The sequence below is a fragment of the Acipenser ruthenus genome, chromosome 30, assembly GCF_902713425.1.
Source record: "Acipenser ruthenus chromosome 30, fAciRut3.2 maternal haplotype, whole genome shotgun sequence".
Lineage (NCBI taxonomy): Eukaryota > Metazoa > Chordata > Actinopteri > Acipenseriformes > Acipenseridae > Acipenser > Acipenser ruthenus.
The window spans coordinates 9,508,778-9,795,653 of record NC_081218.1 but is presented as its reverse complement, the minus strand read 5'-3'; the positions used below and the strand labels follow the sequence as shown (position 1 = coordinate 9,795,653).

The following is a 286,876-nucleotide window of genomic DNA, read 5'->3' as shown; positions in this document are numbered from 1 at the left end:
GTCTGAGTTTCTTCTTTCAAGAAAGCTTGTCTGAGGTGTAAGGCTCCTGGCTCGCCTTCAACAGCCCGCCTGTTTCCATAGCGAAGAGCCTGGCTGACAGGTGCACCTGGGCCCTCGCCAGATCTCTGGGCAGGTCACGTACTTTACTGAAAGACTCCGCCCACTGCCAGGAAACTTAAACCCTGGTGGGGTGTAGAGTACAGGTATGATCAGAGGGTAAACAAAGAGAGAGAGAGGGAGAGAGAGAGAGAGAGAGAGAGAGAGAGAGAGAGAGAGAGAGAGAGAGAGAGAGAGAGAGAGAGGGGGGGGGGGGAGCTACTTCACACCGAAACTTTACCACATTCCTCTCCAGAGTTAATTATTCTACAGCAAACATTACACAACACTCTCACACACACACACTCACAACATACACACACGCAAACATTACACACACACTCACAACACAAACATTACACAACACTCTCACATACACACACTCATACACACACAAACACACACAACCACACACACGCACGCAAAAATTACACAGCACTCTCACACACACTCACAACACACACACACACACACAAACATTACACCACTCTCACACACACACGCACACACACACACACACACATACACACTCACAAACACACACACACACACACACACACACTCTCACACACACTCACAACACACACACACACAAAGATTACACCACTCTCACACACACACGCACACACACACACACACACATACACACTCACAAACACACACACACACACACACACACACACACACAGACATACACACTCACACACACACACGCACACACACACACACACACCTCTACTAAGCTTTTGCTCAATAGGTTTGCACCCCCTGGCTGTACCAAGTTGTCGATCAGGTGCTTGGTGAGTTTGCTGGGCTGACAACCGTGGGTAAGACCCTGGGTGTAAACAAGCTATTGGCTTGGTCGTAGGATCGGAGGAAGCTCACTGACCTTCATTATTTTTCGCTCTAATAGGAGAAAAAAATATAATTTCAAATAATCATAAACTGTCAACAAGGTGAGACAGCACAGTTTCATGTTTAGTAAACCCAGAAGGCATCTCCAAAAACACAGTCCAATGAACTCAGTGAAGTTGGATAAACCTTCACACTTTGTCTTTCCCTCATTGACGGCTGTTTTGATAAAAGTGATCACGTTTAATCATGTTTTTGTTTTCTCAGAAATACAATAAAGGCTGCTGGTTGGTTACATTCCGAAATTTACTGGAAGAGATGTTATTGGAAGCCAAGGTGTGAAAAAGGGCAGAGGCGAACCAGAGGTGTTACAACAATACAAAACACTAGGGCTTGCGAACCCTGAGAAACCTTTATACACACAAGTGAAAGATACCGGAAGAGGGGTCGGGGGAATGCTATAGACTCCCCTTAACCCTGAGAGTCTGTTTATCCTGAGAAACCTTTATACACACTAGTGAAAGATACAGGAAGGGGGGTCAGGGGAATGCTATAGACTCCCCTTCTCAAGTCTGTAGCAGCAGGAACAATCAGGAAGCCTCGTCTTCGTGGGGTGAGATGACAAGGGCTCCTGGGAATCAAACACAAAGGCTGAAACAAGTAGATTTTGGAGAGCAGCCGCAGTGAGGTGATTCACCTTCCCATTACCTCTCCCTGAAATTGACGAGAACGCCCTTCACAGAGTCATTGAACCATGTGTTATGTGTCCTAATTCAGCAAATACAATCTTGTCATGTCACTGTTTGTCTGTTAACAAGCAAATAGCTCTCGTGCTTAATGTTATTGTTTTTGTCATAATCTGGGTCATCCTCAAGACACGCAGAACTAAATATAGTTCAACCAAGGCAACGGGATGTAATGAACAGCAGAGGTAATGCTATTGCTGCTCTCTTTGATTGAAGCCTGTAAATTCAAATAAGGGTCAGTGTAATGCTTCTAATCCAGGGGTGTTTATAGTGTGGGGTTGTGGGACACAAACGCCCTACAAAATACTACGAAATGCATCCCATCCTAACCCTAACACTAAGCCTAACCCTAACCCTAAACCCAACTTGTACCCAAACACCAACCCCGACCTAAAGCCCAACCCCAATACTAACCCTCACCACAACCCTAACCCTAAAATTGTGTTCAATATTGAATTGGATATTGGTTAAGAAAGGCATTGGGATGTCTGGAAGAAGAAGGGGACATTGGAGACCTAGCAAACAAATAGGAAATCCAATCGTCTGCATTGTTCTCATAGTCTCTGGTGTGGGATGATTAATGAAGTGTAATTAACACTGTGGAAGTATTTGGTTTTTGGTTTGCTGAGCTGGGAGTAGTGATTTATAATGGGGCAATGGGGATTAACAAGAGTTTTGGTTGGCCAGGTATTGCCCTATTGAAGAAGACAGCGGGGGTACAGGAGAGAGGGGTCACATCTACACTGTGAGGTTCCCCAGACATGAGCCTGATCATAGCAGAAAGTTAAAGTAAGCAGGTGGATTGGAAAGGGAGGCATTCAAAGGAATCCAGTGACAATTCTATGAAATAAAAAAAATAGCTGGCACGTAAATGTTGTCAAACCAGAAAGCGATATCAAAGAAAAGGTTTTTTTTTTCTCCCCCTTGTCGTGCTTGGTGGCTCAAAATACCTGCGGGTAACAAGTAGTGCATGGCAAGGAAATAAAGAGACCACGAACCATGCAGGTCCACCAGATTACAGAGGTGCAGGGCAGGGGAACGGGCAATCATTGGGAAAGCAAGCACCCTAGACTTCTTATCCGCATGGCAAAAACATAGCAAAGCAAGTGCAAGCAGCACACTAGCATTGTAAAGAATAAGGGAATGGAAACCACTGCAAACCATGTTAAACAGCGGTACAGTATACGCACAGCACAGACGATAAGATGCAACATCAATGTGTACATGCAGGCCCATGGCAAACTTTTAGAAGGTTAATGGATGAACATCAAAACATGCCAAAAGGGTGCACTGATAGCGAGGGGGGAAACTAATGGTGCATATTCCAAGAAGTAATTGGAGATACAGCCTTTTATAAGCAGCACTACCTATGTGTGCTCTAGTAACTAGGTCAATATGTATTTCATAGTGTGATATTCAGAACTACTGAGCCAAGCAAGCTATGCTGAATCATTATGTACAGTAAGTTCTTAATCATACTTAGTGCTAAGTTCACAACCTTTTAGTTTTGTAAAATTAAAAACAATCAAAATGACTGCTCTAGTGCACTGATAGTGTTAGGATTATTGCCCACGTTGTCAAACAGGTAACACAGCAATTATGATCCAGGTTGTGGTATGGAACAAATACAGCCATTTTGAAAAGATCTTTGAAACAGAATTTAAAGTTATAAATTATAATAATGTAAAAACGCTGTCAGGAAATAATAATTACAGGAACGTTATTTAAACAGTTGTAGCAACACCTGGGGATGGGTAAAGCTATATGTTTCGGAACCCTGCTACTTACTCTTCAAGGTGCATGTAGAAGCTCTTAAATCTACCTGCTGATATATTTATATAAAGCTGTTTAACATCAATATTTAGCTTTTTTATAGAGAAAAAAACTGGTGCTAACAGGAGCTAGCATGCTAGCTAAATGCTTTGTGAATGTAGCCCAAGAATGTTTACACGTCTGAAAACCCGCAACGTGAATCTGGTGTTTGTTCAGTTCCAGAAAAATTTGCCTTTTAACACCTCCAAGGCTGATGTGGTTTGGTAAAAGAGAAGTGCATATGAAGCCTGCAAGGGAAAGTTTGATCAACGTTCGCCAAAATGTAGCTTTGAAAAGCTCTGGCAATCAGGTGTAAACTGCAGTATGTAAATAGAAGGGATCCGTTTTTCCATTGAACTCCTTTCCTTTCCTTGGAATCGAAAAAGGGGACCACGCATGTTTGAACTCAGAGTGCTGTTCTTGCAAAACAGAGTTTTATAATCCTCACTGATGAAGTGATTGCTCTTTTAATGAGAGAGGAGTGTCTGTCTGTCTGTCTGTCTGTCTGTCTGTCTGTCTATTTACATACAGCTTAGTTCAATAGGGGCTTTGAAGCCTTTCTCTTACTGGCTTTCTCAAGATGAGAGTTCAGTATTCCATACATACCCCCCCCCCCTCTTATAAAAGTTATAGTAAAAGCATTTCAAAGTGTAATAAAGGACAGTGAAGGCTTGGTAAAGCATAGGTAAGCATTGCAAAGAATAGCGAGGTATGGTAAAGCATATTAACAAACATGGCAAGCCAGGGTAAACTATAGTAAAGGCATAGTATAACAATGGGAAAAGGATGGCAAAGCTGAACAATACAGTGCAAAAATACTGCAGTAAACTTTTATAAGACCACAGCAACACATTGACACGCAAGGTTGTTTATTCAGAAAGGAGATAGCCCTCAATGGAACGATTACGTTGTTATTTGAATTTGGCTCATGACCTTGCCCATTGGAGCTGGTTAGCCACACCTGTGCATGCAAAACTATAATAAATTAAATATAAAATATTAAATATATGATAAGGGCAGTGATGAAGGAGGGATGTATATGGTTCCATGATTATGTATTTGATTAGGGGGTGGCTTCACCTTTCAGAAATACAACTACGTTTCCAAAAGTGGTTATGAGAGCTTTGCAGTGACTCCCATGCAGTGTACGTTTCTCCAGTGGGACACGGATCACCACAATATTGAATGCTTAGGCTAAAACAGTCACTCAGTATGCTTGTTTCAACATTACAGGTGTTTGGCCTACGTTCTCAGTTTTTCTTCAAATTAGCTGCACTTTTTGACTCTGTAAGCACTGTAAAGTAGCCTGCATACTCATGTGCACACACACACAGACACACACGCACACACACACACACGCACACACACGCACACACACACACACACACACACACACACACACACACACGCATACACACACACACACACGCACACACACACACACACACACACACGCGCACACACACACACACACAGACACTATAAGAACAAGAAATACAATAATTCTCAAGTGTGACAAACCACAATTCAATAATACAGCAGATAATAGTGAAAGTTACATCAGGATATGATTAAATAGTGATAGTTACATCAGGATATGATTAAGTACAAAATACTACAGATTAAACACTTGGCAGATTACAATATTCTGAGGTACAGGATTAAATGCAGTAAAATAGGGGGCAGATAAGAGCAAAATAAAGCATATTTAAATGAAGGGTGATAGTGTCCCAGGATACAACAGAGGAGTTCTACAGGTGCTGTTTGAAGAGGTGAGTCTTAAGGAGGCGCCGGAATGTGGTCAGGGACTGGGCAGTCCTGACATCTGTAGGAAGGTCGTTCCACCACTGTGGAGCAAGGGTGGAGAAGGAGCGGGCTCGGGAGGCAGGGGAGCGTAGCGGAGGTAGAGCCAGTCTTCTAGTGCAGGCGGAGCGGAGAGGTCGAGTGGGGGTGTAGGGAGAGATGAGGGTCTGGAGGTAGCTGGGTGCAGTCTGATCAAGGCATCTGTAGGTTAGTACAAGAGTCTTGAACTGGATGCGAGCGGTGATCGGGAGCCAGTGGAGCAAGCGGAGTAGTGGAGTAGCGTGGGCGAAGCGAGGTAGAGAGAACACCAGGCGAGCAGCAGAGTTCTGGATGAGCTGGAGCGGACGGGTGGCGGACGCAGGGAGGCCAGCCAGGAGGGAGTTGCAGTAGTCTAGGCGGGAGAGTACCAGGGCCTGGACCAGGAGCTGGGTAGCATAGTTGGTGAGGAAGGGTCGGATTCTTCGGATGTTGCTCAGGAAGAATCGGCAAGTGCGTGCCAGAGTGGAGATGTGCTGGGAATAAGAGAGGCAGGGGTCCAGGGTGACTCCAAGGTTCTTAGCTGAGGAAGAGGGAGAGAGTGTGGTAGATTCCAGAGGAACAGAGATAGAGAGATCAGAGGAGGGGGAGGAGGAGGGAAAGAAAAGGAGGTCAGATTTAGAGAGGTTGAGTTTGAGGTGATGCAAGTGCATCCAGGAGGAAATAGCAGACAGACAGGTAGAGATACGGGAGGAGATGGTGGAGTCAGAGGTGGGGAAGGAGAGGAAAATCTGAGCATCATCAGCATAGATATAGTATGAGAAACCATAGGATGCGATGAGGGGGCCCAGGGAGCGGGTGTAGAGAGAGAACAGGAGAGGACCCAAGACTGACCCTTGGGGGACTCCAGTTAAGAGAGGGTGAGGTGTGGAGGTTGCTCCACGCCAGGTTACCTGGTAAGTGCGGTTGGAGAGGTAGGAGGAGAACCAGGCCAGAGCAGTGCCAGAGATCCCCAGGTCAGCAAGAGATGATAGTAGAATAGAGTGATCAACAGTGTCAAAGGCAGCAGAGAGGTCAAGGAGAATTAGGACAGAGGAGAGAGAGGCAGCTCGGGCACACTTAAGTGAGTTGGTGACAGACAGGAGGGCGGTTTCAGTGGAGTGAACAGAGCGGAAGCCAGATTGGAGAGGGTCAAGCAGAGAGTGGTTGGACAGGAAAGCAGAGAGCTGGCGGTGTACAGTCCGCTCGAGGGTTTTGGAGAGGAAGGGTAGGAGGGAGACAGGACGGTAGCTCTGGAGGGTGGTGGGGTCGAGGGTAGGTTTTTTGAGGAGGGGAGTGATAGAGGCTTTTTTGAAGGCAGAGGGGAAGATGCCAGAAAGTAGAGAGGTGTTGAGGAGGGAGGAGATGAAGGGGAGTAGAGCAGGAGCAGCAGCTTGAAAGAGGTGAGTGGGGAGGGGGTCCAAGGCACGCGTGGTGGGTTTGTGACCCTGGAGCAGGGAGGAGAGGTCAGAGTCTGAGAGGGGCAAGAAGGTGGAGAGGGAGGGCGAGTTAGTAGGGGATGCAGTGGGTGTAGGGGTTGGAGCAGGAGGGGGTGCGGGGGAGGGAGAGGTGTTAAAGAGTTTGCGGATATCTGAGATTTTAGAAGAGAAGAAGGAGGCAAAGTCGTCAGGGGAGATAGAGGAGGGAGGAGGAGGGGGGAGGGTTTAGGAGGGAGGAGAAGGTAGAGAATAGTTTACGTGGGTTGTTAGTGGAGGCTTGGATTACAGATTGGAAATAAGCACATTTAGCAGAGGAGAGAGTAGAGGAGAAGGAGGAGAGGAGAGTGCGGTAAAGGTCTAGGGCAGCAGGGAGTTTGGTTCTCTTCCATTTCTTTTCAGCAGATCGCAGTGTGATTCTTGCCGAGTGGAGCACAGAGGAGAGCCAGGGATGGGGAGGGGAGGGGCGAGCAGGTCGGGAGGTGAGGGGACAGAGGGAGTCGAGGGAGGAGGTGAGTGAGGAGAAGAGGGTGGAGGTAGCAGAGTCTACGGAAAGTTGTGAAAAGGAGTCGATAGGAGGGAGGTGAGAGAGAGCAGTCGAGGCAAGGACAGAGGGGGAGAGAGAGCAGAGGTTACGGCGAGAGGTGACAGTGGGGGTAGGAGGAGCAGGGAGAGGGGGGAGAGACAGAGAAAAAGAGATGAAATAGTGATCAGAGAGGTCCAGGGGGGTGACAGAGAGGTTGGAGGGGCAGCAGGCCCTGGAGAAGGTGAGGTCCAGTTGACAGCCAGCTTTGTGGGTAGGAGGGGACGGAGAGAGACAGAAGTCGAAGGAGTGAAGGAGAGGGAGGAATCCAGCAGAGTGGCTGGGGTTGGAGAGATGGATGTTGAAGTCACCCAACAGGACAGTCGGGGTAGACAGAGAGGGGAGGGAGGAGAGTAGATAGTCGAGTTCATCCAGAAAGTGAGTGAGAGGCCCAGGGGGGCGGTACAGAACAATGAGCAGGAGTTGACAGGGAGAGGTTAGTTGGACTGCATGAAATTCAAAGGTACTGACAGAGAGGGAGGTGAGATCGGAGGGGACAGAAAAGAGTAAGGAGAGAGAGAGGAGAAGACCCGTCCCACCTCCCCGTCCGGTGAGACGCGGGGTATGGGACAGGACGTAGAGAGAGGACAGGGCAGCAGGAGTAACAGTGTTATCAGGGGACAGCCAGGTTTCAGTGAGAGCAAGGAAATCGAGCGAGAGGTGGGAGGCAAAGGCAGAGATGAAATCAGCTTTGTTAGCAGAAGAGTGACAGTTCCAGAGTGCACCAGAGAGTGTGCGGGAGGGGGGCATGCCCACACACACACACACACACACACACACACACACACACACGCACACGCACACGCACACACACACACACACAGACACACGCACGCATGCCCCCCCCCCCACACACACACACACACACACACACACACACACACGCACACACACACACACACACACACAGAGACACACGCACGCATGCCCACACACACACACACACAGACACACGCACACACTCACACACACACACACTCATACCTCTACTAAGCTTTTGTTCCATAGGTTGAATTTTCAGGGTTAAGGACATTCTTCAGACTGAGACAAAGTCACTGTTTGGTTTAGGGTCCTGAATGGCAGGTTTTTCAGAAGGTGGGATTGCAAGAAACTCCCTTTACCATGAAGTGTAACACAAGCACTACAGCCCTGGCACAGATTGATGAGGTATTGTTCCCCATGTCTCATTGTGCAGGTGTACAGCAGCAGGTGTGATGATAGTGATGACAGTGCTGGAGCGCTGAGGATGAAGATGGAGTGGTAAGCAGGTTTCACAGTGAGGTCGATGCAGCACCCCTGTACGTGTGCTGTGCTAGCTTCATTGTATTCCTGCACTGACAGTGGAGTTTCCTATACGCTACAATTGAATAGGTACCCAGCCGGCCAGTTCCAGCCACTGCTTTCTAAATAGTGTGTTATTATGTTACAGGATTTGCACAGAACAGATGTATTGCGTTATTACGAGATAATATTGCATTATTTCACAAAAATGATTGCGTTATTATCAGCGATAAAGATGCCATAGTGTAGCAGAAGTGAAGTGCAGCTGAATAGGAGAAACTGTGAAGTATCTCTTACAGTTCCCTCAATGTGAAAAGAATTGCTGTCAGTAGCAAGGGTGTCAGTTTGTGCAAGTCGGAGTGTGTGTGGGTGTGCAGGGGGCGAAGATAGAGTGTCTTACTGATACAATAAATACTCTGTACTGGTTTATCATTAAATACAACCATACAAGCCATTTTAAAGCAAAAATGAAGAGACTGATTGGGAATAGTGACGTGAGTGGTGTGAATTAACAAAACAATTTATGTATTGTGAAATAATGCAATCATTATTGTGAAATAATACAATATCATCTCGTAGTAATGCAATACATGTGGTTTTCTTTACAGCGCTAATGATCTTCCATACAATTCAACATACACTTCTTCCAAGCTTCAGCTTAATCATGAAGTAGCTGTTTTGTTTTGTTTTTGCTCAAACTTGGGTGCGCAGGATCTGCAGATCAGCATCTCCAGCTGGCTTCATTTACATTGATTTCACTGTATTTGCATGCTGACATGTTGACTGAGGGTGTTTTGCATGGCTCCAGGAGGCAACTGCCACCCAAACACTGGGAGCTCAGAGTGACAGCATACCTGATTGCTGACTCAACTGGCACCGTGCCCTTGAATAAGGGAGAACATTGACCGTGTTTGGGTGGCAGTTGCCTCCTGGAGCCATGCAAAACATTGACCGTGACTTGATGTGTGAGAATTGAGCAGACCCCATTAAGGGTTATTGCTTGAGTTCCACTTCTCCATCCTCCTCCCCCAGGACCAGAGCTACTTTCCTTCTATATAATTGGCTCGCCTCCTGCTCTTTTCAATTCACTTTGATTGCATATTCTTTGTGCAACTTTCATTCGACCAGCTTCGATTAAGTCTGATCCTCTCCCAGACCGCAGACCGACCTTGTGACATACTGGATCTGTTCTAGATTAACTTTATTTCCATTGTTTATTAAAACAGCTCCCTGCAGCCCTGCGGTGTCTGATATGAACATTACATGATTGCTAGCTTCCTGTCTGTGCTGTCTATACATTAGAAGGGCAGGGACAGGGGAAGAGTCGATGATCGGCACTCTATACCAGTCTGTAGCATTGGAGCACTGGAGTGAGAAGACTGGCTGAATTCATCCTGATCAGGCTGGGTTTGGGAGCTGTTTCCTTATCCATTGCTGTCATTGGTTCCAAGTATAACTCTTAATGACAATACTCTTTCGCTGACGGTGTCATGAGTTCATGTTGTCATAACAGAGACTCCTGCTTTGATGCAAAACATCCCCCCTCTAACTCCCTCCCTGCCTCCCTCTGATTGCAGTGCAAACAGAAAACTGTCTGCTGATAACTGCAGTGGCTGTTCACTGCTTCATCCAGCCGGCACGCGCTAGACAGGAGCGATGAGTGTGACCACCATCTCGACACATGGCATTTAAGAAGCTGGGCAGAACCGTGGCAAATAAAATAGAAAGTTAACAAATGTTTAGGTCAGGTCACAGTGCCCTGATTCTAAGGTGTCTGACCCTACTGCAGTATTTTTATAAGTCCTTTCAAAATAAATGGGAAACAACAGTACTCCAAACACACCTGCTGTGGTTTTTGGTCTGTTTTGTTTGTTTGATTGCAAAGTGTCTGTCACGCCCAAGAAAACCAGAGGCCATCGTTCAAAGCAGGGGATACTCGGTTAGATTTCTCAAGGGGACGTTTTTAGAAATGATATAACAAGATACAGGCCGGATGTACTGCCTCATGTAGTCCTGGACAGCCACAAATAACCAGTTTTAATCAACACTTACTGTACCCTTATAAAAGTTTACTGCAGTCCTTTTGCAATAGGTAACTATGCCTTTACTCCAGAATCTTCTTACTCAAGGGGAGCTTATCATAGCAATGATAGCCTGGTTATACTTAGATAAAGAAATAAGATAAATCACATGAAGCAGACAATATACAGGTAATTTCCATTTTCTTTATATATGGAATTATGCATGTATAGTAATATATGTGTTAATATTTTACAATATATCTTGTCATTGTATTATAATAAATGAACCACTATATTATACTATGGCAATAGATTTGTTTCGCTTAAGGACAGCGCTAAATATGTAGTCTGAACCAATAAAATCGAAACAGTCAAACATTAAATATCCGGTAATACTTTAACCAGAGGTGTTACGAAAGATTCTGTTCACCTAATTTGACTCATTTATTTTTGTGTTATTCTGGTCTTAATTAATGCCACGCTCAGTAGAATTCAGTACAATCTGAGCGGACCGGTTCAGTAAAGCTACAGCACATAAAAGCCCGGGGAAAACCAGCTTCTCGTCTGAATATGTTACGCAACCATCAGCCTTTCTGTTGACTCAGTCTGAGCATGTTTTAATCTGATTTCTATTTTAAGTCAACAGTTAAAATAGGTCATGTAAAAAGAGACACCATTTCACTGCTGCAAGTCTAAAGGTGTGTCTGAATAACAGCATGTACAGTCAAAAATAACAAAACCACTAATGTATGTTTTGAAAATGCCTCTTAATTTAAGTTATACAGTAAATCACAGTTTAATGCAAACAAATGTCCTTTAAGAGTAAAATAAAAATTTGAAACACAAGTTATGACAGAAGGTGTGACTGTAGCATCATTTTAGTCCTTACTAAATGAAATAAGCCACGCCTTTGTATTACAGCATGGTGGGAAACATAGCTAGGGCTCTTACTAAACTATAAACACCGCCTGCACCTTTCAAAGGGCAAACGCACAAGGCTTTGAAAAACATTTCTGTATTCTCACAAGCCTTGTGCAGTTGTGCTGTTCATCTTCTGCATTGTCTCTTTGACTCAGGTGAAGACTGTTCATGTCACCACAGCACTACAAGTTTAATGGGAGTTCTCTCCCCATTCACTTACTGTGTTGCGGGTAACAGGATCCCACCTGAAAACACATACTGTGGTATAAGGTCCTATCACCTGATACACAGGAAGTGAACTGAAACAGTGTTGTGCTTAATTGCCCAGTTTTGCTGGACACAATACATTACAATACAATACAATAGAACACAATACAACAACATGCAATACACTACAATACAATAGAACCCTATACAATGTAATGCATATTTATATAACCTCAGTAACACAGCTCAGGGTTGACTCTGTAATGGAAGGGCCTGTATGATTATTATTATTATTATTATTATTATTATTATTATTATTATTATTATTATTATTATTATTATTATTATTATTATTTGTTTATTGAGCAGACGCCTTTATCCAAGGCGACTTACAGAGACTAGGGTGTTTGAACTATGCGTCAGCTGCAGAGTCACTTACAACTACGTCTCACCCGAAAGACGGAGCACAAGGAGGTCAAGTGACTTGCTCAGGATCACACAGTTAGTCAGTGAGTGAGCCGGGATTTGAACCGGGGGTCCTCCTGGTTACAAGCTTCCTTTCTCTTTCAAGATGATCTATTAAGATATTAAACCGAGGGGCTGTGCCTGCATTGATTTCCCTCGCATCTCTCAAATGCCCTTTTCTTAATGAGCCTGCCCGCAGCTGGCACAGATAAAGCCACTGTTCAGTCTCGTGTCCTCAGAGGAATGGTTAAACAGGGTTCTTTTTGTTTGGGGGAACAATGGGCAATATAGAGACTGCGGTGAAGCACTCAAATGTCAAGTGAAGCAGCTATGCAGCGGTGAGGTACAATGGAAACCTGATGCCACTGTGATAAGATCATTGTGGAAAATAGATTTACTTCTTAGGGTTAAGAGTTATGTTCAAAACATGCAGGTTGGAAAAGACCTGGCTAAATAAAGTGTCCAGCAGGTGGCGTTGATGTATGCTGTGTTTCAGAGTGTCCCTCCATGGGACTGAGAAGAGGGTCTGTGCTGATGGCTAGCACTCCAGATAAGGTTTTGGGTCATTAAGTAATTTATTCTGCAGTTTAGACACTATGTGAATAAAAGGTATTTTATTTTAAAGTGCAACATTACCTTGAAGTCATGAGTACTTTCAATAAATACTGTACCTACTTTAGTGCTAAGTTGTGGGGTATGCATTAACTACAACCTTACATTTTAACTGTAATGTTACTTTGAACTACTGTACAACAACTTGGACTTACAATAAAATCAAAACCAATTATTATTATTTCCTTTACCACGAACAATATGGCTGTGAGCAAATAAACAGAGAAACAGCACATCTATATCTATATCTGTATCTATATCTATATCTATATCTGGATCTATATCTACTGTATATCTATATCTATATGGAGCCCCATACCTGGTCTAATGCAGGCATTTGGAAACATTAATACTTGTACATGATCATGGACATTATTATTATTATTATTATTATTATTATTATTATTATTATTATTATTATTATTATTATTATTATTATTAGCAGTAATAGTACCATTATAGATAACCTTGAGATGAATCTAAATATGACAGCACACTGGATGGTGCCAAGTACTTTTGCTTATAATTATTATAACTTATAATGCATGTCTGTTCTAAAAGTCTAAAATGAACAGGGAGCATGGGTGCATTCACTGCCAAATGAAAACTACAATCTCCCTCTCCCTCTCTCTCTCTCTCTCTCTCTCTCTCTCTATATATATATATATATACGCAGGGCCGGTCTTAAGGCAAGGCGAGCGAGGCGGCCCCGCACTCATCTGGACTGCCGTGAGAATGAATGTGTTCATCACATGGGTGCAAAACGCTCAGGGCTGCAAATTTGGCGCTACGGTGCTAGATTCTAGCACTAGGGTACCTTATATAGCACCTTATATAGCACAAGCAACAATTCTAGTGTCAGTGGACATCTTTATTTTATTTTATTTTATTTTTTTATTGCTTAGCAACCATAGATGATGATAGTTTCTCATTGAGTCTGGACTACTCACATGACCCACCCACACTCATCCACATACACAGGAGAGAACCAAAGATCTTCTATAGACACAAGATGGTCAACTCCACTGATTTAACATGAGAACTTCGATCCGTGCCTGAGCGATGCATCATGGGAATCCAAAGAGTGCCGGTATAATGTAAAATCAGCCTCATTTCTTGTTCCAAGCCTTCACTTTTTTAAACGATTGCATTTTTAAACATGATTCACTTGGATTTCTTTAGAGACACCTCTCCTTAACACATACGTGTTATTATTTCTACGATCGATGTTTTCACCTGGCCTGACGAGAGCTCTTTATCGCCGAAGTGCTGTCAGAAATGGCCACTGTCATGCATATTCATGAGCAGTCAAGACTGCGGCGTGGTTTGGTTTGGTTTGGTAGTGGGTAGATTAGGCCTATTATTATTATTATTATTATTATTATTATTATTATTATTATTATTATTATTGCAATCACTACTACAAACAGTACTCTGAGGTGTTCTGCATTTAATTGTGGCAACACAGTAAAACACAGTATCTTCCTTTTCATTTTTCCGCGGGATGATCTTTTGATATCTGTAAATCAAATATAAAGTTTAAGAAGATATAAGTAAAACATACATAAAACAAACATACATGGCGACTACTAAATTTAAAAAAAAAGAAAAAAAAGAACTACTATTGTATTGAGTATTCAAAACTGTTCAGTCATGAATTGCAAACGCAACTGAGAACTAAGAATATAAATACAAGCTGATCATTTAAAAAAGTGACATTTACAACTTTTTAAATGAAGCAGTTGCTTCAATTAATAAGACATAAATATACAGAGTATTTTAATAATATACTCTATTTTCGATAATAAATAATAGACACTTTTAATAATGCATAAACAATACATATAAGGAGAAAGGCTATGAAACAGACTTCAACCTATGACAAGCTTCCTAAAGGAATACATCTTTTTAAATGAGATAGATAATAAATAGGAATGCATTTTTAATAACGGACGCTGTATTTTTAATAATAAGACATACTTTCAACTTTAGTATCCATGTTAATTTTCATTTTATGTATTGCTCTAGTTTATCAGAAATAATTTATATCTATCACAATTCAAATCATCAGACATTATGTCAATTCGTACAGATAAACATTAAAAACAGATATATAATTTATATAATAGATGCCGCTTATTAGCAACTCTGATAAAGACAACTTTTTAGTTATAAGCAATCCTATCCTATGGTTTTTCACTTATTAACAACTTTCAGATAAAGACAACTTTCTGATGGCTACTAAGCAGCATCTACTGTATTTAAATAAAAAGCTGAATTCAGGAGTTGTAAAACTTAGAAAAGATCATCCCGCGGAAATTGAAAAGGGAGATATTATTATTATTATTATTTTTTACTACGTTGCCACAATTAAATGCAGAACACCTCTGAGGCATTAGTACTGTTTGTAGTAGTGATTGCAATAATAATAATAATAATAATAATAATAATCTACCTGCTACCAAACCAAACCAAACCACGCCCCAGTCTTGACTGCTCATGAATATGCATTATTAGTTTATTCAGCAGACTCCTTATCCAAGGCGACCTACAGACACTTTACTGCTGAAGTTAAGCCTTGCTAGTTTATAAGCACATTTTGTTGATTAAAAAATAGTCATGCTATGGCTAGATGTATATAATCATGGATTTATGTTAAAATCAAATTCAAGTTCTCTTGAGGAGCTGTTTCTATGTTTTGTGACCTAAACCACTTGGCTTTTATAACATATGAAGGACATGTACCTTGTGTCAGCCCAACTATAACCAGTGTGCTAGTGCACTGTGTAACAGTGCCTTGTGTCAGCCCAACTATAAACTATAACCAGTGTGCTAGTGCAATGTGTAACAGTGCCTTGTGTCAGCCCAACTATAACCAGTGTGCTAGTGCACTGTGTAACAGTGCCTTGTGTCAGCCCAACTATATACTATAACCAGTGTGCTAGTGCACTGTGTAACAGTGCCTTGTGTCAGCCCAACTATAACCAGTGTGCTAGTGCACTGTGTGACAGTGCCTTGTGTCAGCCCAACTATATACTATAACCAGTGTGCTAGTGCACTGTGTAACAGTGCCTTGTGTCAGCCCAACTATAACCAGTGTGCTAGTGCACTGTGTAACAGTGCCTTGTGTCAGCCCAACTATATACTATAACCAGTGTGCTAGTGCACTGTGTACCAGTGCCTTGTGTCAGCCCAACTATATACTATAACCAGTGTGCTAGTGCACTGTGTAACAGTGCCTTGTGTCAGCCCAACTATATACTATAACCAGTGTGCTAGTGCACTGTGTAACAGTGCCTTGTGTCAGCCCAACTATATACTATAACCAGTGTGCTAGTGCACTGTGTGACAGTGCCTTGTGTCAGCCCAACTATATACTATAACCAGTGTGCTAGTGCACTGTGTAACAGTGCCTTGTGTCAGCCCAACTATAACCAGTGTGCTAGTGCACTGTGTGACAGTGCCTTGTGTCAGCCCAACTATAACCAGTGTGCTAGTGCACTGTGTAACAGCCCAACTATATACTATAACCAGTGTGCTAGTGCACTGTGTAACAGCCCAACTATATACTATAACCAGTGTGCTAGTGCACTGTGTAACAGTGCCTTGTGTCAGCCCAACTATAACCAGTGTGCTAGTGCACTGTGTGACAGTGCCTTGTGTCAGCCCAACTATAAACTATAACCAGTGTGCTAGTGCACTGTGTGACAGTGCCTTGTGTCAGCCCAACTATAAACTATAACCAGTGTGCTAGTGCACTGTGTAACAGCCCAACTATATACTATAACCAGTGTGCTAGTGCACTGTGTAACAGTGCCTTGTGTCAGCCCAACTATAACCAGTGTGCTAGTGCACTGTGTGACAGTGCCTTGTGTCAGCCCAACTATAAACTATAACCAGTGTGCTAGTGCACTGTGTGACAGTGCCTTGTGTCAGCCCAACTATAAACTATAACCAGTGTGCTAGTGCACTGTGTAACAGCCCAACTATATACTATAACCAGTGTGCTAGTGCACTGTGTAACAGTGCCTTGTGTAAGCCAAACTATAACCAGTGTGCTAGTGCACTGTGTAACAGTGCCTTGTGTCAGCCCAACTATAAACTATAACCAGTGTGCTAGTGCACTGTGTAACAGTGCCTTGTGTCAGCCCAACTATAACCAGTGTGCTAGTGCACTGTGTAACAGCCCAACTATATACTATAACCAGTGTGCTAGTGCACTGTGTAACAGTGCCTTGTGTAAGCCAAACTATAACCAGTGTGCTAGTGCACTGTGTAACAGTGCCTTGTGTCAGCCCAACTATAAACTATAACCAGTGTGCTAGTGCACTGTGTAACAGTGCCTTGTGTCAGCCCAACTATAAACTATAACCAGTGTGCTAGTGCACTGTGTAACAGCCCAACTATATACTATAACCAGTGTGCTAGTGCACTGTGTAACAGTGCCTTGTGTCAGCCCAACTATAACCAGTGTGCTAGTGCACTGTGTGACAGTGCCTTGTGTCAGCCCAACTATATACTATAACCAGTGTGCTAGTGCACTGTGTACCAGTGCCTTGTGTCAGCCCAACTATAACCAGTGTGCTAGTGCACTGTGTGACAGTGCCTTGTGTCAGCCCAACTATATACTATAACCAGTGTGCTAGTGCACTGTGTAACAGTGCCTTGTGTCAGCCCAACTATAAACTATAACCAGTGTGCTAGTGCACTGTGTGACAGTGCCTTGTGTCAGCCCAACTATAAACTATAACCAGTGTGCTAGTGCAATGTGTAACAGGACCGAAACACTGCAACTGAATAGAAAATATTAAAATACAGGGATGTTGAAAACAAAAAGACCGCTTATGGTCATTTCCTCAGTGCTTTCTATTCGAATCAGGACAAACATCACTAGATGTGTAAACTTCTGCATAATAATCCCATTGTGTTCTGCTGCAAATAGAAATCTGGCATTGAAAACAAATCAATATACTAGTTTTTATTGTTTTAGATATATTATATGTGTATATTTATATGTAAATGTTAATAATTTACTTTGAATTATGCATTTCATATTTTATGGCAGTAAAACCTAATCAGAAATATGCAGTAAACAAGCAATTAAGCACCTGATTTGAACCCAGTTTGAATGCAATCTTGAGCGAATGCTTGTTTAACTTAAAGTAGAATCTTCACAAGTCTTAAAGTAATAACCTTTTACTGTCATTAAATTACAACTAATTGTCAGCTTAGTGTCAGTGAATGTGTTCATTGGACCCTATTTAATTAATAACAGGTTTAAAAAAAGGCTTTTAATGGGTAATTGAAAGCAAAGAAACAGGAAGAAACTGAAAGTAAGCTGTGGGGGAGGTACACAATCAGCAGTCTATTTCTCCCTTTCTCCCAGTAGTTGAGTTTGCCAACACACTTTGACTAAGCAAAAGATAAAAGTGATAGTTGGTGCATCCTCGTGCATGTGTGTGTGCGTGTATTCCTGATCGTGGGGTTCCTGATTATCAGGCCAAGCGGTTTTGTGTGACTGACCCCTCCCCCAAGCTCTACCACCCACCCACGAAGTAAGCAATTCCTAGGAACTGTTGAAAAACCTGTCACGAGGGAACAAATTCGGCAGCTCTTCCCATAGCCTCTGGCTCTTACTCTGCCCCGCGTCACGCGTCCCAAGACCCACCATGAGGGTCATCTCAGCCTAAAACTTCTGATGACACGTGAGGTGAAACTGTAGGTCAAGAAGTGACATGTTTCTGCTGTTTGATGATACATAGAAACTGATTAATGATGAGCTGTAAATGAATCTCACTTGTATTGCGTTGCATCGATCACAGCTTTGTGGCAACGAAGCACATGGCCTTGAAATCCCTTTCCCGGGGATTCTATTTAGAACTATATGGTTACCCCGGAAACAAGAGTTCCAGAGAAGGAAAGAAGGGACCCCGTGGTTCTGGATGGAATGCCCAGGGAGGCTCTTTTATCTGCAGCAGAGCAGGGTTTACAAAGTGTCACCCCTTCTAAATGAGCTGTTTCATTGGGTTGGGTCCGGCACCAGAAACTGTTTCTAGCAGCAGTGCTTTAACAGCATTAATATGATACATGCTGGTGACACTGTACATTAAGGACTGGGCTAACCTCCACTTTTCTTCCCTTAATTGCATTTGGCAACATATTTTTCTATTTTTATACAGTACAGGTATTTCAGTAAATAAATATTTGCTCATCTGTTCACATCATATAAGTCCTATAAGCTCTTATCATCTGTACCTTGCCTCAGTTGCCTGTGCGATATATTTATTTTATACAACCAGGTGGCACTGACGTCAACTGCAGTACCTGGAATAAAGTACTGTTTGTTCATTTCCATTATAAAAGTGCAATGAAATGTGTAACAACACCTGCAAACTTCAAGATGTGTGTTACGCCACATAAGTTAGCATCCGCGGACAAACCCCACAAAATGAACCACCCAACATCCTGTTCAGCTGATAAACACTGAAGCTTGAATTGCACTTGGCAAGGAGACAGCCCCCCCAAGGTTCTACTACCCAGGATTATTAGGGTGGCCCCTGTGTGACTGCATGCTTGCTTATTACCAGGCAGTTGCTATCTGATGTTGCTCAAGGGCAGATCCGTGATTTCTGAGGAGCAGCGTGGCTCTGCTGTGCTCTCAACGATAATATATTGTACCAGGGTTTGCTGGACCGTGCATCTCGCCACCTGGTGGAATTGTCTTCATTTCTAGCAAAAAATGTGAATCATGAAACAGTACCTCCACCTCGTTATTTAGCTATCTGATAAACACAATTAAAAAACATCCAATATGGAACATAGTGAATTATGGGGTTCTTACTCATAACTAACCGTCATAGTGGCTCGTAAAAATATATCAAAGCACAGTGAAAGCATGGTAAAGCACAGGGAACTACATTAGGTTAAACGACTGTATGACACGATGAATGCAAAACGAATGGTAAAAACGAAACAGCTGAAGCGTTGCAGTGCTGTGTGCTGCTCGTGTTCAGCTGTGTTCTCATAAGTATCTTCCAGTATAGTGCTGCATATTTGTATTGCTTCTTGTGTCTGCTCTGCAACAGCAGCAGTAGTGAGTTTGGGCACATATGACATGTTTATGGATATTTCCATGCATGTGTTATCATGAACCTCATCACAGCATGACTATGTAGCGAGCAGGACTCTGCGCCATGAAAGGGATGTGCACAAATTCCTTTTTTAAGATGAACATCACACTGAATGCAATTATTATGTTTGTTCTTCTGCACAGCAAAAAAGGCCTATAGGGAAGGTGATCTGTAGTGCACCTGCACAAATGAATGCTAAGAATAAGCTTCAAAATACTGTAAGAAATGTAGTAAATTCATTGACAAATATTTAGACTAAAAGTCTATTTTCAATGTGTTTTTTTTTTAAAACGTCTGTCACTGAATTTATGAAGTCTCTTACCGTATTTCTAAATCTAGCAATATTGCGTGTTTGGATAATAAGAGAAAGTTATACAAACAGATCAAGGAAGTTAGAAGAATACGTCAGGGAGCTGTGGCAAAGTGGTTTGCAGTGCACAGGTGTGGAGGTGATGTGATTATGAAACAGAAGACAAACAACAAAGTTCATGATCCAAACAGACATTTATTTTGTAATCCCGGTCTGTATTGCACTGTTCCAAACAACAGGTTACAGTCCTGAAATAATAAAAACAGTATAACACACACAAAGACACACACACATGATCACAAGTCCAGAGTGAGTGCTAACTTGTAAGTGGTGAAATACAATTTATTTGTGCAGTGGTGTCCGGGTTGGTGCTGGCCTTAAGCGACAGCTCCCAGTACGTGTTAGCTCCTGTTTTATTTGCAAAACATGTTTTAGTGCCCTGTCTCTCTGACCAGGAAAATCCAGGGAAAACCCCTCCATGCCATAGCTATGCAAATGAGGCCAAAGTCCGTGTGAGCCGGTCACAGTCACGCTAGGTTATACACAAGCTTTAGGGGAAAGTGTTCTTTAAAAGACACAGCTTCCATTTTCTCATACTAATAATAATAATAATAATAATAATAATAATAATAATAATAATAATAATAATAATAATAATGCTACCCTGGGCAAAGCAGACATGGGATCCCGGTTGTGTTAACGTGCTGTTATTGCAAAACCTGTAAAGAATTTCGCAATACAGATGCTTGTAATTAACCCTTTATTGCCCTCTGTTCACAAGCCTCTAGTTGGCAGCGATGGCTTTGTTTCATATGCCTTGTACCCTGGTGTTAAATGCACCTCCCTTGGGTTTCACTAGGTGGCTGTATAAAGTTAACTGAGCACTTCAGAATCCATTGGATCTCTCAGGAGAACCTAATGCCTTAGCTAAACACCGGTCACATTATCATTCATTTGCATCAGCTACATTCCTTCTGCCTTGTTTACCTGTTGTCATGATGCTGTTCTGTTTCTGTGTTTAGTTTCATTTTTCTAGAATGCTGTTATCAGTAAAGTTCTTATCTCACAAGGCTGGTTTGTAATTCAATCATGCGTCTCTCTCGTGGTGAAGCTGTCTGACGATCCAAGGGTGAACTTTAGGTGATCACATCGCACAGCTCTCACACGACCGCCTCCCCGCATTCCCTAAAGCAGTGTTCAATCTCCACTTTCTCCTTGAAGAATCTCAAGCTGGAAGGTGAAGGGCTTGGCGGAGACACTTTCTTTTCTTCGTTGATGTAGTTTAATGTGACAATATAAAAAGCTGCTGTTGTTTTTATGAACCCTTGGCGCTTCCTCTCTCTATCCTGCTGCTTAGGCTGGCTTCGGTATGACACATCTGCATCACAAATCTTTAGAAATTTCAAACTGTTTTCTTTGTTGTTTGTTTTTGTCTTGTTATTATCACTTTTTTTCTGACCTGGTTGGCACATCTTTCTGTTTTTGTACCAGTATTGTATGGAGCATTGGAAATCATGGAGCGTGGAAATGTTTTCCAGAGATGAATTGTCATTTGTATTACCTGAGAATGACATCTGGGAACAGAAGTGTTTACCACATCAAAGCAGTGAGCTGAGGGAGATGGCTTTATATAAAAGGTACTGAATAAGGAGGATTTTGGAGTGTATTGTCTTGAATAACACTCATTCAGCCTAGATTAGATCCATGCAAATATAGTGACATGAAAATGAGCGTCATGGTTCTACAAGGTACAGTATATAGGTCAGGCACAAGCTCAAGTGGACTTTCTTCCAGGTATTTGGTTTTATGAAGGTGACACACCTTTAATCATAAAATCATTGAAGTGATTTTGATACCAATGTACATACAGTATACGGCTGGTTTAATCTGATTAGCACAAATCTCGGATTACTTCACCTACAATAACAGTAGGTAGTCCATGATTAGTGCTGATCTAGATCTGTGAAACCAACCGGAAATGTCTCTAATTACACAGCAGTAACACCGCCATTACACACAGGGCTAATCTTGAAGCCCCAGTGGTGGAGGTTGCAGATGCTGCAAGTGCCAGGCAGGTCAGACAAAGCCTTATAGATTACTTTTTTTTTATTTTGTTAAGTATTCACTCTCCACCTCCTGGCTGCTAAAAAAAAAAATTGTAGCCTTGCTTGAGGGGCTTGGTCATCCTCCTCACTTGGGCTGCTGGACGTTTTGAATTTTCTTGCACTTTTGTCTCCTTTCTTCTTTTTTGGGGGTTTCAAAATGCCCTCTGTTCGCTATCGCAGACGCACAGATGCTCGTAAAGGGAATGCTGAATCATTATTGGTTGTAACCTTACTCCCCCACTGTGCTTTGATTGGCTGGGCGCATGATTCGCTATGTGATGTGCGTTAGCCCAAGCATGAGACACGATTTCTAAATCACGTTTTCGTGCGCTATCGTGGTGCTTCGCTAACACTGTCATGTTTATACTAGCAGAAGTGGCTGCACACATATTTGCCCAATGTCTTTTTCAATTTCTTGAATGTTATTTTCTTTTAATTGAAGACATTGAAAAAGATTTCTAGTCGAAACATTTGTCATTGAATTTATTACATTTATTTTAGTATTTTTAATCTGGGACTAGCATCACTAAAAATAAAAATGTTTTTAAATTGCTAACACTTTCCATTGTGTCTCTAATTCCTGTGTATTTACATAGTAGTTACATAGTAAATACATGGGCACTTACACATACTTGCAATGTTGCAATTGTTACAATTTTTAAAATCTATATCAAATTTTAAGTTTAGTCCGAATGTGTGCATTGTGATCCACCCAAAGGGGGAACAATGGCCAGTTCTGTAGAAGTCCCTCATGTAAGTACTGCTCAGTCAAACCCTGCTTTGTGCCTGAGCTCCTATGCACTGCACTGATCCACAGTGGTATGGGTGCTGCTGTAACTGTATAGTGAGTGGGAGAGCAGACAAACAGTCTAAAGGCTTTTTTGTTTTTCAGTAAACCACAAGAGTACAACCACAAATTACAAAATCACCTGTTAAACGTTCAAATACCTCCAGACAAAAGCATACATTGTCATGGTCTTGAAAACCTGCCACTTTAATTAATGAATAATTGTCTGTTATGTATAAAGCATCAATCTTTTCTGAAACAGGCGGTTGCAACATCTTTTGTCTCAGCTATAGCATTGTTGTCTGACACATAGCAGGTATCCGCTGGTATCCTGAGCTACGCTATCTTGTGCTTGCTGTGCGTTTGCCAGCTGTTTATAGAGAACTGATGCGCTTTCTATGGCAGGTATATAGACAGGGTGATTGAACAGATGGCTATCAAATAAAAATAAAATTCACCTGCGTTCACCTGCAATCGGTTTAGTGCTGGGCGTGCAAACCTGCGCTGTGCACTTTGAACCAGGGAAGGGCTCCGCTACACAGAGGCCGCTGTGCAGCTGCATGCTGTGCTACTCTAAGCACCCTGGAAATAGTTTGGTTTAAGAGTATGACATTACTCTTTCTGATCCCTGTCGATGAGATCAGGGCTTAAAAGCTTTGTAGTCACTCCTGGCTCTTTTATATAGTGTTTAAGAGGCTCGCTCGTGGTGTGCAGGGACATTAGTTCAGCCCAGCCTCCTCCCTGTAACATACTGTGCTAGATTCCCAGCCTCCTCCCTGTAACATACTGTACTAGAACTCTAAAACAAATAAGAAGACATTTCAGATGACTCAACATGAGTCCTTCAATATAATGTCTGATTTGTTTTATTTCTGTTTTATTTCTGATTTGTCTGAACAAATCGCGCTAATGACGTTTTGGAGTAAATGGCTTTGAGAATCGAGCCCAGTAAGTCTATAAATATTTTACTGAGGATGTAATACAAACATTTACCAATAATTGTTTTCAGGACATTGCCGTGTTCTTTGTTTTACTATGTATTGGCAGGACGAGCAAGGTGCTGTCCGCCATGTTATTGTTCCTCGTGAGAATGGGTGACTGTCAGCTGCTAATTATTTAACTAGCTGACAGTCACGCGGACTTAATCCACTCGTGCAGACTATGATCCGAGGGGTAATAATAGAATAGCTAGTTAACCCCTCGGCATAATATAAAAGACCTGCAGTTCTGCAAGGAAGAGTGTGTCAGCCCATACGGAAAATAAATATATTTTTAATATATGGAATTATTTATTTTTTAAACCTGAAATGTATTTATAATATATTTTCTTAAACATGACATGTTGCTCAAATATATTTATAATATACTATAAATGTATTTTGTAAATCAACATATTCACATTAATATATTTAAAAGTGTATGCAGTGTTTTCAAACAATATATTTATATATTGCATATAATGGGAGACTGACAGTCAGGCAGCACTAAATTAAAAACTTAAATTTAAGGCTTCATAAGTTTATCCATGTACTGCAGATAAAAACACAGACACTGTGATTTTAATTCAGTAAATAAGTTTATTCTTGACGGAACAAATATGGTCGTTAATCAATCTTTCTGCAGATACCGAAGTGTTACAGATACCTCATAAAAAATAACTGGGCTAAGCCTAGTATTTAGAAGAAAAAAAAGAGAGGTCAATAACAATCAAGGACACAATAGGCTGTTCATATTTTAAGGCACCTTATATTTAAACTGTATGCCCACCAATATGAAAAAAAGAATGAAATTGTAAAAATGTATTTCCAGTTTATTAGTGTTTTTTTTTTTTTACTTTCATAGCTCTATTTTCAGCAACAATTCCATAGCTATTAATGCATTTTTAATTGGAAGCAGCAGTTTTTTGTAACGTCTCATAGTTTCAGAAGAACAATGTTAGCAGGTCTACAGAGAAGCAGCCCAAACACCTGTTGTAATGCAAACAGCCTTTTAGCATATGTTGAAAGCTTTTCATTTTTGTACTTGAGTGTTTTATATACACTGAATTTTTATAAAATGTTGATATATTCCGTTATTTTTAAAGATAGTGGTTATTTTTAAGTGAAATTGCGGAATTCCATTCCTTTCTTATTTATTTGCTTCACATCTGTTTGGTGGAACACATGCAAAATATGGTGTGTGTCCAGGCACTTTACATTATGTAATATATTGTGAATACATTATATAATACATGTTTAGTAAATATATTGAATAATACATTTCTAAAAACACATGGACAATATAATTGATATATTGTTACCTGAAATTATATTTTAAATATATTTAAAATATGTTTAAGCAAATACGTTGTAAATATATTTTACATATGATGAAAACGGGCCAATTTTGTAATATGATAAATATATTTTATATAACGTTACATACATAATACATATATTTTTCCATATATTTTATCATTCCCAACGACTATGAGTTTTATATGAATAATATGTTTACAAAAATATATTTAAAATATTTTTTTTTCGTATGGGAGAGGCAGAACGACACTTAAGTGAAGTGAGCTACCTTGGTAACTAAACAATTGCTATTCGTATTATACAAACTTGTTTACACCTGTTCCGTTATCTGTTTGTTTTGGCCCTTGTGCCTTTTGTTTTTGTGTTTTGTAAAACTGTTTTTGTTTGTTTAAATAAAAAGCTGAGCACCGTAGCGTCTCAGCTTGCCCGGCCGTTTCTTGTTTTGGTTTCTGTTCCTTCAAGAAAATAGTTTATTTCAAAACGCACGGTCCTATTCTGGGATGAATACAATGGTAAAAGTAATATCAATATCCTATCAAGTAATATCTGTGTTTATTGGGAAAATACCACATTCATAAGGCAACGTTTTTTAAAATTCAAACCTAATTACAACTTGTTTTGTATGGATCTGAAATCTTTTCATTCTTCTCTGCAAAAAACTGGAAATCACAAGGCGTCCAACCTTATTGATAGCTTCTCTAATAATTTTTGAAGTTATTATCCCGCTATGTTCGTTTATGGTTGTTGTATTTCTTTTATTTTAAGTTTTCTCTGTACCACTCATGAAAGAATGATGTATTTGAGTACAGTATTATGTGGTTTGTATGCTGTTCTCAATACTGCCTGGATTTGTAAATTTGTATTGTTAATAAAAACCTAATAAAGAAAAAAAAATAAGACCCTCATAGAAGCGGGCGGATTATCAGCAGAGAAGAATTGTATAATTTGTGTTGCTTTTATTCTCCTGCTGAATTGTGACCCAGGACAGGTGAATAAAAATTTGAAATGTAATCATGATTACGTTGTATCAGTCAATTTATTTAGTCAGACAGTTCATTAGTTGTCAGTTTGGTAGTTATTTAGTCAGACAGTTCGTTAGTTGTCAGTTTGGTAGTTATTTAGTCAGACAGTTTGTTAGTTGTCAGTTTGGTAGTTATTTAGTCAGACAGTTCGTTAGTTGTCAGTTTGGTAGTTATTTAGTCAGACAGCTCGTTAGTTGTCAGTTTGGTAGATATTTAGTCAGACAGTTCGTTAGTAGTCAGTTTGGTAGTTATTTAGTCAGACAGTTCCTTAGTTGTCAGTTTGGTAGTTATTTAGTCAGACAGCTCGTTAGTTGTCAGTTTGGTAGATATTTAGTCAGACAGTTCGTTAGTAGTCAGTTTGGTAGTTATTTAGTCAGACAGTTCCTTAGTTGTCAGTTTGGTAGTTATTTAGTTAGACAGCTCATTAGTTGTCAGTTTGGTAGTTATTTAGTCAGACAGTTAATTAGTAGTCAGTTTGGTAGTTATTTAGTCAGACAGTTCGTTAGTTGTCAGTTTGGTAGTTATTTAGTCAGACAGTTCCTTAGTTGTCAGTTTGGTAGTTATTTAGTCAGACAGTTCCTTAGTTGTCAGTTTGGTAGTTATTTAGTTAGACAGTTCCTTAGTTGTCAGTTTGGTAGTTATTTAGTCAGACAGTTCGTTAGTAGTCAGTTTGGTAGTTATTTAGTCAGACAGTTCCTTAGTTGTCAGTTTGGTAGTTATTTAGTCAGACAGTTCGTTAGTAGTCAGTTTGGTAGTTATTTAGTCAGACAGTTCCTTAGTTGTCAGTTTGGTAGTTATTTAGTCAGACAGTTCCTTAGTTGTCAGTTTGGTAGTTATTTAGTTAGACAGTTCCTTAGTTGTCAGTTTGGTAGTTATTTAGTTAGACAGTTCGTTAGTTGTCAGTTTGGTAGTTATTTAGTTAGACAGTTTGTTAATTGTCAGTTTGGTAGTTATTTAGTTAGACAGTTTGTTAGTTGTCAGTTTGGTAGATATTTAGTCAGACAGTTCGTTAGTTGTCAGTTTGGTAGTTATTTAGTCAGACAGTTCCTTAGTTGTCAGTTTGGTAGTTATTTAGTTAGACAGTTCGTTAGTTGTCAGTTTGGTAGTTATTTAGTTAGACAGTTTGTTAATTGTCAGTTTGGTAGTTATTTAGTTAGAAAGTTCGTTAGTTGTCAGTTTGGTAGTTATTTAGTCAGACGGTTCGTTAGTTGTCAGTTTGGTAGTTATTTAGTCAGACAGTTCGTTAGTTGTCAGTTTGGTAGTTATTTAGTTAGACAGTTTGTTAATTGTCAGTTTGGTAGTTATTTAGTTAGAAAGTTCGTTAGTTGTCAGTTTGGTAGTTATTTAGTCAGACGGTTCGTTAGTTGTCAGTTTGGTAGTTATTTAGTTAGACAGTTTGTTAATTGTCAGTTTGGTAGTTATTTAGTTAGAAAGTTCGTTAGTTGTCAGTTTGGTAGTTATTTAGTTAGACAGTTCGTTAGTTGTCAGTTTGGTAGTTATTTAGTTAGACAGTTTGTTAATTGTCAGTTTGGTAGTTATTTAGTTAGAAAGTTCGTTAGTTGTCAGTTTGGTAGTTATTTAGTCAGACGGTTCGTTAGTTGTCAGTTTGGTAGTTATTTAGTTAGAAAGTTCGTTAGTTGTCAGTTTGGTAGTTATTTAGTCAGACAATTCGTTAGTTGTCAGTTTGGTAGTTATTTAGAGCTAATTAGGTTGTTAGTCAGTAAACTATAAAAGAACAAAGGCATTCGGAAAGGTAATTGAAAATAGAAACAGAATTGACAAAGAGCACACAAAGACTGCATGATGCATGTAAAGGCTGGTGATAGATTCTGTGAGATTACAGTGGACAGTTACCAGTGTTAGAACAAGCAAACAGAAACTCACTGTGCAAGTTCTAACTGAAAAACAAGCAGCTCCCCTGAAAACAATTCTCCAGGCATCTCTCACTTTTGAACAATGTCTGAACTAACGTAATCCTGTCCCCTCAGGGGCTGTTCAATACATTCCTGCGTTTGCAGCAGTGTTTTAAACAGAATTGCGCTTTTCTTTGTGCATGTTCCTGTTTCCCTGTGAGTTTATCAAGGTTAAGAGCTGAGCCTCAGTGTCACACCCTGCCTTTGACAGAGCATTGTTAGCAAGTGATACCTGAGACCCCATCTCCAGTGTCTTGAATCGCCTTCATAAGATCCACGCAGTGTCTGGTTACACCAGGACTCAAAACCTGGAGTTCCAGAGGTTTCCAAACCCAGCTCTTTATTAGCGTAGCTGCCTGCATCCCCGCTTCTTGTCCTACAGGGTGACTGGCCCTCATAGAGACTGATAGAAATACACTCAGCTTTTGTCTAACACATGTCTATGTGTAAAGCATACTGTGTTTCCATCTTCTTAATGTTGCTGTTTGTGTTTTGCAGGTCACATGACCACTTGCGGTCTAATGTAAAATAAAGCTATTTTATGTTTACATTCGTATTGACTTTTGACCTGTCCAGATGGGTCATGTGATGCATGGGCAGGTATATAAGCAGGTGGAATGAAAGAAGGAGGTCAGTTGTGACCTGACTGGCAGAGAGCAGAGCTCTGTAGAAGAGTTTGTGCTGTACATGCTTGTAAATGCAGTCGAGATTCCTGAAACTAGAGGAAACATCCAGCAAGGTTAAAACGTTGCATTTCTGAAAAATCTGTACTGAAATCTAAGTCTTCTGCTGCCTCTGTTTCACCCTTACAGCCTGTGAATCTGTTCCTAACTGATACATTTTCTCTGAAAGTACTGAAAGCACCTCAGAAATGGATGGGTTCAGCACAGAGAGAATGTGTGTAATACATGGGGTTCAACATGCAGAGAGCTGCTTCAGAACACAGAGCCTTCAGAAAGGATTCCCCGGCCGGGTGCATGTCTTTGAGAATAGAGCACTGCTTGTCTAATTGCAATGAAACTTGCTAAGGGCATTTTTTAGCCATAATATGGAGTGATTCAGACTCTTATGAGCAGTTTGTCTAATTACTACTATAATAGCATACAGAGAATATTACTCATTTAAAAATTATTTCAAAACATTCCCCCTTAACCCGAATAGAACAAACTGACAGAGAGAAGAATGTTAATGTGCCGTAACAAAACAATATCACATGGCAAAACCAACGCCTGTGCCAAGTAATTGTTTATGTATCTGCTGCTGTTGATGTGATAAAGAGCTCTGGAGGAGCAGAGGCATTGTCAGCCTCCTTGTGCCATTCACATGCCAAGCATATCACTCTCCACTGTGCCCGGCACCAGCAATGCCCTCGTCTTGACTTGCATTTCCACTGGTATGTAAAAGCGTGCTCATTTGTGATTTGCAGCTGCAGTGACACATATGCTATGAGGCTCTGGTCAGCACCCTGCCCTCCTTGTTTTGAGGTCGCTATGTTTGCTTTTACGCTTAGTCCTGCAAGCCCTCTTGTCATCCCGATTGTATCTGAAGCAGTGTAGTTGTAAAGGGTGCTCCTGTATTCCACGCTCCTATCATGTGCTGTTTGTCCAGTTATTTTATTGGAGCTCCTGTATTGTGTACTTTCACCAAGGAAACCTTTTCCATACAACCAATTTATCAGGTGCATTTTGATATTGCATTTGTGATGGATTAACCCTGTGGGGCCCTGTCGTGTCTGGCACATTACAATCTCTGCAATCTGTAAGGCCCCTGTTTCTCACTAGCACACTTGCGGTTGGAGTTGGGTTTGTTTCAATTGGGTTCACTGGTGTTTGTTTAACTATTACATGCATTTGTAAGTATTAGTCAGATACCTTTAATAATGGAGGGTTATTCCTTGCACATTTTCTGCTGCTGTAACCGAAGCAGGGAAGAGGAACCGTTCTCACCATTCAATTAAATTCCTGTATTTCACCAGGAAATCCACATAGAGCAAGTTCCCATGTATAACATTGACCTGGCCTTGAGATGCACGTACTACATGTGCATGATTCATACCATGCTCTGCCATGGTTACCCATGTTTTAACATGCTTTACCATGCTTACACCATGCCTTTCTGAACTTTGCTTTACCTCAGAATGCCCCAGTATGAATGAGGGAAAACATATAGTAATAACACTACTACTAATAAAAGTGGATCAGACCTGATACTTTCTCACAAACAAACACTATAAATAATTGATTTGAGGTAGTAGGGCATGCACAGACATGTCTAATTATAGGTGCCATGAAATGAAACCCAGCATGTAGAAGAAAGAACTCCATTGGTAATTAAGCAGGACTGCAGAACTGTGATGCCTTGAGTTCCAGAGACAGCAGTCCCAGCTGAAGTGTAGCTGCTGAGGGGACCTGCTCTGTAAAGCCTGTTGCAATGTTTGACAGGTCTTGTGATTTATTCCTCTTTCTGTATTTTCATCATCCCACTCCTTCATTTAGCACACTGTGCAGAGAGTCCCCTCTGTATATTGGTCATCGTGTACAGTCTGGGTGAAAGAAGAGACTCTGCAATGTGCGGTGCCTCAATTGTCTACAGTGGAAACATTACCTGCAAATGGTAAAAAGGATTAAGCCAATTCATATATGCATACAGCATATGACACCTTGCTTGAAACCAGACCAAACAGAATGCGATCTAATCCCTCATGTGTCCAGACTGGACTGTGACAGTGATCATTGCTGGGCTTCCATGGATACATGCTTTGTGGTTCACAGTGGCTTGTTTGTGGATCTGTGCAGCAGAACTGTTACCAGGCACTGTGAGCCAATAGATATGCCTTGTTTTTATTGTAAAGGAGCCAGGGGCTTTTGAAGAAGCTTATTTGGAATCTCTTTTAGTGCGTTAACAACTGATAACATGGATAAATGAACCCAAATCAGAGGATATGGGCAAATGAATAAGGGAGGTAATTAAGAAGAGTTTAAAATGAGGCCCATCTGTTTAGTAAAGGTTTAGAGGAAATGACTCAAAGTGCATGATATTAAGAGTTTATTCACAAGGCTGACAGCTGATACAACATCATTTTCTACGTTGGTTCTATACTTAAGATATATACTTCGATGTTATATGATAGAATTAATGAATGGAATTAGTAAGGAAATGCTAAACTGATTGAGACAGAACTTTTATTATAGAAAAAAAGCTATGTTCATTGAGGCAGTCCATGGTGTCTCTGTGCTGGGAGCTCTGAGGCAGTCCATGGTGTCTCTGTGCTGGGAGCTCTGAGGCAGTCCGTGGTGTCTCTGTGCTGGGAGCTCTGAGGCAGTCCATGGTGTCTCTGTGCTGGGAGCTCTGAGGCAGTCCGTGGTGTCTCTGTGCTGGGAGCTCTGAGGCAGTCCATGGTGTCGCTGTGTTGGGAGCTCTGAGGCAGTCCGTGGTGTCGCTGTGCTGGGAGCTCTGAGGCAGTCCGTGGTGTCTCTGTGCTGGGAGCTCTGAGGCAGTCCATGGTGTCTCTGTGCTGGGAGCTCTGAGGCAGTCCGTGGTGTCGCTGTGCTGGGAGCTCTGAGGCAGTCCGTGGTGTCTCTGTGCTGGGAGCTCTGAGGCAGTCCGTGGTGTCTCTGTGCTGGGAGCTCTGAGGCAGTCCGTGGTGTCGCTGTGCTGGGAGCTCTTAGGCAGTCCATGGTGTCTCTGTGCTGGGAGCTCTTAGGCAGTCCATGGTGTCTCTGTGTTGGGAGCTCTGGGGCAGTCCATGGTGTCTCTGTGCTGGGAGCTCTGGGGCAGTCCATGGTGTCTCTGTGCTGGGAGCTCTGAGGCAGTCCATGGTGTCTCTGTGCTGGGAGCTCTGAGGCAGTCCATGGTGTCTCTGTGCTGGGAGCTCTGAGGCAGTCCATGGTGTCTCTGTGTTGGGAGCTCTGAGGCAGTCCATGGTGTCTCTGTGCTGGGAGCTCTGAGGCAGTCCATGGTGTCTCTGTGCTGGGAGCTCTGAGGCAGTCCATGGTGTCGCTGTGTTGGGAGCTCTGAGGCAGTCCGTGGTGTCGCTGTGCTGGGAGCTCTGAGGCAGTCCATGGTGTCTCTGTGCTGGGAGCTCTGAGGCAGTCCATGGTGTCTCTGTGCTGGGAGCTCTGAGGCAGTCCATGGTGTCTCTGTGCTGGGAGCTCTGAGGCAGTCCGTGGTGTCTCTGTGCTGGGAGCTCTGAGGCAGTCCGTGGTGTCTCTGTGCTGGGAGCTCTTAGGCAGTCCATGGTGTCTCTGTGCTGGGAGCTCTGAGGCAGTCCGTGGTGTCGCTGTGTTGGGAGCTCTGAGGCAGTCCATGGTGTCGCTGTGTTGGGAGCTCTGAGGCAGTCCATGGTGTCTCTGTGCTGGGAGCTCTTAGGCAGTCCATGGTGTCTCTGTGCTGGGAGCTCTTAGGCAGTCCATGGTGTCTCTGTGTTGGGAGCTCTGGGGCAGTCCATGGTGTCTCTGTGCTGGGAGCTCTGGGGCAGTCCATGGTGTCTCTGTGCTGGGAGCTCTGAGGCAGTCCATGGTGTCTCTGTGCTGGGAGCTCTGAGGCAGTCCGTGGTGTCGCTGTGCTGGGAGCTCTGAGGCAGTCCGTGGTGTCTCTGTGCTGGGAGCTCTGAGGCAGTCCGTGGTGTCTCTGTGCTGGGAGCTCTGAGGCAGTCCGTGGTGTCGCTGTGTTGGGAGCTCTGAGGCAGTCCTTGGTGTCTCTGTGCTGGGAGCTCTGAGGCAGTCCATGGTGTCTCTGTGTTGGGAGCTCTGAGGCAGTCCATGGTGTCTCTGTGCTGGGAGCTCTGAGGCAGTCCGTGGTGTCGCTGTGCTGGGAGCTCTGAGGCAGTCCATGGTGTCTCTGTGTTGGGAGCTCTGAGGCAGTCCATGGTGTCGCTGTGCTGGGAGCTCTGAGGCAGTCCATGGTGTCGCTGTGTTGGGAGCTCTGAGGCAGTCCATGGTGTCGCTGTGCTGGGAGCTCTTAGGCAGTCCATGGTGTCTCTGTGCTGGGAGCTCTTAGGCAGTCCATGGTGTCTCTGTGTTGGGAGCTCTGGGGCAGTCCATGGTGTCTCTGTGCTGGGAGCTCTGGGGCAGTCCATGGTGTCTCTGTGCTGGGAGCTCTGAGGCAGTCCATGGTGTCTCTGTGCTGGGAGCTCTGAGGCAGTCCGTGGTGTCGCTGTGCTGGGAGCTCTGAGGCAGTCCGTGGTGTCTCTGTGCTGGGAGCTCTGAGGCAGTCCGTGGTGTCTCTGTGCTGGGAGCTCTGAGGCAGTCCGTGGTGTCGCTGTGTTGGGAGCTCTGAGGCAGTCCATGGTGTCTCTGTGCTGGGAGCTCTGAGGCAGTCCATGGTGTCTCTGTGTTGGGAGCTCTGAGGCAGTCCATGGTGTCTCTGTGCTGGGAGCTCTGAGGCAGTCCGTGGTGTCGCTGTGCTGGGAGCTCTGAGGCAGTCCATGGTGTCTCTGTGTTGGGAGCTCTGAGGCAGTCCATGGTGTCGCTGTGCTGGGAGCTCTGAGGCAGTCCATGGTGTCGCTGTGTTGGGAGCTCTGAGGCAGTCCATGGTGTCGCTGTGCTGGGAGCTCTGAGGCAGTCCATGGTGTCTCGGTGCTGGGAGCTCTGAGGCAGTCCATGGTGTCTCTGTGCTGGGAGCTCTGGGGCAGTCCATGGTGTCGCTGTGCTGGGAGCTCTGAGGCAGTCCATGGTGTCTCTGTGCTGGGAGCTCTGAGGCAGTCCGTGGTGTCTCTGTGCTGGGAGCTCTGAGGCAGTCCGTGGTGTCTCTGTGCTGGGAGCTCTGAGGCAGTCCATGGTGTCTCTGTGCTGGGAGCTCTGAGGCAGTCCGTGGTGTCGCTGTGTTGGGAGCTCTGAGGCAGTCCGTGGTGTCTCTGTGTTGGGAGCTCTGAGGCAGTCCATGGTGTCTCTGTGCTGGGAGCTCTGAGGCAGTCCGTGGTGTCGCTGTGCTGGGAGCTCTGAGGCAGTCCATGGTGTCGCTGTGCTGGGAGCTCTGAGGCAGTCCATGGTGTCACTGTGCTGGGAGCTCTGAGGCAGTCCGTGGTGTCGCTGTGTTGGGAGCTCTGAGGCAGTCCATGGTGTCACTGTGCTGGGAGCTCTGAGGCAGTCCATGGTGTCGCTGTGTTGGGAGCTCTGAGGCAGTCCGTGGTGTCGCTGTGCTGGGAGCTCTGAGGCAGTCCGTGGTGTCGCTGTGCTGGGAGCTCTGAGGCAGTCCGTGGTGTCTCTGTGCTGGGAGCTCTGAGGCAGTCCGTGGTGTCTCTGTGCTGGGAGCTCTGAGGCAGTCCGTGGTGTCGCTGTGCTGGGAGCTCTGAGGCAGTCCGTGGTGTCTCTGTGCTGGGAGCTCTGAGGCAGTCCGTGGTGTCTCTGTGCTGGGAGCTCTGAGGCAGTCCATGGTGTCGCTGTGCACATCATGTGGGAATGGCTTTTGCTGTGGTTGCTGGGAGCTCCACTGCAGTTCCCTCAAAGCAGACAGACAGTAACCCTGTTGAATCCGTGCATTGCACAATGCCTTGCCCTGCTAGTGAAAGAGGCAGCAGAGCAGTCAAGCGGCTTTATGTCAAGATAAGAGACATAGATAAGAGGTTTTCTCTGCTTCATTACTGTCACTGACTGGATCTAGTTCAACAGATAGCATTCAATACATGCTCTCTGTGGTTCAATAGCTTTGAAAGTTTACAAACCCATTGCACTGTGTGTATCATCACATACAGATAGTTCCATTGGTAACCCAAGTATAATTGTCATATAAAGTCATTTCAATACCAGACAATGTCAGTTGTATTTCTTTATATATCCCTGTCTGCCAGGTTCAAAGCACTGTCCTATTGACTGGACATTTCCTTCTCATTTGCTGCACAGAGTCCCTGGGGGTGCTGTCAGGGCTGCTCCGTCCTACTTGGGAGCTTTGGGTTCACAGCCCTATCCTGAACAACCCAGAAGAGATCAGCTGGAGACGAGTGTGGATCCCTCCCTGCCCAGCTGCTGCTCAGCTTGTCTCCACAGCACGGCATGAGGACGCTCTGTGCCTGTTACATTGCGAGGTGAACCCTACAGCAGCGGCCCCACAGAGGGGTTAGTGTGCTGGGCATTGGCTGGTAATAATGATGGAATCTTTACAAGACTGAGGGTACCACATACTATGAAGTTTGCAATAGCCATGATAGGGCTTATAAATAATGATATCATCCCTGACACAGGTCAGAATCCAGACGTCTCTGTGTTCACTGCCATTTGACCCAGTAAGGAGTTGGTGTTTCTGCCATGGAAGAAAGTCTAGCTGCCCACTGATGTGACCCAATGTGTACTCGAGCAAACCCCAATATCAAGCATTAAGCTGTGAGGCTTAAACTCTGAAACCCAGAGTTAGGGTTGGGTTAGTTGTTGGAAAGCACAGGCTGGTATATAGACTCTTTTTAGACTCATTTAATTGTTCTGTTTCTAAAAACTAGCTTTTTTACAATTAAAACCACATCTGTAATCTCTGTTTTATCAAATTCTGTATTTTAATTGAATGGTTTAATTGTTAGTTGTGTGTGTGTGTGTGTGTGAAGTGGGATCCTTGTGATGACAGGCGCTATAGAAATGGGAATTGTTGTTGTATATAGTTTGCATGCTCATTGTTACACATGTACAGTAAAGCTAAGTACTGGAGTTTATAACTGGCATGTGTAAGATTTCTGGCTTTAGTTTTAACTCCAGTCTTAAGCTTCAGCTGACAGGTACAGTGACACAAAGTGACTAACTTCAGTGCCGTGGCTGTACAGTAATGCTTTATGTATTTGCCAAACCATCTATTATTATTATTATTATTATTATTATTATTAATTTCTTAGCAGACGCCCTTATCCAGGGCGACTTACAATTGTTACAAGATTTACATACAATTACATGATTTTTTATTTTTTTTATTTTTTTTTACACATTATTTTTTACATACAATTACCCATTTATACAGTTTGGTTTTTACTGGAGCAATCCAGGTAAAGTACCTTGCTCAAGGGTACAGCAGCAGTGTCCCCCACCTTAATCAGGTGGGGTTTTTGATTAGTAATGATGAACAAACATGACTGATTTAATTAAAGTTTATGGCAGGTGTACAGGGCGTAGGCTGGGTGCGAACCATTGAAGCAGCACACCCACAAGCGAGAGTCTTAATTACAATGCTAAAGAGCCGGGCTCCTCTGCAGCAGAATCCGAGCAACAGTGTGTCACATGTTACAGTGGCAGTGAACAACTCTGTGGCTCTGAAACTCCGAAACATCTGATAATAATGGTGATATAACACAGGTGTGAGAAAGATTTCAACTCCTGCTGTTTAAGGCACATCACAACCAGAGGAGCTAGTCCTAAATCTGAAGGGACCGGATCGCCAAGAAAATACACATTTTCTTAAACAAGAATGAATTCACATTTTATTTGTATCCTGAACTTCTCATTTCTGCAAGTATTCACCATCTCGTCAGAATGCTTTACTTTATTTACGTGGCTGTGTGTGTCAGGGCCTTCGTTTGGGTTTGGGTCCCCAGTTGTAGTCAATGCACTGTTGTTGTCGCAATTTGAACCTTCTTACAGAAGTAGTTTGCAATAGAAGAAGTTCCTAATGCTCTTTGCATTGCATCAAGAGGAGTCAGTCATGTGACTCAGCTTGCCTATTATGCAAGTTCAGGCTCGACTGCAGCACTGCTGCCCATAGATAATAGTACCGGCACAGCGACTGCCAATAGCCTTGCATTAGAAGTGAAACAGGAGCTTGGTGGATCCTGCTGGTGTTGAATAAGCAGTTTCACTCAGAGTGAAATGCATCGTATGATTCAACAACCTGGTCACACTGGTTCAGGCACTAGCAGGAAGAGGGAACAATAGCTGCTCAGTTTAAGGGAAACAAAGAGTAAGGTGTATTTGTATTGTAAAATTCCACTCCGATAAACAGCATTCCAGAGGCATTAGATCTGCTGTTTACTTGACAGGTGCTTAATGAAAAATGCCAAAAGCTCTTTAAAGTGCTCAGAAAGTTGATTTTTACTTGTTTATTTTATTTTATTATAAGCTACTGTATATGACAGCAAAACATGTTGCAGATTAAAGTGAACAGTTAAAATAATATTGTCCCAATGCATGCCTCAGAAAACATTAGTGGTGCAACTGCCGTCTGATCAGTGTAAGCATGTCTCTCCGAGCGGAGGCCTTCACACTGAACCTGCACTCCGCGTGTGTGGGTAGGGGACGGGGCAGGACAGAGGTGCGACTGCCAGCTTGTTTGTCTTCTCTGCTGCACCATGGTAACAAGCTGTTGTGGCGTCTATTTTTATCATTATTATTTAACAGAAACAGTGCAATACTTTGGAATAAAAAATGAGGTCATACAGTATGCTGTGAGCTGCATATACACGAGTCCCATCTCATACAGTATGCTGTGAGCTGCATATACACGAGTCCCATCTCATACAGTATGCTGTGAGCTGCATATACACGAGTCCCATCTCATACAGCATGCTGTGAGCTCCATATACACGAGTCCCATCTCATACAGTATGCTGTGAGCTGCATATACACAAGTCCCATCTCATACAGTATGCTGTGAGCTGCATATACACGAGTCCCATCTCATACAGTATGCTGTGAGCTGCATATACACGAGTCCCATCTCATACAGTATGCTGTGAGCTGCATATACACGAGTCCCATCTCATACAGTATGCTGTGAGCTGCATATACACGAGTCCCATCTCATACAGTATGCTGTGAGCTGCATACACACGAGTCCCATCTCATACAGTATGCTGTGAGCTGCATATACACGAGTCCCATCTCATACAGTATGCTGTGAGCTGCATATACACGAGTCCCATCTCATACAGTATGCTGTGAGCTGCATATACACGAGTCCCATCTCATACAGTATGCTGTGAGCTGCATATACACGAGTCCCATCTCATACAGTATGCTGTGAGCTGCATATACACGAGTCCCATCTCATACAGTATGCAGTCTCATACAGTATGCAGTATACGAGTCCCATTTCCTGCCACAGTAATCCTCTCAGCCTTCTGTTGCATAGCAGCTTGAGTCAGTCCTAGGAGTCAATGGGTTGGGATTTCTGTTACAGTGCTAGGAGTCAATGTGTTCAGGAATTCTGTTACAGTGCTAGGAGTCAATGTGTTCAGGAATTCTGTTACAGTGCTAGGAGTCAATGTGTTCAGGAATTCTGTTACAGTGCTTGGAGTCAATGGGTTTAGGCTAACAAGGTATAATTGATATTTCACAGTTTGACACATGACTCGTCAGTTCTCTACCCGCTGTTTAAGCCACTAACTTACAAATCTTGAGCGATAACAGGGACTTGCAGGGATGGCTCTTGTATCACATTCACTGTACACTGAAATAAACCCAACCACCCAACCCTGACATTTCTATCACATTAACAAAAATGTACCAGCTCTGTGACTGAAGCTGAGTCTATTGGGAATGTCATCTTGGTCTTGTAGTGCCCCCTTGTGGCACGTGCCATGAACTTCAGGAACCGGTTACACATAATAAAGCATTGACCACCGTGCATCATTCTTTGGGGAAGCGAAAAATCTAAACTGCTGATGTTACAGAACTAGCTCTTAAACAGGAGCTCATAAATTAACCTCCTGGGTTATTTATCTGAAGCTTTTTAACATCCCACATTTAGTTTTCTGTTTAGAAAAAAACAAGGTGGTAACCTGTTGGTAAATGTTTTGAGAGTCTGGTGCCCGGCCCTTTCAGGTCACCTGGGGAGCTTTCCTTTATCCTGGCGTGTGAATGGAAGTCGTTGCAATGGGGATCCAGGACTCCGAGCCCAGCCCCTTGACCGTACTGTGGCATGGGAACTACAGACACAGAAAGGCAGGGTTCACCTCTTCAGACTCAAAGACAAACTGACGCCTTCCACAGACACTCTGTTTAGAGCGCAGACCACTGTTTAGCTAACTGAATGAAGTCATTTGGTGGAGGCCAACTGTTTGATACTCAAGCCTGAATATTTCACAACTCCTGGGGCCTGTGTGTTTACTCCAAATATTTACCCAGCGTTTTTAGGTTTTTTTCTCCCCAATTTTAACAATATCCCACTTTTTCAAAGGCTCAGTGTTGCAAGAGGGAAGTTTGATTAGCATTGTGCTGAGGGACAGAGCCCTGTGCTTCATTTTCAAACAATGAGGAGCCAGCAGTAGAGAGACCGGTCACATAGCCAGTGTGTGCCTCCTTAGATAAGGTGTCAGCCAGGTGTCTAAATGCAAGGCATGTGAATGTGTTACATAACATCCTGGCACTCTGGGGGACCTCGGTGTTGATCACATACAGCAGTGAAGAGGAGATCACTTCTGTGCTCCCTTTATTATTATTATTATTATTATTATTTATTTCTTAGCAGACGCCCTTATCCAGAGCGACTTACAATTGTTACAACATATCACATTATACATTATTTCACAGTATACAGATATCACATTATTTTTACATACAATTACCCATTTATACAGTTGGGTTTTTACTGGAGCAATCTAGGTAAAGTACCTTGCTCAAGGGTACAACAGCAGTATCCCCGACCGGGGATTGAACCCACAACCGTCCACTCAAGAGTCCACAGCCCTAACCACTACTCCACACTGCTGCCCTGGGTATCATGGGTGCCGTGCTGATAGAAGAAACTATTCCTAGCTCTGAGAAGCTGATTCTTTTATTAAAGCCAAGCCATAAAGCTCTGAACAGCGATCAATCCCATTCACAGAAAGGATGATGAAGAAGAGACGACACGTCCAAATCCTGTTTTGCTGCGATTACACTACTAACCTCACAAGGGGTCCCATTGACAGCACAGCGGCAGGGGAATCTCGGTGTCATTCTGTGTCATGTTTAGAATAAAATTGAGAATGTTAAAGCATGCTCAGCTCGGATCCCTGTAAGTCGCCTTGGATAAAGACGTCTGCTAAATAAACAAATAATAAGGGCCCCACGCTATTTTTACTAGTACATATTTATTATATCTAATAATAGCACCCCACACTTTGAAGCCACAATCGGGTCATTCCTTTCTGAAAGGGAAATTCTATCTTTGGCAAATTCTTCACATCGAGCACACCTGTTTCTATTTTTATCCCAGCCACTCTAAATATAGCACAGGAACTGAAATACTGTGAGCTTCTTTCTGTCTGCTTGAGAAAGCCCACTGTTACACAGCCTGGAGCTTTCCTCAGCACTGGAAGCAGACACACGCTTTAGGAATGTCTTTCTGTGCATGTAAATATTAGCACTTTGCATTAACCCCTTGCTTATATTATTGTATTTATTTAAGTAGCTTATTTGCTTTAGTAGCTGATTTATTATTTTAAATATTTGTTCAGGAAACCGCAGTAAGATGAAGCCAGTCCTTATCATAGCAGAATAGCATTCTGTAAGCAGCCTGAAAAACCCAGACAGAGAGAGAGAGAGAGAGAGAGAGAAGGGGGAGAAGGGGGAGAGAGAGAGAGAGAGAGAGAGAGAGAGAGAGAGAGAGAGAGAGAGATAGGAGGGGGAGAAGGGGGAGAGAGAGAGAGAGCGAGAGAGAGAGAGAGAGAGCGAGAGAGAGAGAGAGAGAGAGAGAGAGAGAGAGAGAGAGAGAAGGGGGAGAAGGGGGAGAGAGAGAGAGAGAGAGAGAGAGAGAGAGAGAGAGGGAGAGAGAGGGGGTGAGAGAGAGATAGAGAGAGAGAGAGAGAGAGAGAGAGAGAAGGGGGAGAGAGAGAGAGAGAAGGGGAGAGAGAAGGGAGAGAGAGAGGGGGTGAGAGAGAGAGAGGGGGGGTGAGAGAGAGGGGGAGAGAGAGAGAGAAGGGGAGAGAGGGAGAGAGAGAGGAGGTGAGAGAGAGAGATAGAGAAGGGGAGAGAGAGGGAGAGAGAGAGATTGTAGTTTTCATTTGGCAGTGAATGCACCCACGCTCCCTGTTCATATTAGACTATAAGAAGCTCTGTATTAACATCTTCACAGAACAGACATGCATTATAAGTTATAATAATTATAAGCAAAAGTACTTGGCACCATCCAGTGTACTGTCATATTTAGATTCATCTCAAGGTTATCTATAATGGTACTATTACTGCTAATAATAATAATAATAATAATAATAATAATAATAATAATAATAATAATAATAATAATAATAATGGTTATAGTAATAACAATGATCATAGTAGTAATAATAATGTCCATGATCATGTACAAGTATTAATGTTTCCAAATGCCTGCATTAGACCAGGTATGGGGCTCCAGGTTGTGTAGCAGTGGGCTTTCTCAAGCAGTCCGAAGGAAGGTGAGCTCACAGGCACAGTATTTCAGTACCTGTGCTACATTTAGAGTGGCTGGGATAAAAATAGAAACAGGTGTGCTTCATGAGAACAATTTGCCAAAGATAGGATTTCCCTTTCAGAAAGGAATGACCTGAAGCTAATACATACTCCTCACTGTGACTTCAAGATGTGGGGCGCAATTATTTGACTTATATGTACTACTGATGCGATTTTCATTTGATACAATCAGCTGAAACACGAATAAATACATACATACATACATACATACATGCATGCATACATACATACATACATACATACATACATACATACATACATACATACATACATACATACATACATACATACATACATACATAGAATGCCAGTGTAATTCCTGTTTATGTCCACAAGGTTGCCTAAATGTCCTGTCACTTTTCCCAAAGGAAGCAGCGTGTTGGTAGTCTGGTTTTGTAGGAGTGAAAGGGCGCAGTGAAGCGCTCTTGGTTTGTAGGGAGCAGCAGACACAGCCCAGTTACTCTGCGGTGCAGAAGAACGAGGGTGGGCAATTAACTAAACTAAAGCCAAGAAAGAAATATATACTGGAGTGGTGTTTTTTGATTAAAACATTTAGTTACAGGTGTTAAAAAAAAGTTTTAGGTTGGAGTTTATAAGTAAAAAAAATGTTTAAAACCTTAACTGCGTTACTGGTGTTTTCGATTACGGGACTGGAACCCACGTATATCGCATCGAAAGGCGAAAACCTCGACGCCAGGATATTTAGGGACACAGATGAAGGGGCAGCGGGTAATCCCATAGAGGTAAGACCACAACGAGGCGCGTTTCTGAGCTCACCTGAACAATTAAAAGGTGTTGGACCAGAACGTGTTTTAAAAGACGATGCTGAAGCCGAAACAATGCGCTTGGAAGACGGGAATCGCCTTCACTTAAAACAGAACATGCTTGTCAGAAGACACCCCCGAGGGGCAAATGCTGACAAACCTCGTATAGGTGGTGGGCAACAAGGTCCCCTGCAGTACCCCCGACCCATCGACACGACGAACTACTTTACCACGCCTAACCTGGCTTTGCTTACCTCTCATACCAGCCAGTCCACAGGTAACAAGGAGAGCAAACCGTTAGACCTTTCCAAAGCCAAGGCTGACGCGCCCGACAACGGGAACGGGAGCTCCACGGACAGAAAGAAGACCCACATCCACAACCCGCTCTACCCCGTCACAGAGAGCTCGTACAGCGCCTACGCGGTGATGTTCCTCTCGCTGATTGTCTTCGCTATCGGGATCATCGGGAACCTGTCTGTGATGTGCATCGTCTGGCACAACTACTACATGAAGAGCGCCTGGAACTCCATCCTCGCCAGCCTGGCGTTCTGGGACTTTGTGGTCCTGTTCTTCTGCCTGCCGGTGGTGATCTTCAATGAGCTCACCAAAACCAGGCTCCTGGGAGATGTGTCCTGCAGGATAGTGCCTTACCTGGAGGTGAGTGAGCTGAACTATCCTGAGCAGAGCATGCATGCATTCATACAGCACATACAGCTAGCACGCACGCACGCATGTATGCATGCACACACGCACACACACTTTCTTTGAAGGAGTGCATGCTTCCATATGTAGTTAAAGTCAACCCCCTAGGTATGTTTTGATATAACACAGCTTTAGTATCTCATGTATAAAACCCTACTGCTGCAGGAAGAGCAGGAACATGCATTTTAGACTCATAAAGTGACATAATGGCAAGCAGGTTTCAAGGCAAGAGAAACAGCTCAAACTGCCTTTGGGAATGTAAACAGACTGGACTGTCAAGACAGCGTAACACAGCAGAGTGATGCTCATGTCACAGCCTGCAATAGACATACCTCTAAGATGTCAGCACATCTTACCTCATCACTGGGTTTCTAATGGTGAAACTGCAACTGAATTAAGATTTGAGACGTGTGAGAGGTCCATTGTGTTTGCATGCATTCATCTTTCATCAGCGAGTGCTCCCAGCTTGGCAGGGTTGGATTACGACTGCAATGAAAGCAAAAGGGACTTAAATGGCCCCCAATTAAGAAGCAATTGGAAGCAGTCAACTGAAAATCCCATAATGGGAAAGAAAGCAAAGGAAGGGCTTCAGCTCCTCCTGTGTGAGGGTTTACTCATCCCTCTGTCTCAGCACTTTCATTTCAGTACAAGAGTGTGACCACAGCTAAAAGAATAGAAAAATATGAAGCACAGACTACTTCAGACTGAGCAAAGAGACGGCACAGGTGGAAGACAGTAACACACAGGAAGGAGGGTTCACTTTATTGAGCTCCAGCATGGGAAAGTTAGAACACTAAAGAAAAAAAAGGTTATTTTTATTACTGCTGAATGTAAATAGTTTGTGTTAAATGTATGTGGAAAACAACATTCGAGACATTCAAGCAGAAGTGTCCAATCCCAGTCCTGGATGGCTATTCCACTCCAGGTTTAACAGGTAAAATGAGATCATTAACTACTTACAGGGTCTGGATAGAGGTGTCATTTGTTCAATTAAACCATTCAGAACAGGGTTGGAACAAAGACCAGGACTGGAAGGGTCAACTTTAAACACCCCTGCATTAAAGTGTGATTCCGCAGTTTGTGAAAGTCTTGTCCAGGTTGATGTTATATTACTGTGTGCTCAGCTGCAGAGCTCCCTCCCTACCCGATTCCTTTCCTCTCCCCAGGTGACCTCGCTGGGCGTGACCACCTTCAGCCTGTGCGCTCTGGGAATAGACCGCTTCCACGCCGCCACCAGCACCCAGCCCAAGTCTCGCCCCATTGAGCCGTGCCAGTCCATCTTTGCCAAGCTGGCTGTCATCTGGGTGGGGTCCATGATCCTGGCGGTGCCCGAGGTGCTCCTGTGGCAGCTCAGCCAGGATCCGTCCCCCCTCACAGGCCTGCTGGTGGACTCCTGCACCATGAAGCCCTCCGTCAACCTCCCTGAGTCCATCTACTCCCTGGTGCTGACCTACCACGACGCCCGCATGTGGTGGTACTTCGGCTGCTACTTCTGCCTGCCGATCCTCTTCACCCTGGCCTGCCAGCTGATCACCCGCAGGATCCGGGGGCCTGGGGTCAAGAAGCCGGAGAGCAGGGGTTCCCCGAAAAAACAACACGCGCAGCGCGACAACCAGCTCAACTGCACCGTGGTGGGGCTGGCCATCATCTACGGGGCCTGCACCCTCCCTGAGAACATCTCCAACATCGTCCTGGCCTACCTGTCGGGGGAGGTGTCCCGCTCCACCAGCGAGCTGCTCGGCCTCATCGACCACTTCTTTCTGTTCTTCAAGTCGTCCGTGACGCCGGTGCTGCTGCTGTGCCTCTGCAAGCCGCTGGGACAAGCCTTTGTGGACTGCTGCTGCTGCTGCTGTGAGGAGTGCGGCCCCGACTCCCCCCCAGGAGAGGGGCCCGACAGCAAGCTCAGCACCACCGAGATGTCCTCCTCCATCTTCTTCGACAAGCCCAAGGTGACCTCCTCCATCCTGGCCATCGGCACGCCCTGTTAACTGTTAATAGGGATAATCTAGAGGGTCGTACCGGAGCCCACACCCCCTTTGTTTTGTACTGGAGTCCCCTGATATTTGCAGCCCTTGTTAACTGAGCACATAGAAAGAGAGGAATTAGCAAGGGTGTGAAGAGACGAGAAAAGTCCAATGCAGATTCCTCGCTGCCACACCACAATTCCAGACAGTTCTTGAGAGTTGGAGTGATTTGGCCCGTGAAAGCTCATGGGCAGGTATAATCTTTCCCCCTGTAGTCTAGTAAACAAGCTGTGTTTTAAGCACCTTTAGTAGCTTAACATTATCGAAACAACTGATGTTGTTTATAACCTCCCACTGCTGCAAGTAGAGCAGGGATAAGGGTCTGTTTCAATGATCTGAGCAGCAGATCATTCAAACTATTTTTTTTCTTCAATATTTTTGGATTTAAAGTTATTCTGTTAACACACACACACACACATTGCCTGTACAATTACACTGTGAAATAACAAAAGCATATATATATGTATGTGCTTATGCCGTTATTATTTACAATCCTGGTCGCAGAACATTTTTTAGTTTGTCGGAATGGAGGGCGGTGTGGTAGCCAGACGGTGCAGTTAATAGTTTTTTTTCCTCTGGACAATCGTTTCACAGCACTCAGTGTTTTTCAGCTGAGAGCTAGTAAGAGAAAGTGGAAGTTTATATCACCTCAAGGGCTCTCTGTAATTAACCTTTCATTTAACGTAAGGGATGTTTTAGTGTTTTGTTTAGGGCTGACAGGAACCCGCTGCAATAGAGACAGGGGTTGTTATTTACAGGGAATAATACATGTAGTGCTTATACCTGTGAACCAGGACAGAGTTCTAGTGTTTTCAGTTAATAATACAAGCAGGTTTACTTTAATAATTCTTTATATTAACATGGCAATAACTACCAGTAATAACAATTTGTAATTGTCTGTTCTTTCCTTTCCTCCATCCTAACCTTAGCCTATTCATTATAAACTGGTATTACACAGGAACAGAAGAATCTGTTAAAGATTTGAAGGGAGAGAGTGGAAATTACACACAGCTACCCTCATTATTTCCGGTCAATATATATATATATATATTAGAGGTCGGCACAGGTAGAAAATCCAGAACCAGAACCCGCTACCCGGATCTTTTTCGGGTAATGATTAAAAATAAAATCATGTATATTAATGTTTTAAGTGCATGATACTATATAGTACACATACATTTAGTCCCTTCAGATCTGTAGACTTGTGTAACATCGAAATAATAATAATAATAATAATAATAATAATAATAATAATAATAATAACTTCACTGCTCATTTCTTGTAAAGACACCGACATATCTGAATTTTGTTCATCGCGGTTTTCTTTTGAAACCTCTCCAATCACACGAACATCATTTGTTATTTTCCTCATGTTGTTTTGACAAGTTTTCAAACTGTCTGGAAACGAGTATCCATGGCACTGATAAATCAGTGAAATTGTCGGGGTATGGGATTTGTAGTTTTTAATGTGTGATTAACAGCTAAAATTAAAAATCATGTTTATTTTGTATAGTCAACCATTAGGAATTTCTAGAGGCACACATTCAAATTTACGTTCATGCAAGCACATTCTTAGTGGCATATGCAACCAAATTAGTGGCACTTAGAGCCCTGTTGTGTTGTTTTGTTTCCGATTTAGTTCCTGAGAAGAATAGTTACTGCAGTTGTTATTATTGAGGTGTACTTGCCACTCTGTGTTATTGTTTTCTGTAAAACATTGATATCCTGTCAGTTAAGAAAAGGCATCATGCAAAAACTTGTTTTAACACTGTCTTTATTACACCAGCCAGAGACCCACGCTTACAACTGCATTGCCATATTTTCTACATTTTCCTTAAATTCTCAAATTAATAATCGATACACCCGGGTAGTAAAAAGAGACCCGGGTAGTGTCGGGTAATTTAAAACCGGGGTTTTACCGTACCCGTGCCGACCTCTAATATATATATATATATATATATATATATATATATATATATAGTGGACTGTCCCTGTTTATTCAGGCTGCTGTTTTTGAGCTTCAGTGATTATGGGAAACATGTTTTGTTTGTTTTTTTATTCAACACAAAATGGCATGGCAAGATACATGAGGAAACTAGAGCTCTTTTGTTATTGTTGTTACATTTTCTTAATAAAACATTTGTAAATGATCGGTGAATGCGTGCTACTGTTATTTAGTAATGAACAAACACAGAGATTTGCGTTCATGGGTAGAGAAAAGACTCTGCACGTACTGGAAAAGCCTTCAGTTAACATTGTAAAAGCTCAAACTTCTGTTACCTGTCTATTGAGAAAAAAGAATATTCTTCTTTCCAAAAGTAATGGTCATACCCACAGTCTTCTAGAGCTACATAGCAGCATTCAGATTTCAGGCTACGTTTTGGGGACCAGCTTTGCTTTAAGGTACAGAATGCAGTGGGACAGTGTAGTAAGCAGACACAGAGGAATAATGTTGAAGCTTCATAAGAGGGACTGGACTGCAGCTTTAAGGAAGCGTCTAAAAGCTGCTTGAAATTAGTTTGCTCCTTTTATGTGCTTTTCTTCAGTATGCCTGGTTTTGTGGCTGAATGCAACGCGCTCGTTGGAATGGTCCCACAATGCTCAGCTGTTTGCACACCCACGGCGCTGCATCTGGATTCCTGCGGCCCTGTTTTCATTGTTGTGCCTCTCTCTCTGAGGCCCTGTCCGGACGCCCACTCTGAATAGCAATGTTTGGGAGCGGGAGTAGGGTTGCTAGGTTACCTCCTGAAATTCAAGTTTATCTTTTGAAAGGTTAGCCAAGTGTGCAACACCCACCGCTTTCTCTCGGACACGTTGCCATGGCAGTGAGGCCCCCAATTCTTCTCCCAACAGAGAAAGATAAGTCTTTGCATCGCTGTCTGTTCACAGACCCCCCATTCACACACCCGTTATAGCGGGGCAGTGAGTGAGTGCGTATCGGACCCTGAAAAACAAGAGCTTGTTTAAAGTGACAGCTCCCTGTTTGTGAAACACGGATTTGGACTGATCACATGTATTAAGAGCTGTCTAACTGCTGGCTCTAGAACCTTGCATGGCTCATTGACATCTACTCTTTTGATTAGAGCTGTTAATGGCTTTAAAAAGATTACAAGGACAGTTATCTTTGGTAGAAATTACAGTCAAAATGCAATCTTTTTTTAATGTCTATGTCTTAATGGATTCACAGTGTGTATTGGTTCGTACTGTTATGTCATTATAGACATGGTTCCTCTAGCAGGAGCTAATTTCCAAAGAGTAACAGAGTTTCAATAACAGCGCGGCGCAACACTTGCAGACCAGGCTGGATTCAGAACTACAGGAGCCGAGGCTTGGAGCAGTAAACAAACACCCAGTCCATGCAGTGCTCATTACAGAGGACACAGCGCTCTGCATTAGGGCTGCCCAGCAAACAAAGGGATCCTGAGCTCCAGACAGTTTACGAACAAGTAAATAAATGGGCAGTGAGGGGAGGCATTTCAAATCTTTCTTATCCGAGAGAGAGAGGTGGAGACGGTGGAGAGAGAGTGCAGAGAGCTGGACTCGATTCATTTATATGTATGAAGGTTCCATTATATGAAAGATAGAGGACTTAGTTATACCCTCAGCCAGGTGTTCAAACCTCAGCACAGTGTTCATACCCTCAGCACAGTGTTCATACCCTCAGCACAGTGTTCACACCTCAGCACAGTGTTCATACCCTCAGCACAGTGTCCATACCCTCAGCACAGTGTTCATACCCTCAGCACAGTGTTCATACCCTCAGCACAGTGTTCACACCTCAGCACAGTGTTCATACCCTCAGCCAGGTGTTCAAACCTCAGCACAGTGTTCATACCCTCAGCACAGTGTTCATACCCTCAGCACAGTGTTCACACCTCAGCACAGTGTTCATACCCTCAGCACAGTGTTCATACCCTCAGCACAGTGTTCATACCTCAGCACAGTGTTCACACCTCAGCACAGTGTTCATACCCTCAGCAGTGTTCACACCTCAGCACAGTGTTCATACCCTCAGCACAGTGTTCATACCCTCAGCACAGTGTTCATACCTCAGCACAGTGTTCACACCTCAGCACAGTGTTCACACCTCAGCACAGTGTTCACACCTCAGCACAGTGTTCATACCCTCAGCACAGTGTTCACACCTCAGCACAGTGTTCATACCCTCAGCACAGTGTTCATACCTCAGCACAGTGTTCACACCTCAGCACAGTGTTCATACCCTCAGCACAGTGTTCACACCTCAGCACAGTGTTCATACCCTCAGCACAATGTTCATACCCTCAGCACAGTGTTCACACCTCAGCACAGTGTTCATACCTCAGCAGTGTTCACACCCTCAGCACAGTGTTCATACCCTCAGCACAGTGTTCATACCCTCAGCACAGTGTTCACACCTCAGCACAGTGTTCATACCCTCAGCACAGTGTTCACACCTCAGCACAGTGTTCATACCCTCAGCACAGTGTTCATACCCTCAGCACAGTGTTCACACCTCAGCACAGTGTTCATACCCTCAGCACAGTGTTCACACCTCAGCACAGTGTTCATACCTCAGCACAGTGTTCATACCCTCAGCACAGTGTTCATACCTCAGCACAGTGTTCACACCTCAGCAGTGTTCACACCCCCAGCACAGTGTTCATACCTCAGCACAGTGTTCACACCTCAGCACAGTGTTCACACCCTCAGCACAGTGTTCATACCCTCAGCACAGTGTTCATACCCTCAGCACAGTGTTCATACCTCAGCACAGTGTTCATACCTCAGCACAGTGTTCACACCTCAGCACAGTGTTCATACCCTCAGCACAGTGTTCACACCTCAGCACAGTGTTCATACCCTCAGCACAGTGTTCACACCTCAGCACAGTGTTCATACCCTCAGCACAGTGTTCATACCTCAGCACAGTGTTCATACCCTCAGCACAGTGTTCACACCTCAGCACAGTGTTCATACCTCAGCACAGTGTTCATACCCTCAGCACAGTGTTCATACCCTCAGCACAGTGTTCATACCTCAGCACAGTGTTCACACCTCAGCACAGTGTTCACACCCTCAGCACAGTGTTCACACCTCAGCACAGTGTTCATACCTCAGCACAGTGTTCATACCCTCAGCACAGTGTTCATACCCTCAGCACAGTGTTCACACCTCAGCACAGTGTTCATACCCTCAGCACAGTGTTCAGGGAGGGAATGGGAGCTCTTGGAAGCTCTTCCAGTTTCTACAGACAGATAAACAAGCTGACATGCTGTGCTACAATCACCTCTCATGTCTACACTGTACTTCCCCTTTTCTCAACATTCCTTCTATCACACTCTTACCACCTCTTATTCTAAACCCTACTATGTCTGTAGAGTTTGCAAAGTTGGCTTGCAACATGCTTTTGCTCTGACTTGTTCTTCAGCGTTTTGCAAAAGCAATACATAATTTAATTCAACTGTATTTATTTTTGGGGAATTTTGCGATGCACCTGCAGCTGCCCAGTGAAATGCAACACTGCTCCTGCCTTCAACAGGTATTTCAAGCCTCGCTTTTCAGGTGCGTTTGCTTGCTGCTGGATTTGATTGATTTAACAGATGACTCTTGGAACAAGCTGCTTCAAATAACTCCTCCAGGGCCCATTCCAAGTACCCCAGCCCTTCTGTACCTGCGGGCTCTGGATGAAGTCACCCCCGTCGACGGTTCAGTCATTGTGGACTAATGTGACTCGGGTGCCTCACACTCCCACCATGGCTCTCAGTCTGGCAGTGAATATAGAGCAGTTTGTTTCCCTTGAGACGGTTCCAGCACAAGGACAATGTTTGTCTTGTTTCATTCTGGGGGGGGGGAGGAGAATGGGGTCTGTGAAGAGAATACAGCGCTGTGTTGCCATGGCAAGAGCCTAGGAGTGAAGTCCAGCTTACTAAAGCATGCAAACAGCTCTGATAATGGAGACTTAGAAACACAAACACTGTGCTTTGTGCAACCCCACTCCCGTCTTCATTTACATCAGCAGGAAGTGTTAGTCAACTTTAAAGGCACACTACAAAATTAAAGAAGAAGGCTTTTCAACATGGGGCAAAGCCAGCGCTTGTGACTGATGCACTCACACTTGGTGTAGCTTAACATCACCAAGCTCATCTCATGTATGCAATGCACAGCTATCGTCTCCTGAGAGCACAATTGTTAGCTTTCATTCAACACTGGCTTGTCGTCTGGGCCGGGTGCTCCAGGCCCTGCTGTGCTGGGAACTCGCCAAGATCCACTGACCACCGCAATCAACATCTATTGAAAGGCAGCTGGTAGGTGGGGGGCCTGCAAAAGTAATCCATGTTAACTTATAAGCATAAGCAAATACGACTCAGCAAACCTCACACTTATGCATAGAGATCTAAAGACATGGAAGCATGTGTTCTGAGGACCTCCAAACATACCAAGACCCAGAAACAAAGTCAGTCCTGACTGACAGGAACACATCCAGTACAGGTGAGTATGTGGACTCAGTGTTCATGCATGCAGGTCTTTGGCAAAGTGCTCGTAGTGCAGCAGAGGTGTCCATGAAAACCACACAGACAGGCCAAACCCAAGTCACATGGGCTGGAAGAACGGTGCTTTCATGTCTTGCTCTTTAACCAAGCCCCCTTTAACACTTTCAGCCCTGAATTATTTTTTTTGAGCTGAAGAATGCAAAATGAAGTTATATCATTCAAAAAGGAACTCCTTTATTGAGTAAACATGAGAATGCTACCTCAGACTGGGAGCTAGGAGTCTTGTGAGGTTCCAACGTGATTTCAGACGGTGCTAAGATAAGGACTGAAAGGGTTCATTTGTATTCATATCCTGCAACTGGAACCAGACAAAACCTTTGTCAACTTGACCTAGTTAAGGGTGATTGACCTACTGGTAGCCATGGCGAGAGCCTAGGAAGTTTTAGTAAATTTTAAAGGCATGGTACAAAATGTAATCTCAAGATCCACTCATCACCAGAAGAAACCCATACAGTACACTACAGAAGGCCAAAACATAACAACTTTAATTCCTTTTTTAAGTTGTAACCTTAATTTAATTGAAAAGTTCTGCTTGTCTTATCATAAATGCTCAGGTGTGCGTGGCTCTGGTGTGTGTGACTCTGGTGTGTTATTTCAGCCCCACCCTGCATACACATGCAGACTGCTTTTGTTCTCCTGCCTGACAGAGGAATACAGAGATGAGGTCCACATACCTAGACAGCAATGCTGGAACCCGCTGTGCTATGAGACTGTAACACTGCCCTAGACAGCAGTGCTGGAACCCGCTGTGCTATGAGACTGTAACACTGCCCTAGACAGCAGTGCTGGAACCCACTGTGCTATGAGACTGACTAACACTGCCCTAGAAAGCAGTGCTGGAACCCGCTGTGCTATGAGACTGTAACACTGCCCTAGACAGCAGTGCTGGAACCCACTGTGCTATGAGACTGTAACACTGCCCTAGACAGCAGTGCTGGAACCCGCTGTGCTATGAGACTGACTAACACTGCCCTAGACAGCAGTGCTGGAACCCGCTGTGCTATGAGACTGACTAACACTGCCCTAGACAGCAGTGCTGGAACCCGCTGTGCTATGAGACTGTAACACTGCCCTAGACAGCAGTGCTGGAACCCGCTGTTCTGAGACTGACTAACTCTGCACTTGACCGCTCTGCCTCCACTACATTGCCTGCCAGCTCATAACTTTATTGGCTGCTGTTTGTTTGCTCACAATGAAGGGCTTGACGTTTATGAGCTTACAAACATCACCTATAGTGCACAAATAATTGCAGTTTCATTGCTGCATCAACAGTACAGCCTGCTGAGGGCCAGAGAGTTTTTACTTGTCAGGTATCAAACGGCCAGGGCCAGCTCCCAGAGGGGGTTCAGACACTAAGTGAACAGTGTGCCAAATAACTTTACCCAAGCGTTTAGTACCTTTATTGCTGCGATAGTCCACAAATTGGACATGTGTGTACTGTGTATTGTACTGTGCATGAAAGAAAAAGGAACACGCAAATCAATCAATCAGTTATCCCCCTGGTTTCAGACCCAAGCTGCGTTCTTGACAGGACAGTGCTGTCAGGGCTGTGTGCCCAGTTCTTTCCCTGGACCCTGGAGCTTGGAGCTTGCCTGTGCCATTCTGAGAGGCAGGAAAGACTGGGTCGGGATGAAGAGCTGCCAACAATACCTCAGCTGGAACTGCCGGGCCCAGGAAGACAGGGGACAGGCTGGGGAATCGCATTCGTTATGGGAGCAAAAAGCAAAAGCGAAGATTAGTAAGGCATGACCCTCAGACGCGTCACGTGGGAAAATATAATTTCTGTGTTAACACAGCCAGAGAGCGAGTGAGAGAGAGAGAAATAAAAAACTGTATTAAAAGAATTACTGGAAATAAAAAAATAATTAACAGAATTAATGGAAATACATGCTTACTAATTACTAATAAATCACAGCATCACAGAGCATTACATTTGAATAGTGAAGGTGCAAAGTGTGCTGTCCACATGTGCTTGGTATTTGTGTGCTGTAGGACCATAACACAGGTAAAAAGAATCCAGCATCTTTCTAGAAAGGCAGCCGGCCTCGTCTCTATGACAAACATGGAGATAAGGAGTGGAGCCACTATTCTTTTGAGTTACTTATTTATCATTGAATTGTACCTTCAAAATTGTAACAAGATGAGAAAGGAGTCAGATAGCTCGGTAACCATAGAAACACGGATACAGTGACTCCTTCATTCCCAGGTGCTGCCGCTGCTAATTCAATCTAGCTATAGGAAGTAATAAGATAGATTGTAAGTTTGAAAGAGCCTGTTTTTGATTCCTAGTTTTGTTGAGGAAAAGAGCAGTGATTAACAACTTGAACTATCAACTGCAAATAACATCGAGACAGGACCTGGCATGCTTCTAGAAACTTGGAAGGAAACTCAAATACTGTTAAAGGACTCAAAAGGAGCTCTATTAACTGAATTGCCATTGAAGAAAAGGAACGTGAAAAATTAAAGACTTCATCAATGGCCTGAATTGGTCTACCTGGAATTGGTCGATTTTACTGGAAGAATATCTGCTGTTATTAAATAACTCTGAAAGGGACGCCGCCGGGCCGAGTCGTCACACACTGTGTGTCAACACTGCAATCTGCATAAATTATCTTCTCCAACAGAGAATTACGAAAACTATACTTTGGGAAGGTACAAAATTGTGTTTGCTGAAAAGTTGATGTTGTGAAATGTAAAAGGGGGGTGTCATACTTTGTTTTCAAACAAAAGGGTCTAATTTAACATGTGATGAAAGTAATTGAATAACTAAACAGAAAGAGACTATCACAGTGAGCTATTGAATTACAGAAGAGATGCTGGAATTTTCTTTAAAAAACTTTTGTACTGTATTTTAGTGCTAACAGAGTTAAACCATTACACACATTCGTTATCTTTAATTGGGTATTTAAACACCAATGCGCTGATGAAACAGTCACGCACAAGAGAACAGTCTCTCTCCGATGGTTACTCACTGCCATCTGGTGACAGAAGTAGAGTACTACGTGCAATATTTTGTGTGTGTGTGTGTGTGGGTGGGTGCATGTTTGCTGTACCACGACTTCCTTCATTTGCTCCATTGAAATATCCTACTAAATGTGTATGAAGGGTATGAGGAAGAAAAACCCACAGCAGGACCCTCAACCTTGCTTGAATGTTAAAAGAAAAGGCCTAGTGTGCGGGAAACCGTTTATTTATTTACCATGTTAAATAATGTCAACGTAACAACAGAAACAGTACAGTGCTCCCCTGCAGGACAACAGAAACAGCAGTTCAGACACAATCGTCTTCATGGTTGTTGTCAGGGTATTATCTGTCTGTCTGTCTGTCTGTTTGATTTTCTGACGTGCAGAAACACACAATACAGCTTCTTTCATAGTATTAGACCAAGATATTCATAATTTAAACAAAACAATTCATAAAAATTGAATGCAAGAGTGTGTATATATATATATATATATATATATATATATATATATATATATATATATATATTAGTTATGAAAATGAATTAACACTATAATACAGACACAGCCCTGCATAATGCCAGGAGGTCTGGACTGTTCTGTGTATCCCGGTGTACAGCACCCAGGACTCCTGCAGGGGCTGGCAGAGATGCCTTTACATTTACAGTCTGGATATCCAGCTTAGATCACTGTGGGTTGTGCTCAATAGCACTGTGCGTGGATTTTGACATGCAAAAAAAAAAAAAAAGGGCCAAGTTCACAAGACATGTAATTGTAGTCTTTAAAGATCTGACACTTCCTCAGCACTGTTTCTTCTTCCTTCTCAGCTCTCTGAACCCAGCTGCATGCATCCCCATGAGCTTTTAATAAACAAACAGAGCCCTGTGGAACTTCACCTGGGATTAATGATCCTCCCTGTGGTTTGGTGGGTTTGAGAGTTGACCGTAGGGTACATGATACGTGTCATATATGGGACGAGGCAAAAACACATGCTTCAGACAAGGGGAGAGGGGATCACTTGAAACAGACTGCATCTCCAATTAAAAACTAATGACTGATGACTAACCAAAAGGTAGCAAGGGTGTAAAAATAATTGTTTTTGCCAAGGAAAGGCTACATAGCACGCCACTACCATCTAGTGGACAAAAAAATACATACATCTCTTACACATTGTCATAATGCCATTGGGCCTTGAGAGAAGGGACACAATGTAACTTTCAGATAATATAAAACACTGGGAATGTTAAAGATAATCTTCATATAACCACTTCGTATGCCTTCCAGTAACGTGAGACGTAATAGAGCAGTATTAATGTCAGAAACTGGTTCATTTCAAGATCATCCAGCCATAACCCAGTTAATGCTATAAACTACTCTGGGGAGGTTGAATGTTGCCACGGCACTCTGAATTGACCAAGACATACCAGCGCCCGAAGGACCCCCCCCCCCCCCCCCAAACACAGAGACACACACACACACACACACACACACACAGCTGCCAGGATATTCCAGCACGTCTTCTGCCTGACAGACCTTGCTTGCCATATTGCTGTATGTTGTTAACGCTGTTGCTAAGCTGCGTTGCACAAATCATTAGGTGCTTGAACAGAGTCATAAAGACTCCCATTGCTCGCTGCTTGAGCCTTTCCATTAGAACTAAGACATGACTTGCCTGTGTAAGCTTGAGTGTCACTAGCTCTCAGCCAACACCACTGCTATGCAACGGGAATCTTCCCTTCCTGAAATAATAGGATCACATTTCAAACACAGAGGCCCATCTGCAATACCAAGTACCTCTCATCTACTGCATAATCAGAATACCCTTACATGGGGCAAGAGCGGTTACAAGGATCATTTTAAATGCCCCCTTTCTCCCCGATCCAGCACACACAGACACACAGGTTAAAAACAAATACCTCTGGTCAGTTTTAGTTACTACTGAGCACAATAATCACCACATACCTTTGTACCTCTTACACATTCTTAACTATTTGGTTTAAAGTTGCTATATTACAAGGAAGTCCATCAAAAACACAATTTATTTATTTATTAACATAAAAAAAAACATATACATAATATTTACTATAATAACATACCGTTATTCAGTACCTAGCAAAATAAGATCTGACCATATTTTTGTTGTTGTTTGTTTTGCAAGTTTTTAATAAAGATGCTTTTAAATATATGTTACACATGCAAAACAAGGACAGAGAAACAAACAAAGGCAACCGATAAAAGTGAGACAGTGCGACTTTCAGGTTTTAACTGTCCCGAGTTTTTAAATAAAATCAGGAGCTGGCAAACGGTGGTGGCTTTCATGAATTTGTAGTTGCTCAAACCCCAAACTCTCATTTACTTCCAGGCTACAACACAGACTCAGATGTTGGCTTCAGTATCACAGAGGTAATGGTACAGTACATACAAAAACACAACATTTTTAAGCAGTGTAACAACTGTTGGGGCTTGAAACGAGAAGGTGACAGTGATAAAGGACATGTGGCTCACTGTTAGAAAAGCAATCTGATGAAGTTCAGCGAGGCGGTTTTTGGTTTGGAGATGGATCAAGTAACAGTGGGAGGAGTTGTTTTTCTTGGCTTTTATCTAAGAAGCGGAGAGAGATCAGAAAGTTCTTTGCTGGTTCTGGAACTATATTTAAAAACAAAGCGCTCGCTGCAAGACGGGTTCAATTTTAATTCTGCTCCGCCACTCGCGGAAAATAAACAGAAAGCGTTACAAAAGATCATTTCAGTTATGTTATGCTGCTAAAACTGCTGAGTGCCACAAGCATCCATCTCGGACAGCTTTTATTTGGTACTTCTCTGAAGCTGTTATAAGGATACCTTCTCTAAGATTAAAATGCAAGGACGGTCTGCGTTTGTTACAAGTTGAAGCCTTGGTTTGCTTTGAGAGATCAGTAGTTTGATATTTAACTTGGAATTTTAATTTAGTGCAGTCTTAAGATCCTGAAAGACCTCCGATCTGGACCAGACACCATCAGTGTGTGCCTAATCAGTTCGGCTAGTGTAGTGGTCCAGTCAACCATTCTACAACAATAACCAGAGTCTCATTGCAGTGGACTGAACCGATAATGTTATTCCACACAAAGCTGGTACAGCGGCTGTCCTAGGGATTAAAATACAAGCTCAGGTGATAAGCATTAAGAAATGGGGTGTTTAATAAAACACGTTGTATATAGCTGTGCATGCAATACATAAATAGCTGGTGCAAGACTACAGTAAGTACTGGCCAGTATCGTTTCAGGAAACAGTTATACCGGGAGCACTCCAGGTTTGATCCTGCACAGATGACTGCTTTCTTCTATGCAGTATCTTTAAGCTGCTACAACAGGGTAGCTGTCAGCAATGGCCTATTTGGAGAAGGATTATTCTTCAGTAAAAGGTCCACCAAACTAACAAGGTTGGTGTTCCAAATATTATGCAGAGAATTACGACGAAAAGAATAAAAACAAACAAAGCGGATGCGCCCTTCTTGTGTTTAAGTATTTATTTAAACGTCTGAAAGAGTTCGCTTTCTTTCATAGCCTGCAAGAAGGGGGTTCAGATTTCAGGGCTGTAGTGAGCTGGAGGAGCGCACCCGGACGATCCCAGATACATTTCAAGCTTTTCCAAATATATTTAAAGAAATCAAAAAGCCATGTCAAGATATTCAGAGATAGCTTCAGCAATCCTGCAGTTGTAGTGTGAGATGCAAGAACCCACAAGCTCGCTCAAGGTGACTCAACAGGAACCCTTTCCTATGATGTACAGCGTCCCTTTCCTTGGATAGACTCCTCTGCCCCAAAGGGTCACAAAACTGCCTCTCTGCTCCAGATCCCCTGTGATTTCACTGCATGTCGTTCACCATGGCATAGCCACAGTTCTTCAATCCATTCTTTTAATATACAGCTTGCTCCTTCCTACTGTACAGTACAGTACTCCCCCCAGGCTGTTTGATCTCCATATAGGAAAGAGAAAGGTGCAACACATATTTTACAAACTACTGTTGTTCCAAAAACTTTGAACCAGGAATACAATTCAGGAGTTTCAATGGAGAATCCTGGATTCTTTACAATTCCGGCAATCTGATAAATTCCTCTTACGATCGACACTCAGACCTCGAGCTCCCTGGAATGTATACTTCTGGAACGGACAGAACACACTGGCTCATATATTAATCTCTCACTCTCAGTCTGCATTAAAATGTATTAAAATCAACCAGGATAGGAAAATAATGATCCTGATTTCTCCTTGGTCAATATTCCCCTCCCTGGTCCTTATGTTACTGTAGAGACACCAGTAACAGTTTAGAAAACAATAAATAAGAAACAGTACTTGAAATGTATGTGTGAACCAGCTACATGGAGCACGCTCCTCTGACACAGGCAGGTTACACCACTTCTCCAAAGGCATGGCCGAGAATTAATCATGGCTTGGCTTCTGCTTGATATAGATTAGATGGACAACTCCAGTAATATCATTAACACCATCAGGTTTGGAATTAAAAACTAGTCTCATAATTAATGCTCAAAAATAAAAGCGTAAACAATATTTTATAATAATAATTATTAATATTAAAATTATAATAATCATAATAATACTAATCATTATAATAAACAGTGCAAATGAAGGTGTAAACCCTCTTTACAAGAACAAAAAAACAGGCTTGTTGACCTCAGGGGGACACGGGGATATTTAAGAATGATGGCGAGAGGTCAGGGTAGAATATGGCAGGTCCGAGATGTCCAGGCCTCAGCTCCTCCGGGTCCTAGAGTGCTGAATGAGCCACTGTAGTGTGATATCTGAAACAGAGGAGAAAGGAGAAGACGTTACACACACAGACACACACACACACACACACTGTAGTGTGATATCTGAAACAGAGAAGAGAGGAGGAGACGTTACACACACACACACACACACACACACACACACACTCTAGTGTGATATCTGAAACAGAGAAGAGAGGAGGAGACGTTACACACACACACACACACACACACACTGTAGTGCGATATCTGAAACAGAGGAGAGAGGAGCAGACGTTACACACACACACACACTGTAGTGTGATATCTGAAACAGAGAGAGGAGCAGACGTTACACACACACACACACACACACACACTGTAGTGTATCTGAAACAGGAGAGAGGATCAGACAATACACACACTGTAGTGTGATATCTGAAACAGAGAGAGGAGCAGACGTTACACACACACACACACACTGTAGTGTGATATCTGAAACAGAGAAGAGAGGAGGAGACGTTACACACACACACACACACACACACACTGTAGTGTATCTGAAACAGGAGAGAGGATCAGACAATACACACACTGTAGTGTGATATCTGAAACAGAGAGAGGAGCAGACGTTACACACACACACACACACTGTAGTGTGATATCTGAAACAGAGAAGAGAGGAGGAGACGTTACACACACACACACACACACACTGTAGTGCGATATCTGAAACAAAGGAGAGAGGAGGAGACGTTACACACACACACTGTAGTGTATCTGAAACAGAAGAGAGAGGAGGAGACGTTACACACACACACACACACTGTAGTGCGATACATGAAACAAAGGAGAGAGGAGGAGACGTTACACACACACACACACACACACTGTAGTGCGATATCTGAAACAAAGGAGAGAGGAGGAGACGTTACACACACACACTGTAGTGTGATATCTGAAACAGAAGAGAGAAGGAGACTTACACACACACACACACACACACACACACACTGTAGTGCGATATCTGAAACAAAGGAGAGAGGAGGAGACGTTACACACACACACACACACACACACTGTAGTGTATCTGAAACAGAAGAGAGAAGGAGACGTTACACACACACACTGTAGTGCGATATCTGAAACAGGAGAGAGGAGGAGACGTTACACACACACACACACACACACACACACTGTAGTGTATCTGAAACAGGAGAGAGGAGGAGACGTTACACAAACACACACACACACACTGTAGTGCGATATCTGAAACAAAGGAGAGAGGAGGAGACGTTACACACACACACACACACACACTGTAGTGTATCTGAAACAGGAGAGAGGAGGAGACGTTACACACACACACACACACTGTAGTGTATCTGAAACAGGAGAGAGGAGGAGACGTTACACACACACACACACACTGTAGTGCGATATCTGAAACAAAGGAGAGAGAAGGAGACGTTACACACACACACACACACACACACACACTGTAGTGTGATATCTGAAACAGAAGAGAGAAGGAGACGTTACACACACTGTAGTGCGATATCTGAAACAAAGGAGAGAGGAGGAGACGTTACACACACACACACACACTGTAGTGTATCTGAAACAGAAGAGAGAAGGAGACGTTACACACACACACACTGTAGTGTATCTGAAACAGGAGAGAGAAGGAGACGTTATACAAACACACACACACACTGTAGTGCGATATCTGAAACAAAGGAGAGAGGAGGAGACGTTACACACACACACACACACACACTGTAGTGCGATATCTGAAACAGAAGAGAGAGGAGGAGACATTTCACACACAGACACTGTAGTGTGATATCTGAAACAGAGGAGAGAGGAGGAGACGTTACACACACTGTAGTGTGATATCTGCAGAAGAGGAGAGAGGAGCAGACGTTCTACAAACACACAGCCGCTAGCACACTGCTCTGTACACACACACACACACACAGCTGTGCAAAAGTCTTAGACATGTTGCATTTTTCTACTCATTGCATACTACTCATTGCATTATGAGCATCGACAATTTACTCAAAGCCTCCACTAGTGTTTTCTACTATTATAACAACCTGGACTAGCATAAAGAAGGAAAAACATTGAGTAAAATAGCTCGCATCAGTCGTTTTTCAAAACGTGGTATCCGAAGCATAATCAACAAGTACAGAGAAACATCATCTGTAATTGACAAACCCAGGGCTGGAAGACCTAAAAAGCTGTCTAACAAGGATGAGCAATACTTGAAGATAATATCCTTAACCCTTTGCGGTCCATTGTCGGACAGGGTTCGGCATTGCAATTATTCCTCACAGGTCCTTTGTCGGACTGGGTCCGACATCATTATAGCAACGCAATAAACGGGTTTCTAGTCGTTTTTTCTCCGTAAAAAGCCGAGAAAACCATTCAATTGCCGAGTGGGAGCGACAGGAGCAGAGACAAGTTGGAAAAAAAAAAAAAAAAAAAAGGCATATCTCATGAATAGTCATACATGGTATCTGGTATCAGAGAACGGGGCGGGTCGTAAGTAAACAAGTTGGCTGACTGAATCAGCGCACAGAAAACACGGACATTTGCAGAGCTTTTTTGAGATGTTATAGTAATAAAATAATGACTTGGATCGCATTATTGAGGAGTTTGGTGATAAAACGAGTGATCCGGAGATGATTGATCGGTATGTACGACTATTATTATTATTATTATTATTATTTATTTCTTGCATAGGTGAACGCTATAGCAAACGAAAGGGTGGGGCGGGGCTGGAGATGCCTAGTGAGTGCTTTGTTGATATGCTGGGCCATTTAAACCCGTTTGACTGTGAAAAAAATACTTTTAAACAGTGCGTCTAAAATTAACTGAGTGTGTGAAAATTAATTAGACCTGACGTGCCTGACGCGCGATTAATAAATGGACTGCAAAGGGTTAAGGAACAAAAAGGAGACAAGTGTTGAATTGACAACAGAACTAGCAGAAGGCACAGATGTCGTTGTCCATCCATCAAGAGTCCAAAGCACCTTTGACCATTGTTCCATAGTCCAATGTCTGTGTTCTTGTGCATATTTTAGCCTTTTAGTCTTGTCCCCCTTTCTTAACAGGGGTATTCTTACTGCAACACATCCTTTTCCTGATTTCAAGAGTGACCTTCGTACTGTCACTCCTGGTCCTGGGTTCGTCAATTACAGATGATGTTTCTCTGTGCTTGTTGACAAATAAATGTGTAATTGCACTGTAATTGACCAATGATATGGTACAATTACAATAACACATGTGCACCAAGGTTCAGTTACAATGACACTGATTACGATTCATTACGAATTGCACAACTCCAACTGGAACTGCTCTCAGCTCTGCCCACAGCTGTTCTGTTTCATTAAACTCACATTCCCTGCACAGTACGAGGTCAATTAAACTGACAGAGACAGAAACCTCTTCCTATTGCACAGCAGTTTCACCCATTCCAGGTTTTACTACAAGCTTCATTAGGCACAGTGTGTAGGTAACCAGCTCAGGTGTGTCAAAATTAAACTCAAAGTAACACTAGGAATGGATCAAACTGCTATGCAAGTCTTACTTCCATGTTATAATTCATTTTCTTTCAGTTTTTAATGACCTAGCTGGGTGTTAATCAATTCTTACACTCTCTGGAGAACCTTTTGGTTCTGTCCTTGCACCAATTTCATACACATGCTATAGATAAACAGCTTCATCCTGGTACTTGTGCGGTAGATCACATGGTGCGGTTTGCTGCAAGACCGCTGGAGAGTTTGAACTACAGTACAGCATGGGAACTCGCCAGGTACCAGGAGACGTCTGCACGTTCCAAACTGAATTACAGAACTACGAGCAGAGACCCAGTATGTCACGGTTACTTTTGTCCTCCTTCAAGCTTGAAGTTTGTTACTTACCAATGTTGTCCTTTTCCTTGCAGGAGATGGAATAACAGCAGATTTCCCGATCCTGAATCGCAGACAGGTTCCTGCACAGGGAGCAAAGCAGGGAAGCATTACAGTACAGTGAAAACAACCAACCCAAATCCCCAGGCTTTACTCATTGCAGGGTCTTCACATTAAAGTGTGTGTTCATACTAAATGTAAAATCGCCTTTATTCACTGCACTCCTCTCCAGTGGGCCAACCTTGAGAACGGCTGATCTAGAGCTTCTTTGGGGTCTGCTGCTTTTCCTCTTTTCGAAAACTACCTCCCTGCAGAGTTTGGACAAAAATAACTAAACAGCCCATCTGCCCACGGTGCCCTACAGCCTATTGGGTGACCCATGGTGACCCTACAGCCACGGCAGGCTATTTGTTTTGTTGTCCACTCCTAGTGGATCGAATCATTTAAGGGCATCATGTTTTGAAATTTACTATTGGATGATATAAAAGGTTCTTATGACTAGAACAGTTTTACAACTAAATAAATAATGTGGTTAAAACAAAGACAAGTCTGAGATCATGAACTGTAGTTCTGTAGTTTTTATTTTTAATACAATGGTAATGTTTATATCTTTGTAATATATTATGCATTGTAATGAATAATATCCATAAGACAACGATTTTAATATATTATAAGGGTTGGGTGGGTATTTATTAAGGGAATTCATTTTAGTTCTATTTATTATGTTAATAATAGTACTGGTATTTGATATCTACTATATGTATAATTATAATACAGTAAAAAGAAATTAAGTACGGGATTTTGGTTTCTATGAACCAATTTATTAATCGTATTGTATTTATTGTACTGTGCTGTTTGTATGTGTTAGTTTTACACCATCTCTTTTTTGGTTTCGCACGAGCCCAGGGACTTCCGATTTAAATGAGTTTATAGCTAAGTGTGGGTACAATACATCTGGTGACTTGTCATGATGTTAAACACTGTACATTGTCCCTGACAAATCAAGAAGACTAATAATAATTCATGCAGCACATATTCAGATGATGAGCATCTTTGATCATGTACTTCATCACTGCAAAGTTGCAGGCTTTTTTAAACCATATTTCTGAATGCCAACACTGTGTGTACGTGACTGCCTAATCTGCACATGTTACACAAGAACACAGCACTGTGAGGGAAACAGAAGAATTATTCTGTGACATGCTTCCCATCTCTACCAAGGATGGTCAATCAACGGAGGTCCAAGCCTGATCAGAAACTCCTGACCGAGTGCGAGAAGCCAGCTGACCAGCGTACAGCAGACTGCCCTTTAAAACATTCAACTTACATTCGCTCGATGAGCTCCTTTTCATCCAAGGCACCAGGCAGGTCTCGCTTGTTCCCAAGAACTAGGACCTATAGGGGTTAAAACAACGACAGAATTCATCCAGACATGCCCAAGCCAATGTAGAGACTGTTGGGTGCTCTACGTGTCCCCAGACAGACATTGGTTCAAATCCTGTCCAAAGATGGCATTATGATGCCATTCAGGTTTTACTGTGCACCCAATGAGCCACAGTGCACAGGAAATAAGATCTGGTGTGACCAAACTCACAGTGAAACTGCTCTGCAATGGGAGGGGGGGGGGGGGCGTGTGTGCGTGGGGGGCTCGTAAATCTTTTAATCCTGTAACATGATGAGACAGAAGCACCACAATTAAAAAGGCTTTTATACTGCAATGAACCAATTAAAAGCTTCCAGCGTTTATTACGACACTGCTCTTAACTGGCAGAAAGGCTGATGTCTGGTGCCACTGCCCTCTGATCACTGACATCTTGTTTTCAATTTGTCCCCAGAGACACATTACAAGCAAGGAACTCCAAGACTGTACTGGCGATATATATATCAGTTAGTAGATTTGTGAGACTCCTGGTCATATTAATAGGCAAAACCTTTAAATACAGCATGCCTTCCACCCACAACAAACCACAGGCCACACTGCTTCTCAGTATCTCAGTTTTATCCACTGGAGTCGGCCAAACTGCCTCCCAGTCCCACAGCTCTAAACCACCAGTCATTCACTCTAACCACTGGAGCAGGGAGGTCACACATTTGTTCTGAAAGCACGGTCTTGGAGGCAATCAATACCTGCAGCCACTACTCGTGCTGTGCAGCACTGCCCCTGTCAATGGAGACAGAGAGACATCTTTGTTTTAATAAGCTCCTGTCCCGGGGGACCGGAACGTCACCAGATGTGGTACCATCTGCCCTGCCACACCCCCCACCTGCCCACACAGACACACTCATTGCAACGCTCCCAATCAAATGAGTGGCGATCACACAGCATGAGGAGTTGGAGACAAAGAGCCGGGAATGGGGGAGGGAACCTCCAGGCCCCCCATCACTGAAGGAGCAGCATCTATTAATAACACAGAACTGCAGAAGTCCCCCACAGGCTCCCTTTACACCCTCTCATACACACACGCTATGAACCGCTGCATTATACACTCAAGTGGGATAAATAATATATTGCTCATAACATATTAAAATACATTTATCCCATCCAGTACTATAGAAACAGGAAAAGCTGTACTGTTCTAGAAAAGCTGTTTCTTGCTCAGTTATCATCTAAATAGCAATACACTAAATATATTACGTTCTATAATATGATGCAATTCTATATATTATATATTACCCAAGAACTCAGTTGCTTTAAGTTATACATTTTCCAATAAATGTACCAAATAAAGCAGCACTTATACTTGTGCAATTAACATCTCTGTAGGATGTGCAGTGGTGGAATGCCCATTGTATTTTCTGCAGCAAGGACATGGAGACATATAACAGATAAATGATTAGAATGCAGTAGCAGGGAGGTTGCTATAGCGACAGCATGAGCCAGCCAGTTCACTTCAGTAGCCTGTGGAAGCGAAAGCAGAAAGCAAGGCAGAGACTTCCTCCAGATACCTCCCATGATTTAAAGAGTAAGTAGCGGGGTTCTGAAAAAAAAAACAGTGTTCCACGTCCCCACGTGTTGCTACAACTGTTTATATCACGTACCTGTCATTTTGCTTTTCATTGTTAACATCCTGACAACTATATAACTTTAATGTCTGTTTTAAAGCTCTTTTCAAAATGTCCGCTCTAGTGCACTGATAGTGGAAGGATTATTGCCCACGTTGTCAAACAGGTAACACAGCAATAACGATGTGGTACGGAACAGAAAAGCCACAGCACAGGTAAGTTACTTAACCCTTTGCAGTCCTATGTCGGACCTGGTCCGACATTGCAATTATTCCTATACGGTCCAATGTCGGACCCTGTCCGACATCATCAAAAAGACGCAAAAAACGGGTTTCTAGTCGTTTTTTCTCTGGAAAAAGCAGAGAAAACCATTCAATGGCCGAGTGGGAGCGACAGGAGCCGAGACAAGCCGAAAAAAAAAGGGCGTATCTCATGAATAGTCATACTTGCCCCTGGCATCTGATAATGGAGGCCATAAGGAAACAAGCTGGCCTTGACTGCATCAGCGCTCAGAGAATATCACGGACATTTGCAGAGCTTTTTTCAGATGTTATAGTAATAAAATAATGACTTGGATCGCATTATTGAGGCGTTTGGTGATAAAAACGAGTGATCAGGAGATGATTGATCGGTATGTACGACTATTATTATTATTATTTATTTCTTAGCATATGTGAAAGCTATAGCGAACGAAAGGGTGGGGCGGGGCTGGAGATGCCTAGTGAGTGCTTTGTTGATATGCAGGGCCTTTAAAACCCGTTTGACTGTGGAAAAAAAATACTTTTAAACAGCGTGTCTAAAATGAACTGCGCGTGTGAAAATTAGTTAGACCTGACGTGCCTGACGCGCACTTAATAAATGGACTGCAAAGGGTTAAACAGTTGTAGCAGCACGTGGGGACGTACAACGCTAGATTTATTCAGAACCCCGCTACTTACTCTTTAAGGCTCTTGATAACTTGTGCACAATGGGATAAGCGGTTGCCTGTATGCATGTAAAACTGTATGCATGTAAAACTGTAAGCTTGTATTTAGTACTGCGAGGTGTTTAGGATTGCTGCCACCCTCGTCATGCAGAGAGGGATTCTCATTTCCTATAAACCCACATATTAGAAAGAGATGCCCAGACTGTGGTGTATGCAGGTGAAGCCCTCTCAGTTTTTAAAGTCCTCTGCAAACCCCTTCATCAGTAACCCCAAGTATACTCACAGGGATGCCCTGTAGCTGGGGTTTGTCTAACAGGTTGTGCAGTTCATTCTTGGAGGCTTCAATCTTAGCTGGGTCAGCCGCATCCACCATATATCTGGAAAAAAAAAATATACAAAAGAAAAGATTCATTAAACATTCATTAAAGTGCTACGTGAACCAATGATTGCATTTGTCAAGTGTTCTATCATCATAGAACGATTTACAATTCAGAGCATTCCACAACAAGTTTAGAGCAGGGATGAAAATAAGATTCTTATTGCACAGCAGTTTCTACCCATTCCAGGTTTTACTACCAGCTTGATTAGCACCAGTGTACAGGTAAGCTCAGGTGTGAGTTATTAAACTCGTAGCAAAACCTGGAATGGATCAAACTATTATACAACAGGAGTCTTACTGCATCCTGGAGGGTAATTGGTACAAACTTGCAACACGTTGATTCCAGTAACACACACACACACACACACACACAAACAGGTTGCCATGACGAAGGCAGCAGCCAGGCTCGGTACTCACACGATGGCGCTGACTCCTCGGCAGTACCGCTCCCACATGCTCCGGAATCGAGGCTGGCCGCCAATATCCCACAGCTGGAGGGAGGAAACACACAGACCAGCACGTCAGTGTCACATGAGACACACACACACACAGACCAGCATGATCAGACTCACCAGACTTACATCGAACACAGCGGCTCCCAGCCATGGCACTCAAGGTCTGTTCCACTCCAATCACATTTAAATAATTTCATGGAGTCAGTTCAATAACCTCATTCAGTACCTGGCTGGAATAAACATCTGGACTGGAATGGAGATCAAGGCCAGGGTTGGGAACCACTGATCTAGTGTATCCACATGGAAATAATGCGAGACATGCAGACATGCACAGACAGACTGATGCTCCATGTACTCAACACTCCGATCCTCTCAACTTCTGCTAATGAATGTCCCGATCAGGCTTGGTCTCGATTGGAGAACCAGTCCTCTACATGTAATTTCACACGGATATGGGCAGACAGATGTACATTAGTGTTTGCTAATTCAAAGCAATGCTTGTATCTATTTGTATCTAGGGCAGCAGTGTGGAGTAGTGGTTAGGGCTCTGGACTCTACCGGAGGGTCGTGGGTTCAATCCCAGGTGGGGGACACTGCTGCTGTACCCTTGAGCAAGGTACTTTACCTAGATTGCTCCAATAAAAACCCAACTGTATAAATGGGTAATAGTATGTAAAAATAATGTTATATCTGTATAATGTGAAATAATGTGATATCTTGTAACAATTGTAAGTCGCCCTGGATAAGGGCGTCTGCTAAGAAACAAATAATAATAATAATAATAATAATAATAATAATAATAATAATAATTTGTATCCTGGAAGGGGGGGGGGGGGGGGGATCTGCTCTGGGTTTTTTTTTTATTTTTTAGTTTTTTTTAGGTGCTTTTTTTTTTTTTTAACAACATATGCTTATAAAAACAGATTATTTAGGGAAGTTGGGGGAATTCCTAGCAAAATAAATATACTGAGTATTTTTTTTCTGAAGGCAAGCCTTGTCCTTTTACTGTGAACAATGTAAATTTCTTGGTGTTTTTTCCTTTTTAATTGATCATATTTATTGATCAGTCCACTTCTGTACCTAGTAGAGGGGCTCTTCTCAGACGCTGCCTCAAACTCCACTTTACAAACCCTATCTTGCACTTACCTTGATAGTCACATTTCCCTTGGTGATTTTCCTCATGTTAAATCCCACGGTTGGAATCATATCTTCACTAAATTGCCCAGACTGTAAAATAAATAAACAACAATTAATGAATAGAGGTTTAAACAGATAAATATATATTTCATGATATATATTTCATGAAACGTTGAAATGAAAACAGATTAATCAGGATCCTGCATTGACTTTCACAAGCTTCATCAACTAATGTCTTGATGCATCAAACAGTGCTGTAACTGAATCCAGAGTGTGGAAATAAACACAAACACACAATATAAAGATGAATAACTCATGGCTACTTTTTCATGATGATTTTAAAAAACGCAGGTTTAAACGTTCAATCTATTAAAATGAAAATGTACAGGATTGTAATTAGCAAAGATGAACCTGAAGAACTCAGAAGTCTGTTTTTATAATCCAGGCAAACACAAGAACACCCAAGTCTCAAAACGTCAGTGTGTGTGCTGGTCAGCCTGGAACAGTCATTATTCAGCCAAGTGCTGGATTTTTAAATAAATCAAAATCAGGCGTTTATTTAATTGAATTACCTTTTTGTAATTTTATTGCCTGTTGTTCTGAAAAGGAGGGTGATAGAGATAAAGCTCCCACTGCACCCCAAGCAGACCCTGCAGCACAATGATCTTGACATTGTCTTTCAGATATCTAACCACACAGACCCTGAACAGATTAGAGATAGTACCTTGGCAAGACATGCTGCTTTTGTGAGCCACGTCAGGAGTCTTTTTACACAGAGAGGGGAACAGTGGAATTCTACCAAAAAACAGCAGGGGACTTTTTCAAGTGTTGAGTATTCCCTGGTGCTGTATTGGGTTGCTGCTAACTTACCTGCAGCATTGTTCAAGCTCAGAGTTATTCTACAGCAGTGGCATATTAGGAAGCCTTTTCACGTCGAGGTCGGCAGCTGTTCGAATCCTAATCAGGTCAGAGTCATGATCAAACCTCGTCACAAACTAGCTGGCTGTCGGCTGTAGGCAATTCTACCCGAAACATGCAAACACGTGGAGAAGAACAAACTACCCACCCGGGACCAGAAGATTTCATTGATGCAAGCTGATATTTGTTTCGCGCATTACTACTAGATTTGGATTCAGTTTCAAAGTCCACTCCTAGTGCACGTGGGTTCACGTTACCAACCCACCCGGCATACCCTATAAAGGGAGACCTTTGGGATGTCTGGATGTCGGGGCTCCGAGATCAATGCCTATGGATCCTATGAGCAGATCCATTACTGGCCTCTGAATCTCACCTTTTTTGGCGCTCCCGGAATCTGCTAATATTAAGAGTCACGAGGTGAGGCAGTCACTCTTATTTCTTGTAAATTACATGCAAACAATGATGGCAGACAGCGTCGCCAATGTAATCGCAGCAGCTCCAACTGGACACACACTGGACTAAAGAGCAAGTACCAGTGAAGAACAGGAAGGGTTTTGTCAGCAGCACAGCGTACACTGTCCTCTGTATAATCAATAGACCTGCAGCGGTGGTACAGGGTCCTTCCCTGAGGGTTCCAGTGGAGCACAGGAGGAGCTGGGTGCTCCCGCAGCATGGACTCCAATCTGGATATATGGGCCATGCTTACACCATAATATCCCAGTATCAATACAGGGGTCTATTCAATTAATCTCAGGGATGGAAATAAGACTACTATTGCACAGCAGTTACACCAATTGAACAGACCTCTGATCGCCAGCCCATGCTTGAAACACGGCAACACATCTGGAACATGTTTGAATCAAGCATATTAATCTATAATGCTGAACAAGAACACGGCCACTTCTGTACAATCATCTTCAACATCGGTATCCACATTGTAATCCCTCCTGGGGATGTGACCTTCTCTCATCTGAGAGATGGCAAAATGAGTGTCTTTAATAAAGACTGATTCCAGTATTGATCTGTAAAGATACTGTATTATTTGTTTATTTAGCAGACGTCTTTATCCAAGGTGACTTACAAAGACTAGGGTGTGTGAACTATGCATCAGCTGCGGAGTCACTTACAATTACATCTCACCCGAAAGACGGAGCACAAGGAGGTTAAGTGACTTGCTCAGGGTCACACAGTGAGTCAGTGGCTGAGGTGGGATTTGAACCGGGGACCTCCTGGTTACAAGCCCTTTTCTTTAACCACTGGACCACACAGCCTCCTATTCTGAGAGGAGGAACGCATAAACCCCTTGCTTGCACACGCAGCACTACACTGTGAGCTACCCTGTGGGAGACTTCGTTCTGCAGATATATACTCTTGGCAAAATGTTTACTCACTTAACAATATCAGTTGAGAGCTCCTAGGAGGAGAGCCCAGAGTGGTTATTGGCTGCTGTTAAGTGTCAATCAATAAACCCTGTCCAGTTTTCTTTCTGAAATTGAAACAAGCTTATATCACATCAGGAACCTGGACTGATACACATAACCTAATTGGATTTAACTGCAGGGTAAAAATACACAAAATAGACAGTTTTCACGGTGAAGAATGAATTTCAACGTCCGTGTCACGTTTTTTCACGGCCATGAAATAGGTAGGGCCTTAGTAATGTACTGTGTAAGTGTAAGCGAATCCACATGGGTGAAACTCTTCTCTAAGCACTCCAGTATGTTTATCATTTGTGGTTGCGACGTGGTATGTAGATTGATTAGGCCTATACATGTATGAAAGAGATATTCTACATATCTTGGTTGCGATGTGGGCAGTAAATCAAGCACTGTAATAATAAATCCACATACATGTATGAAAGAGATATTATACATGTTCAAGTATGGAGACGCAATAAATCTGAATAGGCCATACTATTAAAGTAGTTTTCAAACCTTTTTTTTCTCCTTTGGACAGTGGGGTTGATTTATTTATTTATTTTTTATTTTTTCTTAGTTTACCGTTATGTTTACACTGGAAATTTGTCAGATTTTACACAAAACAAGGCAAAGTCTAGTGACGGCAGGAATATGAAAATTGGAGAGTGCTATATTTAAATGCCAATGTATTTCTCAAATGTGTCTTAAAGCATCGGGATTTGTTTGAATGAGTTTTTTATACCATGCTCTGTAAGCATTTTAACTCGATAATGATCGATAATCTTCGTTAGAATTTGCACAATAATCAATGCACAACGTCAGGGTTCGATTAACACTAATGCACACACACCTAATGCAACTGATGCATCTGTGCGTTTTCTTTTTTTAATAGTTATAGTAAAATAAATTCAATTTCTGGCAATTTTCTACTTTCAAATTGTAGCTCAGAAGTTCATGTTCGTTATATATATATCATTATTATTATTATTATTTATAATAATAAAATGGACACACATTTCCTTTAACCTGATTGGTCAGTAGCAGCCCCCTAGTGGCTTGTAGAGGATCTCCAATGCTATCATTCAAACAATGTTTAATTCTACTACCAAATCTTTCAATGAAAAATATGTAAGCCTCTGTATACTGTATGTAAAAATGTTAAATCTGAAATACTAAATACAGCAGACTTTTTCAATGTGGGCTGCTGGGTCCTGTCTGAGCGAACTGCAAAACCTGGAGCACCTCAAACAGCTCTGCACTGGGAGTCAGCACCCCCGAGACACGTGGGGTAACTTGTTCATTACATGCCAAAGGGTGTAAAAGCAGCAGCAAACAAGATCATAAAATCAAATGCATTACTAACACGAGCCAGACCCGAGGTAAACTGCAACTGTAATTGTGCAAATCAGAAATCATAATCATTACAGTTCAATTACGCATTTATTTGTCATATGATCATTATTTTTGTATTTTCAACCTATTTTAGAAAATTATATATATATATAACGTGGAGTTGTTATGTTACTTTTTATAGTGCTGGGACAAAAATCAGACGTTCGTATTTGCTAGAAATGACAAGAACACCTTGCACTTATTTATCACATCAACAGAAGTTGCACAACAGTTTCAAAAATTGCAAATGAAAAAGAGCTCAGTGTAATATGCAAGATTAATATATATATTAAAAAAAATTAAACACAGGATCAACACAGCAGCTCTTGAGCCTCTATTTAAAAATGCGCGCGCACGCATAGTGATCTCTATGGAAAGCCATCTGGGTCAAAAACGCGTTGTGCTGCTTTCGAGCGAGTCAGAATCTCATTGGACAGAAAAAAGGCAAGCATGTCATTCTGAAACGCCTCGCTTAAACAGTACCCAACTTCCTGGAAATGTTGATTTTTATAGATTTTATATATTATATATTTTTTGTTGCGAAGTTGTTATGTGGAATGTAATAGACGAAAACCAAAACAGTGAGTTTTTCCCCCTTCACTTTACAACACCATTTCCACGTTTGTTTTATTTGAAGTGTTTAAAGTGAAAATTTCAGTTTGTTTGCTTGTTCAGCTGCAAAGAGGCACAAGTATACCTCATGTTATTACTTTATGAAAACGTGTCTATGGCCGCTGTTTACTGTAAAGAAACAGCAATAGCAAGGGGAAAAAAAATTAAAAATAAATAAAATGCGGTGTCAACTGTAGGTACTGTTTGTTTTGGAAATAAACCAAACATTCAAACTTCAACTGCCATTTGACATCCTTTGGTTTTGTAGTTAATTCACGAGGGTGAAGGGAGGCCTACACAACGTATTTTTCCACTTTAACGTGTTACATAGTGTAACGTCTTGCTGTAAAATAAAGGCGCACACACAGGGGCCCTGGCCACGCCCCCCTGCCCCTGCTGCTATGCTGTCTCTGCCTGCGTTCAGAGCAATATAACGGCTTTTATTACTTTCTGAAAACAAACGAATATTTAAATTATGAGCGAATATCCAAACATGAAAATCCTGCGTTCATCCCAGCACTACTTTTTAGTGTCATTGTAATTACTGCAGTATAATTGTAACTAATTGTAATTGAAGTAGCATTTGTAATTGTGATTGTAATTTCAGCAAACAATTCTGCTGTCATTGTAACTGTACTTATAAGTGAGCCCAGGTCGGTCCACAACAGTGTGAAATAAAAACACATTTCAAAATGAGAGCGAGGTTTGGCTATAGAGCACTATAACAAAAACCCTCTTAAAACTTCAGAATGATCACACTGGGAAACTGAGTGGAGGTGTGGCAACACGGCCCACCATCAACCCAGAACTAGGCAGAGAGCACCCACTCTCTAAACTTGAGACAAGCCAGTTTAAGGGCTCCATAGCGAAACTCCTGTTAAGCCCATCTTCTAAAATGCTTTAAAAAACTATTCATGTTTTGTGAAGAGCCTGGTTGGATGGAGATGGGTTGACGTTATGGCAGCCAAATGATCATTTAGAGCAGGGGTGTCAAACATACGACCCGCGGCCCACAGGAGATATCACACACTCGAAAGGTGGAGGAACACAGAAGATTCCAAAATCGTTGGCCAGATTCTGACAGCAAGGCAATATGTCTGATTTGCAGTGCAACGGTTGCAGTTATGAAAGATTATAACGGCACTATGACACGCTGCACAAAGCAACGTATTCTGAGTTTACTGGAAAGGCTTGTGCTGACAAAGTCACAAAGATGAAAGAAGCTATGGAGTCTCAACGTGAAAATGAGTAGAAAAAAATGAGTGCTGTGGAGGCCAGTTTTATTGTTAAAGAGATTCTATGTGCTGCCAAACCTTTTTCAGATGGTGAATTTGTTAAAAGGTAAATGCTTAAAACAGCCAATGCAGTATGCCCTGAAGAGAGACAATTTCTCGTAACACAATTGCTGAGGGAATTACCGAAATGGCAGGTAATATTAACTAATGTCATTTTAAGTTTATCAAGCATGACCAACACAACCACAGGAAAGGACTTTATTTTTTTTAAAACTCAAAGAAGCCATGGAAAGTGGACTGGCTGGCAGAGTGCTGGAAGAAATGAAAGAAAGAAATGCGGAAGAACCAATTTGACAGGCATGTGGAAAAGTTGCAGAATTAGAACATGTGATGAGCATTAAGGGTGTCAAGGGTGTGAATTTCACCCATAGCTGGGGTTTGCAGCATCAGCAGTTTCGTGCCTTGTTAATGAGTTGGAATCGCAATATGATGATTTACTGTATTTTATACATGTACAATGGCTGAGTCGCGGGGCAGTGCTGAAGCAGTTCTTTCACTTGTGTCAAATACAGGACTTCATGTCACAACGAGGAAACATCTTGTGCAGGTCAGTAATCCCAAATGGCTGCTGGATCTTGCGTTTCTTGTTGACCTCACCGAGCAAATGAACATTTTAAACAAGAAACTCAGAGGGCCAAAGCAGACTGTAATACTAATGGAAAAGGTGAGAGCTTTCAAAGCCAAGCTGAATTTGTGGCAGCAACATGTGTCAAACCGAAATTGTGTTCACTTCACTGCGTGCCGAGTGTGTCAAGAGTTACACAAAGATTAATTTGATGATGAAGACTACAAGTGCTGCCATGAAAACCTAGCAAACCTGATAAAATAATCTGATTGTCGGTTTCAAGACTTCCGGTCTCATCGAAACCTCTTTCGGTTATTTGCAAACCCATTTACCTGTAATGTGACAACAGCCCCGCCAGATCTTCAAATGGAGCCGATCGATTTTCAGTGCCAACAGCATCTCAGTTCCCCAAATTGTCATATCTTTTTCTCAAAACCCGGAGTTTATTTGGAAGCACTTACATTTACGAGCAGCTCTTCTCAATAATGCACCTTAAATCAAAGTCCAGATCAAGGCTTACGGATGAACACATGGCTGCTGTGTTGCACGTGGCCACAGCTAAGGATATACAGCCAGATATCAAGACAGTGGTGAGAGAACAGAAGTGCCAAGTGTCCGGACAGAAGTCATAAAAAAAGGTATATTTCATAGTGGTACTGTTACTAAATCGCATCCAGTAAAGGCGCTCCGCGTGGAGTGCAGGATGCGCCCTATAGCCTGGAGATCGCAGGTTCGAATCCAGGCTATGTCATTGCCGACTGCAACCGGGGGTTCCTAGGGGGCGGCACACAATTGGCCGAGCGCCGCCCGGGTAGGGAGGGCATAGGTCGGCAGGGCAAGCCGCGGTTCACCGCGCACCAGCGACCCCTGTGGCTGATAGGGTGCCTGCGGGTCTGCAGTGGAGCCATTCAGATCTGTGTTGTCCTCCGGCACTATAGGTCTGGTGGCTTCGCTGTGGATCCGCAGCGTGAAAAATGACGGATTGGCAGGAACACCTATCAGAGGACGCGTGTTTCAGCCTCCGTTTCCCGAGTCGCCGAGGGGTTGCAGCGGTGAACTGGGATAAAAAATATAATTTGGCACTCCAAATTGGGGAGAAAACCGGGGTAAAAAAAATGAACCGGAAGTCATATTGAGAGCTTAAAATAATTTAGAGCTATCTCTAAATGAACAGTTTGGTGTTCCATGCTAGCAAAACATTATTTAAAGATATCTGTAAATCAATTTGAGATAACCCCTTCATTTAGAGATGAAAATAAGATATGGGTTACTTACAGATATCTCAAATTCATGTAAAATATATCTGTAAGTAATTTCAAGATATCTCGAAATATTAAGATATATGTTAAAATGCAATTTGAGAGATCTGTAAATGATCAGTTGGATTGCCAGATGAAGTACTGGTGAGAATTACATTATATACAGCACTATGTGTAGAACAGGAAACAAATACAAAATAACGATATAATGTTTAGTGCAGCTGCAAGAGCGGTCACAGTCCTGTCCAGTATGTATATCCAAATACATGTGCAATAAACAGGTCACCCACAGCTGTTAACATCATTTTCAACAGCTCGTTTCACTGACCCCGATTAGCACTAGTCTGGGTTAGGAGTTCTTCAGGTAAGACTCGGAGGGCAGTGGCCTGTGATGGTTGTTTTATGTAGACCAGGGTGACTGCATGTCCAGTGAGAACTTCAGTGAAAAACATACAACAGACCTTTTTTTATTTTTATACCCCATTAATAAGTGGGCACACATCGGGCTACAACTGCACCCCACCCACCTGAAGGCCACCCGGATCTCGCTACACAGCTATATTGTAGAAACGTATGTTTGGAAGCCCGGGCGTCTACTCTTGTTAGGCCAATTTGTTATTTTGGAAATATGTTTATTTTTTATGAAACTGTCGTTACACATAGGCGTCGAAAAAACATTTTCTAAAGCGTATTGCTTCGGTTTAAACATCTAACCTCCCCCAACCAGGCTATGTCAAGATGGGCCTAGCTCAGTAAACACAGACTTTTTTTTTTTTTTTTTAAATCAAATTTACGTATAACATGCTTCAGAATTAAAAACCGGGAAGCACGTATTAGGAGTGTTTTAAGTAATATATATTTGCTTAGATACGCAAAGACCTGTATTTTAATGGTGGAATATTACATTCGAAATTGCAGCTTTTGCAAATCATATGACTGCCTGGTGGTAGTACCGTAGTATCGTGATCACGGTGCTGAAATGTAGTACAGTGTCGTCACTCAGAAATATTATTATATTACTCGCATCACATCTGAAGCATCGTGTAACTGCGATTTACACCACAATACGTATATAACGACCTTTCTCTCGATAAATAATGTTTTATTGCACGATACTAAAAAATAAATAAACATAACAACCACAACATCAATTTTCCATAATGACATCTGCAGCAATCCCTGAAATATTCAGACGACGAGATACATAATATCTATATCCACGTATTTCTAACCTCACAAACGTGTTTATAAAAATGGATGCATGTTTAAATATTTACCGCAATCACGTTGACAAAGGTGGTCTTTCCTGAATACTGGAGCCCCACCAGCGTCAGTTCCATCTCCTCCTTCCAGAACAGAGCCTTGAACCAGTCGAGCAGTTTGTTAAATAAAGCGATCATCTTGGCACGCTTGTTTTCTTTCTTGCTCCTTTCTTTTTTTCTTATTGTTATGATTTTGGAATGACTGCAGAAAAAAAACTATCTGCCCCCTGCCTTTGTGCTCGTCACCGTGTCCGCTTCTTGAATACCGTATGATAATACACCGCCTTGTTTGTTGTCACTGAGTAATGCTTTTTATTTTACCTAGTCTCTCTAGTATCTAGCGTTCTCCCTTCCTTCTTTCTCTCTGTCTGTCTTTCCCCGAAGACTTGCCCTTCGTCAATGGGTGGGGTTTAGATTCCAGCTGATGGGACAAAGCACTGGGTTTATATGTCTCCGTGTAAAGAAGGCATGCTCGGGTTATCTAACGCGGAAGCTTCAAATTATAGCGGCCTCTAGCAGAGAAAGGACATTATTCCTGTTGTTTCAGAATGAACGCCCCAAGCAGACAAGGACGACTACAGAACGGACCATTAATATGCTTTACCATACCTCTCTGGACTTTACAATGCTTTATCTGTTCTGTACCATACTTTCACTGTGCTTTATTACACTTGGCTTGGCTTTTACTATGGGAAACCTAAGGCTGGTACAGCTCAGTTTTCAAAATAAAGATGCTATGCTTTAAGATGTAATTTTATAATCTGGCGAGCCTACTTTTATTTACAGGTGTATTTTGTACACTGTTCAATACATCAAGTTACAGGACTGCTAGGTTTCTCATGCTTTTCACCTGCTGACAGTTCAGTGTACTGTGCCCTTATTCCCCTTCAGCATGATTAGCTGATTGCATACTTCCCTGGGATGTACTCTTTGCACAGTTATGAAGCTGTGTTCCCACTGCCCCGTGTTGCTGCTCCCAGGTGCATCCTATGATGTGTTCTTGTTGAGCATTGTGCTGTTGAGCCTGATTGTCGTTTCCACAAAGGCTCAGGCTTGGTTTCAAGATAGGAAGCTCCAAGGGACGCTGATGGGTCAAAGGTTGTTATCTCTTCAACATGCAAAGATTCATTAACATGACATACAGTAACATCCATACCACATATGACCTTAAAAGAAACACCACAACGCCCACTTGATTAAATAAAAGGGCTTTTATTAAAACTACAAAACATCACACACATGGTTTTATGAATCCCTCATCGGCACAGCTGCCAGGACCTCAGTGGACAAAGCCATGTGAAGACTTTCTAAATGAAGCCTGACCCTGGCCAGGTGTGTCTCTTATGGGCTTATGTGTGCACAGTGAGCTCTCCGACACTTATCTCTCTCCTTTCTGTATCAAAGCTCTATGGTTCTTTTGGACTTTCTCTCTGGACCCCATCGTGTTCTTCGGGTTTGATAAAGAACCTTGCTTGGGTTCTTTATTGTCAATGGGTTTAACCCCCAGGGGTTCTAGAATAAGGGTCCTGGAACACCTAATAGTTCTATCTATGCTTCAACAATCCACAGTGGTTCTTTATTCAACCCAAACTACATGCAGGAAGAGTTCCAAGTTGATTTAATCTAATTGTTCTGCAATGACACTTAGAAAAAAAAGGCAGAAAGCAAGAATACCTCAGAAAACATCTGCTTGAATTCTAGAAAGCATACCTAAAAGCATCAAAGAGAAATCTAGTGTAGCGAAAGTCATGTTTATAAAAACAACAGGTTCCTCATCAGGACACACCTATGTGCACACTGATGATTCTGCTATCGGTTGCTAACAGCTCTGTTTCATATTTTAGCGACTGCCTGCTGTTAACAATTCTAGTAGAAAGTGAAAAAGCAGTAGAAAAGCTGAAGTATTAATCGGGACTGAGAGAAGAGCTCAGCTCAAGCCCTAGCTGACGTATGTGTCTTGAATGTCCTGGTGTGTCACACTACATTTATACACAGTACAGGAGCTCAAGATAGCAGTGGAACGGGAGGACCACAATTTTCAAATTCTCAATTTCTCAGTGATGTAATACCGCTTATTGTTGCAAGGTGGCAGTGTACCACCCATCAAGCTTGTCTTAATATATTTGACAGGAACAAAAGGCATAAACAATTGTACTTTTATAATAAAATAATAATAAAGGACTTTTTTCTGTCTGCAGCTTTAGTAAGCTTAAAAAAATACAAAAATAAACGTAATAACTTCAATGACAAAACATTTCAATGAGAAGACATTTTCTTTTGAAGAGGCGTTTCTATTGACGACACTGAGAAAGACTTCTCTGAACGTTTGTCATTGAATTTAATGTTTCTAAATTCAGAACAATTGAGTGTTTAATAGCTGCCATAGCAATTTAACCCTTTTCTTTCTGCCGATCTCTATGAAGTTTTTTCGTCACAGGTGCTTTTTGTGGAGCTCTCTGGCAGCATCACTGTGAGACTATCCAGTGCTTTCTCGTCACGTTGGCTAAAAGGCTGTGAATTCTTTAAGATTCCTGTAGAAAATAATGTGCAAATCTCCTATGGAATCTCACATTATATACATCAAACCTAAATTATAGTATGCTGAAGAACAGGTTTGTAAGGCCAGGGGGCAGGCACACGTATTTACTGTATTAAAAGACATGAGATAAAATCTTCTTCAATGGAAAAATAGAGATTCTATAAATTGTGTAAAACATTCATGTGCTGTTGATTCCGGGGGCTGGTCCTCACTGCTCAGGGTCCGGGGGGGTCTGTGGAAGTTGTCTGCTATACTGGGCCAGGGCCTGATAGAGGAACTGGTACTGCTCACAGGTCTGGATCATACCACCTCTGTGAAGAGAGAGGGAGAGAGAGGGGGGTCAGCCTAATCAGCCATTCCATCTCAAATACACACCTCCATTCCTGCTCATCTCCTCCCCTAACACTCTTTAAATAGCTTATTCCAGTAGTGTCCAAGTAACTCCTGTTCTTTTAAAAGATTGAGAAATGACCATGTTGGCAGTTCTGCCCGCAGATCTTGAGTGATGTAGGTTCAGTTGTTTTGGGTGTGGTTTTTGGAGTAAAGACATTGAGAAATCAGCCCCAGGTTCTGACCTGTCGATGCGGAGCTGGCACACGATCCCCAGCACGTCCACCTCACTGCTGCTCTCCAGCTGCTGGCAGCCCATACTGGTGGCGATGAAGCAACCTGTCCGCCCGATCCCAGCGCTGAAACACAAGCAAGGCACCGAGTGTGAGCGCCACCGTGCCACCCTGCCACCCTGCGACCCACTCACTACTGCTGCTTTCCTCTATAAGCCATATCGAGTGAGACTTAAGATTATTCTTTGTTTAAGATTCACTGTATCTTCATCTAAGTTTCCTAAAACCCCTTTAGAAAAGGTTCACACTTCCAGTTGTGATCAGGGGAAACTAACTTAGTCTTCTGGAATGTCTGGAGGCTAAAGTCTATATTAAAGTGTTGCGCTGCTGAAGATTCAAAGCAACTGTTTTTTGTCAAGCTGCAGTGCACATATGGACAAGTGTGTGAGTGTGTGTGTGAGTGTGTGTGTGTGTGTATCTGTGTGTGTGCCTGTGTGTGTGTGTCTGTGTGTGTGTGTGTGTGTGTCTGTGTGTGTCTGTGTGTGTGTGTTCTTCCAATGCCATTGCAGTGTATTCTAAACCTTAGCGTACATCTCACAACTACCCTACACCACTGTGCAGTGTGCACTGTGCAGTGTGCAGTGTGCAGTGCAGGGGGCTGGCTGGACGCTGTGTTAAGGCACTCTGTAGAAGCGTGTTGTGCAGTGTGGATGGTACCTGCAGTGCACGATGACCGGTCCTTGACTCTGCAGCCCCCTCCGGCTCTCCTCCACCTCCTGGATCAGCTGCAGCAGGGGTGTGGCGCAGGCGGGGGTCTGGTGGTCCGGCCAGGACGAGTACCAGTAATGTTTCACATGGCGGATTTTCTCTTCAAGCTGAATCATTGAGCATGAATTTATCAACCACCTTGAACCGTCACCAACGAGGAACTGATAGAATATTCACATAATTTTTCTCGTTTCATTTAAAAATGAATTAAAGTGGGACACCAGTTTTGATGCTTTTTTTTCCTATAGGACATTGTGCCCCCCCGCCCCCCGACTCTGCTGTGCGTACCTTGACAGTGAGCTCTCGGATAGTGTACCCTTCACAGTCAGTGACTCTGTTCACAGAAACTCTGAACCTGCCATACTGCCCTTCCTCTTCTGGCCAGTAGAGGACGCACTTCTAAAGAAGACAGAGAATGAATCAGAGATGGAACTGGATATGTTCCCATTGTATCTACTGCACTAAGTGATACTAAAACCCTGTGCAGCAGAAAATAATCAGCATGCTGTCTCTCATAAAGTTGACTCAATTCTCAATGTAGTCTTGTAAACCAGTACAATTCCAGTTAATGTACTGGTTCTTGTTTTTACTCAACTGTCTGTGAAAACCCACCCATCTGTGCAATCTGTCTGACACCACTGACTGTGTAAAGACTGGAAATGGAATGTAGTTGTTCTTAATCCAACACAAGCAGCTCTTCATTATGAATGAATGCCTTTGGATTCCCAATAGAAATAGCACATCCAGCTCTGTTCACGGTGCTTCTTAAGGGAGTATTTGCTTGGCTGTTGCTCCACAATGATGCACCCCTCTTTGACACACAGTACTGTACCTCTTTCTTCTCCTGCAGTTTGGTTATCATGATGATAATGGGGGAATCCTCCTGCCACACCATCTCCCAGAAATCAGAGACTGTGTTGACCATGGGTCCCTGGGTGGCAATGAACCTCTTCTCAGTACCTTTGTACTCCTATAGGGGGAGACAGAGGCAAGGTGAAAAGGAATTGAGAAGGAGGTTCACTTTGTATTCCTATAGGGGGAGACAGAGGCAAGGTGAAAAGGTATTGAGAAGGCAGTTCACTTTGTATTCCTATAGGGGGAGACAGAGGCAAGGTGAAAAGGAATTGAGAAGGCAGTTCACTTTGTACTCCTATAGTGGGAGACAGAGACGAGGGGAAAAGGAATTGAGAAGGTAGTTCATGTTGTACTCCTATAGGGGGAGACAGAGGCAAGGGGAAAAGGAATTGAGAAGGCAGTTCAGCACAGAAGCTCTGTATTGTGCATTGACAGTGCTTTCTCTGCATTGGGGGGATGCTTACCCGGATATAGTTAGCGTTGATGTAGGAATCACCGTCATGCCCCTTCTTCTGGAGACCCACTCGGGTCTGGGGGTCTGAAGAAAATGAGGAATTTGTTACAGTGAACCTCACTAAAGGTGGTCCACTACAGTTCTTATTTATGCATTATCCTACATACATAAAATCACACAAATTACAAAACTATAGAGATCCACCTTAAACAGAAATATATTCAATCCCAATATGGTAAATTGAGTTTTTATTATTTAAAATTCTCAACTGCAAATATTTTCAGACTTGTTGATTTAAGTTCTTTATATTGTGCTCACCTCACTGGTTTTGTACTTACTGGGTAAGATGGTTTTGTATCGGTCCTTTAAGGCACGCCCAGGGATATCCAGTTCTGCCTGGTCCACAAAATTGGGTGGGATTTTCTACAAAGGACAGCACAGATTTCCATTAAAATCTCCAACATCGTTATAAGAGATCAGAAGGAAGTAACAGTTTTTATATACATACAAAAAACTGTCAAGCAATGAAGCAGATTTATTCCTATTAATATGTATATGTGCATCCTTCAAAAAACATCAGTCTGCATACCTACTGTAAGCTGAATTACACCTGCACTACCTGAGAAAACATTGTAACCTTTAGTCTAGTTTTTAACACAGTCCCCACCGTACCGAGAACTCTGCAGCCAGTGCCTGCGTGTCCCGGGCAGCGTCCTGCAGCCTCTCCCCTGACAGCAGGTGGCTGCTGTTGCGCAGGAAGTGCAGGGTGATCTCGCGTGGTGTGGAGATGGAGCAGATTGGCTCCACATTTCCCAGGGAGCTCACATCCAGCATCAGGGACACGTTGGAGCCCCTCCTGAAAGCAAAGAGGGGGAGACACAGGGATCAGGCACCGGGGCCAGGCAGGCTGAGACAGGGTTTGAGCATGGTATACACACACTGGCAAAACTAGAAGAAACTCAGTCTAGCAGACAAATATCCAGATGTGAGTCCCTATTCGCATTGGATTGAGAAAGGTCATTTCACATCCATTTAGCATCCAGGAGAGCTGTGTTGATAGTGTTTTACTCCAAAGGGTAGCAAGTGTTTTTTTCCCTTTCTTCTTCTGTATCAACAGGTGTTTTATTTTATACCAGTATGTAAAATAAAAATATATATATTAATAAAACAAACCTTTTAAAACAGTTCCCTGCTGTTGAACAAAGTATTAATGCAATAAAGCAAATATATGAACCACAAGCCAACAGTATGTAATGTGCCTGTTTATTATTTTTTATTTAACTTAATTAGCCATTGATTCAAATCCATCTGCTTTCACAGAACCTGATCAGCACTAATCCTGGACTAACTAATGTTAGCTTAGCTAGGATTTTATGTTAGAATAGTTAAGCCTGTGACTTGTGATCTAAGCAGAACCAGCAGTGGAGAAACATACACAACAACACACAAACAGCAAGTTACTGTATATTATTAGGAACATGAATATGCAGTATAGAATAGAGATATTCATTGCTGTTAGTTAATGAATCCATGTTTGTCTTGTTGTGCCTCGGATTGGGTTAGATTCCATTTCGATTGCAGAGCAGGCTACGACCTGCAGAGGCAGCAGGGCGAGTGTGGAGGGAGGGAGGGAGGGAGGGAAGGAGGGAGGGAGGGACGGAGGGACATGGGGGAAGGAGGGACAGGGGGAGGGAGAGCCTCCCTACACACTGGAAGGAATGTGTTGTCTTTGACAGCTGGAGATGGAACAGCAGCTGGCTAATAGGGGAATGAGACGCAGGAATCCATAACTCAACGCATCCTCACCTGTGGTGTTAGTATTGTCATGTTAGCCATGACTAGTCAACACTCAATAGTACTGAGATTAGAAACACCAAAAGAAATTTGTCTTGAATATGTTTATGCACTAAGTATATGGACCTTAATCGGAAAAGCTGACAGGTACCAAATGCGCAGATAAGACTAATCTGAGAATAATTTTATTATCTTTATCACCCTCAACCTAATGCACTGTAAGCACGTAATTCAAATGTAATGGTGGTGAGATTTCTGGTGGGATGACCATGTACTTCCCTTATATAAAGTTTACAGTGGTATTGGGCTGTACTGAGGTGAGAGAATAGCATGGTGTAGTAAAGCACATGGTGCAATCATGCAAGGAAAACCACAGATATGCATGGCAAAGCACTGGTAACATCTGTGGTTATCATGCTAAAAGCATGGCAACCTGCAAAATGATTCTGCAAATTTAAGATAACATGGCACGCTTATCTAAGCATGGCAGCAATGAGGTCAGCTGTGCGTCAGCCCCTTTGAATTGGGCTGTGGTGTGAGAGCAGCTGGCCTGGTCTTACCGTTCCTGGAGCCGGCCCTGTTTCCTGGTGGCCGGTGGCTGTGGTGTTGTGTGCTCCATGGCGACGGAGCTGAGCGGAGAGTCAGTGGGGCGGAGTGGGAGGCAGGCAGGGCAGTGCTGGACCATGCTGTGCTTGTGTCCACACCCACAGAGGCCACCTCAGAGACGGCCAACCTCACCGGACACCTCCACCGGCAAGCCTACTACAGCGTGACAACTCAGCACAACACCGTCTGGATGAGAGAGGACAGGAAACAACCCTTTAATAGGTTTATTAAGAAATATACAAAACTTTAACTGACATTTTATTTATTTATTTATTTATCCAAAGAGGACCCTGATTGTGAGTACACCCACTTCTCATTTGACTCGGATTCACTTCCGGTTGGCCAATTCCAAGAAACTGAAGTTGTGTAAAAAAAAAAATGAAAAAAAAAATGAAAAAAAAAAATGAAACTTTCAACAACAAACCCACTTCCCGGTATGACCAAGCCCGTTTCTGGATCTAAAAATGACACACACCTACAGGTGCTTGCAGAAATATTCACACCAACAAGACCACATGAAACCCCTCTCCCTTAATATACAGCAGCACCTAAGGAAGTTAAGCATAGCAGCTTCTGCATGCAGTCTAGTAAACTTTCAAGCATGAGCAGCCAGCTGTGACCGACAGGGCTAGTTTAGTGTGTACAGTACAGTGTACGCACCACTATCTCAGGCATTTAATACAGAGAGCAAGCCAGGCAAAGACACTCACCTGTGAAAGAACACCAAGAGACCATGGTGTACCTACACACTGTGTGCATTATTCTAGCTGCGCTGTCTCGGCTCTGCTAATAGGGGCGGGTTCAGGTAAGGGTAGTGGGGCGCTGCTGGGAGGACGTGGTTGGAATGCAAACCCACCAGATTGACAGAATAACAGGAACAGACACGCATAGAATACTTCCATAGCTCTCTGATGCAGAATTGAACAGACACGCATAGAATACTTCCACAGCTCTCTGATGGAGAATTGAACAGACAGGCACAGAATACTTCCATAGCTCTCTGATGCAGAATTGAACAGACACGCACAGAATACTTCCATAGCTCTCTGATGCAGAATTGAACAGACACGCACAGAATACTTCCATTGCTCTCTGATGCAGAATTGAACAGACACGTACAGAATACTTCCACAGCTCTCTGATGCAGAATTGAACAGACACGCACAGAATACTTCCACAGCTCTCTGATGCAGAATTGAACAGACACGCACAGAATACTTCCACAGCTCTCTGATGCAGAATTGAACAGACACGCACAGAATACTTCCACAGCTCTCTGATGCAGAATTGAACAGAGAGGCACAGAATACTTCCACAGCTCTCTGATGCAGAATTGAACAGAGAGGCACAGAATACTTCCACAGCTCTCTGATGCAGAATTGAACAGACACGCATAGAATACTTCCACAGCTCTCTGATGCAGAATTGAACAGACACGCATAGAATACTTCCATAGCTCTCTGATGCAGAATTGAACAGAGAGGCACAGAATACTTCCACAGCTCTCTGATGCAGAATTGAACAGAGAGGCACAGAATACTTCCACAGCTCTCTGATGCAGAATTGAACAGACACACACAGAATACTTCCACAGCTCTCTGATGCAGAATTGAACAGACACACACAGAATACTTCCACAGCTCTCTGATGCAGAATTGAACAGAGAGGCACAGAATACTTCCACAGCTCTCTGATGCAGAATTGAACAGACACGCACAGAATACTTCCACAGCTCTCTGATGCAGAATTGAACAGACACGCACAGAATACTTCCACAGCTCTCTGATGCAGAATTGAACAGACATGCACAGAATACTTCCACAGCTCTCTGATGCAGAATTGAACAGAGAGGCACAGAATACTTCCACAGCTCTCTGATGCAGAATTGAACAGACAGGCACAGAATACTTCCACAGCTCTCTGATGCAGAATTGAACAGACACGCACAGAATACTTCCACAGCTCTCTGATGCAGAATTGAACAGACATGCACAGAATACTTCCACAGCTCTCTGATGCAGAATTGAACAGACACGCACAGAATACTTCCACAGCTCTCTGATGCAGAATTGAACAGACACACACAGAATACTTCCACAGCTCTCTGATGCAGAATTGCCCAGTAGTAAAATGCGAATCACCGAAGCTACGAGTTTCAACCTGACCTCAACAGTTCCAATCCAATGGACTCAGGCAGGTTCCTTCGGTTGGACACTATTGGGTTTTGACCACTTCCATGGAATACAAGAGGATCTTCTTATTAAACATTCAGGGATGTTTCAAACCCTGCTTCCTACCTATATATACATATATATATATTATTTGTTTATTTAGCAGACGCCTTTATCCAAGGCGACTTACAGAGACTAGGGTGTGTGAACTATGCATCAGCTGCAGAGTCACTTACAATAACATCTCATCCAAAAGATGGAGCACAAGGAGGTTAAGTGACTTGCTCAGGGTCACACAATGAGTCAGTGACTAAGGTGGGATTTGAACCGGGGACCTCCTGGTTACAAGCCCTTTTCTTTAACCACTGGACCACACAGCCTCATATATATTTATTAGGGGTTTTAATCGATTAAAGATTAATCTGTGGGTGTTGATCAATTAAAAAATCATTGATCGATTAATCTAGTCTACCCACGTGCCACGTGCTGTAGCAAAAAGCTGCACATGAGAAAGAAATCTAGAAAGATGGCAGAGAGTACTTCAAAAGACGGTGGCAAACGGGTTACAGGGAGATATACCCAACATTTTGCCATAGCTCAGAACAGTGTTTTTCAGGTTATTAGGGGGGCGCCAAGACCTGACTGGAAAACACTTTTTTTCTGACTTCCTTGCGATTATAAAAGCTCCACAGTAAATGTCAGAGTCGGTGGGTTTCCAGGATGATTGACTCGATCAGCTGTCCAGCCAGGCAGGGATCACGTTTAATCTGACCAGCCCCCTGTTAAATCTGACCAACCCCGTCCACAGATCTTGTGTCGTTTCAGATCTATCGTAGCTCAGCGCCTCTGTCGCTCAGCCCTCCTTCATTTGAAAGTGTAGTGGCGGCTTGTTTTAATATCAAATACATTTTGTTCACAAATAAAATAAAATCCAAATCTAGATTTAGATATAGTTTCAGTTTATAAATATGGAGGGGGGCTTAGCTTTTTGTTTAAATTAATGGGATTTGCTGCGTGCAGAATGTAGAAAACGAACAAACGGGTGCAACATTTTATTAAACAAATCTTTAATACAATCTTAAATAAAGTTATAATAAAAAAAATAAGCGGGACAAACATTCCAATTACTATTCATAATTGCATTAACATTATCTAAAGACTAGTCACAGGTGTACTGTAATAACACTGTAATAATAATAATAGTAAAATCTGTTTCATTTAAGGGGCTTTGCTGTGAAACAATTAAATGAGCTTTTAAATCCTCCATGTCCTTACTTTCTCATTTCAAAGTGGAATGAAGAACGAGAAAACGAGAGCGCAGAATTTAATAATTGACTAGTTTTTTGTGATGGAGTTAATACAATTACAAATAGTGATTGTAACAAGTTGTAACAATTTGCTCTTCGATGCTTTCCTTTCATGGCAGTACTATGAGTTTATCTTCTCATCTGTGTTGCAAGTAAGTTAATTTTTCTTTTAAACAATGTATTCTATTAGTTTAAATCTGGACATTTACAGCTATAGCCTAGTCTTAATTATGACATACTCAGCTAACTAAATTAAACTAAAAGAAATTACCTGTTAGTTTCAAGAAAAAAACAGGCCAACATATTCAACACAGTATTGGTTGTACGTAGTACCACTGCTAATTTACAGTGTTTTATGTATTATATTAAAGGACTTGCTTAGGCTAACTTCAGATTACATGCAAGTAAACATTTTTATTTATTGTCCAATTGATAAATTAAAGTTGCCTGTTAACTGTTAGGTGTCAGTAATAAATGCTTGCAAAAAATAGCATTAATACCAAGTGTTCCTTTTAGTTGTCTTTCACTACAATTGCATATTATAGCAAACGGGTTTGATTAATCGATTAATTAATCATCCAGATGGGGTGACTAATCGATTAAAAGAGAATGCCAAGATTAAAACCCCAAATATATATATGTGAGTGTGTGTGTGTGTGTGTGTGTGTGTGTGTGTGTGTGTGTGTGTGTGTGTGTGTGTGTGAGTGTGTGTGTGTGTGTGTGTGTTTATTCCACTGCTGCAGTTACTGTCACCCCAGTGCTTTCTATTGATCAAGCCCCCTCACAGTAACTGTGTATCGGAGCACAGGAAGCTGAGATGTGCTGGCTGCTAAATCACAAATCTGGAACCCAACGATAAGTAAAAACAAGCAAGTAAATAAATAAATACAGCGAAAAGAATCACACATGTAGGGTACAGAATATTATTGCTATTGTCCTGTTAGGAGACTGGAGATAATGAAAAGATGACAGCTCTTTATGATGGAAACCGGAACACTGTTTGGACCATCATAGTTCCTCTGGCCTGATCACAGTAATAATTCAGGGCAGTCTCATCCTCTTCTTATGTACAGTATATAAAGATTGCTGAAATAAATAATTGTAGACTTCTATTTCTTGTAACTTTTGACTACAACTGTATATATATATATATATATATATATATATATATATATATATATATATATATATATATATATATATATATATATATATATATAGCACACTTAGAAGTATGTGTTTTATGGCTGTCCGCCTTTGCACAGCCACACAATAAAAATTGGTTAATGGTTTAATTGTTGAATGGTGTAATTATTTTATTGAACAGTGTGGAATGTTTGAGTGTTAAATTGTAAAAGTGGGGAATGTGGTCATGTGTTGAGTGATCTGCTGATTGTTCATTAACCCTGGTCACATGCTGTAAAAGACCAGGGAAATGTTTGTTCATGTGACCAGTGTGCTGGAGAGTCTGCTGGAGGGGACCCCCTGTGTCTTCTGGTTTTCATTCCAACTGAGCACTCAATTACTTCATTAAACCCTTAATTGAACTAATAGTGTGCTTAATTAGACCTTTTTAATTGTTCTCAGATCCAAAAAAGTTGCTGATTTCAAGCTATTTATAAAATGGTATAGTTAACTTGAAATCTCCAAGTGTTTAAAAGCTGAAAACAATTTAAAAGGTCTAATGAAGCTATTGAAGGGTTTAATGAAGTAATTGAGAAGTGGGATGGCATGACACAGGATTAGGAAGCTCTGCTGTAGAGAGAGTTCAGTGAAGGTGTGAGCCAGTCTGAACAGGGAGCGAGGAACGAGGGAGATTAGTTACTGACCGGGGTAGCTGTGCTTGGCTGCTGGGTGGTCCTGTTCAGGTTTGAAAGGTTTCTAGATGTGTTTTGTTTAACCCTTGTGTTTTGTCCTCATGTTTGGTTTGGTTTGAACAATGAAAGGGTGTAAAGAAGCCCTAAACTGCATCTTTCCAGGTCTGTGTTTGCTGTTCCTGCCGTTAACCTTGCCTGCATGCCACTACACCACTATATATACATATACATATTATTATTATTTATTTCTTAGCTGACGCCCTTATCCAGGGCGACTTACAATTGTTACAAGATATCACATTATTTTTACATACAATTACCCATTTATACAGTTGGGTTTTTACTGGAGCAATCTAGGTATAGGGTACATATACAGTATGTTTTTTCAATAGAATATTACAAAATGAACTAATCCATTTTGTCCCCAGTATTGTTGGATAGATGTAAATAGCTCTCCAAACTAAACATCTTCCTGAATTAATGCATTTGGCAAACGTCACCCTAATACCAAAACCTAACAAAGACCCTGTGGGTTCAGAGCATTACAGACCTATTTCACTTTTGCAAGGTGACTTTCAAATATGATCGTGAATCTTAGCAATTCGGCTTCAAACTGTAATTGGTAAAATAATTCATCCAAATCAAGTCGGTTTTCTTAAAGGCAGAATGTTGTCCAATAGAGATAGCTTGAAGCCCACAGTGGCCATTTCACTAGATGCAGAAAAGCATTTGACAGAATAGAATAGCTACAATTGCTACAAGTGAAAACACATCCGATCCATTTAAACTGGACATTCACCAAGGCTGTCCTTTATCAGCACTAGCAATATCGAGCAGCCAGCATTAGACAGAATAAAGTGATTCAGGGAGCTGGATATCCAGAGTCACCTCAAAATATTATGCTTTATGCAGACGATAATTTGCTTACAGTTAAAAAGTTCAACTTAACTTCACTCCAGTAATAAATAAAATCCAAATATATATAGAAGCGTGGAATAAACTCCCCTTGTCACTCTGGAGAAGAAGAGACATTTTAAAAATGTGCCAATATTAGGGTTATTGTTATTGTTATATATTATATATAGTGGGGCTTATTTATACATGGAAGAGTATAGCTGTTTTTAACTGGTAAATTGGGATGTATCACTCTAATCAAGTTCATTAAGTTTTATGTTGTATTTTCTTTGCTGCGTGGCATTTGTATCACAGTCGAAGGGCTCCGGCTGTTACTTGGACCACCTGTAGTCATGAAATGCTATGAGCTAAAACTGCTTCAGAGGGCTACACTTTTCATTTGAAATACGACTACTTTGTGAAAGCTGCTAGACTTCAGTAGCTAGCAGCAGTGTTAATTTGCTGCATGTTCATATCAGCTTAGAATAAGCCACGTTATCAACTTGAGATGTACTGAACAGAATATCTACAGTTAAATGACAACCTTATGCATATACACAGTATATCTATCTCGATTTCCTCTGCAGCATTGCCTGATTTTACTTCGGGATCGTTCAAAGCGTACATGCTGTCGAGATGCTCAAAGTAGAGCACAGCCTGGGTTTGAAAATCTTACGCTTTTCCTTCTATCTTCTTATATTTAACATCAAATGACCCTTCACAGCCTGCACTGTCGGTTCTGTTCCTGTCTGGAAGTAATGCCAAGAACCACGGCTACCTCACCCGATCGTGATACACGGGCAGCGAGATTCACAAACCAGGACCCAAGCTGAGACCACTTCAATTCTCAGAACAAAAAGAAAAACACAGGCTAACAGCACTGTCTCAGGACAGGCAGCTATTGTGCTCTGTCAGATCAACGGATAAAACACTACTTTTAATTTACACACACACTGACACAAACACACACACTGACACACATACACACACAAAATACTTCATGTAGTTTACAAAAAACAAAAGAATTGCACTCAACAGTCAGATATAAAAGTTACAACAGCCTTTAAATACCGGTAGCAATTTTTTGGAATACCAAAATGCAAGAACAATAATGTATTATCGCTTTACCTGTTTTCTCAACAAATAGATCAGTTGGTTGAACTGACAAAGCTAAGGCTAGCTCCCCCTGTGCAGCACGGAGCCCAACTGACTGCGCTCAGAGTTCCAGACTCACCTAAGGCTTGGTTTAAGGGGGGCTCCTCTCCATGCTTGCTTTGTGCTCCTTGAGTGTGGGGTCTTTCCAGCCTGACTCGGAAGCCAGTGATGTGTTTTGTAACTGAATATGTTTGTAATAAATAATAAAAAAAGAGCAGTATACTGCTAATGTTCAGGAAGCTGTGGATCTGATGAGAGGCTCTTCTGGTTTGCCTCTCAGCTGCTTCCTCCCCTTTCCACCCACACACATACCGGCCCACGTACACCACAGTATCTTCAGCCAGCACTGTTGCTGTCTGAACTGAAACAAGGGGATCAGCCTAGCAGCTACCCAGAGATCAGGACCTTCACCAGGGAGGGGGCACCCAGGGAAGGGTCCTGGGAATTAGTGCAGCCAGCCTGTTACAGTGCCACAGTGTACTACATTCAAACTTTATACCATGCAACTTTTTTTGTACTTTCATTTTGGGTAGTGTAATAAAACAATAGAAAAAATTACACTGAACTCTGTACATACACAGGGGTGAGAGGTCACTTGAAATGTTGTAAAACTAAGAAAACAACTGTAATAGTGCAAGCAAAGTCTGATAAAGGTAAGGTAAACATAGGCATGCACTGTACAGCACACAGAGGTGTGGTAAAGCCTGCTTTGCAAAGGGCAGAGACAGCCTACTGAGAGTAATGAACAATACTGCAGGTGGCCTGGTGGAGGGAAGACAGCCCTTCCTAGCCGACTGTATAAAGCAGTGGATACAGAGTGGGAGAGCGGTGGGAGAGAGGTTCATTTCATTCTCCCGTAGCTCTGGTGGAATTGGCAGCGCTGCACAGAAATAAAAAAAACAATCAATGTTCCAGCTAATCAACATTCTCGAGGAAATACCAGTGGGGAGAGTAAAAAGTAATGAGATGTCGGCATGCCGAATTTATTCCTGTGATTTAACACTCGCTGGAGCTGATCGTTTGGCAGCCTGTGTGACTGAAGTTGATCATTCAGAGACACACACTGATCAGGGCGATAGCTAGAGCTGCACTCTCCCCCTTAACAGTTTCAGCTACAGGCAGGCAAGCTGCTTTCCTCCTTCTTGACACCAGTGACATGCAGCAGCGGGCGGTCATTTAGGATTTCTACCAGCTTTGCTGCAGTTCAGGGAAGCAAAACAAAACCAGAAACAAGAGGAGAAGGAATCCCTAGAGCAGTAATAAAGTGACAAGCTTTTCTGTAGGTTCTGTAAACTTCTTTAGACTGATTTCCTAAGTTAACACATTTCGCACAGTTTGAGCAGCCAGATGCTTCACTTCTCAGCTGTGTCGCCAAAACTATCTCTGATATCCTTCACATGACATGCTGAACTGAAATCACGACGATTATCACAGTGAATATTATGAGGAATTGCTAATGAACAGAAAACGTGTTGTTTAGAAATGTATTTTTAAACTTTCACATAGTACTGCAATGTTCCGCTCTGTGAAGGATGACAGCTGCACACAGGAGAACGTGCACATGGCTAACTGTGTTGGGCTGGTTGATTTATGAAACATTATTATTGCAAAAATGTTTTTATGAAATGTCTTCCCTGCAGTGTCATTAAAGAGTGTGTGTGTGCGAGTGTGTTTGTGTGTATTTGTGTGTGAGTGTGTGTGCGAGTGTGTGTGTGTGTATTTGTGTGTGAGTGTGTGTGTGCGAGTGTGTGTGTGTGTATTTGTGTGTGAGTGTGTGTGTGCGAGTGTGTGTGTGTATTTGTGTGTGTGTGCGAGTGTGTGTGAGAGTGTGTGTGTGTATTTGTGTGTGTGTGTTTTTGTATTTGTGTGTGTGTGTATTTGTGTGTGTATTTGTGTGTGTGTGTTTTTGTATTTGTGTGTGTTTTTGTATTTGTGTGTGTGTGTGCGAGTGTGTGTGTGAATTTCTGTGTGTGTGTTTTTGTATTTGTGTGTGTGAGTGTGTGTGTGTATTTGTGTGTGTGTGTTTTTGTATTTGTGTGAGTGTGTGTGTATTTGTGTGTGTGTGTTTTTGTATTTGTGTGTGCGAGTGTGTGTGTGTATTTGTGTGTGTGTGTTTTTGTATTTGTGTGAGTGTGTGTGTGTATTTGTGTGTGTGTGTTTTTGTATTTGTGTGTGTGTGTTTTTGTATTTGTGTGAGTGTGTGTGTGTATTTGTGTGTGTGTGTTTTTGTATTTGTGTGTGTGTGTTTTTGTATTTGTGTGTGTGTGTATTTGTGTGTGTGTGTATTTGTGTGTGTGTGTTTTTGTATTTGTGTGTGTGAGTGTTTGCATTTTTAATTTCTCCTACAGCAATGAGCTAAGAAATAAAGCAAATCCCTAATCCCCTATTAAAAACAACACCAACATCAAAATGGATTAGCTTATCTAAAATGTTAATTAGCTTGTTTTTCATTATTAACTTTACAATTGAAAAACGAATATTGCTTTGTTTCCATTTGGGATGAATGAAGTGCTGTGTGTTGACAGCCTCGGAGACTGAAAAGCTTCATTAGAGCGGCACACGCACAGTTAGGGTCGGGCTGTGTGTGCTTCTCAATGCAACCCCATACCCCACCAACCAGCCCTCAGCATCCCCCAACAGCTTTTAACACTGCAAAGGGAGACAGTGCAGGTGGCCGTATGCGCGTGCGTATGCCACCCTTCACAGGTCTGCATCTGCCTAGAGAAGCACTCGTTCCATTGTGAGGAATCTCGCTCAGGATCTTCTTCAGCTCAGTGAGGGGATCAGAGTGAAGGGGCTATAGAAAGGGAGGCATCTGGATGTCAAGCTTACATTTTTACATGTGCATACAATGAATGCAGGAGATCTCGTGGCTCCAGCTTCGTATGTACACAAAATCAGCTCGTTCATTTAACTGTCTTTGATTTTTGCAGTTATTTCAGATGGAGTTTGGATAGAGCTAGAATGCATTTTATAATTAAACTTCATAAGAATCAAACTTCAATTACGACAGCGAGGCCAGGCATAGAACCCCCAGTAGTTTCTTCCATTGAGTGTGTTTTTCTATTTTCAACAACTCAGAGTTATTTTGCAAAGCTGTCTTTCTTTCTTTCTTTCTTTCTTTCTTTCTTTCTTTCTTTCTTTCTTTTGCTCTCGATAGTGGCTGCAAAGCTTTGATGTCAATGTCTTTGTTAATGAATCCGTTAGTCGCTTGCAGGCTCCTTTCTATTTCTGTTTTATTTACTTGGGGACTGCAGGCGAGCTGTGTGTTCGGATGTGATTGCTGCCTGTATCTCTGTGATCTCACTTTATTTTTTCCATTAGCATGCGAGTTTGTAAACCACAGTCCTATCGCAGCGAGATTGCGCTCCTGCGGGTCATGTACTCAGGCGGTTGCTACGGGGGCGGCCTGGAGATGGAAGTGATGGGTTTGCAACCACGAAAAGGCACACTTCCTGTCTGGGTGAATTTCACTTCCTGCTAATAACTGCGATAAAAGTCAACACACTGGCTTCCTCTGTGATGCTGAAAAAACTGTGATCGACGTGTTTCTTTGAAATGCTGTCGATCACTGAAAACAAGGGCAAGGTCATACAGGGCACTCTTTAGTGTCAGAGGGTAGGCATATCCGTTATGTGATTTTCACATGCCCTTCCCATTGCATTTAGCATGTCTCTAGAATTCACAGTAAAGCTATTTACTCTATACCATGCTTTATTACACTTTGCTATGCTTTTATAAGGGATGCACTGCAGAAAGGTGTTATTGAAGGTTTGGAAAACCACTGGTCACCTGCTCGTAGTAGCCAGTAAATCCAAGAAAGGCTCTTGCATTTGGTTGCTGTCTGGTGATTTGAAGAGGGACCAGGTTGAAGAAATGCTCCTGACTCAGGCTGGTGGGCAGTGTGGTGGAGGTGCTTCGCACTGGAGCGCTTGTTTCATTTATTGAGCATCTGGTCGTTCTGTGTTCTTTTTTTTTTTCTATCCGGGGGGTACTGAAAACGGAAGCAGAGACAGAAAGGTGCGCTTAAAAAAGAAGAACAAATATGGTAATAAATGTAACTGTAAGAGAGGCAGGATGTGAGGAAGAAGGGGAAGGGGCAATGAGTAAGCAGAATTAAGTGGCCAATGACAGTAACATCTCAAACACAGCCCTTACCCAAAGCTCACCACAGTGAATGTACAGTTCAACATGCTTGCCACATGATTACAGGCTGAGCGTGTCTGTCTGTCTGTCCTACTCCTGGTGATCACAATGACTTCATTGATTCTCCACATTGGTTCTACACTTCCAGCCTTCTACTGATGTTTCAGAACTGTAATACGATTCACTCTCAGTTTTATACAGTGCTTCCCTTCCAGGAGCGATGGCAGTGACCCTCCTCTGTGTGCTGCACTGGCTTTCTGTGTCCCAGGCCCACACAGGTGTTCATGCCCAGTGGAGGAAAACAAAAAAGTTTATTGGGCAAAATATGAAAACAGAGCCACACATTACTGTAGACACGATCAATGAACATTTCGACTTCATTTATCTGAGCTTTTTTAATGTACTCCCACCTTATTCCTAAGTACCAGTAACTGATGTTATTTGAATTAAAAATACATATTTTTTGAATGTTTTGTAATTTATCATTTTAGCTTGTGCTTGGCGCCTGCGTCACTCGTTACACAGATGAATATATTTTCCAATAACTTCTGACCCCTTCCCACAGAAAACCCCAACTACATCCTGTTTACAAGCCATGTGTCATATTGATACTGTGTAAACCCACCCACTTAGAAAAGATCACCACAGTAAAAGCATAGCAGCAAAGTGTAATAAAGCACAATGAAAGCATGGTAAAGCAGAGAGGTCTGGTAAAGCATAGGGAAGCATTGTAAAGCACAGAGAGGTCTGGTAAAGCATAGGGAAGCATTGTAAAGCACAGAGAGGTCTGGTAAAGCATAAGGAAGCATTGTAAAGCACAGAGAGGTCTAGTAAACCATAGGGAAGCATTGTAAAGCACAGAGAGGTCTGGTAAAGCATAGGGAAGCATTGTCAAGCACAGAGAGGTCTGGTAAAGCACAGGGAATCATTGTAAAGCATAGAGAGGTCTGGTAAAGCACAGGGAAGCATTGTAAAGCACAGAGAGGTATGGTAAAGCATAGGGACGCATTGTAAAACACAGAGAGGTGTGGTAAAGCTTAGGGACGCATTGTAAAGCACAGAGAGGTCTGGTAAAGCATAGGGAAGCATTGTAAAGCACAGAGAGGTCTGGTAAAGCACAGGGAAGCATTGTAAAGCACAGAGAGGTATGGTAAAGCATAGGGACGCATTGTAAAGCACAGAGAGGTGTGGTAAAGCTTAGGGACGCATTGTAAAACACAGAGAGGTCTGGTAAAGCACAGGTAAGCATCGTAAAGCTCAGAGAGGTCTGGTAACAAAAGCAAAAAAGATTTTTCCTAAAATTCACTGTTTTCACACAAAATCTTTACAAAGTAAGAGAAATGGTGACATCGAAGTCACAAGGACCTATTTACTGATTCATACACATTTGTTTTTCATTTTTGTGGATCAGATGCACGTGACAAGAGCTGTTAGAGTTAGGTTGCCATGGTCACCACCTTGCTGGTCATCCAAGCCACAATAAATAGCTCCACATTGAGCCATATGATCAGGGTCCCTGGAATTAATAATTTGACTGTGTTTTTTTTTTTTCTTTAACACATTTCTCAGTTGTTGTTTTTTTTTTGGTTGCTTTTGGTCCCTGATGTATATATGGCCATAATTATTTTATTCCATCCATTATCTGTAACCGCTTAATCCTATAGAGGGTCACGGTGAGCCAGAGCCTAACCAGGCAGACATAGGGGCACAAGGTGGGACTACACCCTGGACAGGATGCCAGTCCATCGCAGGGCAACTAAGGGACAATTTAAGAGGCCAATCCACCTAGCCAGCATGTCTTTGGACTGTGGGAGGAAACCGGAGTACCTGGAGAAAACGCATGCGAACACAGGGAGAACATGCAAACTCCACACAGACTGGAATCGAACCCAGGCAACCGGAGCTGTGAGGCTGCAGCGCTAACCACCACACGACTGTGCCACCCTAATTCCTTTATTTATTATCCAGTTTTTTCACTTTTTTTTCCATGTTCCCTACATGTTGAAGTTTCATTGTACACTGTCAGATTTCAGGTGGCCATGCTAAAAAATTTTTTACAAGCAATAAATGTTTTTTTCATTTCATGTACCTGTAACCTTTATAAAGCGTTATAACCACAAATCTAACAACAGTAAAAAAAAAATGGCAAAAATAGCTCGGACCCTAAGAGTTATTGAGAAGAAAGTGTTTAAACAGTTTGTTACTCGTGACACTGTTCTAGACGGTGGTGTTGTGTCATGGGTATCTGTCAAACTGTGCTTTATTAATACTGTAGAAACAGACTTTACATAAGCATTGTGAAGAGGGCTTCATATACACCCAGTATATATACATGCAGTTTCACAAGCCTCAATGCAATCGAATCGGAGTCTTGCTGCTGGCAGGGCCCAGTCTTATTAAAAGAGAAAAGGGTCATCATTGATCCAGTCATTGTATTCATCATTGTATTTATCTTGCTCTTAATTGTATTATTACTTGCACTGTGATTCTTGAAATGTATTTGTTTAAGACTGTAAGTCGCCCTGGATAAGGGCGTCTGCTAAGAAATAAATAATAATAATAATAATAATAATAATAATAATAATAATAATAATAATAATAATTTAAAAAGCATGCATTGCAAAGTGTAGTAAGGCATGCTATACCTGTGGTAAAGTGAGGAGTCAGTTTCACACTTAGTTTTGCACTTCCTGCAGTGTGCACTGTATATACCCAGTGTAATGGACGTGCTGTACGCACTCTGTGTGCTGTACTGTGTGTATTATTGTATATCACATGCTCTTCACATTTGATGGACTGTTTTTAGTATGGAAATTATCCATTTGGCTGAATCTAGTATACAGTGCATTTTACGTCATGTTAACATGCCATCAATATTATAACTGCATGTTGTCCCTGACAAATAAAACACACAAATACATTAAATCGTTTAAAAGAATACATGCAAAATATAAGCACTGTGGGGAAACACTGAACAAGCTGTAAAGGTGCTGTTAGAGAAGTGCAATTCCTTTCAGATGCCAGTATCACTGCAGTGTATTACCCTGACGAAGCCCTACTGCACAGCCATTAGCAGAGCACAGCCTTCCCAGGTTCTGTGACACATCTCGTACTAATATGGTCTACAACCCGGTTTCTCAGAGACGTCGAATTCAGTGGCCAAGAGTTGCGTCACACAGTGAAGAACTTATCTGAAGCAGCAGAGAGGAGCAGCAACTGGCTGTGGTTGAGACAGAAAGATTCTGGTTGGGGGTCTCAAGCACAATAGAAAGAAAGAAACGCTGATGTACGGGTAAGTAAGCTGGGCTGAGTTGAGTGGGGGACGGAGGGGGGTGATGCTGGGACGCCAGAATCACCGTCGAGCCCTCTTGAGGTGTCGTGGGCTAGTCGACGAAACACTGAGGATGGAAGGTGCCCACTTGAAGACCCCACAGATGTACCCTACTTAGCTCAATCCAGACAGTTGTCATGCTGATGCACTGGGGAGGCCGCACTGTGGTTGATCCCCGGAGCCAGCATTGCAGCCATTGTGTGATGATGCGCTGGGGAGGCAAAATAAGTTGATCCCTAGAGCCAGCATTACACTTCAGCCATTAACACCACGCAGAAGGAAATCTACATCATCATATGGAAGGAAGCGCAAATGGATGGAGACGCAGATGGATGACATTAGTTTACTGTAAAGCTACGTCTTAATTGGTGCTTATCTTGGCGAGAGCCGAGTTCAAATCAGCATGAAGTTTTAACATCTACTCTCGTGTAATGGAAATCATTATGGCTCAGGGAGTGGATGTGTGCGGGTTTTCAAAGGTTAAAGCTACTTTGGAATTTGCTGAGGTGAACTCACAGTGCTACAGTGCCATCTAGTGGCTAGAAAAGGAACTCCACTCCAATAGTCCCAATAGTCACTGGCCCACTTTGTGGAGTTTGAGCAGTGGAAGCAGACAAACACAGAAGCAGATCCACTCCAAGACTGGCAGACTGATGGTGGCCTCTTTTATTTTCTTAAATGGCAACATAAACTTCATTTTTGAATTGCATTACAGGTACTCGGATTTCGAGGACAGAATATAAGAAACCCATTTCATATGCAGCACAAACTTGTGTAACGACTGAATAATGATGATGTGTTATGCAAGCGGCATCTCTGACATGCGTTGTGTTTTCTATAGAAGATGCATCTCCCTGTTGCAAGTCAGTTTTTTGTCCCAAAGGGCAAGACAGGACTGTGATCATCAAAATGAATTCAATAAAGCCCTGATGAGGATATACAGAAACTAAATCATTCAGTGAAACCTGTTGAGTCGCCAGCCCCTGCTCTGTTGACAGTGCTATGGCAGGTGCCTCAGGTTGGAAAGAACCAAACTATTAATCAACAATGACAACAAACAAATCACAAAATCATAATCACAAAGTGAAAAAAAAGAATATTTCAATACCGATGAAAACTTAAGAGGTTTTTAAAGTAAATTCTACTTTAAAGTAAATTTTATGCAAGTTCATACTGTATACTGTATTTACACTGTAAAAAAAAAAAAAACTCCGCAGGCTGCAGTCTTCAGAAACCCCAGATCAGCCTGCAACACAAACAAAGGTAAAGTTATAATACAAGATCCATAATATGTGTGTTTATCAGAATGGAAAAGGGGGTACCCTGATATATTTATGTTTGGAATAGATTTCAAATAATACTAACATACTGAGTTTTGAACAGTATCAGACTCATTAGAAAGTCAACACAGCATTTAATGATGATCCGCTGACCTGTCGACAGCGCGAACGGTGAAGGAGAAGAGTGAGGCCGCGATGGAGGCGCTCAGCCTGGGCCCCGCTCGCCGAGCCTGCTGTGCCTCCCTCACATGCCAGTCCAGCCGGTCCCCAATCTGCGACAGGACGAGGACCACGGACCGCGCCGCCTGCGAGCCGAGCTGCTCGTCAAAGACAGCCAGGTCCGGGGAGTCGCAGACACGGCCGCCCGAAACCACAGGGGGGGGGGGGGGGGGGGGATTTTTGTCAAGAGGAAAAATGCGAAATTAAGTTATACTGTATAATTATACATAACTGTTTAGTTTCGTCTGTAATTACACCTAATAAACGGGCACCATAAAACAAAACAAAAAAAAAAAAGTTTTTTTTTTTTTTTTTTTCGATATAATAAACATGAAATCGCTGGCATTACTGGCGCTGCTGTCTAGTTGCGTGACTCAATGCTGAAGTCATCGACCAAACCGCCCAGTGTCTTACTCTCTTACATTATGAGATGTCGAATCGGAGTGGACTTTTAAAACGTGTATCATTTGAGATATTGTTCCTTATATCCTAAACATTACATCCGCTAATCGCATATAAACAACAGCTGAGGGACAGTTTAAAAAAAATAAAAGTTAGGTCACGGAAGGGTCAACATAATCCCGCTTTTTAGCGGCTAAATATTCTCTCGTCTTTGAAGTTGGATCGGACCATATGAAAAAGGGGCGTGGTTTGTTATTGTTTTTGAGTTTAGCGTGCCTGCAGTATAAACATGCTGAGACCTGCTCTCGGCTGCAATACGTTTAAAACAAATACAGCTAATGTAGGTTTAAGACGGTTCTCATCGGTGTGATTTATATATCAGGCTCTGAATTTTCGACATGTATTTGAATTCTACACCTGTGGTATCACTTAGATCAAATCCATTGTCGCGGTGTTGCCCGTTCAATTTTTTAATTTTTGTTATTTTAATAAAACTGGCTTTACTCGTAATATGAAAACCAATCCCTGTTTTTTTATATAATGTAACCCGCCATGAACAAAAGGCAACGTGCAATGACAATAAATTCGTAATCTTAAAAAATAACAACATGAGCGATACTCAATACCAAAATAATTGTCGTTTTTGAGATGATAATTAAACGCACACACGCGGTGTGTCGTTAGTATACGTGTGTAAAATCCTATATTAATCTATATAACGCCTTTTCATTATTAAGACACATTTAATTACTCGCAATTGTACACACCATCAAATCAAATCACCCAACGTGAAAACTGTACAATACTTTACATACACAATGTGTCAAATGTTACAAGTAAGGTCATTATTAACTCAAGTCTTACTAAACGCCAACGTATACGTATCATTCACATGTATTTTAAATATATATAACCATCGGTCCGGCGGACATACTTACTGTTTTCCAGTTCCATAGCGTTAGATTGGCGGAGTTTCTTTTATGTTTAAGTTAGCCTCGCAATGCAGGTCACCTCTTCTGAGCAACACACCTGTCTAATAATGGAATGGGGGTCTCTCCCCGCGTTTTATACGATGATTAAACAGTGTATCAGTGTTGTCACTGGACTGCAAGACATAACCTGTTTTAAAAAAAAAAAATCAGTATACTGATATAAAAAAAAAACATTTAGAAAGAAATAAAGTGGTATTTTACCTAAAATACACCTCTACAAGAAAACGAAACATGTTTTAAGGATTCTTTTAGATGAATACAGGTTCAGAAAAGTACTGAATGAGATGCATGTATTTGTATTTAATACTATATAATGTGAAGTGTTTTTATTTCTTTGTGCACAGCCCCTCGTTGACACGCTCTCGTTTTAGTAAATGCTGAATAATCATGAGCAGCTTTAAGAACTGGGTGTCCATATGGATGTAATTAATATAAAATAATACAACAAACAACTCGAGGGCTCATTTACTTAAATTCCTGTTTGTTTTAGTTGTGTGAAATGAATCACTAAATGTAGCCACCAGGTGGCAGCAGATCCAATTGAAATTCAATCAGGAATTGAAAGTAATCTAGGAAGCTAGTTTTATGAATGAGCACGCTTTCTACGCATCCAGTTGGTTTAGGTGGATCCAGCTTTCTTTCATGCTGCACAGAAAGAACATAAGAACTAAAGAAAAGTTTGGGAATGAGAAAAGGCCATTCGGCCCCTCAAGGCCTGGTCCCTTGTTAGCTCACCATTCTCCCTACTGGGGGGAGCTCATTTAAAAGCACAGAGTCTAGTCTTTTTATAAATGTTTCCAGTGTCTTAAACCCTACTACATCACCTCTCTAAAGGGCCATTAGGTTTTTTTGGGGGGGGGATGGTGTGTTGCTATATATCTTTTCTTAGTTATGTAGTAAACAATGCACCGAGTGATTTGTGTTCTTATATATTTATTCATTTCATTTATTTATGAATTGTATGAACATTGTGTTTGTCCAGGCTGGCCCAGAGCAGCACACATGATCCAACAAAGACAAAAAGAAAAGGCTGTACCTCGCAGTAAGATAAAGTAGATAAGCCAATAATACCAAGATCTCATGGAGGTATCATACAACAGCAATGGCTCTCTCCATTCTGTTCTGCAGGCTTTATTGAGTCGAGAGTGCCATTCTTACCTCATAACACACCACAGCAATGCCGTTATCCCTTAAGAAGAGGTAGGTGTGAGGCAGATTTATTAATGATCATTTAACCCTGTGGGTGTTAGTTCTGACTAACTTACTACCTTTTTAATTAGACTGATGATACACTATCAGATCTTTTGCCCATGGTTATGGAAAGTGCCTTGCAGTAGGGAGGTTCTGGGGTAGTACACCAGCCAGGGGAGCATCACCGCCTGGAGGAGAATCTGCCCCCTCTTTGAAGGCGAGACCATCGTTGTCTGTTATATTTGTTAATTCAGCAATAATGTGTTGGTAACAAGCACTCAGTTATAACTTTAATGAACTCTTTAATCATACATTATTATAAGGCGCTGTGGCAGGATGAAAGCTCTGCCGGTGCACAGGTGTGTGGGTGTGTGGGGGGAATATTGGGTTGGCGGTTGGTTGGTATAGTTGGATGGTTGGTTGGATGGTTGGTTGGTTGGATGGTTGGTTAGATGGTTGGTTAGTTGGTTGGTTGGTTGGTTGGTTGGTTGGTTGGTTGGTTGGTTGGATGGTTGATTGGTGTAGTTGCTTGGTTGGTTGGTTGGATGGTTGATTGGTATGGTTGGTTGGTTGGTTGGTTGGTTGGATGGTTGGTTAGATGATTGGTTAGTTGGTTGGTTGGTTGGTTGGTTGGATGGTTGATTGGTGTAGTTGCTTGGTTGGTTGGTTGGATGGTTGATTGGTATGGTTGGTTGGTTGGATGGTTGGTTGGTTGGATGGTTGGTTAGATGGTTGGTTAGTTGGTTGGTATAGTTGGTTGGTTGGTTGGTTGGTTGGATGGTTGATTGGTGTAGTTGCTTGGTTGGTTGGTTGGATGGTTGATTGGTATGGTTGGTTGGTTGGATGGTTGGTTGGTTGGATGGTTGGTTAGATGGTTGGTTAGTTGGTTGGTATAGTTGGTTGGTTGGTTGGTTGGATGGTTGATTGGTGTAGTTGCTTGGTCGGTTGGTTGGATGGTTGATTGGTATGGTTGGTTGGTTGGATGGTTGGTTGGTTGGATGGTTGGTTAGATGGTTGGTTAGTTGGTTGGTATAGTTGGTTGGTTGGTTGGTTGGATGGTTGATTGGTGTAGTTGCTTGGTCGGTTGGTTGGATGGTTGATTGGTATGGTTGGTTGGTTGGATGGTTGGTTGGTTGGATGGTTGGTTAGATGGTTGGTTAGTTGGTTGGTATAGTTGGTTGGTTGGTTGGTTGGTTGGATGGTTGATTGGTGTAGTTGCTTGGTTGGTTGGTTGGATGGTTGATTGGTATGGTTGGTTGGTTGGATGGTTGGTTGGTTGGATGGTTGGTTAGATGGTTGGTTAGTTGGTTGGTATAGTTGGTTGGTTGGTTGGTTGGTTGGATGGTTGATTGGTGTAGTTGCTTGGTTGGTTGGTTGGATGGTTGGTTAGATGATTGGTTAGTTGGTTGGTTGGTTGGTTGGTTGGATGGTTGATTGGTGTAGTTGCTTGGTTGGTTGGTTGGATGGTTGATTGGTATGGTTGGTTGGTTGGATGGTTGGTTGGTTGGATGGTTGGTTAGATGGTTGGTTAGTTGGTTGGTATAGTTGGTTGGTTGGTTGGTTGGTTGGATGGTTGATTGGTGTAGTTGCTTGGTTGGTTGGTTGGATGGTTGATTGGTATGGTTGGTTGGTTGGATGGTTGGTTGGTTGGATGGTTGGTTAGATGGTTGGTTAGTTGGTTGGTATAGTTGGTTGGTTGGTTGGTTGGATGGTTGATTGGTGTAGTTGCTTGGTCGGTTGGTTGGATGGTTGATTGGTATGGTTGGTTGGTTGGATGGTTGGTTGGTTGGATGGTTGGTTAGATGGTTGGTTAGTTGGTTGGTATAGTTGGTTGGTTGGTTGGTTGGATGGTTGATTGGTGTAGTTGCTTGGTTGGTTGGTTGGATGGTTGATTGGTATGGTTGGTTGGTTGGATGGTTGGTTGGTTGGATGGTTGGTTAGATGGTTGGTTAGTTGGTTGGTATAGTTGGTTGGTTGGTTGGTTGGATGGTTGATTGGTGTAGTTGCTTGGTTGGTTGGTTGGATGGTTGATTGGTATGGTTGGTTGGTTGGATGGTTGGTTGGTTGGATGGTTGGTTAGATGGTTGGTTAGTTGGTTGGTATAGTTGGTTGGTTGGTTGGTTGGATGGTTGATTGGTGTAGTTGCTTGGTTGGTTGGTTGGATGGTTGATTGGTGTAGTTGCTTGGTTGGTTGGTTGGATGGTTGATTGGTATGGTTGGTTGGTTGGTTGGTTGGTTGGTTGGTTTGGTTGGTTGGTTGGTTGGTTGGTTGGATGGTTAATTGGTGTAGTTGCTTGGTTGGTTGGTTGGATGGTTGATTGGTATGGTTGGTTGGTTGGTTGGTTGGTGTAATTGGTTGCTTGTTATGGTTGGTTTGATGGTTGATTGGTATGGTTGGTTGGTTGGTATAGTTGGTTGGTTGGGTGGTGTTTAGGGGAAACCACGAACGAGGTATAGTGGAAGTGTGTGTGTTGTTTTGTTTAACTGTTTATTTTGGCCACCGTGCCTCTGTTTGTTTTGTTCCCGTGTTTTGATATTTATTATTAAAAGTGCACAATAGCGCTGAAACCTGCAGCTTCAGTCTCTGAGTCTCTGAGACTTCCTGATTTCCACCAGCCTGGTCTGTGACGCTGTCCTGTTCACAGGCACCAAACAAAATCCAAAAGGAAATGTTTTACCATTACACAGAGGAAGGCATTAATTTACAGCGGTAATAACCAAGGCTTTTAAAAACATTTTCTTACAACTCGTTAGCAGAATAACTTTCTTTTAAGTGTAGTTTTTCTGTAGATTTTACTTTGAATTATCCTACAGTGATGTAAGTAATAGAAACGTGTGCCTGCTTAATGTGACCTTATCCTGCAAACAACACTGCAGATTCCTCCCTGTGCAGGCTGACACCACTGAAAGCACACAACTGCATAGGGAGGCAGCAGGTTAAAATGACTTTAAGAGGGTAAAAGAATAATAATTATGGACAACTAGAAAGTAGTAATGCTAATATAATGTAAGGAGTTCACTGTCCCTGGCAGAACTGGAACAGCACTGAGTCCTCACTGTAAGGAGTTCACTGTCCCTGGCAGAACTGGAACAGCACTGAGTCCTCCCTGTAAGGAGTTCACTGTCCCTGGCTGAACTGGAACAGCACTGAGTCCTCACTGTAAGGAATTCACTGTCCCTGGCAGAACTGGAACAGCACTGAGTCCTCCCTGTAAGGAGTTCACTGTCCCTGGCAGAACTGGAACAGCACTGAGTCCTCACTGTAAGGAGTTCACTGTCCCTGGCTGAACTGGAACAGCACTGAGTCCTCACTGTAAGGAGTTCACTGTCCCTGGCAGAACTCAGTGACAACAGAATTGTGCTAGAGCTGGCGGACTGCGGGAGCCACAGGAGCAGGGTCACTGTTTGCATTCTGCTCCAGCTTCTTACCTCTTGTGTTTATTATTATTATTATTATTATTTATTTCTTAGCAGACACCCTTATCCATGGCGACTTACAATCATAAGCAAATACATTTCAAGTGTTACAGTACAAGTAATACAAGTAATACAAGTGTTTAATTGTTTAGGTGGCAACCGTTTTTATGACTGCATAGAAGACATGATTGGCTTCCGGCCTTGGCCTCTGATTAAATACTGTTGGCTCTTCTTCACTCCAGCCATCTGCATTGTAAGTGTCCCACTGTATACACTTCCTGGTATTTCTTATATAAATAAGACTATGTCATATTGTGTAATGCACTCTCTCTCCACCAGGGGACCTTCATCTTCTCCCTGGTCAAGTACACCCCACTGAAGTACAACAGGACATACGAGTACCCGACCTGGGGATACATCCTCGGCTGGTTCCTCGCTTTCTCCTCCATTTCCTTCGTCCCTCTGTGGAGCGTCTTCAAACTCACCGGACCAGTTTTAGAAGTGTGTGTGTCTGTGTGTTCTCTTTTGCAAAGACTTGATTTTAGAGGTACACAACATTCTAACAGTAGAAAAAATAACTGGAAAGGAGAAGATAATGCTGTAATCTGAACACTTCCTTGCTAGCTTTGTTTATTCCTTTCATAGAAGCTGCATTTTCCTGTCACTCAATGCTTCAAAATAGGCCTATATTTATTTTGGGCTTAATGTTGAAAAAATAAACAGCAGCTCAGAGGACATCTCGTGCAAGTTTCTTGTTTTTTTTGTAAGTCATCCAGAAATCATGTTGTTTATACTTTAGACATCTTTCAAGCCCGCTTGTTAATTATTTAGTATCTTCTGTGCAACGTTACTGGGGGAACGCTCAGTCTTAACACACACCATACACAATAACCTGACTAATTGTCGGTTAGCCAATTTAAACATGGTAGTTGCATCATAGCTACAGCTTTGTTGCAGAAAACCTCCCTCTGCTTTTGACAGACAAGCTGCTCGCATTTTAGTAACTGACTTAAATAAAATAAAAGATAAACACACACAAGGGAATCAACCAAATGTATCTTTTAATAATCAACACAACACTGGAATAAAGCAAGAAATTAAAAAAAAACAAAAAACATCTGGTAACAAAAGAAAACATTAAAACAGTTAAGATGTTGACGTGAACCAGTCTTGTAAATCAGGCCCCTGGGCCCGCTGTCTGAACACTGGACACTGCATTTTGACCAGCGCCTCCACTCCCCTGGGCCCGCTGTCTGAACGCTGGACACTGTATTCTGACAAGCGCCTCCACTCCTCTGCTGGATAATTTCTTGGTATTTTGCATCTTCTCCAAAAATAAACCATGTTTTTTTTTCTTGTTTGTGTTAAAACCTGAAGAAGTGTACCAGTGGTTAAAAGAATATGAGGGCTTAAATTGCTGACCTGACTGGCCTTTAACACTGTGTAAGAGAGTTTGAATTGCAACCTCCATGCAGCCTTCATGAAGCCTAGATATTTAAGCCACACTGAACTGTAGAGCCCAGCCCTGCATGCTGCGCAGGTGAGGCGCCCCGCCCTGCATGCTGCCCAGGTGAGGCGCCCCGCCCTGCATGCTGCCCAGGTGAGGCGCCCCGCCCTGCATGCTGCCCAGGTGAGGCGCCCCGCCCTGCATGCTGCCCAGGTGAGGCGCCCCGTCCTGCATGCTGCCCAGGTGAGGCGCCCCGTCCTGCATGCTGCCCAGGTGAGGCGCCCCGTCCTGCATGCTGCCCAGGTGAGGCGCCCCGCCCTGCATGCTGCCCAGGTGAGGCGCCCCGCCCTGCATGCTGCCCAGGTGAGGCGCCCCGCCCTGCATGCTGCCCAGGTGAGGCGCCCCACCCTGCATGCTGCCCAGGTGAGGCGCCCCGTCCTGCATGCTGCCCAGGTGAGGCGCCCCGTCCTGCATGCTGCCCAGGTGAAGCGCCCCGTCCTGCATGCTGCCCAGGTGAGGCGCCCCGTCCTGCATGCTGCCCAGGTGAGGCGCCCTGTCCTGCATGCTGCCCAGGTGAGGCGCCCCGTCCTGCATGCTGCCCAGTTGAGGCGCCCCGTCCTGCATGCTGCCCAGGTGAGGCGCCCCGCCCTGCATGCTGCCCAGGTGAGGCGCACTCACATTCTTCTTCTGTCCTGAAGGTAATCTGCAGAGGCACTGCTTGTATTGCCTGCAGTCTATGGCATGACTTGAAATTCAATTACAATGCCATTGCTGAGTTAAAATCTCTGCAGCTTTGAAATTCAATTAATTCATTAACGGAAGGGGAGGAACATAAGGAACTGCTTAAGACAGGTGTCTGCTTCAAAGAGCCTCATTCACACTGTGCGCTTGTATCTGTTAATATAGGATGCACTGAAAACACCTTTTTGTTCTGTTGTATTGCACAGTATAGTTTACAGAACACTGTGCGGCTAGCAGCAATTTAAATGGCCTAGAAATGAATGAGAAGGGGATGGTTACAGTACTTGTAAGACAGCTGTAGTCACGCTAAGGTAATGGGTGCTGTACACACTGAGGCAGTAAGCTAATACACCCTGCCCCTAACCTTATTCTATTCATGGTTTTAATGCAGTTCCTAATACAGTACTAGTAAGTTATTTCCCACTGGCACCCTCTAGTGAGTGACTAACTGAAGTTCACACTTAACCTTTGCAGCATTGATGTTATTTCAATTGAATCCAAAAAAAAAAAAAAAACGTGTCAAACCCAGACAAACGCTTAGTATGTTAATTTATAATTAATAACACTGCTTACATCTAACCTTGAAACATTAAAAACTCAAGTGAGCACTAACACTCAAGTGAGCGCTAACACTCAAGTGAGCGCTAATACTCAAGTGCTGTTTCTAAAGCACTTGTTGTTTTGTTTGTTTTTTTGCGACCTGGAGGTGATGTATGTTGTACTCTTTTGGAATGAGTTATAATAATAATAATAATAATAATAATAATAATAATGAAACAGTAAAACATTCAGTCAAGGTGCTCTGGAAGATTCCCAGGTGTACCAGTCTCTTCTGTGCTGTACTGTTTGGAGCATCTCATCCATGATAAGTTGTGTATAGCCTAGTGGTGTGGGTGGAGGGCTGGGAGCTGGAGCAGTGGTTTGGAGTCCCAGCTCAGCCGCTGCCCCGCTGTGTGGGAGAGGTAGCCTCAGTAAAAGTGTCCTTGTTTTTTCTTGCCAGGTCTCATCTGACATTAGCACGTTTAACCATGCAGCCTGTTCCTCTGGGGCAGAATCGCTGGTGAGATTTAAACGGGATTCCCTCTCTGCCCTAGTGGGGTTAGGAGAGGCTTCTCTCCCGGACTGTGTGATGCTTTATTAATGGAAACAGCAGGAGAGTCTGTTGCACACCTGCATCTTCATTCTGATCAAGTGTCTTTCTGGATATTGGAATATAAAAAAAAAAGTCTGGACCGTTTTTTTTGTTTTTTGTTTTTTTTCCAGCAGTTGTACTTAAGTATCAGTAAATAACTTGAAATGCTTTACCTAACAACAATAATAATAATAACAATAATAATAACAGTACTAATTCTTATTACACTATTAACAATAGTAATAGAAGGAGTTGCTGAGCTCTCTGGGGCTGATGAAGCGAGCCTGTATTTAGGAATGCTGTCAGTGCCATGAGGTTTCAGAGGGAGGGTGTGTGTGTGCGTCTGCGGCACCCCCTCTCCCTCGCGAGTGGACCTGGGATACTCTCCTCTCTGCCAGGCTCACAGGTGCTCTCTGCTTCTCCGCCGGTGCTTGGCAGGTGGGTTGATCCTCTCCTCTTTGGTGCTGTCGTCTCTGGGAAGTTTCGTTTTCCTCACCTGTAAAACCCACGAGACACTGTGAGGGGACGCGTCTCTATGTGCCACACTGGAAACACATTCCCCTTTACCTGATGCATGCCCTCTTCAGTACAGTGAGTCTGCATGATTCAGCTTCTTCTAAGCTTTACTATTGAATTCTGATTGAGCATGTGTGTGAGGTATGGATGACAGCAAGCATTATTTCACGAACAGATATTAAAACAACCAAAACAGAGTCAATTCTATACAAATCCAAATGGGCAGATGTACAGCTGTAGCAACGTGCTTCAGAATCCAGGACTGGAGAAAACACGTACACTCTTTCTTTCTTTAGCCAAGCCCATTTCCCTTACATCATCCAGGATGAAGTGTACAGAGAGAAAAACACCATGCAGTGAGCCAGAGTGACCACCGGGGGGCACTGAAGACCTTTAGTGATTCTTTTTTCCTCTTTTTAAGGTATAATTACAGTAAGTAGAAAATAATAGGAATTTCATATTTTATACTCAAAAGACCTCAATATATTTCACTAAACTCCAGTGTACAGCCACTTTTAAACTAAGAATCCCATCGCACTTAAAAGGAATTAGTTACACCGGGGGATAGACAACAGAGTAACGTGGGATTCTCTGCTTTCAAAAAACAAACTAGCATTTCCTTACATAGTGAAAGCTGTGCATGTCCCCTGCACAGCGTGCTTTATTTCCCCTGGTGTGTGTGTGTGCTGACCTTGGCGTCGCGCTCTGCGAACTTCTGGAACATGTTTGCGTAGGTCCTCTTGTCCATCTCGTGGTGCTCACGGATCTTGCGCTTGCAGACGCTGATCTGCGTTCGCGCTGCTCGGTTCTTGGGGTTCACCTCCAGTACCCTCCCGAAGTCCCGCAGCGCCAGGCTGAACTCGTTCTTCAGCAGCCGCGCCTCACCCCGCCGATACAGAGCCTTCTCATTGGAGCTGTCCAGCTCAATCACCTGGAGGGGAGACACAGGGGCATTGCTCAGAGCTGCTTTCTGACAATCCGCATTCACTCTTATTATAAGCATGCCTGAAATATCAAAACTTCTTTTCTCTATGATCTCGTGTATCTTTGTCTTTTTGTTGTCGTGATTTGATAGACAAAGCGCCACATGAATAACAAACCCTATTACACACCATGTTGTCCGGCACATGATCCGGTCAGCTGGGACAGAATCTCGGATGGGATCACTATTACACACCATGTCCCGATGTGATGTTTGAATTCTGTCCTGTAATCCTGTGCACATCTCTTTTTTTTGTTATCCGGTGGTGTATTGTTTCCCAATCCCCCTGCACACATGCACACAGAGCACTGAAAGGAGGCAGCTAGGCTGCGGCGCACCTTGTCGCAGCTCTCCACGGCGTGTGTGTACTCCCGCAGCCGCAGGTGGCACATGGCCAGGTTGAGCTGTGTCACCAGGATCAGGTCGTGCACGGCTCTCTGCTTCTCCTCCACCAGCCCGCACTCCATCTCTAACCACGCCACGATCTTCTGGTACTGGAGCATCGCCTGCACGTAGCGGCCCGCCTGCCAGCAAGGAGAGACACAGGACAGGGTTAGTACAGACAGGTCCCTGCAGAGCTGAAAACACCGCTCCAGGATTGATAAGGAGAGACTCGGGACAGGGTTAGTACAGACAGGTCCCTGCAGAGCTGAAAACACCGCTCCAGGATTGATAAGGAGAGACTCGGGACAGGGTTAGTACAGACAGGTCCCTGCAGAGCTGAAAACACCACTCCAGGATTGATAAGGAGAGACTCGGGACAGGGTTAGTACAGACAGGTCCCTGCAGAGCTGAAAACACCACTCCAGGATTGATAAGGAGAGACACGGGACAGGGTTAGTACAGACAGGTCCCTGCAGAGCTGAAAACACCGCTCCAGGATTGATAAGGAGAGACTCAGGACAGGGTTAGTACAGACAGATCCCTGCAGAGCTGAAAACACCACTACAGGATTGATAAGGGGAGACTCGGGACAGGGTTAGTACAGACAGGTCCCTGCAGAGCTGAAAACACCGCTCCAGGATTGATAAGGAGAGACTCGGGACAGGGTTAGTACAGACAGGTCCCTGCAGAGCTGAAAACACCGCTCCAGGATTGATAAGGAGAGACTCGGGACAGGGTTAGTACAGACAGATCCCTGCAGAGCTGAAAACACCGCTCCAGGATTGATAAGGAGAGACATGGGACAGGGTTAGTACAGACAGGTCCCTGCAGAGCTGAAAACACCGCTCCAGGATTGATAAGGAGAGACACAGGACAGGGTTAGGACAGACAGGTCCCTGCAGAGCTGAAAAATTTTCCAATCAGGTTTTAAATACGAAACATCAATGAATAGGAGTGCTTCTTGTTTCTAAACCAATTGACCGCTCTGTGAAAACAGCCAGCAGGTCTACAGGTCAGTTCTGAGCAGAATCTGTTTTCTCAAGCCCCCGCATTCAGTTGAGGTGCATTATCATCGCTCTCCAAGGTTAGATACTCAGTGTTGTCTGCCAGCCCGTGATCCTGTCATTAGCTCAACAGCAGTGAATACAGCACTGCCCACTCTTTCCAGGAATTTCAGTACGCTGTGTCATTTCCACACAGGGTACATATTCAATTAAAGCAGAGAGGACACACTGTCTTCCAGCTCACTGCTTAGTGTTGCCTCAGCTGGTACTGAGTGTACTTTTAAACACACTTTACCCTGAACAACAGCTCCATCATACAATTCTATCTCTCTTGTGGGAGCGGGCAAACCTCGACATGGCTGAGGCTGGCTTTGCAAACGTGTGACAATGTGAGTGTGCATACACACAGTGCAGCTGGAGGAGTGCTCCTGCTGCCCTGGTAGAGCACAGTGCTGGGGCACGAAACACCAGCCATCCTGCTTAACAGCACAGCCCGGACGAGCGGATTGCTGCTTTCACAATGCCATGCTAGTGACAGCTAGTGGTCACATGCAGAAAACACAGATGCAACTTGCTTATTTTTTTCCCTTGAACTCAGTAAAATCTGAATGCATGTATTGATACTTGATCTTTGCATTGCACGTGTATGCAGTATCTAATTCTTTTTCAGATGTGAATACAAATAATTAGAAATAAACGCAGCTTAGTTGCCACCCAGATATATTTTATTGTGCAACCTCTTTTGCTGTTGGGAGTGGAACCACCAAAACGGGAAAAAAAATCTAATCAGATCATATAAAACCCCCCGGATCAGAAATCCAAACCAAACCTGCTAGTGCTGCAGCTGTGATAGAGAATGACCATGTCTACTCATTGACCAATGGAAGCAAATACCTAGGGAATTAAGGGTTGGCATTAACACACAGAGATAAATAAAAGGATGAAACGCTGTCCAACCTTGAAATACTGTGTGCCTTTCTGCTTCACCCCCACAGCCTGCTCCAGCTTCTCCTCTATGCTCATCTCCCACGATTCCTTGGCCTGCACAAACCAAAACAAAGACAACAAGTGAGGCAGGGACTGCTGCTGCGTGGCACTCTCCTATCCCAGGAAGGAAAGCCCTTCTACCACCCAGCATGGGTTGAGAAATAAAAACACTGCCCAGTTTTCCAGTGGTACAATTCTACAAGGTAGTTCATGCATGATTTGAAACCCTCAAATCACATACAAAGGGATTTGTATTTTATTGTAAGCTCATTTCTGTGTTCTTCACGGTTTCAGAAATTCACACAACTGGTACATTAATCACTCGAATGGTTTCCTACCTTTTCAAAATCCTTCAGCGTCACTTGGTAGACGAGCTCAGCGTTTGGTTCAATGTGGAACTCCGGCTTCCCCTCATCCCCGAACCCATATCTACAAAGAAACACAAAAACGAAACTGCCATCAGTACACCAGCATCGCTTCAAGGACATCGGTGTATTGGTTTGCATGCCGAATGCCTGGGACTGGACAACAGGAAAACACCAAACATAATAATTGCAAACGAGTGTTTGGCTACCATGGGCAGCTGGAACAGCATTCCCAAACACCTGCAAGGATTGCTTTTAAAGTGTTTTGGAGGAAACGTTGTCTCTAATTACTTCTAATTACTCCAACACAAACTAGGAGTGAGGTGTTTCCTCTGTGCAGCCCCAGTCCGGTGCTGGGGGGCACTGACTGTGGTTTGAGGTAGATCAGGCAGCATTCTCCCTTCTGCATCTTCTCCATGGTTCTGTCCACTCCCAGGGGGATGCTGTGGTCCTCCCCCTCGCCCACCACGAACTGGACGTCCCGTGAGTCGAACACACGCTCCCCGCTGCGCCCCTCCAGATGAACTGCGGGGAAAACAAACACACACACACTGCATGAAAACTGCTTGGAAACGTTGCTGAAAACAAGTTACTCAACCAGGGTCTTTGTTTCAATTCCCATTCCCTTTCAATCAATTTCAATTCCTTTTACGACGTAGGCTTTATTGAGCAAACATATATACAGCTGGTCATGACCTGTCAACAGCACATGCAATGACACAATTACAACTGATTTAAAAAAGGAATTGGAATTGCATTATTCATTACACAAGACATTCTTTCCCATTGACACAGTCTGTATTCCATTACTGACCACTGCAGCGGAGTGTTCTGAATTTACTCAGATACGCGAAGAGGAAATGGAAGATGACAAACTGTGTACACAGAAAGGACATGCAAATGACACAGAGAGCACACAATGCAAATGATACAGAGAACACACAATGCAAACGATAGAGAACACACAATGCTAATGATACAGAGAACGCACAATGCAAATGATACAGAGAACGCACAATGCAAATGATACAGAGAACGCACAATGCAAACGATCCAGAGAACGCACAATGCAAACGATCCAGAGAACGCACAATGCAAATGATACAGAGAACGCACAATGCAAACGATCCAGAGAACACACAATGCAAACGATCCAGAGAACGCACAATGCAAACGATCCAGAGAACACACAATGCAAACGATCCAGAGAACACACAATGCAAACGATACAGAGAACACACAATGCAAACGATACAGGAAACACACAATGCAAATGATACAGAGAACACACAATGCAAACGATACAGAGAACACACAATGCAAATGATAGAGAACACACAATGCAAATGATACAGAGAACACACATTGCAAACGATACAGAGAACACACAATGCAAATGATACAGAGAACACACATTGCAAACGATCCAGAGAACACACAATGCAAAATGATACAGAGAACACACATTGCAAACGATAGAGAACACACAATGCTAATAATACAGAGAACACACAATGCAAATGATACACAGAAATCAATGCAAATGATCCCCTGCAGTAGAGTGATTTTATATCACAGCAACAACGTGGAAGCCTGTATCCTCTAAGCCTATTCAACATGCCTTTATCTCCTGTCATGCACACCCCCCCCCCCCCTTTGAAAACCAGAGGGCTTTATCTCAAAATAGAATTTTCAAATGGCAATAGAACCAAGAAGAATGGATCGTTCCACTCTTCAGGAGAGGTGAGTGACAGAGGGAGCTACCACCATGCTAAATAGGGGAGGCTTACCTTCCACAATGGCCCCTTCGTTGGGGTTTGAAAAGCCCTCCCCCTTCTGCTTTATTCTTCTAATAACACCCCCGTCTTCAGTCAGCTCTTCTCCCTTGAAGTTCAACAACTCGATCTGGGAACAAAAGAAGAGGCTTGTTTAAAGGCTTTTGCGTGGTTAACTCAAGTCTCCGCATACAGGAACACCTCCTAAGAGAACGCTTCGCCTAAGGGAACACCCTTGTGGTGAAATAGATTTTTCCCGTTATAAATGCTCCACCTAAAGGAACAAGAACTTCACTTATAAGAACACCTTTTTGGCATCGATAGCGATTCGTTCACAGCTGATACAGTACTGTTTTGTAACCTGATAACTCGTCATCATCAAACTTAAATTCAAATGGTTTATTTAATCTTTTCAAAAGTGACTTGTCATCGCGAGAGTCACTTGAGGCACACCGATTGATTTATTCAATCTTTCCCAAACCGTTGTCATTTATCATTGTCTCGTTTTGTATTCTGATTTCCACGAGTGCTCCTCATCGCTACAAAATGGCATGTAAACAAAACGACAAAACGTGCCGCTGTTTCTCTACAAAAAGTTGGAAATTGTTCGAGCTCCTGAAAAAAAACCTGAATCAGACACAAGTCAGTGAGCAATTGGGTGTTTCCCGTTCTGGTGAGTTGCTTCACCATTCTGTTAAATGCGTTTGTGCATGTCTTGAATATTGCTCCTGTACAGATAGTCATAATTAATCTAGAGCTGCTGCTGCATTTTTTGAACGTGTGTAGGGGTGCTGTGTTCATTTAGTTTGGCAGTTAGTTTATTAATGTTAGTTTGTTACTTGATTATTACTTAAGGGATAACACAGGGTTGTGTTGCATTAACCCTTTGCGGTCCATTGTCGGACTGGGTCCGACATTGCAATTATTCCTCACAGGTCCTTTGTCGGACTGGGTCTGACATCATTATAGCAACGCAATAAACGGGTGTTTAGTCGTTTTTTCTCCGGAAAAAGCCGAGAAAACCATTCAATTGCCGAGTGGGAGCGACAGGAGCCGAGACAAGTCGGAAAAAAAAAAAAAAAGGCGTATCTCATGATTAGTCATACATGGTATCAGGTATCAGATAACGGGGCGTTCATAGTAAACAAGCTGGCTGAGTGCGTCAGCGCACAGAGACTATCTTGGACATTTGCAGAGCTTTTTTCAGATGTTATAGTAATAAAATAATGACTTGGATCGCATTATTGAGGAGTTTGGTGATAAAACGAGTGATCCGGAGATGATCGATCGGTATGTACGACTATTATTATTATTATTATTTATTTCTTACATAGGTGAACACTATAGCAAACGAAAGGGTGGGGCGGGGCTGGAGATGCCTAGTGAGTGCTTTGTTGATATGCAGGGCCATTTAAACCCGTTTGACTGTGAAAAAAAATACTTTTAAACAGCGCGTATAAAATTAACTGCGTGTGTGAAAATTAATTAGACCTGGCGTGCCTGACGCGCGATTAATAAATGGACTGCAAAGGGTTAACATATGGCTTATGTTAACGCAACACAACCCACAAGCCCTGGAGTGGGTTACCCTGCTTATAAAACGGACTGTTTGGATGCTGCACGCTGGTTGGCTGCTGAGGGGTTTTAAACCGTTGATAAATATAGTTTAATGCACGGCGGAACTTATTTTTGTCTAATTACAGTTTGATTAATAAATTATCAATACACAACATATAAAACTCAGAATGGAAAGCCTGAGTATAGTTTTTTTATTACTACTCTATTGTGTCTTATTACTTGTTTTTCTCGATCATTTTCACTAAAAGCAGTGTATATATTTACAGTTGCTAAGTTTTTAGTTGTATTTTAATGTTATTTTAGCCGTTTTGGCTAGTTATCCCCCATCGCGGCCTAGCGCATTGCAAAGCCTGCAACTAAATTTCGCCCTTCCCCCAGGTCTAGCACGTTCTCGGCTGAGTATTCTCTCGTTTTAACTAGCTTCAGGCATTTGAGGTAAGTTGCTGGACAGGGCTACAATTAATTATTTTGATCCCGGCTGGGATAAAATAGTATTATATTATTGTATTTATTGTTGGAAATGTTGAAAACTTCCAGTTTAACCGTGTCTGATGGACTGTTTTTTCTCCAAAGTGGAAGAATATACAATAAAATTGTTAGTTTTAAAAAAAATATTTTATGTATTATTGTGTCAGTTTTATAAGCAGGATAACACACTCTAGGGCTTGTGGGTTGTGTTGCATTAACATATGGTTTTGTTGGTATGAAGGCACTTCGCTTCGTGCCTCCAACCCAACCACAACCACAGCCTTATGCAACACAAGCCACGCCCTGTCGTGTGTTATCCCTTACATAAACCACAGAAATGGAACACTGTTGTGTTCCATGCACAGGATAATGGGATGTATTGGATTTCTCCTACATCACTTCTAATTATTATTATTATAATTATTCCAGTGCTAACACATGTTCAACACAGACAGCAGTGAATTAGTAGAGTTTTGCACATGTGGAATTCGCTGTTCACTGCCGCTCTGCCCCTTACATGCTTACCTCGAAGATCAAGGTGGATTTGGGGGGGATCTTGGGGGGGCTCCCTGACACTCCGTAGGCGTACTCCGAATGGCACATCAGCTGGCACACCTCCCCTTTCTTCATGCTGGCGACCCCGATATCCCACGCCTTGATCACCTGCCCTGAGGAGCACAGAGGCGCGGTGAGCACCAGACACAGGGGAGACCGGCGAGCAGCAGCGCCGCCCCCACTGAGCTTTCACTGGGATATCAATCAAGGGGGTCAATAACCCCAAACATGCCATGTTTACTGTGTGTGTTCCTGGGATAACGGTCTCTCTTACCTCTGCCAAGGTTGAAGGTGAAAGGCTCGTTGCGATCCCGGCTGGAGTCGAACTTCTTCCCGTTCAGCAGTTTCCCGGTGTAGTGGACAGAGACCCGGTCTCCAGTCATGGGGGACTCGGCTTCATCTCCGGGCCTCATTATCACCTGTACCAGCACACAAACACGAGCACATATCACACTGCTTCAGATTACTGTAGGCTGTACTGCTCAGCAAATACAGCACATATTACACTGCTTCAGATTACTGTAGGCTGTACTGCTCAGCAAATACAGCACATATCACACTGCTTCAGATTACTGTAGGCTGTACTGCTCAGCAAATGCAGAGCCCGATAGAAGGAAAGCAATTCCCCAAATTCTACTTCAAGCTTGCCCTGTATTTGTTAATTAAACAGAACGCTGTGAACGCACAGAGAGCACTGCTACATTTATCTCACTTGATATTCATGGCATAACCACAGTGCTCAACGCATGACCAGAACTACCAACAGCAGTGTGACTTAAATAACATGCCATTTTAAATTCAGTCCAATATTACTTAAATTCCACAGTTCACTCTACATATCCATCAATTAGCAAAATAACATGCGGAGAAGCCGGATGACACAAAGATAATGCTAATGTATGATGTGTGGCTCTTCTGTTCCGTACCACATCCTGGATCGTTATCGCTGTGTTCCCTGTTTGACAAGGTGGGCACTAATCCTTACACTATCAGTGCGCTAGAGAGGACGTTTTGAAAAGAGCTTTGAAACAGACTTTAAAGTTCTAAGTGTAAAAGGTTGTCACGATGTTAGCAATGAAAAGAAAAATGACAGGTCCGTTATTTAAACAGTTGTAGATGTGGAACGCTAGATTCTACTTACTCTTTAACATCCCAGGTTATTTGGCATACAGTACGTGACTGGACTAATCCTATAGTCACAGAATCAGTGACGTCACTGCAATTTACTGAAACAAATCCCTATTCCGAGTCATTTTAAAATACAGGCTTAGCTTACAAATCAGCAAATAAGCAATCACTGTTCTTTGTGCGTTTTAAGGACAATGGCAATTTGCCCAGAGGCAAAATAGGCTGTCTGCCAGGAACCAAATGCGTATGCAGTTTGTCATTTTTTTTTTCTTTCTATTCCACAAAAGCGGTTAACTCTTACCCTGCTGGACAGGTTTTCCCCTCCAACGCCAGCCCATATTCTCAACATTCCCATTAAACTCTATACAGTCCACACCGTTACCCAAGTTTACCATGGTGAGTGTGAACGGTAGCATTACAGTTACATCACGCTTTTCCCATGCTTACACTATGAACTCACATGCCTCAGCACAGCCAGCTTTTTGTTTTTTCCACACTTCTCTGTGATTGCATTGCTTGCTTCTACAGTATTTCACTGTGCTGTGATTTTATTTTACCAAAGTGAACTTTTATAAGGGCAGTGTTATTTTCCTATGACTTTTTCCACAAGGGGAAGCCAGAGGTTATGATATTCAAACATAGACAGGTGCCAGAAGCTAAGAAAAAAACATGAAGCCCTTCCATGTTTGGCTTCTGAACTCTGTTTGCCAACAGGATTAGTGACACAGCTCCCGTCTCGCAGCACACTGCCCTGGCAGAATGTCAGACAGCTCCACTACCTTGCACACGCCCTTGTCCTGCTTGGGAGAGAGGTCCACTCCCCACTCTGTCATCATGCTGTCAGGGGGCTGGGAGTCCATCTTCACAGCTTGGTCAGTGGACATTGTCCAATCGGTGTTAGCATTCCCAGCAAATACCTGCAAATGAACACGTATTCAGTGAATTAATCAAACAAAAAACAAAACGCCATCCAACTCCCTGCAAAGCAAACCCTGGGTCTTTGACAGTGAGGCTTATTATTTTTGTTTATTTGGTTTATTAGCAATAGTGAGGCTGCATACGTTGTCACCATTGTTGTTCTGTTGCACATGAACAAATACTGTGCGACAGTAGAATACTATAGTTACTAAGTACTAAGGAGACCTGGAATTGAAATTAACAGCATGAAAAGATCTGGGAGAATACCAGGGTAGCTTCACCAAGATCTCGTCTGTGATCTTCTGATAGTTTTGTGCTGCTGTTTTAGGAGCTAATCACCTTTAACCCAAATAACCCCCTACATGTCTCTACCACGCGCAGGAGCTATATATAGGATGCTTCTTGGAAATACACTTTTCCACCTTGTGCCATCCTGTCTGAGGAGTAAGAAAACAGACCAGGCACTGCCTCCAGTCTGTCCTGTGATGAACTGCCATCCACTGAACCTTCCTCCAGCACAGCAGCTTTTACAATCCAGCTCCCAGCTTCTCCTCCTCCTGTTTTAAGAGAAGCCCGGTGCAGCAGAGCGAGAGTGGAAACCACACGCATTCCTCGCTGGCACACTCAGTACTGCTGATCTCAGGAAAGCACAGTGTAGGTTACAACACTACTGGCACCCTGGGTGCACTAAGAACCCAGCGGGTATTCTTGCAAAGTACGTGACCCACGAGGGGCTCTGCTTCCCTGGATGGGCCCACTCAGCCACACTGCTTTTTAGCCCTATCCAGTCCTTCATGATGCAGTATAACCCAGGCTTCTAGGAGGCCAGGTTTGCATGAGATGTATTATAAAAAGCTTGTGGAGTGGATATCAGCTTGCATGTACAGCAGCCTTTACATTATTTACGTAACGTCATTAAAGACTATACTTAGAGCACTGATGAGTCATCTCAGTCGTGCATCTGTACAATTACTCAGTTGGACATGGTTAATTACTTTCTATACTTTTATAAAGGGAATACCATGTTTTAATGGCTCTTTGAAGTGTCACGGTATATTTTTAACTTCATAACTGTAAAAATATATAAACAAGCGAGGGTAACCAAAACCGTATTCGTGTTTTAAGGAACAGAATCGACTGGTTTATTAATTCAAATTGTAAGAATTGAATTTGCCTTGTTTTTTAGGTTGCACGTTTTAAGCATATATACTATAGTGGATAAGATTTGATCAAATGTTTCAACAATAAACATACCCTGAGGACACTGTCTTTTCAACCTGTCAGCAACTTGCTCTGAATGTAAATCTTACTTTGGCTCCAACTCAGTAATTTCAGTGGGTCTCATAACGCCTGACTGTAAATAACGGTTAACAAAATCCTATTCGGAATAAATATCCCGCGCAATACAACATCTTTAATGTTCGGGCACTAACTCAGATACCAAGCGTGCACAGTAATCACGGAACAGGCGCACAGCACGATTTGAAAAAGGCTGACAATTTGTACTTTACCATTCAGAAAAACAAAGCCGTTGCACAATTCATGCAGTAATGGGTTGTTGTGTTCCTCAATAGCCAAAACAAGGCACACGTGTAAAACGGAATAAAAATAATACTACATCTATAAATGTTGTAACTTTACAGTGTATACAATAATGATAAAAAAAAATCCATACCAACCACGAAGCGCGTTTTCAGTCTGTCTTCATCGGCGGTTTTTATATTATTTTTGTTACACGTCTTTATTTTCTAAAGCTGGTAGTACAGTGTCGTTAACTATATAACCATATCAGATCTCACAGAGGGAGGGGTCCCAGTGTTTTCATGCTAACCCTGATTCCGGGCTCGATTTCTTAATGGTCGTTTATTGGCTTTTGTTGCTGTCAGATATACATACACGCCCCTAAGCCCGCCTACTGTCAAAAGCTTCATTGAAGGGATTGCGAAATGATAACGGTAGATTCCCATAGGAAGACAGCAGTAAAATAATACGTTTATATTTACAAATGTGCCATTGCGAAATACTAGTTTGCCTAAACTACTGTGTACTGATAAAAAAATAAAATAAAATAAACCTTATCGTCATTGAAAATATTACTAGCCTATTATTATTATTATTATTATTATTATTATTATTATTATTATTATTATTGCTTCGTGGTCAATAACAGAAAACGGTGATATAACTACTGTTGCAACTATACCAAGAAAGGGGTGCAATTCTTTAATACTAACACTGCATAAAATTCCCCAAAACCCAGCAAAATTGTTTATCAGTTTATGCTTCGTCTCATAACTTTAAAAGACTCTATCGCAGCGCATCATTAAAATCTAAACTTATGTCTATTCACATTGTCCATACTTGTTTACAATGCAAGTCGTTTTAGCATTGCCACGTAATAAAATACCGCATACTGTTACCGTGAAAACCCCGATCCAGGACTTCTATAACACCCACGGTACAAAGCAATCCCGTTAATGTGACGCGGGTATGAAATTCATAACTGCATGGTTGAAAGAACGCTTTGCCTCTGTGTCGACAATTCTATACACAGGACGGTCTGCAGCCCTTGTCCAACCACACACCCAAACAATTACGAAAATGACAAAATCACACATTAGCAACCACAGCCTAGCCGTACAAAAACATGACACTTCATTTTACTAAGAAAAGAAATCTCGCAGTAAAATCAAGTGTAATTAAATCCAAAATAACAACATACAATCAGTTAAAAAAGGAAAAGGGCCCTGAATAACTAAATAAATACCTACCCAGCAAACACTAACATTTTAAAACATTTTGAAAAGGTTGCAAAAATGTTAAAGCTAAAACATTTTCACATAACATTTTCAAGATGTTATTAAAACATTTTGCCAGATTTTAAAAAAGGTTGCAAAAATGTTACAGCCAAACATTTTCACATAACATTTTCTAGATGTATAGGGTACTTTTGAAATCACAATAATTTAGCTTAACCAGTTAATTCTCTTGTTACATATTAGTGTCATTGTTTTTTTCGCTAAACAAAAACAGCAAACAGTGAATAAAAAAAAGAAAACATATGAGGGTATAAGTGTTTACTGGCAAATCAATAAACAGAAGAACCATATCGTTTTTCTTACTCTAGTCTTTCAACGCATAACGTCGTTCTGCGATAACGTCATACCTGGAAGCGTGAATACAAAAATGAACATAATGAAATACAAAATGTAACCAGCGTTGGGTTGTATTTTGGCAGGGTGGCTGGCTGCCTTGTTATTATTAACCATAATGTACACGCAGTTCTTTCCGAAGGGGCTGCAGTGACTGTAACTGGAAAATCCTGCTTTTCTAACAGCATTGTGTGCTGTACCTCACCCTCACCCACCCGCTCCGGGCTTGCCAAGTCAGCTCCTCCTGTATTCACAATGCCAGAGGCTGGCCGGGTTTCACATTCTGGACTTCAGACACTATTGTCCATCACAGCACTGTGGATTGTAATTTATTACACTCCACGTTTACAGGAGGGCAGCCAAGGCACTCTCAATTAGTGCCTAATTTCAAAACCATGTTGAGCACACAAAACAATGAATCATGAAATGCTAAGGGGGGCCTGAAATGCTAATGCCCACCTGAACCCCCCCAGCAGACCCCCAGCCTTACCAAGATCCCTATGATGTGACACAAACACACATACAACAAGAGTAACAATAACAGGGAGGAAATGAATGAGGGAGACTGAGCACTGATCCAGTGAGATTGCATAATGAATGAGGGAGACTGAGCACTCATCCAGTGAGATTGCATAATGAATGAGGGAGACTGAGCACTGATCCAGTGAGATTGCATAATGAATGAGGGAGACTGAGCACTCATCCAGTGAGATTGCATAATGAATGAGGGAGACTGAGCACTGATACAGTGAGATTGCATAATGAATGAGGGAGACTGAGCACTGATCCAGTGAGATTGCATAATGAATGAGGGAGACTGAGCACTGATACAGTGAGATTGCATAATGAATGAGGGAGACTGAGCACTGATCCAGTGAGATTGCATAATGAATGAGGGAGACTGAGCACTGATCCAGTGAGATTGCATAATGAATGAGGGAGACTGAGCACTGATCCAGTGAGATTGCATAATGAATGAGGGAGACTGAGCACTGATACAGTGAGATTGCATAATGAATGAGGGAGACTGAGCACTGATCCAGTGAGATTGCATAATGAATGAGGGAGACTGAGCACTGATACAGTGAGATTGCATAATGAATGAGGGAGATTGAGCACTGATACAGTGAGATTGCATAATGAATGAGGGAGACTGCGCACTGATCCAGTGAGATTGCATAATGAATGAGGGAGACTGAGCACTGATACAGTGAGATTGCATAATGAATGAGGGAGACTGAGCACTGATCCAGTGAGATTGCATAATGAATGAGGGAGACTGAGCACTGATACAGTGAGATTGCATAATGAATGAGGGAGACTGAGCACTGATCCAGTGAGATTGCATAATGAATGAGGGAGATTGAGCACTGATCCAGTGAGATTGCATAATGAATGAGGGAGACTGAGCACTGATACAGTGAGATTGCATAATGAATGAGGGAGACTGAGCACTGATCCAGTGAGATTGCATAATGAATGAGGGAGATTGAGCACTGATCCAGTGAGATTGCATAATGAATGAGGGAGACTGAGCACTGATACAGTGAGATTGCATAATGAATGAGGGAGACTGAGCACTGATCCAGTGAGATTGCATAATGAATGAGGGAGATTGAGCACTGATCCAGTGAGATTGCATAATGAATGAGGGAGACTGAGCACTATACTAAAAGTATTGGTTGGTGGTCGTCTTAACGACCTAAAGTTTATGCATATGAGACAAAACTAAAATGCTTGTGCGAACATACATTATAATTTAGGCGCACGTGTGCGACTAGAAATTTCAGCTGAATGTATAAAACAAATAAACAAAAAACTTCAGTCTGATCTAAACTATCATAGTTAAATCTTAATTTACTCTGGGAATGTAGTTTATTGGTGTCCACTGCCTACTGTTAATCACACATTAAAAACTACAAATCCCATACCCTGTCTATTTCACTGATTTATCAGTGCCATTGTCAAACCAACATGAGGAAAATAACAAATTATGTTTGTGTGATTGGAGAGGTTTCAAAAGAAAACGGTGATGAGCAAAATTCATTAAATAAGCAATGAAGGTGTGTCAGAAGATGAAAGTGAACAGGGAACTTGGAGAAGGGCTGTGTTAGTTACAGCGTGTTCACAGCTGTAAGTAGCAAAAGAACATACAAGTTCAACCAACAGTGGCTAAAAGATTTTCCCTGGCTTAAGTTTGACAATGTTAAAAAAGTCCATGTTTTGCATGTTTTGTCAGGATGCAGGGGTATGATGGCAGGCATAAGACTGCATTTTTAACAAGGAGCCCGAAGTTCAAACATGAAAAAATATTATAACACAGTTCTTCAAAACGGCATGCAATGTGCAGAGCGGCATACATCCAGAAACGCCAGCCAGACCATCTCGCTGCCATAAACAGGCAAGCAGCACATTCTGAGGAAGATGCAACCAGGCAGTTCAAAATCATTTAGTTGGAAAAAAAAAGTTGCCCATTATAATTTTGTTGATGCAAAATAATTTAACTGCAAAGTGTTATGTAAGAAAGGAAGGACAAAAGATTTGTAGATATTCAACAATACGTAAGATCAAAATCGTATTTATTCTTTTGTGCCCCTAAATCTTTAAGTGCGCATACATTTTTTTAACTTAGGCGCACATGTGCCCCCAAAAAAGTTAGCGTAGAGCCCTGCCTACGCCAGAAAAACGCTGGTAGGTTTGTTATGTTTTTGTTGTTGTGGTTGTTTTGTTTAATTATTGCTATCTTAGGTACTGGACACTGGTATATTAAATCCCACTGATAATCATAGCTTACTGGTGGATCGCGGTGTTTGGTGTATTAGTCACCACTGAGCTAGCTGAATGTGAATTTTGTTTGGTTTTTGTGTCAGCAGGGCCTATCTAGCAGGCAGTCCTTCAACGCGGTGTAAGAGACACTCTTTGGCTTTGCCACAGAAACAGCAGAGCACCAGAAGGGGAGTAAATGGGCTACACAAACCAACAGAGCGAATGTCATTCCACAGGCTGTCACTGTGTGTGTCTCACCTCAAGCTTTGAACGATTTTATCTCCCAGACCGTAATCTACACACTGTTGCTCCCACCTCCCATAAAACACAGCACTCTGTGCTACTGGTACCAACACGCACTTCATATGCTCTGAGATGGGTGCATCTGGCAGACCAACTGTACAAAACATTAGTAATAACAATTAGAGAAGTACAACGATCAATTCAATAGCAAAGTTCAGGAGGTTTAGGGCAACTTCCCTTATATTACTCCTCAAAGCTGAGTGTACCATTTCCACAGCTGCTTACAAAGTGCAAGGCATCTAGTACAGCAATCCAACATGCTTTTTCATAGAGCACTTTCTCTGTTCAAAATTTACATCAAATATGTTCATTTAAGGGCTCCTCCGTACAGCTGTACGTTTCCAACCACTGTGGGCACAATGAGAGATGCTGTAGGATACTTTGCCCCAGAAAGAGTTGTGGTTGCTTCCTGAAACGGCTTCAGCATCTCACTCACTTCTTCCAGAAGCATCTTCTCCTCAGCAGCAGTTAGTGCTGGTCTCTTCAATTTCAATGGCTAACTGCTCTGCCTGTTGGATCACCTTTTCAATCACTGGCAAGCTTGAGTTTCATCTTGTAATGCAGTCTCTCAGAGTCTGTGCTCGTTCAGATCCAGGTTCAGCCAGGCACACCTTCGAATAGGCATTCCCAGCACTAGGTCACCTTTTAAAAAGCGTGGCTATGGATGGACATCTTTCAATCCATGCAGATATTTCCTCTAGGAACACTTGCTTTCCTTGCCTGTGAATAATAATCTCCTGCAGACAGAGGTGCAATGTATGAGCTAAACAAGGTGCCGTTTCAAGTTAAGAAGCTGGCAGAACATACAGCATTGGCACCACTGTAGGTAACAACACATACGACTTGCTTTAAATCATAGGAGTCGAATATCTTGCACTGAGAAGCCAATGTTCTCCCCAGTATGGGCTTCATCAGCAGGAACGCAGACAATGCATTCTGCAATCAAATTCCACTTCTGATTTTTGGTACAGGTCCACAGATCTAATGTAATGGCAACATGTGATGGAGAAATTGGTTCTTGCTTTAAAGTAGCTACGATGTCTGAGTATGACCCGGCAGGGCCCATATTTAGGTCTGCAACCCCGCTCACATTTGCGTTTTTATGGTGCCTTTGTGCGTTCACATGTGTGACTGAAAAGCAGGCCTAAAATGTGGCGAACTGGGGCTGCCTTAAATCACAAGTGTGAACGGAGTCTGTGTATTGCTCAACAGTCTTCCTGAAACTCTTTCTTGATATCTTTCTTGAGTATCAAATATTCAGGATATTTGATACTTAGACTTTGATTAAAAATATTATACTTATTGCTCAAAATCTTTGTACATTTTAGAAAATGAAACTACAGTAGATTTTAAATAAAATGTTATGATGAACAAATTATTCAGTACCTTAATAGTCTAATTACAATGCCAAGTTGTCAAACCTAATTGCCTTTAATATATTTTAAAGTAACCTAAAAACTGATATTTTAAAAGGGTCTTAAGTATATAAGTAAAAATAAACAACTGAAAATAAACGTAGTTGTTAAAAAAGAGCCAGGAAATATTGTTTCTGAACAACTAGTTGATAATGCGTGGGAACATGTAGTATATTGTTAAATTCTTTCAGTAATCTTTTGAAAATAACTGTGTTCTAATAATACTGATTAATTATAGAAACTTTAGTTCTCTAAAAAAAAAAAAAATGCATTTTACTTTTTGAATAAAGTGCTTTTATTTATGTAAAATTAAACTATTTACACAAATACAGCAATATTTGAGCATTTTCATTTTAATACAATGTATTATGTATTAAGTAAGGAGTATGTTTTATGTACAGTTGTTTTACTGGTTTTAATAAAGCATAATATTTTATTACAAAAATACAATTCATAAGAACCGGTGTTTTATATTTTTAAGACTTCTTACATAATGTGTAAGTAACACTACAACGATGTGTGTTTTTTTAAGAAAGATAATTAAATTGCAGATGCAATCCAAAAAATTCTGAATTTTATTTTGTCATCATTTTTGTTATTCAATGAATAATCGTCTAGACCCTGTGCATATGTGTCTATGTGAACTGATATCTGATACCGTATGCAGCAGTAATGTACATGTATTCCTTATTAACTATGGATTTTATCACTAAGCAAAACATATTTCTAAAAAACAAAGTGCTCTTTAAGGAAATCAAGTGAATTGATTCACTTACCGGAACGCAGGTGATTTGACAGTCCTAAATGGATGAAGTTCAAGACCAATCCACTCCAGTATTTCATTGTCAACATTGTGTTGTTTCTCTGATGTAATTTTGGAACTTCCAGATGGCATTCCAAAAAAAATCTTTGCGCTGCCGTTGCTGTTTTTTCTTTCTTTCTTGCTCCTGAAGTATTTTGCTGTAAACACTTGAGTGATGTCTTTCCAGGTGTGTTTTCTGGTTGAATGCTTTGTCATCCAAAACAACTGGCAGCATCTTTATAATATTCCTCAGTTGTCTCTTCCTGCAGCTCAGCCATGTTGTTATTTGAGAGTGCTGAAATGGTACCCATGCAAAATCTTATGCTTCAGCAGCTGTGGCCTAATCGGAGTGTCTCCAACAGTGGAAAAACAAGCTTCTTCAGGTTATCAGAAACAAGTAAGGGGATCACTAGACCCTAGGGTCAAGAAAAGGTTAGATGACGTTGTATTTGATTGGCTATATCTGGTAGAGGAATGTGTGCAGGTATACATTACAGAGGAATAGGCACTGAGAATTTTTTTTTTTTTAAATAGCATTTGAGTGCATGTTCATTTATTTGTGTACATTTCAGTATTGAAGTTACCAGGTAAAAATGTACTAGCGAAAGTGAAAGCTATATACTTCAGAAGGCATGCACTAGATCGAGAAGAACAGAGATTGTCTTTCATCAAGCAGAAAAAGGTATACATAAGCGAATATTGTATTTTTAAAGGATACTAACATCCAATCAATCAATGTGATTGATTGATACAAACATTGACATCCTTACCGGGATTAAAGGCCCGTATTGACCAATCGGGTTTCAGGAAATCCCCTATCCATATTGTAGTAGCATTCGCTGGCAAAACCAAAAATCATGACCTAGTAGAGCAGAATCTATTTTACAGCACAATTGCATTTGATCCTTTAAATAGATTTCCTTCCAGATTAAATCTATAACATGTTTAAAATATGTAATTGAATTGAGGCGTCATTAAGGCTACTGCGCTGCTTGTCAGAGAACGTAGTACAATTGAAACTGTAGTCGCATGAATTCAGAAGATAGTAAGTGAAGTAATGCATCTTTTTCAAGCCCAAAGGATTTCCTCATGCAATGAGGGTTATTTTTTAGTTTTTTGTGAAAGCCAGCTTTTCCAACAACTATTTACACTGTATTCCCCTTGTGTATTATACCAGTGTAAATAGAACATTAAAGTAATTATGAAATTACATTTGGGGAGTTTGTGTGCATTCTACTGTATATAGATATTTATTGTATTAATTAACATGTTTAAACGTATTGTGTCAAGAAGGTTTATTATGTAAAATGTCAAAAGTAGGAGAATGTGGAGCAGCTCCCGGCTCCAGGCTCCGGAGTGCTCCGGTGAACCTGGCTCCAGCTCTGCTCCGGCACCGCCACTTCCAGCTCCGCTACGGCTCCGGAGCACATCTCAGAAAACGGGACAGCTCCGCTCCGGCTCCGGGCCTCGAAGCCGGCTCCGGGTTCCAGAGCCAGAGCACAGTGTGTAATCTATTGTGCACAGTGAGCTGTGACGGTGCGCCTCATGCCGGCGCTGCACATATTGACATACACAATTTATTTTATTTACAAATGCTTTTTCCTTCAGATTTCTAGGAAGGTAATTTCGCTGTTGTGCGGACAACAAGGCACACGTTTGGAACATGACAACAAAGGGCACTGTTGCCTGATGCTGGTACAAAAATGCCATCTGATCCCCGTTCATTGAAAACATTAAATCATTTCATCAAGAGAATCCCACAAAACACTGCTTGTAATAGAAAAAAAAACTCACAATAAAAATCATCAAATCAAGCAAATATCCTGGAATTGATTAAAAAAAAAAAAACATAGAAATTGTACTACCACGCACACAAGACAAGCAAACATAAAACCACTGCTAGACTTACTGGTTTGTGTTGCTGTTGCTGTTTGTTCCTCTTGTGTATTTTTTTTTCTAAAATGCGTCTCACGTTCAGCACTCTGATATGCTTCCTGAAGCAGCAGGCTCTGTTTCATTCACAGCTACTCGTACTCACGTTTTGAGCACCAGCCAGCTTATAGCCTTGCATACTCTCAAACACTGACTGACTGAGCGACTCGCACGGGAGGGGGGGGCCTTGGAGGGAGGGAGGGAGTTAAAAGCAGAAACGAGGGCAAAGATTGGAACGCAGCCACGCAGTAACACAATGTACAGGCTGTACTGTACTGAGGCTGCCCCGCGACTGGAACACAATGTTCTAGCACTCGCTGTGACCTCGTAACGCCTCACGTGCCACAGCGCTGCAGAGCTGCAAATGCGATGCTGCAGTTCACACTACAGCCGACTGGAGCGCAAATATAATGCGTATTATATAGGTACAATGATATAGTATCGTAAGTGTACAGATACAAAACGAGTGTGTGTGTGTGTGTGTGTGTGTGTGTGTGTGTGTGTGTGTAACGGCTTCCACCTTCTCCAGATAGCATGGTTGAAATGATGTATTGTTCTACCATGAAGGCGGAATCCGAATACTATAACTAATTAATATGGTGTGATTGAGTTTTCATTCTGCATGTATTAGTGCAGTGTAGTTACTACTGAACTGTATGCGCTATGCAAGTGTTGTCACCACAATAACGGCATGCCCATGTTTTTATTTTAAAAACCCAGAGTACATGATTTACCATATTAAAAGACCGCTGTTTGCAATCATTGTATATTCTCACAAAAACAATCCCAGAAGGGCCTTTAATCAAATGCATCGTTGCTTAGTAGACAGATGTTCTTTGTTGTAGCTGTTTCTCCACATTTCTAAAGAGATGTCAATCAGACTTTGGCATACCTGGAAATCGCGAGGCTAGTTTTCTGACCGTGTGCTGGTCGGAGACTGACTGGGGAAAACGGGCTCTGAAAGTGGTCTAAAATGGGATTTGCGTGGCTTGAAACGGCTGTTACACGCTGACATGGTTGCCATTAGTTTGATATTAGTTTCTGATCTTCTTGAACAGGTTAAGACGATGCATCAGCCTGCAAGGCCACGTGCATCTCTTACCTGCAGGGTTTTTTTTAGAAGATGCATTAATTATTAACACAGTATAAAGGAAACAGCATGCAGTCCATGTTCCTGAGAGGACCCGCACTGTCGGTAATAGACGTCTCCAGAGCCCATTTCGACAAAAAAGAGCCTGAAGCAAAACATGTGAATTAGACACCGCTTTAGCCATATGAACCACGGGGGCAGGAACGGGACTCAAGTGAAGAAACTGCTGGGCTCATTAATCATTTTTAAAATAAAATCTTAACCGGCTGTGTTCATTTCTTCCCCCATATGAAAAATGCATACACTACGCTGTAATCGGGGTTTGGAGAAGCAGCAGGGATGAAGCGAGCTGCTGTACGCGTTGTTGCTGCTATTCAGCCTGCCTGTCTGCCTGCAGGCGCTCAGCACTCTGTATACAAAAAAGCGCCGAGAGGGCCGTGTGAAGTGATCTGGGCACGGAGCCAAACAGAGCTGGGACAAAATGTACTCGTTAAATATAACAACAGCGACACAGCGCAGGTGGAAGTGGCCGGGCTGAGTTAGAAAGAGGGGAAACCGCAGGCAGATACAGCGCAGCCGTTTAGCATTTTATTCAGATTCTTTGAATTGGGAGGAGGGTTTTTTAAGGTGGTTGTGTGGGTTTTTTTAATGTGTGTGCGTTGTCATTTACAAGAAGGCTCCAGGGTTCACAGGAGGTGAAATACACAGGAATTAACAGTGACACGATTTCTAGCGACCGATAAAATCAGACTTTACGGCTGCTAAACACTATTTACGGCGGTATTATGGGGGTTTGCACCATATCCTTACATCACTCCCTAAATGCTTAAACGCTAGTGGTGAGGAAGATTTAAGCGACCTTTCTGTGATGAACGCATTACTGTTCATGTTAGTGAAGGTTAGGGTGAGGGTGTAGCCCCTTATTTCAAACAAACATGTCACGAAGTAAGAGTACGCCAAACTGTGTGAGCTCCACAAGCGCCTTGTTCTCTGTGTGTGAACCCCAATGGAGCACATCTGGTCCCTGATAAGGAAGCCCTTTGACGGCTTTGACGTCAAGGCCGAGTTTGCTTTGACTGAGAGAGACCTTGGGCTGTAGTTAATACCAGTGTAGCCATCAAATAGACATTCACCAATGTGTGTTCAAGGTTCGTTAGGGCGGGAAGCTCCAGGATTCATTTGTTACATTGTTATTTATTCCTTTGTTGGTAACCAGGTCCTTTGTTAATTTCCTTGTCGATTAATCAAGACATTTCCTTGTTATGACAAAGCAATGGAAATATAAATTGCGCCTCAAAAGTGGAAGCGCTGCCAAAAAATGATGACGCTATTAGAACATCATAGTTCGCGTTCCCACCACAGACAGAATGAATCAGTCTGCCTTCTGACTGGAAGCTGGCTGTTTTTGCATGGACCGTGTCCTGGGCAGCTGGGTGTACAACTCCAATGCGTCTTGTCAGAAATGTTCTGTCTGCATGCGTTGTTTCTGTAATAGTGGTAGACTTGGCGCCGACATCAGGATCGGTTCTGAACTGACTCTGGTTGTATGTTCTTAAAATAGGCCTACATGCATTGAACGATAATACAATATAATAGTCTTGTTATATTTTGCAGGATATTGTAGCGCGAAACAATCCCCTCGTACACTTCCAGGTCAATTCATGTAAAAGTAGGCTATGCAGCGGTGAGTATATCACAGCCTTCCCTTTACGCTTCACACGCCGCCCGATTGAAATCGCATGGAGGGACGCACAATTTGTGATTTTTCCCTGATGTTTGACCTGCCCTGGATGCATAAAGTACAGCGGCAATGAGGCAAATCAATGTCAATAGGCGAAAACATAAGGCTATGACAGTATTATCTACAATGCTAGCTAGATGGCGGCGTGATCGTGAAACACACATATGACTAGAGACATGCATATATTCTCTGTATTAACACACACACACACACACACACACACACACACACACTCTCTCTCTCTCTCTCTCTCTCTCTCTCTCTCTCTCTCTCTCTCTCTCTCTCTCTCTCTCTCTCTCAATTCAATTCAATTTTCAATTCAATGGTGCTTTATTGGCATGACTTACAACAGCAGGTGTTGCCAAAGCAATTAAACAATACATACATGTAAATATACAATGCACCATGAATACACATATATATATATATATATATATATATATATATATATATATATATATATATATATATATATATATATATATATATATATATATATAACAAATTGATTTATAAAGTACAGTAAAAAAAAAAAACAAACAAACAAACATATCACTACTAACAATAAACATGTATTAGGACAATAAGTATTTACATAATACATACATGCCTACATACACAACAACATACATACTGTATATACATAAGTGTGTGTGTCTCTGTGCAGAGCTCTCATTGTGTGTCCCTCAGTCCCAGGCTGTGGTCACTGAGCCTGTACTTGGTCAGGATCTGTCTCTGCTTTGTATCTCTGACAGTAGAGAGATACTCTGCCAGAGTGTAATCTCTTTTCAGGGCCCGATAACAATCCAGTTTATTTTGAGATTTTGTTTCTGTGTCCCAATGTTTCAGATAGCAGTTTTTGGTTAGTTTTATAATTTGGTTAACTCTGATTGGGGGCTGGTAAGCAGTGCTGACCTGAAGCTGGTTTGTTTTAGTATTATTAGTTGGGTTCAGTGCAGTGAGCTTCAGGGCCAGCTGGCTCAGAGGACTCTTTTCAGGGCTGAGCTCTTGGGTTTGCATGGCCTAATACTGGGAGTCTGATTCACTTTTCTTTAGGTGCATCCAAAACTTTAGTGCTCTTTTCTTTATAAGGGCAACAGTGTGGAGTAATGGTTAGGGCTCTGGACTCTTGACCAGAGGGTCGTGGGTTCAATCCTCGTGGAGGACACTGCTGCTGTACCCTTGAGCAAGGTACTTTACCCAGATTGCTCCAGTAAAAACCCAGCTGTATAAATGGGTAATTGTATGTAAAAATAATGTGTAAAAAAAATAATGTAATTAAATGTAAAAAATAATGTGATATCTTGTAACAATTGTAAGTCGCCCTGGATAAGGGCGTCTGCTAAGAAATAATTAATAATAATAATAATAATAATAATATATTTATGAGTGTTGGGTAACGGCCTAATTCTGCCCTGCATGCATGATTTGGTGTTTTTCTTTGCACCTGTCGGATGTTTTTGTAGAGTTCAGCATGCAGGGTTTCGATTGGGTGTTTGTCCCATTTAGTGTAGTCCTGTGACTGAGTGGACCCCATATCTCACTACGATACAGCGCAATGGGCTGGATGACACTGTCGATTAATTTTAGCCATATTTTGATCGGAATATTTATTTTATAGAATCTTCTTTTGATGGCATAGAAAGCTCTTCTGGCTTTTTCCTTTAGTGCATTCACTGCTAGGTTAAAGCTCCCTGACGCACTGATGGTCAGGCCCAGGTACGTGTAGTCTGAGGTGTGTTCTAGTGTAGTGTTGTTTAGGGTGAAGTGGTATCTGTTTCCCTGAGTTCTGGCCTTTTTTTGAAAAATCATTATTTTAGGGTCTTTTTAAAATTTACTGCCAGGGCCCAGGTCTGACAGTACTGCTCCAGCAGTGCCAGGTTCCGCTGCAGCCCCTGCTCTGTGGGCGACAGCAGGACCAGGTCATCTGCATAGAGCAGGAACTTGACTTCTGTGTCGTGAAGAGTAAGGCCGGGGTCTGCAGACTGCTCCAACATCGTAGCCAACTCGTTAATATAAATATTGAACAGTGTTGGACTCAGACTGCAGCCCTGCCTCACCCCCTGCCCCTGAGTGAAAAAATCAGTTATTTTGTTTCCAATTTTGAATTTTGACTTGTTTTCTGTGTACATTGATTTTATTATATCATAGATTTTACCCCCTACACCACTTTGAAGAATTCTGTAATATAAACCTTCATGCCAAATAGAATCAAATGCTTTTTTAAAGTCAATGAAGCAGGCGAAAATTTTACGTGTACGTGTTTGTTTATTAGGGTGTGTAGGGTGTAAATATGATCTGTTGTGCGGTGATTTGGTAGGAATCCAATTTGACTCTTACTCAGGACAGTGTTCGGTAAGGAAGGCCAGTATCCGGGCGTTAATGATACTGCAGAACACCTTCCCCAGGTTACTGCTCTCTCTCTCTCTCTCTCTCTCTCTCACACACACAATGTATTCCATTGGTTTGTATACAATGTCCGTGCCAATATCTTTTGAAAACAAGACCTGACAGCCCCATAAGCATTGTACTTTTTAACTATTAGACTAAATATTTATAGAATACAGTGTGTGTGTGTGTGTGTGTGTGTATTAATAGAGTGTGTGTGTGTCTGTCTCTAGTCATATGACTGAACGCGGTGAAATCATTGGTTGCTGACTTTGAGACTTGCGAATGGGTAATAACGCACCCGATGCGAGTGAATCATTTTTAAACTTTGTGATCGATCAACCGATCCTATAAAATCGCATCGCAAAGCACAACTGACTGCCCTATGCGACTGAAAAATCGCGTCGCTAGTACTGATCCCATTGGACAGTGTGTCCAGCCATTCACACACTCACTCGCACTGACTCGTACAGCCGCGGCTCTCAGACTAAACGAGGAATGCGTTGCCAGGAAGGGAACGCAGAACAGAACATCCTGTACACCTCGGATCAAAACAAGCACACGTAGGAGCGCTGAGGCTGTGGGAAGCCTGCTCCACTGAGTCTTCATTCACTGCCTAAAAATAGCTCCCGCTTTCTGAGCAAAAAAAATGTGCTGCGTTTATTTGATTTCTTTTTCCTGATTATCTCGAAGACACAGAATAACAGATTCGGTGTTTGCATTGCCTGTTTTTTTTTTCATTTTAGATTACTAGGATGATTCAGTCTAAAAAGCCACAGAAAAGTAACACAAGATCATTTGATTTATTTTTATTGGACTGAACACCTTCGGCAAGGCTCCTTTTTCAACAGAGCTAAACGACAGCGAGAGAAACCGAGAGGACCTGTGTTATAAAATATTTAAACAACGACAGATTAACACAACAAGACGATACAGGGTTCGTAATTAAAACCACGAATCTAGATAGATAGATTGAGCTAGTCAGATAGATAGAAATGTTGTTGGTACAGAATGAAAATAATGCACATTTTTGTCCTTTTCTGGAAAAACAAACACAGATAAACCAACAAATGAATCAATCAACTGATGAATGAATCAGTTACGTAATCAATGGAAGTTCTATTTCTTGAGGTAGTCGCGCTCTGAGTCCTGAGGGTTGTTATTTCTATTCAGCGCGGCTCTCAGCGCCGGCGGGGTGTCGCTCATCGGCTCCTCTGCGAGCAGGAGTGTCAGCAGCTGCCTGATGGTCTCCGCTCTGCTGGCGCGGACGCTGCGGGACCCCTGCCCATCCCAGACGGGGTCTGCGCTGGAGATGTCGCGCCGGCCGGCTGTGTGCACCTCTCCCATGGCGCTGGACAGCCAGATCAGGCGCTTCAGACTCTGCATGGCTCTCCCTTTGTCGTGCATGAACTGGTGTTCAGTCACTGCTCGTTTACTGAAGGGAAACACAGGTGCGCAAATTGAGCAGGGATGCGGGGAAAACAAAGCATATATGTAATGATAATGCACATAACTACACTGTACAGGTTTACCCCGATAAATGTGCGTGGTAGTTTATGCAATCTTATCTCTAGCCCTGAATCTGACAGCATGCTTGAGATGCTTTCTCAGAGACAGCAGTTTATATTTTATAATTTACAGTCTGGAATCGCCATCTCGCCCTGTTTTGTACACTTTCCTGTCACCAGGGGGCAGAACGCAGAGGAAGGTGACAATTGTGAGGAGAGCTTTCCTCAATGAAATGCCCAGAACGATCAACCAGGGAGCTTGAGACATGCTTACGCCATTTGGTGCCGTGCATTCTCAGATGGTGCCGTGCATTCTCAAATGGTGCCGTGCATTCTCAAATGGTGCCGTGCATTCTCAAATGGTGCCGTGCATTCTCAAATGGAGCTGTGCATTCTCAAATGGTGCAGTGCATTCTCAAATGGAGCTGTGCATTCTCAAATGGAGCTGTGCATTCTCAAATGGTGCAGTGCATTCTCAAATGGAGCAGTGCATTCTCAAATGGAGCTGTGCATTCTCAAATGGTGCAGTGCATTCTCTATCACGAGCCAGAGAACAGCTTGTTCAGAACATGCTTATAGTACAGGTACTTGTACTTCAACTTATTACCCACATTTAAAACCTTCCCTGGATTATTGAGCCCCCTCTAGTTGAATCTAGTGGGTACTACACACACATAGACATGCGTCTTTTTACAGCTTCAATTACTCAAAGCAACAGACTAATAGCCCGGGGTTTCAAACGTTTAAAAATACGAATATAGGATGCATTAAAATCATTTAAATTGGTGTCTACTAGTATATAGCATTGCCACTGCAATGGTTAGGCACTTCGAAGCTAGCTATGGTTTATGATGAGGATCAAGTTGCTCCAGAGTTGAACTGCGGCAGAACATTGACTCTTTGGCCCTTTTGATCAAGGCTGTTTGCTGAAGGTACCCGAAATGAAACTGCTATTAAAAAACAATTTTGCTGGACTGCAGAGTCCTGACAGCCCTTACGGAATGAAAATATATTTAAATATATTGAGAAATATAATGTCATAAATTAATGAATATATTTCAATATATTGAAGATTACAAAATGTATTATAGAATATATGTATTGTAGAATATATATATATATATCATACTCTTAATATTTGTTTTTTTTACGTGAATACTTTTAAAGTAGTTAGTAGTTATACAAATGCAAAATAAATAAACATTCAAGAATATTCAAAACCTTAAGAGTAAAATGACAATATATTGTACGTCGATATCTTTACAAAATATATTTTCCTTCCATGAGGGAATACAGGTGGAAAGCAGCGCTGTGGTTCTCACATGCTGCTCTGCTAACTCACTTTTCCACTTCCTGGGATTTTGCAAATGCTGTAAGAGCGATGATCATGACCACCAAAGCTGGGAATGATCTTTGGGAAAGAAACATTTCTGTGTTCGGATGAGGCTGTAAAGAAAAAAAAAAAAAAAAAGATTTATTAACTGTTGCTGGTTTGTTTATTTTGTCAGAACAAAGGTGTGTTGGGTTTGAACCTGCAACCTTCTACACATAAGAAACGCGCAACCCCCCTTCCCTATGTGCTGTGTATCTTAGCTACAGCTAAGAATATTCAAGTGCTTCATAATGCTGGCTATTAATAGATCTATGAGCATAATCAATTGTGTAGGCAAAACACCCTTCAAGTTCAATAGACCCCATTATCCCATATATTTCTACTGCTTTATTTATCATTAAGTTTTTCAACAGATACATGCTCTGCATAAATAAAGTCAATTAAAAAAAAAAACTATGAAAAACCCTAAGCAGGCTAATTAGTGCATTGCAAACAGTGCCACCCGGTGTTGAATGCTATAATTACAACAAGGATGTTACAGGGAAAATCTAACTGCAGCTGCCAGCATACTGCTACAACACAAGGTAACACAAAATAAATGAATATAAACATAACATGCTGACACACTACTGAGTGCAGCTGCTTAGGCGCCCCTTCGTGATCTGCAAGATGATCGAATTCCAGGGTTAAAGAAGCTGTGTGAGATTGCAATAGAGGAAGATTTCTACATGCGCACATGAAATATTCTTTAGGGAATCAAATCCAGCCCTTAGTTATTAACTGAGATAAACTCATTTGAAAATCACCACTTGACTTTAAAGCTATTAGTCTGTTAAAATGTCCCCACAGTAAAAGCATGGTAAAGCCCTGGGAGGTATAGTTAATTATAGTTATGGTAAATGCATAGTATAACCATTGGTCAAGCATGGGTAAAACATTTATTTTTTGTAAAACAAATTTACTGTGGTAAGCTTTTATAAGGGAGTAAAATCCAATTTATTGGAATTTTACAAAAAAAAAAAAACACATTTTATTACAAATATATAGCAAATCAATGAATTAACCTGCGTTCTTACTAATAATTACTTCAGATCTTGAATTAGTTCCAGCACTTTAATCTGTGTATGTATTTTACAATACTAAGTTCAACTATTATTCACAGTGTTCCATGTGTATGCTGCATGGTTCAAAGCATGCTAAGGTCTATTGGCTGGTATTGTACATAGCAATGAAGTATATAGTGCTACAGAAATTATTCACGTAGTAATATATATACAAGTAGAATTTCATCAGGATAAAAGATCTGGACAGTAGATCACAGGACATGCAGCTGCACACAAAGCTATAACAACATTACATGAGAGTCAATTAGAGTTCATACAACTGTAACATATTGTTATTCATTTAGCAATGTCTAATGTTGCTGCATCAATCAAGTATCACTGAATTACAATTATACTTACAGAAGACACAGACAAAAATAGAGTCTTTTAGTGAAAATGAAAATGAAATGACAATGTGTGGTGCTCCTGTACCTCACAGTGCAGATATGCAGGAGGAAGCAGCCCAGTCCAGTTGGCTCAGTCTGGATAGGACAGCACAGCCACACCACAGTCCCTCTGAGAGCGCAGATGAGACGGGGATCAGTTTCAGAGCCTTTATACCCAGCCTGCAAGCCACTGAACAATAGCTCAGTGCTGCCCCACTCTCCTGAAGACCTTACAGGGCAGCCCCTGCGTCACTAATCTGCTTGGGGCGCGTGAATAACCCTGCAATGCAAATACAAATACTTACCAGCAAGGGAGTCCGAAAAATGAGTGGATACACGTTGGATTTTGTTTTGTGTTGCTAGATACACAGACACACACTCTCTCTTTCTCACACACACACACACACACACACACACACACACACACACACAGACAGACACACACACACACACACACACACAGACAGACACACACACACACACACACACACACACACACACACACGTTTGCAGTCCTATATTTGTAGGGACTTCTCATTGACTCTCACTATATCTTTATTTACTAACTCCAGTCAGACAAAACTCCACACAGGATGAAAGTCGACAACAAACTAAATATTTTGGCAATTTATTTTTTTTTATTTTGTGAAGGCATGTTTAGTTCTTTAAAACGTGTTTTACAAAGTCGGGACGTCCCCACAACATCGTTTTTTCGGGAGTTACTATCTTTATGGGGACATTTTCTCAAATTTTGTCTGCACATTGATAGTAATACCTGCCCAGACACACACACACACACACAACACAACACAAATGTACATGGTATGCTTTTACCTAACCTTTTTATTTTCTAGTGTAGTTATGTTTCATGTAATTGCTATAGCTCAAGCAGTTTGGTATGTAAATCCTTGGAGATGCAGGAGCTCCTTATCATGGATTTCCTATATCCTCTGATATACAGCATATACAGTACTTGTGCATGACACACAAATCCTAAGAAGAAATAAACCCATATCAAAGGTTTCTGTGATGTTGATTTCCATTAGACACTTTCCTTTATGGTGATTCATTATTTTTGCACCTGCATGATAAAAAGCTGTGTCATAACATTAATGTTGTTTTGTTCTCATTTAATAAACAGCTCTGCTAATATAATTGCATGCAGTCGGCGATGTTACTTTGTGTTTCCGTAATGTCCGCTGTGCAGCTTGTCTGGAATCTGAAGCAGGAGGGAGCAGGTCATTAGTGCCAGCCCTTGCACAGCTGGTAGGCAAGGATCCCAGTCTGAGGTCTGCAGGAATGCCCTTGCTGTACCTGCTCTGCAGCCCTGCTGGATTTAAAAAACACCCAATAACGTTGTCTGAAGATGTTTCTTATTCATTTTAGAAGTTTAATTATTAATAATAATAATAATAATAATAATAATAATAATAATAATAATAATAATAATAATACTGTTTGTATAACACCATGTACAGTGCTTGACTCCCCAGTGGGTTTTCTGCATTGCCACACAGCTCCTTCCTCTTCATGTCACAGTGTGCTGGTTTCCTGGGCGCTCAGGGAGTCTCCTGAGAGCATCCTCTCCGAAGGGGCTCAGCACTCTGCCAGTCTGCTTAACAACCGCTGCCATCCTTAATGATCCGACTGCCGCAAGATTTCCTGGAAAGCATCTTAAACGCCTGGGCTGCAAAGAAAAAAACAACAGCCTTAGCGCTAACCCCCCAATTAGGGCAACGAGTAGTGCTGGGTGCTGGTTGCTGGCGCACAGTGTGATTGTTGTGGTGCATTCTCTCCCTGCACTACCACATGAAGTGGGAGTCAGAGTCAGAAACAGAGAGCATTACTCAATGCACAACCCCGTCACGCATTCTCTGAGTCCTGTGCTGAAACAACCTGGCAACATACTGAGCTGCACAGTGCTGTTCTGCTATAGGTAACTCACAGACTATAACTCAGTGCACAGCGCTGTTCTGCTATAGGTAACTCACAGACTATAACTCAATGCGGAGTGCTGTTCTGCTATAGGTAACTCACAGACTATAACTCAATGCGCAGTGCTGTTCTGCTATAGGTAACTCACAGACTATAACTCAATGCACAGTGCTGTTCTGCTATAGGTAACTCACAGACGATAACTCAATGCACAGTGCTGTTCTGCTATAGGTAACTCACAGACTATAACTCAATGCACAGCGCTGTTCTGCTATAGGTAACTCACAGACTATAACTCAATGCGCAGTGCTGTTCTGCTATAGGTAACTCACAGACTATAACTCAATGCGCAGTGCTGTTCTGCTATAGGTAACTCACAGACTATAACTCAATGCGCAGTGCTGTTCTGCTATAGGTAACTCACAGAGCCAGAATGGAAGCTCTTTTACACAGCAGACTAGTAAGGACGTCCACTCAGAACTCCAAATCCATAATATTCAAACACAAAACACACACACACACACTCACACACACATACATACAGACATACATACATACATACACACATACACATACATACACACACTCACACTCACACATACAGACACACATACATACACACACTAACATACAGACACACACACATACAGACACACACATGCACTCACAGACACAGACACTCACACATACACACACACACGCAGGCACACTCACTCACACACATGCAGACACACTCACTCACACACTCACACACACACACTCACACATACACACACACACGCAGACACACTCACTCACACACACACACACACACACACACAGCCCAGTGGGTTGAGTTACATTGCTTGTTTTCAGTATGCTTTGCATGTGAGACAAAAGTGTGATTAAAATTCAACAGCACTGGAAATTGACCCTGGCCATGTAAAAATGTTCTGGCTGTTTAGTGTGCTTGTTTCGGCTCCTGGTAGTCCTAATAGCAGTCTTCCATGGAAATTGTTTTGTAATCTTCTGAGCACAGAAAGATGTGTGACTTAGCATGTGTGAGGCGGTGACAATTGACCTGTACTGAGCATGTGCAATAACACCTTGTAGAGGTACATTATCACTTAGTAATGGACCTGGAATCAGATGCAAATATCATATTGTTACAGGAACTGTGTGCTGAAAAACAATCCCAACAGTGGATCAAACCTGGGTTGATGCTGTGTGAGTGCAGGATTATACCCGGCATGGGGATCCCTATACCCATTAAACATGCATATTCTTTTCTGCAGTGGTTTGGAATGAGTATTTTGCTGTGATTCAGCTGCCATTACAGATTTGACCAATGTGCCTGAAATTATATCACAAAGGCCATTATACAAATATTCAAACACATTCAATAGGGTTAAAATAATAAAAAAGAGCAATTGTTTTTTGATTTAACATTTTTTAATCAGTCATATTTGTGATATTTTGTTATCTACATTGTGTATTTTTGCATGTAATATCCCTTATTAAGTTTACTTTACCACAGTAATTTAGCAGTTTTGCCATGAATATCTACTGTGCATTTTACCATAGTTTACCCTGTCTCTGCCATGTTTCTTAATGTGCTTCACCATACCTCCCTGTTATTTACAATGCTTACCTATACTTGTACCTACTTCCACTGTGCTTTATCACACTTGCAATGCTTTCACGTAACGAAGGAGAAACTTACTATACATCATGAATGTACATACATTAAATATAAATATCGGGTTGCTAAAATGGATTACAATTATTTTTTGAGCCATGGCTCACTTTTGTTAAGAAAAAAAACGCATTAAACTTATTTTGAGCCGATTCTGTTGCCTAATTAACTCAGAAAAAGCTGTTCATTACAAAACCATGTCACTTGTTTTTCCCTTGAGCCTGATTCTGTTTCGCTTCATTTTTATTTCAAACATACGTGACAAATAACGTGAATTACTCATCGCTGATCCTAATTGCATTTCTTTCTAGCAGTCGCGTAGTTTATCGTTGTGCTTTTTGCTATTTTCATTCGTTTAACAGAGCTGTCCTGACACCGATTTTCCATAATACCCAGTAGTCTGATACAGCAAGTCCAGCATTTAAAATGTCTTTGATTTGTACTAGCAAAGAAAGAAATATCTTAAACCCAGTCTTTAATTAGTAGTTTTATTAGGATGCAGGGACATCTTAACAACAACTAATTAACATTTAAAAGGAAGGTAGAGATTTGGAAAATAAAAACAAAAAAGTAAAGCCCTAATGATTTGTAAACAACCTATTCAGAATCCGGTTGAAGCGTGCCGCGCGTATCTTCTCTGCGTGATGACGCAGTGTCCTGGCGTGGTATAAGTAGTCGTTTCCAGGCGCCATTTCGTGTTTCCAGAGTGAGAAGGAAGGAAGAGGGGAGAAAGGGTTGAAATAACAGTTAAACTAACACATACACACAAGCGGAACAGCTCGGTAAGAATACACGACCTTGTCTTTCAAAGTTGAGCATTTGTTAAGTGAATTGTAGGTGTACCGGTTTTGCCAGTGTTAAGATTGATTTTTTTATTTTCTGCCGTTTGGGTTTCCCGCATTGTTCTTGTCCCTCGGTAGGAGTGCGGCAGCCATTTTCTTTAAGCCATTCAAACATGTAATACGTGGACAACTTTTAAAGAATTCCAACTTGATTTGTTGTCTTCGGTGCCTTTTTAAGTGTGAGTTTTATGAAGGGAGTAGTCTAAACGGGTAAGAATGGAACCGCAACGTGTTACATTTAATATAAAATGCTTTTCGTGTTCCTTGTCTGCAATAGCAGCGTCCGCCATTTTTAACGAACAGAGACGCCGCGGCCTCCTCGTGCTAGATCAAGCACGGATTTTAATTGTAACGTGTCTTGTATTTGTAATTTTCTTTTGGAAAAAAAAAATCTATATTGATTAGAGTTTTTATGTAGTTCTGAAACTAGACAAGAGAGTACATTTACCGTTCCATTCTCCTGGCTTCGTTTTTATGGATTAATGCAGCAGCTACTGCTTAAAATGGCTGCTAGGAAATATGTATAATATGACATTGCAGTATTAAACACATTCGACATAGTGTGTGGTGCTTTACCCTCCCTTGTGTAATGCTGTACTACAGTGCTACGCATCATTTAACTCTGTTGAAGGGATTATAAATGGTTAAACATCAAACAAGAATTCATTTTACAATCTGCCTCGCCTCTGCATAAAAGCTGTACCCTAAATCTGTTGGTGCATCAAGGACCGTGAATGAATGTGTTAACTTGCCTCCAGGAGGGGGACATGCAGAGGACCACCGCACAGCACTGAATTTCCTTTGTGATGCAGCGTTTGATCCAAATGTCTGTGTACCGAAGTCTAACTTTAATGTCTTCATATTGCCCCCTTTTATTCCTTGTAGTGTTGCAGTAAAATTGCATTTAACACTAAAGTATAAACTTCAGTTTAGGCTGATGCATTTGTTTTGTGATGCAAGTCTAAAACACCAAATGAGACAGTAAGTTAGGTTAAATGTGATGGAATGTTTCCATGTGCTATGCATTTCCTTTTTGTACCCAGTTCTGCCTTTACAGTTCTCTGTGGGGCCCCAAACTGTTGTACATAATTTCTAATACAATCTGCTTGCAAAACCGACATCTGTTTCTATACTGACTCCTGGCTACCTGTTCTGGGGTGGAAAAGTGCAGTTTGGCATCTCAAATTAACAGAAGCCACTGCTATATTGTATGTTTTTAAAATAAATGAAAACCTAACAAAGTTCTGTCTTTTGCCAATCTTGTGTAATTATTTTGTTGCAACAATGTTATGTGTTTGATGGAAATGTATAATACATGAGAACTAAACCAAGCAAAATTCTTCTTTCAGTTTTTCTCCTACAAGTTTGTGGAGTAACAATTTTTGTTTAGAGAATTGATGCCAAGTGAAATGGGAGGTAATTACAAGACTTATTTTCATTTCTACAATGCATGTGAGAACAGTGCCCCTTTATGAAACGTTTGCTTTTGATGATAATCCATGCATCCACAGATACTGGTCTGGAACTGCTTGGGCAGTAGTTGTTTCAGCATTCCTCCTGTGGAATAGCAACTGTTCCAAGGGCTTTGTTATCCTATTTCTTTCAATGAGAATGAATACAAGCGTTTGCAACATACATTGCTTATTGAAAGTGGAAACCTATTGCATGTTCTAGTCCTAAAATACATACCGCCAACAATCAGAATTGATATATTTCTATATGTATTTAAGAAATGCTGAGAAATTTATAAAAGCTAACTGGATTTTGGTGGCCAGACCCCTCTGTAGATAGCAGTTGATGCTGTTCCAGATTTTAAGCTATTCTGTAAATGCTTGATAATTTGCAAGTCACAGGTGTCCCTATTCAGTTTCAGTAGTGTTTCTTCTTTCTTACTTTCTTTAGATCCGGCCATGCATCGAGACTCTTGTCCCTTGGACTGCAAGGTCTATGTTGGCAACCTGGGTAACAATGGTAATAAAACAGAGCTGGAGCGCTCCTTTGGGTATTACGGCCCTCTGCGCAGCGTGTGGGTGGCCAGAAACCCACCCGGCTTTGCTTTTGTGGAGTTTGAAGATCCCCGTGATGCTGCTGATGCCGTTAGAGAGCTGGATGGAAGGTATACATACACCTGTTTGCATTGTTCTTATGCACTTGCCAATTGATGTAAAGCTACAATTGGAGGGGAAAGGATATTTGTATCATGTCAATAGGTCCTGCTTGATAGAAGTAACTTTAGTATACTTGGGAAAGGTAATTAGTTTCACCTGCAGTTTCATTAAACATTTAAAATACACCAAAACATTTATTGGCTGCACAATTGTTCTGAAAGATTTGGGGGTGGGGGGGGAACTAATGCCATCTGATCCAAACTTTCAGATTTAGTTTTTTAGCCAGGATGCTTTCAGTAATATGGGGTGCTGATATTCAGCTTTTAAAAACCTAAGTCAGCCCTTGATGTATGCAGAGCAGATTACATCAGAACTAACCATTGTTTTACTAGTTTCTTCAGAACACTACTGTTAATTCAAGCATTTGGAACAATCATTTAAATGAACAAGTGTTCATAAATAAGCAATTTGCTTGAACAGCTGTTGTCTGGAAACAGGGAAATTACTATTGCTGTGTGACCCATGCGGTGGTTTTTAGTTCTCAACGTGAACCCTGTAATGCTTTCACGCAGGACCCTGTGCGGATGCAGGGTAAGGGTAGAGCTCTCCAATGGGGAGAAGCGCACCCGCAACAGGGGCCCGCCCCCGTCTTGGAGCAGGCGTCCACGCGATGACAATCGGAGGAGGAGCCCGCCAGCACGACGCAGGTACTTCACAAAGACAGCAGCTAGCTGCTATAGGCATTACCCAGAGCAATGTAGCTTTAGAAACCAGACTGTAAAGTATTGATCATTGTAGTAAAGTACAATTCATCTAGTTTTGAGCATAATTTTAATCCCAGGTGCTGAGTGTAAAGGCCCAAATGGCTTTTAAACCCTCTGCATACAGAGAAGCCACCCTTAAATAAGGCTTTACACACCTTTGGCCATTTATAATTTAGTGTGTAAGGAACTAGTCTGACGCCTGATCTTTTTACTTGTTCTAAAAAATTTATTTAGAAAGTCAAACATGGTAACCCCCTGAGTTTACCTTTTATTTCATTTATGGGAACATTTCAAATGCTATCAGGTTTAATATGCAATTCATCTTCATTGTCATTTGTTCTTAGTCATTTAACATAAACCAAGCCAATGTGCTTTTTAGCTTAGATGCAGGTTCTAGAAAGTTGGGTGGGGGGTGTGGGGATGACATTTAACTAGTGGGGTTTACTACCTGTCATGGTGGCATAGGGCTGGGCAGTTCTGTTTTGCTAAGCTTTTTAAAAAAACAAAAAAAAACAGCTTGTTTTAATGGCTCAATTCAGACTTGCCATAAATTCTACCCTGGCCTAAAATCCAAAATGCACCAAATGGATGGCTAGCACAGTGGTTCTCAAGATGATGCAGGGACAGGTTAGGAAGCTTTGAAGTTCAAGTTTACAAACCCTGAATTTATTCTACTCAGCTGTTCCTCACACCTTCCCTGTACACTATTTAGTAGTGGTTGAAAGATCAGTTTGAGAAGGGATTTCATACATACCAACTGTAGTTAGTCAGCATTTATGGGGTGGTTCATACTTAGCCAGAAACTAGTATGTACATTATTCTTTCTTAAATGGTTACACTTTTGGTTTGACTAGGTGCAACAGAGAAATGCTGTGCTAGCTTTTTCATTATATGGCTGATGGTGAAATCCAAGATTTAGCAAATGTAACTACCAAGCTGGTGATTTCTCACATTAATGCCCAGTCCTATTTCTAGTTTTTTGCATCAATTGATAAATGCTAGATTTGGTTTTAATGATAGCTTTTGTTTCATTTTTAAAGGTTGCTTTTTTATTTACCATCTCAATTAATAAAAATGAACCCCCGTTGCAGAGTCACCATCATGCCTCTTCTCACCACCCTCTGAGTCTGCATTAGCCAGTCAACTAGCCCTCTTTCAGCGTCATGTGACCACTGACCAGCGTGCCCCAATCAGCTTGGCTGGTGTCGTATCACATGACCCCAGGCATGGCCAGTCGTCAGGTTGCACCGCCCTTTGGTTCCTGAGCATGCTGTTTTCTGTCAGCCTTCTCTCCAACCTAAACCCAATCGGCAGCGGCCACCTCGACCGCCTACCACATATTCCTGACCAATCAGCTGTTTACTATTCCAAATGTCTACACAACAACCTACAGCAGCAGCCTTCGGCTAACCAATAAAAGCAGGAAAAATCCACAACCAACTAAACACAACACAACATTCGGCAAATTCTACCTGGCCGCCAGTCTGGCAACCTCGCCATTTCTAGCTTGTTGAAAACCAAAAGACTAGTAAGTTTTTCCTGCTTCTACAGTTTACTGCTGGTTACAATTAAAGGAGTAAGCTGCTTCATAAGGAAATCATTTTTATTTTATTTTCAATCAAGGGCTGGCTGTGCATAATTGAGTTTTAAAGGTCAATGGGATTCTAATTTTATTTGTTATAGATTGACATGCATGGCAATCCCCTGTCAATTTGAGCAGCTGTTTGCACCTTTCCTCAAAAGGGTGTGAACAGCTTGCAGGTTAGAAAATAGTATCTTCTATTTGTTCCAACTTTTGGGTTGGTATGATCCCATCACCTTTTAAACAAAAAGGGCAAACATTGAGCCTGTTAATGTTGCATAGAACCTGGGTAAGACAACTTTTCAAGTCCAGTTTTTCATTCTTTAAATCCCCCCCCCCCCCCCCCCCAAGTTTTAACTGTGTTAAGAGCATCGAACCACCAGGTTTCCATTAAGGGTTATTTTCGGTCCTATCCCTACCATTTTGAGCGCTTTATACTTGCAAGGGCTCACGCTAAACTACCATGTCCCAAGACAAATGTCCTTTTCCTACCAAATCCCACTTCAATTTTGTTGGAGCTGAAATGGCCTCAGCAGTTTGTTGAATGGGATCAGAAACTGGGATCTCCTGGCTTTTGGTCCTTTTTCTTTGGGGAACTGCATAATGCCTTGCTGACCCTTTTTTGTAATTTGTATCGTGTCTTTGGGGTAAAGAGATGTATCTGAAACCTCATGGACTGTGTTAATGGAGCGGGACACTAGTGTGGGCCCTGTCACTACACTTGGTGTTGTGCATGGTTTCCAACAGCTTGTCGGAACACTTGCACTAATGTTTTTAAAGTGCTAAACCGGAGAACTTTTGGAAACCCTGCAGTTGTAAAATATCCCCATAATCTGCTGTTCATTTTGAAATTAACTTGTAAATGTTTCTTTGCATAATCCCAGGTTCAATTGGGTTGAATAGGGTGGTGCTTCAAATCAGCCATTCTCCGGTGTTGGTGTGATATTAAATGTGCTCTTCTAACTTTATAGATCGCCTCGCAGGAGAAGCTTCAGCCGAAGCCGTAGCAGGTAATTTACTCTATAAATGCATGGATTGACTAGTGTTCATAGTCAATGTAATGGTAGATCTTTTAAACCACAAGGGCACTTTCTCATGCTGTGGGAATTGTGGATTAATTGCAGTATTTTTTGTTTAGGCAATTGTGGGTGTTATAATGGAGCTTAAGTCTTCAGCCGCATAGATGCAGGAACACGTGGGCATGTACACTGTTTACAGTTTTGTGGTCTGTCCTTTTCTACCAACTAAACTGGTGTAAATTTACTTTTATTTTGTTTTCTTTCTCAGGTCTCTTTCCAGAGATAGGAGGAGGGAGAGATCCTTGTCCAGAGAAAGGAACCATAAACCATCACGATCCTTTTCTAGATCTCGCAGGTATGTGTCCTGCATTAATGTAGACCCTCAATGAGATGTCTATTTCAAGAAGCTAAAGTTCATGATGGTGTGAAGTCAACACTTGTATGTTACAGATTTCTTAATTGCCAGAACAGTATCATTATGGTGACATGTCTTTGTAACCCCTGGGGGGGGGAATCAATCTTGGAATTTAATTGTTAAATGTGTTTTGACAGATTTTAGTAGGTTTTGTATCATTTTAATTTATTTTTTTTCTGTTTGTTTTCCAGCCGTTCCAGGTCCAATGAAAGGAAGTAGAGGAAGGAGTCGTGTGGACTTGTGTACAAATAGTCACCCCTTACTGAAATGTTTCACTTGTTAATGACTTCATGCTCTGTAGATGGAGTTCTGCTGTTTTTTTTAAATACATGTTTTAGCTGTTTAATTTGCGTTGTGAAACACAGGGTAACCAAGGACTTAAGTGGGAAGTCTGTATATAAATGCTTTGTGGAGATTTGAGCGTTGCTGTAACATAAGCAGGAAATGCTGTTAATAATGATCAGATAAGAATTGACATTGTGTTCAGACAACATTCTTTTTATATCTTGCACAAAATTAAATGTTTTTCCAAAGCTATCGTGTTTGTATAAGTTCTGTTAACATTCTCCGTTCCAAGGGTTTAAAAAAATAAACCCAACCCTCAAAGCTGTGGAGTGCACAGCTGCGAGGACAGTGTGAATGGAAGGCTACTTTACTATAGCAGGGTAAAAGCCACAGGGTGTTTATAAACACCGTCGCTTTTCTGGTGATCTGTACAGGGCCATGTAGCTTTTAAATGATGCTTTGTATCTAAATTTGTGGATCCATAACCGTTTGGGATTTGAAGATGTGTGTGACAAGTTAATCCTGGAGCGGAGTGTTGTAATGAATGAACAGGAATAGAAACGGATGCACTGACCACCAGAAATGAATTCCTAACAAATATTCGGTTAACATGTATTTTTTTTTTTTTTTTTTTTTTTTTTTTCCCTTTGCCGCTGTAGTGTTTAAAACGTAACCTGAACTTCAAGCACCTTTTTACATGTCTTTTGAAAGCCTGTTAAGGTGATGGATTTTGCTTTTAGAGCAGAGCAATGAAAATCTGCTTTGTAACTATTCAGCCTTTTTGTTTTGCTGTTTGTACTATTTGTAATGTTCTTTCAATTAAACTTTGGTTACAGAAAGTTGTCTCCTGATTTATAAAATGGGAATTACGTTTATTTAACTTTCTTTTTGGTTGGAAGGATTTCAGTTCACAATCCTTGCTCAAGTAGTGTCTAAAATGTATCTGTATAGCACCAAGGTCTTGTTTGTGTGCAAGGAGCTGGCTGCTGAACAGAGTGGAATGGTTCGTTTTAAAATGTACCTGTGCTATTGTTGGAAACAATAGACCTGAGGTATACATTTGTGAATTGCTGCCAAGGGCAGGGTGTTGATATGCCCCCACCCCTGGTTCTTGCAGTTCTATACAAGCATTCAACACTATTGATCTCATTTCGATTGATCGTCTTGAGCATCTAGTGTAATTTTTCAGGTTGTGTCCTGTCTTGGTTTCAGTCAAATCGGCTTCAATTTGTTGACTGAGACGCTTCTATTTTTATCTGAAGGGTGCATGTGGTGTCACTTCAGACTACCTGTCTTGCTGACATTAACAAGGGATGTCAACTTTTTGAAAGTTAAACTGATAAAACAGATGCTGCTTGGGTCACAGAATGAACTAAATATAGAACCATCTGATTTTACATTTGGTAGCTTCTAAGTTAAAGGCTGAAATTAAAATTCTGTTCCAGCTCTAATTTGGAATGTAAAGTTTTTGTTTTTCTTTTCCCATTTAAATATTGCTTAACTAAGGTTCTCTTGCTGTCAAGAGACTGATGCATGCTTTTATAACCTCTAGGATTGATTTATTGCAATGCTCTTCTCATTTAAAGTTTTGTCTTGGTTGCAACTTAAGAAATGCTGCTGCCAGAGTTAAGAAAAAAAAAAACATTACCCCTGTATTTTTGGCCTTACTGTATGGTTTAGGATTGATTTTAAGTTTCTGCTTCAAACTTCTAAAGCTTTAAATGGCCATGCTCCCCTACATCTAAAATGTGCTGATGCAATATGTCCCTAGTTGCGCTTTTAGATCACAGGAAGGTTAACTCGGTATTCCATGGATACAGAGAAACAAGGCAGGTGGCAGAGTGTTCAGCCTTAGAACCCCAGAATAGTGGAATGATTTCTAAGGGAGGCACCATCTCTAAGATTAAAAACCCATTTTTGTAATTTAGCATATGTATTTAAGAAAATATATCCTATTTCATACTTTTTTATTTGTGTTACTGCTTTCAGTAAGAATTACGATTACTTGTATTAATGTATGTAATTTAAAGCGCTATTTTATAATCTTACTTTTCATGATTTCTCTTGTTTCGTATATTTGTAATTTTTATCTGTAAAGTGCTTTGAGGTGATTTGTTAGAAAAGGCGCTGGGTGCAAACTGCTACATCGTGGTCCTTTACTTGGGGCTGTTGACATAACCTAGCTGTGGCAATGCAATTATGCAGATTTGTTCAAATCTATGATTTATTACCTGCTACAGAATATCAAGACATTAATTTGTCTATTGCTACTTTAAAATACTGGAACAGGAAGTTTGATGCGTTCAGAATTACCTATAAAGAAATCGCAGAAAAACTGCATGCCATATTTTGATCTGGTTCACTACTGTACTTTCGAGCTACTGAATAGTGATCTACTTCCTCCTTGCCTTCAAATCAACCTCAGGCATCCGAGTGTTTCACAGTTGCAGTCTAGCACAACAAGAGGGTGCTGTCTTCACTTAAAATGCAGGGTCGTCGTAGCAAAGTCTTAATTAAAGCTGCAGCACAAAGGAATATCCACTAGAAACTGTCCTCTGGGCATCAGATGAGGTTTTGGTTGGGGTTGGGTTGATATTGGAGAGGTGCAGAGCCCGGAAAGTGAAAGGTGGGAGTGCTGGACAAATACCATAGAATCATCTGATGCCCTGAGGACAGCTTCAAGGGGGTATTTCTTTCTGCTGCATTCAGGCTAGGTGAATCAAAATATATTATTCTATGTCTCCATTCAACATGATGGCATGTGTTTTGTTTTTTGTAACCCCAGTTAAATTTTATATGAAGAAATGTTTTTTCTTTTTTTTCTTTTCTTTAGAAAATATTTAGTAACCACAGCTAGAGAACAACAGCTGTATTGTGTTGCGTACAGTGACATTTACAACCGTTTAAATTGGCAATTATTGTAAATGGGATTGAGAAATGATCTGCAATGAATGGGATGCAAATAAAAGGTGGTTTACACTGATTTTATTGGTTCTTAGCATTAAATAAACGTTACCATGTAACAAAGCACAGTGTGATGTTGCAGATTATGTGTTAAAGTAACTTGTGTGCAGGAACCAATCTAATGGAGCATAAGCAGAAGAAAGTGATTCAGCAGAATCTGCTCTTTGTCAGAGAAGTAAAACCAAAGTCCTATTGTGACTGCAGCAGTTTATGATGCATAGTTCACCCCTTAAGTCACTTTGGATAAACGTCTGCTAAATTACTACTAATAATAATAATAGAGAAGGTGTTAAAAATGTTACACTTCAGTACACCTGGAATGCAGTTTAGTACGCCTCTGGTATTGCTGAATTGCATAGCATGAGCAGTTTATACAAAATGGAAAACTATTCAGGAGAGACAATTTCAGACGTAAGTGATGAAATACGAGTTTAAATGCAGCTTTTAAAGATGAATGTGAAGTGTGTCTTTTCAGACCTCTCCTATGAACTTTCAGTGTCAGTGCGGTGACACATTCCTTAAGAAGTTCTTAAGTACACATACGGTATCTACTGCTGCCAAAAAAGAACTTGCCTATCACTTTAAGAGGCTGTAAAAAGAAAAAAAAAGATTGATCATTTCGAAAGGTGGCTGGAAGTAGGATCCCCATTCAATATCAGATCTTTTGTATCCCAGATAGTGATTCCCCAGTTAATTATAGAGTGGCCCATCCTAAGTTTAGATAATCAATAATGTTAAACATCATTAATATTATAGGACAACGGCTGATCTGTAAATGCGCCGTGTACGACTCAGAAGTGACTGCTGACTGTTTGATATTGGAAGAGGATTGTAACATCTGACACTATCCCAAACACAGTGCAGATATTGAGCAAGCTGTAGACACATAAACAGTGTGCTACGTACTGAGGGTGCAGCTACTCGAAAGAAACCAGCATTCCTAATAAAGTAGCCACACACTGTATTTAGAAAGTGTTCAATAACTGCAACGTGACTGATGAATGGACACCCAGAAGTATAGATTCCTAATCTCACTTAAAACCTGTCAATTTAACAAATGGGAATAAGACTGAGGAAGTTGTGATATAACACACCTCTAGGAGACTCCAGACAGTCACCTGGCTGTGCCCTTGTGCCCAACAGCAATCTTGTTACCTCATCTCTCTCATGCCTTATTGCTCATTAGTACTGTATATATATATATATATATATATATATATATATATATATATATATATATATATATATATACACACACATGATGTGACAATGCCAAATGACTGATTCAAAGTAAAACAAGGGTGTGATAGTTTCCATATGACCGCTCCCGCAATAATGTAGCTTTTCAAGTTTGCGTCATGTTCCTAAGAAAGGTCCTCCACTCCTTCAGTTTCCATCAGATGTGAAGGCTGGCAGGGAGGCTGCAGTGCTTGTGCATGACATAAGCAGTGGGAAAAGCCACGTTAACCTGCAAAATGACTCAGCAAATTGTGAACTTTGATAACAAAAGAAACAGCCGATGCACCCAGATCTGGGATTTGAATACCCAAAATAAGAACTATATTCTTCAAAACTTGTGGAAAAAAAAACCTTTCCATTATATTTACAAAATAAAAAAGCAGTGAAATGTGTCCCGGTGTGTGTCATGTAACTAGGAGTCCTGGCTGGGAATCTCTCCTGTGTTTCATACAAGTTCCTTCCTCCTCTCCACAACTCCTGGCCCTGCTGCACTCTCTAAGCTGTCAGCAGTATGAAGAATCAGAAAGGATTCCTGAAAAACCCTCAGATCAACCAGCACCTGCAGGAGCTAATTTCTCTACACTGTTTTAGTCTAACTGGGGTGGGGTAGGAGGGGTGCTGCAGCCTTACCCCCAGATTAGGGACCCCTGCCTGGGTAGGGGATATCCAGCAGCAGCATGCTCCTCCCATGCACCTGTGTTGTTCCCTGGCTACACTGGGCCTCATAGCAGTCAAAAGCTCCAAACTTTCTCCTCACACGTTCACTCCCTCCCCACCCTGGCAGATATGAGTCAGGGAGTTGCCATGACCATCAGCCTATGGTACAGAACAAACAAGCTGTCCAGAAGCAGGGTTTTACAGATGTGTAATTTTTATCTAACAGTCTGGTACTTTCTGTGCTGTGGTTCTGGCACAGAGTCAAGGACCACGTGTCTCTCATACATTCCTGGAAGCCCTGCTTGTTTTCCTGGTAAAAATAGACTGATCTGACAGAACTGCCCTGTAGGAGCTGGAAATACTTCTAGGATAGATACATTACAGTATGTATCAAAATGATGAGCCCCATTCACACATGGGACTTGCTTAAAGAATGTTTTTTTTTTTTTTTTTTTTAATTATTTTGATGGATTAAGATGCTAAACGACTCAAAGTTTTCTGAAAAATATGCTAAAATATTTTGTTCACTTTTGATATATACATACACAGCGGTAGGTATCGTGTACAAAAAAATGAATTCCAAATAAAATCTGACATCTAGCTTACATTTTTTTCTTATAGGCAATTAACTAACAAACAGCAACGACACGAGTTCTTATATGCTTCACAGTCACATGACACGTCACATGGTTCAGTTCTCATGTATGTTTTCAGTGGCTACCCCTAATCAAGTTGAGAGTGTATATGAACACATGAAATCTGTTTCTATAGAACCTGTGGTGGCTGAACCGTTTAGAATACTTTGTCCTCGACATTGTAAAGGCCATTGCACACTGGATCTGTTCCGTCATCCGAAAAAGTCGTGAGTCAGTCCATTGCACACTAGATGCGTTAATATCGTACTTCAGAGCGCTGATGTGCAGTAGAGGCTTTGTAGTAAATATAAGCCTACCTAGCTTCAGTATTTTAATAAAACATAAATACAATTCTGTTAATTCTTACATAACTTTGAAAATAAAAAATGTTAAATGTAGTTTAAACGTAATGATCACCAAACGCTGATGGAAAACGTTTGCTAATTATTACGTTTCTACTAGACTACAATGATGTTACTCAATACAAAGCAAACGCTACGCAGGTCTTTGAGTAACAGAGAGGTCAGCTCGTTTAATCTGAATTACACGTAAGATGTACAGACAATCTCCCAGGGTTTATCCGCACCCCACCCCCGAGTTCACTTTGACCCACTAACCCATAACGAAAATGATTTCCCTCAGAGGCTGCGTCCGTTGCATCGCTCCGCTCTCACTTAATGAGGAGGCTTCAAAGTGGTGCCAGTACCATGGTGATAATGATGACCGCGCATTCCATTGCATTTGCATTCCTATGCATGTTTCATATATCACAGTCCTACCTTTATATATGTTACAGTTATTCTTTTAAGCCAGGGATTTATCTAAATAGCGAATGCCTGGTTTAGCAGAATGACTGTAATGTTAATACACGCACACACACACAGATATCCAGAGTCTCAACATCAGATTGCATTAACAAAGACAAAGAAACAGAAACGCAAAACCCACCGTCATTTAATAAGGACACACGTAAATCATTATGGGATGCCACCCCCACCCCCGTGACACTACAGCAATTGTAGTCGACTGTGAGAGCTCTTTCAAATAAAGCCATCTAATAAAAGGGCGTTATGATCGATCCGCACTGATCAACAAAACAGGGCTCTGCTGTCAACCTTCCCAGCCATGCATAAACAAGCAGCAAGTAGGAGAAGTCATTAACAGCAAAGACGACCCCAGTCAGCTCTAGTGCGGTCTTGCTCCCTAATAGACTTCTGTTGTTTTGCGGTGGGGACTTGGGTTGGCGCCCGCGACCGTCAAGAATCAAATTCCTGGGAAACAGACTGCCCCCACCCACCTCTACCCACGCTGATATAAACAAACCCAACTCCGCCAACACGTGGACGAGCTTGGGCGGGGGCTGCTCAAGTTTCCGCGGGATGGGGGACTAGAGGGTCTTGCGGGACTGACTGGAATATACATTATTGTACAAACACGCACTGTTTACGTTTCTTACGTTGTTAGTGAGAGTGACAATTAAGCTCCACCTCGGATTGAAGTGGGGCTGTGATCTGTATATTGATCTGGGGCTGTGTTACAGATCGGTTTATTGATCTGGGGCTGTATATTGATCACAAAGTGTTTGATCACCCCTGCCTTGTACTCGTCTGTCTTTGCTGGAGTTTTTAATCGTCAATAAAACTGTAATTCTATTCATAACAGTCGCGTATAAAGTACTCGTTTACTTAAACAGGCATATTTATAGCATCCCGCTCATTTTATCAATGCGTTACCTATGTTTGTTTATTTAGCTAAATCTGTCTACACTTACAGCGGCTTTATTTCGACCAAACTAACGTTCTGCGTCTTCAATAAGTCTAGCTACCGACCCGCCAACCCTTGTATTACTATTATTATTAAATACAGACACAGTCACAATTCATTCGCACCTGTTTTTTATTACAGTCACTATTATCTCATCGATCTCACCGCGCCCTCTATGTAAATCCTCTAATGGCAGTTTTCCGAGGGGCGAACAGAAAAAAAACAAAACAAAACAGTTTAAGATGACCGAGGATGAAATCCGAGTTTCCACTTGGATTTCTGACAAGGGTTACTGTCTGCTAGAGGACAAACGCTCACGTGTGCTGTGCCGTGTTTACGAGACAGCAAACACGTGTCCCTGTGTGTGCCAGCCCCGCCCCGCCCCGCCCCGCCCAGCCCGTCGCAGGACTCCGCCCCTTCCATGGCGTGCTTGAGCGTGGTAGTGTTTTATGAAGTTGCGCAAGAGAGAAGTGGATTAGTTTGCGAGGAGCTCGGGAAAGCCAGCACGGAGACGCAGGGAAAGAGGATCTTTCCAGAATAACTTCAACTGCTCTTCAAACAAAACGCTTACCACGGCAACGGAGGACACAACAGTCCATTCATTTACACATTACACGCTGATAACTCTTACTACAATGTAAGTATATGGTCTAATTATACTATATATGAAATCTGTATGTTAGTGACGTGAGGTAGTATATGTAGTTTTGATATTATATTTTTTGTTTTTACGTGGGGTACACTGAATGTGTGTATTATTTTTATCGTAGTTTTTTTTCTTTATCTGTTAAATTAGACTACATCTACATTTTTGTACTTTTTTCAGTTTAAAGTTTCATTATTAAGGTCCGTGCTTAGAATGTTTCCAACTGCCTGTCAATCTGAAAACACTTGGGTCTGTAATGAATGACGCTAATTCCGTTCTGTTTAGAGAACAGCATTAGAGATTTATTACATAGACGAATATGAATTGAACGGTTGACATTGTTTTGATTTATTTATTTATTTATTTATTTATTTATTTAATGTACTATCATTTTAAATGAGTTTTGATCCTTTTTTTAAAATTCGGCCAGTAATCGGAATACAGTTGCTGTATTTATTTATTTATTTATTTATTTATTTATTTATTTGTTTGTTTGTTTGTTTTTTGCTGTAGTTTAAACTTTTTTTTTGCTTTTGCCGGATACTTTATCAATAATTTGTGCTACACAATTTACACCAGATTACATAATCGATCGGGAGGGTCAGTGCTGCACCCTACTCTGAGCTCTGAGGATGTTTGACCTGGATCTGTTCTACCGCTCAGCTGATTGTGTGCAGATTTTACATGTTATTTTATACAAGTTACATTTCGGACGGAGTCCTCTCAAAATCCCAAGAAAAAGGGGGGCGGGTCCATATTACACAAGGATTACATCAGACGGCTGCAGCACCAATTATATCCGGGCACCGCCACTACTGATACTGCTGGTAAAGCTGTGCTGTTCATTGTAACAGTAGCGGGTAGAATACTCTGCGTCACTTTGAAATGTGGAAGCAGTACTAAAAGTCACTTTTGTAATCTAAACAAGGTGGGATCCATGTATGTCATATCTGTTGATTTATTTAACCTTTTATTTATATAAGATATGTATTTTGATTATTTTCCAAACAGTCTTGTAATAGCCATAGTAGCAAGGCTGTTGGTTTGAATGCAGGTTGGGTGATGGTTATTATAGGTGATATAGAGGGTTCACCTTACCTGTGAAAACCAGCCTTGCCAAACAAGGAAGGAGGAAGCGCGGTAGCAGTGGGGAGTTTCCAGGGCAGCACCCATTGTGAGGTCATCGCTACTACCCTGAGTGTTCCGAGAAAGAGGTCTATACATTGAGACATGAAGCCAGCACGTCAATGGCATGACTCGCACTGAGTCATCAGCCAGAGATGTGTGTGTGTATGTGTGTGTGTATATATATATACATTGTCCCAGTCCAGTAAAACTTATCTAGCATGGATAGACATGACTAGACTAGTTACTATCTGGAGAATGAGCGTGCAGGAAATCCAGTAGAATTCAAACGGGCATCTAGCCTCTAATATATACACTAGAATTCAAATGAGCCTCTATTATATATATTATACACTAGAATTCAAATGAGCCTCTATTATATATATTATACACTAGAATTCAAATGAGCCTCTATTATATATATTATACACTAGAATTCAAATGAGCCTCTATTATATATATTATACACTAGAATTCAAATGAGCCTCTATTATATATATTATACACTAGAATTCAAATGAGCCTCTATTATATATATTATACACTATAATTCAAATGAGCCTTTATTATATATATTATACACTATAATTCATATGGGCCTCTAGCCTCTGTTATACATGTTTTCTGTTTCGACAGATTAAGCTAAAGCTGGTATTAATGAAAATGTTCCAGGCTGCTGGTGATTCTAGGTTAGTTTTAAAGAGTGTCTCAAACATTTAACATTCCAAAATACACTTTTCTTTAAATAATAATTTATGAACTTAAGACAGTATTAATGTCAAATATTTGACTGATAGGACCGTCCAGCATTGAAGAGTGGTTTGTGAATGCCCAGGGACAGTGAAACATGCCCTGGCATAGAGAGATCCTGCCCTGGACAAGCCCAGGGACAGTGAAACATGCCCTGGCACAGAGAGATCCTGCCCTGGACAAGCCCAGGGACAGTGAAACATACAAGCAGGATTATCCAGCAGGGCTGCGGGACTTGCCCTTGCGTGTTTGTGTAGGGAACGTGTCTAGGCATGTAGCAGTGTGTGAGTCACACTGCACTCCCTGCAGAGCAGGCTCCACCCAGCAGGGTGTATAACCCTGCCATTGGTTTAGAGATGTTTAAAGGCTGAGCAGCGCTGACACTGAATCACTGAGCAGTGCTCTGATAGACTCCTGAGTCTGACACCACACACAGGGATAACTGCAAGGAAACGCTGTTAGGATGGTAAAGGTAGGGAACACTGAGAATATAAGAGATTGTTGTTTATTTTTTTTTAACTCCAGTGTGCGTCTTTTTTGGGGGTTTAAAGCTGCAAAACTAGAACTATTTTGTAACATTAAGATTTTACTCCTTGCATAAAAATAATGCAAAATTGACTTTGGGGGTGGTTTTTTTTTTTAAAAACTAGATCTGTTCAGACCTCTGTAGTGTGACATGCAACCCTGGCTAAAATAATGATCCTTTTAAGTTGTTATTACACATGTCTGATTTGTATACAGTGCCTGGTGCTACCTGGTGGCTGAGTCCTGTTATGAAGTGCATGTCTGTGCCGGTCTGCACAGTGCAGACAGTGTGCACATCTCCAGTACCAGTCAAGGGCAGTCTGGGGGGCTGTAATGAAAGGGAGCGGATATGAAGGTGCTGTCTCACACTGCCTCCTTGCTGTAGGGCTGTACTCTGGGTGTGATCCTGACCTCTCCTTCCCCCTCTTGCCCCCGCAGTGTGACACCATGGCTCCTCAGAACGGAATCCTGACGCCCTCCTTCAACACTCCAGTGTGCCGCTCCCTGTTCGGGCCGGTGGACCGGGAGCAGCTGCGAGTCGAGTTCCAGGAGAGCATGCGCAAGACCCTGGAGGAGGCGACATGCAAGTGGAGCTTTGACTTCGTGAACGAGAGCCCCCTGCAGGGGGGAGACTTCCAGTGGGAGGGGGTCCCGGGGAACAAGGTGCCTGTGCTGTACCGCCCCTGCATGGTGAGGGCTGGCAGGCAGGGGGCGCAGTGCGCAAAGGAGAGGGGGAGCAAAAGGAAGCAGACCAACATTACAGGTAGGCAGTCTTCTTGAGTGTGGTAGTGAGAAGCGTGAAGAGCCTTATTCCTTTCAAATGAAACACAGCACCATGCCCTTAACTCCTGCTGGCTTCTTCAACGTGCTAGGAAAGTTTCAGACTCTTTTCAATTTAATTAATAAAGAAATTGACTTTCTTTATGTGATATATAGTATTGTAATATATGTAAAAGCATAGCAGTCCACCAGCAGGTTCTGGGATGAATAATATGTGTGTTTTAAAGTTCATAAATTCATACTTTTCCTAACTCATTTAATTTTTGTCTTTTAACAAAATAGTTGGTCATTAAATGAACGTTTGCTCTTATGCATCATACAAACAGCCCATCAGAACCATCACATGTATTGTGATTCATAACGTACAGCGACCTGCATATTGCAATACTTACTGTATCGTGACATAAGTGTACCATTTAATCATTAAAAAAAAAATCATAAAAAATATAATAATCACACTTTGCTAGAATGCTGAACACACAGCTATTATAATCACTGTGTGTGTAACACTACCGTTAAACACTAAAGTGTCACAGAAAGTACCCTGCTGCCACCTAGTGGACAAAACTTACACTGCAACTACAACGTGATGCTTCTGTGAATGGGAGCTCAGCCATGATTTTAAATGTATTTCTAAGACTATTCTGCTACCTCCACTGAGTGGTGTGAGTAAGCGCTGGTGCAAGTCGTTATGAGCTGTTTGTGACGGTCTCTGGTCCCTCACCTCTCTCTCTCATGCAGATTTCTACCCGTCGAAGAGGAGGCGGGTGCAGTCGGCCCGGAAGTTGGATCAGTGAAGCTGGAGTGGAGCTCACGGCTCTCACTCTGAGATCCCACAAGCACTTTGCTCTCACCATTCCTGCACTCAAGAACAGCTGGACCCTGCACATCGCGGGACTGCGGAAGACTCGCTGTGCGAAGCTGCTGCAGTGAAAGATCTGATTTATCATACATACCTCCCAAGAGCCTTGTCTCAAAGATCTTCATTTAAAATAGCAAAGGACTGTCTTCTCCCTTCCCTCCTCTTCACTGTAAGCTATGTAAGCCTGGCTGTAGCGAACATTCCAATAGAACAGCGGTGGCACTCCATTGGAATCATTCCGATTCTATGTGCTGTGTGAGAACCACTAGACCAGATCCACTCTGGTGAACTCCCCTTGACCATAGAGTGGATATATTGCAAACTGGGCACAAGAATGGCCCATTCCAAGGTTCTGATCATGTCTAAAATGACCTTTGAACTCAGGAAATGGGCTGCGGTTTCAGTGACAATTACATCCTCGGTCCAAATTAAAGAAGAAGGCTAGTAAAAAAAAATTTGTTCAAACTACAGTTTTTTATTTAACAAATTGTTGCATGCAAAACCGATATTTTGTCAAGATACGATTCAGTATTTTAAGCATTGTGCTTTGAGAACAGGCTAATGTAATGGAAGTTATTATATATATATATATATATATATATATATATATATATATATATATATATATATATATATTTTTATATATATATATTTTAATTTTAATAATATATATAATTATTTTCTATTGTATAATATATTGTGTTCTCTGCACAGAAAAGTTTGACCGTTTACTGCATTAACATGGGGCTTCCTGTACACACACACACACACACACACACACGCACGCAGACACACACACGCACGCACGCAGACACACACGCACGCAGGCACACACGAGCACACACGCATGCACACCCAGACACACGCACACACACACATATTAGTAGCATATGATATTAAGTAGAGTGTAATATTGTAGACAGCCTCCTCGTGTTAAAGTGCTCTGTAGATAATGTAGCTTGTGTTTATCTGATTGAAGAAATCTTTGCATTTTTAAAACTATTTGGGACGGTTGGGAAGTTCACTTCAACAATTAGGTATCTAGTTCAGGTCAGAGTTGGGATTGATGGTATAATGTTAGGGTCAGGGGTACTGGGTTAGTAGTATGGTTATACAAAGCTAATTTGTAGCATAGTCACTAAACTGAAGCTCTACAAAGGGGCTTCGTAAATGAGAGGTGTCCGTACTGATTTAATAAGCAGGTTTAACATGAGCTCTTACGTACAGCTTGAAGAGAATGATAGGTTCCCTCCACTTCTTCATAGGAAAAGGTTTAGCCCTGTTTAAATGATCCACAGAAAACAGAAGTTAACCATCTCTTAGTATTTCTGTTTTTTTTTTAATACAGGCCCTTGTTTTAAATACAGCAACTTTGAAGTGTGGCAGAAAAAAAGCAAGCAGGTTCTGTGTTAATTCAGAAAGGTTTTGCTTTCCTATACCCCTGCTTGTTCAGGCACAGTAACGTTTCTTGACAACTCTTGTTTCACAAGCCACTGTTACATTTCTGTAAATAATAAATTATGGTGTATAAAAAATTCCGTTGAGACCTTTACTTAAGTTAATAAAATAATTATTTATTGTAAAACATAATATTGTTTTTTGTTGTTACGTTTATGAAAAATAAATAAATTCTTCTTTGATTTGTCTTTGTGTTTTGGTACTTTCAGTCTACACGCGGTTCATTTTACAAAACCACCAAATATTACGCAATTCAAGGTCTCTTCAACCCTTCAGAGTTTATGTACGAGAGGAAGGCATTCAGCCCATCAGTGCTGGTCCGGTTCCTAGCTGTTGATTGATCTCAGAACTTTGTCAGGTTGGGTTTTAAAGGATCCAGGTGTTTCTGCCTGAACAACATGACTGGGGAGCCCATTCCATCTCACCACCGCTCTGTGTGTGAATGAAGACGTGTCTCTGTCCTGAGTCTGTATCCATTTAATGGAAAGAGAAACTCTGAGCCGGGTTTATCAAAGGTATTAGCCATATTTATTTGTGTCAGTGTTACGCTCTGGAAACAGACCACCCAGAATGTCAGGTGTTGAAACGCTTGCACTAATTGTCTTGGAACGGTTTGCTAGTGTCATAACACGTGTCTATTTCTCTTTTACAGCACTGATACATTTGTCTCGAGTGTGTATTTTGTGTCTTGAATATAGAGTATGTTTAGATCATAGATAATTTGAATTTCACACCGACAGCTGAGTCAGCCACTGCAAGTTCCTGTCACCTCGGGCTGTCAACATTTTGCAAGTAGCTTAAGTGAAACTAACAAACCTGGTAAAACACCATTCTCTAACAAACCATTAGACACATTGCAATGCATTTAGAAGTTTGCAAAATAAGGGGGTCTTCTAGCTAAAATACTGTGCCACTGCTCAGCAGAGCCCCTCATCAAACAGATTAGTCTGTTAAAGGCTTCATGGCAAGACTTTTGTAGACGGTTGCTAGTGGGTAGCAGCATACAGGAAGTTCCGTGTTGCTAAAGTTTCTTAAAGAGGAAACCACCCCAAGAGCCTGCGATGAAGCAACATCACAAGAACCCTGCCTGCCGTGATGGGTCAGTAGAGCTCTCCGTTACGCACCACAGCATCTGAAACTCTGTCAAGCTCAGCCTAGCGGGACCGAGCACACAGCAAGAAGCCACGCTTCTCTCGGTAAGTACAGTGTGTGGAAAGACGCCGCGTGATTAAGAAGTGTCCTCTCAGAGCTCTGTGTACTTACTGTCCAGTCACACTTTAAATCAGTTCCTGATGATGCCGAGATGTTTACTAAGGTGTTAAGATGGACTATGAGGATGGGTGATAAATAGATGCTATCAATTCAATATTGAATTATTAAGACTTCTTTTTAAACAGGTACTATGTAGGAAGGAACATCGGTATTACTACTATACTAACTAAAGTGAGAGGAGCTTAGTACATAATCTGCATGATTTTCAAAAGGGGCAGAATAAGAACGAGGTCGCAAAGTGATTTTTAAAGTAACCACGTCACTTGATTTATATTTTTAAAGCTTCGACAAGTTAACACACGACTTGTTTCATCTAAACCCTTTGAAAGCCATGTACTCAGTGACCCAAACCAGCTATTAGAAATCAGTAGGTCTTTTATTTAACATCATGTAATCATAGAAACTACAAAATGATATCGGAAAAGTCTATCAGAAGCCAATAGTAGTGCAGTATTTCATGCTGGATTTCAAAATGTTACATTTTTATAAGTTTTTCATTAAGATGATGTATGTAATTCAATATGTTAACGTAACATTATTCAGCAGGTTTCAGTCAAATTCATGAAGCAAAATGTGTTAATTCTATAGGGTGATGCAAAACGTTTGGCCATAGTTGTAGTATGTGTCCTTGTTATAGCAAAAAAAAAAAAAAAAAACATGTCAGCAGTAAACACTGATCAACTGATTCAATTAGTACAGGGGTCTCCAGCCCTGGTCCTGGAGAGCCACAGGGTCTTCTGGGTTTCGTTTCAACCGAACCCTCAGTTGCTTAATTATTGGTTTAATTAGTCAAGATTAACAGGTGTTCCAGATCTTTAGCCACTGATCACGTAAAGACTCCTATAAAACCTGCAGGATCGGGGCTCTCCAGGACCAGGGCTGGAGACCCCTGAATTAGTACATTCATTTTAGTAGGTTATTAAAAATAATGTTTCTCCATAGGCTAGGGGTTTGTAGTGGTTAATTAAAATGGCCTTACCCTATCCCTAGCCACAGGCCCAAACTATATGGTGGTATTTCAGCTTGGGATCCCAGTACTCCAAGCTGATCGGGTGATATTTTGGGGCACTAGGGTGCAAACAGAGATGGATCTGAATATGAATTGGTACAGTCACTAGTCTGTTTAACCACTAACCCTTGAAAAAAAGACATTTCAGGAAGTGGAAAACCATAATATGCGTGACATACTTTTGAGAAAAGCTCATTTTGCTATTTTAATAGAGATAAAGTTTTTGTAAACCTTTCCAAGCTTATTCGTTGAGGAATTCATTTCCAAGTTTATTCCTTCTGTATAGCTCATGATCAAGGGTTTAAAGTCCTGGACGAAGCGCTTTCTTTAGTGACAATAGTTTTGAAGAAGATCTAGATTGCACAAATATAGTAAGAAATTCAACACATTTTGTGAGCACGGGGGAAAGCCTGTGACTAGCGTTAATGGAAAAAATGATTGTTACAGTGACTGGTTTTGCACTATTGAGACATATATCACAGAGTTTATTATTTCTAATTTTGAAACTGTTCTTTTTTTCTTTTGTTTTGCAATGGAGCAATATAATATTCTGCCTAATTATCTGAATTAATTTCCTCTTAGATATAAAATCTCTTCTACCAGAGAACCAAAGCAAAGCTTACATACAAGCCTTTCACTGTGTCACAAGCACAACCCCTGTGTTAATGTTGCACAACTACAAATAAAGAAGTGAAGAATACCAGGGAACTCCGAGATGTTGATTTAAGGTTTTGTAATTTCAATGCTTTTGATAATAAAGCAAATAAAGTGATGTGGTCATAAAGTTGGTTTATTTTGTATTGGTGGTTCAGTTGATATATAGTAAGTTTTTAATGTAGTACTAAAACTACTTTGGAGTTTCAAATGCATGTAAACTAATCCCAGAGAAATACTAAAATAAACGTAATAAATTAAATAACAAAGATTTTGAAAAGACCTTGACATGTGGAAACGTTATTCAATGAATTGATTAAGTTTCTTTTGTGGTACAGTCGTCTCTGACTCAGAGAACAGCCCTCGGGAAGCAAGCGAAGTGTGCTCTTAGCCAAATGAAATGAAATGAACAGAATAAGAGAAAAGCAATAGGCAAGCGTACGTTAATAAACTATAATAATAAACTAATGTTAATAAACTAACTGACAAACTAAATGAACAAAACACCCCTACGTAAGGTCAAAATGCAGCAACTGCTCTAACAGTAATTCTGAATATGAGAGCACTATTCAAGACAAGCACGAATTTAACACAATGGTTATTATTGTTATTTTGTTCATTTAGCAGACGCCTTTATCCAAGGCGACTTACAGAGACTAGGGTGTGTGAATTATGCATCAGCTGCAGAGTCACTTACAATTACGTCTCACCCGAAAGACGGCGCACAAGGAGGTTAAGTGACTTGCTCAGGGTCACACAATGAGGCAGTGGCTGAGGTGAGATTTGAACCGGGGACCTCCTGGTTACAAGCCCTTTTCTTTAACCACTGGACCACATAGCACCCCTAACACATGTTCAAAAAGGCAGCAGCAGCTCTAGATTACTCTCGATGACAAGTCAGTTTTGAAAAGATTGAAGAAACCATTTGAATTTGGGTTTGATGAAGATGAGTTAGCAGGTTACTAAACAGTACTATATCAGATTTGAACGAATCGCTATCGGTGCCAAAAAGGTGTTATTTTAAGCATAGTTTCTGCTCCTTTAGGTGGAGCATTTACAATGGGAAAAATCTGTTTCAACACAAGAGTGTTCACTAAGCCGAAGTGTTATTTTAGGAGGTGTTCCTATACGCGGAGACTTCTGTAATTCTAGATTAGCACTATTGAGCGTTTCATAGTTATGCATTAAATCCTTAAAGAAAAATGCATTATAAGGTGGTCTATAGAACAGCGCCTCACTGTGCTGTACTGTAACCCTCCATCGCTGTTCTGTGCAGAGTGGAGGAGCGTTCTCCGAGCGTCATGGCAGACAGGAAGAAGTCACGGAGGATGGGCTCCACCCGCAAGGGACAGCGTAGACTGCAGAACCCCGAGTGCCGGCTGGGGGATGAGGAGGGGCCCCTGGAGGATGTGATGGAGGAGAGTGGAGAAAAGGCCCAGGAGACTCCTGGTGATCTCCACAAGATCCAGGAGGTCCAGGGGGAGAGAGGCTTCAGCACACAGGGGGGTCGTCAGGTAGGTTATTGTTCCTCGTGGGGGTCCGGTCCTGTGAGTGTCTGTTTTGGCCTTGTCTCCCAGTTCCCTGTTCTGATGCCCTGTTTTGTTTATAGAAGCTGCTGGTGGATCCTCCTGTCAGTGTAGTGGAGCTGGAGCAGGGGCTGGGCTGGGAGGGGAGTGGCTTCATCACCAGCAAGGATCTCCCTGCAGGGCTGAGTGAGTACCAGGGGTATCATGCTTTAAATAAATGAATTGGAAAAGTGGATGGTAAAGGCGTCATTCAGCTTCATTTTTAATTTCATTTGCACTGTGGATGGGCAAACAACACTAACTGGAGATGCTAAACCGTTTCTCGATGGAGGTATTGAAGGCTCTTCAGATTACAGGCACATTAACTACTTGTAGTTACACTGTATTTGTGAATTATTAATATTTATGACATACACTTCACACACGTTTCTGTGTTTGTGAGGATAGAACCACTATATTAGCAATTTGCATTAAATAATGCAACAGAAGTGTAAGTGCAGTGTAACAACTGTTTTGTCAATGGACCCACATTTTTTTAATTGTATCCAGGAGTTTTCAGTTTTCAGGATAGCTTCTGACTGCACTGCTCTCATGCGTGTCCTCTCCTCTTCCCCAGGGGAGTTTGTGGAGGTCCAGCCCAGTCCCAGTGTGAAGGAGAGGGGGGAGGAGAGGCTCGCCCCATCACCAATGCTCTCCCAGCCTGAGAGCACCGAGCCTCCCAGGGGCGCTGAGGATGAAAACAACGCCATGGTGCACAGGAAGAGAAAGCTGGGCTCCACCCGCAAGGGACAGCGCAGAATGCAGATTCTCGAGGGCCAGCTGGTGGGAGAGGAGGGGCCCCTGGAGGGTGTGATGGAGGAGAGTGAAGAGAAGCTCCAGGAGACACCTGATGAGCTCCACAAGACCCAGGAGGTCCAGGAGGAGAGAGGCTTCAGCACACAGGGGGATAGTCAGGTAGGTTATTGTTCCCCATGGAGGTCCAGTCCTGACAGTGCCTGTGTTGGCCCTGTATCCGTTATAACACGCTGTTTTACTTTTCAGAAGGAGGAGCTGGATCAGGGGCTGGAAACAGAGGTTGCAGGCCAGAATATCTCTCCATCCCAAGGGGAGTTTGTGGAGGTCCAGCCCAGTCCTAGTGTGAAGGAGAAGGGGGAGGAGGAGGAGAGGGTCACCCCAGCACCAATGCTTTCCCATCCCCAGAGCACCGAGCCTCCCAGGGGCGCTGAGGATGAAAACAACGCCATGGTGCACAGGAAGAGAAAGCTAGGCTCCACCCGCAAGGGACAGCGCAGAATGCAGATTCTCGAGGGCCAGCTGATGGGAGAGGAGGGGCCCCCAGGGGGTGTGATGGAGGAGAGTGAAGAGAAGCTCCAGGAGACACCTGATGAGCTCCACAAGATCCAGAAGGTCCACGGAGAGAGAGGCTTCAGCACACAGGGGGATCGTCAAGTAGGTTATTGTTCCCCATGGGGGCCAATCCTGAGAGTGCCTGTGTTGGTCTTGTCTCACAGTTCTAACACCCTGTTTTACTTTCAGAAGGCAGAGGGACCCCTGGAGGATGTGATGGAGAAGAGTGAAGAGAAGGTCCTGGAGACTCCTGATCCTTTCCACAAGATTCAGGAGGTCCAGGGGGAGAAACACTTCACCATACAGGGGAATAGTCAGGTAGGTTATTGTTCCCAATGGGGGTCCAGTCCTGAGAGTGCCTGTGTTGGCCTTGTCTCCCAGTCTAACACCCTGTTTTACTTTTCAGAAGGATGAGTTGGATCAGGTGTTGGAAACTGATGTTGTGGAGGTCCAGCCCTGTCCCAGTGTGAACAAGAAGGGGGAGGAGGAGGAGAAGAGGGTCATCCCAGCACCAATGTTCTCCCAGCCTGAGAGCACCGAGCCTCCCAGGGGAGCTGAGGATGAAGAGAATGCCATGGTGCACAGGAAGAGAAAGCTGGGCTCCACCCGCAAGGGACATCAAAGAATGCAGAACCCTGAGGGCCGGCTGAGGGGAGAGGGGCCCCTGGAGGGTGTGATGGAGGAGAGTGGAGAGAATGCCCAGGAGACTCCTGGTGATCTCCACAAGATCCAGGAGGTCCATGGGGAGAGAGGCTTTAGCACACAGGGGGGTTGTCAGGTAGGTTATTGTTCCTCGTGGGGGTCCGGTCCTGTGCGTGTCTGTTTTGGCCTTGTCTCCCAGTTCCCAGTTCTGATGCCCTGTTTTGTTTATAGAAGCTGCTGGTGGATCCTCCTGTCAGTGTAGGGGAGCTGGAGCAGGGGCTGGGCTGGGAGGGGAGTGGCTTCATCACCAGCAAGGATCTTCCTTCAGGGCTGAGTGAGTACCAGGGGTATCATGCTTTAAATAAATAAATGAACTGGGAAAGTGGAGGGTAAAGGCGTCATTCAGCTTCATTTTTAATTTCATTTGCACTGTGGATGGGCAAACAACACTAACTGGAGATGCTAAACCATTTCTCGATGGAGGTATTGAAGGCTCTTCAGATTACAGGCACATTAACTACTTGTAGTTACACTGTATTTGTGAATTATTCATATTTACGACATACGTTTCTGTGTTTGTGAGGATAGAACCACTATATTAGCAATATGCATTAAATAATGTAACAGAAGTGTAAGTGCAGTGTAACAACTGTTTTGTCAATGCACCCACATTTTTTAATTGTATACAGGAGTTTTCACTTTGCAGCATAGCTTCCGACCGCACTGCTTTCATGTGTGTCCTCTCCCCTTTCCCAGGGGAGTTCCTGGCAGGCCAGCCCAGTGCCAGTGTAAAGGAGGAGGAGAGGGTCACCCCAGCACCAATGCTCTGCCAGCCCCAGAGCACCAAGGATAAAGATTCCACCGTGACAGACAGAAAGAGAAAGCTAGGCTCCAGCCGCAGGGGCCCCAAAAGATTGCAGAACCTCGGGGGCCGGCAGGGAGGGCGACGGGAGGGCCAGGAGACCACCAACGCACTCCGCAAGATCCAGGAGCTCTTCCAGGGCAGTGACAGAGAAGGGACGGGAATCATCACCCGCGCAGAGATGCAGGTACTGCAAGCAGGGGGAAATCCACACCCGTCTGGAGGTGCAAGACAAAAACACAGAGCTGCAGATCCAGAGGAAAAGCTAAAGCATGGGAGTGTCTGTTAGTGTTCGTGAATACGGGTTACTCTTCCATGCCTTGTTACAGTGCCACAATATTATTTATTTAAATGTGTTATTGATATTTGCATAACCTGGATCAGGGGCTCATCAAGCATGTACCCCTATTCTGGTATACCCCTGGGAGGGAGTAGGTGAAGCTCTACCTCGTTATTTCACGTTTTATTAATTACCCATTCGTTAGTAAATCATACCTGTACAAGACTTGGCTGAATAGGAAGCAGCCCTTCACTAATTCACTGGTTTCAATATTGCAGTTTTTTTATAATAAGAAGAAAAGGCTGTACAAATATCATCACAAACACAACAGCAGTACCCACAACAGCACATCTCAATCAGTCTTAAAAGTTCTTGTAGTCCTGGTGGCCCAGTCCTGGGTGAGTCATTGTGTTAGCTCACTTGTCTCCCCAATTTGTTCCCAGGAGGTGTGTGGGGATCTGCCTCTCACCTTGGAGGAGCTGGACCAGGTGTTTGACCGGCTGGACAGAGAGGGCAGTGGCTACATCACCAGCGAGGATCTCTCTGCAGCGCTGAGTGAGTATGAGGGCTCCATTCCACACAGAGGCAGGGACACTGAGGTCTGGGTAAGTGTGGTACCCAGCCCAGCCCAGGATACCAGATGTGTGTAACAGACTGCATTGCACATAGTCAAAGTACAATAGAAACCACATGGATTGGGCGATACAATAATAAACACCACTCTCCTAAATAATGATCTATTAATACAGTATATATAAACTATACAGTATACAGTATGGATATATATATATATATATATATATATATATATATATATATATATATATATATATATATATATATATATATATATAACAAAGAATTCCAGGAAAAAAATGACAAAAGGCATTCAACTTATAATCTTAATATGTGCACAACCATTGAGTCTGTCTGCCTGTCTGTCTGTCTGTCTGTCTAGGAGAGTTCCTGGCGGCCCAGTGCAGAGCCAGTCAGAGGGAGGAGGAAGAGAGTGTGTCTCCGCCCCCCCTGTTCTACCAATCCCAGGGCATTGTGTTACCAGAGGAAATCCACGACGAGGAGAAACAGCACTTCCTGGCCCTGATGGACAAGCTGGGGGCCAGCAACCTGCTAGAGGAGTACGAGTCCAGGCCGGGGGGGGGGGGGTGTATGAGAGGTGGGGGGCTCTGATGGTCAAGGAGGTGTTTCTATGTGGGAGGGGAGAACATCTCTTGAACAGAACAAGTCTTGGGACTTGTTACTACGGCATGTGACTGTGTCCTTCCTCCTCATATTGCATGTCCTTTGTGATCTTCCTGGTTTCATTAGAGCTCTTAATACCCTCTTTATTAGTTGTGTGTGAGTCCTCCGACTTTGAGATTAATCACTTCTGTGCTGCTGCAGTGTGGTGCTGTTCCACAGCACAGTTCCCAGACCAAGCCTGATTCTCTGATCGCTATCCCAGGCAGTGGTGCTAACGGGCTGTCTCTCCTCTGTCTCTGTGTCTTGGCAGCCAGTCGGAGATCTGGAAGCTGTGGGCGGAGCTGCGGCAGAATGAACCTCATCTCCTGGGAAACCTGGAGGAGTTTGTGGCCAAGGTGACTTCTCAGATCCGCGAGGCCAGGGAGGAGAAAGAGGGCCTGGAGCTCACTCTGCAGAGGTGAGTGCTTCACACAAGTACACACTGGAGAACCTCACTGCAACAGATAGACATGGTCCAGGGTGTGCTGGCTCACTGTGGTGTGCTGCTTGTAACAGATAGACATGGTCCAGGGTGTGCTGGCTCACTGTGATGTTCTGCTTGTAACAGATAGACATGGTCCAGGGTGTGCTGGCTCACTGTGATGTTCTGCTTGTGACAGATAGACATGGTCCAGGGTGTGCTGGCTCACTTTAGGTGTGCTTCTTGTGACAGGAGGATTGTGGAGCACAACCTGGAGGTGCGGCAGCTGTATGAGGAGATGGAGCAGCAGATCAGCCGGGAGAAAGAACGACTGCACAGAGAGGCAGGTTCATGACCACAGCTCACCTCCCCGCTCTCACTGAATCATCCTTGATAGCCATGTAGCAGCTGCAGTAGTATGAGGCTGCCATTGCAGAACTGCACCATATACTGTTAACACTGTCGTACTTTTATATAGTGACAGTATCACAAGCGTCATTCGTTGTGGTATCATACAGGATCAGTATTAGTGTGCTCCAATAACTGGTACACTGGGGGTTTCTTCCAAATCCAATGTGTTGCTGGAAATGCTTTGCTTTGGGTTTCTTCAGGCTAAATGCACTCACTCAAAGAATCACATGTTCAGTTTGCCTAATGCCTCCAGTTACTCTTTATAATTCAAAGGGCTTATCGGTAAGGCTAATTGTAAGTAATCCCTTAGGTTTTGTTCAGGTGTCATTTTTTTGAGGCGTTCTGAGTGATCACTGTTAATTTCAGTCAACTTTAACTTTGACAAAGACCTCTCATTGATATGTGTGTCTACTTTTATAACCTTGAAATGCTAAAAGTAAAGTAGAAAAAGTGAAGTCAATTAAAAATGATTTCTTGTGCATGCCTGCCCGTTCCTTATTGTCCTTCAACAGAGCTTTAAGAAATCCCGCTCCCAGGGCAAGGAGCTGAAGAAGGAGCTGGACAGGAAGACTGATGAAGTGCAGCATCTGGTTGAGGTTCAGAATGAGGTAATGACAGGTATTGTGGGAGTTATTGTGGTGAAGCATCTGGAATGGTGTTCTTAACTGTGACCTAACCCCCTGGCTGCTCGTGTCTCTGCCTCGCCCCTTTCAGCTGGAGGAGAGCGTCTACACGCTGCGCATCCGACAGCACGCAACCTGCTCCGAGAACGAGACGCTGCGCAGGACCAACCGTGAGCTGGAGGGGCAGCTAGAGGGCATCCGCGAGCAGCTGCAGGAGGCGCGCGCACGGCTGCAGGACATGCGCAGCTCCGAGGCGCACAGACAGCAGCAGCAGCAGCAGCAGCAAGCACAGGGGGAGAGGAGACAGTAAGAGACACCGCCTGAGACACTGCCCTGTACAAGTGTCTTCTGTCTGCACCAGCAGGGCTAAGTTTAAACCTCCCAAAAAGATTTCTTTAAATGGTTTTGTGAACTTTGCACTGGTGCAGAAGCTTAGAAACTGACCCAATGATGCATTTACAAACTCTACTTAGCTCTTCTTTTCCTCCAAGTGGATACATTTATACCAACTTTATATAATTTCTCTTTATACTCTCTCAACCTATTATTACTATTGTTATTAGTAGATTTCTTATATTACTATATAGTATTTCATATAATATGTTTACTTCAAATGAGATGTTTAGTGAATCTTTCAACAAGGTTTCAAACATAATTTTCAATGTTTATTATAATTCCCCAGTCTTTTGTAACTGAGTCTGAATATAAATCTGTATTGCCACTTGTTTTTCTTCACAGAGACACAGAACACACTTCTGGAGAGCCTGAGCGCTCGTCTGGCACAGAGGTAATTCACTTGTGTTGTTTAGGAACAAGGGAAACAAGCATCTTAAAGACATAAGCCCCCTGGTCATTAAGTTTTCATATCTGATTTTATATTTCAACCTGGATGGGCATTACTGGAAAGGACTCTGAAGTGTTGTGGAATTTAGAGATCCATATTTTGAAGTGTGTAGAATGATCACTTGACAATAATCTTCCGTTCTAGGTCACTAAGACAGAAGCAGCTGCAACGGAACAGAAGAAAACAGAAAATTCTCAGCCAGCAGAACTTATTAGAGCCGGATCAGTGCTGGGCAGCTACATCCAGGATGACTTCTCTGCAGGGTGAGTGGGGATGTTTCTGTTGGTTGGATCGTTCAACTTGTCCTGCACCCAGTCACCCTCGCAATGTATTTTATACCTTTGGTTTGAATCCCTTGTTTGGTTTATGTTATGAAGAGTTATGGTTCTTATCCAGTCCACAATTTGGATAAGAACAGAACAAAACAGAATCAGAGATTTCTATGATATAATGCCTCACAGTAGATATTATCAAAAGTTATTGGATTGCCAGCTTGCAATGTTAAAATTGTCACCTAGTCTTTGTGTGAGTAATGAATGTATTAACTGTAAAGACATGCATATTTTGCCTTTGTTGAATTGTTGAACTGGGTGTTTAAAGTTGTGTTTTCTTCCACTGGGCAGTGCGCCACCTAAAGATGAAGAGCCCACTAATACAAATGCCATGACCCGCCGGAGAGTGATTTCAATAGAGGAGGACCCACTTCCTGACCTGATAACACCAACGTGCAGCAAGCTGGGACAGGAACGAAGCTGGGAGCAAGAGGGAACGAAAATACTGAGTAAGGAAGAGGGAGCTGGAGGAAAGAAGCAGGAGGGGGAACTAGATGCAGAGAGAGAAAATGGACAGGAAGGCTGGAAAGAAGATGAAAAGAAAGATGAGGACTGGGAAAGGGAGTTAGGAAGGGATGAGTTAACACGAGAGGAACAGGAAGCAGGGATGTGTGTTGAACAGATAGAACAAGGTCGGGAGGTAGAAAATGAGGAAGTCGAGGATGCAAAACAGGAAGCTGAGGTACAAAGGGAGGATAGGAAACTAAACCAACAGAAAGAAGAAATAGTAAGCGAGGAAGTCACAGTACAAGAACAGGAAAGGGATGTGCTTAGGGAAGAGAATGAGCTAAAGAAACAGGAAGGAGAAATACTAAGGGAGGAGATCACAGAAAGAGAAGAGGAAAGGGAGGTACTGAGGGAAGAGGAGAGGGAGGAAAGGAAACAGGAAGAGGAAGTACCGAGTGAGGAAGTCACTCTTCAGTTAAAGGAGGTATTGCATGAGGAAGTTAAACCAATTGAACAGGAGGGGATGGTCTTAAGAGAGGAAGTCAGTGAAACAAAAGAGGAAGGAAAGCCCCTAACAAAAGAAATGAAAGAACCAGAGCATGGACACGAGGGAGTCAGTGAAAAGCAACATGGAGGGGAGGAACTAAGGGAGGAGGTCAATGAAAATCAACAGGAAGAGGAAATAAGCGAAGTGGTACAACAAGGGGCACGAGCAGCAATACTAAGTAAAAGTGAGGAATTAAGTGAGAGGGAACAGGGAGGAGAGGTTCTGAGTGAGGTAGGGGAAATCAAATCGAAACTCCTGATTAAGGAAGACAGGAATGTGGAGGAGCAAACAGAGAACGAAGAACAAGCAGAACCAGAAGGACAAGAAAGACAAACAGAGCAGGAACAGGAGCAGGGAGAACTCAAAATAGAAGAGGAAATACAAATTGAAGAAGTCAATGAAAATACAAAAGAAGGGGAGGAACTAAGAGGGGTAGAGGAACTAAGCAAAGAGGAAGAGCGAGTCAAGGAAAATGAACAGACTGAAGAACTAGGAGATGAAGGGCAAAAAAAACAGGGAGGCAGTGTATCAGGGGAAGAAGAGGAAAATGAATTGGTGTCTCACAAAGAGGAACCCATAGAAATGATAGAGGGCTGGGAAGAAGTAAGAGAGCAAGAAAGACAAAGGGAGCAGGGAGGGGAGGTGCACTCAGAGGAACATGAGAATGAGGAGCAAGGAGAGGAAGAGGAAAGGAGATTGAGTGAAGAGGAAGAACAACCCAGGGGAAAAGAACAGGGTGAAGAAGGGCAAATAGATCACGAGTTTGGGATACCCAGTGAAGGGGAGAAGATAGCAAGGGGAGACGGCATGGAAATAGTGGACAGAGAAAATGAAAACCAAGAAAAAGAACATGATGTAGCAGTACAGGTAGGAGAGGTAGTTAGGGAAGTTAAGGAAATCCAACTGACCGAGGAACAAAATAGTGAAAAACTAGGAATAGAACAAGAAGGTTGGATATCAAGGGAGGAAGAACTGGGAGTGATGTCTAAGGAAGAGGAACCCATAGAACAGGAACAGGGTTGGGAATATCTAGAGGAGAAAGAGAGACCAACAGAACAGGAAGGGGAGGTACTGAGGGAGGAGGAGGGGGAGCTAAAGAAACAGGAAGGGGAAATACTAATGGAGGAAATCACAGAAAGAAAAGAGGAAAGGGAGGTACTGATGGAGGAGGAAGGGGAAATACCAAGGGAGGAAGTCACTCTTCAGTTAAAGGAGGTATTGAATGAGGAAGTTAAACCAACTGAACAGGAAGGGGTGGTCTTAAGGGAGGGAGTTAGTGAATCAACACTGGAAAGGGAGGTGCTAAGGGAGGAAGTCACAATAAGAGAGGAGGAAAAGGAACTACTAAGGGAGGATAAAGCAGAAAAGAACCAGTTAGAGGACATAATAACTGAGAAAGTAAAACCAATTGAACTGGGAGGATTGGTCTTAAGAGAGGAAGTCTGTGAAACAACACAGGAAGGAAAGCCCCTAACAAAAGAAATGAAAGAACCAGAGCATGGACACGAGGGAGTCAGTGAAAAGCAACATGGAGGGGAGGAAGTAAGGGAGGAGATCAATGAAAATCAACAGGAAGAGGAAAGAAGCGAAGTGGTAGAACGAGGGGCACAGGCAGCGGAAATACCAAGTAAAAGTGAGGAATTAAGTGAGAGGGAACAGGGAGGGGAGGTTCTGAGTGAGGTAGGCGACATCAAATTGAAAATCCTGATCGAGGAAGACAGTAATTGGGAAGAGCAAACAGAGAACAAGAAACAAGCAGAACCAGAAGGTGAAATATTAGGGTCAGAAGTCAAAGAATGCAAAGAGGAAGAGGAAGAGGTATTATATGAGGAATTACAACAAAAGGTACACATATTGAGAGAGGACGCCAAAGAAACAAAACATGAACAAGAAGGACTAAGAGATCAAGGAAAACAAACAGAGCAGGAACAGGAGCAGGGAGAACTCAAACAAGAAGCGGAAATAGAAATAGAGGGAGTCAATGAAAATACAAAAGAAGGGGAGGAACCAAGAGGGGTAGAGGAACTAAGCAAACAGGAAGAACGAGCCAGGGAAAAGAAACAGAATGAAGAACTAGGAGATGAAGGGCAAAAAGAACAGGGAAGCAGTGTATCAGAGGAGGAAGAGAAAAATGAACTGGTGTCTCAGAAAGAGGAACCCATAGAAATGATAGAGGGCTGGGAAGAAGTAAGAGAGCAAGAAAGACAAAGGGAGCAGGGAGGGGAGGTGCACTCAGAGGAACTGGAGAATGAGGAGCAAGGAGAGGAAGAGGGAAGGAGATTGAGTGGAGAGGAAGTGGAAGAAGAATCCAGGGGAAAAGAACAGGGTGGAGAAGAAGGGCAAATAGATCAGGAGTTTGGGATACCCAGTGAATGGGAGAAGATAGCAAGGAGAGAAGACATGGAAATAGTGGATAGAGGAGATGAAAACCCAGAAAAAGAACAGGAACTAGCAGTACAGGAAGGAGAGGTAGTGAGGGAAGTGAAGGAAACCCAGCTAAGCGAGGAAACAGAGAGACCAAAAGTAAAAGAACAAAATGGTGAAAAACTAGGAATAGAACAAGAAGGTTGGATATCAAAGGAGGATGAAGTGGGAGTGATGTCTAAGGAGGAGGAACCCATAGAACAGGAACAGGGCTGGGAACATCTAGAGGAGGAGAGACCAACAGAACATGAAGGGGAAGTACTGAGTGAGGAGGATGAGCTGAAGAAACAGGAAAGAAAAATACTAATGGAGGAAATCACAGAAAGAGAAGAGGAAAGGGAGGTACTGATAGAGGAGGAAGGGGAAATACCAAGGGTGGAAGTCACTCTTCAGTTAAAGGAGGTATTGCATGAGGAAGTTAAAATAATTGAACAGGAGGGGGTGGTCTTAAGAGAGGAAGTCAGTGAAACAAAAGAGGAAGGAAAGCCCCTAACAAAAGAAATTAAAGAACCAGAGCATGGACACGAGGGAGTCAGTGAAAAGCAACATGGAGGGGAGGAACTAAGGGAGGAGGTCAATGAAAATCAACAGGAAGAGGAAAGAAGTGAAGTGGTAGAACGAGGGGCACAGGCAGCGGAAATACCAAGTAAAAGTGAGGAATTAAGTGAGAGGGAACAGGGAGGGGAGGTTCTGAGTGAGGTAGGGGAAATCAAATCAAAACTCCTGATCAAGGAAGACAGGAATGGCGAGGAGCAAACAGAGAACGAGGGACAAGCAGAAGCAGAAGGACAAGAAAGACAAACAGAGCAGGAACAGGAACAGGGAGAACTCAAAATAGAAGAGGAAATACAAATTGAGGAAGTCAATGAAAATACAAAAGAAGGGGAAGAACTAAGAGGGGTAGAGGAACTAAGCAAACAGGAAGAACGAGCCAGGGAAAAGGAACAGAATGAAGAACTAGGAGATGAAGGGCAAAAAGAACAGGGAAGCAGTGTATCAGAGGAGGAAGAGAAAAACGAACTGGTGTCTCAGAAAGAGGAACCCATAGAAATGATAGAGGGCAGGGAAGAAGTAAGAGAGCAAGAAAGACAAAGGGAGCAGGGAGGGGAGGTGCACTCAGAGGAACTGGAGAATGAGGAGCAAGGAGAGGAAGAGGACAGGAGATTGAGTGAAGATGAAGAGGAGCAAGAATCCAGGGGAAAAGAACAGGGTGGAGAAGAATGGCAAATAGATCAGGAGTTTGGGATACCCAGTGAATGGGAGAAGATAGCAAGGGGAGAAGACATGGAAATAGTGGATAGAGAAGATGTAAACCCAGAAAAAGAACAGGAACCAGCAGTACAGGAAGGAGAGGTAGTGAGGGAAGTGAAGGAAACCCAGCTAAGCGAGGAAACAGAGAGACCAAGAGTAAAAGAACACAATGGTGAAAAACTAGGAATAGAACAAGAAGGTTGGATATCAAGGGAAGAAGTGGGAGTGATGTCTAAAGAAGAGGAACCCATAGAACAGGAACAGGGCTGGGAACATCTAGAGGAGGAGAGACCAACAGAACATGAAGGGGAGGTACTGAGTGAGGAGGATGAGCTGAAGAAACAGGAAAGAGAAATACTAATGGAGGAAATCACAGAAAGAGAAGAGGAAAGGGAGGTGCTGATGGAGGAGGAAGGGGAGGAAAATAAACAGGAAGTGGAAATACTAATGGAGGAAATTACAGAAAGAGAAGAGGAAAGTGAGGTACTGATGGAGGAGGAAGGGGAAATACCAAGGGAGGAAGTCACTCTTCAGTTAAAGGAGGTATTGCATGAGGAAGTTAAACCAATTGAACAGGAAGGGATAGTCTTAAGAGAGGAAATCAGTGAAACAAAACAGGAAGGAAAGCGCCTAACAAAAGAAATTAAAGAACCAGAGCGTGGACACGAGGGAGTCAGTGAAAAGCAACATGAAAGGGAGGAACTAAGGGAGGAGGTCAATGAAAATCAACAGGAAGAGGAAAGAAGTGAAGTGGTAGAACGAGGGGCACAGGCAGCGGAAATACTAAGTAAAAGTGAGGAATTAAGTGAAAGGAAACAGGGAGCGGATGTTCTGAGTGAGGTAGGCAACATCAAATTGAAATTCCTGATCGAGGAAGAAAGTAATTGGGAGGAGCAAACAGAGAACAAGAAACAAGCAGAACCAGAAGGTGAAATATTAGGGTCAGAAGTCAAAGAATGCAAAGAGGAAGAGGAAGAGGTATTATATGAGGAATTACAACAAAAGGTACACATATTGAGAGAGGAAGCCAAAGAAACAAAACATGAACAAGAAGGACTAAGAGATCAAGGAAAACAAACAGAGCAGGAACAGGAGCAGGGAGAACTCAAACAAGAAGCGGAAATAGAAATAGAGGGAGTCAATGAAAATACAAAAGAAGGGGAGGAACCAAGAGGGGTAGAGGAACTAAGCAAAGAGGAAGAACGAGCCAAGGAAAAGGAACAGACTGAAGAACTAGGAGATGAAGGGCAAAAAGAACAGGGAGGCAGCGTATCAGGGGAGGAAGAGGAAAATGAATTGGTGTCTCAGAAAGAGGAACCCATAGAAATAATAGAGGGCTGGGAAGAAGTAAGAGAGCAAGAAAGACAAAGGGAGCAGGGAGGGGAGGTGCACTCAGAGGAACTGGAGAATGAGGAGCAAGGAGAGGAAGAGGAAAGGAGATTGAGTGAAGATGAAGAGGAGCAAGAATCCAGGGGAAAAGAACAGGGTGGAGAAGAAGGGCAAATAGATCAGGAGTTTGGGATACCCAGTGAAGGGGAGAAGATAGCAAGGGGAGAAGACATGGAAATAGTGGATAGAGAAGATGAAAACCCAGAAAAAGAACATGATACAGCAGTACAGGAAGGAGAGGTAGTGAGGGAAGTGAAGGAAACCCAGCTAAGCGAGGAAACAGAGAGACCAAGAGTAAAAGAACACAATGGTGAAAAACTAGGAATAGAACAAGAAGGTTGGATATCAAGGGAAGAAGTGGGAGTGATGTCTAAAGAAGAGGAACCCATAGAACAGGAACAGGGCTGGGAACATCTAGAGGAGGAGAGACCAACAGAACATGAAGGGGAGGTACTGAGGGAGGAGGATGAGCTGAAGAAACAGGAAAGAGAAATACTAATGGAGGAAATCACAGAAAGAGAAGAGGAAAGGGAGGTGCTGATGGAGGAGGAAGGGGAAATACCAAGTGTGGAAGTCACTCTTCAGTTAAAGGAGGTATTGCATGAGGAAGTTAAAACAATTGAACAGGAAGGGATAGTCTTAAGAGAGGAAGTCAGTGAAACAAAAGAGGAAGGAAAGCCCCTAACAAAAGAAATGAAAGAACCAGAGCATGGACACGAGGGAGTCAGTGAAAAGCAACATGGAGGGGAGGAAGTAAGGGAGGAGACCAATGAAAATCAACAGGAAGAGGAAATAAGCGAAGTGGTACAACAAGGGGCACGAGCAGCGGAAATGCCAAGTAAAAGTGAGGAATTAAGTGAGAGGGAACAGGGAGGAGAGGTTCTGAGTGAGGTAGGGGAAATCAAATCGAAACTCCTGATTAAGGAAGACAGGAATGTGGAGGAGCAAACAGAGAACGAGGAACAAGCAGAACCAGAAGGACAAGAAAGACAAACAGAGCAGGAACAGGAGCAGGGAGAACTCAAAATAGAAGAGGAAATACAAATTGAAGAAGTCAATGAAAATACAAAAGAAGGGGAGGAACTAAGAGGGGTAGAGGAACTAAGCAAAGAGGAAGAGCGAGTCAAGGAAAATAAACAGACTGAAGAACTAGGAGATGAAGGGCAAAAAGAACAGGGAGGCAGTGTATCAGGGGAGGAAGAGGAAAATGAATTGGTGTTTCAGAAAGAGGAACCCATAGAAATGATAGAGGACTGGGAAGAAGTAAGAGAGCAAGAAAGACAAAGGGAGCAGGGAGAGGAGGTGCACTCAGAGGAACATGAGAATGAGGAGCAAGGAGAGGAAGAGGAAAGGAGATTGAGTGAAGAGGAAGAACAACCCAGGGGAAAAGAACAAGATGGAGAAGGGCAAATAGATCAGGAGTTTGGGATACCCAGTGAAGGTGAGAAGATAGCAAGGGGAGACGGCATGGAAATAGTGGACAGAGAAAATGAAAACCAAGAAAAAGAACATGATGCAGCAGTACAGGAAGGAGAGGTAGTTAGGGAAGTTAAGGAAATCCAACTGACCGAGGAACAAAATGGTGAAAAACTAGGAATAGAACAAGAAGGTTGGATATCAAGGGAGGAAGAACTGGGAGTGATGTCTAAGGAAGAGGAACCCATAGAACGGGAACAGGGTTGGGAATATCTAGAGGAGAAAGAGAGACCAACAGAACAGGAAGGGGAGGTACTGAGGGAGGAGGAGGGGGAGCTAAAGAAACAGGAAGGGGAAATACTAATGGAGGAAATCACAGAAAGAAAAGCGGAAAAGGAGGTACTGATGGAGGAGGAAGGGGAGGAAAATAAACAGGAAGGGGAAATACTAATGGAGGAAATCACAGAAAGAGAAGAGGAAAGGGAGGTACTGATGGAGGACGAAGGGGAAATACCAAGGGTGGAAGTCACTCTTCAGTTAAAGGATGTATTGCATGAGGAAGTTAAAATAATTGAACAGGAGGGGGTGGTCTTAAGAGAGGAAGTCAGTGAAACAAAACAGGAAGGAAAGCCCCTAACAAAAGAAATTAAAGAACCAGAGCATGGACACGAGGGAGTCAGTGAAAAGCAACATGGAGGGGAGGAACTAAGGGAGGAGGTCAATGAAAATCAACAGGAAGAGGAAAGAAGTGAAGTGGTAGAACGAGGGGCACAGGCAGCTGAAATGCCAAGTAAAAGTGAGGAATTAAGTGAGAGGGAACAGGGAGGGGAGGTTCTGAGTGAGGTAGGGGAAATCAAATCAAAACTCCTGATCAAGGAAGACAGGAATGTGGAGGAGCAAACAGAGAACGAGGGACAAGCAGAACCAGAAGGACAAGGAAGACAAACAGAGCAGGAACAGGAGCAGGAAGAATTCAAAATAGAAGACGAAATACAAATTGAGGAAGTCAATGAAAATACAAAAGAAGGGGAAGAACTAAGAGGGGTAGAGGAACTAAGCAAAGAGGAAGCGCGAGCCAAGGAAAAGGAACAGACTGAAGAACTAGGAGATGAAGGGCAAAAAGAACAGGGAGGCAGTGTATCAGGGGAGGAAGAGGAAATCAAACCAGAGGCAGACGAAAATGAATTGGTGTCTCAGAAAGAGGAACCCGCAGAAATGGATGAGGTATGGGAAGAACTAGGAGAGCAAGAAAGACAAAGGGAGCAGGGAGGGGAGGTGCACTCAGAGGAAGAGAAGAATGAGGAGCAAGGAGAGGAAGAGGACAGGAGATTGAGTGAAGAGGAAGAACAACCCAGGGGAAAAGAACAGGGTGAAGAAGGGCAAATAGATTTTGGAATACCCAGTGAAGGTGAGAAGATAGCAAGGGGAGACGGCATGGAAATAGTGGACAGAGAAGATGAAAACACAGAAAAAGAACAGGATGCAGAAGTACAGGAAGGAGAAGTAGTAAGGGAATTGAAGGAAATCCAACTGAGTGAGGAAACAGAGAGACCAAGAGTAAAAGAACACAATGGTGAAAAACTAGGAATAGAACAAGAAGGTTGGATATCAAGGGAAGAAGTGGGAGTGATGTCTAAAGAAGAGGAACCCATAGAACAGGAAAAGGGTTGGGAATATCTAGAGGAGAAGGAGAGCCCAACAGAAAAGGAAGGGGAGGTACTGAGGGAGGAGGAGGGGCAGCTAAAGAAACTGGAAGGGGAAATACTAATGGAGGAAATCACAGAAAGAGAACAGGAAAGGGAGGTACTGATGGAGGAGGAGGGTGAGGAAAATAAACAGGAAGGGGAAATACTAATGGAGGAAATCACAGAAACAGAAGAGGAGAGGGAGGTACTGATGGAGGAGGGGGATAAAAGGAAACAGAAAGTGGAAGTACCAAGGGAGGAAGTCACTCTTCAGTTAAAGGAGGTATTGCATGAGGAAATCAAAACAATTGAACAGGAAGGGATGGTCTTAAGAGAGGAAGTCAGTGAAACAAAACAGGAAGGAAAGCCCCTAACAAAGGAAATTAAAGAACCAGAGCATGGACACGAGGGAGTCAGTGAAAAGCAACATGGAGGGGAGGAACTAAGGGAGGAGGTCAATGAAAATCAACAGGAAGAGGAAAGAAGTGAAGTGGTAGAACGAGGGGCACAGGCAGCTGAAATGCCAAGTAAAAGTGAGGAATTAAGTGAGAGGGAACAGGGAGGGGAGGTTCTGAGTGAGGTAGGGGAAATCAAATCAAAACTCCTGATCAAGGAAGACAGGAATGGTGAGGAGCAAACAGAGAACGAGGGACAAGCAGAACCAGAAGGACAAGGAAGACAAACAGAGCAGGAACAGGAGCAGGAAGAATTCAAAATAGAAGACGAAATACAAATTGAGGAAGTCAATGAAAATACAAAAGAAGGGGAAGAACTAAGAGGGGTAGAGGAACTAAGCAAAGAGGAAGCGCGAGCCAAGGAAAAGGAACAGACTGAAGAACTAGGAGATGAAGGGCAAAAAGAACAGGGAGGCAGTGTATCAGGGGAGGAAGAGGAAATCAAACCAGAGGCAGACGAAAATGAATTGGTGTCTCAGAAAGAGGAACCCGCAGAAATGGATGAGGTATGGGAAGAACTAGGAGAGCAAGAAAGACAAAGGGAGCAGGGAGGGGAGGTGCACGCAGAGGAAGAGAAGAATGAGGAGCAAGGAGAGGAAGAGGACAGGAGATTGAGTGAAGAGGAAGAACAACCCAGGGGAAAAGAACAGGGTGAAGAAGGGCAAATAGATTTTGGAATACCCAGTGAAGGTGAGAAGATAGCAAGGGGAGACGGCATGGAAATAGTGGACAGAGAAGATGAAAACACAGAAAAAGAACAGGATGCAGAAGTACAGGAAGGAGAAGTAGTAAGGGAATTGAAGGAAATCCAACTGAGTGAGGAAACAGAGAGACCAAGAGTAAAAGAACACAATGGTGAAAAACTAGGAATAGAACAAGAAGGTTGGATATCAAGGGAAGAAGTGGGAGTGATGTCTAAAGAAGAGGAACCCATAGAACAGGAAAAGGGTTGGGAATATCTAGAGGAGAAGGAGAGCCCAACAGAAAAGGAAGGGGAGGCACTGAGGGAGGAGGAGGGGCAGCTAAAGAAACTGGAAGGGGAAATACTAATGGAGGAAATCACAGAAAGAGAACAGGAAAGGGAGGTACTGATGGAGGAGGAGGGTGAGGAAAATAAACAGGAAGGGGAAATACTAATGGAGGAAATCACAGAAACAGAAGAGGAGAGGGAGGTACTGATGGAGGAGGGGGATAAAAGGAAACAGAAAGAGGAAGTACCAAGGGAGGAAGTCACTCTTCAGTTAAAGGAGGTATTGCATGAGGAAATCAAAACAATTGAACAGGAAGGGATGGTCTTAAGAGAGGAAGTCAGTGAAACAAAACAGGAAGGAAAGCCCCTAACAAAGGAAATTAAAGAACCAGAGCATGGACACGAGGGAGTCAGTGAAAAGCAACATGGAGGGGAGGAACTAAGGGAGGAGGTCAATGAAAATCAACAGGAAGAGGAAATAAGCGAAGTGGTAGAACGAGGGGCACAGGCAGCGGAAATACCAAGTAAAAGTGAGGAATTAAGTGAGAGGGAACAGGGAGCGGAGGTTCTGAGTGAGGTAGGGGAAATCAAATCGAAACTCCTGATCAAGGAAGACAGGAATGGCGAGGAGCAAACAGAGAACGAGGGACAAGCAGAAGCAGAAGGACAAGAAAGACAAACAGAGCAGGAACAGGAGCAGGGAGAACTCAAAATAGAAGAGGAAATACAAATTGAAGAAGTCAATGAAAATACAAAAGAAGGGGAGGAACCAAGAGGGGTAGAGGAACTAAGCAAACAGGAAGAACGAGCCAGGGAAAAGGAACAGACTGAAGAACTAGGAGATGAAGGGCAAAAAGAACAGGGAAGCAGTGTATCAGAGGAGGAAGAGAAAAATGAACTGGTGTCTCAGAAAGAGGAACCCATAGAAATGATAGAGGGCTGGGAAGAAGTAAGAGAGCAAGAAAGACAAAGGGAGCAGGGAGGGGAGGTGCACTCAGAGGAACTGGAGAATGAGGAGCAAGGAGAGGAAGAGGAAAGGAGATTGAGTGAAGATGAAGAGGAGCAAGAATCCAGGGGAAAAGAACAGGGTGGAGAAGAATGGCAAATAGATCAGGAGTTTGGGATACCCAGTGAAGGGGAGAAGATAGCAAGGGGAGAAGACATGGAAATAGTGGATAGAGAAGATGTAAACCCAGAAAAAGAACAGGAACCAGCAGTACAGGAAGGAGAGGTAGTGAGGGAAGTGAAGGAAACCCAGCTAAGCGAGGAAACAGAGAGACCAAAAGTAAAAGAACAAAATGGTGAAAAACTAGGAATAGAACAAGAAGGTTGGATATCAAAGGAGGATGAAGTGGGAGTGATGTCTAAGGAGGAGGAACCCATAGAACAGGAACAGGGCTGGGAACATCTAGAGGAGGAGAGACCAACAGAACATGAAGGGGAGGTACTGAGGGAGGAGGATGAGCTGAAGAAACAGGAAAGAGAAATACTAATGGAGGAAATCACAGAAAGAGAAGAGGAAAGGGAGGTACTGATGGAGGAGGAAGGGGAAATACCAAGGGAGGAAGTCACTCTTCAGTTAAAGGAGGTATTTCATGAGGAAGTTAAAACAATTGAACAGGAAGGGATAGTCTTAAGAGAGGAAGTCAGTGAAACAAAACAGGAAGGAAAGCGCCTGACAAAAGAAATCAAAGAACCAGAGCATGGACACGAGGGAGTCAGTGAAAAGCAACATGGAAGGGAGGAACTAAGGGAGGAGGTCAATGAAAATCAACAGGAAGAGGAAAGAAGTGAAGTGGTAGAACGAGGGGCACAGGCAGCAGAAATACCAAGTAAAAGTGAGGAATTAAGTGAAAGGAAACAGGGAGCGGATGTTCTGAGTGAGGTAGGCAACATCAAATTGAAAATCCTGATCGAGGAAGACAGTAATTGGGAGGAGCAAACAGAGAACAAGAAACAAGCAGAACCAGAAGGTGAAATATTAGGGTCAGAAGTCAAAGAATGCAAGGAGGAAGAGGAAGAGGTATTATATGAGGAATTACAACAAAAGGTACACATATTGAGAGAGGACGCCAAAGAAACAAAACATGAACAAGAAGGACTAAGAGATCAAGGAAAACAAACAGAGCAGGAACAGGAGCAGGGAGAACTCAAACAAGAAGCGGAAATAGAAATAGAGGGAGTCAATGAAAATACAGAAGGGGAGGAACCAAGAGGGGTAGAGGAACTAAGCAAAGAGGAAGAACGAGCCAGGGAAAAGGAACAGAATGAAGAACTAGGAGATGAAGGGCAAAAAGAACAGGGAGGCAGTGTATCAGGGGAGGAAGAGGAAATCAAACCAGAGGCAGAGGAAAATGAATTGGTGTCTCAGAAAGAGGAACCCGCAGAAATGGATGAGGTATGGGAAGAACTAGGAGAGCAAGAAAGACAAAGGGAGCAGGGAGGGGAGGTGCACTCAGAGGAAGAGAAGAATGAGGAGCAAGGAGAGGAAGAGGAAAGGAGATTGAGCAATGAGGAAGAAGAATCCTGGGGAAAAGAACAGGGAGGAGAAGAAGAAAGGCAAATAGATCAGGAGTTTGGGATACCCAATGAAGGGGAGAAGATAGCAAGGGGAGAGGATGTGGAAATAGTGGCTAGAGAAGATGAAAACCCAGAAAAAGAACAGGAACCAGCAGTACAGGAAGGAGAGGTAGTGAGGAAAGTGAAGGAAACCCAACTAAGCGAGGAAACAGAGAGACCAAGAGTAAAAGAACACAATGGTGAAAAACTAGGAATAGAACAAGAAGGTTGGATATCAAGGGAAGAAGTGGGAGTGATGTCTAAAGAAGAGGAACCCATAGAACAGGAACAGGGTTGGGAATATCTAGAGGAGAAGGAGAGCCCAACAGAAAAGGAAGGGGAGGTACTGAGGGAGGAGGATGAGCTGAAGAAACAGCAAAGAGAAATACTAATGGAGGAAATCACAGAAAGAGAAGAGGAAAGGGATGTACTGATGGAGGAGGAGGGGGAGGAAAATAAACAGGAAGGGGAAATACTAATGGAGGAAATCACAGAAACAGAAGAGGAGAGGGAGGTACTGATAGAGGAGGAAGGGGAAATACCAAGGGAGGAAGTCACTCTTCAGTTAAAGGAGGTATTGCATGAGGAAATTAAACCAATTGAACAGGAAGGGATGGTCTTAAGAGAGGAAGTCAGTGAAACAAAACAGGAAAGAAAGCCCCTAACTAAAGAAATTAAAGAACCAGAGCATGGACACGAGGGAGTCAGTGAAAAGCAGCATGGAGGGGAGGAACTAAGGGAGGAGGTCAATGAAAATCAACAGGAAGAGGAAAGAAGTGAAGTGGTAGAACGAGGGGCACAGGCAGCAGAAATACCAAGTAAAAGTGAGGAATTAAGTGAGAGGGAACAGGGAGGGGAGGTTCTGAGTGAGGTAGGGGAAATCAAATCGAAACTCCTGATCAAGGAAGACAGGAATGGCGAGGAGCAAACAGAGATCGAGAAACAAGCAGAACTAGAAGGTGAAATATTAGGGTCAGAAGTCAAAGAATGCAAAGAGGAAGAGGAATTATTTGAGGAATTACAACAAAAGGGACCCATATTGAGAGAGGAAGTTAAAGAAATGAAACATGAAGATGAGAGAGTCAGTGAAAATCAACAGGAAGAGGTAACAAGTGAAGCAGTAGAACAAGTGACACAGGCAGAGGAAACACAAAGTAATACGAAGCACAGCATGCTGGCGCAGGAAGATGAAATCCAACCAAGGGAAGAGGAAAAGGAATTTGTGCATAAGGCGGGTGAAACTGGAGAAAAAGAACAGGACAGGGAAGAACTAGGAGAGCTAGATGGCCAAACAAAACAGGAAGGGGAGGAAGAGGAAATCAGAGATAAGAAAAATAGAGGGGAGGTAGCCAGTGAGGAAGTCGTAGGAACTAAAGAGGAAATACAAATTGAGGAAAGGGAGCAGGAAGGGGAGGTGCACTCAGAGGAACGGGAGAATGAGGAGGAAGGAGAGGAAGAGGAAAGGAGATTGAGTGAAGAGGAGGAACAATCCAGGGGAAAAGAACAGGGTGGAGAAGAAGGGCAAATAGATCAAGAGTTTGGGATACCCAGTGAAGGGGAGGAGATAGCAAGCGGAGAGGACATGGAAATAGTGGATAGAGAAGATGTAAACCCAGAAAAAGAACAGGAACCAGCAGTACAGGAAGGAGAGGTAGTGAGGGAAGTGAAGGAAACCCAGCTAAGCGAGGAAACAGAGAGACCAAGAGTAAAAGAACAAAATGGTGAAAAACTAGGAATAGAACAAGAAGGTTGGATATCAAGGGAGGAAGAAATGGGAGTGATGTCTAAGGAGGAGGAACCCATAGAACAGGAACAGGGCTGGGAATATCTAGAGGAGAAGGAGAGACCAACAGACCAGGAAGTGGAAATAAGAAATAAGACGCATGAAGGGGAGGTACTAATGGAGGAAGTGAGAGAAAGTAAACCTGAAGGGGAGGGGCTAAGGGAGGAAGTGAAAGAAAATGAACAAAAAGAAGAGAAACTAAGGGAGGAAACAAATGTCAAAGAAAAGGAGAAGGAAAGTGGATTTATACAGAGGGAAGAAGCAATGCAAGACCATTCAGAAGGGGGTGTAATACTACCAAGTGAGGGAGTCAAAGAAATTATACAGAAAGGGGAAGTGTTAAGAACGGACTTCAAAGCAAACAAGCAGGAAAAGGGGACACCGAGGAGAGGAAAGGGACAGGAGGGGCGAGGGCAGGGAGACACAGCGCCCCTCAGTGGTGATGACAGAGATGAGCACGGTGATCATGCCTGTCTCCCCCCAGGAGCGCAGACAGCCCCAGATCATCTGTACAACGTGCTGCTGGTGGGGGACAGCAGCGTCGGAAAGACATCCTTCATCAAGCGCCTCAAAGACGGGGAGTTCCGCTCCGACCACTGCGCCACAGTGGGTAGGTATCAACACCATTCAAAACGGTGCACTGTGTATGGCAGGAGCAGCCAACATCGACACCTCAGCCCCAGGTCTTTGTGCCAGCCATGTCCTTGACCCTTTCATTCATGACAACCTCATATGGGGACATATGGAAGATGCAAATGCATGATGACATAATATGAGGATGCCATATTTTCCCCATACAAAGCAATGCAAACAACATTTGAAAACATATAATAATTAAACCACTTCATAACTGTTAAACCTGGAGTGGAAAGGCAATGCAGGACCAGGGTTGCTCACATTATAGAGCGTGTGAATGAGAGCTGGAGGTGTGAAACCCCTGTCTTGTTCTGCATTGCAGGACACTGTTCTCACCACTGGCCTATTTGGGGAGCTTGTGGAAAGGAAATGAATGACACTTTAACCAGGCGGTTTGGTGACAAAAATATATTGTATTTTTGTATTACAGTACAGTACAAACCAAACCCTGTGTTTGCACCTTGCTTACAAAGGGGTCCAGGCCACAACAAGCACTTACTATCATACAGCTTTCATGCAGACAGCATGCCAGACAAAATACATGTGAACAATAATCAAGTATTACAAAGGAAAAAAAGCTTTGCATACATCTACAAAACTTAACACAAGCATTACACATCTGTTCTGAAGTGCACTGATTCCCTGTGGCTTGCAATGCTGGTACTAATCCATTCATCACTGTGGCAGGTTTGGACAGCTGCACACACACTCTGCTCATCGGTGACAGACGGTTTGTCCTTCAGCTCTGGGACACTGCCGGACAGGAGAGGTGAGTCGGTCAACCTCCATTCCAAATCTCTCACTCTGTATCGTAGCTCACCCATGACTATTACACACTGTGTGGATTTAGAATTACTCAAAAACAACTTGAGAAATGAAATGACAAACATTTCGACCAGAAGTCCTTTTCAATGTCTTTGATGTTGAAATAGGTTTTGATTCCTATATTTAAATGACAGTGTGATGAGGACTCCACCCCAAGTGGTAAAGTGTGAAGGATCTCTCAATGTTCCCAGCAAGAGGGATGTGCGTATACTGGTTAGACATTAGCCTTGCAAAGGTGGGAATAGCGCTAGATTTAGATAAGGTAATAAGAAAGACTAGCCTCTTCCACAGTGTGTTTTTCTATACAGATGTAATGTGTGTCTTTTCCAGGTACCACAGCATCACAAAGCAGGTGTTCCGGAAGGCTGACGGGGTCGTAGTGATGTATGACATCACCTCTGCACAGAGCTTCACAGCAGTGCGCTACTGGCTGACCTGCATACAGGTGAGACCTTTCAGTGCCATTTAAAAATACTTGCAGTAGGTGTTACAGACTTATGTAATACTAATAACAGACACCAGATGGCAGCAGCTTACTTCAGTTTTACTTACGGTAAGTTGATGGATTTTACGGCACTATTACTTTCAGGAAACATTCTTTTTTGTCTTTATTGATTCCATTAGTTGGTTTCTCGTTACTCAGGTAAGGTGTAGCAGTGGAGGAGTCAGGAACCAGCAATTGGGGCACAGTACAGGAAAAATGAAAATGAAAAACGTGTGCACTGAAAACAGCATTGGTACAGGAGGTGTGCAATCAGCAAAGCAATTCCCTAATGGAAAATCCCACCGTTAATACTGATAAGGATCAATGCATTGAGAGCACTTTATTAATCAGAAGACTCTTCACAAAAAACTATCAATCAATAACTAGGTTTTCAGAATAACAATAAACAACATGGTGATCAATGATAGATGATTAAGCGTTGCATCCCTACGTTTAATTGGGATTTAAATGTTTCTTTTTACCACGGACACGTGCTCATAGTGTTTGTGAAGCTCGGAGACTAAAGTGTGCCCTGTGTTTGATGGGTCCTGTTTTTAGGAAGGGGCGGGCGATGAGGTGGTAGTCGTGCTGTTGGGGAACAAGAGCGACAGCAATGTGAGGAGAGCGGTCCCCACACACGAGGGAGAGCGGCTCGCACAGGTAAGTCAGCTCACTCGAACGCATCAGTGGGTTACCCAGCCATGCTGCTGATGCTGAACCACTGGGACTCACTAACAAGGTTCTGAGATCAACCCGCTGCTAGGAACTGGACCAGCACTGATGAGCTGCACGGTCTGCTCTAGTTTATAAAATGTTCTTGTTTTCCTCTGTTCTTATCAACGCTGGGTGCTGTCAACCTTTAAGAAAGAATACCAGTTCTTAAACAGCGTTTAGAAATGGGATCCAACCCAGTTCTGCATTCAGGGGGCTGATTTTTTCAAAGCTTGGTAAGTAGATAGCGAGACGAATACATCTTCACACGGCTATAATTTTATAATGGTTATCCTGTCATAACATGCACTCTTATTACCCCCTGCATAGCTGTGCAGATCTGGATGTGTGCATATAATATGATAACACATAACACATGCTGAACAGTCTCTTTAATTTACAGGAGAACAGAATCCGGTTCCATGAGTGCAGTGCAGCCTCTGGATACAACGTCACTGAATCCATGATCAACTTAGCCAGGTGAGCCTCACACAGGGATCCTGCACATAGAACACGTGCTGCCAGTGCCTGGTCCAGGGTTACTCTGCAGTGAAAGCGAGGTAAAGCACTGACAGGCAAGCATGGCACATCACTGGGGAGTATGCTAGAGCTTTGTAAACCCCCAGGTACCTCTGGTAAAGCACCAGTATATGCACGGTATGAACGGTAAGGTTATTGTGCAGATTTAGCAGGATACACTTTTCTAAGGGATGCTAGTGGGTGCAATACTCAACGCAGCCCCAGTAGAGATAGTATAACCAGGAGCACAAGGCCTGTTTTGGGTACTGCTTTATTTCAAGTTCCATTAATTACAATGTAACTGCTGAGAAATACAAAAACTAAGTCGATGACAACCATTTCGTATTAGTAGCTGCTTAGTAACGAACACAAAGTATACATGGATTGATTCAATGAGAATGCATCACGAACCAGGGTCGCTAATATGAATGGGTGTTATCATGTGTTTAATACTTACTTATCCTCTTCATTTATAATAGGAATGGCATGATCTACCTGGAAATCAGGTCCATTGCTGACTCCATTGCCGTTATTGGAAGTTACATTTAGGGATGTATTTTTTTTTCACTGTCTAAAAATAGGTATTTCAATATAAATGCAAAATTGTAGAATATTTCATTTTGGTAACGCTTTATATTTCGTGGCATAAATTAATATTAAATAGATATGCAATTGCGTATTAAATTCATGTTAAATTCATATTTAATAAATATGCAATAGCTGGTTTCTTGTTAACCAAATGTCGATTGAAAACGTAATTGCATAGCACGTCCATTTATATTACCTTTTGTTACCCTTGAAAATATGTAATCATTTCCCACTGTTTACATGTTTATAATTGAAAATACAGTTAATCTGACTTAAATGTTAATGGAAAGTAACAAGAAATAATTGAACGTAAATTTAATATGCAATTGCATATCTATTTAATATTAATTTAACATTAATTTAATATGCAATTGCATATCTATTTAATATTAATTTAACATTAATTTAATATGCAATTGCATATCTATTAAATACTAATTTAACATTAATTTAATATGCAACTGCATATCTATTAAATACTAATTTAACATTAATTTAATATGCAACTGCATATCTATTAAATACTAATTTAACATTAATTTAATATGCAATTACATATCTATTAAATACTAATTTAACATTAATTTTATTTGCAATTGCATATCTATTTAATATTAATTTATTCCACGCAATATAAAGTGTTACCTTCATTTTTTATGTCCACCTTTTAAAGACATTCTATTTTCACTATCAGCGAATTATCAAACAAAATAGAAACATAAATATATTAAAAAATAACAACAGACATGTGAAATGGACTTTAGCAGAAATATTTCCCATCTTTGATGCAGCTGGTGTCTTTTTCATTGAAGACATTTTAAACTGTGTGAGTTCAATCATTTACCAGGCGGAAGCGAACCAAACCGGCTGCCAGGTTCCTTATGCAGTGTAACAGAAGTTTCACAGGGAGTACATATTACACGTCAGTGGGTACACTGAAATCAGTCCAGCCCTAGTTATAATAAAGCAACGTCCTGTTTTGCTTTTCCAGGCAGCTGAAGGAGCAGGAGGAGGGCTTGACGGGGAGCGACAGTGAGAAGAAGAGGGTGGAGTTACAAGAAACCCAGCCCAAGAAGAAGTCAGGCTGCTGTTAGACTCACTGACGAGAACTTCGATCGTCACAATGAATGGATTTATTAACAATGGGAGCTCTTTCTCTATCCAGGGGTCCAGGGGTTGGGTGACGGAAAAAGAAGGGGTGACACTTTAATTTAGAGATTCGTTACCAGCGCTTATATCCAATATACAATATATAATCTAGAATGTTATTAAGAATTATAGATTGTGATTAGAAATCATAAATGTGAATTGCATTACACTTTTGCAATATATTGCTCTAACATAAGGATAGTTATAATATACATGATTACGATATTCATATGCCACTTATAACGGATCCCTTAACTCAAATGTTACCAATGAATGAGGGTAAGCACTTTGTTTAAAGTGATACTAATTGCATTGCAGTTAGTTACAAACACCATACAGAGAGTCTGATACAACACCCCACCCAACACGTATTGCACAATGACTTCCCCATCTGGAGACTCATCGACAGCACTGGCAAACATGGCAGCCTTTATGCTATTTATAGATTCTATAAATTGACTATAAAACTGTAAATGCGTCCCAATGTATTTCTTTTATACACTGCAAAAGAGCTGCTTAAATACATACTGTACATTAGCAGACAGTTATATCTGTGCTTTATATCTGTATCTATACAATAAAATGCTCAATGTCTTTCTGAACCTAGATTGACTTTAATGACGATTTAATGAAGTACCCAGCTGTTAACCTACAAGCTCCCTTTACATAAGAACATAAGAAAGTTTACAAACGAGAGGAGATCATTTGGCCCATCTTGCTCGTTTGGTTGTTAGTAGCTTACTGATCCCAGAATCTCATCAAGCAGCTTCTTGAAGGATCCCAGGGTGTCAGCTTCAACAACATTACTGGGGAGTTGGTTCCAGACCCTCACAATTCTCTGTGTAAAAATGTGCCTCCTATTTTACTGTGTTACCGAGCAGCCCTGTGCAGCCCTGTGCAGCTCTATGCAGCCCTGTGCAGCCCTGTGTAGCTCTGTGCAGCCCTGTATAGCTCTATGCAGCCCTGTGCAGTCCTGTGCAGCTCTATGCAGCCCTGTGCAGCCCTGTGCAGCTCTATGCAGCCGTGTGCAGCCCTGTGCAGCCCTGTGCAGTTGCGTGCATCATTGACGTCATGGTATAGTGCAAGTCAAGGTGTTATTAGCTTGTCTGGAAACTGAGTCATTGGAATAAAAACAAATTCAGCACAAAACACACATATTTAAATCATCTGCTGTTCAAAGAATATACAACAATACACGATGATCCATCAAAGAATATGGGAGGTGAAAGTAACAAAAATTAAATAATGAATGACAATTCATTGAATGTTAAATTTAAGCAAGTACCGCATATTGAATTTTAGCATCAAATAATAAATGCTAGCATTAAGTATTAAATTCATGTATCAAATGTTAAACATCTAAACCTCCATTGGGATCCTTCTGATTGGGGTCAGAGCGCTGCCACTTGACACACACAGTTGCACAGGTTTAAGGTACCCCACCCGTCTCTCTTTTATCAGTTATTCATTTCATTTGACAATAGTGCACTTAATGTGCAGTCAATGCCACGGCACGGAGCGCATTACTGCTTGCAATTCACTTTCGAGTGATCTCAGAGTTTTCAGGACTGTAACAGATCTGAAGAGAGGAGAGGTATGTGACAAAACTGTCACGCAAATAACCTGGGAAGGATTCGTAGATCTTGAATTATATTCTTTAGCTGTTTCTGCTTCAGAGTTCATTAAACGGCGAGGAAGTCTCTTGTTCCCCTTTTGCTGTGAATCTCATGACCTTACAAAAGAGAAACCAAGAGCTAATTTCCTGTTTGCGAATGTATTTGAAATGCAGCAGCACCCTTACCTCACCCATCGCTGGGTGCACGCCTCTGATATCTCCGCTTACCACAAGGTTAAATAAAGGAAACCACCATTACAGGACAGGCTGGTTGAGAAACCCTGATCCCATCCCACTGACAGAGCTCAGAATCCATACCAGCACCCTGATCCCATCTCACTGACAGAGCTCAGAATCCATACCAGCACCCTGATCCCATCCCACTGACAGAGCTCAGAATCCATACCAGCACCCTGATCCCATCCCACTGACAGAGCTCAGAATCCCTACCAGCACCCTGATCCCATCCCACTGACAGAGCTCAGAATCCATACCAGCACCCTGATCCCATCCCACTGACAGAGCTCAGAATCCATACGAGCACCCTGATCCCATCCCACTGACAGTGCTCAGAATCCCTACCAGCACCCTGATCCCATCCCACTGACAGAGCTCAGAATCCATACCAGCACCCTGATCCCATCCCACTGACGGAGCTCAGAATCCATACCAGCACCCTGATCCCATCCCACTGACAGAGCTCAGAATCCATACCAGCACCCTGATCCCATCCCACTGACAGAGCTCAGAATCCATACCAGCACCCTGATCCCATCCCACTGACAGAGCTCAGAATCCATACCAGCACCCTGATCCCATCTCACTGACTGCATCACAACACACCTGCCGGTCACATCAACTGAAACTGCTTTCAGCTTTACCTTGAGCCTCGGGTCTACGTTGTTGTAAAATGGCCAAAAAAATGTGATACAAATAAATACAATGAAACTACCAGATAACTAGTTTCAGTTATAAAATGTATTATTTGGAAGATGTGGCATTGTTATTGTAAACTGTGATGTCCTCTCCTTCTGGAAACATGCATAATCTTAACTGTTAAAGAAGGAAAGGTTTAGATAAAAGTTAGCTGTCTGATCATCATTTTTTCCCCAGTAACCCTGTAAATCAGATCAGTCCTCAGTTCTTAAAGCTCCCACTGTTATGTTCACATTGACACTTGAAGATGTTGTAAAAGTTGTCAAAATGTTTTGTCATTAAACTCACTACGTTTCTTTCAGTTTCATACTAGAACATTATTCCTGGCTGGCCACTGATTACATTTTCCCATTGGGTAACCCTACATTCTGCTTCATCAGACGACAGACCTTGTTGCCTGTCCAGTTTGCCTACCCTTATAAGAGTTTACCATAGTAAAATCATAGCAAAGTATAATGCAGCACAGTGAGAACATGGCAGAGCACAGGCAAGCATTGCAAAGAATAGCGAGGTATGGTAAATCAAAGTAATAAACATGGAAAACCAGGGAAACTACAGTAAACTTCAGTGGTGTGCACACAGGCTGTGCCCCTCTCTTTCTAAGGGTGCATCCCTGGGAGGGGTTCAGTGGTGTGCACCCAGGCTGTGTCCCTCTCTTTCTAAGGGTGCATCCCTGGGAGGGGTTCAGTGGTGTGCACCCAGGCTGTGTCCCTCTCTTTCTATGGGTGCATCCCTGGGAGGGGTTCAGTGGTGTGCACACAGGCTGTGCCCCTCGTTGAAGCCACTCTTCTTGCCGCTCTCTGGGAGTCAAACAGGCTTGCTCCTGTTCTTACGTGCAGCAGGAGGTGGTTATACCAGTCACCTGGAAGCTCAGAGAAGTGAACCACATCTGAAAGATCAGCAGACAGATTTGCGGTTCATAGAAGCCCTGCCTGTATGTAGTTGCTCTGGACTGTGTTGTACACACAGCATGCTGCTGTCATTCTGAAGCCCCTGCTTACCTTTTAGACGAAACACAACAGCGAAGTTGTAGACTTCTCTAAAACTTTCAATGCCTCTTGCAAAATCTCCCTCCGAGCAGACCCCACCCATCACAGATATACCAACACACTCACCCACACACACTCTGCATCACTGTCAGCACTGTCTAAAACTAGATAAGTCAGTTAGCATAAGCAGCCAGCTTCCTTTCACGCTCTCACACACACACACACACACAAACCCAGAGGATACTGAATTGACAGCTTCCAGGAGGACCTGAACAGCAGAGCTGCTTATCAGTAGGGTCTTTATTTAAGTGACACCTGTGAGAGGCACAGAGGAAAACACATGGGTCTAGAGGTAAGGACTTTAAAACAATTACAAATTCTTTGGGTGTGGTGCTCGAAGATTCTCTCAGGAAGCTTCACCATACAGTTCATAGCCTGTGGTGTCCTACATGTTAACAGCATCTGTGTTTGATCATCTGTAAAAACTTTTTTCAAATGCTGTCGAGTCTCACTGTTCGGTTAAATAATCCTGCATTGTGTTACACTTAGAAAGTTACTGTACCGCTACCCCATATCATCGTGTTACAGCAGTCCCACTACGCATGTTAAAGACTTAGCATGAGCACATGTACCGCAGTCCTGACTGTGACTAAAAAGACAACGTTTTAGTTGTGGAATAAGAGCAAGAACATAGGATTTTTTTTGACTGATTTTAAGATTAAACTGATCTGCCAATATAACAATTGACATGGTTTACAAAATTGTTATCATGCTATACAGTACCTCTGTGTGTCTTACCATACTTGCCTATGCCGATGGTGGCAGCCATGTGTTTCCCATCTAACTTGCTGTAAGTCAGCCTGTTAAAAAGCTGTACTGATTTCTTATTGTATTTCTGTAAAGGGATAATAAACAGCCGCTGGGAATGATGAGAAATGTTTTAAGGGTAATTACCCCTATTTAATAAAATCCTAATATTGTAACAGTTTTTGTCAGACTCTGTATATGAGTTCTGAAGTACACAATCAGGTTCTCATACCATAACTTTGTTTTTTTGTCTTTGTAGTTATGCTAGAAGCATCCCAGTAGTTCAAACGCGAATGCGGGACCTTCATGTACAAATATAAAGAGATGCTTGTGGAGATGTATTCAAACGAGAAGGCTTGGTTTAAACAGTGATCACATTTAAGCAGAACTCCGCTCTGGGTTCTTTCACTTTCTTGACTCGTTGCTTTGCATTACCATTCCAGTACTGAAATCAGTTCAGTGTGGAAACCAAGCAGTGCAATGGCAGAAACACTCAAGCCAGTGGCTTACCTAGAACATGCTTTATTTTACACAGCATTGCTAGATTTCTAAAACCACTGCCCAAGTGTCAGAGCTGTGCTTGTTTTAAAGACTGCTGCTGTAGCTAAGAGGAGAGGGCTACTCCTCTTAGCTAAATGAGCTTGCTTTAGTTGTTTATTAGGTTAACAGGCAGCTTTTCTGTGGTACGGTGCTGGGAACCAGGGACGAAGGGGCAGGTTCAAACTTTTCCTGCGTATATTCCTTCATGGAACAGGTTTATTTCCACATCAAAAGCTCTGAAACCAACAGTAGATACAGTCTCTGAAAAACAAAGGCAGGACAGAACAACAACAACAGCAACAACAAAAACCCAGCTGAACACACAGTGCTATACCGTCAGGAGTAAAAAAAACTATTTTAAAATCAAATTGAGCAGTTTTGTTTGTGTTTCGCCTTATGCATTGGAAGTGATGGGGGTGTAGTCTCTGTCAGATCCCCTGAAAATAGTTTACTGTCAATCAGTCAATCCCTGCTGTTTATCAAACCAGAAGGTGCTCTCTACCACTTTACCATACTCCTGAACCCCGGCCCTGACACCTTTCCCTGGAGTGTTCCTCCTGATTACACCACCTGAGCCTCCTGTGAAAGGCTGACTCACACACTGCACACCTGCTCCATCTCATCTATTGTCCAGTCACTGCACAACACAGTCAGCAACAATGAAAGTGCATCTGTAATGAATGATGCACTAACAATGTCAGATGCAATCTGTAATCATAAGCAAATGCTGATCATTATTTGAAAATGAATCAATGAAGAATATCATTTCAATGCTGCTTGCTGCTGGTTTCTGCTTTATTTATTTTAAAAAATGTATTCGCTGGAAAAGCCAAAAGAGCTCCAAACAGCTAGATTACAAAGGCTTCCCAGGAGGAAGGCAGGAGTGCGTTACAGTTACACACAAGCACACGGTCAGCACACAGTTTCACTTTGTCTCTCCGCATGCTTCTGCACGTCGCATTTACATATGGTATTTACATGCTGCAGTTTTTTTATGCACAGAATGTTCTTTAAATTCTTTGGCACAATGAAGTCAATTTATTCCCCTTTAAAAAAAAAAGAAAATGAAGTTTAGGAACTAAATCTACTGGTTGGACCTGACTTGTTTAGCAGGGAATGGTAAACAGAGGGGTAACAGTCTAATAGATTTGAGAGCAAACCTCTGAGGAACGAACCCCACTGAACCGCAAAACAGCAGTCAGCAGTTTGCTGTTGACCAAAACACAAGTATTTACATGAGCTCACACTTCTTGAATTAAGGAACTGTTCCATATCATGTTTTGCACCATTTGATTTGAGAGCATGGTGGTTCAGTCTGACTGCTAGACTTGTTTGACTGCAGGCCTGCTTGTAAGATAAAACCCCCTGAGTACCGTGTGACGCATGCCTCCCTGAGGGGGCCCCAGTGACAGTTTGAAAGACCAAGAAGTTCAAAAGACAAAGCCCCCCTCTCCACCGCATCCCCACCCAATGTACGCATGTTTCTAGACACTGTATGTGAACCCACATTTATAAAAAAAGCCATGTTCTTTGTTTACGTTATAACTATAGGTTTGTATTCATAAAGCAATACCGTGCCAGTAAACAGATAGCAGCCCTGTACGTTTGTCAGGGTGGCTGCAGTGCCTTGTATGATTACAGTCTGGTTGTATACTTGGTGTATCAGGCTATTCTGTGGAGCCTTTACATGCTGCAGCTGTGTTCTGGTGTCTTGTTGCTAAACATGAAACAGGAAGCCAGGAGGGGAAGTAGCTTTTTGCAGCCGTCTGTTGTGTTAAACTAAGACTTACCGGTACTTGTTACTCACGTCATATTCAGAAATAAATAGATCTAAAACAGCTTGTCTCAAAGTCACAGTATTCTGTGTTTAATATGTTGCTCTGCGGTTTGTGAAATGCATGGGGAACATTTTACATGGTCTCTAATTACTGTGTATTTACATAGTACTTATTTAGTAAATACATGTGTACTTACACATAATTACAATGTTATTATGCATAGTTACAATATACTTAGAGTAAGTAGTGGGATTCTGAATAATATAGTGTTATACATCCCCATGTGTTGCTACAACTGTTTAAATAATGTACCTGTCATTCTTTTCATTGTTAATCATGACAGCTTTTTACACTTATAACTTTAATGTCTGTTTCAAAGCTCTTTTCAAAATGTCTGCTCTAGTGCCCTGGGGTTTGAGATCTGTTCTGTAAATACGATAAAAAAAAATGAAATGTGGCTTTTCTGTTCCGTACCACATCATGGATCCTTATTGCTGTGCTACCTGTTTGACAATGTGGGCAATAACCCTGTCACGGATGGCTTGAGTGGTGTGTGTTGGTGGTGACGTCAGGTTCAGAAAGCAACACAAACACAAAGGATACGGGGCTGAAACTGCAAAAGCAGCATATTTATTAAATAACAAAAATGAACAAAACACAAAACAAAGGGCATATTGGCCAAACAAAAACAAACACAAACTATATTCCTTTTACAAAAACAAGTACCTTGTTCGCTGGCTGGTAGCCTTCGCTCCTGGTCTTCTCTTAAACTCTCTGAGCCTGGAGTGGGTCTTTTATACTGTGGCTGGAGCCTTAATTACCCATTAAATGATTACCTTTTTAAGGCTCCAGCCACATTCCCACGAGCTACTTCAACGCCATCCATGCCAACCACAGTGTACGAAACTGGCTTTTTCGCTGGTCTCAAATAATAAATAGTAAAGTCGGACGACTTTTGTCCGTCTGCACACAAACATAATATATAATAATAATGAGTATAATGATGAGAAGAATAATACATCACAAATAATAATCATACATAAATAAAACATTGAAAAGAGCTTTGAAAGAAGACTTTAAAGTTATAAGTGTAAAAAATGTGTATATCTTTTTGCATGATATGTGTAAGTACAGAATTGTATCAGAAAGGGGTTAGGGTTAGGTACCAAAGAATATGTTTTGCAAAGTATAAAGAACAAAAAAAGGCAGCTACAGGAGTTTGAATGCATTTGTACCGTGGGCTCAGCTTTGAGGTGCTGGAATGGGTTTTTCTCTTTTGTAGAAACATTTTCATACTAACTTTTGTGCTTGATAACATTCATTTAAGAATTCAATTAATGCCTATGATGAATACATTTTTGTTACTAATTAGCTATAAACATTTAAAATATTGAGTACTTTGATATATGGTTCACTATTAACTAAATCAAGTTATTAATCAAACTCGTAAATCCTGTCACACATGCCTACCGGTAATTGATTTATTAAAATGTTTGGATATGCTGCTATTTTATTGATTACTGGCTCGTTCACAGTCATCTTAAAATAACGCTAGAATATGTTTTGTTGGAAAATAATAATAATAATAATAATAATAATAATAATAATAATAATAACGTTTTTGACTGATTCAATTTTTGCTGCAGATGGATTTATTTTCATATGTTTTCTTTTGGTTAAGTGGCGCAGCTGCCCTCTGATTTTTTTTGTGGGGTGTTGCAAGCCAGCTGAATGTGATTTTGCACGTTGTATTTGGTTGTGTTTGGTTGTATTTGGTTGTATTTGGTTGTGTTTGGTTGTGTTTGGTTGTATTTGGTTGTGTTTGGTTGTGTTTGGTTGTGTTTGGTTGTATTTGGTTGTATTTGGTTGTGTTTGGTTGTATTTGGTTGTGTTTGGTTGTATTTGGTTGTGTTTGGTTGTATTTGGTTGTGTTTGGTTGTGTTTGGTTGTATTTGGTTGTGTTTGGTTGTGTTTGGTTGTATTTGGTTGTGTTTGGTTGTATTTGGTTGTATTTGGTTGTGTTTGGTTGTATTTGGTTGTGTTTGGTTGTGTTTGGTTGTGTTTGGTTGTGTTTGGTTGTGTTTGGTTGTATTTGGTTGTGTTTGGTTGTATTTGGTTGTATTTGGTTGTGTTTGGTTGTATTTGGTTGTGTTTGGTTGTGTTTGGTTGTATTTGGTTGTGTTTGGTTGTGTTTGGTTGTATTTGGTTGTGTTTGGTTGTATTTGGTTGTGTTTGGTTGTGTTTGGTTGTATTTGGTTGTGTTTGGTTGTGTTTGGTTGTATTTGGTTGTGTTTGGTTGTATTTGGTTGTATTTGGTTGTGTTTGGTTGTATTTGGTTGTGTTTGGTTGTGTTTGGTTGTGTTTGGTTGTGTTTGGTTGTATTTGGTTGTGTTTGGTTGTATTTGGTTGTATTTGGTTGTGTTTGGTTGTGTTTGTTTGTGTTTGTTTGTGTTTGGTTGTGTTTGGTTGTGTTTGGTTGTATTTGGTTGTGTTTGGTTGTATTTGGTTGTATTTGGTTGTGTTTGGTTGTGTTTGGTTGTGTTTGTTTGTGTTTGGTTGTGTTTGGTTGTGTTTGGTTGTGTTTGGTTGTGTTTGGTTGTATTTGGTTGTGTTTGGTTGTATTTGGTTGTGTTTGGTTGTGTTTGGTTGTGTTTGGTTGTATTTGGTTGTATTTGGTTGTGTTTGGTTGTGTTTGGTTGTGTTTGGTTGTATTTGGTTGTGTTTGGTTGTGTTTGGTTGTATTTGGTTGTGTTTGGTTGTGTTTGGTTGTATTTGGTTGTGTTTGGTTGTATTTGGTTGTATTTGGTTGTATTTGGTTGTGTTTGGTTGTATTTGGTTGTGTTTGGTTGTATTTTGTTGTGTTTGGTTGTGTTTGGTTGTATTTGGTTGTGTTTGGTTGTATTTGGTTGTATTTGGTTGTATTTGGTTGTGTTTGGTTGTATTTGGTTGTATTTGGTTGTATTTGGTTGTGTTTGGTTGCACAGAGTAGTGGCGGAAAAAGTAACATCAGCAGGCTCTCGTTTCCTCTGTGTTGTGCGCATGCGTCTGTTTGTGCATAACAGTTCCTCGTGAGAGGTAACGGCTGGACGTTTTAGTTACACAGTGTTCAAAAATGAGGATTTAAGTTATGCTTTTGTTCACATTGTACCGGTTTCACTAAAAGTGATTCCTGTTCAGGTGTTTATGAATTGGAATAATAAGAGACGTGCACTTCTTCCGTGTTTGACGACCAAGAAAAATAACTGCATTTCTAAAATGTTCAATTATACAAAGATGCCTAATTTAAAGGTTTGATAAAAAAAACGTCTGTTTAGTTTTACCAATTTATTTAATTTAATATATTTTAGATTAGGGTTATTTCTAATGTTACAGGTTTAAACAACCTAATGCAGCTGAACAGGGGCCTCAGGTAAAGAAATGTGGGAACCTGTACTCAGTAACTACTATGTAAATACACAGTAATGAGAGACTCTGAATGGAAAGTGTTACCAATGCATGTACATTACGGGAAGTCATGTATTTGCTTTATACAGCCTCTTAAGGAAGTTTTATCCTTTAATAAATTTGTATTTTCCCCATGCTTTTTCCCATGGTTGTATTATGCATGTACCATAGTTTACCAGGGTTTGCCATGATTTTTAATATGGTTTACTATACCTCTCTATGCAAAGCTTACCTATGCTTTACCATGCTATCGCTGAGCTTTATTACACTTTGCTGTGCTTTATTACACTTTGCTATGCTTTTACTATGGGAAACTTTCATAAAGGATACAGCATGCTGTTGTTTATTTATTAAACACACTTCTGTTAAGAGTTTAAATACATTTGCAACAAATACCAACTAAGAATGTTTCTTAAGTATCTGTCAACGGGTAAGAGTTCATTGAAGCACAAGAATAAACTCATGTTTTGGGATTGACATACCAAGCCTTATTCAATGAATAGTTCATTTGAATAGGGGTCACTTTCTCATACTGTATGTGACTTTCCTTTTTCTAGGGTGAAGAATCTGCAGAAAAGAAAATGGCTCAAAATTGCTTAAAATTCCTGAAATATGCTCTGATAACCTTCAATTTTATATTCTGGGTAAGTAGGCTTTGACTGTCAACTGTCAGTGTGTGCAGATGGATGGAAGTGTTGATTGCACGCCATGTGATTGTGAAGCAAGTGTGTGCAGATGGATGGAAGTGTTGATTGCACGCCACGTGATTGTGAAGCGAGTGTGCAGATGGATGGAAGTGTTGATTGCACGCCATGTGATTGTGAAGCGAGTGTGCAGATGGATGGAAGTGTTGATTGCACGCCATGTGATTGTGAAGCGAGTGTTTGCAGATGGATGGAAGTGTTGATTGCACGCCATGTGATTGTGAAGCGAGTGTGCAGATGGATGGAAGTGTTGATTGCACGCCATGTGATTGTGAAGCGAGTGTGCAGATGGATGGAAGTGTTGATTGCACGCCATGTGATTGTGAAGCGAGTGTTTGCAGATGGATGGAAGTGTTGATTGCACGCCATGTGATTGTGAAGCGAGTGTGCAGATGGATGGAAGTGTTGATTGCACGCCATGTGATTGTGAAGCAAGTGTTTGCAGATGGATGGAAGTGTTGATTGCACGCCATGTGATTGTGAAGCGAGTGTGCAGATGGATGGAAGTGTTGATTGCACGCCATGTGATTGTGAAGCAAGTGTGCAGATGGATGGAAGTGTTGATTGCACGCCATGTGATTGTGAAGCGAGTGTTTGCAGATGGATGGAAGTGTTGATTGCACGCCATGTGATTGTGAAGCGAGTGTGCAGATGGATGGAAGTGCACTTAAAAATTCTAAGCAGTTTTAACAGTCTGTTGATAAATAGAGCACCAGACATTATGAAATACATGATTTATTTGTTTTTTATTTCAATTATTCAAGTTGGAACAAGGCTGCACTGTTCATTTCAATAAATAAAGACAGTGGATGGACTGAAGGAGCCATGAGTGACTTTGCTGGTGTACTGTATACCACTGGTGGCCAAGGTTGTCCCTTCCAGTCCTAGTCTTTTTAAATTGAACCAGTTAAACACCAATCCGCCCCCACAGTTTTTTCTTTCCACATAGTGGAAGGTTCAGGTTGATTAGCCCAAGCCTCTTGGTTTGTGCATGATACCCTCCCATGCTGTAGCCAGTTCTTGGGCCCCCCTGACATGCTGTGCCCATCTCTCTCCTGCTTGTCTCAGCTCTGCGGGGGTATCGTCCTGGCACTGGGTATATACCTCATGATGACCTCCAATTACGGCTCCTTGCTGCCCAACCAGCCCTCCTTGAGTGTGGCCAACACTCTCATCATCACGGGGACCATCGTCATGGTGGTGTCCTTCCTGGGCTGCCTGGGGTCCCTCAAGGAGAACAAGTGCCTTCTCATTACTGTGAGTACATGCAACTGCACCATAGCTAAAGTGTAATACAGCACCTGCTGGTCCTGTCACTTGTGCAGCTGCACAGCGATCAGACCTGCTGGTCCTGTCACTTGTGCAGCTGCACAGCGATCAGACCTGCTGGTCTTGTAACTTGTGCAGCTGCACAGCGATCAGACCTGCTGATCCTGTCACTTGTGCAGCTGCACAGTGATCAGACCTGCTGGTCCTGTCAATTGTGCAGCTGCACAGCGATCAGACCTGCTGGTCTTGTAACTTGTGCAGCTGCACAGCGATCAGACCTGCTGGTCCTGTAACTTGTGCAGCTGCACAGCGATCAGACCTGCTGGTCCTGTCACTTGTGCAGCTGCTATAAATAAATGACTATGCAAGATGCTGTACTCTATATAGCAGGTCAGGCTGTGTTTAGGGTTTGAGGTTTCAGCTGTGAGCCAGTGCTAAAGTAAATTAAACAAACTAAATGTGTGCATATCTGGTATTGTTTCAGTTCTTCATCGTCCTGCTTATCCTCATGATGGTAGAGATTGCAATGTCAGTCATTCTCCTAATCAATGAAGAGAAGGTAAGCTTTAAATGACCCTTTAAAAATGACCTGCTGGTTCATTAGAACTGCCTTATCTGTTAGAAAGTTCTATCAGGTGAGCCTGTTGATCCTGTCCAATACATGCAGCAAGGCTTGGGTTGAGCAAGCCCAGGGTTTTGTTTTCTCTTTTGCAAATGAAATGTTTTGTTTGTTGAACAGATTGATGGTTTTCTTTTGAAAGAGTTTGAGGCCAGCCTGCAAAAGTATACACACAGCAATGCTACACAGGGCACTGAGGACTGGGACATCATACAGCATAAGGTGAGTGAAGAACACTGTCCTCTTACTGCTGACTGTAACTCAAACCGCGCAGCACTGTGACACTGCCCACTTTGCCTGATAACTGAGGGCTGTGACTGTACAATGCATTTGCTATTTCCTTGTGAGATGGATCAGACCCTTCTTAGCTTGGCTCAGACTGCTTCTGTATACAAGTCTTACTTACCTGCCCATATTTCATTCATAAAAGTTCTTATGGTGGCAGCTTCTTCCAAAAATAATGCAGTACTTTGTATCTTCAGTTGAGCTATTTTCTCATCATCTTTATTTTTTATATAACCAAACCACTGATTCTTTTTTTAACCTCTCTTTAGTTTATGTGTTGTGGAGTTAAAGGAATAGATGACTGGAATGGAACAGTCCCATTAGCCTGCTGCAAGGAGTCAAACTGTGCAAATCGGAAGATATATTGGCAAGAGGTAAGGGGAAGTGCACCACCTACTGGCATTGTGCTGTTACTGCCTGTTGTTCTCTACACAGACCCCATGCTTTATTAATATCTACTCTTTACATTTATTATTTTTTTTTAATCATAATTCAATTAATTTTCACAACAATCTGGATTAATGTTAAATTAAAAAATAATGAAATTCTGAAATAATACTTAAACATGAGTTTGAATAATGAATACTGAAACACTTAGGCTGCCCATGGGGCTCCATGTTCATCGGAACAGTTTGGGACAGCACATGCTTTTGTGGTACTTGTAGTCCTGCATCTCAAAAGGAAAGGTACTTCAAAGCAAAACTGCACCCTGCAAGCCGGCATCCCAGCATCGCCACTGCCGTTCTCTGAAGGGTCTGCTGCTCTATGTGTAATGCATGCATTTTCCCCAGGGTTGCTATGAAAAGCTGAAGCAGTGGTTCGAGAACAACTATCTGAATGTGGGAATCGGCATCATTGTTATATCTATTATTCAGGTACTTTAAGTCTCACTTTACTTTTTGCCTTTCAAAGCTCAAACAATATTTCTTGTCTACAAGGTAAGCAGTATTGTCAGCCTTCTATAAAAGTATTTTTGACTGTATCTTTGTACTTCTGCCATCTTTTTCCATAACATAGTACCTCTTTGTTTGCCATGTTTTTATTAAACGTGCTTTACCTTATCTCTCTGTGATTTACAATGCTTCCCTGTGCTTTACCATGCTTTCACTGTGGTTTATTTCACTTTATTCTATGCTTTTACTGTGGGAATCTTTTCTAAGGGTGATGGTGTGACAGTGTTGCTGTTTTGTTTTCTAAGGGTGATGGTGTGACACAGTGTTGCTGTTTTGTTTTCTAAGGGTGATGGTGTGACAGTGTTGCTGTTTTGTTTTCTAAGGGTGATGGTGTGACACAGTGTTGCTGTTTTGTTTTCTAAGGGTGATGGTGTGACAGTGTTGCTGTTTTGTTTTCTAAGGGTGATGGTGTGACAGTGTTGCTGTTTTGTTTTCTAAGGGTGATGGTGTGACAGTGTTGCTGTTTTGTTTTCTAAGGGTGATGGTGTGACAGTGTTGCTGTTTTGTTTTCTAAGGGTGATGGTGTGACAGTGTTGCTGTTCTTTGTCCTCCAGGTGCTGGGCATGTCATTTGCCATGACTCTGTACTGTCACATTTCCAAATCCGGCATCTTTTTCCAATGAGCGATGAAGAAGAAGAGCGTTATCACTTCCCTCTTCTCCTCCTCCCCCCTCCCCGGGTACAGCCAGGCTGAATGAAGAAAGCTTCCGTCCCTCCCTCACTTTTAAGCACTGGCTGCAGAGCCCTCGCTGCGTGGTGGAGTTACTCATTAGGACTGTCACCTCCTCCAGACCGGCGCTTTCAACAAGTGGGTTTACTCCCTATGAAAATGTTTTTGTTCAAGTCCCCCTACCCAGGGCCAACATAACCTTCTCTCCCTTACCCAGCAGATCCTCATTATCATTCCCTGGCTCGTTATCATTCCCTGGCTTGTTTGAAACCTTAACCCAAACGGAGACTAATGAACACACAATCACACACAATCGGCCGGTCAGAAGTCATTTCAGAAGGGCAATGAAAATGATTGTAATGCAGGAACAGAGCCCCTCTTAAATGCACGCGGTCAAACAGGCTGTTAATCCATAAGAAACAAGAACCATTCTTTGCTAAACCAAATGTGCAAATAATACAGTTAAGAACAGTTACTGTAATCCATTTTTTATAGGGGAAATTATATGAAGAAACAGCAGTAACTGGTACCACAGCAGAGTTCTATCTTCTTAATATAACTTGAAAGAGAAGTTGTTCAGTTTGCTGAGCTCTGTAAATATTATTACTTATTTTGCTTGCAGTTCTAACTCACTAGGCATACATTCAACATTTTCTTCATTATTACCATTATTATTATTATTATTATTATTATTATTATTATTATTATTATTACTCTGGATCTGTCCATGTTTCTATTTAAGCAGTGTTATTAGTATATTTGTCTGGCATGGTTTCTCCAGTGTGAGATACATGCGGAGCTGGAGATCTGCACAGACAGGTCGAAGGCAGCAAGTCTCTAGAATGTTAAACTTGTAAATTACATTTGCACTAATTAAGGTCAAGTGAATACGATGAATTCGGAACAGTTTGCCCACAATACCTGAGTGGTGCTAAGACAGATAATAACATGATAGAAATGGACAGATTTGGGAAGCTGTGAATGTGGGAGCGTGTTCCCGGTGGGTGACCGTAGCGTGCTGTGTGTTGTGAAGCACAGTGGATCCGTACAGGATCCAGACCACTGCTGAGTTTAATCTCAATCAGACATTCAACGGCAAGGTGCAATACTGTATAAGCATACAAAACACACAACACAGCTCCTCCCAGGCACTGCACATGCATTCTGAGCTGAGAAGAGAAAGGTTTCCACAAGCAGGTATTCTTGTGATAAGAAACTCTTCTCCGTCTCTGCTCGCTTGTCTAAAATTTGATGAACTAAATAGCGCATTGAGAAATGGTGTTGCAAAAACAAGAGGAACGTTGCCAAAGCCTTATTGTCAAAACTTTGTCTAATTTGCTTTTGACTTATTTTTAGCACAGCTTTCTGCTTTGAGAGAACTGATAACCTAGTGCCAAAAAAGTTGAAAACTCTCCAATGCACTGCGGCATACGCGTTGAAAGATATATATAAAAAAAAGAAAGCCAACAAATGATACAGATCAGTGTGGTTAAATCCTGAATGTGTACATTAATAATGTAACTTGTTATTTTGCTATGATGCTGCAATATGAAATATTAATAAATTTTCTGTAAAATGAAATACATGTCTGATTATTCTGTCACTGAAAATGACGTATTGGTGCATATGCGGACACAATGAAAGATATAAGCAATATAGAACTGAAGACTGCCAGGCACTAAACTCAGGAGTGTGAGGGTGTAGCGCTGAGGACACACAGCTCAGGGGTGTGAGGGTGTAGCGCTGAGGACACACAGCTCAGGGTGTGAGGGTGTAGCGCTGAGGACACACAGCTCAGGGGTGTGAGGGTGTAGCGCTGAGGACACACAGCTCAGGGGTGTGAGGGTGTAGCACTGAGGACTGCACAGCTCAGGGGTGTGAGGGTGTAGCGCTGAGGATACACAGCTCAGGGGTGTGAGGGTGTAGCGCTGAGGACACACAGCTCAGGGGTGTGAGGGTGTAGCGCTGAGGACACACAGCTCAGGGATGTGAGGGTGTAGCGCTGAGGACACACAGCTCAGGGGTGTGAGGGTGTAGCGCTGACGACACACAGCTCAGGGGTGTGAGGGTGTAGCGCTGAGGACTGCACAGCTCAGGGGTGTGAGGGTGTAGCGCTGAGGACACACAGCTCAGGGGTGTGAGGGTGTAGCACTGAGGACACACAGCTCAGGGGTGTGAGGGTGTAGCGCTGAGGACACACAGCTCAGGGATGTGAGGGTGTAGCGCTGAGGACACACAGCTCAGGGGTGTGAGGGTGTAGCGCTGAGGACACACAGCTCAGGGTGTGAGGGTGTAGCGCTGAGGACACACAGCTCAGGGGTGTGAGGGTGTAGCGCTGAGGACACACAGCTCAGGGGTGTGAGGGTGTAGCGCTGAGGACACACAGCTCAGGGATGTGAGGGTGTAGCGCTGAGGACACACAGCTCAGGGGTGTGAGGGTGTAGCGCTGAGGACTGCACAGCTCAGGGGTGTGAGGGTGTAGCACTGAGGACACACAGCTCAGGGGTGTGAGGGTGTAGCGCTGAGGACACACAGCTCAGGGGTGTGAGGGTGTAGCGCTGAGGACACACAGCTCAGGGGTGTGAGGGTGTAGCACTGAGGACACACAGCTCAGGGTGTGGGGGTGTAGCGTGCTGAGGATACACAGCTCAGGGGTGTGAGGGTGTAGCGCTGAGGACACACAGCTCAGGGGTGTGAGGGTGTAGCGCTGAGGACACACAGCTCAGGGGTGTGAGGGTGTAGCGCTGAGGACACACAGCTCAGGGATGTGAGGGTGTAGCGCTGAGGACACACAGCTCAGGGGTGTGAGGGTGTAGCGCTGAGGACACACAGCTCAGGGGTGTGAGGGTGTAGCACTGAGGACACACAGCTCAGGGTGTGACGGTGTAGCGCTGAGGACTGCACAGCTCAGGGGTGTGAAGGTGTAGCACTGAGGACACACAGCTCAGGGGTGTGAGGGTGTAGCGCTGAGGATACACAGCTCAGGGGTGCTGAGGACACACAGCTCGGGTGTGAGGGTGTAGTGCTGAGGACACACAGCTCAGGGTGTGGGGGTGTAGCACTGAGGACACACAGCTCAGGGGTGTGAGGGTGTAGCGCTGACGACACACAGCTCAGGGGTGTGAGGGTGTAGCGCTGAGGACACACAGCTCAGGGGTGTGAGGGTGTAGCGCTGAGGACACACAGCTCAGGGGTGTGAGGGTGTAGTGCTGAGGACACACAGCTCAGGGTGTGGGGGTTTAGCATGCTGAGGACACACAGCTTGGCTGTGAGGGTGTAGCGCTGAGGACACACAGCTTACTGCACCCACACTCTCTGTGCAGATAAAAGGCAAGTCTAAAATCAGAACTAAAAAAGCTGCTTTTTAGAGTTTGGTTTTTACTGTTTCTCAGTCCTTTAAAAAGACCATCTTAACTTCCAGGAAACAGTGATGTCAGCTTTAGGGAGATTCCAGACATGAATAAATACATAAAAATAAATTTAAAAAAAGGTTCTTGGTAGAGTCTGTGGTGTTGTTTCAGATACAGAGCTCATTACATCATCCAATTCAAACCAATCAGAAAACAGAAATAATACTGTCTGTCTGTGTTTTAATCACTTTCTCAGTGTCTTCATTACTTTAGCTTCTTTCAGTATTTCTAAAATGAATCATTATCGAGAGATTAATAGTTATGAAGCATTGTACAGTCCTATCAACAAGCAACCACAGCAGCATGTTTAAATATCTGGCTTTAATTTGTCAGCTTTACAAATCTGTACAAAACATACAAAAAAATCAATTACAATAAATTAAATTAAATTAAAAAGGAGAAACTGTAGAGAACAGAAAAAAAAACTATGTACAATATTGCACAACTATTAGGAATATTAACATTTAGTACCAAACATTTTAAAAGGTGGCTCAGCTGAAAAAACTATTACAGAAACAATAAACAAAATGATAAATTAATGGCAAGAACAATAATTATTACAACAACAACAAGAACTACATGAGAACTTGTGCCAGGAAGTGTTTAACCATTTGGGAAAGTAATACTGTAACACTGAGAAACAGCCTTCTGGTCGGTCTGTCTGTCTGTCTGTCTATCTATCTATCTATCTTCTATTGTAACACAGAAAGGGCTCTGCATGTAAATAAAGTCTGGGTGTTGTGTGTTTTGGTGGTGGTTGGCAGGGACGGGGTTAATTCCTCTCACTGCCAAAAAAATGTGAGAATGTGGCTGTTCCCAAACGAGGTAACTGGTGTTGATTGGGAACAGCCACAAACTATAAAAGAGAGCTTCCAGCTCCATTAGGGAGAGAGATCACCAGGAAGCTGGGATAAGAAGAGTTTGGTTGTTTAAAAATAGGGAAACTGTTTTGTTAGTGTGTGTTGACAGGTAAACGGCTTAGCCGTCCTGTGTGTTAGTCAGGGACCTGTTAAAGTGAAGGTAGGCTCTACGTTTGAGCTAGGCTTTTGTTTCGTTGGTGTTAAAAGTGCGCAGAAGCACTCAAAAATCAAAGGTCTGGGTCTATGTTTTCAAAGGGCAAACAAGCTGACGACAGAGAGGCTACGTTACATATGGTGGCAGCGGTAAAAACGCGCCCTACTGACCCAGCACAATAAAATAAATAAATAAAAATGGAAGAGCTGCGAGAGATGATTTGGGCAATGAAAGTGGCCGCCGCTGCTCAGGAGGAGAGCAACAGGCAGTGGAACGGGGACTTCCAGAGCCGGAACCAACAGAGCTGGAGTTTATGTTCCAGAGATGGGTGAGGTCAACACCTAAACCAGAAGCCCTGCTGTCTCCAGTGCCTGAGGGAGAAGCCCCGCTGTCTCCAGCGCCTGGGCTCCCCCTGCCTTTTGCTGTGCTTCCCCTGGTGGCTCAGACATCTCTCCGCTGTGGCCAAGCCTCGAACCTCTGTCTGCTGCTCCTGCCAGATCACCGGCCTGCACACCTGTTACCCCTGTCACTCCATTGGGTTCCCTCATCGCCGGTTTTCGGTCCCTACCCAGAAGCGCCGGAGGGACCGACCCATCCTCAAGCTCGCCCGCAGGAAGGGGCGAAAATGGACTTTTTTGGACTTGAGGGTGGGTGGTTATGTTTTGGGAGGAGGGGTGGCTGTCGAATGGCCAGTGTGCTACGCACAAAGGGGAGGCAGTGTAACACAGAAAGGGCTCTGCATGTAAATAAAGTCTGAGTGTTGTGTGTTTTGGTGGTGGTTGGCAGGGACGGGGTTAATTCCTCTCCCTGCCAAAAAAATGTGAGAATGTGGCTGTTCCCAAACGAGGTAACTGGTGTTGATTTGGAACAGCCACAAACTGTAAAAGAGAGCTTCCAGCTCCATTAGGGAGAGAGATCATCAGGGAGCTGGGATAAGAAGAGTTTGGATGCTTAAAAAAAGAAAACTGTTTTGTTAAAGTGTGTGTTGACAGGTAAACGGCTTAGCCGTCCTGTGTGTTAGTCAGGAACCTGTTAAAGTGAAGGTAGGCTCTAGGTTTTTAAAGGGCAAACAAGCCGACGACAGCGAGGCTACGTTACACTATCTATCTATCTATTTATATGTATCAGACATTGGTTTGCATACATTTATTTCCTCCTTGTAAAAATAATGCAAACATATTTCAGCTGGATAGACCATGACCAATGCTAGCAGTTCCAGGAAATTCAGCATACCATTTTTTTGCAGGGCACAAAACAAATGCAGCCTTGCCTGAAATGTTTAAAAGCAGATCCCAGCTTCCTCAGTAAGAAATGTGACATGTGTGACTCCCACACGGCCCCAAAGAGGCTCAGGTGAGGAGGCTGTTCCACAGTGAGCGCGCTCCAGCCTGAAGCAGGGATTTCTGGCTGAATTGTTTCCTATTTTTTGAGAACACCCCTGAAGTGAAACAGCCCTCCCCCTAAGAGGTCGCAATGTGGTCTCTTTGGTGCAAGCAAACATTTTAGTGCCTCAGTAAATGTGCAGTAAACATTGCGATCTGAATCATAATAGCATCCCTGAACAACATATTGAAATGAAGCACGTCGCGCCCGCACACGTACACACACACATAGTTCTGCCAGCGCAGTCAGGGACTGGCTTCGGCTCTATGCACAGTTTCACACAGCCGCCCCATCTCCGCTACACCATCGTCTCCTTGGAGGACGGCTGGTAGATGGCGTGCATTCTGGAGGCCAGGGTCTGGAGGAGGTCGTGAGACAGGCTCTCGTCCCCTGCAGTACCGTCCACGCCGAGCAGGAGGTGCCGGAATGAGCTCACTTCCAGCAGGGCAGGCATGTTTTTCAGAAAGTATCCCTCACAGAACACCTTCAGCTCGGAGGCCTTGTACAGCTGGAAACAATCAATCAATCAATCAATCAATCAATCAATCACTTCATTAAAAAAGCAAATATTAGGTTAAAAGGTAGGGCTTTGCGGATTGCTTGTGCTGTTAAATGCAGAGTAGAGAGCTGCACAGAGAAGATGACATTCCCAAACAGGTGCAGGAGGGCCACAAGGCACAGCAATGAGCGCTAGTATAGAACTATTTGAATTTAAAGAGTAAGCAGCAGGGTTGCAAAAAATATAGCGTTGCACATCCCATCGTGCTGCTAAAACTGCTTAAATAACTTACCTGTAATTATTCTGTTCATTGTTAACATCCTGACCACTTTTTATACTTAGAACTTTAAAGTCTGTTTCAAAGCTCTTTTCAAAATAATACAGAACACTTTACTGATTGCACACCGTCAAAATAATGCAGTGACGTTGACTGATCTATCCATTTAGGAAACAGCACGCTGTGCAAAGACGATGAACTAGTAAAGTTACCTTGGCGTGCCGGTATACTGAGACAATCTCAGCTGCGTAGATGTTTTTGGTGCAGAGAATCTCACAGTGTCGTTTCAGGGCCTTCAATCGAAAGAAACTGGCTGCGCGGAGAACCTGCGCGTGGAGAGAAGAGCAGGGAGAGCCTGGGGTGAGTGGAGCGGTCACTACTGTACGTACAGTAAGGGGCCTGGATCACTCAGCTGTGCATGCAGTGGCAAACATGCAACACAGGGATGGAAATAAGGCTCCCATTGCATAGCAGTTCATCCATTCCTGGTTTTACTATAAGTTTAATAAGACAAACCTGAGCTTGTTGCCTATACACTGGGACTAATCAAGCACATATTAAAACCTGAAATGAGTGAAACTGCAGTGCAATAGGAGTCTTATTTCCATCCCTGCAACAGATCATGAGTTAAAACTATAAGGAACTAGACAAATAGACAAACGTTTTGTACACTGATGAAGAAAGCACTGCCCTAAAACACTGGTCTACTTGACTTAGTTTCTTACGGTTTTATCTTCCGATTTTAATTTAAAATTTATGGACGATTATTATTATTATTATTTGTTTATTTAGCAGACGCCTTTATCCAAGGCGACTTACAGAGACTAGGGTGTGTGAACGATGCATCAGCTGCAGAGTCACTTACAAGTACGTCTCACCCAAAAGACGGAGCACAAGGAGGTTAAGTGACTTGCTCAGGGTCACACAATGAGTCAGTGGCTGAGGTGGGATTTGAACCGGGGACCTCCTGGTTACAAGCCCTTTTTTTAAACCACTGGACCACACAGCCTCCTGTACCAGATCACAGATCAAGTGGGTTCAAGTGTCAGTACCAGATCACATCGGTTCAAAATATCGCAGCTGCCCCTTGACTTGTATCAGTCCTGCAGGTCTTTCCCGCTGTGCTAGGTATGAATTCTTGCCCCGCTTTTTAACATCACAGAATACAATAAAAGTCCAGTGAGTAGAGGTCTGTTAAAGCTTTGGACCCCAGTGAGTTCAGCTCTAATTAGGTTCAGTAAGGGAGCCTTACGTCAAGAACTTGATGCTTGCTGATGTGTGTCCCTTCAACACCTCCATTATAGATATACTGCATCACCACCTGGAATTAAACAAAGAGCAAACACATCAGAACCTGTGGAAGAGAGAAACCGTTCTCAACACTGCTGAATGCTGGCAGTAACACCACTGCCCACAAGAGGGAGCTGTGCATCACATATTCTTGTTCATTACACCGTGTAACAATTTTTTTTTTTTTTTGGTTCCTGGGTAGTAAGTGTTATTTCCTAATTGCTTATGCCTCAAAAGTATAGAAAATGGCTATTATTCCCCACAAACTTTGCTTTTGTGACCAGGACGGTGATATTTTGAAATTTACCTATTTTCCAGAACATTCCAGATAGATTCAGTGCTGAGTAAACTTGGAGTAACTTCTAGAACTTTCCAGTAATATAAATAGTAGTATAAATACAGGGGCCTTAAGCCCACCAGTTCAGTTTAGTTCCAGCTGCCTAAGTGGATACATATCTGCATTTTTCTGAGATGGCATCAAGGTCATAGGAGACTTCAAAATGGTGGCATTCCTGATGGGTCTCCAAGGCGGTTTTACCAAGTTTCCCTGCTATCTTTGCCTTTGGGACAGCAGGGACACCAAGGCGCACTACCACAGGCGGGACTGGCCACAGCGGACCGAGTTCTCTGTGGGGAGGAACAACGTCAAGTGGGAGCCACTGGTGGACCCCCGGAAGGTGCTGATGCCACCACTGCACATCAAATTGGGCCTTATGAAACAATTTGTCAGAGCTCTAGATAAGGAGTCGGCAGCCTTCAAGTACCTTCAAGACTTATTCCCTAAGCTGTCTGAGGCAAAGGTCAAAGCCGGTGTCTTCGTCGGACCACAGATAAAGAAGATCCTGGAGTGCAATGAATTCCCCAAGAAGCTCACTAGTAAGGAGAAAGCGGCTTGGAACAGCTTTGTCGCAGTGGTTCGGGGCTTCCTGGGCAATCACAAGGCCGAAAACTATGTGGAGCTGGTTGAGACTCTGGTGAAGAACTACGGCACAATGGGCTGTAGGATGTCCCTCAAAGTCCATATCCTTGATGCTCATCTTGATAAATTCAAGGAGAACATGGGAGCGTACTCGGAGGAGCAAGGCGAGCGCTTCCACCAGGATATACTGGACTTTGAACGCCGCTACCAAGGACAGTATAACGAGAACATGATGGGAGACTACATTTGGGGGCTGATTCATGAAAGTGATTTACAGTATAATCGTAAATCTCGAAAAACTACTCACTTCTAAATCTTTTGTAGTCATTTTTGTATTACTTTAGTATAAATACATGTTAATTTGGATTCATATGTTGTTTTTTTCTGACTATGTGAATGAAAAGACACAAATTCGCCCGTTTTCTCATTGGAAATAGGTAAATTTCAAAATATCACTGTCCTGGTCACAAAAGCAAAGTTTGTGGGGAATAATAGCCATTTTCTATACTTTTGAGGCATAAGCAATTAGGAAATAACACTTACTACCCAGGAACAAAAATTGTGTTACATAGTGTTATACACGCAGTGCTTGTAATACAACAGGCAGGCAGGTCACCACAGCACACAAAGGCACAGGAAGACCCCAGGACAGGCTGTTCCTGTTTGGAGTCTGGACCTTGCTTACCTGAAAGCCGGTGTATGTCACGTCCCGCACCTCAATGTGGCTCGTAGACTCAGAGGAAGCCACAGAAATAAGACTCTGAAACCTGTCAACCAATACATGAAAAACGTGTTCAGAATCAAACCCCTGAGACCTGGGTACGTGTCACAATCAAACTCCTGAGACCTAGGTACGTGTCACAATCAAACTCCTGAGACCTGGGTACGTGTCACAATCAAACCCCTGAGACCTGGGTACGTGTCACAATCAAACTCCTGAGACCTAGGTACGTGTCACAATCAAACTCCTGAGACCTGGGTACGTGTCACAATCAAACCCCTGAGACCTGGGTACGTGTCACAATCAAACTCCTGAGACCTGGGTACGTGTCACAATCAAACTCCTGAGACCTGGGTACGTATCACAATCAAACTCCTGAGACCTGGGTTCAAGTGTCACAATCAAACTCCTGAGATCTGGGTTCAAGTGTCATTATTGAAATGGTCTGATGCAGCACTGGGGTAATTTATAAATGTTACCTCGAGGACGCAGCCGCGAGCAGCTCCTTGTGTGCATAGTAGGGCTTCCCTTCCACCAGGAAGGTGACATCTGACATCTCCTTATTGTTCAGGAACAAGGGATCTACAAAGAAGAACAGCCTGTTATTCACTGCGGTGCCTGCACCGAAACATATACTCCAGCAAGCACATGGACCTTTCCAAGTGAAGAACTGTGAGCAAGTACTGAAAACATATACTCCATTAAGCATATGGACCTTTCCAACTGAAGAACTGTGAGAAAGTACCCAGGTGGAGTTGCTGCTGCTTGTCTACACTGTGCCCTGGTGTGTGATGGAGAGCAGTGTTACCCAGGTGGAGTTGCTGCTGCTTGTCTACACTGTGCCTCCCTGGTGTGTGATGGAGAGCAGTGTTACCCAGGTGGAGTTGCTGCTGCTTGTCTACACTGTGCCCCCCTGGTGTGTGATGGAGAGCAGTGTTACCCAGGTGGAGTTGCTGCTGCTTGTCTACACTGTGCCCCCCTGGTGTGTGATGAGAGCAGTGTTACCCAGGTGGAGTTGCTATTGCTTGTCTACACTGTGCTCTGGTGTGTGATGGAGAGCAGTGTTACCCAGGTGGAGTTGCTGCTGCTTGTCTACACTGTGCCCCCCTGGTGTGTGATGGAGAGCAGTGTTACCCAGGTGGAGTTGCTGCTGCTTGTCTACACTGTGCCCCCCTGGTGTGTGATGAGAGCAGTGTTACCCAGGTGGAGTTGCTATTGCTTGTCTACACTGTGCTCTGGTGTGTGATGGAGAGCAGTGTTACCCAGGTGGGGTTGCTGCTGCTTGTCTACACTGTGCTCTGGTGTGTGATGGAGAGCAGTGTTACCCAGGTGGAGTTGCTGCTGCTTGTCTACACTGTGCCCTGGTGTGTGATGGAGAGCAGTGTTACCCAGGTGGAGTTGCTGCTGCTTGTCTACACTGTGCCCTGGTGTGTGATGGAGAGCAGTGTTACCCAGGTGGAGTTGCTGCTGCTTGTCTACACTGTGCCTCCCTGGTGTGTGATGGAGAGCAGTGTTACCCAGGTGGAGTTGCTATTGCTTGTTTACACTGTGCCTCCCTGGTGTGTGATGGAGAGCAGTGTTACCCAGGTGGAGTTGCTGCTGCTTGTCTACACTGTGCCTCCCTCGTGTGTGATGGAGAGCAGTCTTACCCAGGTGGAGTTGCTGCTGCAGGCCAGTGTCGGGCACAGCAGGGATGGGGTACGGCCCGTAGCACCGGCTGAAGATCGCTGCCAGCTGCTGGAATGTGGATTCAATCTGCACCAGGGAATAAACACACACGTAAACAATTACTATATGTGATATATATATATATATATATATATATAGAGAGAGAGAGAGAGCGAGAGAGAGAGAGAGAGAGATGTTTTTACACCACACTCCAGTTCAGTCTCTTCTATTGCAATTTAATAAAATAAGTAATATGGAAATGGCCCAAGGGCAATCTCAATTAATAGAGGGCCTACTCATTAATTGCTAATTGGTTTGATCCATAACTATAAAACAACTCAATAGTGAAACTTTTATCATTTCATTTGTTTTTTGTATTTCTAAATGTACTTCTTGGTTTAATAGCTGCTGTGTACAGCTCTCTGGTATGCTGTTGGACATGAAAGGCACTGAATAAAAGTGCACAGTATTGCCATTTGTATTATTTATCCATGGTATACAATTGAAGCAAGCCGCCCTGTGTCTGTCCTGTACCTTGCTGTTGCGGAGGATCTCGAAAAGGATCGGCAGTCCTTGAGACACCATCTCCTGGCTGAACACCTCCCTGAGCTCACCGAACTCTCCCAGCAGGCACTGCGTCACGTCCCAGCGGCGCTGAGAGAAGGCGCTGCGCAGAGACTCCAGCCACGTGTGCAGGGTCCACGGCACGGCTTCTAGAGGACCAATACCACACAACACATTACAATCTGCTTCAGCAGGCAGCGATCTGATCAGAGGGACAGATACAAAACTAAAACAAACAAACAGGCACACAAGAACAGCTTACAGGAGCATCAACGTATTTCAACAACAAAAAAAAAAACTCTTGCAGCATTGCTCCAGCATAACATTTCCACTGCACACAGGATGCAGGAGCGGTCAGGTGAGAAGCGCGGATGTCCCACCTTGTCTGTGCAGCTCCAGGGTGATGTCAAGAAAGCCATGCTCCGCACTCTGGTACACGGCCTCCTGCAGCACTCTCCTGCGCACCTTCCCACTATGGCTGGGTCTGGCTGGGGTGGGGAGACCTTCCCCCTCTGCTAGGATATCCTCCAGGGACAGGATATCACTGCTGTGACTCGCCGGCTGGGACAGCAGCTTCCGCAGCACGTTCCTGATGAGGAGACACAGACACGGCCGTCAGACTGGCCACCTCACACGGCAGCACTGCACTGCTTTCACACAGGTCTGATATAGCAAAGCACAGGGCATGTTGTACTGTAAGTTAAAGGATAAAGCAATCCATCTCCCTGCTGGGTTGTTACACACATGACTGAGGGTTATCACCTCCAGATTCAATTACAGAACTCTACATTCATTGAGGAAACTTTCGGTGGCTTTCTCAAGGGAGGTAACGTTTATGCAGGTCACTGTTAAGCATGAAATTATCGCTCATAAGCTGTGTATGTATGTGAGTCTACAGCATGGCTGTTGAAATACCATGTGCATATATACACTGTTGGAAAACATGGAACAAGTATTGAATAGCAGTTTGCTACACATGAGGAATGACAGGGCTGTATTCATGTTATTTTTCTGAAAAGTGATTTAACATTGGATAGAAAAAAACTGTTAGTTCCAAAAATGCAAGCACTGCTGTAATAGATGAAGGCTGGCTATATACTCTGGGTATATAGATACTTGCACTGCATTGACTCCGAGCAAGCAAGAAATAATAGCAGCTTCATTGAGCAATGGATGGTAGCAGAGAGCTGAGAAAAACACCAAGTTAACGTATATTTAACTATATTTAAACAACCGCACATTAGAAGTAAATTGAAGGCAATATGGTAGAGAAGTTACCCTGAAGTTATGACAACTGAAAAGGATTCTTTTGTGTCAAAGCAAATGACTGGCCAGCAGCACAAGGCTGTACAAACAAGTCCTTTGACCTCCAGCCCTGACATGAAAGACGTTTGCCCTTCGGGGAGTCCACTGTGGGGTATAAAACTAATTAAACAGGTTTTTGCTTAGAATATACAGCTGGTGTATGAGGGGGTCATAAAGCTAGTCTTCAGGGGGATCTGGAAGGAGCCAGATACTTCAAAGGGGCTGATAAGAGATTTGTAGATTTGTATAAACTAATCAAGAGAAACTTGTTTTTTCCTGATTGGAGTGCACATGGTACATAGTGACCGGAATAATGCATTGTCCCTTTGCCATTGGTTGAGTGTTGTAGGAAGAGGAGGAGAGAGACACCTATGCAGAAGGGTATTTAATGTCATGTAAAAGAAGTAACAACTAGTAATCGGTTCTATACTTGGACTGGTTTCCCTGCATGTATGAAATAAACTTAACACTGATTAAGAAATGGCGTCTGTGCAGTTTCTTAAGAAACATCGATACTCACGTTTTAAGTTACATCATACACTAGGTTGTGTCCTTATCATCTACTGAATGCCACTAAACCAATGAATCTGTGCAATAACCATAGCTGATATTGAGGGATGAGGCTGCACTGCACTCTGTTTGGCATTGCCCCTTACCTGTGCCCGTGCGCTGCAGCCAGGCTGAATGCATTGGTGGTCCCATGAATCGACGCCCCCACCCCTCCCTCACAGGCTGACCCACACAGGGGGTCCGCACCGTGCTCCAGCAGCAGGGAGACCAGCTCCAAGTGACCTGCGAAAAGACAGGAGATCAAACAGCGTTCTCAACAACATGATTACAGCACAGGGGAGTCCTTTACATGGCTTTAGACGTTTACAACTACCTATCCAGATCTTTAAATTAAATGATTGTTACCCAGAATACTCCTGACCCACCCACTGGCAGTTTTGCTCATAAAAATTACAGAAACACCCTAATCCAGACTACTGTGCATATGAAATACTAACCCGCTGCTGCTGCAAGCTGTAAAGGAGATTCCGACATCACTCCATCGGTGACACAGCCGTCCACATCGGCACCAGCTTCTAAAAGCAACTAAAAACAAAAGACAGGAATCATTTGGCTGCTCACTGGCAATGGAGCAGAAAGAACAGATAAAAGCACATATGCAGAACGACAGAAAGTATTTTTTGAGAAAGTACCTGAACCACAGAGATGTGGCCGAACGCAATGGCGAACGCGAGTGCAGTCCTGTGCCTCATCTCGGGGTGAACCGAGGGAGCCCGCTGCAGGTTACTGGGGACCTGGAAGAGAGGAGAGGGGAGCAGGTCAGAGCTGTGGAGAGGGGAGTAGGTCAGAGCTGTGGAGAGGGGAGCAGGTCAGAACTGTGGAGAGGGGAGTAGGTCAGAGCTGTGGAGAGGGGAGCAGGTCAGAGCTGTGGAGAGGGGAGTAGGTCAGAGCTGTGGAGAGGGGAGCAGGTCAGAACTGTGGAGAGGGGAGCAGGTCAGAGCTGTGGAGAGGGGAGCAGGTCAGAACTGTGGAGAGGGGAGCAGGTCAGAGCTGTGGAGAGGGGAGTAGGTCAGAGCTGTGGAGAGGGGAGCAGGTCAGAGCTGTGGAGAGGGGAGCAGATCAGAGCTGTGGAGAGAGGGCAGGTCAGAGCTGTGGAGAGGAGCAGGTCAGAGCTGTGGAGGGGAGTAGGTCAGAGCTGTGGAGAGAGGGCAGGTCAGAGCTGTGGAGAGGGGAGCAGGTCAGAGCTGTGGAGAGGAGCAGGTCAGAGCTGTGGAGGGGAGCAGGTCGGAGCTGTGGAGAGGGGAGTAGGTCAGAGCTGTGGAGAGGGGAGCAGGTCAGAACTGTGGAGAGGGGAGAAGGTCAGAGCTGTGGAGAGGGGAGCAGGTCAGAGCTGTGGAGAGGGGAGCAGGTCAGAGCTGTGGAGAGGGGAGCAGGTCAGAGCTGTGGAGAGGGGAGCAGGTCAGAGCTGTGGAGAGGGAGCAGGTCAGAGCTGTGGAGAGGGGAGCAGGTCAGAGCTGTGGAGAGGGAGCAGGTCAGAGCTGTGGAGAGGGGGGCAGGTCAGAGCTGTGGAGAGGGGAGCAGATCAGAGCTGTGGAGAGAGGGCAGGTCAGAGCTGTGGAGAGGAGCAGGTCAGAGCTGTGGAGGGGAGTAGGTCAGAGCTGTGGAGAGAGGGCAGGTCAGAGCTGTGGAGAGGGGAGCATGTCGGAGCTGTGGAGAAGGGAGCAGGTCAGAGCTGTGGAGAGGGGGGCAGGTCAGAGCTGTGGAGAGGGGGGCAGGTCAGAGCTGTGGAGAGGGGAGCAGGTCAGAGTTGTGGAGAGGGGAGCAGGTCAGAGCTGTGGAGAGGGGGGCAGGTCAGAGCTGTGGAGAGGGGAGCAGGTCAGAGTTGTGGAGAGGGGAGCAGGTCAGAGCTGTGGAGAGAGGAGCAGATCAGAGCTGTGGAGATGGGAGCAGGTCAGAGCTGTGAAGAGGATAGCAGGTCAGAGCTGTGGAGAGGGGAGCAGGTCAGAGCTGTGGAGAGGGGAGCAGGTCAGAGCTGTGGAGAGGGGAGCAGGTCAGAGCTGTGGAGAGGGGGGCAGGTCAGAGCTGTGGAGAGGGGGGCAGGTCAGAGCTGTGGAGAGAGGAGCAGATCAGAGCTGTGGAGATGGGAGCAGGTCAGAGCTGTGAAGAGGATAGCAGGTCAGAGCTGTGGAGAGGGGAGCAGGTCAGAGCTGTGGAGAGGGGAGCAGGTCAGAGCTGTGGAGAGGGGAGCAGGTCAGAGCTGTGGAGAGGGGGGCAGGTCAGAGCTGTGGAGAGGGGGGCAGGTCAGAGCTGTGGAGGGGAGCAGGTCAGAGCTGCAGAGACGGGGGCAGGTCAGAGCTGTGGAAGGGAGCAGGTCAGAGCTGTGGAGCAGCCACTGCACAGAGAAGAGGGGGCTGAGCCTCATGAAATTAAGCCTCCCATACACCCAAAGGACCACTGTGTTGTGCACTAAAACATCTCACAATACAAATTGTGATTGTTCTACCTGTATCCAAGAGGGACTGGTGACAAACAGAGGAAGGGACCTGAGGATTGCGACACCCAATAGACACCAATCAACATCCACTGAATAACCCAGGGGGCGCAGGGAGCTAGCTGTTAGGATGAATCTGAATGTGTTGCCACACCCTAAATAATTATGCACTCAGCCACCTGACTTCTAAAGAAGAATTCCATGTGGTTTTGAAAAAACAAAAGCACTGCAGCCTGTTGTTGTCGACTGTGGGAAACACGCTGCTTATTGTAGAAGTGTTTTATTTACAGCGACATTCTGCATGTGCCATATCTGCAGTAAAAATCCCTTTTCTGGCTTGTACCAGGCTACACCTTAAATCTTGCATTGTTGAAACTGAATCAGACAGTGACTGGTGATGAGCAATACAAGGAAAAAGCTCCTATCAAAACGTGAACCCACACACGCCTACACTTACACAACAAAGTGCATCTTCAGCACACAAAAACTACTACCATACATTCATGACTCTCTTATTAACTCGGTTTAAATGTCATGAAAACCACAAAAAAACAGCAAAATTAGTGAAAACACAGCTACTTTAATTTATGTAATCTTTAATCTAACTTGAGAGTGCGGTATACTTGACAACTGCCTGAATTGAGTAACAAATTGAAAGAGAAACCATGTAATACAGAGATCATAGTACTAGTAACCCTTCAGAAAACTGGACTGCAGCCTTTAATTAACTCTTGAAAGAAGAACAAACCTGTTTGACTTTACAAAAGTAGTCTCAACCCTGTAGTGTTGTGATTAAAGTGCTCTCAGGCACTCTCAGCTGCTTGTTTCTCACTTTTGTACATTACTGTGGAGTTTTCATCTTTCAAAAAATAGCACTTAATTAACAGGAGTTAAGCCTGGAGTACATGTTTTGAAACTTTGACCCAAAGCTACATGCTGTAGGACTCATTCCCAAAAGTGCTGCAGTACCTGAACATCAATATCAGCTCCGGCTTCCAACAGCACCTGGACCATGGCTTCGTCCCCAGCGGCACAGGCATACATGAGGGGGGACAGGCCCTGGGGAGCAGGAACACACACATACATGAGAGGGGACAGGCCCTGGGGAGCAGGAACGCACGCATGCACGCACACAAACACGTGCACAGAAATGGAATTTATAAACAAGCAAAAAAAAATCAAAAGAACCCACTGAAAAAGAGTTCTAGTGGAAACATTCGTCTGGGGTTGTCTGGTGTACTTGACATTCATTATGTTTCTTTTTGGTATTTCTTTATGTGAAAAAAGCTTGGCAAACCAACAGAATCACTGTGCAAATGAAGCACGTTACCAGCATGATTGTTTCCTCCTCTCCCTGTTCTACCGCAGGACTGCTCTGCCCTCTTACCTGCTCGTTCAGGGAGTTGATCCCCTCCGGTCCCAGCAGCGCCTCCGCTGGCTGCACCAGGTCAGTGCGGCCGCAGCTCAGCATGCGGAAGGCCAGGTTCCACCTCAGCTTTTGCTCTGCCGATTGGGCTTCAAGGCGCTTGGAGGCGTAGAGACTGCATTCCACCCTGCCAGGACAGCAGACAGAGACAGAGCACAGTCAAAGCATGTCCCAGAACACAGGCAACAAACACCAGCCAATATACACTACAGAGCAGCCCACTGAGGGCAGCATTGACGATACACTCCCCTCCCTAATTCATGGTGTTTGCAATCACACCCAGTGGCTCTGGTTTCTCTTGCTCCTGTACTGAGTCATTAGCATTTTCCCCTAAATCTGCAACAAACAATGGCTGGTGTCACTGCTAATGCAGGGTGCAAAGCGGACCACCAAGGCAAAGGACCGTGTCAGCAAAGTGTTTAATTGTGCTGGAGGGATGCATTCCTTTTCATACTCGGTGCTTGGTTGGCAGCTTTTTCCACATCCAGGACTGCACAAATTACTTTTGACATTTTGCAGGGGTTTCAATTTCTTTATCTGGCCTCAATAATGGCTCTCAGTACAAGAGATCTCTCGGAGGTTTGATAATTGAAGAGTTTCAGAGCCAAAAGCTCAATCCTACCAAGCATGTCTTCGAAACCAAAATATAGGCGGAGATAATCTGTGTGTGTGTGCCTGGGGCACACTAGCTACTAAAGAACAGCCCCTTGTGCAGCACTAATGTGAATATAACACACCAGTGAATATACTGACATCTAATAAATGTGTTTATGAAGGAACTGCGTGCATAGCAAATACATAATTCTATCTGTTATGAACTGTATGCATGTTGTGTATACATACACATATGTACAGAGAGCACAGATCCAAACACACAGTGATTATACACACTGTTCATTCATGCATAGCTACAGTCTCATAGCATGAGGCAGCAATGTAATGAGCCTGTGCTCACACAGCCCTCTCATGATGTCATGGTTTCTTCCTGTCTGCATGTCTGAATCAGCATGTGGGACCCCATGCAGTAGCTCCCCACCCAGCCCAGCAGCAGGGAGATATACACAAGTGCTCATTCTCCTGCTGTACACAGTGTACTATTGCGTTATCAAACACACTAAACACTTCCCCCGGGCTGCATTGAGAAACAGCATCCCACACACACTGTGTTACTGTATTCAGATATACACAATTGAGACACAGGGTTTGGACACAGGGTGACGGAAGGTGTCCCAGTAGATGCCAATATCTATTGGGACACCAATAGGCAACTAGAACTGAAGACTGAGCCATTGCAGTAAGAAACTTCAACACATGATAACAAGATAGATAAGGGAATAGTAAAAAACACACAATGAAGAAACGCATGGGATTTGAAGGCCCTTCCTCTTGTGTTTTGTTTTGCTCACCTGAGCTGTCGTGGCTCACAGTCCACTCCGGGCAGCAGCAGTCTGGCTGCTTGCTGGACGTCGTTGCTGTCGATGGTCAGGCTGTGCCGGTGCTCGGCGTGAGCCACGCAGACACGGATCCACTCCGCCACGGGAGGCAGGGACACGTAGGGCCTGGAACAGCACAGGGGCATGAGCTCAGTAACACGGCACACAGCCACGATTCACCTCCATTCACTCCCAGCACGGGCCGGTGCAGCCCTCTGCTTTCTAATCTCATACTGAGCCCTGCAATGACACTATACTGACGAGCCACAACACTGCCCAGGTCCCTCACTGAAATCACTTCACCCAAGCAGACCCAAAACAGCAACTGCAGGTTACATCTCCCTCCACAACTAGAGCACTACACCCTCCCCAATCCCAATACAGCACTACACCCTCCAGAACCACCTCTACACCCCGATCCCAATACAGCACTACACCCTCCAGAACCCCCTCTACACCCTCCCCGATCCCAATACACCACTACACCCTCCACAACCCTCTCTACACTCTCCCCGATCCCAATATAGCACTACAACCTCCAGAACCCCCTCTACACCCCACACCCCCTGGTCCCCTCACCCCCTGGTCCCCTCAGCTACTCACCCCCTGGTTCCCTCACCCCCTGGTCCCCTGGTCCCATGGTCCCCTCAGCCCCAGTCCCCTCAGCCCCTCACCCCCTCACCCCCTGGTCCCCTCAGCCCCTGGTCCCTTCACCCCCTGGTCCCCTCACCCCCTGGTCCCCTGGTCCCCTCACCCCCTGGTCCCCTCAGCCCCTGGTCCCCTCACCCCCTGGTCCCCTCAGCCCCTCACCCCCTGGTCCCCTCACCCTCTGGTCCCCTGGTCCCCTCATCCCCTGGTCCCCTCACCCCCTGGTCCCCTCACCTCTCGCTGCACAGCTTGACCCTGGGGGGCTCTGTGTTGGGGTTCTCCCACTCCATCTGCTGGCAGCGTGTGTAGTAGTAGAGAGCGTGCAGGGCCTCGGGCTCCCACGACACGGGCCCCTGCTTGAAGTGCAGCTGGAAGGCCCCCCCGCTGCCGCTCTGAGCTCCCAGCTGCTGCAGGAAGAACATGGCGTTGATGACCAGGGAGCCTGAGAGGGAGGAAGACACTGTTCATTTAAAGCAGTTCAGAGCACACTTCACTGGACCTGGTGCTCAGATTCCAGTGGTTCTGAAGCCCAGTAGTGAGTGCCATTACTAATATCAACAGCTGAATTTAAACATGTGATCTGAACGTATTGATCGAGTTTGTAGTTTAGAATCGGAAAGTGTAAAGTTATCCAAGATGACAACATTCTAGATTTCATTATTTAAAACACATTTTTAATAACTCATAAGCTTTATGAATAGTACCCGATGTTTTCGAAGCCAGACCACCACCCGGCACTGTGACCCTGAAGGGAAGTTTTGGTGCTGGAATCTGACATTTGCATTACAGCTTGATCCATTCCTTGTTTTACTATGAGTTTAATAAAACACACCTTAGCTTGTTACTTACACACTGGGGCTAATCAAGCACAAAAGAAATCACTAAGCAATAGGACTCATATTTCCATCCCTGTGGTGTACAGAATAACAGAAAGAGGTGGGAGTGTCTGGATCACCGATAGAGTCGAAGGGAGGGTGAGGTATGGTTTAGGAGAGAGGTAACCTTTGAGAGGAGAGTCAGTCCTCTCCAGCGTTTGCTATGAAATCATGCTTTCCTGCAGATGTTCTGAACAAAGACTATTTGCAACCCTGCTGCTGAGAAGATCAGCAGGCCGGCATACCTGTGTGTTCTTCCTGTGAATGAGCTCAGTGTGAAACTAAACCAAACCACATCCCTGCGTTCTGCTGAAACTGCAGACCACACTGCTCTTCAAAATAGAAGGCGAGTGACGTGTTCTGAGCAAGCACACACACACACAGCCTGCTAAGGGTACAGTGGGAGGGGAATTCTTTTTAAAAAATCACCCCAAAGAACACAAGGGCATTTTGTTTCGATTCTTTACATGCTGCACATCATCTGATTTCGAATGAGACACCACAGAAAGCTGCTGTTCTCAGGAAAGCGCTTTCATTTCTGCTTGGCAGCGTCTGTGATGATGATTTTTGGAAAGTTATTTTTATTTCGGGACGCATGGGCTGGATGTGTGATGACTGGTGAATGATTCACCCTACAGACAATAGGCTATTCCTACAGCTTCACAGTTACTACTTATCTAGATTGAAGCCAGTCAGACCCACTCCCAGACTTCTTATACAGCGGATCTTGAACTATGAAGTTCAGGTCTTACTCAATAAAGATCCTCAGAAACCTGTGAATAATCTAGCGAGGAATGTTTTTAAAAGTTTAGAATTGGTTTCTGTCTGACCTAGAATAATTCTTGTTCTAGGAAATGGTGTCTTTGTTCCTTAAGCAGTACTCTTCCTGTGGGCCCTGGAGTTTCAAAGAGGTGTAATAAGCCATTGTGGGGTATATGCTTCCAGTGGTCTGCAATTCCCAACGGGAGCAGGGGTGCTTCTGTTTGTTCAGTATTGAATGTTGTCCAGTTTTTCAGGGACTTTTTTTTAAATCAAAAGGTGTTTTTATATACTTTCCGTACAACATGAACAGAGAGGACAGCTAACTGCATTCCGGAACAGTACATTCACTATTTATTAATCATGGAAGAAAAAAAAAAAGAGACGGAAATACTAAATAAACACAATCCCACACACAAGACAAGAGGGGGATTGTAACATTATAATGTCCTGGCACACACACACCAAGAGGGCAGCGCTCCATCAAAGAGGTATCTGAGCACAGACTGAAAGTCACATTGTTTACGCTGGATTAGTATCTGTCACGGATAACTAAGTTGATAGGGGGAAATCTAAAAGATGAAAGCGCTGTACTGTGTGATGATTGATGGATATACAGCACAGTGCTGTTCTGTGCTAGGTCTCTGGGAGTGCAATCCTTGTTCAGAAAGTGCACTTCATTCCCCAACCCAGCCCAACTCCCACTCAACAGCAGAGAGCAAAAACTAAACTAGAAGCAATGTATGAATGAGTTGCAAACTATACATAGCCTACAATTCATTTTTATATTACAGTGTTGCTGTCCTGATAGCGGCTGGGATGAAGTTACATCTGATACCATCATTGTCCTGCTAAAGTCTCATATTCATCACTCATAATGAATTAATAGGACGCATTGCTATTGCTGCCGCCGAGTCTATTCTGGAGAACACACAGGAACACACCTGGAATGCATAAGGTTTGCTTCAATTCATTTGTAAGTAGCACGTACTGCAGTGTCTAGAGACGAGACTCAAAAAGTTACTGACTGCAAAGAGATTCTAGAATCACAAACACAAGCACGGAATGGGATTCAGGGGCTCTCTGCTATTCTTCAGTCATTCATTCAAGTTTTATAACATTTAGACTAACATGTGTTTTATTCTCTTTTCACAAAATAGAAATGATGCTCATGTCAATGATGCTTTGGGCTTTGTGAATGTCCTGTCTATTCTTTAATTGTAAGTCAAGTCCCCACTGAAACCTATTAGCAGCAGCTACACTTGTAATTTCACTGAGAGTGTAGATCTGCAGTCACAATGTCAATGGCAAAGCATTGGAACCATTTAAACCACAGCAGGTTCTGCATAAACACAGGAAGTATGTCAATATCAGGGTTTCGTCTGTTTTTTATTTAGATCTAATGACTTCTAATATATACTTTCTCTTGCACTCTTAGTAAAACAGACCCACACAGCGAAGAGTGTGTGAGAAATACACTCTCAACTTGATTAGAGGTTCCCACCGAACACTGACATGAAATGTCTTATGAAAGTTTCCCACGGTACTTTTTGCAGTTTTCCGAGGTTTTTCCCATGGCTATACAACGTATTTACCACAGTTTACCTTATTTGCCATAGTTATTAATATGCTTTACTATAACTTGCAATTACCTACAGTGCTTGCCTGTGCTTTACCGTGCTTTATTACATTTTGCTGTGCTTGTACTTTAGAACACTTTTATAAGAGAGGGGCTACATGCACTGCGCTGGTCTAGTTGAGTAGATTGAGAGCACTCACTGAGCTCCGCCACGCTGCCCACGGACGTGGTGAGGAGGGTCTGCAGCTCCGCGTGTCTGAAGAGGGCCCGGGAGCCGGGCTGGCCCAGCGTGTGGATACTCAGGTAGGAGGGCAGGGAGGGAACGCCTGGGGAGAGACAGAAGGAAGGAAGGGGTTAATGGACGGCCATGCAGCAAACAAGCACAAGGGATGGAGAGGATGGCTCTGTATAACTAACAGCTTTAGTATATGATTGAAGGTTTGTTTCATTATGATCTGCACTGTACCTTCACAACGCAACCCCTGCAAACCAAGGTGCAACAATACAACAGCGTCTCCACCACAGATAGACACAGTCTTCCAGGAAGCATCGTGAACACTGTGACATCAGCACTAGAACATGGACAATACAACAGCGTCTCCACCACAGATAGACACAGTCTTCCAGGAAGCAGCGTGAACACTGTGACATCAGCACTAGAACATGGACAATACAACAGCGTCTCCACCACAGATAGACACAGTCTTCCAGGAAGCAGAGTGAACACTGTGACATCAGCACTAGAACATGGACAGTACAACAGCGTCTCCACCACAGATAGACACAGTCTTCCAGGAAGCAGCGTGAACACTGTGACATCAGCACTAGAACATGGACAATACAACAGCGTCTCCACCACAGATAGACACAGTCTTCCAGGAAGCAGAGTGAACACTGTGACATCAGCACTAGAACATGGACAGTACAACAGCGTCTCCACCACAGATAGACACAGTCTTCCAGGAAGCAGTGTGAACACTGTGACATCAGCACTAGAACACGGAGAGGGCTGCCGGCATGGGGCGGGGGAGGGGTGTTGTAACACATTGTCTGTATTAACTTTAATTTAGACAAAGTGACTTATTTTTAATTATTTTTCATCCTTCTCCGCTAAATATAACACCAGGTTTTCAAAGAAACACATCAATAAGCGGCCTCTCGTTTTTTCTTATTCTGTTGTAATATTTAGGCTGTACTGCCCACAGCAGTTTTTCACGTAACCAGTTTTACAGAGTGCTGTTCAAAACCATTGCAAAGACATTTAAAAAGCAATTTAAACGTGATCTGAATGACGTGAGCTTAGGGTGTTAATATCAGTCTCCCCGTGTCCAGGGAGGCCTGTTGGGTGTTAAACCTGCCTTGGCTTTGTTACAGTGTTTCCAGATAGATCTACTGCAAACTGCACCATTTACACGTACAAGCATACTGGGGATGCCAGATTCACAAAGAAGGGACCAAACAAAATCCGTGTAACTAAACTTCACAGAGCTTTTCTCAAACAGTAGAGCAAAACCTGTTCAAGTAATACAGTGGCTGACATCTCTGAGTTAGTGAATTGAAACATGTTTACACTTGCCCCCACTGAATATGCCATACCTCTTTCAAACTGGGCTTTACACTGTGAAGTTTAAAAACAGTCCCCTTATTTATTTAAATGTTACTGATGCTGAAATCATTTCAGGATGGAGGAGGTCAAATGGGTGACTCACAAAGTCAGAGGTATTGAGCAGAGATTGAAAGTCACATTGTTTGTAAGTGTTTGTCGTAGCCGCTGAAGAGAGAGGACGTCTGATCTTTCCATTGAAGATGGGTGACAATTAAGAATAGACATCGAGAGGAAGCTGTATCAGCTTCCTGCACCGCTCTGCTGTCTGCACAGGTGGAGGAGGTGGAGGGGGTGGAGAAGAGGGGGCAGTCTGACAGAGAGGAACGCTTCAGCATCCTGCTCATGTACGGAGGGCCTCAGTCAAACCACTGTCAAAAGTACCGGCTCCAAATGTGATCAGACTCAGAACTACCCAGATCACAGACATACAAGCAAATACACCACAGAGTGTGACCGAGCTGCACATCTCACACAGGGACACGAGCTCACACACTTAGCATTAACACACTCGTCACATACGTACTGGAATGAATGCTGGAATAACAAAGGGCTAATACAGCCTTAGCAGCATAACACTGTGAGTTTAACAAGACACACCTGAGCTTGTTACCTATACACTGAGGCTAATCAAGCTTGTATTAAAACCTGGAATGGGTGAAACTGCTATGCAATAGGAGTCTTATTTCCATCCCTGCATATACATACTGCAATAAATGCTGCACTTTGATATTGCAGCATTATACTGTAACTGTATAAACAGGACTATGATCAGAAGTGCCACAGTCAATGGATAGAGTTTGGGAGTTTTGATTTCATCCAGGCAGTAGACTCACACATAGACACAGATGACAAAAATATACATGCAAACACACACACACACACACACTCACACACACACACTCACACTCACACACACACACTCACACAAAGGTCACTGCGGTCACATGCAGGAAGCTCTGAAGCCTAAGCAATCAGAAAGTCGTAATATGAATCCCATTCATTTCATTCTGCTGGGATAAAAAGCCCTGGTGAAAACGGCTGAAGTCAGCGTAATCCACTGGGGGGCCGGCCGGGCGTGAGACAGATCTGTGCCTCCGCCAGCCCCGACGTTCCAGAACCAAACAGCAGCTCCATTGTTCCGCACATGAGCCGGGCTTAACCACTTTCAAAGCACCTTTCACCTACTGAGCTGTGGCAGCATTGTTTTAATGAAACAGCTCAACTCAGCATCAACTGGGGGGTAGAATGAGAATTCAGTTTACAGAGAGAGGCAGGCAGGCAGTGTGAGTAAGTGAAGGACTGGGAGTAGAAAGAGATGCAGGTTCAAAGCCAGCGATTAAAGCAGTTAGCAAGTTAACTTGGCAACACAATCTCAAAGATGGTATCCTGGTAAAATATGTCATATTAACTGCAAATCCACTAAAGAGACTGCCATGCACTGTTACGTGTCTGATTTCCATAGCCCTTGGTACTGCAGACAATCCTCTAGTAAAAATCAGTGCTAGACCTATCACTAAACTGAACCTGACAAACCTCTGGAGAACTCCTAAAGATCTGATAATGACACCAATTAAACCCAAAGTGGAATGACTCCCCCAGATCGGACATGCGTACCCCCACTTCAACCCTGACTCTGTATGACAGTGGGGCACCCCGACCAAACCTCAACAAGGTAGAGCTCCCCTTGCAGTCAGCTGCACCCTCGCAGGCGGGGATGTGTTCAACTGTGGGGATATCGCACGTACACACACACACACAGTGCAGCTGAGACACTCCTAGACTCCTCTACAGAGTTCTCAGGAATTGTGCATCGCCGCAGGGATCAGAGTCAAACCTGTTTGATGAGAACCAGCCGAGAAGGAAACAAGTCCACTGCAGGTGCAGGCAGTGTGTTCTTTCTATAGTAAGATCCTGGAACTTATTAATCTTTCTACAGAACCTTCCCTGGACAAAACAAAACACATGGGCAAGAACGACAGAAAGACAAACTGTGCCACCAGTGTAAAGTTGTGGAAGTTTCTGAAATGCATCAAAGCAATCAACCCAAAGTTGATCCTCAATTCACACAGATCTCTTTGCAGACCTGTATTAAATACAAGTGTTTAGATAAGTGGGCATGTGAATGAAAATGTGCATGGTTACCAAGAACCTGCAATACGTCTCTACTTTTGCAATAGGATGCACGTACTGCTCAGGATCACTTACCAAAATGTAACCATAGTATGCATGACTTTATCTTGAGAACTAAGCCTTCCACTTTATCTGAGTCGACTTGATTTTCATGAAGTGGAATTATGTCAAAACACTTGTGAAACAGACAATAGACACTGCCTGCAGACCCATTCAGCCCATCAATCAGTTACAGTCACAACACTGCTCACAGGAAACACATGTCAGCCAGGGCAGAGGGGTCGCAGGGAGGTCCCAGAGGGGATCAGAGGAGAGGTGGGCTGGAGAAGAACTTTCACTGCAATTTCAAAAGTGATCCATCTCCGGGGCTGAGTCAGCAGCAGCCTGGGGCTGCACTGTCAGGTATTGTGGGCTGTTTTTCAGCTGCATGCTGCAATACTCAATCAACCCACTCAAGAAAGTAGGGCTCTCCATGCCAGTAAACTACCCTCTTGTCTGGTGTGAAACTTTGTGTTACAGTCACAAATTGTAATATGACAAATATTACAGGCTTTCTGTTTAGTTTTTGTCACCTGCACATTGCTATTAACAATGTGCAGGTCTGCAGTGCCTACCCTGTGATAGACCATCACTGCTCCCACAGTCCATGATTCGGTTACTGCTGGCTTGTTCTGACATGCACCAACTTTTCTTTACTTCTAAGAAGCACCAAATATATCATCTTGAACACTTGCGTCATTTCCTGTTTATCGGTTCTAGGAAATGTTATGCGGTTTAAAAAAAGCACAACATTTCTGAACCACATGGTATTTGGAAACACTTTTGAATTCTTACAGTTTCAGCTTTACAAAAACAACTCAGGCAAGCACAGTCTGCCAGTCCTCCTAAAATGCAGCCGCGTATTAATAGTGAAACAACACCAGCACCACAAGGTTTACAAGCACAAGGAGATCTGCCCAAACCGACAGACTGAGGAGGAGAGGGGCTGCGCGGGGACCGAGTGCTTCTCTTACCGTAAGCGTTCTTCCCGCAGGACAGATGTTGGTAGGGCTGGAAGAGCCCCCACAGCTCTGCATCGTTGTTGAGAACGTGCTCCAGGGCTTTCTCATCCAGGCTCCCTCCAGACTGAGCAGACAGCAGCCGGCCGCACACCTCCTCCAGCAGGCTCTCCAGAGCGGCCGCCAGGTAGATCGCAGCGTGCTCGTGTATCCGGGGGGCCACCTTGCTGTCCACCAGCCAGCGGAACATGCGCCCCACCGAGAACTGCAGCCCACACAGGGCGCTCTGCCCCGTGGAGAACGGCTCCACAGCGCTCATGTTGTAGAGGGACAGCGCCCGCACCCCGGCGGCCACGCAGGCCTCCGACAGCGTCCAGGACAGGGTGAGCTTGGCCGCGCTCTGGACCTCCAGCTTGGTGCACTTGGCGCACTGGAGACTCAGCCGCTGGGCTTCCCTGGCGATTCGAAGCAGGGCTCGGCCCAGGCAGGTGGAGAGCTTGCAGAGGAGGCCGGCGGTGGCGCAGGGAGGAGAGACGCCCTCCTTGATTAAGGAACTCGGCTGGCACTTCCTCATCACGCTCATCATCTCCTCCTCGCTCCAGGGCACGTAGTCCACAGGCGGCAGCTTGGGGCACAGATCCAGCCCCTCCAGGCCCTCGGACTGGCACTTGTGGCAGCCGTTGTTGCTGCTGCCGCTGTCCTGGCTGAAGCCCACGTCTCCTGGGATGGTCCACAAGCTGCCACCTTGACAGGTGGGAGGGTCCAGGCTGGTGGGGGACAGGGACAGGACAGAGGACCTGCAGGACCCTGCCATCCCTCCATAGCCCGAGTCCAGAGTTAGATTCTCAAAGTTCTTAACTGGGGTCTTGTGCTTGGATGACATATCCGTTAGGAACCCTGTACCCTGAGACTTGCAAATTCCAGCCATGACCCAGACACCGAACTCGCTGGAAACTTCTTGTTGTTTTTATTTTTTGCTGATTAAATATCACCTAGAAGGAAAAAAGGAAAGGAATATTGGTTTTATAATATATTTTCTGTGCCGAGTATCACCTGATTGGAAAGTAACATTTATTTTGTAAGTGTCACAGCCACACAGCGTTATCTAACAGCAGACACCTGCAGTGGACTTTCCCCTGTTCTCATAATCACGTCATTCGATGAGCTTCGGAATTTTTCCACAAAAAAAAAATTGACTGATGGAGAAGTGAAATTGAAAGCATTATCGTCTGAACTTCAAATTAATGGAAAAAATCACTGCTGATCAAACAAGTGTAAAACAAGGTCTACCTATTTCCTCTTATAGTTCTGCCAAACACTTCTTTAAAGCATTCAGCATAAACTTGTGACCTTTTACTTTAGCGGAAGCATCCTAATACTCAAAACGACACGTAAAGCAGTATTCTTGTAGTCTGTCTTCCACCACACAGATCAATGCCATCAGATATATACCATGTATTTTGTCCCTTTCAAGTCATCATTCAGTATTAGTGCTAAACATATCCCTACAGTATTCCCTGTAATAATTCTAATACTTATTTTAGTTAAAAAACAAACAAACCGTGTACTTTTATTTTAGGGCTGGCACACTGATAATATACAGAACTTGGCTTGATTAACCATTAATCACAGTTGGGTTTTTAGAGCATTTTACAGCACTTGGGGGAATCACCAATATAGCCTCCCTGGTGATCCCAGGGTTACTCATAATGAAATACGTGGTAAGTGAAATCCATTGCAGCTCTTACAAACATCTCGAGTTTGTATCAGACGGCTGGCTATAGGTTGATCAAATCAACCCACAAAGTAATATCATTCTTGCACCACAAGATTTCAGCGGGCAGATCATTAGCCTACAGGCCCACTGTGCGTCGCGTTTTGTATTAAAAATCACACACGGGACTTGGGTTCGCATTTTAACCTTTTTGTTTGGAATGTAAAATGCAACATTGCCCCTGAATACTGCAGGTTATAAGGAAGTAAGCAACGCAAGCTTGTAACTGAAGCCCCGGTGCCTGGCGTGTGATATTGTGCAGCGAATAGACAAGCCCGTGCCTGCGTGCAGATTCGCGTTCAGCTCATGTTAGGAGCCAAACTATGCAAAATCATTCCATATTCTTATGGGATAACAGAATAAACTCGCTCCCACAGAGAACACCGTTCACAGCAAAACGTTCATTACAACAACAACAATAATAATAATAATAATAATAATAATAATAATAATAATAATAATAATAATAATAATAATACATGTAAGCATTCTAAACATGTGCACAAATACGCAGATTAGAACAAACGCCGACCTTAGTTATAAACTTGAACCCATCATTTAGACAATTGTTATTTTATTGTTTTTTTTTGTATTTTTAACAACCAATGAGCACGTCTGGAATGGAACTCATCGCGCGCTTGGTTCCACTGCCTCCCTCCTGTGCTGCAGTTATCATTTAACTGCGAAAATAATTATTACTCAAAATATAAAGAGACGTCTGCTTTTATTAAACAAGCTGCCCTATTCACACAATAATTAACACAACTTCAAAATTTAAACAGCAAACATGTGTGAGCTGTGACGGTAGCATTTACCTGGGTAATAACAGTTGAACTAAAAAGAAACAAACACTGCGTACTTACCAAGTAGAAATGACCATTGTTTACAATGGGAAAGTGTAGTGATATACAGAGAACGTTAATGCTTTCCGTGGTATCGTTCTCTCATTGAAATGTCTCGATCCAGACAATCCTTCAAACGACCCTGCGTGTGTGCGTGTGTTACTCGCGTCTGACAGTGGCAGTGTGCTTTAAAGTTTCAATGTAAGTTTCAGCTCACTGCAGCAGTACAGAGCACAGGCGAGGCGGAGCCGTGCACCTCTGGTGTAACCGCCTGTCAGCCAGCTCGATGAAACAAGTTCATTCTCATCCGCCAGCAAACTTTTCAGTCCTGACCTGTTCGCTCTCGCTGAGTCAACCTCAGTTCTGTCAAACTGTCCTGTGTACGGGAATGTTGAATGTGAAGAGGAAATATTACGCAGCACGATTAGACCTGTGGCTGGTTTGTTTTTCTCGAGACATCCTTATAACAATATACGATCCAGCTGTGCTGTTATTTTGTGGTACGCGTTAAAAAGTGGTACTGCGTTTGCCCGGGCACGCTCACATGATTTTAGCTCAGAAAACAAGGAAACGCCCATCTGCACGGGGTACAATGTTCTGAGTTTTAATATATATATATATATATATATATATATATATATATATATATATATATATATATATATATATATATATATATATATATAAACGAGTACGCGTACCACATTCTGACGACGTACCGCTTTCTGGCCCTACACATGTGGTCTAGATTCGGAGCCTCGTGCTGTATTGTAATTGTTTGTTTGTTTCTTTTTTAAATAGTAATGTTTTAAATACAAAGATGCATATACATTACAAAACAAAACAAGAAACTCGCTATATCCAAGGGTTATTATATTGCATATTAATACAGAAATACAGCAGGCTACGCGAGTGCTAAGTACTTCTAGTCCAGGTGTGTGCTAGTTTGTTTAATTTGCTTATGAGTAACATCCTGTAAATCTGTACAGTAAATAAGAACACTTTGACCTCAGCAGGTAAAGGAGTGGCAACCAACACTTTAAAATCCACTGTAATTCATCCAACGAGAGATTTTAATAAGCACTGGTTAGCACTCCTTTAAAAGCAGTAATGGTGGCGGTGTGCTGTACTTTCATTGATGTTTTTTTTTATGATACTATGTACAAGGATTATAGGATTATAACTGAAAGTAGTAAAAACATATAGGAAAATGCCTTGCTATCCCCCACTCTGTGTACACAAGCAACATGCAAACAAGCACACTCTGTCACCCGTATATCACACGAACTCCAACAGACAACACAGGCATTTTAGGATTACATTTTCACTGGAGTTCAGCAAGAGAGAAACTTTGATTTTGTGAATACTCTCCATGCACTCTGAATCTGATGCATTTACACTCAGAGAAATGCAAAACTGCTGTTAGAAAGCGTTCTCTCTCTCTCTCTCTCTCTCTCTCTCTCTCTCTCTCTCTCTCTCTCTCTCTCTCTCTCTGTGTGTGTATGTGATGCATTAGGCTCAGAACGCAGGGCTATTGTAATAAAGCTGTCTAACTAGGTACATGCAACAGTGAGTGGATTGTCTTTTACCCCTCAATTAAGTAATTAACTAACTGCCACTTTCATCCTGGAGGTAGGGAGTTGGGTAATACAAGGGTGCTTTAATGTCATTTTAAATCCACTTACCCTTCAGTATATACAGTGAAAAGGTGTATTGTGTTGCATATTTCTATGAAGGTTTAAACTGAGAGAAATAGAGCACACAAACAATCAAGGGAAGTAATGTTAAAACTTTACAATGCATTTGTAAGACCTCACCTAGAATATTGTGTTCAGTTCTGGTCACCTCGTTACAAAAAGGATATTGCTGCTCTAGAAAGAGTGCAAAGAAGAGCAACCAGAATTATACTGGGTTTAAAAGGCATGTCGTATGCAGTCTTGAACAAAGAAGACTACGCGGTGATCTGATTCAAACATTCAGAATCCTAAAAGGTATAGACAATGTCGACCCAGGGGACTTTTTTGACCTGAAAAAAGAAACAAAGACCAGGGGTCACAAATGGAGATTAGATAAAGGGGCATTCAGAACCGAAAATAGGAGGCACTTTTTTACACAGAGAATTGTGAGGGTCTGGAACCAACTCCCCAGTAATGTTGTTGAAGCTGACACCCAGGGATCCTTCAAAAACCTGCTTGATGACATTCTGGAATCAATAAGCTACTAACAACCAAATGAGCAAGAATGGCCTCCTCTTGTTTGTAAACTTTCTTATGTTCTTAAGTTCTTATGTTCTTATAAGTAGAATGCTATTATTATTATTATTATTATTATTATTATTATTATTATTATTATTATTATTATTAGGCACCCTAATTGTGCACAGGGAAAGCAGCAGGTTTATAAAGTCACGTGCCTTTCTTGAGAAGCCATAGAGATGGTACCCAGTGGATGGTTTATAATGGGAGTGTTTACTAACAGTAAGGATTTATAATGGGAGTGTTTACTAACAGTAAGGGTTTATGAGTCAGTTAAGTTTAGACATGCAGCATGAGGCTTCTTGTTACTGCTTTACTCAGACAGAACTGACACACCTGGTTGCTCAGACTTGTCTCTTGTCTTTGACAGAATGCAGTTTTGCATGAACCTGCATACAGTGACCTGTAGAAATGACTCTTCTACAACTGCAATGCATTGATGCATTTATATATTTCCAATCACATAGCGATAGAGTAAAATGTATCCTGTTTTAAATATGATTTATAAAGCTAGGACAAGGGGCTGGATTCAGTAGGGATTCAAGGAAACGCATGCACATGGATTAGGGAGTGGTTAACATGTAGAAAACAGAATGTACTGATTAGAGAAACCTCAAAATGGAGCGAGGTAACCAGTGGAGTACCACAGGGATCAGTATTCGGTCCTCTGCTCTTCCAAAACTACATTAATGATTTAGATTCTGGTATAGTAAGCAAACTTGTTAAATTTGCAGACGACACAAAAATAGGAGGAGTGGCAAACACTGTTGCAGCAACAAAGGTCATTCAAAATGATCTAGACAGCATTCAGAACTGGGCAGACACATGGCAAATTATATTTAATAGAGAAAAGTGTAAGGTACTGCATGCAGGCAAAAAAAGTGCATTATAAATATCACATGGGAGATACTGAAATTGAAGAAGGAATCTATGAAAAAGATCTAGGAGTTTATGTTGACTCGGAAATGTCTTCATCTAGACAATGTGGGGAAGCTATAAAAAAGGCCAACAAGATGCTCGGATATATATTGACATTTTTTTTTAATTCAAATCAAGTGAAGTAATGTTCAAACTTTACAATGCATTAGTAAAACCTCATCTAGAATATTGTGTTCAGTTCTGGTCACCTCGCTACAAAAAAAGTATATTGCTGCTCTAGAAAGAGTGCAAAGAAGAGCGAGAATTATTCCGGGTTTGTCAATGTCGACCCAGGGGACTTTTTCGACCTGAAAAAAGAAACAGACCAGGGGTCACAAAAGGAGATTAGATAAAGGGGCATTCAGAATAGGCACTTTTTAAACAGAGAATTGTGAGGGTCTGGAACCAACTCCCCAGTAATGTTGTTGAAGCTGACACCCTGTGATCCTTCAAGAAGCTGCTTGATAAGATTCTGAGATCAATAAGCTACTAACAACCAAACAAGCAAGATGGGCCAAATGGCCTCCTCTCGTTTGTAAACTTTCTTATGTTCTTATAAAATGATTGGTGCTGCTATACAAACGATTAAGCATAGCCATGGCAGTGTTATACACTGGAGTTGTGTTCAGTGTTATACATTGGGGTTGTGTTCAGTGTTATACACTGGGGTTGTGTTCAGTGTTATACACTGGGGTTGTGTTCAGCGTTATACACTGGGGTTGTGTTCAGTGTTATACACTGGGGTTGTGTTCAGTGTTATTATTATTATTATTATTATTATTATTTGTTTATTTAGCAGACGCCTTTATCCAAGGCGACTTACAGAGACTAGAGTGTGTGAACTCTGCATCAGCTGCAGGGTCACTTACAATTACGTCTCACCCGAAAGACGGAGCACAAGGAGGTTAAGTGACTTGCTCAGGGTCACACAGTGAGTCAGTGGCTGAGGTGGGCTTTGAACCGGGGACCTCCTCGTTATAAGCCCTTTTCTTTAACCACTGGACCACACAGCCTCCAAGTGTTCAGTGTTATACACTGGGGTTGTGTTCAGTGTTATACACTGGAGTTGTGTTCAGTGTTATAGTTGTGTTCAGTGTTATACACTGGAGTTGTGTTCAGTGTTATACACTGGGGTTGTGTTCAGTGTTATACACTGGGGTTGTGTTCAGCGTTATACACTGGGGTTGTGTTCAGTGTTATACACTGGGGTTGTGTTCAGTGTTATACACTGGGGTTGTGTTCAGTGTTATACACTGGGGTTGTGTTCAGTGTTATACACTGGGGTTGTGTTCAGTGTTATAGTTGTGTTTAGTGTTATACACTGGGGTTGTGTTCAGTGTTATACACTGGGGTTGTGTTCAGTGTTATAGTTGTGTTCAGTGTTATACACTGGGGTTGTGTTCAGTGTTATACACTGGGGTTGTGTTCAGTGTTATACACTAGGGTTGTGTTCAGTGTTATAGTTGTGTTTAGTGTTATACACTGGGGTTGTGTTCAGTGTTATACACTGGGGTTGTGTTCAGTGTTATACACTAGGGTTGTGTTCAGTGTTATAGTTGTGTTTAGTGTTATACACTGGGGTTGTGTTCAGTGTTATACACTGGGGTTGTGTTCAGTGTTATACACTGGGGTTGTGTTCAATGTTATACACTGGAGTTGTGTTCAGTGTTATAGTTGTGTTCAGTGTTATACACTGGAGTTGTGTTCAGTGTTATACACTGGGGTTGTGTTCAGTGTTATACACTGGAGTTGTGTTCAGTGTTATAGTTGTGTTCAGTGTTATACACTGGAGTTGTGTTCAGTGTTATACACTGGGGTTTTGTTCAGTGTTATACACTGGGGTTGTGTTCAGTGTTATACACTGGAGTTGTGTTCAGTGTTATAGTTGTGTTCAGTGTTATACACTGGAGTTGTGTTCAGTGTTATACACTGGGGTTGTGTTCAATGTTATACACTGGGGTTGTGTTCAGTGTTATACACTGGAGTTGTGTTCAGTGTTATACACTGGGGTTGTGTTCAATGTTATACACTGGGGTTGTGTTCAGTGTTATACACTGGGGTTGTGTTCAGTGTTATACACTGGGGTTGTGTTCAATGTTATACACTGGGGTTGTGTTCAGTGTTATACACTGGGGTTGTGTTCAGTGTTATACACTGGGGTTGTGTTCAGTGTTATACACTGGGGTTGTGTTCAGTGTTATACACTGGAGTTGTGTTCAGTGTTATACACTGGGGTTGTGTTCAGTGTTATACACTGGAGTTGTGTTCAGTGTTATACACTGGAGTTGTGTTCAGTGTTATAGTTGTGTTCAGTGTTATACACTGGGGTTGTGTTCAGTGTTATACACTGGGGTTGTGTTCAGTGTTATAGTTGTGTTCAGTGTTATACACTGGGGTTGTGTTCCGTGTTATACACTGGGGTTGTGTTCAGCGTTATACACTGGGGTTGTGTTCAGTGTTATACACTGGGGGTGTGTTCAGTGTTATACACTGGGGTTGTGTTCAGTGTTATACACTGGGGTTGTGTTCAGTGTTATACACTGGGGTTGTGTTCAGTGTTATAGTTGTGTTCAGTGTTATACACTGGAGTTGTGTTCAGTGTTATACACTGGGGTTGTGTTCAGTGTTATACACTGGGGTTGTGTTCAGTGTTATACACTGGGGTTGTGTTCAGTGTTATAGTTGTGTTCAGTGTTATACACTGGGGTTGTGTTCCGTGTTATACACTGGGGTTGTGTTCAGTGTTATACACTGGGGTTGTGTTCAGTGTTATACACTGGGGTTGTGTTCAGTGTTATACACTGGGGTTGTGTTCAGTGTTATACACTGGGGTTGTGTTCAGCGTTATACACTGGGGTTGTGTTCAGTGTTATAGTTGTGTTCAGTGTTATACACTGGAGTTGTGTTCAGTGTTATACACTGGGGTTGTGTTCCGTGTTATACACTGGAGTTGTGTTCAGTGTTATACACTGGAGTTGTGTTCAGTGTTATACACTGGAGTTGTGTTCAGTGTTATACACTGGGGTTGTGTTTAGTGTTATACACTGGGGTTGTGTTCAGTGTTATAGTTGTGTTCAGTGTTATACACTGGAGTTGTGTTCAGTGTTATACACTGGAGTTGTGTTCAGTGTTATACACTGGGGTTGTGTTCAGTGTTATACACTGGGGTTGTGTTCAGTGTTATACACTGGGGTTGTGTTCAGTGTTATACACTGGGGTTGTGTTCAGTGTTATACACTGGGGTTGTGTTCAGTGTTATAGTTGTGTTCAGTGTTATACACTGGGGTTGTGTTCAGTGTTATACACTGGAGTTGTGTTCAGTGTTATACACTGGGGTTGTGTTTAGTGTTATACACTGGGGTTGTGTTCAATGTTATACACTGGGGTTGTGTTCAGTGTTATACACTGGGGTTGTGTTCAGTGTTATACACTGGGGTTGTGTTCAGTGTTATACACTGGGGTTGTGTTCAGTGTTATACACTGGAGTTGTGTTCAGTGTTATACACTGGGGTTGTGTTCCGTGTTATACACTGGGGTTGTGTTCAGTGTTATACACTGGGGTTGTGTTCAGTGTTATACACTGGAGTTGTGTTCAGTGTTATAGTTGTGTTCAGTGTTATACACTGGGGTTGTGTTCAGTGTTATACACTGGGGTTGTGTTCAGTGTTATACACTGGGGTTGTGTTCAGTGTTATAGATGTGTTTAGTGTTATACACTGGGGTTGTGTTCAGTGTTATACACTGGGGTTGTGTTCAGGCCCAGGTGAAGGGAAGGATGTCCGTTTCCAATATTGCATTTGCATGTTTGTTCTGAAGGTGAAACTGAAAAGAAACTGGTCCTGATTGGGTCACCCTGGGTTTTACTATCCACTGTCAGCTGTGCGGTGTGTCAGAGTGATTGTATAGCAGACACGTGACAGTGCATGTTTATATAGCAGACTCAATCACCTTGCTCTTTCTATTACAATGACACACAGCAACACCCCCAGGCAAAACTGACTCATTGTATTGCGTTCTGGTCTGTTTATGAGTTTATGATTATAAAAAGGTATTTTATCTTTTCTACAGGCTGCTTATTGGTTGCTGTACTGTTCTTTGTATTTGGTTTTCTCTGTATGTAACTACTGGGGCATGTCTATTGCATCATATAAGCTCAATATCAGAATACAAAGTCCATTGGTTTTTAATTATCATTGACAATTGTCTGCAATTGCAGTTAGTATTATTTAAATTGCCTCGACTTTTTGTGTTTGATCAATGCATGATCTCCCTTTCCATCTTGTCTGAATCTTGAGATACCAGAGATTAAAGTGCTCTGCTAGTATAATGATTAGTGCTCTGCTAGTATAATGATTAGTGCTCTGCTAGTATAATGATTAAAGTGCTCTGCTAGTATAATGATTAAAGTGCTCTGCTAGTATAAAGATAAGTGCTCTGCTAGTATAATGATTAAAGTGCTCTGCTAGTATAGTGATTAGTGCTCTGCTAGTATAATGATTAGTGCTCTGCTAGTATAATGATTAAAGTGCTCTGCTAGTATAATGATTAAAGTGCTCTGCTAGTATAATAATTAGTGATCTGCTAGTATAATAATTAGTGATTTGCTAGTATAATTAGTGCTCTGCTAGTATAGTGATTACTGCGCTGCTAGTATAATGATTAGTGCTCTGCTAGTATAATGATTAGTGTTCTGCTAGTATACTGATTAGTGCTCTGCTAGTATAATGATTAGTGCTCTGCTAGTATAATGATTAAAGTGCTCTGCTAGTATAATGATTAAAGTGCTCTGCTAGTATAATGATTAGTGCTCTGCTAGTATAATGATTAGTGCTCTGCTAGTATAATGATTAAAGTGATCTGCTAGTATAATGATTAGTGCTCTGCTAGTATAATGATTAAAGTGCTCTGCTAGTATAATGATTAAAGTGCTCTGCTAGTATAATGATTAGTGCTCTGCTAGTATAATGATTAAAGTGCTCTGCTAGTATAATGATTAAAGTGATCTGCTAGTATAATGATTAGTGCTCTGCTAGTATAATAATTAGTGATCTGCTGGTATAATGATTAGTGCTCTGCTAGTATAATAATTAGTGATCTGCTAGTATAGTGATTAGTGTTCTGCTAGTATAATGATTAGTGCTCTGCTAGTATAATAATTAGTGGTCTGCTAGTGTAGTGATTAGTGTTCTGCTAGTATAATGATTAGTGCTCTGCTAGTATAATGATTAGTGCTCTGCTAGTATAATGATTAGTGTTCTGCTAGTATAATGATTAGTGCTCTGCTAGTATAGTGATTAGTGCTCTGCTAGTATAATAATTAGTGCTCTGCTAATATAGTGATTAGTGTTCTGCTAGTATAATGATTAGTGCTCTGCTAGTATAATGATTAAAGTGCTCTGCTAGTATAATGATTAGTGCTCTGTTAGTATAATGATTAGTGCTCTGCTAGTATAGTGATTAGTGCTCTCCTAGTATAATAGTTTATGTGATAGCCATACGGCCCTATCAATCTAGTTAGCATTATTTTAATGACCTCTTTTAATGTGGCATGACCTAATATTCATCATCATCTTTGAAATAAATAAAAATAAGACAATTATGCTTTCATAAACGTGAGACGTAAACAACATTCTGACGTCAGAGCAACTCATCCCTTCTGCAGTCCTGAGATAACCGGTGTCTGTTAGTCACACGTCATCAGTCACACTATGGGTTTGTTTGTTTTTTTGCCTCACACCCGAGGATTAGCCTTGTGCAAATACATATAGACGTCAATAAAAACTGAATACATTTCCGATAACTTTTTACACAATTATTATACCAAATTAATCACGATACATTACTGATTCTAAATTATTGTGCGTGTCTCTGTTCATCAATGTTCCACAAACTCACGCTTGGTCACATATTACTGAACATTTGAAACTAGTAAATACACAGTTACCACTAGGAACATTATCGTGTTCATCGTAGTAAAGCTGAGTTCTTACTGCTTACCTGTAAACATGAGCACGTTTAAAGTTTGGGACTCGTTGTCTGGAGCTTGATGTTATTTACATTATCGTCGATACACTGCGGTTTGAGGCTCAGGCTACACCTGCATATTTAAAGAGGATGGAAGCTGAAAATACTTTTTTAACAACACCCTTTATTATACCAATACAGTACTAGCATCATTTTAACAGCAAAACTGTATTTATCGGAAGTATTTCAACCTCAGCGTTTCTAGAAATATATATTCAAGTGCAATTCTCATCCCTCTCATTAAAACTGCATTATGCCACGCTCGCTGTAGCGCTCAGCGCTGCCTCAGGGCCTGGCTGTACTAAAGGGATCTGTTCGTGGCTCCGATCTGAGCGGAGCTTCAATGCGCTTCCAATAAATCCATGGCTTTGTAATTTCATGACTCAAAATGAATAATACAGCTAAGTGCCGCACTCATCACCCAGGACAACATTGTGCCAACAATGTATTGTTTTGAATGACTGCCGCAGGAAAGTCTTCGGATCTTTTAATTAGACATACACGGGATGCAATGTTTTGTTATATTTATTTGTAACATATTTTATTATTTCAGATAAATTAATCTTCATGCAACCCCGACTTCAGAAACTGTCGCCCCCACTTGTTTTGAAACCAAAGTATTAACCAAGAATTATAAATGAGACGACTGCGCCTTAAGACCTCGGCTGCTCGCTCCAGGATTTTTAGAATCGGATGAGCTAATACTGAGTAAATCCCGATGAGCAACACAATGACGATTTCTCTCTCTGCTTCCTAGGGCGAGTTCCCCGTCACCTGTCGTTAACGTTAATCATCGTGTGTTTTTGAGCTGTGGGAGAAAACCTGCTGTTGTTTTATTATTATTATTATTATTATTATTATTATTATTATTATTATTATTATTATTATTATTTAATTACCGAGTCAGACACCAATCACAAAATAGTTATCATTGCGCAATTATTGAGAAATTATTACACCAACGCACGTACAGCATCTTTAGGATTAGAAAAAAAAGTAGCCGCCTGCTTCCCTCTAGTGGTCTGTAATTGCAAGTACAAGTGCAGTAATGCCCCAGTTTGGAGAGTACCTAAAGTTCTACCATCCGAAGATTACAATGCAGAAACTGCCTGTTCTTTACTTATGAGCTGTTGTATTGTTATTATTATTTCTTAGCAGACTTACAATTGTTACAAGATATCACATTATGCATTATTTCACATTATACAGATATCACATTATTTTTTTTACATACAATTACCCATTTACAGGGTTGGGTTTTTACTAGGTAAAGTATCTTGCTCAAGGGTACCCACGACCCTCCGGTCAAGAGTCCAGAGCCCTAACCACTACTCCACACTGCTGCTTAGGACACAGACGCCCATCTGAAACCAGATCATTTTTTTATTATTATTATTTATTTTTTTACTGAAAAACACTGGAGTAACAAACACATGTCGAATATGACCCCATCATGTTCCACCGCTACTGCATTGAGACTCGCAGTGCTTCACCCTAACTCTCGCGGGATCTGGCCGCGTTCTGCTGCGCAGAGAGTTCAACCTGGTCATTAACGGGATCTGCAGAGCGCTGGAAAGAGGAAGGAAATTATTGAACAGCGTTAGTCATTGTTCACAAAAAACACGTTGGTGGAATATAAAAAAAAAATTAAGATTAAAAAATGCGATTAATCATATTTAATTTGATACAGTTACTGCATCAGTCTAATTTAAGTTTGTTTTATTATTATTATTATTATTATTATTATTATTATTATTATTATTATTATTATTATTATTATTATTATTATTATCATCATCACTCACCTTGCTGCATTTACAATGATCAGCTTCCTTTAGTTTCCTTTACTTATAAACTGATGTTCTTCATTGCTTTTTAAAAAAGAGTAATGCTAATTTAAAATGCTCTTTTATTAATAACTTGAAATTGCCTAAATAAAACAAAACGTATTAAGTAACAGTTATATCCTCTATAATTGTAAGTAATATCGTTTGAAAATAAATGTGGTTATTGAAATAAAACAAAGCTACAATGTTAACGGGTCTGCAGTCGGTAGCTATCCAACAGCACTGGTTATAGTACTCTGTCGAAACAGATATTTGCTGTTGTATTGTTGTCTGTAGCAGAAAAAAAACTGTTTTGAGAAGTGAACGCATGTTTATCACGCAGGTGGTACAGCAGACTAGACGCACTTCTGTGATACTGGAACGCACTTTGACAGCAGATACAAGTAACCCTCTTTCAGAATGAGTTTTTTGCCGACTCTATTTGTATTAAAAAGTTAAACGAGCTGGTAAGACTTCTTCCTACTCCAGAGAATACCGATGAAGGCGGGATGGTGAGTTTAGCCAAGGTGATGTCTCTTGTTTTATGAAACAGGCGGGTTAGTATTAGTGTTGTCGCTACCTCCAGCAGCGCGGGTAAGCAATCGTCACCGTGGTCTTAGGAATGTATAGTTAAAAAACGATTTGAGCTTGTTTTGTCATTGTCATTTTTCCATGATTAAATTAAGAAACTGAGATGGGTTAATGACGAATAACACCATTAAAGGCAGGCAGAGACAGGGTTGCTGGAACTAGGGGTGCTGGGTGTGCGGCTGCACCCTTGGCTTTGCATGGCTTCTACTATAAAAATTGTTCCTGGCAGAGCGCTCAGAAATAAGTCGAAAGCCTGAAACCCTAATATCCGTTCTGGTATATTTAAACAAAGCATTTGAAGTAAGTGTGATACTTGGCGGGTTATTTCTGACAGTGGTCAGCCGAAAAGCGTCTTGTCAACCGCTTAAGATCATTTTATTGCTGAATGTGATTTTATAATTAATATCACACAATGTATGTATGTAAGCACTCTTGTCTTATCAGTATTAAGATAATGACATCACTGTTCAAATTTAAGTTTCATCGATTAGGATTTAAAACTAAGTATAATTCCAAAATTCTCTAATAATATCTTATTCAGAAAAACACATCTGTTAACTAAACCTTTTTATTTAAATAAACAACATATAATAATCTCCTCATATATTTTTCTTCTGTATAACATATGCTGTATATATATATACAGTACTGTGCAAAAGTTTTAGGCAGGTGTGAAAAAATGCTGTAAAGTAAGAATGCTTTCAAAAATAGACATGTTAATAGATTATATTTATCAATTAACTAAATGCAAAGTGAGTGAACAGAAGAAAAATCTAAATCAAATCCATATTTGGTGTGACCACCCTTTGCCTTCAAAACAGCATCATTTCTTCTAGGTACACTTGCACAAAGTCAGGGATTTTGTAGGCATATAGTCAGGTGTATGATTAAACAATTATACCAAACAGGTGCTAATGATCATCAATTCAATATGTAGGTTGAAACACAATCATTAACTGAAACAGAAACAGCTGTGTAGGAGGAATAAAACTGGGTGAGGAACAGCCAAACTCAGCTAACAAGGTGAGGTTGCTGAAGACAGTTTACTGTCAAAAGTCATACACCATGGCAAGACTGAGCACAGCAACAAGACACAAGGTAGTTATACTGCATCAGCAAGGTCTCTCCCAGGCAGAAATTTCAAGGCAGACAGGGGTTTCCAGATGTGCTGTCCAAGCTCTTTTGAAGAAGCACAAAGAAATGGGCAACGTTGAGGACCATAGACGCAGTGGTCGGCCAAGGAAACTTACTGCAGCAGATGAAAGACACATCATGCTTACTTCCCTTCGCAATCGGAAGATGTCCAGCAGTGCCATCAGCTCAGAATTGGCAGAAAACAGTAGGACCCTGGTACACCCATCTACTGTCCGGAGAAGTCTGGTCACAAGTGGCTTTCATGGAAGACTTGCGGCCAAAAAGCCATACCTCCGACGTGGAAACAAGGCCAAGCGACTCAACTATGCACAAAAACACAGGAACTGGGGTGCAGAAAAATGGCAGCAGGTGCTTTGGACTGATGAGTCAAAATTTGAAATATTTGGCTGTAGCAGAAGGCAGTTTGTTCGCCGAAGGTTGGAGAGCGGTACACGAATGAGTGTCTGCAGGCAACAGTGAAGCATGGTGGAGGTTCCTTGCAAGTTTGGGGCTGAATTTCTGCAAATGGAGTTGGGGATTTGGTCAGAATTAATGGTCTGAACAATGCTGAGAAGTACAGGCAGATACTTATCCATCATGCAATACCATCTGATTGGCCCCAAATTTATTCTGCAGCATGACAACGACCCCAAACATACAGCGAAAGTCATTAAGAACTATCTTCAGCGTAAAGAAGAACAGGGAGTCCTGGAAGTGATGGTATGGCCCCCACAGAGCCCTGATCTCAACATCATCGAGTCTGTCTGGGATTACATGAAGAGAGACAAGCAACTGAGGCTGCCTAAATCCACAGAAGAACTGTGGTTAGTTCTCCAAGATGTTTGGGCCAACCTACCTGCCGAGTTCCTTCAAAAACTGTGTGCAAGTGTACCTAGAAGAATTGATGCTGTTTTGAAGGCAAAGGGTGGTCACACCAAATATGGATTTGATTTAGATTTTTCTTCTGTTCACTCACTTTGCATTTTGTTAATTGATAAATATAAACTATTAACATGTCTATTTTTGAAAGCATTCTTACTTTACAGCATTTTTTCACACCTGCCTAAAACTTTTGCACAGTACTGTATATATATATATATACAGTACCTGTCAAAAGTTTGAGTACACCTGCTTGAAACCAGGTTTTTCATGATTATCTATGCTTTTAACTGTATAAACTTGTCTATAAACACTTAATATTTCATTATATGATATGTGTACTTATATAAGCTGATAATCATATAGTCATGATAGTCTGTAATTACTTTAAGAAATGAAGGTCAATCTTTAAGACAAATCACAAGAACTTTGCAAGTGTCTGTAACTGCTGTGGCCAAGACCATCAAACGATTTGAAGAAACTGGCACTTATGAGGACCGAACAAGGTCAGGCAGGCCAAGGGTGACCTCAGAATCAGAGAACAAGTTCATTCGAGTCACAAGTCTGCGAAACCGGCGATTAACTGCCCCTGAAATACAAGCTCAGCTAAATGCTACTAGAAGTACAGATGTTTCAACATCAACTGTTCAGAGGAGATTGCGTGAAGCTGGCCTAACTGGAAGAATTGCTGCAAAGAAACCATTGTTAAGAGTACAGAATAAGAGGAAGAGACTTCCCTGGGCCAAAAAACACAGAAACTGGACGTTTGAGGAGTGGAAGTCGGTCTTATGGACCAATGAGTCAAAATTTGAAATATTTGGGTCCAACCGCTGAGTGTTTGTAAGACGCAGAGAGGGTGAGCACATGAGTTCTGCATGTGTGGTTCCCACTGTCAGGCATGGAGGAGGCAGTGTCGTGGTCTGGGGTTGCTTTGCTGGTGACAGAGTTGGTGATCTTTACCAAGCCCATGGCAAGCTCAACCAGCATGGCTATCATAGCATACTTCAGAGGCATGCCATTCCATCAGGATTATGGCTAGTTGGGCAGTCCTTCATTCTTCAGCAAGATAATGACCTGAAACGCGCCTCAAAGTTGTGCAAGAACTATCTGGCGAAGAAGGAAAGTGAAGGACAACTCAATCTAATGACCTGGCCTGCCCAGTCTCCAGACCTCAATCCCATAGAACTTGTATGGGACGAACTGGACAGAAGAGTCAAAGCAAAGCTACCCACAAGTGCCCTACATCTCTGGGAATTGCTGCAGAAGAGCTGGGAAGACATGTCGGGTGATTTCCTGCTGAAACTTGTTAACCGAATGCCTCGTGTTTGTGAGGCTGTTATTAAGGCAAAGGGTGGCTATTTTGAGGAATCCAAGATTTAGAGACAATTTTCAATTTTCTTGAACATTGCTTTGATACTCCTTATGTTTTGTTTTGTATATTGTAACGTGTGTTTTCATTTTCAAGTATTTCCAGAAACGTATACGACGTAAAACATTGTCAATTATGAAAAAAAACTTAGTTTCCTGCAAGTGTACTCAAACTTTTGACTGGTACTGTATATATTATTATTATTATTTATTTCTTAGCAGACGCCCTTATCCAGGGCGACTTACAATTGTTACAAGATATCACATTATTTTTACATACAATTACCCATTTTACAGTTGGGTTTTTACTGGAGCAATCTAGGTAAAGTACCTTGCTCAAGGGTACAGCAGCAGTGTCCCCACTGGGGATTGAACCCACGACCCTCCGGTCAAGAGTCCAGAGCCCTAACCACGACTCCACACTGCTGCCCTATATATATATATATATATATATAGGCTATATAAAGCATATGTTATATACAGCACCCTCTCATACACTGACAGACTCGATTTAATAAGAAAACAATATAATATACTGACCTTCTTTGCAGCATTTCCTATAAGAAAGACACAAATGGAGGGTTACTGTTCATCTGCTTGATTGATTGATTGATTTCACAGCACATCAGAGTTGTGAAGAGTCTTTGTAAAAGTAAGAGCCAGTGCCATCTACTGATCTGCCACTTTGGAAATAAGTATCCTTTTGTTTTACTGGCAATCCACTGCTGTGCACTAGATGGCGCTGACACTTCCTAACATAAAGACACTTTGGCTGATCTAGCCTACATTATATACGTCTATGGCAAGCTGATCTAGCCTACATTATAGACGTCTATGGCAAGCTGATCTAGCCTACATTATAGACGTCTATGGCAAGCTGATCTAGCCTACATTATAGACGTCTATGGCAGCAACTAGAAGTGAATATGAGCGCCAGAACTCCTAGCTCCTTCACACAGACTTATCAAAACATACACGAGTGATAATTGCAAAGATCACAAAGGTAAGGAAACAGTAAACTAAGCACATGCTGTCTGAGACTACCTGCTAACAGCAATGCAATCAAATCTATTCATTCGTGAAGCTGACAATCCGTCGGTTGGTAATACGCTGTTCGGTGTTTTCATTCCAAACAAGAGCTTTACAGTGTCTTAATAACAAGGAAACAGGCAACAAACACTAAATAAGGAATTGAAGTAACACATTCTTTAAAGTGGTGTTCAACGTCATGTCATTGCAGTTCAGATTGCTTCCTAGTATAGTTTTGTTAAACTTCGCCGTATTGACACCGACAGCGATAGCACACTGTCTTCTCGAGTTACAAACTCTACAGAGTGGAGTGCGTGTTATTTATTTATGACGTCATTCGTGCGTCGCTTTTCTCCATGAGCGAATACCAATGTGCTAATTATTTGCCATCGAATACCTTTCAAGCAGTTTGTTTAAATATTCGGATATCCATACTCACTGTTTGCAATCAGTGTGACTGAGACAGTGACAAGGAGCATGATGGCCGCGAAAACATATCTCAAGAAGTCCCAAGCGTTTACTTCAAAGAAAACACAACACAGAACACAGCCATTAGTAATACATTCATATTAATGAATACATAACACAAGCGTTGCAGTACTTCTCCTTATTCTAAGTTTATGACGTCTGCAAGTCCTTCCTCAGTTTGATGGGATTTCCATCCAGATGATGAAGGACGTGCTCCCAAACGCCCTGATATCTTTTTTTTATTATTATTTCAAAATCAACCCATTTAAAAAAAAAAAAAAAATTATTCAGAAGTATCAAGATCAAATGCACCTTGTCATTTGTAGCTATGCATTTTAAGACTGCTGGGACATTCTTAGAGAGAGAGAGAGAGAGAGAGAGAGAGAGAGAGAGAGAGAGAGAGAGAGAGAGAGAGAGAGAGAGAGAGAGAGAGAGAGAGAGAGAGAGGCACACAGAATAGTATAGTTATATATTCTAATATATTTTTTTCAGTTTTGCTTTTACATAATTACATCAACTTTTCATAGCCATGGCACCTGGATTTCAATTGGGCAATATACACTGTAAAAAAAAACAAACAAACGTGGTTTTAAAGGAGTAAATACTGTATTTGTTAACAGAAAAAAATACCGTAATTCAAAATCTGACAGAGTGTACTGTTTTTTTTTTTTTTACCGAACAATAATGTATTCGCACGCACCTCTTTCTGACTCCGCTTTGCCTATTGCGTGGGGATTATGGGAGATATGGGAAATGGCGTAATTTTTCCTGTAATAGTTGGAACTGGTGTTTTGTTGTTGTGTTTTTTGTGTTTACTGATCTCCCCTTGGTGTTGTGGACGTGTTGAATGTGTTATTCTGTTTCCCGCATGCGTCACCGTCAGTGGCAGAGTGGTTAGAATTGGCATGGTGAGCCCTTGTTGTGTGCGCATTTTGTGAAATGATGTAACTGTGTCTGTTGTGCATGTTAAATGAAACGCTGTTAATATAATACAGCTTGTTAAGACTCCGTGTGGATTAATTAATCAAACCATTGCATTGTTGTCAGAAGAGGTATTGGGTAACACAAGCAAGAAATGGACAAACATCTTATTTTCTGTGCACGGTTGTAGTTTTTTTAAATTAATAAAACTGTATTTTTACAGACAAAGTACTATAAATATAAATTGATTTTATTCCGTTAAAATACCGTAATGTGCTGTATAATTTATGTAAAAAAACAGGATTTTATCATCGGTAAAAGTACAGAAAAGTTACTGGCAACTTTCTGCCAGAAAAGTTACTGTAGGTTAACGGATTTTTAAAAAAATAATTAATTATTTTTTTACAGTGTATATTGCTTTATTTATGTCATCCATCATATATCTATACATTCGGTTTCACTGTGTATTTCGGTACGAGTTGCCAAATTTTAACCAGGTATCAACAACTGGCAGTGCCCTGTTCTCTTACTGTTAAAGCGATGATCGACAGAGAGGAGATGTGGTCCCTTTTATTGGACTAACTATACAGTAATTCTTAACAAGCTCCAGAAAAGAAAGATTGATGTTTACATTCATTAAAGAGTTTGAATTCCTGGAGTTTGATGATCGCGTCCCCGTCCATCACAGCGCACCAGTAGACGCCCTGTTCGGCGATGGTGAACGCGCTCAGCTCCACGAGGAAGACACCCTCGTCCTTGAGGTCCACGAGCTGCCCCTTGCCTTGGTTCATAGTCACGCGGCTCCCGTTAAGCGAGAATCCATTGCAGCACAGCGAAGTGTTCTGTTTGCACCACACTTTGGCACTGTCCTTGTACTTGGAGTCGTAGTTGCATCTGATCTTTATTGGATACAGCGCAGAATACACACCTATGGGAAATGCATTCAAAACGCGTTAAAGGCAGTCGCACTACCACCGTGCAAAGTTTGCACCGTTTGTTTCGGAAACTATTATTTTGTTTTTAAACTATCAAGAAACAACAAAGACCCCAGGAGCTTTTAACTTAACATCAGTGCTTTCAGAAAAATACAAAACTTTTGTTAACTTAGCACGGTGGTGGTAATGGTGGTACAAACTCTACACATGCCGGATTAATTTAGATTAAAACGTAATAAAACATATCTAATAAACTCCCAAGTCTTAAATTAAATATGTATTTATTTATTTATGTATTTAATCATTTGTTTATGTTTTGTGTTTCACGCTTTTAAACATTCTAGAACATAAGAGTATATATATATTTCAAAAACAGGAACCCGTTGACAGGGAAATGTACAATCAGATAGCATGGTAAGCTTGCTAACCCCCTCAAGTATTTCAAATAGCATTATCTTACAGTCTCGTTTGCAGTACCAGTTGACACGCACACAAACACACCGTTGTGACGGTCTTACCTGTGGAGAAAGTGAAGAGAAGAACGATGTATAAAACACTCATGTTTACAGTGGAGGCTTGCTGCTCCCCTGCTCCGTGCTGCTTCTATTGGTTTGTGCAAAAGTTGATGAATTTAAACCAGTAGGCTAGATGTTCCGTTTCCCGTGGGCCGGCATGAAGCCACCGTCACCGCAGTTAAAAATAAGAGATACTATTAACTGCAGACTCATTTCATTGGCCAACGTACCCTAATCTGAGCAAGATCTACAAATGAACAGGAATTCGTGCAAAACCTTAGATTAAAAAAAAAAAATCTTAAAAAAAAGATAATGCAAAAATCTTAGATAAAACTGATACGTTTTAACCATCAAGCCTTTAAATTATAAGTATATAAAGAAAAAAAAACAACATGTAAAATAATTAACTAGAAATAAGTGTTCTGAGACTGCATGTTATTATTATTATTATTATTATTATTATTATTATTATTATTATTATTATTATTATTATTATTATTATTTGTTTCTTAGCAGACGCCCTTATCCAGGGCGTCTTACAATTGTTACAAAATATCACAGTACAAAGTATCACATTTCAGAATATCACATTGCAGAGTATCATATTACAGATAAGAGCAGTTGCAAAGTACAATAAAATCAGTAGCAAAAGATCAAATTCAAATAGGAGCACAATTGAGAATACAGTAAATAATTACATGTAAGAGTGGTTTCGACTGAGAGCAGTTAACTTATATTAAAACTATTTGCTTATACGAGTAAAGTCCAGTATGAGCATGTAGTGAATACGATGAATGGATGAGAATGATTCAAACAAGATACAGGAAGTAGCTATAATTAAGAGCAGTAGTGGAATACAGCAAGGTATGGAGCAGTTCAGTACAAGTACAAGCTGATGCAAGTACTGGTTTAATTGGGTGCCATATAGTTCAGTATAGTCGAGAGTTGTGAGGTTTACAGATGCTGTCTGAACAGGGGTGTCTTGAGGAGACCCGCTGCTCCAGCTCCAGACTGCCTCCAGAGCTGATGCACCCACTGCTCCAGCTCCAGGCTGGCTCCAGCAGCCCCTGCTGCAGCTCCAGACTGGCTCCAGAGCTGATGCACCCCCGGCTCCAGCTCCAGAGCTGATGCACCCGCTGCTCCAGCTCCAGGCTGGCTCCAGAGCTGATGCACCCCCTGCTCCAGAAGCTCCTGCTCCAGCTCAGGAGCCCTCCAGTGCAGCTCCACACTGCTGCTCCAGCTCCTGCTCCAGAGCCACTAAAACCACTTGGGGGGGGCGGAGGAGAGGGGAGGGGAGGGGGGGGGGGTTCAAGGGCAGTGTACGCTTTCTGATAAAACAAATGAGGACATTTACAGCTTGATGTATTCCCATGCCTTCCTGCAAAAGTACTAAAGCCAGAAGAGATGTCATTTTTGTCACAGTTCATGATATTTTACGTTTGGTAGAGGAAAAGGATCTTCCAGTGTTTGTTTTCTTTCCAGCTCACACGAGTGTAGAAGGCAATGGAGCATCAGCAAGCTTCAATTACTTTTCTTAGGTCTATCAAATTCCTTTCTGATACAGTAAACCGTATTATACAAAAAAGCTTTAAACAAACAAACAAAAAATAATAATAATTACAGCAAGATTGGAAAATTTAGCCTGTCATGCAATACTGTTTCATTGCAAAATCAGCTTAGAAAACCTAATTTCTTGCAATTTATAGTTGCTAAAATATAACCTCTTGAACGAACAAGGCCCTACATCTACAACAAAAAAGACCAGGCTGTATACGCTTCCTGCAATTATCTGCAATCTGTAAAGTGGGGAGCAGAACAGGATGCTTTCATTTTTCACACTCCATAACTCACATACTAAGTAGGTTTTGGAGGTAACTGTCACACAGGTAGGTTAAGGCATATACAAGGATTGTGGGAAACCTTCGCCCTTTTGAACTCCAGGTCAAGGTCATAGAATGCCAAGCCGATTCTCTCTTTGTGACTTTTTCACGATAGCAGTAAAACCGATGATCGGATTTGGATTTGGTTCCCAATGCGTTTGAAGCAATTCCATTATTCGCAAGTCAAAATCTCTGTTTTCACCTTTCAAAGTACCACTGACCAAGAACCAAAACCACTGATCCAACAATGACGCCTCCTTATATCAACAGAAATATTATGTCCATTAAAGTACGTATTCATTTATTTTGTTCAGTCAAGTGTTTGAACTGATTAATTCAGGAAGGATTTGTTTAAATGTGAATGGTAGGAAATAACAGAGCTGCTGCAGAAACTCCGCTAGCTCTGGAGCTCAGCTCTGAAAACTGGCAAGCTCCGCTCCGGCTCCACTCTGGCTCCACTCCGGCTCCGCTCCGGCTCCGCTCCGGCTCCACTCCGGCTCCACTCCGCATGGCTAACCCTAGTTAATGCTCTCCTGTTTTGTAAGACTAGGCTTCTCTAATGATATACTGTTGTGTACAAGCCTGGTTATAATGACTGGAATACACACAGAGACACAGAAAGTGGAAGGATTGGTTACATTCATACACTTTGCATGTTCCACTCTTTAGAACACAAGTGTGCTGTACGTAACAGGTTCCATTACATCAGGGTCTGGAAGAGCACACTCTCCTCTTCCTTCAGGAGAGGGCGCTGTTGTAACTTGCACAGCTGAGTAAGTAACACCGACCTCACTGTCCAAGGAAACCTAGGAAAGAAAGAGTGGGCATATCATTACTTAGTGATATTTAACTTCAAAACACAGGCCAATGCTTTATTCAACACTTCAATCATTTTCAATGTTATTATATTTGTTTTATTTTTTAGGTCTAGGTTGTGGAAGTTTGTTGTTTTATAACAAAACCTAAAATGGCTGTTTCTCCACTGATACACCTAATTACAGTACTAGCCTCTGCAATGCACAGATAGCGACACCTGGTGGCAATGAATTGAATAGCAAGAGTTCTGAGGCAGGGTTGTGTGCCTGAGAAACTCTTAGTCCAGTAGACACAGGTACAGTTAGTGTAGAAAGATCTGTTACCCCACAGACAGCAGTGCGTCTTCTGCAATGTGACACAACAGAAAAAAGAGGACGGTTTCTGTGGAGCTTCTGCATTTCACAAGGGCAGAAACAGGAACCTGCATTCTGGTTCCCTCCTTCCTGCTGATACCAGGCACATGTATTTTAAGAACAGGGCGCTTCGTGTGGTCACAAAGAAACGTACTTCACCTTTCCAGCTCCCCATTGTATAGCACTGCTTCAACTCTGTTCTTAGTGCTTTGGTAGCATTACTTTTGTAGGTTTTTCAGAAACTTTTGCTCAGAGCATTTGTATAATATGCATATAATCAAGAAGCAGTACCCTGAATGAATTGATGTGATCATGTTAACATTGAAGAACTTCACCAGTTACAGGAACACTAATAAGAAACCAAACTCTATGTCAGCACTCAACTTTTTTTTTTTGCTGATTCCAGCACAAGAAAAATGCACACATAACAGAAAACCATTCTGTTTCAGTCATCACATCCTGTCTGCTTTTAAAACCCAGACGCTTAAAGCACCCCTGTGTATAGAGCTCTCAGAATCATGTCTAAGTACATCAGAGTGTAAACATTAACCTGCTCCCCTGCAACACTCTCCTGTAGACGGTGTAAGAACCACCCCAGTCAAAAACACCACCCTGGGCATTTTCTCCTTTTTTTCCATCCTTATAGGTATTTTTTTTCAACACTGGTTTTCAATTTGGAGTGTCCAATTATTGTTTTTATCCTGGTTCACCACTGCAACCTCCCCGCGACTCGGGAAATGGAGGCTGAAACACGCGTCCTATGAAACGTGTTCCTGCCAATCTGTCATTTTTCGCACTGCGGATCCACAGCGTAGCTACCAGACCTATAGTGTTGGAGGACAACACAGATCTGAATGGCTGCACTGCAGACCATCAGGTGCACTATCAGCCACTGGGGTCGCTTGTGCGCGGTGAACAGTGGATTGCATTGCCGACCAAAGCCCTCCCTACCCGGGCGGCGCTCGGCCAATTGTGCGCCGCCCCCTATGAACCCCTGGTTCACAGTTGGCAATGACATAGCCTGGATTCTAACCTGCGATCTCCAGGATATAGGGTGCATCCTGCAGTCCACGCGGAGCGCCTTTACTGGATGCGCCACTCGGGAGCCCCTTATAGGTATGCACTTAACAACAAAGCTGATCTGATTTGGGTGCCTTTTTCATTGTTACATGAGAGGTTACTTTACATTCATTCATACAGGCTGTTGAATAAAACAGGAATAGTGCTCTTACCTCTGAAGACACCTTCTCTAACAGTGCTCTTACCTCTGAAGACACCTTCTATAACAGTGCTCTTACCTCTGAAGACACCTTCTCTAACAGTGCTCTTACCTTGAAGACACCTTCTCTAACAGTGCTTTTACCTCTGAAGACACCTTTCTAACAGTGCTCTTACCTTGAAGACACCTTCTCTAACAGTGCTTTTACCTCTGAAGACACCTTCTCTAACAGTGCTCTTACCTCTGACGACACCTTCTCTAACAGTGCTTTTACCTCTGAAGACACCTTCTCTAACAGTGCTCTTACCTTTGAAGACACCTTCTCTAACAGTGCTCTTACCTCTGAAGACACCTTCTGAGTGCAGGTCTTCTTCTCTTCAGGTGCAATGTCATGTCCTGGAATTGCGAAGCAGAAATCTGTATGTATTGAATGAACTTCATATTCAGCAGCGGGGGAACGGACTGTAGCAGGCTGCTTAATTTAATATTCAAAAGGTACTCAAATGATAGTGATGTCCAAATGGGATTCCTGGGACTTCTAAAAGATGCATCTGTTTGTTGCAATTCAGTTTCAGTCACAATGGGCATGACAGCTGATCTCACTGTTTCTGCTCAGTTGGCAGTAGCTTCTGTTTCCATGAATGCACAGATATCTTGCTGCACAATTCAGCACCCAGTGTTCCCGAAGGAACCACAATCTAATACTCTCAAAAGCATAGTAATGTTTCATCCCAACTGGATGAGCAGTTTTTCACATGTATACAATACAATACAATTCCCATTTCTATAGCGGCCATACATACAGGCATATAAGGGGCATACACCTACCACTGTTTTTTTTGCTGTTTGATTTTTTCTTAAACCAGACAGCGAACACTGCTAGCAGTAATAGGAGGAAACCCAGCAGAGAGAAGGAGATGATGTATTCCTTCCTAAAACAAACAGACGGCATGAATAATCTTCAGCAAGAAAACAACAACCAAAAAACATCTGTCCTGGTCATAAAATCATCATAGTCCTGATGAAACGTCCTTCTTTACAGGACTCTAAAGATCCTCAGAATGCTTCCGGACATAAATAAAGGCTCATAGTACCTACCACAAAGTCATTCTTAACATTTATCTTATTTAATTTTCAGTGTGTTTGTAAACCCTGGAAAAAAACTACACAGTATATTTACCTGTAGGCATTGTCCTGATTGGCTGAAAAAAAAGAAAAACAGGAGAAACAAACAATTTAAATGAGCACCGAACAAGTGGAAAGTATAGAAATCTGCTGCTTCTACAGGTTATCCACTCCCTAATTATCATCCAAAAAAGCGAAGCTCTGCTTTGAACACTATGAAAAGAGTACTCTGACCATGGTTTTCTGTGTGGAGCATTAAACTGCTGTATATAGAAGGGCAGGGTTCAGCGCATTGGTTTCCAGAATTCAGTGCTATATATATATATATATATAAGGATCGAAGGAACAGAACACATGGAAATGCAAAGCTTACCTTCAGTAATAACAATTCTGAGGTCAGTGTATGTCATCGAATCGAGTCCCTGCATTTCTATCCCACACCAGTAATCTCCATCTGGTATGACTTCTTTTATATTAACGTCAATGTTTCCCTTTTTATCATCCTTCACTTCCACGATCTCTGTGCCCTTCCCGTGACTGTCCGCAATAACGGTGCATGTTCGCGGGTAGTACCCGTGACACCAGTACTTGTTATAATCTTTGTAAGACTTGTCATACGTGTATTTTATAGTACTGTCCCCTGGTAGAACTATTTTTACCGATCCTGGACCTTGCAAGGCGATCACTGCTGAAAGACAGGAAACGAGACATATATAAAACACAACCAAAATAAAATTTAAAAAAAACAAAAAAAAAAAAAAAAAAAACACTAACGTCCACGTTTATAAAGTTGAATATATAAAACCCCCAGGTCTGTGTTACATGCAGACAGTAGGCTATCTGCACACAGGTCAAAGCAATGTATCTCAGACTGCAATACTCACCTGCTTGAAGGTGTACCAGCAGTAATATACAACGCTTCGGAATCCAGCACTTGAGAGCATACTTGCAGTGCTCCATTGCCTGTGTGCAGTGAGGTCTAACTGTGCATATATATCAACTTCCCTTCTCTTTTATCTAGTAGGATCCGGACGATGAAGAATCATGTAAAGGGTGTCGTAATAAGACTTCTGCGCGGGGCCTCAAATAAGTTTCGTTTTCTTGTAATTAAAAACAGACTGCATTGTAGCAAAGGCACTGGGTTAGGCAAACCGGGCTACGCGTGATCCACCTGGAAGTGGGTTGCTTATATCCCGGTTCCTTATTCGCGGTGTAGTTGACAAAGCAGCGCGTCCCTTTTCTGTGTGTTTTAACTCACTTACACATCTTGCTCAATTAATATATTGCCACTATTTAAAAAATAATCTCTCCTTCTTTAAAAAAAACAAAAACGAAAACATTAATAACAAATCTGTATCAGCAGCATAGCGGTACCCTGTATTAACCGCTTGTTTCGCCCCATTTACTCACCTTAGACGGCTTCCTCACTAAATATCGAGGTATGCCTAATTAGGTTATCACCTCCTCTTTGCAAAGCACTAAAGATTTTAGTGAGCAAGCCGTACCCCACGATCAGCAGCACCCCAAAGTGTAGCCCATTATAACCTATACAGAACGCGTGGGGGCACGTCTTTGGAGGCCCAGTGATTTATTATTTATTTCTTAGCAGACGCCCTTATCCAGGGCGACTTACAATTGTTACACGATATCACATTATTTTTATATACAATTACCCATTTATACAGTTGGGTTTTTACTGGAGCAATCTAGGTAAAGTACCTTGCTCAAGGGTACAGCAGCAGTGTCCCCCACTGGGGATTGAACCCACGACCCTCCGGTCAAGAGTCCAGAGCCCTAAGCACTACTCCACACTGCTGCCCATGTGTACCGTGTACCCCCTTAGAAGCATTGCTCACTAAATATCTAGGTATAGATAGGTTATCGTTTCCACTGCAAAAATACTAAAGGTTTTAATGAGCAGCAGCACCCCAAGTGGAACCAATAAAAACGCAAAGGAATCGCTTTGCTCTTCCTTGTTGATAAACGGGGTCCAAACTGGGGTGTCTTCATACAGTTACCCGATTATGTCAATATACCAAATAAATAGATAAATAAAATAAATTATACAAATAATGTTTTTACTGTTTTAAGTAGGTGTTTAGTTAAACAGCAGCATCATATTTATTTGATTTATTTTGGCATTGTGGTTTTATATATTTTTTAAAAATATTTTCCCATTTAGGAAGTAAAAAAAAATGGGAGCGAGAGGAGGTTAAAAGGTTAGTTACTGATAGGTTTAGTTTTCCTCTTATAAGGATTTTTGCCTTTGTATACCGAGCATCAAAAGAAACTTATCACTATTATAACACATTTATTTTTTGAAAAAATAAGGTATATAAATGATAGACATTGACTAAATGTTTTTGGTTTCTTTTTAATCACTCGATCATTCATCCTTGACCATGACACGCTTGAGTGACTATTACTGAAGCATATGCACTTAATAGCCTAATTAGTGAGACAGTTGATTGGACTTTTATATCATGTTACACTCACCTTGTTTGGCACAACTTCACTTCAATACAGCGAATCAGCACCAGCCCAACTGGTTCACAATAATTACATTAAACAAGGTGGGTGGGGCAGCAGTGTGGAGTAGTGGTTAGGGCTCTGGACTCTTGACCAGAGGGTCGTGGGTTCAATCCCTGGTGGGGACACTGCTGCTGTACCCTTGAGCAAGGTACTTTACCTAGATTGCTCCAGTAAAAACCCGACTGTATAAATGGGTAATTGTATGTAAAAATAATGTGGTATTGTAAGTCGCCCTGGATAAGGGCGTCTGCTAAGAAATAAATAATAATAATAATAATATACTGACAGCCAGTGTACTCTGGATATCTCTGCCCCGGAAATACTCAAGTCAGGCAATAATTCAGTGACTACTGTACCAATTAAAAATGGAAGATAAGAAATAATCAAATTGAAGTGCTAAAGCATCTGCAATATTTCTCCAAACCAACAGGTCTCAATACAGAATCAGGGTCTGCTGAAAAAAAAAAATGTCTTGAAAATAAGTGTTTTGTGTGCTCATCACAAATAAGCACTGAAGACAATGAGCCCTATTACCAATGCGCTGCTGTACATACTGTATGCAAGCAGCTGTAAATTATAATAATGCAGCTTGATAGGCAGTATGAAAGCATACTGTTAGTATCATATACTAAGCTAGAATGCTTAGTATAAAATTTACAAAAAAAACTAAATAATAAATCTGTTACACCTTTACTTATTGTACTTACCCATTCTTCTGCAAACCGAGCACATGCACTCCTCTGTACTTATGAGGTCATGCAAGCAGCTGACTTGTCTTTGATGGGGATGGCCTCAGTCCACTTTGTGAAGAAATCAGTAGCCGTCAAGCAGGAGTGGTGTCCTCCCTTCGATGGCTGGAATGGTCCAATGAGATCAACACCTAAAACAAATTAAAATGATATCAACAATTAAGGAGGATTTGGTCAATAGTATATATAATAAAGCTCTGTATCAATGCATTACATTAGCAAGTTCAATTATACAGATAGGAGTGACACCCCATGTTTTCCTCTATACACTATTTACTTGTAAGACAGCAGTATATGGACCTAAACAGTGCCCAATAAATCCACTTTTAACAGGCTGTATTCTGCATGTTTTCTTCTGTACCGCTACCTAAATGTAGTTCTGTCATCCACATAAGTCACAGCATTTGGAAATGTCATTAGATAACTTTCTGGCAATTTTTTTAGATTAATTGCCAGGGTTGGGGCAACCTTTTTTTTTTTTTAAAAGTTTTTTAGGGCAGTCATTGCTGTCAATGGGTGTTGTATCTGTATGTACTGGAGATTGTCCTGATGCACCTATCTGTACAAAACATAGAGCAGATTTCCCCCCAGTTGACGACTGGGATGTTAACTTCATCACATTACAGATGGATGTCATGTGACAATGTGACACTTGCTCTAATTGGTATGTAAGCTGCAACCTGTTGTCAAATGATTGTTTTGCAAACACGTGCTTACGATCTGTTTTAACCGGCTAGCAAGAAAGTTTGTTACCAGACTAGGCTCTTAGTTTTCTACATATTACAGACTGTGTTTAAATTACGTATGTGCTTCCATTCTTTATCTGACCTCACTATAAAAGTATAATGATGTAATACTCACCAATCATGTACCATGGAGGAACAACTTTGCTCTACTCCCCTTCATCTCCTCCCTCCTCAACACCTCTCTACTTTCTGGTATCTTTCCCTCTGCCTTCAAAAAAGCCTCTATCACTCCCCTCCTCAAAAAACCTACCCTCGACCCCACCTCCCTCCAGAGCTACCGTCCTGTCTCCCTCCTACCCTTCCTCTCCAAAACCCTCGAGCGGACTGTACACCGCCAGCTCTCTGCTTTCCTGTCCAACCACTCTCTGCTTGACCCTCTCCAATCTGGCTTCCGCTCTGCCCACTCCACTGAAACCGCCCTCCTGTCTGTCACCAACTCACTTAAGTGTGCCCGAGCTGCCTCTCTCTCCTCTGTCCTAATTCTCCTCGACCTCTCTGCTGCCTTTGACACTGTTGATCACTCTATTCTACTATCATCTTTTGCTGACCTGGGGATCTCTGGCACTGCTCTGGCCTGGTTCTCCTCCTACCTCTCCAACCGCACTTACCAGGTAACCTGGCGTGGAGCAACCTCCACACCTCACCCTCTCTTAACTGGAGTCCCCCAAGGGTCAGTCTTGGGTCCTCTCCTGTTCTCTCTCTACACCCGCTCCCTGGGCCCCCTCATCGCATCCTATGGTTTCTCATACCATTTCTATGCTGATGATGCTCAGATTTTCCTCTCCTTCCCCACCTCTGACTCCACCATCTCCTCCCTTATCTCTACCTGTCTGTCTGCTATTTCCTCCTGGATGCACTTGCATCACCTCAAACTCAACCTCTCTAAATCTGACCTCCTTTTCTTTCCCTCCTCCTCCCCCTCCTCTGATCTCTCTATCTCTGTTCCTCTGGAATCTACCACACTCTCTCCCTCTTCCTCAGCTAAGAACCTTGGAGTCACCCTGGACCCCTGCCTCTCTTATTCCCAGCACATCTCCACTCTGGCACGCACTTGCCGATTCTTCCTGAGCAACATCCGAAGAATCCGACCCTTCCTCACCAACTATGCTACCCAGCTCCTGGTCCAGGCCCTGGTACTCTCCCGCCTAGACTACTGCAACTCCCTCCTGGCTGGCCTCCCTGCGTCCGCCACCCGTCCGCTCCAGCTCATCCAGAACTCTGCTGCCCTCCTGGTGTTCTCTCTGCCTCGCTTCGCCCATGCTACTCCACTACTCCGCTCGCTCCACTGGCTCCCGATCACCGCTCGCATCCAGTTCAAGACTCTTGTACTAGCCTACAGATGCCTTGACCAGACTGCACCCAGCTACCTCCAGACCCTCATCTCTCCCTACACCCCCACTCGACCTCTCCGCTCCGCCTGCACTAGAAGACTAGCTCTACCTCCGCTACGCTCCCCTGCCTCCAGAGCCCGCGCCTTCTCCACCCTTGCTCCGCAGTGGTGGAATGACCTTCCTACAGATGTCAGGACTGCCCAGTCCCTGACCACATTCCGGCGCCTCCTTAAGACTCACCTCTTCAAACAGCACCTGTAGAACTCTGTTTGTATCCTGGGACACTATCACCCTTCATGTAAATGTGCTTTATTTTGCTCTTATCTGCCCCCTATTTTACTTCATTTAATCCTGTACTTCAGAATACTGTAATCTGCCAAGTGTTTAACCTGTAGTACTTTGTATTTAATCATATCCTGATGTAACTATCACTATTTAATCATATCCTGATGTAACTATCACTATTATCTGCTGTATTATTGAATTGTGGTTTGTCACACTTGTACTTTGCTTGAACAAAAGTTACTGTATTTCTTGCTCTTATTGTATTACTTGTATTGTAACACTTGAAATGTATTTGCTTACGATTGTAAGTCGCCCTGGATAAGGGCGTCTGCTAAGAAATAAATAATAATAATAATAATAATTGGCTTCAGTTCTGGGGTAACAGTCTTCACCCTCTCAAATCTCTGGCATGCTTCACAACTCTGGATCTTAAGGGAAACAGTGATGATGAAACAAGTAATACTTAAATCATGAATGGAACAGCGACACGAAGCAAAGAAATTAGGTTTTTTTAAAAAATAAAAAGTACCCATTGCTCCACGTCCTTTCCAATCCCTTTGCAGTAAAATCGCTGATTGATTTTCTCATCATCCTCTTGATCCCAAAGTGTCCTGCATGAACTTCTTTCAGAATAGCAGTGTTCTCCTCTTCATCGGTCACAGCCCTACGGAGAGACACGCTCCATTCTTCTCAGGAACATACAGGTCCTTACCTGACAGATAAAACAAAAGGAAAGCTAATATTACAATACTTCAAAATGTGACTCCTAAGTTATGTCATTTTTATACATTTCTTTTTTTCTTTCCTTAATACAAATTCTGTTTTCATATACAGTATATATAATATTTTAAACCTTTTCTTTCATATGCCTATATGGAAGTTGGCTCTTTATATATATATATATATATATATATATATATATATATATATATATATATATATATACACACACACGCACGAAGAAGAAAAGTAATTGATAAACTTGTAACTTAATATCTAGGCTTGGATAGAGAGCTGTTTTATGTTTTTTGTCAGGATCAGTCAAGATTTATTATACACATCTATTATCTAGTATTATAAATGTGGACCGGCCTATATAGGTGACACTACGCATTCTCCGATGAAACAATTCTGATGCTCCATATTATATTTGTACATACTGTAACAAAACAATATACTGCAGTGTGTCAAATCAGTTATTTAACCTCGCCAACAGGCGGCGCTATGTCCTTAGCACTGCAGTATATTGGAGCCCTTTTGCGCATGCTCCATTTCTTAGTCTTTAGTATCTCTCCTGGGTTTGTCGTGCGTTAACTCTGTGTAGCTTGGGTGTGTGTGGTTTTAAATATATTTTAATTTTACATGAATATCTCCGCTGTTTAATCAAACAAGAGAACGAAGATGGTGTTGGATTTGGATCTGTTTCGCACAGATAAAGGCGGAGACCCGGAGAGAGTGAGGGAAACGCAGGCGAAGAGATTTAAAGATGTCACTCTGGTGGACAGACTTGTGGAAGCGGACGGCGAGTGGAGGAAATGTGAGCATCGCTATTCACTTGTATCCGTATAGTGCATGCATGTTACTACGATTCATCCCAAGCTAGAATCTCGCTTTCTGTCGTGGCTGTATAACAAGTACCTGCATCGGCACTGTTTACTGCATTCTGAAAGAACTGCTTGCTACATACTGTCCCGTCTGTCTCCATGAGTAACGTGTCGTCATCCTTCCTGCTAAATTCGGAGCATATCATCTACATAATGCTATTTCTGTATCTCCTATATATTATATTTTAATATTTAAAATACACAAAAAAATACATTACAAATATTTTGATTAGTAACATTTCCGATTTTGTTGTTCTACTTTTTGACTCCTGTATACGATTAGGAAGGCTACTGTGATTAACCTTCAACACAATGCATTGTCATTTTGACAGCTGTTGTCGGCTGTTGAGAACACGCTATATTAGTTGTTGTGATCGCTTCAATTGTTAAACTGAAATACTACCTGATACTTTTAATGTGACTCATATACATAATTATATACGATGCAGAATTACCGGTCGGACACTATGTGGCAAGCTCGTTATTTAACAGGAAGTAGTTTTACCACGTTCCGATTCTCATTGATTCGCGTCGAGTCTGATGCAATCCGGCTGCAATGTGCTGTCGAAAAGAAACGCAGGAATCCGTGTCTCTGCAGCAATGCAGGGTGTAGACACGAGGAAATCCACGGGGCAGACTGGGTGTATCGTCCTGCATCATCATTGACCTATGCAATTAGAATCTAGTTTTACAAGGAATAATAACAATGCTGTTATTGTATCACTTACAAATAAAGACCCCTATATCTTATTGATCACATTGGTGCATCATTTTATATGCACACCGTATGTGCATGGATAGGTGGGTAGGTAGATGGACAGTCCTTTTTGTAAAAACCACAGTGGACTGCTGTCACTTGAACCTTTTTGTCTGGAAGACAAACACACCAGGGATTCGTTATTCTACCCAGCAATGAAATGAATTGAATGGGCTGTGCTTCACCATGGATGAGGGCTCCAGACTGGTGTGCAATGCTGCAGCACGCAGGTAGCTTGGAGTGCAGAGGTTCTGAACTCCTGGTCTGGAATGTGATTCCCTTGGTGTCTTGTCTTTAATGTTAAACTTCCTTTAACACGATTATAAACCCTGACACTAACCCTCTTCTTCACACACATTCCTCCACAGTCTTGTTTCTATGTGTGTGTGGTTTGGTATCAATCCAGGGATTGCAATAAGACTGCCATTGCAATTTGATCCATTTCTGGTTTTGCTGAGTTTAATATGACACACCTGAGCTTGTTACCTGTATACTGGGTGTGATCAGGCTTGTGGTAGAACCTGGGATGGGTGAACCTGCTATGGAATAGGAGTCTTGCGTCCACCCTGAGGTCTGAATGGATGTTTTTTCTGCTTTGCAGGCAGGTTCCGCGCGGACAACCTCAACAAAATGAAGAACCTCTGCAGCAAGACGATAGGAGAGAAAATGAAGGTGAGACGGGCAGGCAGGCAGGCGGAAATAAGAACATAAGAAAGTTTACAAACGAGAGGAGGCCATTTAGCCCATCTTGCTCGTTTGGTTGTTAGTAGCTTATTGAACCCAGAATCTCATCAAGCAGCTTCTTGAAGGATGGGTGTCAGCTTCAACAACATTACTGGGGAGTTGGTTCCAGACCCTCACAATGCTCTGTGTAAAAAAGTGCCTCCTATTTTCTGTTCTGAATGCCCCTTTATCTAATCTCCATTTGTGACGCCTGGTCTTTGTTTCTTTTTTCAGGTCAAAAAAGTCCCCTGGGTCGACATTGTCTATACCTTTTAGGATTTTGAATGTTTGAATCAGATCGCCGCGTAGTCTTCTTTGTTCAAGACTGAATAGATTCAATTCTTTTTGCCTGTCTGCATACGACATGCCTTTTAAACCCGGGATAATTCTGGTTGCTCTTCTTGCACTCTTTCTAGAGCAGCAATATCCTTTTTGTAATGAGGTGACCAGAACTGAACACAATATTCTAGGTGAGGTCTTACTAATGCATTGTAAAGTTTTAACATTACTTCCCTTGATTTAAATTCAACACTTCTCACAATATATGCTGCTCAGTAATGCCTGATAGGGGGTGCTGCTTGAATGGGGTGATTTGGTCATTGAGTGGGGATCCAAGGAGCAGCTACTGTAACTGATCTCTTTTGGGTCATTCAGGCTCAAGCGGACCAAATCCTAGGCAGGTGTTTACTCAGGTTGTAGTTGATGCTCATGATTCATAAACCTCATGTTCTGGAGAAACGAATTCCAGGGCAGGTGTGGTGTGTGCATGCAGAAGAGGAGCTGTGTAAACTCAGGCAGGTGTGTGTGCATGCAGAAGAGGAGCTGTGTAAACTCAGGCAGGTGTGGTGTGTGCAGAGAGGAGCTGTGTAAACTCAGGCAGGTATGGTGTGTGCAGAGAGGAGCTGTGTAAACTCAGGCAGGTATGGTGTGTGCATGCAGAAGATGAGCTGTGTAAACTCAGGCAGGTATGGTGTGTGCAGAGAGGAGCTGTGTAAACTCAGGCAGGTATGGTGTGTGCATGCAGAAGAGGAGCTGTGTAAACTCAGGCAGGTGTGGTGTGTGCAGAGAGGAGCTGTGTAAACTCAGGCAGGTGTGGTGTGTGCATGCAGAAGAGGAGCTGTTTAAACTCAGGCAGGTGTGGTGTGTGCATGCAGAAGAGGAGCTGTGTAAACTCAGGCAGGTGTGTGTGCATGCAGAAGAGGAGCTGTGTAAACTCAGGCAGGTATGGTGTGTGCATGCAGAAGAGGAGCTGTGTAAACTCAGGCAGGTGTGGTGTGTGCAGAGAGGAGCTGTGTAAACTCAGGCAGGTGTGGTGTGTGCAGAGAGGAGCTGTGTAAACTCAGGCAGGTATGGTGTGTGCATGCAGAAGAGGAGCTGTGTAAACTCAGGCAGGTGTGGTGTGTGCAGAGAGGAGCTGTGTAAACTCAGGCAGGTGTGGTGTGTGCAGAGAGGAGCTGTGTAAACTCAGGCAGGTATGGTGTGTGCATGCAGAAGAGGAGCTGTGTAAACTCAGGCAGGTGTGGTGTGTGCATGCAGAAGAGGAGCTGTGTAAACTCAGGCAGGTGTGGTGTGTGCAGAGAGGAGCTGTGTAAACTCAGTCAGGTGTGGTGTGTGCAGAGAGGAGCTGTGTAAACTCAGGCAGGTATGGTGTGTGCATGCAGAAGAGGAGCTGTGTAAACTCAGGCAGGTGTGGTGTGTGCAGAGAGGAGCTGTGTAAACTCAGGCAGGTATGGTGTGTGCAGAGAGGAGCTGTGTAAACTCAGGCAGGTGTGGTGTGTGCAGAGAGGAGCTGTGTAAACTCAGGCAGGTGTGGTGTGTGCAGAGAGGAGCTGTGTAAACTCAGGCAGGTATGGTGTGTGCATGCAGAAGAGGAGCTGTGTAAACTCAGGCAGGTGTGGTGTGTGCATGCAGAAGAGGAGCTGTGTAAACTCAGGCAGGTGTGGTGTGTGCATGCAGAAGAGGAGCTGTGTAAACACAGGCAGGTGTGGTGTGTGCAGAGAGGAGCTGTGTAAACTCAGGCAGGTGTGGTGTGTGCAGAGAGGAGCTGTGTAAACTCAGGCAGGTATGGTATGTGCATGCAGAAGAGGAGCTGTGTAAACTCAGGCAGGTGTGGTGTGTGCATGCAGAAGAGGAGCTATGTAAACTCATGTCTCCCACATGCGGCAACGTGTGAGATAAAACAATGACCTGACCAAGTAACATTGGCATCAGTTTATAACTTCTTTGAAGGGATCTCGAGCAAACAAAAAATCTGAAAGGAAAGGCGAGGAGCAATGTGGTCCGGAATGACCTGTGAGCATTTCACTGACACTAAAGCAACCCTTGGGGAAATATGTGTATATGTAAATATAAGTTACATTTAGTTCTGCATGGCTGCTTATTGGTTTAGTGTCTTTGATCAGAGCAGATGGGTGTAAATGCAGGTTTACTGGCAGCCAGACCGCTTTCCTGGATACAGTTCTAGCCCTTGGATACTGTACTGATCACTGTGTCTTTGTTTCTCTTGAAGAAAAAGGAGCCTGTAGGTGATGATGACACGGTTCCAGACAGCGCTCAGAACCTGGATGAGCTGACAGCAGAGCTCCTCTCTGTAAGTCTTCAGCAGCAGCAGCTAGAGCTCTGAGACGGGATACATGTTTCAATAACTCGCAGAAAACATTAGCATTGTAATGTCGTGCATCCTATTTTAAATGGCACATATGATAGGGCTACATTTATATGGCACTACTATCCTTAAAGCTGTAACATTTAAGAAGTACAAAAACAGTGTGCAATCATGTAATAGTAATTCATGGTAACTTTGTGAAAAGCCACTATAGGAGTAGAGGCACCATTATTGAATGTATTGCTGTTATTATATTGGAATCGATAGCCCTGTTTTTGGAATCTCGGTCTCTATCTATTTAATTGAGGTCCTTTCATTGAAAGAGCTCCTCGTTTGAATGGCTGTTTCTCTTACTGCTGCAGGGTTTAACAGTGATGCAGATTAAGAGAATCCGCGTGCTGGTGGACGAGGCCGTAGTGAAGGGGGATGCTGAGAGGCTGAGACTGGAAGCAGCGCGCTTCGAATACCTGCGAGAGATCGGAAACCTGCTTCACCCGTCCGTGCCCATCAGCAACGACGAGGTGCGGAGAAAACAAACAAGCGCGCTCCCTTACAAAAAAAATCAAAACCGCGGCTCAGTAAAGGAAAGCCAGTGTCTGTTTTAACAGGACGCTGATAACAAGGTGGAGAGGACCTGGGGAGACTGCTCGCTTCAGAAGAAGTACTCTCACGTGGACCTGGTGGTGATGGTGGATGGGTACGAAGGGGAGAAGGGAGCTGTGGTGGCAGGCAGCCGGGGCTACTTCCTAAAGGTGAGCCTCAAAAAACCTTCAGTGCCTTAGTATAGAATCACTTGTACAAGAACACCACAGTATTGTTGAAGCCGTCAGTGATGTTCTACTTCCATAGGTTTGTCCTAGCTTGGTGTAAATGCTGTTACTCGCATGTGTGTGCCCTTAGAAAAGTTTACCACGCTATCTGCAGTTTTCCACCATGTTCTTCCCATTTCCTACAGTTTACCGTGGTTTGCCATGTTTATTAATATGCTTTACCATACCTTGCTATTCTTTACAGTGCTTTACCATGCTTTCACTGTGCTTTATTACACTTCGCTGCAATGCTTTTACTGTGGGGAACGTTTATAAGGGCTACTGCAGTGTATTACCACTTTTAAGATTTTATAATCAATTCAAGGTAGGAATCAATAGTAACTTCTCTAAGAGAAGCACAGTACAGTCTGTATGTACTTCTGTTTCGGCCTCCAGTAATTGTAATTTTATGCCAGTGCAAACAGGTTTGAGTCCATTCTCAGAGTGGTGTGGCTGTGCTATGGTATGCGCTTCACAGCGTAAGGGGCTGTCTGCTGTAGTGCCGTTTGCTTCTAGACACAGTTCTGATGCAGAATGTTGTGTTGGTCTGTAACTGTGATGCAGTGGAAGTGTTGTTTCCAGCCTCCCTATACAGGTGTATTCTGTGCAGTATTTCTTTGTGGAAATCTAATCCATGTGTTTTGTTGTGTTTCTACAGGGCCCACTGGTTTTCTTGGAGCAGGCGTTGATCAATTACGCCCTGCGGCTGCTGGCAGTGAAAGGCTACACCCCACTGTACACGCCCTTCTTCATGAGGAAAGAGGTGATGCAGGAGGTGGCACAGCTCAGCCAGTTTGATGAGGAACTCTACAAGGTAACACCAGACACTTACCCAATGCACCTATCTGTGTCTCAAAAGAAATGCATTTGGGACCACTGGGCTCTCGCTTATACTCCTTTCACACACAAATGCCGCTACTGAGCCGTCTCTTTAAAACACCCATTCACACAGCACAGAATTGCACAATCTGTGCCGGTATAATACCGTCATGACCCTGTCACACAGCCAAAGGGATCATGTGAGTACAACTTCCAAACCTGTCAGTCAACAGATCGCTTTCATGGCAACGGAAACTAACTAACTAAATAAATAAATAAATAAATAAATAAGCAGAATAACGTGGGTAAGCTTTTTTATATATATTTTTAACAGCCTGGTGTGTCTGTTGCTTGCTTTGATTTTCCTCTGCATTCTGGAAGTCCCTGATCACATTAACTGATTTGCGCAGGGTCTGTGCTCCCAAATTCTACTGCACAGTTCAAATTGCCGCATCTGTTTATAGCTGCCACTCCTAGAATTGTAAACTTAATAATTCCTTAATTCTTCCGGTCTCCAATTACTACCTCATTCTTGATCAGCCATTGTATTTTATTATTATTATTATTATTATTATTATTATTATTATTATTATTATTATTTATTTCTTAGCAGACGCCCTTATCCAGGGCGACTTACAATCGTAAGCAAAAACATTTCAAGCGTTACAATACAAGTAATACAATAAGAGCAAGAAATACAATAACTTTTGTTCAAGTAAAGTACAAGTTTGACAAACCACAATTCAATAATACAGCAGGTAATAGTGATAGTTACATCAGGATATGATTAAATAGTGATAGTTACATCAGGATGTGATTAAATACAAAGTACTACAGGTTAAAAACTAGGCAGATTACAGTATTCTGAAGTACAGGATTAAATGCAGTAAAATAGGGGCTGATAAGAGCAAAATAAAGCACATTTACATGAAGGGTGATAGTGTCCCAGGATACAAACAGGGAGTTCTACAGGTGCTCTTTGAAGAGGCGAGTCTTAAGGAGGCGCCGGAATGTGGTCAGGGACTGGGCAGTCCTGACATCTGTAGGAAGGTCATTCCACCACTGCGGAGCAAGGGTGGAGAAGGAGCGGGCTTTGGAGGCAGGGGAGCGTAGCGGTGGTAGAGCTAGTCTTCTAGTGCAGGCGGAGCGGAGAGGTCGAGTCGGGGTGTAGGGAGAGATGAGGGTCTGGAGGTAGCTGGGTGCAGACTGGTCAAGGCATCTGTAGGCTAGTACAAGAGTCTTGAACTGGATGCGAGCGGTGATCGGGAGCCAGTGGAGCGAGCGGAGTAGTGGAGTAGCGTGGGCGAAGCGAGGCAGAGAGAACACTAGGCAGGCAGCAGAGTTCTGGATGAGCTGGAGCGGACGGGTGGCGGACGCAGGGAGGCCAGCCAGGAGGGAGTTGCAGTAGTCTAGGCGGGAGAGTACCAGGGCCTGGACCAGGAGCTGGGTAGCATAGTTGGTGAGGAAGGGTCGGATTCTTCGGATGTTGCTCAGGAAGAATCGGCAAGTGCGTGCCAGAGTGGAGATGTGCTGGGAATAAGAGAGGCAGGGGTCCAGGGTGACTCCAAGGTTCTTAGCTGAGGAAGAGGGAGAGAGTGTGGTAGATTCCAGAGGAACAGAGATGGAGAGATCAGAGGAGGGGGAGGAGGAGGGAAAGAAAAGGAGGTCAGATTTAGAGAGGTTGAGTTTGAAACAAATGAAAGCATGTAACACCTATGACAAAAATACCCAACACGTCCGGTATACAGTCAAGTGGGATGTGACTTTAAATCCACACCCGCTATAGCGATTCAGTGCTGGCATAGCCTTTCACACACACTACAGCAGCTGATCAGTGGAAACGCCTCTTATAAAGCATATTCATCTTTATTAATATGCTTTACCATGCTTTTACTATGCCTTGTTCCACTTTGCTGTGGTTTTACTATGGGGAAATGCCTTGTCTGTCCTTGCAGGTGATCGGGAAGGGCAGTGAGAAGTCTGACGACAGCACGGTTGATGAGAAGTACCTGATTGCCACCTCGGAGCAGCCGATCGCAGCCTTCCTCCGAGACGAGTGGCTGAACCCCGAGGACCTTCCCATCAAGTACGCCGGCATCTCCACCTGCTTCCGGCAGGAGGTGGGCTCCCACGGCCGGGACACCAGGGGCATCTTCAGGGTGCACCAGTTTGAGAAGGTGAGATTGAGTGCAGGGCTCCTGGACTCCAGAGCTGCTCTCCCTGAGGGATGTTATTGAGGCGAGCAGGTGCAAGGAGTTTGATTTTACACTCTCATCACAGCAGGAGTAAGCCACAGCCAAGCCTCGAGGTTTACTGACACTAGTTGTTCATGCTGGCTTCTTATCATTTCAGCAGTATGCGTAATTGAAGGTAGTTCTGAAACCCATGACAGGGTGCAGCAGGGCTAGTGTGAGTTTCAAGCCATGATCCTCTTGCATTTCATACGAAATTGTACTGAATTCTAATAATAATTTTAATGAAAAATACATTACTTTGATTCTACAGTAAAGAGGATAGGCTCACTGGTGCCACTGCTGTTGATGGAGGGGGTATTCGGTAGGTGCAGGCTGCTATTGGTTTATAACTAATTCTGATGTGATGCAGACCATATAAAATCAAGCAAAGTAAAGCAAGTAATAACGGTCTGGGAAATAAAACTTCCATTGCGTAGCGGTTTGAGCCATTCTGTGTGTTTATTTTTAATTTTTTTTGGTTGTACTAAATTGGACACCCCTTTGCTTTCAGTGGTGTAGCTGTAGAGAGGAAGGGCACAGTTGGCCCATGTTCCACCCCCGGGCCTGGCTGTATAGAATGGGTTCTGATGTGTGTTTCATTCCCAGGCCTGGCTGTATAGAATGGGTTCTGATGCGTGTTTCATCCCCGGGCCTGGGTGTATAGAATGAGTTCCGATGCTTTCCCCTTCCCTCCTCTTCAGATCGAGCAGTTCATATACGCCTCCCCTCACGATAACAAGTCCTGGGAGCTGATGGATGAGATGATTGGCACGGCTGAGGAGTTCTACCAGACGCTAGGCATTCCGTACCGCATTGTCAACATCGTCTCGGGTAGGTATGCGTGGCTACCGATAGTGTTTCTTATTCATTTTTTGAATCCCTGGTCAAACCTCAAGGCATTCTTATCCTGTTTGGTGCTTTTTCAGGTGCCCTGAATCATGCTGCCAGTAAGAAGCTGGACCTGGAGGCCTGGTTCCCGGGTTCGAGTGCGTTCCGTGAGCTGGTGTCGTGTTCGAACTGCACGGACTACCAGGCTCGCAGGCTACGGATCCGCTACGGGCAGACCAAGAAGATGATGGACAAGGTAAAGGGGGTGGAGAGAGTGCACTGCTTTCCATGTCATACTTTACTTTCATCCACCCATAAAGTTCTGCAACAATTTTCCCCAAAGATGAACAAGATTGTCAGCATTGTATTGCAAACAGATCTTAGTGACTTTCTTGAAGTCCTCTATTGTAATTGTGCATCCTCACAATCCACACTGAAGAAAAGTGTCTTCACTGACCCGCTCAGAACTCTGTATTTCAGTGAAGCAGTTGGGGGTTATGGATGTGGTGGTGTGCTTTTCTCTTAAAATGAAAGGGGCTCCAGCTGTGCGTGTGCGTGTGCGTGTGCGTGCGTGCCTGCGTGCCTGCGTGCGTGCGTGTGTGTAAAGCTGTGCGTTTTCTTTCCTGCAGGCTGAGTTTGTGCACATGTTGAACGCCACCATGTGTGCCACCACCCGTGTTATCTGTGCCATCCTGGAGAACTATCAGACTGAGGAGGGTGTCATTGTACCGGAGAAACTCCGAGACTTCATGCCACCTGGTAAATGGGGACCTCACTTCAAACTGCACTGAACACTGCAGGCCAGCGTATAGCTGTGCTTACAGTATGATTACAGGGGCTCTGTACACTGAACACTGCAGGCCAGCGTATAGCTGTGCTTACAGTATGATTACAGGGGCTCTGTACACTGAACACTGCAGGCCAGCGTATAGCTGTGCTTACAGTATGATTACAGGGGCTCTGTACACTGAACACTGCAGGCCAGCGTATAGCTGTGCTTACAGTATGATTAGAGGGGTCTGTACACTGAACACTGCAGGCCAGCGTATAGCTGTGCTTACAGTATGATTAGAGGGGGTCTGTACACTGAACACTGCAGGCCAGCGTATAGCTGTGCTTACAGTATGATTACAGGGGGTCTGTACAATGTTTCTTTTGACAAACGTTTCGACAAGAAGTCTTTATCAAGAGCTAACGTTGATTTTACTGTAACACAGGCAGACAGCTTGTGAAAGCCAGGGTCCCCCTTTTAACCTGGCCGGCGTCTCTCTCTCTCTGTCTGTCTGTCTTTGCACGCAGGAATGAACGAGATCATCCGGTTTGTGAAGCCTGCCCCGATCGACCAGGAGATGTCGAAGAAGCAGAAGAAACAGCAGGATGGGGGCAAGAAGAAAGGAGGAGCCGGGGGCGTGGAGCCCACGCTGCAGAACCAAGTGGAGAACATGTCTGTCAACGAGGCCTGAGAACTGGACTGAAAGCACTGCTCCATCAGAACCGGGTGTAAAATAATACATCCATCAGTCGATCTGTTACACACGCACACACTTCAATTGCAGGCTGGTCGCTGTTTGTTAAATAAGATCATTGTACATGGTAGTAACTGCTAGTCTTTCATTTGTGCCTGTTGGAATCAGCTGCTCATTATACAAGGTGATCAGATATACAAGTCACAAGGCTCTTTATGTAGTGTTGGTTTTCAGTACAATAAAGGAAGTGACTGTAATAAAACTAACAAGGGTTGTGCATGTTGTGATTCGTTTATTTCACGAAAACAGGAGTGAACTAACAACTGCCTTTAGTCTCACCTTTCACAGCACTCCTGTCAGTCAGTGTGATCGGCTTCTGACCGCAGGTTTACAGGGCGTGAGCAGGATATCTGTTTATCAAACCCTTTTAACAAATGCATTTACTTTGGGAAAGTGAAGCCATCTGGGGCTAGTTGTAAACAGGGTGACGTTTTTTTTTCTTTGAAATGGTCCATTTTTAATTTTCTTTTAATGAAATTCTCAAAACGCCACCAGATGGCGCCGTAGTGTTTGTTTTGTGGTTTGCTCGGTGACAAACATTACAATACTACATTTTCACAGGAAAATACGAACGCGTTTTCTACTGCTGATCCGCAACACCGTGATAGCACCCGGGGTTGGTTTTACAAGCTTTTGCTCCACTGTGGAGGACTTATTTTATACTAGTTTAAAAAATGAATATGGATTTTTATTCCTTTAAGCCAAAAAATGGGGAGCTAATTTTACACTGGAACAAAATCTGAGCAAACCTGGGCGCTGCTTTATTAGAGCCACTGCTTAAATGAAAGTGAGATCTTCCCATGGCTACGGCTTGTATTGGTTTATTTAATTTCTTTTTACACCACTACCAAGGAAATATTCATTACTGACACTGCTGCTGTGCAAATGGTAATAAGATTATTCTTTTAATACACAACGGTTGTGAATGTGCTGTATTATCTGTTGCTATTTACACCACTGGTCCTAACACGTCCCGATGTTATTTCATTGTATTACGCAAACCCTGTCCACAAAGCTGCTTAATCTCCAGTTACTGGGGTTCACTCGATTGATCTAAACGGTGGTATTAACAGCGCCACGGTTCATGTTGGATGAACATCAAACATCCAGCGTGCAGGTTTGTCTAGTTATTGTTGTGTATGAAAAATCAAACGCCTAGGTTTGTCTCCAGCGTATTTCCGTGTGTGCAAAATCTAAAAATTAAACTCATATAATATATTTCATATATCAATGATTGTATATATTTTTTTTTTTTAAAAGCCTTGAATTTAATAGAAATGGACCACACATCGAAATAGTTTATACTGGCTGATTTATAAAAAGAAAGCAGTGTCGTCTAATCATTTAAAATGAGTAACTTGATTTTGATATCTTGGTGCTATACTACATCAGGAAAACCCTTGCACAAGCAGCTGGGGATTGTAAAGCCTGTACTGGGCATAACTGGGATTGTAAAGCCTGTACTGGGCATAACTGGGATTGTAAAGCCTGTACTGGGCATAACTGGGATTGTAAAGCCTGTACTGGGCATAGCGGGGATTGTAAAGCCTGTACTGGGCATAGCGGGGATTGTAAAGCATGTACTGGGCATAACTGGGATTGTAAAGCCTGTACTGGGCATAGCGGGAATTGTAAAGCCTGTACTGGGCATAGCGGGGATTGTAAAGCCTGTACTGGGCATAGCGGGAATTGTAAAGCATGTACTGGGCATAACTGGGATTGTAAAGCCTGTACTGGGTATAGCGGGAATTGTAAAGCCTGTACTGGGCATAGCGGGGATTGTAAAGCCTGTACTGGGCATAGCGAGGATTGTAAAACCTGTACTGGGCATAGCGGGGATTGTAAAGCCTGTACTGGGCATAGCGGGGATTGTAAAGCCTGTACTGGCATAGCGGGAATTGTAAAGCATGTACTGGGCATAACTGGGATTGTAAAGCCTGTACTGGGCATAGCGGGAATTGTAAAGCCTGTACTGGGCATAGCGGGGATTGTAAAGCCTGTACTGGGCATAACTGGGATTGTAAAGCCTGTACTGGGCATAGCGGGAATTGTAAAGCCTGTACTGGGCATAGCGGGGATTGTAAAGCCTGTACTGGGCATAGCGAGGATTGTAAAACCTGTACTGGGCATAACTGGGATTGTAAAGCCTGTACTGGGCATAGCGGGAATTGTAAAGCCTGTACTGGGCATAGCGGGATTGTAAAGCCTGTACTGGGCATAGCGGGGATTGTAAAGCCTGTACTGGGCATAGCGAGGATTGTAAAACCTGTACTGGGCATAGCGGGGATTGTAAAGCCTGTACTGGGCATAGCGGGGATTGTAAAGCCTGTACTGGGCATAGCGGGAATTGTAAAGCATGTACTGGGCATAACTGTGATTGTAAAGCCTGTACTGGGCATAGCTGGGATTGTAAAGCCTGTACTGGGCATAGCGGGGATTGTAAAACCTGTACTGGGCATAGCGAGGATTGTAAAACCTGTACTGGGCATAGCGAGGATTGTAAAACCTGTACTGGGCGTAGCGGGGATTGTAAAACCTGTACTGGGCATAGCGGGGATTGTAAAACCTGTACTGGGCATAGCGAGGATTGTAAAACCTGTACTGGGCGTAGCGGGGATTGTAAAACCTGTACTGGTCATAGCTGGGATTATGGCAGGATTTAGGAGCCTGTCTTTGGGCCGCCGTTTAGCCAGTTTTACCGGAGATTTAACTTAATTTAATTACAATCTCTGGATCTAGTATAACAACACGAGCCGTCCCTGTCATTTGCTGCCAGACGCTACCTTTACGCGCTACGTATTCCGCGCACGCACACTCCCTAATCATTCTCGTGACCTGTTTATTTAAGCATTGCACAGGGTGTTAATAATCCACACAGGGGCTACAGGGTTAAACCTTTCATTGATCTCTTACCCCTCTGCTATTTACACAGCATTTGTCTTGGCACGGCACAACAGAGCGCAAGAATAGGGTGTAAAAATGTATAGACGAGTCCAATTTGAAGCATGAAGTAAACACGACTCGCATTTCGTTCATATTTAAAAATCAAACAAACAAACATTTGAATGTCTATTTTGTAATACTACTACTATAGGCTAATAATAAATGATGCAATCAACACGATTACCATGTATTACAAGTTATGACCATGATTTATGAAAAGGTTTGAATACACCACACCACAAAAATAA

General features: G+C 42.8%; 13 protein-coding genes across 24 annotated transcripts; 6 read left to right on the top strand and 7 right to left on the bottom strand.

Moving 5' to 3' along the window:
* The first annotated feature begins 42,116 nt into the window (after nt 1–42,116).
* On the top strand, nt 42,117–47,394 carry LOC117428403 (G-protein coupled receptor 37-like 1). The gene is made up of 2 exons (XM_034047379.3): nt 42,117–43,175; nt 44,387–47,394. The coding sequence occupies exons 1-2, from the start codon at nt 42,360–42,362 to the stop codon at nt 45,206–45,208; spliced, it is 1,638 nt and encodes a 545-aa protein (XP_033903270.2). The 5' UTR covers nt 42,117–42,359; the 3' UTR covers nt 45,209–47,394.
* A 9,367-nt stretch (nt 47,395–56,761) lies between these two features.
* LOC117398304 (ADP-ribosylation factor-like protein 8A) lies at nt 56,762–78,524 on the bottom strand. Of its 2 annotated transcripts, none has more exons than XM_033997295.3 (7): nt 78,037–78,519; nt 69,310–69,390; nt 68,126–68,199; nt 67,613–67,706; nt 64,729–64,796; nt 63,414–63,484; nt 56,762–59,538 (listed from the first exon to the last, which is right to left on the bottom strand). In XM_033997295.3, exons 1-7 carry the CDS (start codon nt 78,157–78,159, stop codon nt 59,489–59,491), a joined length of 561 nt encoding a protein of 186 aa, XP_033853186.1. In that variant the 5' UTR covers nt 78,160–78,519; the 3' UTR covers nt 56,762–59,488. The 2 variants fall into 2 exon arrangements, with proteins under 2 accessions (XP_033853186.1, XP_058860674.1); XM_059004691.1 differs by lacking the exon at nt 56,762–59,538 and adding an exon at nt 61,346–61,383 and having other exon boundaries at nt 78,037–78,524.
* A 693-nt stretch (nt 78,525–79,217) lies between these two features.
* LOC117394765 (tyrosine-protein phosphatase non-receptor type 7-like) lies at nt 79,218–93,215 on the bottom strand. 3 transcript variants are annotated; one of them, XM_033993309.3, is made up of 10 exons: nt 93,024–93,215; nt 85,555–85,786; nt 83,873–84,056; nt 83,539–83,623; nt 83,211–83,284; nt 82,724–82,861; nt 82,180–82,290; nt 81,841–81,998; nt 81,136–81,249; nt 79,218–80,871 (listed from the first exon to the last, which is right to left on the bottom strand). In XM_033993309.3, exons 2-10 carry the CDS (start codon nt 85,677–85,679, stop codon nt 80,769–80,771), a joined length of 1,092 nt encoding a protein of 363 aa, XP_033849200.1. In that variant the 5' UTR covers nt 85,680–85,786; nt 93,024–93,215; the 3' UTR covers nt 79,218–80,768. The 3 variants fall into 3 exon arrangements, with proteins under 3 accessions (XP_033849200.1, XP_033849210.1, XP_058861000.1); XM_033993319.3 differs by lacking the exon at nt 93,024–93,215 and adding an exon at nt 92,918–92,961; XM_059005017.1 differs by lacking the exon at nt 93,024–93,215 and adding an exon at nt 86,311–86,406.
* A 15,751-nt stretch (nt 93,216–108,966) lies between these two features.
* LOC117396943 (peptidyl-prolyl cis-trans isomerase FKBP5-like) lies at nt 108,967–132,449 on the bottom strand. Of its 4 annotated transcripts, none has more exons than XM_033995354.3 (11): nt 132,250–132,449; nt 121,764–121,901; nt 120,131–120,275; nt 119,827–119,969; nt 117,271–117,385; nt 115,849–116,005; nt 115,454–115,544; nt 115,086–115,169; nt 113,079–113,264; nt 112,450–112,689; nt 108,967–111,738 (listed from the first exon to the last, which is right to left on the bottom strand). In XM_033995354.3, exons 2-11 carry the CDS (start codon nt 121,866–121,868, stop codon nt 111,643–111,645), a joined length of 1,362 nt encoding a protein of 453 aa, XP_033851245.1. In that variant the 5' UTR covers nt 121,869–121,901; nt 132,250–132,449; the 3' UTR covers nt 108,967–111,642. The 4 variants fall into 4 exon arrangements, with proteins under 4 accessions (XP_033851245.1, XP_033851263.1, XP_033851256.1 ...); XM_033995372.3 differs by lacking the exon at nt 132,250–132,449 and adding an exon at nt 130,315–130,765; XM_033995365.3 differs by lacking the exon at nt 132,250–132,449 and adding an exon at nt 123,578–123,742.
* Nucleotides 132,450–138,241: 5,792 nt separating this feature from the next.
* Nucleotides 138,242–143,143, bottom strand: LOC117398101 (parathyroid hormone 4-like). Its single transcript, XM_033997074.3, has 4 exons — nt 143,000–143,143; nt 141,868–142,101; nt 140,342–140,445; nt 138,242–138,926 (listed from the first exon to the last, which is right to left on the bottom strand). The coding sequence occupies exons 3-4, from the start codon at nt 140,425–140,427 to the stop codon at nt 138,611–138,613; spliced, it is 402 nt and encodes a 133-aa protein (XP_033852965.1). The 5' UTR covers nt 140,428–140,445; nt 141,868–142,101; nt 143,000–143,143; the 3' UTR covers nt 138,242–138,610.
* Nucleotides 143,144–146,086: 2,943 nt separating this feature from the next.
* LOC117397212 (serine/arginine-rich splicing factor 3) lies at nt 146,087–153,285 on the top strand. Of its 2 annotated transcripts, XM_059004742.1 has the most exons (7): nt 146,087–146,213; nt 147,623–147,689; nt 148,176–148,389; nt 148,954–149,088; nt 151,699–151,737; nt 152,015–152,101; nt 152,353–153,285. In XM_059004742.1, the coding sequence occupies exons 2-7, from the start codon at nt 147,671–147,673 to the stop codon at nt 152,378–152,380; spliced, it is 522 nt and encodes a 173-aa protein (XP_058860725.1). In that variant the 5' UTR covers nt 146,087–146,213; nt 147,623–147,670; the 3' UTR covers nt 152,381–153,285. The 2 variants fall into 2 exon arrangements, with proteins under 2 accessions (XP_058860725.1, XP_058860726.1); XM_059004743.1 differs by lacking the exon at nt 147,623–147,689 and having other exon boundaries at nt 146,095–146,213.
* Nucleotides 153,286–160,155: 6,870 nt separating this feature from the next.
* Nucleotides 160,156–166,033, top strand: LOC117964374 (cyclin-dependent kinase inhibitor 1). Of its 2 annotated transcripts, none has more exons than XM_059004658.1 (3): nt 160,156–160,342; nt 163,190–163,514; nt 164,273–166,033. In XM_059004658.1, the coding sequence occupies exons 2-3, from the start codon at nt 163,199–163,201 to the stop codon at nt 164,326–164,328; spliced, it is 372 nt and encodes a 123-aa protein (XP_058860641.1). In that variant the 5' UTR covers nt 160,156–160,342; nt 163,190–163,198; the 3' UTR covers nt 164,329–166,033. The 2 variants fall into 2 exon arrangements, with proteins under 2 accessions (XP_058860641.1, XP_058860640.1); XM_059004657.1 differs by lacking the exon at nt 160,156–160,342 and adding an exon at nt 160,361–162,698.
* Nucleotides 166,034–172,284: 6,251 nt separating this feature from the next.
* LOC117397056 (golgin subfamily B member 1-like) lies at nt 172,285–197,757 on the top strand. Its single transcript, XM_059004545.1, has 17 exons — nt 172,285–172,437; nt 172,533–172,635; nt 173,058–173,350; nt 173,887–173,998; nt 174,402–174,591; nt 174,954–175,100; nt 175,356–175,446; nt 176,027–176,122; nt 176,229–176,443; nt 176,876–176,924; nt 177,126–177,244; nt 177,605–192,849; nt 193,563–193,644; nt 194,031–194,145; nt 194,743–194,844; nt 195,299–195,375; nt 196,994–197,757. Exons 1-17 carry the CDS (start codon nt 172,285–172,287, stop codon nt 197,094–197,096), a joined length of 17,292 nt encoding a protein of 5,763 aa, XP_058860528.1. The 3' UTR covers nt 197,097–197,757.
* A 3,073-nt stretch (nt 197,758–200,830) lies between these two features.
* LOC117394838 (leukocyte surface antigen CD53-like) lies at nt 200,831–213,341 on the top strand. Its single transcript, XM_059005027.1, has 8 exons — nt 200,831–201,043; nt 207,818–207,904; nt 209,033–209,221; nt 209,718–209,792; nt 209,973–210,074; nt 210,407–210,511; nt 210,929–211,012; nt 211,645–213,341. The coding sequence occupies exons 1-8, from the start codon at nt 201,032–201,034 to the stop codon at nt 211,711–211,713; spliced, it is 723 nt and encodes a 240-aa protein (XP_058861010.1). The 5' UTR covers nt 200,831–201,031; the 3' UTR covers nt 211,714–213,341.
* Nucleotides 213,342–215,476: 2,135 nt separating this feature from the next.
* On the bottom strand, nt 215,477–242,174 carry LOC117394732 (ankyrin repeat and BTB/POZ domain-containing protein 3-B-like). The gene is made up of 18 exons (XM_033993238.3): nt 241,903–242,174; nt 239,281–240,257; nt 234,732–234,857; nt 231,553–231,760; nt 230,644–230,796; nt 229,199–229,364; nt 228,781–228,870; nt 226,013–226,114; nt 225,818–225,905; nt 225,467–225,602; nt 223,886–224,094; nt 223,476–223,654; nt 222,923–223,028; nt 221,753–221,855; nt 221,238–221,319; nt 219,596–219,664; nt 218,556–218,669; nt 215,477–218,075 (listed from the first exon to the last, which is right to left on the bottom strand). The coding sequence occupies exons 2-18, from the start codon at nt 240,191–240,193 to the stop codon at nt 217,866–217,868; spliced, it is 3,054 nt and encodes a 1,017-aa protein (XP_033849129.3). The 5' UTR covers nt 240,194–240,257; nt 241,903–242,174; the 3' UTR covers nt 215,477–217,865.
* Nucleotides 242,175–251,198: 9,024 nt separating this feature from the next.
* LOC131702782 (CMRF35-like molecule 8) lies at nt 251,199–260,983 on the bottom strand. Of its 2 annotated transcripts, XM_059004996.1 has the most exons (5): nt 260,748–260,983; nt 259,926–260,222; nt 258,345–258,425; nt 257,417–257,433; nt 251,199–252,647 (listed from the first exon to the last, which is right to left on the bottom strand). In XM_059004996.1, the coding sequence occupies exons 1-5, from the start codon at nt 260,788–260,790 to the stop codon at nt 252,573–252,575; spliced, it is 513 nt and encodes a 170-aa protein (XP_058860979.1). In that variant the 5' UTR covers nt 260,791–260,983; the 3' UTR covers nt 251,199–252,572. The 2 variants fall into 2 exon arrangements, with proteins under 2 accessions (XP_058860979.1, XP_058860980.1); XM_059004997.1 differs by lacking the exon at nt 257,417–257,433 and having other exon boundaries at nt 252,554–252,647; nt 260,748–260,977.
* Nucleotides 260,984–261,118: 135 nt separating this feature from the next.
* LOC131696484 (CMRF35-like molecule 7) lies at nt 261,119–269,467 on the bottom strand. Of its 3 annotated transcripts, none has more exons than XM_059004993.1 (6): nt 267,022–267,441; nt 266,511–266,825; nt 266,193–266,214; nt 265,841–265,944; nt 265,353–265,408; nt 261,119–263,430 (listed from the first exon to the last, which is right to left on the bottom strand). In XM_059004993.1, the coding sequence occupies exons 1-6, from the start codon at nt 267,095–267,097 to the stop codon at nt 263,290–263,292; spliced, it is 714 nt and encodes a 237-aa protein (XP_058860976.1). In that variant the 5' UTR covers nt 267,098–267,441; the 3' UTR covers nt 261,119–263,289. The 3 variants fall into 3 exon arrangements, with proteins under 3 accessions (XP_058860976.1, XP_058860977.1, XP_058860978.1); XM_059004994.1 differs by having other exon boundaries at nt 266,511–266,822; XM_059004995.1 differs by lacking the exon at nt 267,022–267,441 and adding an exon at nt 269,377–269,467 and having other exon boundaries at nt 261,120–263,430.
* Nucleotides 269,468–273,045: 3,578 nt separating this feature from the next.
* LOC117397770 (serine--tRNA ligase, cytoplasmic) lies at nt 273,046–283,894 on the top strand. Its single transcript, XM_033996629.3, has 11 exons — nt 273,046–273,317; nt 274,743–274,813; nt 277,374–277,454; nt 277,832–277,990; nt 278,078–278,221; nt 278,937–279,092; nt 281,053–281,274; nt 282,033–282,162; nt 282,258–282,415; nt 282,789–282,918; nt 283,459–283,894. The coding sequence occupies exons 1-11, from the start codon at nt 273,182–273,184 to the stop codon at nt 283,620–283,622; spliced, it is 1,551 nt and encodes a 516-aa protein (XP_033852520.3). The 5' UTR covers nt 273,046–273,181; the 3' UTR covers nt 283,623–283,894.
* Nucleotides 283,895–286,876: the final 2,982 nt, after the last annotated feature.

Coding starts and splice junctions, on each gene's coding strand:
- LOC117428403 (XM_034047379.3), top strand. CDS start 42,360: ATGTTTAAAACCTTAACTGCGTTACTGGTGTTTTCGATTACGGGACTG. Junction 43,176..44,386: donor GGATAGTGCCTTACCTGGAG/GTGAGTGAGCTG, acceptor TCCTCTCCCCAG/GTGACCTCGCTGGGCGTGAC.
- LOC117398304 (XM_033997295.3), bottom strand. CDS start 78,159: ATGATCGCTTTATTTAACAAACTGCTCGACTGGTTCAAGGCTCTGTTC. Junction 69,391..78,036: donor CCTTTGTCAACGTGATTGCG/GTAAATATTTAA, acceptor TTTATTTTACAG/TCTGGGCAATTTAGTGAAGA. Junction 59,539..63,413: donor CAAGGAAAAGGACAACATTG/GTAAGTAACAAA, acceptor CCTCTGTTTCAG/ATATCACACTACAGTGGCTC.
- LOC117394765 (XM_033993309.3), bottom strand. CDS start 85,679: ATGGTCCAGCACTGCCCTGCCTGCCTCCCACTCCGCCCCACTGACTCT. Junction 82,291..82,723: donor AACTGCAGGAGAAGAAAGAG/GTACAGTACTGT, acceptor TGTCTTCTTTAG/AAGTGCGTCCTCTACTGGCC. Junction 80,872..81,135: donor TGCCAGCTCCGCATCGACAG/GTCAGAACCTGG, acceptor CTCTCTTCACAG/AGGTGGTATGATCCAGACCT.
- LOC117396943 (XM_033995354.3), bottom strand. CDS start 121,868: ATGTCCACTGACCAAGCTGTGAAGATGGACTCCCAGCCCCCTGACAGC. Junction 116,006..117,270: donor CGAAGGGGCCATTGTGGAAG/GTAAGCCTCCCC, acceptor TTTTCCCCGCAG/TTCATCTGGAGGGGCGCAGC. Junction 115,545..115,848: donor CTGATCTACCTCAAACCACA/GTCAGTGCCCCC, acceptor GTTTCTTTGTAG/ATATGGGTTCGGGGATGAGG.
- LOC117398101 (XM_033997074.3), bottom strand. CDS start 140,427: ATGTTTCTTTCCCAAAGATCATTCCCAGCTTTGGTGGTCATGATCATC. Junction 138,927..140,341: donor AAATCCCAGGAAGTGGAAAA/GTGAGTTAGCAG, acceptor GTTTCCCTTCAG/TAAACGAGCAGTGACTGAAC.
- LOC117397212 (XM_059004742.1), top strand. Junction 149,089..151,698: donor AGCCCGCCAGCACGACGCAG/GTACTTCACAAA, acceptor CTAACTTTATAG/ATCGCCTCGCAGGAGAAGCT. Junction 151,738..152,014: donor TTCAGCCGAAGCCGTAGCAG/GTAATTTACTCT, acceptor TTTCTTTCTCAG/GTCTCTTTCCAGAGATAGGA.
- LOC117964374 (XM_059004657.1), top strand. Junction 163,515..164,272: donor GAAGCAGACCAACATTACAG/GTAGGCAGTCTT, acceptor TCTCTCATGCAG/ATTTCTACCCGTCGAAGAGG.
- LOC117397056 (XM_059004545.1), top strand. CDS start 172,285: ATGCAGAACCCTGAGGGCCGGCTGAGGGGAGAGGGGCCCCTGGAGGGT. Junction 173,351..173,886: donor TCACCCGCGCAGAGATGCAG/GTACTGCAAGCA, acceptor ATTTGTTCCCAG/GAGGTGTGTGGGGATCTGCC. Junction 176,925..177,125: donor AGCGCTCGTCTGGCACAGAG/GTAATTCACTTG, acceptor CTTCCGTTCTAG/GTCACTAAGACAGAAGCAGC.
- LOC117394838 (XM_059005027.1), top strand. Junction 209,222..209,717: donor ACAAGTGCCTTCTCATTACT/GTGAGTACATGC, acceptor GTATTGTTTCAG/TTCTTCATCGTCCTGCTTAT. Junction 209,793..209,972: donor TCCTAATCAATGAAGAGAAG/GTAAGCTTTAAA, acceptor TTTGTTGAACAG/ATTGATGGTTTTCTTTTGAA.
- LOC117394732 (XM_033993238.3), bottom strand. CDS start 240,193: ATGGCTGGAATTTGCAAGTCTCAGGGTACAGGGTTCCTAACGGATATG. Junction 231,761..234,731: donor GGGCAGCGTGGCGGAGCTCA/GTGAGTGCTCTC, acceptor CCTCCCTCTCAG/GCTCCCTGGTCATCAACGCC. Junction 230,797..231,552: donor GTCAAGCTGTGCAGCGAGAG/GTGAGGGGACCA, acceptor GTGCTGTTCCAG/GCCCTACGTGTCCCTGCCTC.
- LOC131702782 (XM_059004996.1), bottom strand. CDS start 260,790: ATGAGTGTTTTATACATCGTTCTTCTCTTCACTTTCTCCACAG. Junction 260,223..260,747: donor TCTCTTCACTTTCTCCACAG/GTAAGACCGTCA, acceptor CATTTCCCATAG/GTGTGTATTCTGCGCTGTAT. Junction 258,426..259,925: donor ATTCAAACTCTTTAATGAAT/GTAAACATCAAT, acceptor TTTTCTTTGAAG/TAAACGCTTGGGACTTCTTG.
- LOC131696484 (XM_059004993.1), bottom strand. CDS start 267,097: ATGGAGCACTGCAAGTATGCTCTCAAGTGCTGGATTCCGAAGCGTTGT. Junction 265,409..265,840: donor AAACAGCAAAAAAAACAGTG/GTAGGTGTATGC, acceptor TCGCAATTCCAG/GACATGACATTGCACCTGAA. Junction 263,431..265,352: donor CTCAGAAGGTGTCTTCAGAG/GTAAGAGCACTG, acceptor TTTCTTTCCTAG/GTTTCCTTGGACAGTGAGGT.
- LOC117397770 (XM_033996629.3), top strand. CDS start 273,182: ATGGTGTTGGATTTGGATCTGTTTCGCACAGATAAAGGCGGAGACCCG. Junction 277,991..278,077: donor TGCCCATCAGCAACGACGAG/GTGCGGAGAAAA, acceptor CTGTTTTAACAG/GACGCTGATAACAAGGTGGA. Junction 282,919..283,458: donor CCGAGACTTCATGCCACCTG/GTAAATGGGGAC, acceptor CTTTGCACGCAG/GAATGAACGAGATCATCCGG.